Source organism: Dasypus novemcinctus, chromosome X (genome assembly GCF_030445035.2).
Source record: "Dasypus novemcinctus isolate mDasNov1 chromosome X, mDasNov1.1.hap2, whole genome shotgun sequence".
Classification (NCBI taxonomy): Eukaryota; Metazoa; Chordata; class Mammalia; order Cingulata; family Dasypodidae; genus Dasypus; species Dasypus novemcinctus.
In genome coordinates, this window is record NC_080704.1 from 68,571,760 (window position 1) to 68,860,117 (window position 288,358).

General features: G+C 39.9%; 2 protein-coding genes across 3 annotated transcripts; both read left to right on the forward strand.

Moving 5' to 3' along the window:
• The first annotated feature begins 94,515 nt into the window (after nt 1–94,515).
• MTMR8 (myotubularin related protein 8) lies at nt 94,516–202,325 on the forward strand. The gene is given in 8 exon segments (XM_071212967.1): nt 94,516–94,569; nt 101,004–101,132; nt 102,299–102,433; nt 119,565–119,697; nt 120,960–121,069; nt 154,427–154,435; nt 197,415–197,506; nt 202,121–202,325. Coding segments are annotated over 8 exon segments (867 nt in total).
• Nucleotides 202,326–271,184: 68,859 nt separating this feature from the next.
• ASB12 (ankyrin repeat and SOCS box containing 12) lies at nt 271,185–277,526 on the forward strand. 2 transcript variants are annotated; one of them, XM_004457801.2, is made up of 3 exons: nt 271,185–271,346; nt 275,988–276,837; nt 277,251–277,526. In XM_004457801.2, exons 2-3 carry the CDS (start codon nt 276,012–276,014, stop codon nt 277,382–277,384), a joined length of 960 nt encoding a protein of 319 aa, XP_004457858.1. In that variant the 5' UTR covers nt 271,185–271,346; nt 275,988–276,011; the 3' UTR covers nt 277,385–277,526. The 2 variants fall into 2 exon arrangements, with proteins under 2 accessions (XP_004457858.1, XP_058147696.1); XM_058291713.1 differs by lacking the exon at nt 271,185–271,346 and adding an exon at nt 275,461–275,548.
• The last annotated feature ends 10,832 nt before the right edge of the window (nt 277,527–288,358 follow it).

Consider the following 288,358-nt stretch of genomic DNA (forward strand, 5'->3'; position numbering starts at 1 on the left):
AAGCCAAACTCAGCATGTAAATGCAATGCCTTCCCCCCAGCGTGGGACATGACACCCGGGGATGAGCCTCCCTGGCACCGAGGGACCACTATCAACTACCAACTGATGATGCAACTGGAAAATGACCTTATACGGAAGGTTCAATGCGGATCAGCAGAATATCCCTGTCTACATAAAATAACATGACTTTAAAATGCTGTTTGACCTAAAGTAAGGGGGAAATGGAAAGGAGAAATGAGTTTATATGGCTACGAGTTTCTAAAAAAGAGTCTGGAGGCTGGCAGAAGGATTGCCCTCATGCACAACTGAGCATAGTCAGAGAGACAGATAAAGCAGATACAACCCCCAGATATTGGTTCCTTTGAGGGCTAAAGAGACCCATGGGAGTTATGGTCATGGCCGATGGGGTTAACTACCAGGTCAGATGGCCCCTCTTTGGAAATGGTGTTTATGTGTGATGAATCTGGACTCAGATGGGTTCTTCCTTCATAAGACTTTCATGCTAATGTGCTGGAGGTGCAGTTAATGTTGGGGTTTAAGATATATTTAGGGGATTTGAATCTCTGGACTGACAATGTGATAGCCAGGTCCTGAGCCTCAACAGACTCCAGCACCTACAATCTGATTTATTGGACTTACCACACTCAGCTAAGATGGAGTTGAAGAAGGACAACCACCACACCATGGAGCCTAGAGTGATTACAACTGAAAGTGGGAGGATTGCATCCAGCATCCATCTGGAATCTGAGCCTCCTCTTGACATAGAGGTGCAATGGACACAACCAATCCAATATCCACATAGAAGAGGTGGCATTGGATTGGGAAAAGTGGACATGGTGGCTGATGGGTATGGGGAAAGGCAGGAAGAGATGAGAGGTGGAGGCGTCTTTGGGACATGGAGCTGCCCTGGATGGTGCTTCAGAGGCAATCACCGGACATTGTAAATCCTCACAGGGCCCACTGGATGGAATGGAGGAGAGTATGGGCCATGATGTGGACCATTGACTATGAGGTGCAGAGGTGCCCAAAGATGTACTTACCAAATCCAATGGATGTGTCATGATGATGGGAATGAGTGTTGCTGGGGGGTGGGGGAGTGGTGGGGTGGGGGGGGGTGGGGTTGAATGGGACCTCACATATATATTTTTAATGTAATATTATTACAAAGTCAATAAAAAAATTAATTTAAAAAAAAAGAAAAAAAAAAGAAAGAACAAAGATAAGAGCATAACTAAATGAAATAGAAAATAAGAAAGCACTTGAAAAGATAAAGAAATCCAAGAGCTGGTTCTTTGAGAGCATCAATAAAATTGACATATCCTTAGAGAGAAATGTAAATACACAAAATAAGAAATGAGAAAGGAGATATCTCCATTGACCACACAGAAATAAAGACTATATTAAGAGGATACATTGAAAAACTATATTCCAAAAAATGACAATTTAGATAAAATGGACAAATTCCTAGAAGCACTTAAGTAGCCTATATTGACAAAAGGAGAATTTGATGATCTCAACTAACCAATCACAAGTAAGGAGATAGGATCAGTAATTGAAAACCTCCCAAATAAGAAGAGCCCATGGTCCGACAGCTTCACAGGTGAATTCTACAAAACATTCTGGAAAGAACTAACACCAATCTTGCTGAAACTCTTCCAAAAAATTGAAATGGAAGGAACATTGCCTAACTCATTCTATGAGGCCAAGATTACCCTAGTACCAAAATCAAACAAAGACACAACAAGAAAGGAAAATTACAGACCAATTTCTCTAATGAACCTAGACACAAAAATCCTCAACAAAATACTTGCTACTCATATTCAATGACACATTAAATGAATTATACACCATGACCAAGTGCGATTTATTCCACTTATTCAAGGATGGTTCAGCATAAGAAAATCAATCAATGTAATGCACCATATAAACAAATTGAAGGAAAAAAAATGACATGATCATATCTATAGATGTAGAAAAACCTTTGAGAACATAGAGCACCCTTTCTTGATAAAAACACTGCAAAATATCATAATACAAGGAAATTTTCTGAAGATGATAAAGGGAATATATGAAAAACCCACAGCCAACTTCATTTACAATGGAGAAATCCTAAAATATTTTCCTCTAAAATCAGAAACAAGACAAGGATGCCCAATATCAACTCTTCTATTTAACATTGTCTTACAAGTACTTGCTTGAGCACTGAGGCAAGAGCCAGATATAAAAGGCATTCAAATTGGAAAGGATGATGTCAAAATTTCATTTTTTGCAGAGGACATAATCCTATACATAGAAACCCCTAAGAAGTCTACAAGAAAGCTTCTAGAACTCATAAATGAGATCTGTAAAGTCACAGGTTAAAAAAGCAATGTGCAAAAATCAGTACCATTTCTGTACACCAATAATGAGCAATCTCAGGAGAAAATCAAGAAACAAATACCATTTACAGTAGTAAATTAAAAAATCAAAAACCTGTGAATAAAGTTAAAGATGAAAAAAATCTTATACACAACACTGTTCAAGAAAATCAAAGAAGACTTAAATAAATGTAAAAACATTTGCTGTTCATGGATAAGAAGACTAAATATTATTGATGTCTGTCCTACAAATGCTGATCTACACATTCAATGCAATCCCAGTAAAAATCAACACAGCATTCTGTAATGAATTACAAAAACTAGCTATGAAATTTACTTGGAAAGGACAGAGGTCCTGAATAGCCAAAGTCATGTTGAAAAAGAAAATGAAATGAGAGGAATCACACTACCTGACTTCAAAACATACTACAAAGCTACAGTAGTGAAAATGGGATAGTATTGGCACAAGGAGAGACACACAGAATAGTGGAACCGAGTTGAGAGTTCTGATAAAGATCCTCATATATACAGTCATATAATATTCAATAAAGCCACCAAACCCTCTCAACTGGGAGAGAATGGCCTATTCAACAAATGGTGCGTAGAGAAGTGGATATCCATATGTAAAAGAATGAAAGAGGATTACCAACTCTCACCTTATACAAAAATCAACTGAAGATGGATCAAAGACCCAAATATAAGAAGCAAGACCATAAAGACTTTGGAAAGCAGTGCCAGGAAGCATCTACAGGACCTTGTAATAGGAAATGGCTTGATGAAATTCACACTAAAAGCATGAGCAACAATAGAGCAAATAGATAAATGGTCTTCTTCAAAACTAAAGCCTTCTGCACCTAAAAGGAGCTGGTCTAGAAAGTGAAAAGAGAGCCTACACAATGGGAGAACATATTTGGTAACAACATATATGATAGATTTATATCCTGCATATACAAAGAAAATAAAAAGACAACCCATTTTAAAAATGGGAGAAAGATTTAAACAGACACTTCTCCAAAGCCGAAATACAAGTGGCCAAAAAGCACATGAAAAAATGCTCCAAATCTCTAGCTATTAGGGAAATGCAAATCAAAACTACAATGAGATACCATCTTACTCCCATAAAATTGGCAGCTATGAAAAAAACAGAAGACTACAAATACTGGAGAGGATGTGGAGGAATGGGAACACTCATCGACTGCTGGTGGGGATGCAGAAGGGTCCAGCCATTCTGGAGGACTGTTTGGCAGTATCTAAAAAAACTAGCTATAGATTTACCATATGACCCAGCAGTTCCACTGCTGGGTATATACCCCGTAGAACTGAAAAAAGGACACAAACCGATATATGCATACCAATGTTCATAGCAGCATTGTTCACTATTGCCAAAAGTTGGAATCAACCCAAATAACCATCAACAGGTGAATGGAAAAATAAAATGTGGTATATACATACAATGGAATACTACTTAGTTTTAAGTACAAATACACTACAAACACATGTGATAACATGGGTGAATCTTGAGAACCTTATGTTGAGTGAAGCAACCCAGGCATTGAAGAACAAATACTACATGACCTCAATGATATGAAATGAGTAAACCAAGCTGCCTCAGAGATAAAGACTGGATGATAGGCTTAAAGGAATTTGGGGGTAGAAGAAGGTTGGGAGCTGACACCTACATCAATGAAATCTATGATAACCTGGAGGTAAGTATTTGTGCAGGGAAGGGAAAAATGGGGGCATCTGTATACCTCTGGGTGGAGTTTTGCAGACTTGACAGGGGCTAAGAATGGCAGGATAGGTAATATTGCCTAAGAAATTGGGGGGATTGTGAGGGAACATATGAACATAGGAGATTGTCAGATATGTGGTTGAGAGTATAATGTTGAGAAAACATTTTCAAAAATATAATAAGGAAGGTTACCTGCTTAAGATGCATAAAGGGGTGAATCTGACACAGGAGTGCTCATTTTGTCATAGTCCATTATATCATTGGATGGCGACTCATACAATGAGAGTGAAGGTATCCCCACATCCTGGGGAGGACCGATATTCTCAAATAGAGGGAATTGTATATCTCGAGAGAAATCATGGCTCCCAATGCATTCAGGGCAGTCGAGCATGTCAAGCGCTCAACATTTTTCCAAGTATCTCTGAACATGGCCATACGAACAATGATGATTGATTATCACTGTGGGCCCTGAGGAGAGGGAGGAAAGAAATATTGAATAAATGCAATCAATGTAACTGTGCAGCAATGGAAGTGTCCCACAAGATTATGCATGGGTGGATATAGGAAATGTTAAATTACACCAAAAATGTATAGGAGCCTAAAGGCTAAAATGTAAATCATAGTGTAAAACATAAAATAACTAAAATTTTAGAAAATAGTGTAGTCTAAAATATAAACCACAATGTAAATCCAAGTGTAACCTTGTTTGAAAGCTACTGTCTCAATATCTGTACATCATTTGCAGTAAATATAGTATTAACATGTAAAAAGATTATTGCTGGGCTAGGGACAAAGTGTTTTATGTTGGATATGTGGGAGTACTGTGTATTGTATATATGAATTACTGTGATCTAAAGCTTTGGTGGAATTAGGAAGGTTCCAGTGGGCGGGAGAGGGCGCAGCCTGCGGCTGCTCCAGCTGCTGCCTCTGCTGGTCTCAAAAACAGTTTTTTGAGTGTTAGAAATTCTTCAGGACCAGTCTGTTTTGGGATTTTGCAGGTCAGGAGGTGTCTGGGCATCAATTTGGTGGTAAGGTAATAGAGAAAATTTGTGTTAAAGATAAAATTGAGGCTTGCTTACCCGGAGGTGGGGGCTACGCATGGGATGCACTCTCGTGGGGTGGGTGGAGCTGTGGCACTGGCACCACGGCCGTAATTCCTGGAGGCTCTGTGGTACTAGGGAATTCATAAGCCCTGAGCAGGCTGTTGGGGGGCTAACAGGGCAGGAGGCCTTCGCAGACTGATTTGGGGAGATAGATGGGAGATTTATTGCGAGGCAGGGAATTTTTGATTGCAGATATAAATAATAGAGCTTCCAGCTAGAGCCCCGCCCCCAAGGCCAGCTGCCAATCTGCAGCAGCCTTAAATCGCTGGCAGCAAGGAGACGTCACCAGGAGGCTATTTTGGGGGATGGCAGGGTGGGAGGCGGCTGGAAGCCGATTAGGGGAATTTTTTGTGAGGCATGGGATTTTTTATTTCGGACACTGATACAGCGCTTCCAGCTAGAGCCTCACCCCCTAAGCCTAGCTGTGGATCTACAGCATCCTTAAATTGGCTGCAATATAGAGGTGCCCCCAACTGGCTGTTTCGGGGGCCTGCAGGGCGGGAGGTGTCCTGAAGTTGAATTGGTGGAACAGCCACACAAGAGACCTTAGTGAAAGGGGGAATTGCGGGTTTCAGAAACATAGATCAGAGTTTGTGGATGTGACCACTCCCAAAGGGCTGGCACCCAGCTGTGGGGATCCCTGAAGGTTGTGATGAACCGCGGTGCTCCCAGGCTCCCTGTTAAGCAGATTTGAGGTTGCCAGGCCTGTGTCCCTTAAACCCTGGTGGCCCACACCCCAGAGACTCACACCTCTTCAGTCTGCAATATCACAGACATTCCATCCCTGAATCCACCACGCCCTGAGGCCCATCTGAGGTCCTTCATTGTTCTAGATTTGAAGGTTTGGGTTTTTTTTATTTTAATTTCAATTTTTAATTTTTTAATTTTTATTGTCCTGGTTGCTAATATTGCATTATTTCCTAGTCTTTTCTCCCATTGTATCCCCCAAGGTCTTTTTCTTTTTTCATTTATTTAGGGGTTTTTTGTTGTTGCTGCTGTTGGTGTTTTACATGTCCTTTTCTTTTCCTCACTTGTTCCCCTCCCTTTTCTTTACCCCCCCCCTTTTTCTTTCTTTCTTCTCTCTTTTTTTTCTTTCTCTCTTTTCTCTTGTCCATTTTGTTCTTATTTTATTTTATCTTAATTTTACAATAGGTGCTGCAGGGAGCACCTCACATTTACTGGGTTTCCTCATCCTCCGTTGCCTCACTTCTGTGTGAATTGATTTGGGCTACCTACACTATCCCCTTTCCCCCACATCTTGATATCCTCCATCATCTACTGTCTCTCCGATATTCCACCTCACTTTCTTTGATCCCCAAATTATCTAACTCTTAATTTCTAATACCATTGTTTTGTTTTCTGTCTTTTATCCACTCTTGAAACTATTGCCTCCCTTTTCTCTTTCCCTCTCACAAAAACACTAGCCTATTAATTCATACCATATTCCTCCCATATTCAGTCGGCTATCTAATTATAGGTACTCTACTTACTGCTATAACTCTACACAACTTACATGACTCTAATATCCATCCTCCCAGAACTCATATTGTTGCTCTGTTAACATTTATTACAAATACTCCTGTACACATTTTCCTTTCTTACACAATTGCCTTTCCCTGCCCCTAATACTTTCCTTCAAAGTGAACTCAGACAGCAATAAGAAGTTGAATAAGAAGAACAAAGTGACAAAGAGAAGATATAACACTTACACAAAAACAACAGCTAATTAATTCCCAGGACTAGACAAAGAATCTAAGGAACTGATTAAACCTGTCAAGATAAAATGATGACCAGACAGCAACAAAAATCTACAAACCAAACCAGTAATCTGGAAAACATGGCTGAATCCAATGAACAAACTAAAAACCAGGAAGGGGAGCAGAACTTCAGACAAGTAATTAAAGATCTCAGAACATATATCACAAACAAATTTAATGAAGTAAAGGAAGAGGTTAACAACATGAACACAATACTTGGAGGGGAAATTGCAGACATACGCAAAAAGATAACAGATATGATGGGAATGAACACCACAGTTCAAGAAATCAAAAACACACTCGCAGCAAATAGCAGATTAGAAGAGGTAGAGCAGGGAAATGGACTTGGCCCACTGGTTAGGGCATCCTTCTATAACATGGGAGGTCCACAGTTCAAACCCCGGGCCTCCTTGACCCATGTGGAGCTGGCCCATTCACAGTGCTGATGTGTGCAAGGAGTGCCCTCCCACGCAGGGGTGTCCCTCGCATAGGGGAGCCCCACGCACAAGGAGTGTGCCCGTAAGGAGTGCCGCCCAGCACAAAAGAAAGTGCAGTCTGCCCAGTAATGGCTCCGCCCACACTTCCCATGCTACTGATGAAAACAGAAGTGGACACAGAAACAAGACGCAGCAAGTAGACACAGAGAACAGACAACTGGGGGAGGGGGAAATTAAATAAATAAATAAATCTTAAAAAAAAAAGAGGCAGAGCAGAGAATTAGCGATGTGGAAGACGGTACATCAGAAATCAAACAGATAGTAGAATTGACCATGAAAAGATAGAAAAAATCCAGTAAGGACTTTGGGACCTGAAGGACAATGCAAAACACACAAACATATGTATTATAGGCATCCCAGAATGAGAAGAGAAGGGAAAGGGATCAGGAGTGAAGCAGGAAATAATGGCTGAAAAATTCCTAAATCTACTGAAATAGACAGATGTACATATCCAAGAAGCACAACCTACCCCAAATATCATAAACCCCAACAGCCCCACCTCAAGACATATACTTGTCAAATTATCCAACGCTCAAGACAAAGAAAATTCTAAAAGCAGGAAGAGAAAAGAAAATCATCACATACAAGGGAAGCTCCATAAGATTAAGTGCTGATTTCCCATCTGAAACCATGGAGGCAAGAAGGCAGTGGTATGATATAGTCAAGATACTAAAAGAAAAAAATTTACAACCGAGAATACTCTATCCACCTAAACTAGCATTGAAAAATGATGGAGAGTTCACAATATTTACAGATATACAGAATTTGAAAGACTATGCCAGCAAGAAACCTCCCCTTCAAGAAATTCTAAAGGGAGTTCTGCAGGAAGAAAGGAAAAAACAGGACAGGCAGAGTTGGAGGAGAGTGTAAGAGCAATAAAAAAGACAAAAAGAGAATAAAAAGCGAGCAAAATATGACAAACACAAGTCCAATCAAAATATGGCTATAATGAATAATTCCTTGAAAGTAAAAGCACTGAATGTCAATGGATTAAACTCACCTATCCAAAGATTCAGACTGGGACATTGGATAAGGAAATATGACCCATCCATGTGCTGTCTACAAAAGACACATCTTAGACGCAGAGATTCATGAAGGCTGAAAATGAATGGTTGGAAAACAATCTTACAAGCAAACAATAACCAAAAAAAGGCAGGAGTAGCTATATTAATATCAGACAAAATAGACTTTAAATGTGAAACAATTCTGAGAGTCAAAGAAGTATACTACATATTAGTGAAAGGGACAATGTCTCAATAAAAATGAACAATCATAAATATTTATACTCCTAGCAAGGGCACCTCTAAATACGTGAGGCAAATGCTGGAAAAAGTAAGTGAAAGAATAGATGCACCTACAATTATAGTGGGGGATTTTAATACACCACTATCAACTCTGGACAGAACATCTCAAAAGAGAATCACTAAAGAAACAAAATATTTGAACAGTATACTAGAGGATCTGGATCTAATAGACATATACAGATCTTTACACCCAAACACAGCAGGATATACATTTTTCTCAAGCGCACATGGATCATTCTCCAAGATAGACTGTATGCTAGGACACAAAGAAAGGCTTAATGAATTCAGAAAGATCGAAATCATACAAAGTAATATCTCTGACCACAATGGAGTGAAGCTGGAAATCTGCAAGGGTCAGAGGCCCAGATTTCACACCAAGATATGGAAATTAAACAGCACACTCATAGAAAAACAGTGGGTCAAAGAGGAAATCTCAAAAGAAATCAATGACTACCTTGAAACAAATGATAATGATAATACAACATACCAAAATTTATGGGATGCAGCAAAAGCAGTACTGAGAGGGAAATTTATAGCCATAAATTCATATATCAAAAAAGAAGAAAGAGCAAAAATTGAAGAACAAACTGCACATTTGGAGGAATCAGAAAAACAACAACAAAATAATCCCACAGGATGAAGAAGGAAGGAAATAACAAACATAAGAGCAGAACTGAATGAAATAGAAAATAAGAAAGCACTTGAAAAGATACACAAGATCAAGAGCTGGTTTTTTGAGAAGATCAACAAAATTGACAAACCTTTAGCGAGACTAACAAAGATAAAAAGAGAGAAGATGCAAATACACAAAAAAAGAAATGAGAAAGGACATATCACCACTGACCCCACAGAAATAAAGACTATCATAAGAGGATACGTTGAAAAACTATATTCCAACAAAAATGACAATTTAGAGGAAATGGGCAAATTCCTAGAAACACATAAACAGACTATATTGACAAAAGAAAAAATAGAATATCTCAACAATCCAATCACAAGCAAAGAGAATCAGTCATTAAAAACCTTCCAACTCAGAAGAACCCAGGGCCATATGGCTTCACAGGTGAATTCTACAAAACATTCCGGAAAGAAATAACACCAATCCTGCTGAAACTCTTCCAAAAAATCCAAACAGAAGGAACATTGCATAACTACTTCTATGAGGCAACATTAACCTAGTACCAATACCAAACAAAGACACCTCAAGAAAGGAAAATTACAGACCAATTTCTCTAATGAACCTAGATGCAAAAATACTTAACAAAATACTTGCTAATCATATTCAAGAACACATTAAACGAATTATACACCACGATCAAGTGGGTTTCATTCCAGGTATGCAAGGATGGTTTAACGTAAGAAAATCAATCAATGTAGTACACCATATAAACAGATTGAAGGAAAAAAAATCACATGATTATATCTATAGATGCAGAAAAAGCATTTGACAAAGTACGGCACCCTTTCTTGAAAAAACACTCCAAAAGATCAGAATACAAGGAAATTTCTTGAACATGATAAAGAGTATATATGAAAAACCCACAGCCAACATTGTTTACAATGGAGAAATCCTAAAATCCTTCCCCCTAAAGTCAGTAACAAGACAAGGATGCCCACTCTCTCCCCTAGTATTTAACATTGTCTTAGAAGTACTTGCTTGAGCACTGAGGCAAGAACCAGACATAAAGGCATTCAAATTGGAAAGGAAGAAGTCAAAATTTCATTATTTGCAGATGACTTGATCCTATACATAGAAAACCCTGAGAGATCTACAACAAACATTCTAGAACTCATAAATGAGTTTAGTAAAGGCGCAGGTTATAAGATCATTGCGCAAAAATCAGTAGCATTTCTCTACACAAATAATGAGCAACATCAGGAGGAAATCCAGAAAAAAATATCATTCATAATAGTAAATTAAAAAATTAAATATTTGGAATAAATTTAACTAAAGATGTAAAAACCTTGTACACTGAGAACTATACAAGACTGTTCAAGGAAATCAAAGAAGACCTAAATAAATGGAAGAATATTTCCTGTTCATGGATAAGAAGATAAATATCATTAAGACGTCTATCTTACCAAAACTGATCTACACATTCAATGCAATCCCAATAAAAATCAACACAGCCTTCTTTAAGGAACTAGAAAAAATAACTGTGAAATTTATTTGGAAAGGAAAGTGGCCCCGAATAGCCAAAGACATATTGAAAAAGAAAAATGAAATTGAAGGAATCACACTACCTGACTTCAAAACATACTACAAAGCTACAGTAGTGGAAACAGCATGGTATTGGCATAAGGAGAGACACACAGACCAATAGAATCGAATAGAAAGTTCTGATATAGAACCTCATATATATAGCCATGTAATATTCGATAAAGCCACCAAACCCTCTCAACTGGGAGAGAAAGACCTATGCAACAAATGGTGCCTGGAGAACTCGATATCCATAGGTAGAAGAATGAAAGAGGATAACCATCTCACACCTTATACAACGATCAACTCAAGATGGATCAAAGACCAAAATATAAGTGCCAAGACCATAAAGAACTTGGAAAGCAGTGTAGGGAAGCATCTAAAAGACCTTGTAATAGGAAATGTCTTCATGAACATCACACCAAAAGCATGAGCAGCAAAAGAACTAATAGATAAATGGGACTTCCCCAAAATTAAAGCCTTCTGCACCTCAAAGGAGTTTGTCAAGAAAGTAAAAAGGGAACCCACACAATGGGACAATATATTTGGCAACCATGTATCTGATAAGAGACTTATAACTTGCATATATAAAGAACTCATATATCTTGAAAATAAAAAGATAAACAGCCCATTTAAAAAATGGGAAAAAAATTTTAAAGAGACCCTTCTCCAAAGAAGAAATACAAATGGCTAAAAAACACATGAAAAAATGCTCCAAATCTCTAGCTATCAGGAAAATGGAAATCAAAACTACAATGAGATACCATCTTACTCCCATAAGATTGGCAGCTGTGAAAAAAACAGAAGAATACAAATGTTGGAGAGGATGTGAAGAAAGGGGGAACACTCATCCACTGCTGTTTGGAATGCAGAAGGATCCAACCGTTCTGGAGGACAGTTTGGCGGTTTCTCAAAAAACTAACCATAGATTTGCCATATGACCCAGGAATACCACTGCTGGGTATATACCCATCCGAACTGGAAACAAGGACACAAACCGATATATGTACACCAATGTTCATAGCAGCATTGTTCACTATCACCAAAAGTTGGAATCAACCCAAATGCCCATCAACAGATGAGTGGATAAATAAAATGTGGTATATACACACAATGGAATACTACTCGGTTGTAAGAACAAATACCCTACAAACACACGTGATAACATGGGTGAATCTTGAGGACCTTATGTTGAGTGAAGCAACCCAGGCATTGAAGGACAAATACTACATGACCTCAAAGATATGAAATAAGCAACCTGCCTCAGAGAGCTAGAGGCTGGAAAACAGGCTTACAGTAAATGGGGGAGTGGAGAAAGAATGTGAGCGGACGTCTGCAGGGGTGGAATCTATGATGAGCTGGCCGTAAGTATGGGCACAAAGAAGAGATAAAATGGGGGCAAGGGGTTGCCTTTGTGTGTGGCTTTGCAGGTTTGAGGGGGCCTGGGGATAGGCGGATGGGTAATATTGCCCACAAAATTGGGGGGAGGGAGGGGCAACATACGAACATAGGAGAGTGTCAGGTGTTGGTTGAGAGTAAAATGCTGAGAAAATCGTATCAAAGTATAATTAGGATGGTTACCTGTTTAGGATGCTTGGAGGGGATGGTCTGATGCAGGATGGACCCCTGGGGAATGTCTGAAGGCTCATTTTGCCAGGGTGGGTTGTACCATTGGGTAGAGACCCAAGAAGTGAGAGTTGGTGTGGACCCACATCCTGGGGAGGACTAATGCCATCAAATAGAGAGAACTGTATCTCTCGAGGGACAGGGTGGCTCCCAGGGCATTAGGGCAGTTGAGCAAGTCATGCTCTGAACACTGTTGCAAGTATCTCTGGATGTGGCTCTTCGGGAAATGGAGATTGGTTGTCGCTGTGGACCCCAAGGGGAGGGGAAAATGGATGTTGAATGGATGGAACCAAGGTAAATGTGGGGGCAAGAGAGGAGTTTCACGAGAGTACATGAGAATGAATATAAAACATGTAATATTACACCAAAAACATATAGGGGACGACAGACTAATAATGTAAACCATAATGTAAAACATGGGATAACTAAAAATTTAGAAAACTATATATCCTAAAGTAGGACCACATTGTAAGCACAGATGTCACCTTGTTTGAAAGCTATTGTTTCAGAGTCTGTACATCAGTCTCAGTAAATACGATATGAATAAGTTAAAAGACTACCACTGTGGAAGGGAAAAGGTTTTATGGTGGATGTGTGGGAGTACTGTATATTGTATATATGAATTACTGTGATCTAAGACTCTTGTGAAGAGAAGCTCCATAATTAGGAAAAAAGAAAAGAAAAAGATAGGATGTAGAAATTTTTCCAAATCAATATGTACTCTAGGTCTAACCTTTAAACTCATCGCTATATTCCATTGTACTAGTAAGGGAACCTGACATTATATTGGGATTCACTTTATGGGAAGTTTTGGATCACAGACTTGTTCAACAATGGTGGCGGAGGAATACTGGTATGGAATGTTATTGACAGGCTATATTATGCTTGACAGGGAATTATACAGGGCATATGTCCAGGGTACATGGTAATGTTTAGATATACTCATAGTTGAAACAATTAAAAACATCAGCTGGGGGGCAACTGGGTTCCTGGCTGGGGGTGCTCTGTCGTGGTCCCTAGGGGAGCAGCAGCAGTCCCCCAGGTGCAACGGTAAGAACTAGGAAGGAATGAGGGTCCAACAGTGGGCTCCTGATACTAATGACTATGCTTTTGAGCCTATAAGCCTGCAATAAGAACAAGCCCTAGAGCAGCATTGTGCCTGGGAGTTTCCTCCTGACAGCCTTCATGTTACTCAAATGTGGCCACTCTCACAGCCAAACTCAGCATGTAGATGCAGTGCATACCCCCCAGCGTGGGACATGACACCCGGGGATGAGCCTCCCTGGCACCGAGGGATCACTACCAAATACCAGCTGAAGATGCAACTAGAAAATGACCTTGAATTAAAGGTTCAATGTGGATCAGCAGAATATCCCTGTTTACATATAATCACATGACTTTAAAATGCTGTTTGACCTAATGTAAGGGGGAAATGGAAAGGAGAAATGAGTTTATATGGCTACGAGTCTCTAAAAAAGAGTCTGGAGGTTGTCAGAAGGATTGCCCTTATGCACAACTGAGCAGAGTCTCAGAGATAGATAAAGTAGATACAACCCCTGGTATTGGTTCTCTTGAGGGATATCAAATGTGGCCACTCTCAAGCCAAACTCAGCATGTAGATGCAGTGCATTCCCTCCAGTGTGGGACATGACACCCGGGGATGAGCCTCCCTGGCACCGAGGGATCACTACCACATACCAGCTGAAGATGCAACTAGAAAATGACCTTGAATTAAAAGTTCAATACGGATCAGCAGAATATCCCTGTCTACATATAATAACATGACTTCAAAATGCTGTTTGACCTAATGTAAGGTGGGAATGGAAAGGAGAAATGAGATTATAAGGCTATGAGTCTCTAAAAAAGAGTCTGGAGGTTGTCAGAAGGAATGCCCTTTTGCACAACTGAGCAGAGTCTAAGAGACAGATAAAGTAGATACAACCCCAGGTATTGGTTCTTTTGAGGGATAAAGAGACCCACGGGTTCTATGGTCATGGCAGATGGGGTTCACTGCCATGGCAGATGGCCCTTCTTTGGAGCTGGTGTTTCTGCCTGAAGGAATTGGACTCAGAGGGGATCTCTTCTCACAAGACTTGCATGCTACTTTATTGGAATTGTAGTTGGTGCTGGTGTTTAAGAAATATTTAGGGGATTTGAATCTCTGGACTGATAATAAGACACCCAGGCCCAGAGCCTCAACAGACTTCAGCTCCTACACTCTGATTTGTTGGACTTACCCCACTCAACTAACATGGAGTTGAAGAAGGTCAACCACCACACCATGGAGCCTAGAGTGTCTACAACTGAAAGCAGGAGGAGTGCATCCAGTATCCATGTGGAATCTAAGCCCCCACTTGACATAGATGTGCAATGGACACAACCAATCCAATGTCCACAGAGAAAATGTGGAAGGGGTGTGGGAAGGGTTGCCATGGTGGCTGCTGGGTTTGGGGAATGGGAGGAAGAGATGAGATGTGGAGGCGTTTGTGGGACGTGGAGTTGTCCTGGGTGGTGTTTCATGGACAATTACAGGACATTGTAGATCCCCCCAGGGCCCACTGGATGGAACGTGGGAGAGTGTGGGCTATGATGTGGACCATTGACTACGGGGTGCAGTGATGTTCAGAGATGTACTTTCCAGGTGCAATGGATGTGTCACGATGATGGGAGAGAGTGTTGCTGTGGGGGGGAGTAGGGGGTGGGGGCGGTGGGGGTTGATTGGGACCTCATATTTTTTGAATGTGATTTTTAAAAATAAATAAATAATTTAATTTTTTAAAAAAAGAGACCCACGGGTTCTATGGTCATGGCAGATGGGGTTCACTGCCATGTCAGTTGGCCCTTCTTTGGAGCTGGTGTTTCTGTGTGATGGAACTGGACTCAGATGGGATCTCTTTTCATAAAACTTTCATGTTACTTTACTGGAATTATAGTTGGTGCTGGGGTTTAAGATATATTTAGGGGATTTGAATCTCTGGCCTGACAATATGATTGCCAGGCCCTGAGCCTCAACAGACTTCAGCTCCTACTCTTTGATTTATTGGACTTACCCCACTCAGCTAACATGGAGTTGAAGAAGGTCAACCACCACACCATGGAACCTAGAGTGCCTCCAACTGAAAGCAGGAGGACTGCATCCAGTACCCATGTGGAATCTATGCCCCCACTTGACATAGATGTGCAATGGACACAACCAATCCAATGTCCACAGAGATAATGTGGCATTGGTGTGGGAATGGTGGCCATGGTGGCTGCTGGGTGCTGGGAATGGGAGGAAAAGGTGAGATGTGGAGGCATTTTTGGGACTTGGAGTTGTCCTGGGTGGTGCTTCATGGACAACTATGGGACATTGTAGATCCCCCCAGGGCCCACTGGATGGAACATGGGAGAGTGTGGGCTATGATGTGGACCATTGACTATGGGGTGCAGTGATGCCCAGAGATGTACTTACCAGGTGCAATGGATGTGTCATGATGATGGGAGAAAGTGTTGCTGTGGGGGGATTGGGGGGTGGGGGAGGTGAGGTTGAATGGGACCTCATATTTTTTGAATGTAATATTTTTTCAAAAAAAATCAATAAAAATTTTTCAAAAAAAAAAATCAAATTAAAATATTATCCCTAAAAATAGAACAAAAAGAGAGCTAGTCATAAGGAAACAACAGTTAACAATCTGGGTGGGGAGCGTTTGGAATATGCAGGGAGAGTGTATTGCTGTCTTAGGGAATGGGGTCACTGGAGTCTTCTAGATGACATGGTGGCAGGCACTAGAAATACCGCAAAGTACAAGGCATTTCAATGTTAGCAAACTTTTTCTTAAGGAGCCAGATAGTAAATATATTTTTGGTTTGTGGACCACATGATCACTATCACAATTACTCTATCTCGCTTTTGTAGCAGAAATCATCCATAATCATTGTGTTAAAATGGACTGTGTTCCAATAAAATTTAATTTACAAGAAAGAAAAGAGACTTATAACTTGCCTATATAAAGATCTCCTATACCTTGGAAATAAAAAGATAAAGACCCATTTAAAAAATGGGGAAAAGATTTAAACAGACACTTCTCCAAAGAAGAAATACAAACAGCTAAAAAGCACATGAAAAAATTCTGCAAAAATTTAGCTATCAGGGAAATACAATTCAAAACAACAATGAGATACCATCTTACTCCCATAAGATTGGCAGGTATGAAAAAAAAACAGAAGAATACAATTACTAGAGAGGATGTGAAGAAATGGGAACACTCATCCACTGCTGGTGGGAATGCAGAAGGATACAACCATTCTGGAGGACAGTTTGGAGGTTTCTCAAAAAAATAAACATAGATTTGCCATATGACCCAGCAATTCCCCTGCTGGGTATATACCCAGCAGAACTGAAAACAAAGACACAAACCGATATATGCACACCAATGTTCATAGCAGCATTGTTCACTATCGCCAAAAGTTGGAATCAACCCAAATGCCCATCAACAGATGAGTGGATCAATGAAATGTGGTATATACATACAATGGAATACTACTCAGCTTTAAGAATAAATACACTACAAACACATGTGATAACATGGATGAATCTTGAGAACCTTATGTTGAGTGAAGCAACCCAGGCATTGAAGGACAAATACTACATGACCTCAATGATATGAAATAACTAAACCAAGCTGCCTCAGAGAGCTAGAGACTGGAAGATAGGCTTACAGGAAATCGGGGGGTAGAGGAAGAATGTAAGCTGACATTTACATGGGTGAAATCTATGATAAGCTATAGGTAAGTATGTGTGCAAGAAAGGGAAAAATGGGGCAATGGGTTACCTTTGTGTGGGCCTTTGGGGGTTTGAGGGGGATTGGGATGGGTGGAAGGGTAATATGGCCCAAGAAATTGGGGGGAGGGTGGAGCAACACACGAACATAGGATATTGTCAGGTGTTGGTTGAGAGTATAATTCTGAGAAAATCTTTTCGAAGTATAATTAGGAAAGTTACCTGTTTAAGATACTCAAAGGGATAACCTCACACAGGACAGACTCTTAGGGAATATGTGAATGCTCATTTTGCCAGAGTGGGTTATACCATTGGGCAGAGAACAATATAATGAGAGTGAAGGTAGACCCACAACCTGGGGAGGACTAATGCCATCAAATAGAGGGAACTGTAACTCTCAAGAGAAATGGTGGCTCCCAGGGCATTAGGGCAGTTGAGCGGTCAGGCCCTCAGTACTGTTGCAAGTATTTCTGAACGTGGCTCCTCAGGAAATGAAGATTGACTGTCACTGTGGGCCCCAAGGGGATGGGGAAATAGAGATTGAATAGATGGAACAAGAGTAAATGTGAGGGCAAGGGAAGTGTTTCACAAGAGTACACAAGGATGGATATAAAACATGTAATATTACACCAAAAACATATAGGGGATGACAGATTAATAATGTAATCCATAATGTAAAACATAGGATAACTAAAAAATTTAGAAAACTGTATAGCCTAGAGTATAAATAACAATGTAAACACAAATGTTACCTTGTTTGAAAGCTATTGTCTCAATATCTGTACATCAGTTTCAGTAAATATGATATCAATAAGTTAAAAGATTATCTCTGTGGAAGGGAAAAGGTTTTATAATGGATATGTGGGACTACTGTATATTGTATATTTGAATTACTGTGATCTAAGGCTCTTGTGAAGAGAAGCTCAATAATTAGGGAAAAAGAAAAGAAAAAGATAGGATGCAGAATTTTTGCAAATCAATATATATTCTATATCTAACCTTGAAACTCATTGCTATATTCCATTTTACTATTAAGGGAACCTGACCTTATATTGGGCTTCACTGTTCAGGAAATTTTGGGTCACAGAGTGGTTCAACAATGGCAGTGGAGGAATACTGGTATGGGATGTTATTGACAGGGGATATATCGTTGACAGGGAGTTATACAGGGCATGTATCCAGGATGCAAGGAAATGTTTGGATATACTCATAGTGGAAACAATTAAAAACAACAGTTGGGAGGGTACTGGGTTCCTAGCTGTGGGGGGCTCTGTTGTGGTCCATAGGGGTACAGCGGCAGTCCCCCAATTACAACAACAATGACCAGGAAGGAATGCGGGTCCAACAGTGACCCCTGATACTAATGACTATGCTTGTGAACCTATACACCTGAAATAAGAACAAGGCCTAGAGCAGCACTGTGTCTAGGGGTTCCCTCCTGACAGCCTCTGTGTTACTCAAATGTGGCCAGTCTCAAAGCCAAACTGAGCATGTAAATGCAATGTCTTCCCCCTCAGCGTGGGACATGACACCTGGGGATGAGCCTCCCTGGCACTGACGGATCACTACCAAGTACCAGCTGATGATGTAACTAGAAAATGATCTTGAATTAAAGGTTCAACGAGGACCAGCAGAATATCCCTGTCTACATATAATAACAGGAGTTAAAAATGCTGTTTGACCTAAAGTAAGGGGGAAATGGAAAGGACAAATGAGTTTATATGGCTATGAGCCTCCAAAAAAAGAGTCTGGAGGTTGTCAGAAAGATTGCTCTTATGCACACCTGAGCAGAGTCCCAGAGACAGATAAAGCAGATACAACCCCAGGTATTGGTTCTTTTGAGGGCTAAAGAGACCCACAGATTCTATGGTCATGGCAGATGGAGTTCACTGCCATGTCAGTTGGCCCTTCTTTGGAGCTGGTGTTTCTGATTGATGGAACTGGACTTAGATGTGATCTCTTTTCACAAACTTTCATGCTACTTTACTGGAATTGTAGTTGGTGCTGGGGTTTAAGATATATCTAGGGGATTTGAATCTCTGGACTGACAATATGATAGCCAGTCCCTGAGCCTCCACAGGTTTCAGCTCCTACACTGATTTATTGGACTTACCCCACTCAGCTAACATGGAGTTGGAGAATGTCAACCACCACACCATGGAGCTTAGAGTGCTTACAACTGAAAGCAGGAGAATTGCATCCAGTATCCATGTGGAATCTAAGCCCCCTCTTGACATAGATGTGGAATGAATGCAACCAAGCCAAGGTCCACAGGAAGGAGGAATACAGTAAGGATTAGAGTGGTCTTAATGATATCCTCTTCATGAGCTATTGTGGTTAATAATCGAGAAAATGTGGCATTGGTGTGGAAAAAGTAGCCATGGTGGCTGCTGGGGGCAGGGAATGGGAGGAAGAGATGAGATGTGGAGGCATTTTCGGGACTTGGAGTTGTCCTGAGTGGTGCTGCAGGGACTATTGCCGGACATTGTAGGTCCTCCCATGGCCCACTGGATGGAACGTGGGAGAGTGTGGGCTATGGTATGGACCATAGGCCATGGGGTGCAGCGATGCCCAGAGATGTACTCACCAGATGCAATCAATGTGTCATGATTTTGGGGGAGAGTGTTACTGTGGGGGGAGTGGTAGGGTGGGGGCAGTGGGCGTGAATGGGACCTCATATTTTTTGAATGTAATATTTTTTTTAAAAAATGAATAAATTGAGTAGAATTTGAAAAAAAATAAATAAATAAAATAAATACATAAAGCTTTAGTGAAGACAAGCTTAATTATTAGAAAAAAGAACGAGAAAGAAAGGACGTAGATACTGAGGAAGTGATGGATGAAGCTGCCTTGCCAATGTGCATACAGGGCAACACTTATTGCAGTGATAAAAGGCTAAACATCTTAAACAAAGCTTTTAATTTTTTAATTTTTGTTACCCCATTTTATTTTTACCTTAATTTTCTAAATTATTATGTATTCTCTACCTGACATTTAAACTCATCACTATATTCCATTTTACTCTTAATGGAGCCTGGCAATATAGTAGGCTTCATTTTTTAAGAAGTTTTGTATCACAGAGAAGTTCAGCAATGGCAGGGGATGAATACTGGTGTGGGATGTTATTGACAGGGGACACATGGTTGGCAGGGAGTTCTTCAGGGCATATCCAGAGTACATTAAAAAGTTTGTATATTTTCATAGTGGATTCAGTTAAAAATGACAACTGAGGGAGTGCTGAGTTCCTAACTAGGGGAGCTCTGTCACATAACCTAATGGAACAGCAACAATCCCCCAAGTGCAACGGCAAAGACCAAAAAAGAAGGATTGTCCAACAATGAGCCCTTGATACTAATGACTATGCTTGTGAGTCTGTGTGCTTGAAATAAGATCTAAGCCTAGAGCTGCAGGGTGCTTAAGAGTTACCTCCTGAGAGCCTCCATGTTGCTTAAATATGGCCAGTCTTGAATCCAAACTAAGCATGTAAATGCATTGCCTTCCCCCCAGCATGAGACATGACTCCTAGGGATGAGCCTTCCTGGCACCAAGGGATTACTACCAAGTACCAGCTTATGATGTAACTAGAAAATGACCTTGAATAAAAGGGTCAACTCAGACCAGGAGAATATCTCAGCCTACATGTAATATCTGGAGTTAAAAATTCTTTTTGACCTTGAATAGAAGGGGGAAATGGAAAGGACAAATGAGTTTATGTGGCTATGAGTCTCCAGAAAAGAGCCAGGAGTTTATCAGATGTGTTGCCCTTATGCACACCTCAGCAGAGTCCCAGAGACAGCTAAAGTAGATACAACCCCAGGTATTGGTTCTTTTGAGGGCTACAGAGACCCACAGATTCTATGGTCATGGCAGAAGGAGTTCAGTGCCATCAGTTGACCCTACTTTGGAGTTTGTGTTCCTGAGTGTGATGGAGTTGGACTCAGATGTGATCTTTGTTCACAAGCCTCTCCTGTTACTTTTACTGGATCTGTGGTTGGCACTGGGGTTTAGTGTATACTCGGGGCCTCAATATCTGGTCTGTCCATGTGATAGCCAGACCCTGAGCCTCAATAGACTTACATCTCCTACACTCTGGTTTATTGGACTTACCCCACTCAGCTAACATGGAAGTGAAGAAGGTCAACCACCACACCAGGGAGCCAAGGGTGCCTACAACTGAAAGCAGGAGAATTGCATCCATCATCCATGTGGAATCTAAGCCCCCTCTTAATATAAACGTGGAGTGGACATAACCATTCCAGGGTCCACAGGATGGAGGAATAGAGTAGGAGTAGAGTGATATGGACTTACTGATATTTTATTCATGAACTATTGTGATTAGTAATTGAAGAAAATGTAGCATTGATGTGGAGAAAGTGGCCATGGTAGCTGCTGAGTTTAGGGAGTGGGAAGAAGAGATGTGATGTGGGGGCATTTTCAGGACTTGGAGTTGTCCTTTGTGGTACTGCAGGAACAGTTACTGGACAGTGTATGTCCTCCCTTGGCCCACTGGGTAGACTGAGGGAGAGTGTAGACTATAATGTGGGCCATTGCCCATCTGGTGCAGCAGTGCTCAGAGATGTGTTCACTGAGTGCAATGAATGTCCCATGATGATGGAGGAGGTTGTTATGGGAGGAGTGGGTTGAGGGGGGTGGTGTATATATGGGGACCTCATATTTTTTTAATGTGACATTTTAAAAAAATAAAAACAAAGAAAAAAATCCCTAGAACAATTTCATTACTCCAAAAAGAAAGGATCCACAGCCCTCAGCACTCCCTTCTTAGTCCTATGTAATTGCCAACCCTACCAACCCTATTGCTACAAATTGATTTACATTTGCATTCTACCTAAATGGAACCATACAATATGAAGCATTCTGTGTCTGGTCTCCCCCACCCAGCACAATGATTTCCCCTTTGCCTGATATTAACGCTCTGCAGCATCAACCCACATCCATTCAGCCTCAAAGAAAAATGGTTGTATATATGCAATTTTACTCATATTCTTATCCCATATAATATATTTTATATTTAGTTCATAATAGGATCAATCATACAGTATTTGTCCTTTTGATCTGGTTTGCTTCACTCAACATAATGTCCTCCAGGATCATCCATGTTGTTATATGTTTCACGACTTCATTTCTTCTTACCACTGCCTAACAGTCCATCATGTGTACACTCCACAATTTGTTTATTTATTCATCACTTGATGGACACTTGGGCAGTTTCCAACTTTTGGCTATCATAAATAATGCTGCTATGAAAACAGTGTGCAGGTGTCTATTCCTGTCACTGCTCTCAGTACTTCTGGGTATATACCATGCAATGGCATTGTCAGGTCCAATACCAGTCTGTATTCAACTTCCTTAGGAACTGCCAAAAAGTTCTCCACAGTGGCTGTACCATTCTGCATTCCCACCAGCAGTGAATAGCTTTCCTCTCTCTCCACATCCTCTCCAACATTTCCAGGTTTCCAAATTTTTAAGTGTCCAGTCTAATAGGTGTGAAATGGTATCTCATTGTAGTTTTGATTTGCATTTCCCTAAACATTGGTGATGCTTAACTGTTTTTCATTTGTTCCTTCACCATTTGTATTTCTTTTCTGAACAGTTGTCAAATTTTCAAGTCTTTTTCCCACCTTTTAATCAGGTAGTTTGTCTTTTTATTGTGGAGTTGCATGATCTCCCTATAAATCATGGGTATTAAACCCTTATCAGATATGTGATTGGCAAATATTTTCTCCCATTGAGTTGGCTACCTTTTCACCCTTTCGACAAAGCCCTTTGAGGTGCAGAAGTGTTGAATTTTGAGGAGGTCCAATTTATCCATTTTTCTTTTCTTGCTCATGCTTTGGGTGTAAGATTTAAGAACCTACCGCCTACTACAAGTTCTTGAAGATGTTTCCCTACATTTCATTTTAGGAGTTTTATGGTTGTTTTTATATTTAGGTCCTGGATCCATTTTGAGTTAATTTTTATATAAGGTGTGAGGTACGGGTCTTCTTACTTTCTTTTGGTTGTGGTTATCAAGTTCTCCCAGTACAGTTTGTTGAATAGACTGTTCTGGCCCAGCTGGATGGGCTTATAAGTCTTGTCAAAATCTCTTTACTATAGATGTGGGGACAATTTGTGAGTTCTAGATTTGGTTCCATTGGTCAATCTGTTCTTACCACTGTAGCTAAGTAATGTACTTTAAATTCAGGAAGTGAGAGTCCTCCAAAATTGATCTTTTTAAAGACATTTTTGGCTATTTGGGGCCCCTTACCCTTTTAAATAAACTTGATTATTAGCTTTTCAATTTCTGCAAAAGAGGCTGTTGGGATTTTTATTGTGAGAGCATTGAATCTGTAAATTAGCTTGGGTACAATTAACATCTTAATAATATTTAGTCTTCCAATCCATGAACATGGAATGTCCTTCCATTTATTTAAATCTTCTTCAGTTTTTTTTTAGCAATGTTGTGTAGTTTTCTAAATACAGGTCCTTTATGTCCTTGGTTATGGTTATTCCTAAATATTTGATTGTTTTAGTTGCTATTATAAATGGATTTTTTTTTCTGAATTCCTCCTCAGAATGCACATTAGTAGTGTATAGAAACGCTATTAATTTTTGCATTATTAATCTCGATCCCACCACTTTGCCTATTAATATTCATCTATTAATTCTAGTAGCCTTGTGGATTTTTTAGGATTTTCTAAATATAGGATCATGTCATCAGCGAACTGTGAAAGCTTTACTGCTTCCTTCCTGTTTGGGTGCCTTTTATTTCTTTGTCCAGCTTTAATTCTCTAGCTGGAATTTCTATCACAATATTGAATACTAATGGTGGCAGTGGGCATCCTTTTGTTCCCCATCTCAGCAGGAAAGCTTTCAGTCTTTCATCATTGAGTACAATGCTACTGTATGTTTTTCATATATGCACTTTAGCATATTGAGAAAGTTTCCTTCTACTGGACCGTTTTTATCAAGAAAGTTTGCTGTATTCTATCAAATGCCTTTTTTGCATTTACTGAGAGGATCATGTGATTTTTCTTCTTCAGTTTATCAATATGGTTTATTACACTAATTGATTTTCTTGTGCGACCCACCCTTGCAAACCTGGGATAAAACCCACTCAATCTTGATGTATAATTCTTTTAATGTGCTTTGGACTCTGTTTGCAAGTCTTTTGTTGAGAATTTTTGCATCTATCTTTATTAGAGATTTTGGTCTGTAATTTTCTTTTTTTGTAGTATCTTTATCTGGTTTTGGTATTAGGGTGATGTTGGCATAGAATGAGTTTGGTAGACTTCTTTCCTATTCAGTTTTTTGTAAGACCTTGAGCAAAATCGGTATTAGGTCATCTTTGAAGAATAATTTGTAGAATTCACCTATGTAGCCATCTGGTCCTGGGCTTTTCATCTTTGGGAGATTTTGATGACAATTTCAATCTCTTCACTTGTGACTGGTTTGCTGAAATCTTCTATTCCTTCTAGTGTCAGTGCAGGTGGTTCCTAGGAATTCTTCAACTTGTATACATTTTCTATTTTTTGAGATACAGTTGTTCATAGTATCTTCTTATAAACTCTCTTATTTCTGAGGGTGCAGTGGTAATGTCCTCCCTCTCGCTTCTGACTTTATTTGTGTCTTCTATCTTTTTTTCTTTGTCAATCTAGCTAAGGGTTTGTGAATTTTGATCTCAAAGAACCAACTTTTGGTTTTGGTTTTGTGTGTGTATGTTCTCTATTATATTTATTTCCCCTCTGATCTTTACTATTTCTTTCCCTTGGCTTGGTTTGGGATTAGTTTACTCTTCAATTTCTAGGTGTGCAGTTAGGTCTTCAATTTTAGCTCTTCTTTTTTAATGTAAGCATTTAGGGCTATGTATTAATATTTCACTCTGAGCACTGCCTTTGAGGTGCCAATTGTTTTTTGTTTGTTTTCTTGTTTTTTACCAAACTCAGATAAATTTTTTTCACTTTTTTCCTTTTTAATTATATTTTTTTAAAGTTAATAGAGCACACAAATGTTACATTAAAAAACATAAGAGGTTCCCATATTATAGCCTATTCCCCACACCCCCATCCAATCATTTTTATTATATTTTTTGAAGATACATTGATCACAAAAATGTTACATTAAAAAATATGAGGTTCCCATATACCCCCTAACACCCCTTCACCTCACTCCTCCCACATCAACAACATTTTTCATCATTGTGGCACATTCATTGCATTTGGTGAATACATTTTGGAGCACTGCTGCACCACATGGATAATAGTTTACACTCTCCCCCAGTACATTGAGTAGATTATGGCAGGATGTATAATGTCCAGCATCTGTCCCTGCAGTATCATTAGGACAACTGCAAGTCCCAAAAATTCCCCCAATCACAATCTCTTTCTCCTCCCTGCCCTCAGCAACTACCGAGGCCACTCTCTCCATATCAATGATGCATTTTCTTCCATTACTAGTCACAGTAGTTCCAATATAGAGTATCAGTAAGTCCACTCTAATCCATATTTTATTCCTCCGTCCTGTGAACCCTGGGATGTTGATGTCCACTCCACCTCTCTATCGAGAGAGGGCTTAGATTCCACATGGATGATGGATGCAATTTTCCTGCTTGCAGTTGTAAGCACTCTCAGTTCCCTGGTGTGGTGGCTGACCATCTTCACCTCCCTGTTAGCTGATCTGGGTAAGTCTAATGAACTAAAAGGTAGAAGTTGCAACTCTGCTGAGGCTCAGTGCCCAGCTGGCACATGGCCAGTCCAGAGATTGAAGTCTCCTGAGTATACACCAACTCTAGCGCCAACCACAGGTTCAGTAAAAGTGACAGCAGAAGCATGTGTAGAAAGGTCACATCTGAGTTCAGCTCCATCACACTCAGGAGCACAAATTCCAAAGTAGGGCCAGCTGACATGGCACTGAACTCCAGGCCATCTGCCATGACCACAGAACCTGTGCATCTCCATAGCCCTCGGGAGAACGAGTACTTGCAGTTCTATCTACTTTGGCTGTTTCTGGGGTCCTGCTGAGGTGTGCATAAGCATGACCCTTCTGATGACCTCGTGACATTTTTTGAAGATTCTTAGCCATATAAACTCATTTGTCTTTGCCATTTACCCCTTGTATTCAAGGTAAAAAAGCAGTTCTTAAAACATGATCCTATATATAGGCTGTGATTCTGCTGGTCTGAGTTGACCCTTTTATTCAAGATCTTTTTCTAGTTACATCACCAGCTGGTGCTTGGTAGTAATCCCTCAGTGTCAGGGAGGCTCATCCCTGGGAGTCTTGTCCCATGCTGAGGGGAGGTGATTCATTTACATGCTGAGTTTGGCTTAGAGAGTGGCCTCCTTTGAGCAACATGGAGGCTCTCAGTAGGTAACCCTTAGGCACACTGCAGCTCTAGGCCTTGTTGAAATTTCAGGCACATAGGCTCATAAGCATAGTAATCAGTATCTAAGGCTCATAGTTGGACCATCCTTCTTTCTTGATCTTTGCTGTTACACTTTGGGGATTGTTGCTGTTCCATTAGGGAATGTGATGGAGCTCCCCTGTCTAGGAACTCACACTCCCTCAGTTGTCATTTGTAACTGTAACTACTATGAAAATATCCAACATATATCCAAACATTTTTATGTACCCTATATACATGCCCTGGAGAACTCCCTTCCAACCATGTCCCCCCCGTCAATAACACCCCTCACCAGTGTTCCTCCTCTGCCATAGTTGAACCTCTCTGTGGTCCACAATGTCTTCAGAAAATGAATCCTAATTTATTGCCAAATTCAATTAATAGGAAAGTGAAATATACTGATGGGTTTAAAGATTAGAACTAGAATACATACTAATTTAGAAAAACTAAAATAAAGTAAAAATAAATTGAGTATTAAAAATGAAAAATATTATAAAGCTTTGTTTTTGACATTTTGCATTTCATCACTTCAATAGGTGTTGCTCTGTATGTACAGTGGCAAGGCAGTTTCTTTCATTTCTTCCTCAGTGTCTACATCCTTTTTTTTTCCTAATCTTTAATTTTGCCTTCACAAAATTTTAGATCACATTAATTCACATATACGATATAAGGGACTCCCATATATTCAACATCAGAAACCTTTCCCCCTTCCCGACCAATTGGTTTTTATATATTGTGTTCTCATTTTTTTCATCTCAAGATATTTATTGAATTCTCTTGCAACTTCTTATTTGACCCCTGATTATTTAAGAGTATGTTTTATAATCTCCTTCTCTTTATTAATTTTCCCTTTTCCATGATTGATTTCTAGCTTCTGTTTTGATGAGAGAAAGTGTTTTGTATAATTTCAGTCTTTTAAAATTTATTGAGACTTGTCTTCTGACCCAACATATAGTCTATCTTGGAGAAGGATCCATGGGTACTTGAAAAGAATGCATATCATGCTGTTTTGATATACAATGCTCTATAGATGTCTATTAGGTCTAGGCCATTTATCATAGTATTCAAGCTCTCTCTCCTTATCCTCTCTCCATATGTTCTGTCCCATACTGAGGGTGGTTTGCTGAAGTCTCCAACTATTATTGTAGAGACATCTATTTCTTGCTTCAGCTTTGCCAGTGTGTGCCTCTTCTATCTTGGGGCCCTGAGGTTAGGTGCATAAATATTTAGTATAGTTATTTCTTCTTGGTGAATTATTCCTTTTATTAATATATAATGACCTTCTTCATCCCTTATAAGAGTTTTATATTTGAAATCTATTTTGTCCGATATTAGTATTCTTATTCCAGTTCTTTTTTGGTTACTATTTGCATGTAATATCTTTTTCCAACCTTTCACTTTTAACCTGGTTGTGTCCTTATGTTTGAGGTGAGTCTCCTGTAGACAACATATAGATGTCTAATAATTTTTATCCATTCTATCAATGTATGTCTTTTGATTGGGAAATTCAAGTCATTAACATTCAATGTCATTACTGTAAAGGCATTACTTATTTCATCCATTTTGTCTTTGGCTTTCTATTGTTATATTGTACTACTGTCTCTCTTTTTACCCTTTAATTTACCCTTTCTAATAATCTTCATTTCTGCATTCTTCTCGAAGTCTCTCATCCTTGTTTTTTCCTTTCAGTTTGTAGCACTCCCTTTAGTATCTCTTGTAATTCTGGTCTTTTGGCAACATATTCTATCAGTGTTTGTCTCTGAAGGCTTTAAGTGCCCCTTGATTTTTTGAAGGACAGTTTTGCCAGATACAGAATTTTTGGCTGACAGTTCTTCTCTTTCAGTACCTTAAATATATCATACCACTTCCTTTTTCCTCCATGATTTCTGATGAGAGGTTTGCACTTAATCTTTTCAAGGTTCCCTTGTATGTGATGCTTTGCTTTTCTCTTGTTGCCTCCAGAATCTTCTCTATCTCTGATATTTGTCATTCTGAATAGTACATGTCTCTGGGTAGGTCTATTTGAATTTATTTTCTTTAGGGTGCATTGTCCTTCTTTGCTATTGATATTTATGTCTTTCATAAGAATAGGAGATTTTCAGTCATTATTTCTTCATATATTCTTTCTATCCCTTTTCCCTTCTCCTTCTGGGACACTGAAAATGCATGTTTTTGTGTTTCACATTGTCATTCAGTTTCCTGAGACTCTGGTCCATTTTTTTTCCATTCTCTTTCTGTTCTCCTGTAATGTCCGGTTCAGATGTTTGGTCTTCAAAATCACTAATTCTTTCTTCAAGCAATTCAAATCTGCTCTTATGTGACTCTAATGTATTTTTTATCTCATCCATCCTGTCTTTCATTCCCATAAATTCTGTTACTTTACTTTGCAGCCTTCCAAATTGTTCTTTATGCTCTCCCAATGTCTTCCTAATATACTTTATTTCTTTAGTCATATTTTCTTTAAATTCTTTGAAGTGATTTAGGAGAGTTGTATTAAATTGTATTAAATCCTATATTTCTTCAAGATATTTTGTTTGTTCTTTTGGCTGCACCATTTCTTCCTGTTTCCTCATATGACTTGTAATTTTTTGCTGATGTCTAGGCATCTGAATATGTTGGCTAATTTACTCTGATGTCTAATTACTGTCTCTTTCATATTGTTTTTTTTTCACAGCTCTTCTTTGATATTTAGTTCAAGTTATTCTCAGTCTTTAAAATTGCCCAGCTTAAGTTTTCAGAATTGAACCAGGTACTCACTAGTGGGGCAAAGATATTCTCCCGGGGGCTGGATACCAAAAGAATGAACAGTTTTTGTCCATGCAGCTTCCTGACTGGTCAGCAGATGGCACTAGTCTGCACACCTTTCCACTGAGGTGTTTCATTCTCGGCTTTCCTGTGTTGCTGTGTTGAATCTCAAGATCCGAGATTCAAAGCAGGCTCTGCTGGGCGAATTCACTGAAGAAAATCACCCTGACCTCCATTCCCTTTTCCCTTGAAACAGCTGACAGGGAGGAATATATCTGGTCCCCTCTCAGTTGGCTGCAGTGAGACAGGTATTTTACCTCAGCTCAATATCTTTGGGATGGCTAGGGGAGCCATTCCTGGCCACCACAGGGGCTTGATAACTATGTTTGTGATTTTGGCTTCTTTGCCTCTCTGTCCCTCACACTCCTGGGAGTTGTGTAGACTGTCCTTGTCTGCTGACCCCCCAAAGCAGTTCCCTCAGACAGCTTTGGCTCTTTCTCTGTTGTTTTTGTGAGAATATTCAGCTCTGCCTGCTAGTCCATCTTCACTGATACTTTTATTTCTTTTGCAATTTCATCCTTGATCCACTTATTGTCTATGAGTATGTTGTTTAACTTCCATATCTTTGTGCCTAATCTGGTTCACTGCCCCTTATTTATTTCCTGCTTCATTCCATTGTGGTCGGAGAAATTACTTCATATAATTTCAATCTTTCTGAATTAGTTGAGAGTTGTTCTTTGGCCTAGCATGTGGTCTATCTTGGAGAATGAGCCACATGCACTTGAGAAGAATGTATGTCCCACTGTATTTTGATTTAATGTTCTGTATATGTCTATTAGGTTTAGATCTTCTAATATATATTCAAGGTCTCTGTTTCTTTATTGATCCTCTGTCAAGATGTTCTGTCTAAAGGTGATAATGTTGTATTAAAGTCCCCCACTGTAATTGTAGAGGCATTTCTTTCTCCCCTTACGTTTTCCAGTTTTTGCCTCATGTATTTTGAAGTGCCCTGGTTAGGTGCATACATGTTTAAGGTTATTCTTTCTTTTTGATAGATTACCCTTCTTTGTCTCTTAAAATAGTTTTGCATTTAAAGTCTATTTTGTCCAATATTATTATAGCTACTGCTGCCCTTTTTTGGTTATTGTTTGCATGTAAAATAATTTTCCAACCATTCACTTGCAAACTGCTTGCATCCCTGGTTCAAAGGTAAGTTTCTTGCAGACAGCATATAGATGGGTCATATTTCCTTATCCATTCTGCTAATCTGTGTTTTTTGTTCGGAGAGTTTAATTCATTAACATTCAATGTTATTACTGTCAAGACATTGCTTATATTAGCCATATTTTCTTTAGGTTTATATGTGTCACATGTTATTTTTATTTTTATCTTGGAAATGGCAACAAAGAAGAAACAAAAGAACAACAATAAAAAACCCTGGAAAACAGGCTTCCCTGTTAGGCCCCTAGGGATCTTCTCAGACTGCCGGTGCACATTAATCAATCACTTTGTAGCCTACCCTATGCAAGTGAGATACCCGGTTTTACCAATTAAAATAAAATATAATTTTAAAAAATGACAAAAAATAAAAAATAACAGATCAAAAAGACCTAAAACAACAACAGTAAAAATCTCAGTATACATGTTCCCTCTCATAAGGTGTCAGCTCAGTGCCTGATACAGGGTGGATCACTCTCTGGATCCCTTTTCTTAGGAGGTACTGGGAATTGAACCAAGGGCCTTGTATATGCAAGGCCAGGAGTCCCTATACTGAGGTATACCCACTCCACAGCTTCAGTAGGTTTCTGAAAGCTTATCTGGCTCTTCCTACCCCTGTTGCCACAGACAAGTTGGGCTTCTAAACATTTGCAAGATCTGGGCTGGCTAAGAGCCTGTCTCTGCCCCCTCTGTGACCTTGTTCGTCTTTCTCCCTGGGTGTCTGGTTGTCACAGCCTGCCTGATCAGATCCCCCCTCTCCTCTCACTGGGGCCACTTCAGCACTGTCTATGGTCTTCCCTCAGATTCAAAGGGGGTTCAGCTGGCCAAACTCACTGCTCTCCACCCTCTGCCAGACCCGTCTTCCTCTCAAGGAACATTCCCTCCAACTCAGTTGGCTTCATTGAGCCAGGAGTTTTACCAAAGTTATTTTTCTTGAGGGCATGGTATATGTGCCATTCCCAACCATAGGGGTAACTAATGGTTTTCTTTTGGATTCTTTTTCTCTCTGTCCTGCTCCCTCCTGATTGCTGAGTAGGACTTTCCTGTTTTGCAGATTCCCAAGATAGCTTCTTTGGGTAGGTTTTTGCCCTCTCTCCATTGTTCTTTGTGGAAGAGTTGAGCTCTTCCTACCTACTTTGACACCATCTTTCCAGAAACCCCTCCTTTAATTCTTTGTCCATGTTTTCCTTTAGCTATTTGAGGATATTCACAAGAGTTGTTTTAAAGTCTTTGTCTAATAATCCAATATCTTTGCTTCCTTAGGGATGGCTTTTTTAAAATTTTGTTCCTTTGAATGGGAAATTTTTCCTTTTTCTCCATATGCCTTGTGATTTCTTTTTGTTAAATTCTCAACATTTCAAAATTTGATGTGTTAATTCTAGAGAGCAGATTTCTCCCCTATTATGAATTTTGTTGGGTTTGTTTTTTCTTATTGCTGAATGCTGGAGTGGTATATTTCTTCAGTAATTTTTCCAAACTTGCTATGCAAAGACTGTTTCTTGACATGTCTAGTCACTGAAACCTCAGTTCCTTTAGGTTGTATTCAGCTAGTGTTTTGATACAGAGTTCTTTGAATACCAGGATGCAACCCCCAAAAATATACCTCTTCAATGCTTTGCAGATTCACTCCCTGCTGGGCCACTCATTCATTGCTCAGCTAGCCAGTCTTACAGTGAATCTTAAAGAACATTCTGAGGTGAAACTTTATGGTCCTCTAATGTCTTTTTTGAGCATGTGTCTTGCCCTGGGAATGCACATGATGTTATAAATTCTCCCATATACATGGGCACTGTGAATCTCGCATTTTCCCCCTCGAAATTCTCCACAGCTTTTCCTCCCAAACTCCAGTTGCTGTATTATATATGTTGCAACTGTAATCTTCTACCCTAGACACCTGCAGTTTGTTTTCTTACACTGTTTATGTAGATAAGACAGCAGCCACTTCTCTATCCTAATTGTGTTCTCACCTCCAGGAGAATAGACCAGTTTATAAACATAATCTCTCTTTTTGGAATTCATAAATAATCTCAAACATCAATAGTTTTCAAAGTTCCCCAGGTGATTCCAATATTCATCTAAGCATGAGGAACCATTGCCCTAATTTTAAAAAAAAATTGTATTTATTTTTAATGATTTTAGATTCCATGGGTTTTCCATGTCTTTAGCTTTTTACAACTGTAAATTTTATTTAAATATACTTTCTGTCTTTGGATGTGAGGCCCATATGTGTACCTTGGATTGAAGACTACTGGTTTACCTGAAAGGAGATGGGTATTTAACTTTGCATTCACTATACCCAAGACAGACACTGGTAGCCAATATTCTATAGTCTAACCTATTATAATTAGTTCATATAAGGAGGATCCTTTGTGTTTTGCTTATTTCAATCAGCATAATGTGTTCAAGGTTAATCCATGTTGTTGCATATATCAGGATTTCATTCCTCTTTATGGGTAAATAATATTCCATTGAATGTTGTATTACTAAGCCAAAGGGGTGCTGATCCAAAATACCAGAAAGTGGTTTATTTTTATAAAGTGTATTTGGGATAGGTGCTTACACTTACCAGGCCATAAAGCATAAGTTACTTCCTTCACCAAAGTCGTTTGTCACATGTTGGAGCAAGATTGCTGCCAATGTCTGCCAGGGTTCAGGCTTCCCAGGTTCCTCTCTTCCCAGGGCTCATTTCTCTCTGGGCTCAACTCCTTTGTTTTCTCCACAAGGTCATCTGTAGACTATGAGGCTCTTTAGGTTTTGTCTCTCACCACAAGGCCAGCTGTAGACTATCAGGTTACCAGCTTTGTCTTTCTCCCCAGGGTTTCTGCTGTCTCTGTTCCTTTGTGTCCTTCTGTGTGTTCACTCCCCAGACTCCAACTCAAAACTCCAGGATTAAAATTCCAACTCTGTCCTTTGCCATGTCTTTTATCTGTGAGTCCCCACCTACTAATGGGGGGGGGGAACTCAACACCCTACTTACATGGTGCAATATAAGCCCTAATCTCAATTAATTCTCTCTTTATTTTTTTAAAATGTTGCATTAAAAAAATATGAAGTCCCCATATATCCCCCCACCCCTTCACCCCACTCCTCTCACATCAACCTCTTTCATCATTGTGGTACATTCATTGCATTTGGTGAATACATTGTGGAGTGCTACTGCACCACATAGATAATGGTTTACATTGTAGTTTACACTCTCCCCCAGTCCACCCAGTGGGCCATGGCAGGACATACATGGTCCAGCATCTGTCCCTTCAGTACCACCCAGGTCAACTCCAAGTCCTGAAAATGCCCCCACATCATATCTCTTCTTCCCTCTCCTTATCCTCAGCAGCTACCATGGCCATTTCTCCAAATCAATGCTACAATTTCTTCCATTACTAATCACAATAGTTCCATAGTAGAACATCAGTAAGTCCACTCTAATCCATGCTCTATTTCTCCATCCTGTGGACCCTGGGATTGTTATGTCCATTCCACCTCTATATCAAGAGGGGGCTTAGATTCCACATGGATGCCTAATCATAATTTAACGACACCCAGGTACAGACCAGTTTGCAAACATAATCCAATATCCATTTTTGTAATTCATGAGCCATATCAAGCTGTGACACTCCACCCTCTGAATTCCAAGAAGACATTACAACACTAAAAAAAAACTTAAATCAATAGCAATGCTAAGTATAGAATCACATCACAATCAGTTTAAAGAAAAACAGTTTGTCTTGGGGCAAAATCCCATCTGCTATAGACTTCTGAAAGTTACAAAACAATTTATCTCCTTCCAGTACACCAATGGACACACAACGGACAAACATTTTCATTGTAATAAGGAGAAATTGGGAGGGAAACATGAGTTATGGGTCCAGAGCAGGTCAGTAAACTTTCAGGGCATCCTCCATTCAATTTCAAAGTCTGAGAGTCATTTTTTTAAAACAAATACATTTTATTGATACATATTAATTAATTAAACATAAAGCCATCCAAAGTGTATAATCAATGATGTTTGGTATAATCGCACAGTTGTGCATTCATCATTTCAATCATTAGAGCATTTTCATTATTCCAATAATAATAATAAAAATAAAAATCAGACAAAAAAAAAAACCCTCATCACCTCTCAATCTCTCTATGCTTCTCCTGCTGTGCATAGCTACTATTCTGTTTCTATCTAGTTTATTTGTATTTATATTTTGTAAAAACAGTATTATATATGCAATATTACTCATATTCATATTTCACATGAGGTTTCACTGTGTAATAAAGTCCCATGTTACATTATTTAGTTTTCCATCTAGTCATATACATGTCCTTAGAGTATCCCTTTTAACCACTGTCATACCCATATAATATCAGGACTGATTTCAAACACTATGATGTGCTTTCACCATTTCTACTCATTATTAAATATATATGACCTTTTTACCAATTCTGCACAGATTAACCCTCATCTTTCCACTCTCTAACCTCAGATGATGGTTTCTTCTCCTTGGTGGCTCACAAGGGCCCGCCCTTTTCACATGCTTGCCCGATGGCCATTTTCTTGGTTCCACCCTCATCAATCATCTGGGTGTCGACCAAACTCTAGACCTTACCCTCCAAGAGCATTGGGGTGATTACCACACCTTACCCAATCTTTGGGTTAGAGACTTAATCCCGCTCGTACAGTGAGATGAAGGCAACATCCTCCCTAACCTTTGGCATACAGGCTCAACCCTCTCACAGCACTGAGTTGACCACATGGCCTTCCCTAGTCCATGAGGAACAGGTGCATCCCTCTCAGACCTATGGGGTCCTGACCTTAACTACCCTAATCCTTGAAGAATATTCTCCACCCTCTCTGTACCCTGGGGGGCAAAACTCTCCCCAAACACTGGTGGGAACATCTACTCTCTTCAACTGCTGGGGCAAACTCACCCTCTCTGTACACATGGGTGATGTTCCTCTTTGGCCCAAGGCAATGTTTAATTACAGATCTCAGCTTCCATGGTTTTCCTCTTAAAGCTGTTTATCTTTCAATCTCTCCTTTCCATATCCCTTTTATTAGGTTGGTGCAAAAGGAATTGTGGTTTCAGGCCATGAATTTTAAATCATTATACTTAGGCTCAAACACATCTTTATCAATCAAAATAGGAACCATTACAGTCAAATATTTTTGCCAATGAGAAATAAGTTTGTTAATTCCTGTAGCTTAAAAATCTGTGCTTTGGGATTTGATGAACTCTTGGAAAGCATTTTCTGCATCTTGCTGGTTGCAGAAATGTTTTCCCTGCAAAAAAGTTGTCGAGATGCTTGAAGAAGTGGTAGTCAGGTGGTTAGAGGTCAGGTGAATATGGCGGATGAGGCAAAACTTTGTAGCCCAATTCATTCAACTTTTGAAGCATTGGTTGTGCAACGTGCAGTTGGGTGTTGTCATGGAAAGGAATTGGGCATTTTCTGTTAACCAATGCTGGCTGCAGGTGTTGCAGTTTTTGGTGTATCTCATTGATTTTCTTCTCATGTTTGTTCACTTCCTGGGCTCCAGCTCAAAATTCCAGCATCAAAACTCCAACTCTGTCCCTTGCCATGTCTTTTATCTGTGCCCATCAAGGGGCAGGTACTCAATACCCTATGACATGGCCCAGCCAAAGCCCTTAATATAATTTAATTGTGCCCAGGTTACAGACCAGTTTACAAACATGATCCAATATTTATTTTTGGAATTCATGAAACATAGCAAACTGCTACACATGTATATACCACATTTTGTTTATGCGTTCTTTGGTTGAGGGTCACTTGGATTGTTTCCATCTTTTGACATTTGTGAGTAATGCCACTATGAACATCAGTGTGCAAATATCTCCTTGAGACCCTACTTTCAGTTCTTTTCTATATATACATAGTAGAGTGATTGCCAGATCAAATGCTAGTTCTGTACCTTCTGAGAAACCAATCAAATGCCTTCCATAGTGGTTGCACCATTTTACATTCCCCCTAGCAATGAATGTATGTACCTACTTCTCCAAATTCTCTGGAAAACCTGTAATTTTCTGACTTTTTAAAATCATAGCCTTTCTAGTGTGTGTTATAGGGTATCTCATTGTGTTATTGATTTGCCTTTCCCTAATAATTAGTGATGTTGAGCACCTTTTCATGTGTTTTAGCCATTTATATATCCTCTTTGGAGAAATGTTTGTTCAAGTCTTTTCCTCATTTTTCAATTGGATTGCTTGTCTTTTTTTTTTTAAAGATTTATTAATTTATCCCCCCCACCATGGCTTATTTTTTGCTGTCAGTTCTCTGTGTCCATTTGCTGTGCATTTTTTCTGTGTCTACTTGTCTCCCTTTGTTGCATCATCTTGTTGTGTCAGCTCTCCATGGCACATATACAGTCAGCTCTCCATGGCGAATGGGCCATCAGCTCTCCGTGGCACATGGGCCAGCTTGCCTGTACAAGGAGGCCCTGGGATGCAAACAGAGGGCCTTCCATATGGTAGACAGGAGCCCAACTGATTGAGCCACACCCACTTCTCAGGATTGCTTGTCTTTTTATTGTTGATTTGTAAGATTTCTTTATATATTCTAGTTATTAAACACTTACCAGATATGTGGTTTCCAAATATTTTCTCCATTTCAGTAGTTTGTCTTTTCACTTTTGTGATAAAAAAGTTTGATCCACAAACGTTTTTAAATTTGGGTTGGTCCCATTTATCTATTTTCCTTCTGTTGCTTGTGCTTTGCATGTAATTCCATTGCCTAACACAATATCCTGAAGATGCTTCCCTAAATTTTCTTGTAGGAATTTTATAGCTCCAGTTCTTATATTTCGGTCACTGATTCATTTTCAGTTAATTTTTGTACATGGTGTGAGATAAAGTGCCCTCTTTCTTTTGAATATGGATATCCACTTCTTCTAGGATCATATATTGAAGAGACTATTCTTTCCCAATTGAGTGGCCTTGGCTTGCTTGTCAAAAATCAATTGACTGTAGATATGAGGATCTCTTTATGAACTCTCAGTTTGATTCCATTGATCAAAATATCTATCCTTGTCCCAGTACCTGTTGTCTACCCATTATTAATTTTTGTTTCCAGCTTCATCTCTTTATGGTCAGGGAAGATGCTCTGTATAATTTCACTCTTTTTTAATTTGTGAGACTTGTTCTGTGACACAACATGTGGTCTATCCTGGAGACTAATCCATGAGCAATTGAAGAGAATGTATACCCTAAAGTTTTGGGGTGTATTGTTATGTATATGTCTGTTTGGTCTCATTAATTTATCATATTATTCATTTTCTGTTTCCTGGTTCATCTTCTATCTAGATATTCTATCTATTTAGAGGGTTGAATTGAAATCTCCAAATATTGTTGTAGAGGTGTCCATTTCTCCCTTTAGTTTTGCCATTGTTTGCCTTGTGTATTTTTGGGCACTGTGTTTGGTTAGGTGATAAATATTTATGATCATTATATCTTCTTGGTGGATTGCTGATTTTATTAATATATAATGCCCTTCTTTGTCCCTTATAACAATTTTTGACTTAAAATCTTTTTACTGATATTAGTATAGAGACCCCAGTTCTTTTTGGAATCAAGACAGGCTTAGTAACCTTCATTCTTTTTCTGGTGATTGAAAAAAGTTGCATAAGCTAGGATTGAACTGCTTTTTGTAAGTTTGGTAGAATGCACATATAAATATTCTGTACCTAACGTTGTTTTTGGAAGGGGAAACATTTGTCTATTAGTATATTAGTTGGGGTTCTCTAGGAAACAGAACTGATGGGAAATATCAGTAAATATAGATTTTATAAAATTGTCTTGTGCAACAGTGGGATTGCACAATTCCAAAATTCATAGGTCTGCCTGCAAGTCAGGGACTCTGATGAAGGTCCTTAATGAGTTTCCCAGGTGAGGCTCACTGTCTGAAGTAGAGATGGGAATTTTCTCTCTAAAATGCTGAAATAATTTCTCATTTTAAGACCTTCAACTTATTGTATAAGACATCTCTCATGCTGAAGGCAATTTCCTAAATTGATTGCAGATGTAATGATCCATAGATGCAACCAATTCACTGATAATTTAAGTCCATGAAATTTCCTTACTGTACAAATTAGTCCATTGCTTGCTTGACCAAACAACTGGGTATCATTACCTGGCCAAACTGACACATTATCCTAACCATCTGTGTTAGTCAGCCAAAGGGGTGCTGATGCAAAATACCAGAAATTGGTTGGTTTTTATAAAAGATATTTATTTGTGGTAGGAGCTTACAGTTACCAGGTCATAAAACATAAGTTACTTCCCTCACCAAAGTCTATTTCCATTTGTTGGAGCAAGATAGCTGCTGATGTCTGCAAGGGTTCAGGCTTTCTGGGCTCCTCTGGGCTCAGCTCCTCTCTTTCCTCCACAAGGTCAGCTGTAAACTATGAGGTTCTCTAGGCTTTGCTTCTCTCCACAAGGTCAGCTGTAGACTATCAGGTGAATGTCTCTGTCTCTTTTCCTGGGGCTCCAGCTTCAGCATCAAACTCCAACATCAGAAACCTGCAACTCTGTTGTCCTTCACCATGCCTTTTATCTGTGAATCCCCACCCACCAAGGGGTGGGGACTCAATGGCTTTATGACATGGTCCAATTAAAGCCATAATCATAATTCAATCAGGCCCAGGTACAGATCAGATTACAAACATAACCCAGTATCTATTTTTGGAATTCATAACCACATCAAACAGCTACAACGTCACATACAATTTTATGTTTTTCTTGGAATTTTATACTTCATGTAGTTATTCCAATTTATTACCATATTGCTCATAATACTATTATTTTTCATTTTTATGTTATTTTACCTCTTTCATTCTGTATTTTTTTTATAATTTTTTTATTGACTTTGTAATAATATTACATTAAAAATATATATGTGAGGTCCCATTCAACCCCCCCCACCCCCCCTCTCCCCCCCCCACAACAACACTCATTCCCATCATCATGACACATCCATTGGATTTGGTAAGTACATCTTTGGGCACCTCTGCACCTCATATACATTGGTTCACATCATGGCCCATACTCTCCTCTATTCCATCAAGTGGGCCCTGTGAGGATTTACAATGTCCGGTGATTACCTCTGAAGCACCATCCAGGGCAGCTCCATGTCCCGAAGACGCCTCCACCTCTCATCTCTTCCTGCCTTTCCCCATACCCTTTGTCCATTATGTCCACTTTTCCCAATCCAATGCCACCTCTTCTATGTGGACATTATATTGGTTGTGTCCATTGCACCTCTATGTCAAGAGGAGGGTCAGATTCCACCTGGATGCTGGATGCAATCCTCCCATTTTCAGTTGTAATCACTCTAGGCTCCATGGTGTGGTGGTTGTCCTTCTTCAACTCCATCTTAGCTGAGTGTGGTAAGTCCAATAAATCAGATTGTAGGTGCTGGAGTCTGTTGAGGCTCAGGATCTGGCTATCACATTGTCAGTCCAGAGATTCAAATCCCCTAAATATATCTTAAACCCCAACATTAACTGCACCTCCAGCACATTAGCATGAAAGTCTTATGAAGGGAGATCCCATCTGAGTCCAGATTCATCACACATAAACACCATTTCCAAAGAGGGGCCATCTGCCCTGGTAGTTAACCCCATCGGCCATGACCATAACTCCCATGGGTCTCTTTAGCCCTCAAAGGAACCAATATCTGGGGGTTGTATCTGCTTTATCTGTCTCTCTGACTCTGCTCAGTTGTGCATGAGGGCAAACCTTCTGCCAGCCTCCAGACTCTTTTTTAGAAACTCGTAGCCATATAAACTCATTTCTCCTTTCCATTTCCCCCTTACTTTAGGTCAAACAGCATTTTAAAGTCATGGTATTTTATGTAGACATGGATATTCTGCTGATCCGCATTGAACCTTCCGTATAAGGTCATTTTCCAGTTGCATCATCAGTTGGTAGTTGATAGTGGTCCCTCGTTGCCAGGGAGGCTCATCCCCGGGTGTCATGTCCCACGCTGGGGGGAAGGCATTGCATTTACATGCTGAGTTTGGCTTCGAGACTGGCCACATTTGAGTAACATGAAGGCTGACAGAAGGAAATTCCCAGGCACAAAGTTGCTCTAGGCCTTGTTCTTATTTTGGGTTTATCAGCTCACAAGCATAGTCATTAGCATCTGGGGCTCACTGTTGAACCCTCACTCCCTCCCGGTCCCCACCACTGTACCTGGGAGACTGTCGCTGCTCCCCTAGGGACCACGACAGAGCACCACTGGCCAGGAACCCAGTACCCCCCCTACTGTGGTTTTTAATTGTTGCCACTATGAGTATATCCAAACATTACCATGCACCCTGGACATATGTTCTGTACAGCTCCCTGTCAGTCATATATCACCTGTCATTGGTATCCCATACCAGTATCCCTCCATTGCCATTGTTGAAACACTCTGTGATCCAGAACTCCCCGAAATTTGAAGCCCAATATAATGTCATGGTCCCTTACTAGGGAATGGCATATAGCGATGAGTTTAAAGGATAGATAAAGAACTTGGATAAAGTTAGATAAAGAACTTAGATAAAGAATGTTGACTTGAAAAAATTCCACATCCTATTTTTTTCTTTCCCCCCCCCCCCAATTATTCAGCTTTTCTTCACAGGAGTCCTAGACCACAGCAATGTATATATATAATATACAGCACTCCCACACATCCACCAGAAAACCTTTTCCCTTCCACAGTGATACTCTTACGCCCTATTCATATCATATTTACTTAAAGTGATGTACAGAGTCTGAGACATTAGCTTTCTAACAAGGTGACATCTGTGCTTACATTATGGTGCATACTTTAGGATACACAGTTCTTTACATTTTTAGTTATCCTATGTTTTACATTATAGTTTACATTATCAGTCTGTCATCTCCTATATGTTATGGTGTAATATTACATGTTTTATATCCATCCTTGTGTACTCTCAAGAAACTCCTCTCTTACCCCCCATTTACTTTGGTTCCACACATTTAACGTCCATATTCCCTTCCACCTTGGTGCCCTCAGTGATAGCCAACCTCCGTTTCCTGAGGAGCCACTTCCAGAGATAGATGGAATAGTGTTCAGGGCCTAACTTGCTCAACTGCCCCAATGCCCTGGGAGCCACCCTTTCTCTCGAGGGATACAGTTCCCTCTATTGGATGGCATTAGTCCTCCCCAGGATGTGGGTCCACCCCCACTCTCACTACTTGGGTTTCTACCCCATGGTGTCACCCACTCTGGCAGAATGAGCATTTAGACATTGCCCAGGAGCCCGTCCTGCATCAGACCCTCCCCTCCGAGCATTCTAAACAGGTAACCCTCTTTATTATATTTTGATATTATTTTCTCGGCATTTTACTCTCCACCAACACCTGACCGTCTCCTGGTTCGTATGCTACCCCTCCCTCCCCCCACTTTTGGGCAACGTTACCCATCCGTCCCTCCCCAGCCACCCTCAAACCCGCAAAGCCCCAAGCAAAGGCAACCCCTTGCCCCCCTTTTATCTCTTCTTTGTGTTCATACTTACCACCATCTCGTCTTAAATTCCACCCCTGCAGACATCGGCTCATATCCTTCCTCCACCCTCCGATTTCCTGCATGCCTATCGTTCAGTCTCTTGCTATCTAGGGCAGCTTGTTTATTTCATATCATTGAGGTCATGTAGTATTTGTCCTTCAATGTCTGGGTTGCTTCACTCAACATAAGGTTCTCAAGATTCATCCATGTTATCACATGTGTTTGTAGTGTGTTTGTTCTTACAGCCGAGTAGTATTCCATTGTGTGTATATACCACATTTTATTGATCCACTCGTCTGTTGATGGGCATTTGGGTTGATTCCAACTTTTGGCAATAGTGAACAATGCTGCTATGAACATTGGTGTACATATATTGGTTTGTGTTCTTGTTTTCAGTTCTGCTGGGTATATTCCCAGCAGTGGTATTGCTGGGTCATATGGCAAATCTATGGCTAGTTTTTTGAGAAACCGCCATACTGTTCTCCAGAATGGTTGGATCCTTCTGCATTCCCACCAGCAGTGGATGAGTGTTCCCCTTCCTTCGCATCCTCTCCAGCACTTGTATTCTTCTGTTTTTTTCATAGCTGCCAATCTTATGGGTGTAAGATGGTATCTCATTGTGGTTTTGATTTGCATTTCCCTGATAGCTAGAGATTTGGAACATTTTTTCATGTGTTTTCTTGACATTTGTATTTCTTCTTCGGAGAAGTGTCTGTTTAAGTCTTTTTCCCATTTTTTAAATGGGTTGTTTATCTTTTTATTTTCAAGATATAGGAGTTCTTTATATATGCAAGTTATAAGTTTCTTATCAGATATATGATTGCCAAATATTTTCTCCCACTGTGTGGGCTCCCTTTTTACTTTCTTGACAAACTCCTTTGAGGTGCAGAAGGCTTTAATTTTGAGGAAGTCCCATTTATCTATTAGTTCTTTTGCTGCTCGTGCTTTTGGTGAGATATTCATAAATCCATTACCTATTACAAGGTCCTGTAGATGTTTCCCTACACTGCTTTCTAAGGTTTTTATGGTCTTGGCTCTTATATTTAGGTCTTTGATCCATCTTGAGTTGATCTTTGTATAAGGTGTGAGATGGTAATCCTCTTTCATTCTTCTACATATGGCTATCCAGTTCTCCAGACACCATTTGTTGAATAGGCCACTCTCTCCCAGTTGAGAGGGTTTGGTGGCTTTATCGAATATTATGTGGTTGTATATGTGAGGTTCTATATCAGAGCTTTCAATTCGATTCCATTGGTCTATATGTCTCTCCTTATGCCAATACCATGCTGTTTTCACCACCGTAGCTTTATAGTATGTTTTGAAGTCAGGTAGTGTGATTCCTCCAATTTCGTTTTTCTTTTTCAGTATGTCTTTGGCTATTCGGGGTCTCTTTCCTTTCCAAATAAATTTCATAGTTAGTTTTTCTAATTCCTTAAAGAAGGCTGCATTGATTTTTATTGGGATTGCATTGAATGTGTAGATCAATTTTGGTAGGATAGACATCTTAATAATGTTCAGTCTTCCTATCCATGAACAAGGAATAGTCTTCCATTTATTTAGGTCTTCTTTGATTTCCTTGAACAATCTTGTATAGTTCTCAGTGTATAAGTTCTTTACCTCTTTAGTTAAATTTATTCCTAAGTATTTGATTTTTTTATTTACTATTGTGAATGGTATTTGTTTCTTGATTTCCTCCTGATCTTGCTCATTATTGGTGTACAGAAATGCTACTGATTTTTGCGCATTGATCTTATAACCTGCGACTTTACTAAACTCATTTATGAGTTCTAGAATCTTCGTTGTAGATCTCTCAGGGTTTTCTATGTATAGGATCATGTCATCTGCAAATAATGAAATTTTGACTTCTTCCTTTCCAATTTGAATGCCTTTTATTTCTGGTTCTTGCCTCAGTGCTCGAGCAAGTACTTCTAAGACAATGTTAAATAGGAGCGGCGACAGTGGGCATCCTTGTCTTGTTCCTGAGTTTAGAGGGAAGGAGTCTAGGATTTCTCCATTGTAAACAATATTGGCTTTAGGTTTTTCATATATACTCTTTATCATGTTCAAAAAATTTCCTTGTATTCCAATCATTTGGAGTGTTTTTATCAAGAACGGGTGCTGTATTTTGTCAAATGCTTTTTCTGCATCAATAGATATAATCATGTGAATTTTTTCCTTCAATCTGTTTATATGGTGTATTACGTTGATTGATTTTCTTATGTTGAAACATCCTTGCATACCTGGGATGAATCCCACTTGGTCGTGGTGTATAATTCGTTTAATGTGTTGTTGAATACGATTAGCAAGTATTTTGTTAAGTATTTTTGCGTCTAGGTTCATTAGAGAAATTGGTCTGTAATTTTCCTTTCTTGTGATGTCTTTGTTTGGCTTTGGTACTAGGGTAATGTTGGCATCATAGAAGGAGTTGGGTAATGTTCTTTCTGTTTCGATGGTTTGGAATAGTTTCAGCAGGATTGGTGTCAGTTCTTTCCGGAATGTTTTGTAGAATTCACCTGTGAAGCCATCTGGCCCTGGGCTCTTCTTAGTTGGGAGATTTTTAATAACTGATTCTATCTCTCTGCTTGTGATTGGTTTGTTAAGATCATCAATTTCTTCTTTTGTCAATATGGGCTGCTTATGTGTTTCTAGGAATTTGTCCATTTCCTCTAGATTGTCATTTTTGTTGGAATATAGTTTTTCAAAATATCCTCTTATGATAGTCTTTATTTCTGTGGGGTCAGTGGTGATATCGCCTTTCTCATTTCTTATTTTGTGTATTTGCATCTTCTCTCTTTTTTTCTTTGTTAGTGTTGCTAAAGGTTTGTCAATTTTGTTAATCTTCTCAAAAAACCAGCTCTTGGTCTTGTTTATCTGTTCAAGTGCTTTCTTATTTTCTATTTCATTTAGTTCTGCTCTTATCTTTGTTATTTCCTTCCTTCTTCTTCCTGTTGGGTTACTTTGTTGTTGTTTTTCTAATTTCTTCAAATGTGCAGTTAGTTCTTCAATTTTTGCTCTTTCTTCTTTTTTGATATATGAATTTATGGCTATAAACTTCCCTCTCAGTACTGCTTTTGCTGCATCCCATAAATTTTGGTATGTTGTGTTATTATCATTTGTTTCAAGGTAGTCATTGATTTCTTTTGAGATTTCCTCTTTGACCCACTGTTTTTCTAAGAGTGTGTTGTTTAATTTCCAAATCGTGGTGTGAAATCTGGGCTTCTTTCCCTTGCAAATCTCCAGCTTGACTCCACTGTGGTCAGAGATAATGTTTTGTATGATTTCAATCTTTTTGAATTCGTTCAGCCTTTCTTTGTGGCCTAGCATATGATCTATCTTGGAGAATGATCCATGTGCGCTTGAGAAAAATGTATATCCTGCTGTGTTTGGGTGTAGCGATCTATATATGTCTATTAGATCGAGCTCCTCTAATATACTATTCAGATGTTTTGTTTCTTTGGTGATTCTCTTTTGAGATGTTCTGTCCAGAGTTGATAGTGGTGTATTAAAATCCCCCACTATAATTGTAGATGTATCTATTCTTTCACTTAGTTTTTCCAGCGTTTGCCTGACATATTTAGAGGCACCCTTGTTAGGGGCATAGATATTTATGATTGTTCGATCTTCTTGACAGATTTTCCCTTGGACTAAAATGTAGTATCCTTCTTTGTCTCTCACAATTGTTTCACATTTAAAGTCTATTTTGTCTGATATTAATATAGCTACTCCTGCCTTTTTTTGGGTTATTGTTAGCTTGTATGATTGTTTTCCAGCCTTTCACTTTCAATCTCCATGCGTCTCTGGGTCTAAGATGTGTCTCTTGTAGACAGCATATGGATGGGTCATATTTCCTTATCCAATGTCCCAGTCTGAATCTTTTGATAGGTGAGTTTAATCCACTGACATTCAGTGTTATTACTATCAAGGAATTATTTGTGTTAGCCATACTTTGATTGGATTTGTGTTTGTCATATTTTGTTTGTATATTTTTTTTGTCTTTTTTGTTGTTGTTGTTGGTCTTATACTCTCCTCCAACTTTGCCTTTCCTGTTTTTTCCTTTCTTCCTGCAGCACTCCCTTTAGAATTTCTTGAAGGGGAGGTTTCTTGTTGGTATACTCTTTCAGTTTCTGTTTGTCTGCAAATATTTTGAACTCTCCATCATATTTGAATGCTAGTTTAGCTGGATAAAGTATTCTTGGTTGGAAATTTCTTTCCCTTAGTACCTTGACTATATCATACCACTGTTTTCTTGCCTCCATGGTTTCAGAAGAGAAATCAGCACTTAATCTAATTGAGCTTCCCTTGTATGTGATGGTTTTCTTTTCTCTTGCTGCTTTTAGGATTTTCTCTTTGTCTTGAACATTGGATAATTTGACAAGTATATGTCTTGGGGTGGGCCTGTTGGGGTTTATGACTTGTGGAGTGCGCTGTGCTTCTTGGATATGTACATCTGTCTCTTTCAGTAGATTTGGGAAGTTTTCAGCCATTATTTCCTGCAACACTCTTTCTGACCCCTTTCCCTTCTCTTCACCTTCTGGAATGCCTATAATACGTATGTTTGAGCATTTTGCATTGTCATTCAGGTCCCTAAATCCTAATTGGATTTTTTCTATCTTCTTATTGACCCCTTCTACTATCTGTTTGATTTCTGATGTACTGTCTTCCACATCACTAATTCTCTGTTCTGTCTCTTCTAGTCTGCTGATATTTGCTGCAAGTGTATTTTTGATTTCTTGAACTGTGGTGTTCATTCCCATCATATTTGTTATGTTTTTGCGTATGTCTGCAATTTCCCCTCCAAGTGATGTCTTCATGTTGTTAACCTCTTTCATTACTGCATCAAATTTGTCGGTGATAAATGTTCTGAGATCTTTCATTGCTTGTGCCAAGTTTTGGTCCCCTTCGTGATTATTGGTTTGTTGATTGGATTCAGCCATGTTTTCCTGATTATTGGTTTGGTTCGTAGATTTTTGTTGCTTTCTGGTCATCTCTTTATTTTGACGAATTTAATCAGTTCCTTAGCTTCTTTGTCTGCTCTTGGAGGTTAATTAGTTGTTATTTTTGCACAGGTGTTATATCTTCTCTTTGTCACTTTTTTCTTCTTATTCTAGTTACTTGTTGTTGGTTAAGTTCACTTTAGAGGAAAGTATTAGTGTTGGGGAAAGGCAATTGTGTAAGCAAGGGAAAAGTGTAAAGTTTTATTGGTGATGTATGTTAATAAAGCAAGAATATGAGATCTGGAAGGATGGAGGTTAGATTCATGTAGATTGTATAGAGTTATAGCTGTAGGTAGAGTACCTTTTATGAAGTAGATGACTGAATTTGGGAGGAATATGGTATGAACTACACAGCTATTGTTTTCATGAGAGAGGGAAAAAGAAAAGAAAGGTAATAGTTTCAAGAGTGGATAATAGACAGAAAACAGAACAAAGGTATTAGAAATTAAGAGTTAGACACTTTGTGGATCAAAGAACGGGAGGTGGGGGGTGGAATATAGGAGAGACAGTAGATGATAGTGGATATCAAGATGCAGGGGAAGGGGGATAGTGTAGGTAGCCTAAATCAGTTCACACAGAAATGAGGCAGTGGAGGATGGGAAAACCCAGCAAATGTGAGGTGTTCCCTGTAGCACCTATTGTATACTTGAATTAAAGTAAAAATAAGTGGAAGATGAGGGACAAGAGGGAAAGAGAAAACCGAAAAAAAAAAAAACTAATTATAATAAAGAAAAAAGAAAGGCCAGAAGAAAGGAAGAAAGAAAAAGAGGATGGGCAAACGGTGGGGAACGGATAGGGAGAAGAGAGATACAGGTACACACGTGTCACAATTGCAACACTATCTAAAACAACAACTTCCCCCCGCTTTGCCCTAAAAACCCCGTCTGTCTGCCCAAATGGGTCTGCAAGCACCTCCCTTCCCACAAACCCCCAATAGGCTGCCCAGGGCCCACGAACTCCCCAGTACTGCAGATGCTCAAAAAAAAAAAAAAAAAAAATTAAGTAAAATAAATTAAAAAAAAAAAAAACAAAAAACAAAAACAAACAAACAAACAAAAAAACAGAAACCCCTCCGCAGGCCCGGCTCCGCCCGCCGCGGAGGCTTGGACCGGCTCTGCCCGGCTCCTCACGCCGCCTTGGCCTGGCCTGGCTCCGCCCAGCTCCGCTCGCTACAGCGGCCCAGCCGGCTCCGGCGTCCACCTCCCGCCACCGCGGCCTGGACCGGCCCTGCCCGGCTCCGTACCCGCCGCGGCCTGACCCGGCCCCGCCCGGCTCCAAACGCTACCGCGGCCCGCAGCCGGGGCCTGAACCGGCCCCGCCCGGCACCAAACGCTACCGCGGCCCGCAGCCGGGGCCTGAACCGGCCCCGCCCGGCTCCAAACGCTACCGCGGCCCGGCTCGGCCTGGCTCGGCCCCGCCCGGCCCCGCTCGCCGCTGGCGCAGCCCGGCCTGGCTCCGGCGTCCGCCGCTGTGGCCCGGCCTGGCTCAGCCCCACCGAGCGGGGCTAGATGCCTCGTCTCCGCCTACCCAAGGAGGGAATCCTCTACAGGTAGCTGGGATCTCCGTGTATATTTCACAGACGAATCCTCTCTGTTACCTTCCCTGCAAATCGATGTCCAGACACCTCCGGACCAGCAAAAATCCTGAAACAATCCGGTCCCAAAGAGTCTCCAACGCCGCCCAGCCGATTCCCTGCAGAAGACCCTAACAGGGATGTTCACTCAGCCGCCATCTTGCCCCCTCCCTCATTCTGTATTTTATATTCATTTTTCATCTTTATTCTTGATAAATCTTGTCAAAGACCTGTGAACCTTTTAAAGAATCAAATTCTGGTTTTGCTTATCTATTCTATTGGACTTGGGGGAGACGATGATTTCTCTGTTGATTTCTGTCTTTTATCATCTTCCTTGTTTCTTTGTTCTATTGCTCTTTTTCTATTACATTGTATGCTTAGCTAATTTTTCTTTAAAATTTCTGATTTTTTATAAAAGCAGTTTTATAAAAACTGATTTTATGATAAATGTATTTAAATTTATTTATTTCCTTCAAAGTTCTGCTTTAACTATGCCTCATATATTTACATTTGTTGTGTTTGTATTGTCATTCACATTTATAGATTTTTAAATTTTATGTATGATTTCCTTTTAACCCAAGGGTAACTTACTAATATATTATTTTGTTCCTAAATGTATGCTAATTGTTTACTTTTTAAATTAATTTCTAATGTCATTGCACTGTGGCTAGAGAACATACACTGTATGATAGCGAGCCTTAGGAATTTACTGGGCTTCCTTTAACGTCTTAGTCATAGTCTCTTTTGAGAAACGTTGATTGTGTCTTTGTTTTTTTTAGATATATATTTTTATTTTTAAAAAGATATTTAAATTACACAAATGTTACATAAACACAGAGGGGATTTCCATATGCCCCGCTCCCTACACCCCCCATATTTTCCCACATTAGCAACATCCTTCATTAGTGCGGTACAATTGTTACAATTGATAAAAACATTTTGGAGTGTTGCCACTAAGCATGAATTATAGTTTACATTGTAGTTTACACTCTCTCCTGCACAGTTTTGTAGGTTATGGCAAGATATGCAATGGCCTCTATCTTTCATTTTAAGGTCATTCAGGAGACTTCCCAAGTCCCAAAAATGCCCCCATATTTCACCTGTTTTTCCCCCTCCCTGCCCTCTGAACCTCCAGTGACCAGTGTCTCCATGTCAATGATATAATTTCTTCCATTGCTAGAATCACAATAAGTCTATGGTAGAATACCAGTAAGTCTACTTTAGTCCATAGTTCATTCCCCAATCTTGAGAATTCTGGGATGGTAATGCCCACTCCACCTCTAATTGAGAGTGAACTTTGATCCTATGGAGCAGATGGATGGGAATATCTTGCTTGCAGTTGTAGACTCTCTGTTCCTTGGAATTGTCCTTGTCCATCATCATCTCCTTGTTAGTTGTACTCATTTTTCTTTACCTTTCCCCACTTTTAGTCAATGTCTTTTTCCAGTTGCATTGTTAGTTGGTGCTTGGTAGTAATCCCTCGGTGCCAGGGAGGCTTATCACCAGAAGTCATGTCCCATGCTGGGGGGAAGATAATGCATTTATATGCTGAGTTCAACTTAGAGAGAGGCCACATTTGAGCAACAAGGGGGCCCTCAGGAGGGAACTCTTAAGCATTCTATAATACTAGGCTAAGTTTCAATTTCAAGTGTAAAGTTCATAAGTACAGTCATCAATATTAAGATCACATCAATGGACCATCCTCCTTCATTAGTCATTGCTCCTGTACTCAGGGGATTCTTGTTGTTCCATTAGAGAATGTGGCAGAGTTCCCCAGGATTGGAATTCGATATTCTTTCTGGTCATTGTGTGGATCTCCACCGATAGTGACAATGCCCCATGAACAATTAACACATTTATATGCCTTATATGTATGCCCAGCTGATCCTGTATTCCCCATCACTGACATCCCACACAAATGATCCTCCCCTGTCATAATTGTAACCCTTCTGTGATCCAAAACTTCTTAAAAAATGAAGCCAACAAAATAGCCTAATACAATTAGTAAGAAAATGAAATAATGATACTTTTAAAAATGAGAAAGAAAATACAAAATAAAAAATGAAAAAATTTAAGATTTATAATGATAATGAAAAAATATTTTAAAAATATTTTTGACATGATGTTTTTCAGAACTGTAAGATCTGTTGTCTTGTGTATATAGTGACATTTTCTTCCATTTATTCCCCCAGTGTCTTACTTCTTCCATTTTGTCTTCAAAGAGGTTTTTGGTTACAGAAATGTCATGAACAGAATATAAGGTATTCCCATATACCTACCATCATTTTCCTTTTCCCTTTTCCCCTATTAATAACTTTTTATATGTGCATGATACATTTATTACAATTGATGTACAAATAGTGAAACACAGTCAACCATGTTGAATGGTTTACATTATGGTTTACATTTTAGACCAAACACTTTTATAAATTGATGTAATTTATCATGGCCTGTATCCATTATTATAAGATCATGTAGAATACTTCCATCACCCCCAAATTCCCCATGTTCCATCTATTCTATTCCTCCTACTCCCTCCCCTTGGGACTTACAGCAACCACCATGCTTCGCTCCTTGAAGAGCAAAATTCATAGTTACTTGCAACAACATTGAGGTCTTGGCAATACTGTTCTGTCCTCCCCTATTAGGCACTGCCTGTGCTCTCAAGAGACTCCCACTCCTCTATTTGAGAACATAGCAGAACTCCCTAGGATGGGCATCCAACACCTTCCTGCTCACTATGGATCTCCACCCACTGATACAACTCATTATGATAAGATGAACACTCATATATTCCCTAGAAGCCTGCCCCAGCTGTGCCGTGTTCCAAATGCCCCCATATCTAACACCCTAAATCAGTAACCCTCCTCTGCCATGTTGCCAAAAGAACATTCCGAACGTTGTTTTTATCACATACCTGCCAATCCAAATTTTCTCCCTCCCCCAACCCTCCCTTCAGTTCCATGGACAGTCCAACCAACCCTCCCCACCCTACCCTCCTGACACACTAGCACCGCCCAACCCAAAAGTATCACTGCACCACTGTCATACCCCTCCACTGCCAAACTATACCCTTCCACCTTGTCATAGATTTAGCCCATATGGGCCTTGGCTCACAAACTTCTTGAATGATGTCTTGAATGATTCTATGCTGTTTTTAGGGTGTAGAGTTCTTTTTTGCATATTAAATAGTATAAGCTTTTTAATTGTACTGTGCAAGTGGTCCATATCTCTACTTAATTTCTTTTGTGTACATTATCTATTAATTCTCCAACTGCACTTGTATTTTTTTAGGTTTAGGTTTAGTCTGTCAAAAGGGTGCCAATACAAAGTACTAGAAATCTGTTGTCCTTTATAAAGGGTATTTATTTGAGTTAAAAGCTTACATTTACAAGGCCCTAAAGAGTCCAACTCAAGGTTACTTTCTCACCAAAGTCAGTTGCCATGTGTTGAAGCAAGATGGTTGCTGATCACTTCCTGGTCTCTCCTTCCTGGGCTTTCCCATCCTTTTTTAAAAAAATTTTTTCCTCCCCCTGCCCCACCCTGCTGTTTTTTGCTGTCTGTGTCCATTTGCTGTGTAATCTTCTGTATCTATTTCTCTTTTTGTCTTCTCTTCTTCTTTTTCTTCTCTAAGATCCACTGGGATTCAATCCTGGGGATCTCTAATGTGAAGAGAGGTTCCCTGTCACTTGTGCCATCTCAGACCCTGGTTTCTGTTGTGCCTCGCCTTTACTCTCCCCTTTGTCTCTCTTTTGTTGTGTCATCATCTTGCTCCATGATGCACTTGTGCAGGCACAAGGTTTGCCATGTGGGCATGCTTTTTTTTAAATCAGGAGGCCCCAGGGATCGAATGTAGGTCCTCCCATATGGTAGGATGAAGCCCAATCACATGAGTCACATCTGCTTCCCCTTTCCCTTCCTTTTAAGGCTCTGGGGGTCCAACTTCTTCTCAATGTCTTCTCTAAATTATCAGGCAAATGGCTTATTTCAACCCATGGTCCCAGGATCAAGCATGAAAAAACTCTCTCTCTTCCTGTGTGTATTCTTGAGTGAATGTCAATTTATATCAGCCCACCAAGGGAGCAGGACTCACCTTGAGGCATGCCTTACTGATGTGGTCAAATCAAAGCCCTAATCTAAACAGGTAATTTAATCAAAGACATCTCAGCTGAATCTAATAAATTAAAGGGTGTCACACCCAGAGGAATAGATTAGTTTACAACATTACCTTTCTCTTTTTAGGGTTCATTAATAATCTCAAACTGCCACAGTTATAACAGATATATCTTCTTTTCTTATTGTTCATTATCATTAGTATTTTATTTTGTCACATGAGAGAATGCTGTTCCAGCTTTATCTTCATTCATATTTGCCTAGTATATCTTTCTCCATCCTTTTATTTTCAACTTGTCTGTGTATTTTTATTTTAATGCATATCTTATAGACTGAATATCATTGAGTCTTTGGAGTGTAATCCAGTCTGTAAATCTGTGTTTATTTTATTGTGGTAACATATATGTAACACAAAATTTGCCATTTTAATCATTTTTAACTGCACATTTGTGGTACCATCAACACCATCTCTGGTGATTTGAAGCTGTATGTACCCTAGAAAAACATGTTCTTAAATCTAATCCATTCCTGTGGGTGCAAACTCATTGAAAGTAGGAACTTTTGATGAGGCTACTTCAGTAATGCTGTGATCCACCTCATTTAGGATTAGTCTTAATCTTATTATGGAATCCTTTATAAATGCAATGAATACACAGAAAGAAAGCTATGGAAGCAAAAAGCTGAAAGCAGTGAAATTCAGAAGAGAAGGGAGATAACAGAAGATAGTGCCATGTGCCTTGCTATGTGGCAGAGGAGCCAAGGATCGCCAGCAGCCAGTCTTTGGGAAGAAAGCATCACAATGAATGATGCCTCGACTTGAACATTTCTTGACCTCAAAACTGTAAGCATCCTGGAGTAGCCTAGGAAACTAAAACACCATCTGTTACCAAAAGTTTTTCATCCACTAAAGCAGAAACTCTGTATCTACTAAGAAATGACATCCAGTTTCCCATTCCCCATTTCCCTGGTAAACTCTAATCTATATTCTGTCTCTATAAGACAGTTTATTTTAGATATTTCATGTAAGTGAAATCATACAATACCTATCCTTTTGCATGTTGGTAATTTCACTTGGCATAATGTTTTCAAGGTTTATCCATGTTGTAGCATGTATCAGCACTTAATTCATTTTAATGGATGAATAATATTCCATTTCATGTCTATACCACATTTTGTTTATCCTTTCATCTTTTGTTAGCCATTATGAATAATGCTGCTATGAATATTGGTAAACAAATATCTGTTTTCAGTTTTCGGTTCAATTCTTTAGGGTATATTCTGAGAAAGTAGAATTGCTGGGTCATATGGTAGTTCTATGTTTATGTTGCTGAAGAAACACCAAAGTGTTTTCCATAATGGCTATACCATTTTACATTCCTATCAGCAATGCACAAGGGTCCCAGTTTATCCATATTGTCACCGGCACTTATTTTCTATTTTTAAAAAATAATAGACATCCTATTGGGTGTGAAGTGGTATCTCAATATAGTTATTATTTTAATATTTAAAAAATATTGTGGGAATAACATATATACTACATAATATTTCACGTTTTTACCAGTTAGAAGTATACAATTCATTGGTGTTGATTAAAATCACAATTTTATGCTACCACTACCACCATCCAATAACAAAACTTTTCAGTCATCTTAAATAGAAACTCTGTACCTGTACTCATTAACTCTTTAAACACTTACACCTGCTTGCGTGGTATGCTGCAATCTACTTTCTGTGTACATGAATTTTCATATTCTAGATATTTCATATCTAGAGTTCATACTATATTTTCCTTGTGTATTTTATTTCACTCAACATCATGTCTCTAACTTTCATCCATGTTGTAACTTGTACCTAAAATTCATTCTTTTGTATGGCTGAATAATATCCCGTGGTGTATATTTTGTTTTATTCATTCATTCTTCAATGAATGCTTGGTTGCTTATACCTTTTTTATTCTTTACTAGAGAAGTTGTGGGTTTATAGAACAATCTGACATAAAATACAGGATCCCCATATGTGATGGTTTGAAGCTGTATGGACCCCTGAAAAGGATTTTCTTTAATCAATTCTTGTGGGTATAAACCTATTGTAAGTAAGACCTTTTGCTAAGATTACTTCAGTTAAGGTGTAGCCCCTCCCTCCCTCCCTTCCTCCCTTCCTTCCTTCTCAGGAACTTCCAGTACAATGTTGAAGAAGAATGGTGAGATTGGGCATCCTTGTCTTAATCCTGATATTATAGGGAAATATTTTAGTCTTTCACCAATAAGTAAGATGTTAGCTTTGGGCTTTTATCATTTTCAAGAAGTTTGCTTCTATTCCTAGTGTTCTGTTTTTATCATGAATGTGTGCTGGATTTTATCAAATACCTTTTCTGCATTGATTGAGACAATCATGTGTTTAATTTTTCCTTCATTGGGTTAATATTGTGGTTTTCTTTTCTTGTGGTGTCTTCATCTGGCTTTGATATGAGAGTAATGTTGGCCTTATAGAATGAATTATAGAGTGTTCCCTCCTCTTCAGCTATTCGGAAGAGTTTGAACAGAATTTGAGTAAAATCCTCTTGGAATGTTTGGTAGAATTCTCCTGTGATGCCATCATCTGGTCCTGGTGTATTCTTTGTTGGGGGGTTTTTTATTACTGCTTCAGTCTCTGTCTTAGTAATTGGTTGGTTGAAATCTTCTACTTCCTCTTGAGTCAATGTTAGTAGTTTGTGTGTTTCTAAGAATTTGTCCATTTCACCTAGATTATGTAATTTATTGGCATATAGTTGTCCATAGTATACTTTTTGTGATGGTCAAGCTAATTTGTCAACTCAGCTAGGTAATGGTCCCTAGTTGTTTAGTTAAGCAAGCACTGGGCTAATTTTAACACAGGAACATTTTATGGACTTTAATAAAATCAGTGAGTTGATTGCATAGATGCCTGGTTACATCTACAATTAAGTAATGAGATTGTCATCAACAATGAGTGATGTCTCATCCAATCAGTTGAAATCCTTAAAAGGGAAAGCATTGAGAGAGAATTCCCATCTCTACTTCAGACAGCCAGCATCTCCTGGGAACTCATCAAGGACTTTTATCGAAGCCCCTGGTTTGCAGACTGCCCTATGGAATTTTGGCTTGTGCACCCCCATGACTGCATGTGACAGTTTTATAAAATCTCATATGATTTACAGATATCTACTGTCAGTTCTCTTTCCCTAGAGAACTCTGACTAGTGCATTCCTATAGTACTTTTTATTTCAGCAGGATTGGTAGTAATTTCCCCCATTTTATTTCTGATTTTCTGCATTTGTATCCTTTCTCTTTTTTTCTTAGTCCAGCTAAAGTTTTGTCAATTTTATTGATTTTTTTTCAAAGAACAATCTTTTGGTTTTATTCATTCTCTCTGTTCCTTTTTTGTTTTCTAGTTCATTTATCCCTGCTGTAATATTATTTGCTTCCTTCTGCTCACTTTGGGTTTAGTTTGCTCTTCTTTTTCTAGTGAAGGGGTCCTTAACATTTTTTTGTTCCATGGACCCCTTTGCTAATCAGGTGAAAACCAGGGATCCCTTACTACGTTCACATTATATTGTATATTATTTAATACATATATCACATGCACACCAACACATTCCCACAAAAATAATGTTTTTTTGAATTTCAATACAAGTTCATGGACCCCTTAAGAACCCCTCTTCTAGTTCTCCCAGTTTTGAGATTAGTTCTCTAACTTGAAGTCTTTTTCATTTTTAATGTAGGCATTTAGAGCTATAAATTTCCCTCTCAGCACTGCCCTTGCAGCATCCCTTAAGTTTTGGTATGCTGTATATCATTTTCATTCTCAAGATATTTCCTAATTTTTGCTTGTGTTTTCCTCTTTAAGCCATTGTTTTTGACTATATTATTTCATTTCCACTTATTTATGAATTTTGCATTTCTCCCTCTGTTCTTGATTTCTAGGTTCATTCCTTTGTTTTTGTTTTTTCCTTTTTTTCCTCTTTATTTTTTTAATGTTACATTCAAAAAATATGATGTCCCCATCGACCCCCCACCCCCCTCACACCACTCCTCTGCCCATAACAACAACCTCCTCCATCATCATGAGACATTCATTGCATTTGGTGAATATATCTCTGAGCACCAGTGCACCTCATGGTCAATGGTCCACACCATAGCCCACACTCTCCCACAGTCCACCCAGTGGGCCATGGGAGGACATACAATGTCTGGTAACTGTCCCTGCAGCACCATCCACGACAACTCCAATCACCGAAAATGCCCCCACATCACATCTCTTCTTCCCATTCCCTATCCCCAGCAGCCACCATGGCCAATTTCTCCACACCAATGCTACTTTTTCTTCGATTACTAATCACAATAGTTCATGAATAGAATATCTGTAAGTCCACTCTAATCCATTCTCTATTCCTCCATTCCTTTGTGGTTAGAGAATATACATCATATGATTTCAATATTCTTTAATTTACTGAGACTTGTTCCATGACCTAAAATATGGTCCATCCTGGATAATGATCTCTGCACTAGAGAGGAATGTGTATTCTGTTTTTCCTTGGTAAAGTTTTCTATATATATGTATCTTAGGTCTGATTGGTATAGAGTATCATTGAAGTCTTGTGTCTCCTTGTTGATCCTCTGACTAGATGCTCTGTCCATTATTGCAGATGGTGTATTAGAGTCTCCTACTATTAGTGTAGAACCAACAATTTCTCCCTTCAGATCTTTCAGCATTTGCTTTGTATGTTTTGGGGCTTTGCTGTTAGGTGCATATATATTTATAATTGTTACCTCCTGTTGTTGAATTGTTCCCTTCATTATGCATAATGACAATCTTCTTACTTCATAACTGTTTTTGACCTAGTCTATTTTATACGATATTACTATAGCTACCCCAGCTCTTTTTTGGTTTCTCTTTGCATGCTATTCTTTTTTCCATCCTTTCACTTTGAACACACTTTTATCTTTTAATTTAAGGTTAGTCTCCTGCAGACAGCATATATTTGGGTCATGCTGATTTTTTCCCGACTCTGCCAATCACTAACTTTTGGTTGGTGAATTCAATCCATTTACCTTTCAATTCACTACTGATAATGCAGGACTTTATTCTTCTATTTTCCTATTTAGCCTTTGTATATCTTAAACTTGTTTTGTCCCTCAATTGTTTCGTTAATGCCTACCTTTATATTTATTTGGTTTATTGCATTGTACCATATTGAGTTCCTTCTCTCTTCTATCTGGATATATTTTTCATCTATTTTCCTTGTGGTTACCATGGGATTAAAATTTAACATGCTAAATATATAACAATCATATATTGTTTTATACCAACTTAAATTCAATAGTATACAGAAATATTTTCCTATACCCCTCTATCCTTCCACCATTTTTATTCTTGTTACCACTTATGTCTTTGTATATTATATGTCCCCCAAATGGATTTATCATTACTTTTTATGCCAAATGGATTTATCATTACTTTTTATGCATGTGCAATTTTACCCCTATAGGAAATAAGAATTGGAGTTAGATATCAAATAATATGCTTCAATAATACTGACATTTATAATTATCCAAATGATTACATTTATTGAAGGATTTTCCTTTTTTTAAGATTTATTTTATTTATTTCTCTCCCCTTCCCCCATTTGTCTGCTCTCCATGTCCAGTCCATTTGCTGTGTGTTGCTCAGTGTCTGCTTGCATTCTTGTCAAGCAGCACCGAGAAACTGTGTCACTTTTTTTGTTGTTGTTCTTGCATCATCTTGCTGCATCAGCTCTCCATGTGTGCAGTGCCACTCCTGGGTGTGCTGCACTTTTTTCACTAGGGGCAGCTCTCCTTGTGGGGTGCACTTCTTGCATGTGGGGCACCCGTATGCGGGGGACACCACTACATGACATGGCACTCCATGTGTGTGGCACACTGCGCATGGGCCAGATCACCACATGGGTCAGGATGCCCTGGGTACCAAACCCTGGGCCTACTATATGGTAGGCAGATGCTCTATTAGTTGAGCCACATCCGCTTCCTGGATTTCTTTTTCTTTATGCCACTTTGAACTACTGATTTATGTCCTTTCTTTTTAGTCTGAAGAAATCCCTGTAGCATTGCTGCTAGGGCAAGTTTGGTGGTGATTAACTCCTTCAGCTTTTTAATTTTTAAAAAATATTTATCTGTGAATGTATTAATCTCTCCCTCATTTTTTAATTTTTAATTTTTATTGAAGTATATCATTCATATATGAACACGTATAAACCATAAGTGCATAGTAAAGATTGTGAACTTACAAGGTAAAGATACATAACACACAGGGGTCTCATACATCACACCTCCACCAACTCTCTGCGTAGTTGTGAAATATTTGTTACAAACTATGCAAGAGCATCAACCAAATATTACTACCAACTATAGTCCTTATCTTACATTTGGTGAATTTCCCCCCAACTCATACTATTTTTTAAAAATATATTTTTGTTACAAATATTGTTAACTTTCAAAACAATCATACAGATGTGATTTCCCATACAACTCCATACCCTGGTGGAACATTTGTTACAGATTATGAGGCAATATTATCAGACTACTACCAACAACCATGGTCCTTAGCATACATTTGGCACACTTTTTCCATACATCTCAATTATCCATGCAGTACAGCTTTGGTAATGATGCAAGAATATTTTAGTATTGCTGTTAATCACAGTCTGTAAGTCACACCAATTATAGTTTTCCCATGCTTCTCCATCTCCCCATCACCCTGCAATAGTGATGTACATCTGCTTTAGCTCACAAAAGGACTCTCTTGCATTTGTACCCTTAACCACAATTCTCAACCACCTGAGTTCACTGTGTTATTCAGTCCCTAGATTATTATTCAGCTTTCTTTCTATTGACATTTACTTTCCCAGACTACCTTTTTCAGCCACAATCCCATTTATAAACCAGTTACTACTCACTATAATGTATTACTATCAATTCTATACATCTCCACATTTTTACATTCAAGTTAATTAAAACTTCTGCATATGTTAAGCCTCCATAGTTCTCAACCCTCCTCTTATCTCCTAATAACCTATACTCTAGGTTTTAATTCCATGATTATTATTTGTATTTAGTTCATATTAATGAAACCATGCAATATTTGTCCTTTTGTGTCTGGCTTACTTCACTTAGTGTAATGTCTTCAAGACTCATTCATGTTATCACATATGTCCCAGTTGCATTTCTTCTTATTGCAGCATAGTATTCTATTGTATGTATATACCACATTTTGTTTATCCAAATTCATTGGTGGGTGGACACTTGGGTTGTTTCCATCTTTTAGCAATTGTGAACAATGCCACTATGAACATTGGTGTGCAGATGTCTGTTCATGTCATACTTTTTAGTTCTTCTGGATATATTCCTAGTAAAGGAATCACTGGATCATATTGGCAGTTCTATATTTAGCTTCCTGAGGAACCACCAAACTGTCTTCCACAGAGGCTGGTCCATTTTACATTTCCACTAACAGTGAAGGAGTAGTCTTATTTCTCCACATCCTCTCCAGCACTTATTGTTGTCTGTTTTTTTAATAATGGCCATTCTATGTGATGTTAGATGATATCTCATTATTGTTTTAATTTGTATTTCCCTAATAGCTGGTGATATGGAACATTTTTTCATGTGCTTTTTGGCCATTTGTATTTCCTCTTTGGAGATATGTCTATTTAAATCTTTTGCCCATTTTTTAATTGGATTGCTTGCTCTTTTATTGTTGAGTTATATGATCTCATGTATATAGAATGAAAATCAAACCCTTATTGGATAAGTGGTTTCCAAATTTTTTTCCCATTGACTGGGCTGCCTTTTCACCTTCTTGATGAAGTCCTTTGAATCACAGAAATGTTTGAGTTTAAGAAGGTACCATTTATCCATCTTTTCTTTCATTGCTTGTGCCTTTGGTGTAAGGTTTAAGAATACACCACCCACCACCATGTCTTCAAGATGTTTCCCTACATTTTCTCCTAGGAGCTTTTTTGTGCTTTCTTTTATATTTAGGTCTTTAATCCATTTTGAATTAATTTTTGTATAAGATGTGTGATAGGGGTCTTCTTTCTTTCGGTTATGGATATCCAGTTCTCCCAACACCAATTGTTGAATAAACAGTTCTGCCCCAACTAGGAGGGCTTGACAGGCTTGTCAAAAATCACTTAGCCATAGATGTAAGGGTCTGTTTCTGAACCATTATTTCGGTTCCATTTATCTTATGTGTCTATCTTTATGCCAATACCATGCTGTTTTTCCACTGTAGCTAGGTAATATGATTTAAAACCTGGAAGTGAGAGTCCTGCAACTTCACTTTTCCTTTTAAAGATGTTTCTGGCTATTTGGAACCTCTTACTTTTCTAGATAAGTCTGATAATTGTATTTTCCATTTGCTTAAAAAATGCTGGTGGAATTTTTATTGGGGTTGCATTAAATCTGTATATCAATTTGGGTAGAATTGACATCTTAATAATATTTAGTCTTCCAATCCATGAGCATGGAATGTTCTTCCAATTATTTAGGTCTTTTAAAATTTCTTTTAGCAATGCATTATAGTTTTTTGAATACAAGTATTTTGCATCTTTGGTTAAGTTTATTCTTAAATATTTGATTATTTTAGTTCCTATTGTAAATGGAATTTTTCCCTCAGATTGTGCATTATTAGTGTTTAGAAACACCACTAATTTTTGCATAGTGATCTTGTATCATGCCACTCTACTGAAATCATTGTAGATTTTTCAGAACATTCTAGATATACAATCATATCATCTGCTAATAGTGAAGGTTTTAATTTTTCCTTTCCAATTTGGATGCCTTTTATTTCTTTTTCTTGCCTGATGGCTCTAGCTAGAACCTCTAGCACTATATTGAACAACAGTGGTGACAGTGGGCATCCTTGTCTTGTCCCTGAGCTTAATGGGAAAGCTTTTAGTCTTTCACCATTAAGTACAATGTTAGCTGTGGGTTTTTCACATATGGCCTTTATCAAGTTGAGAAAGCTTCCTTCAATTCCTATTTTTGTAGTATTTTTATCAAGAAAAGCTGCTGTATTTTGTCAAATGCCTTTTCTATGTCAATTGATAAGATCATTTGATTTATCTTTGATTTATTAATGTGGTGTATTATGCTGATTGATTTTCTTGTGGTGAACCAGTCTTGTATGCCTGGTATAAAACCCACTCGATCATGATGGATAATTCTTTTAATGTGTTGTTGGATTTGATTAGCAAGGAGTTTATTGAAGATTTTTGCATCTGTATTCATTAGAGAAATGGGTTGTAATTTTCTTTTCTTTTAATATCTTTATCTGGCTTTGGTATTAGGATGATATTGGCTTCATAGAATGAGTATTCCTTCTTGTTCAGTTTTTTGGAAGAGCTTGAGTAAGATTGGTATTAAGTGTTCTTTAAATGCTTGGTAGAACTCACCTGTGAAACCATCTGGTGCTGGGCTTTTCATTTTGGGGAACTGTTTGATGACTTTCAATCTCTTTACTTGTTTGTTGATGTCTTCTATTTCTTCTAGCATCAGTGTTGGTTGTTTGTACATTCCTGGGAATTTTTCAATTTTATATAAATTGTCTAGTTTTTTTAGCATAAAGTTGTTCATAGTATTCTCTTATGATCTCTCTTATTTCTGTGGGGCCAGTAGTAAGTTTCCCCTTTTCACTTTTTATTTCATTTATTTGTATCTTCTTTTTTTCTTAGTCAGTCTAGTTAAGGGTTTGTTGATTTTGTTAATCTTCTCAAAGCAACAACTTTTGGTTTTGTTCATTTTCTCTATTTTTTTTGTTCTCAATTTCATTTATTTCTGCTCCGATCTTTGTTATTTCATTCCTTCTACTTGCATTGGGATTAGTTTGCTGTTCTTTTTTCTAGTTCCTCCTGCTATGTAGTTGGGTCATTGATTTTAGTTCTTCTTTTTTAATGTAAGCATTGAGGGCTACAAATTTTCCTCTCAGCACTTCCTTCAGAGCATCCCATAGGTATTAATATGTTTTATTCTCATTGTCATTTGTCTCAAGATATTTATTGATTTCTTTTGAAATTTCTTATTTTGCCCACTGATTATTTAAGAGTGTGTTGTTTAATCTCCATGTATATGTGAATTTTCCCTTTATTTGCTGCTTGTTGATTTCCAACTTTATTCCATTATGATAAAAAAATACCTTGCATAATTTCAATTTTGTGGAATTTATTGAGATCTGCTTTGTGGCCCAGCATATGGTCTATCCTGGAGAAAGATCCATGAGCACTTGAAAAGAATGTATATCCTTCTGGTTTGGGGTACAGTGTTCTGCATATGTCTGTTAAGTTTAGTCCATTTATCATATTATTCAAGCTCTCTGTTTCTTTTGGACCTTCTGCCCAGATGTTCTATCCAATGCTGAAAGTGGTGTATTGAAGTCTCCAACTATTATTGTAGAGATGTCTATTTTTCCCTTCAGTTTTGCCAGTGGTTGCCTCATGTATATTGGGACATCCTGGTTATGTGCATATGTATTTATGATTGTTATTTCTTCCTGGCAAATCATGCTTTTAATTAATATGTAATGTCCTTCCTTGTCTCTAATAACAGTTTTTCTTTTGAAGTCTATATCATATCATTTGTTAAAAGTATAGCTACCCAGCTTTTTTTTTTTTTTTGGTTGCTGCATGTGTGGAATATCTTTTTCCAACCTTTCACTTTTGATTTATTTATATCCTTGGGTCTTAGGTGAGTCTCTTGCTGACAACATAGTGATGGCTTATATTTTCTTATCCATTCTGGCAGTCTGTCTTTTGATTGGGGAGTTTAAGCCATTAACATTTAATGTTATTACTGTAAAGGCAGTTCTTATTTCATCCATTTTGACCTTTGCATTTTGTCTGTCATTTTATATTTGACACTTTTAGTTACTGTTACTGATACAGTTGTCATTTCTAGACTTTCTTCCAGACCTCTCTCCTGTCTTCTCTTTCCAGGCTGTAACATTCCTTTATTATTTCCGGCAAAGCTGGTCTTTTTATTATAAACTCTCTCAGTTTCTGTTTATCTGTGAATATTCTAACCTCACCCTCATTTTTAAGATATTCTTGCTGGGTATAAAATTCTTGGCTGGCAGTTTTTCTCCTGCACTATCTTAAATACGTCATACCACTGCCTTCTTGCCTTCATGGTTTCTGATGTGAAATCAGCACTTAATCTTATTGGGTATCCCTTATATGTTATGCATTGCTTTTCTCTTGCTGCTTTCAGAATTCTCTCTTTGTCTCTGGCATTTGACATTCTGATTATTATGTGTCTCTGAGTTGGTCTATTTGGATTTATTCAGATGGGAGTACGTTGTGCTTTTTGGACAGGGATATCTATGTCCTTCAATAGGGTTGGGAAATTTTCCACCATTATTGCTTCAAATATTTCTTCTGCTCCTTTTCTCTTCTCTTCTCCTTCTGGGACACCCATGACATGTATGTTTGCACATCTCTTGCTGTCATTTAATTCTCTGAGACCCTGTTCAATTTTTTCCACACTTTTCTTCATCTGTTCTTTTGTTTGTTCACTTTTGGAGGCCATGTCTTTGAGGTCATTGATCCTTTCTTCTGCGTCCTCAAATCTGCTCTTATGTGCCTCCAGCATATTTTTAATTTCATTTATTGCACCTTTCGTTCCCATAAGGTCTGCTATTTTTCTAGGTATGCTTTCAAATTCTACTTTGTGCTCATTCAGTGTCTTCTTAATATCCTTAATCTCTTTAGCCATCTCATGGAATTTATTAAGGAGACTTGTTTGAACATCTAAGATTAGTTGTTGCAACTCCTTTACGTCATCTGCAGGCTTATCTTGTTCCTTTAATTGGGCCGTCTCTTCCTGTTTCTTGAAATGGATTGTAATTTTTTTTGGCATTTCCACATCTGGCTTCCTAGATGTATTTATTCTGGGTGCAGTTTCTCCATTTATTTTAGGGATTTCCTATTTTTTCTCCTTTGCTAATAGCCAAGGATGTAGTTGGTGCTGTAAGCTATGGAGGCTGAAGTTGCCCTTGTTGCCCCAGGAAGTGATGAAGCTTCTCCCACCTTTCTCGTCTGTCACAGGTGGCAACAGAACTGTAGCCATGTATAATAATCCAAGTTGGGCACAACAAGATTGTTTATAGTCATCCGGAGATACTGATGAAGCAGGGATGGGGCTATAATTTTGGTCAGCAATCTATGCTGTGTGGGTCCAGAATGACCACAGTTGTAGCACAGTTGTAGACCCCTTCCCTACCAGTGGTGGAAATGGACTCTCTGGAATGTCCAACTATCTAATCTCTGTGGGCCAAATATGCCTGCAGTTGCCCTGAGTACTCTCCCTTCTGCCCTTTAGGGGGTGGGAATGGAACCATAAATGCTCAACAGCTCATTCCTGTAGGCTGAAATTACCCACTGTTACCTGGAGAAGCTGAGGAAACACCAGCCCCCTTCTGTCCTCTTAAGACATGGGTTGGATCCACAGGCACCTGACAATTCAGTCCCTATTGGCTGAAAGTACCCACCATTGTCCAGAGAGGCTGTTTAGACACCAGACCCCTTCTATCCTATTGGGGGTGGGGGTGGATTCATAGGCATCCAATAGTCCAGTTCATGCAGGCCAAAGGTCTGCCATTGCCCAAAAAGGCTATGGAAAAACCAGCCCCCTTCTTTCCTGCGGTCACCCCTCGGGCTGAAGTGTGGTTTGCTGGCCTGGCGGGGGAGCAGCCGCGGCAGGCCAAGCCGCTGCCCCCATAATAGGGTGGCTGGTCGGACTCACTACCACCCCTGAAGGGAGCTCGGCATGGGCACAGAGTGCCCTCGGGTCTCCCCTTCTCGGCAGCCATGCTTCCGCGGCCGCCCCTCCTCCCGGATGGCGCCACACGATGCCTGTGGGGCGGCACCCTTCTTCTTCTTTCTCCCTGCGCAGGCGCAGGGCGGAAAATTCCAGTCTGCCCTTTTCCCCTCCCCTGACAGCAGCAACAGCCAGGCGTGGGCGGGAAACTCAAGTCTGCCCTCTACCCCAGCAACAGCAGCCACCAATCACTAAACCCTGCCCCTTCCCCCAGCAACAGCGACAGCCAATCCCTAACCACCACCCCTCCCCCATCCAGTACCGCCCACTGACTTTCGCCGGCAACCAATCAGAACAGGGCGTGGCTTCAACCAATCAGCCTTCCCCAGCCCCTATAAAACTGCTGCCTCTCCCTCAATAAAGTGGACTTGCGTGTTTACCTTGTCTCTGCGGTAGTTCTTCTGCCGTGTGCCCTCCAGTCCTGAGAGCCCCCGACAAGGGCCTGGCCTCCCTTGTCCCCAGTTCATCGCCTGCTTCTCCGGGCGACCCCTTCGTCGCCGGCTTCGCCGGGCGACCCCGTCAGCCGAACCGCACAACCCCTTGTGAGACCGATCCCTCGTCTGCTGCCGGACCGACCCCTCGTCCCAAGTGGGACCGACCCTTCGTCCCAAGCGGGACCGACCCCTTGTCCTGAGCTGGACCGACCCCTCGTCCGCAGCCAGACCCCACCTCTACCGACCGAGCAAGCCGCTGCACTTTCCTATTGGGGGGTGAGTGTCAGTCCACAAGTACCCACTAGACCAGGCTTTGTGGGCCAAATGCACCTTCAGTTACCCAGTGAGGCTGGGCAATCATAGTCCAACTCTTGTCCTATTGGGTATGGCAGTGGAGCCACAGGTGCCCAACAGTCAGGCTTGTGTAGGCCAAAACTGCCTGAAGTTGCCCTGAGAGGTTAAAGGAACACCAGCCCCTCCTATCATTTGGGGGCACAGAGATGGAGATGGGCTTAAAGGTATTCAACAAAGTTTGTGTGGGCTGAAAACTCCTGCCATTGTCTGAAGAGGCTGAGGATACCCAGCTCCTCTACTGTTTTCTTGGCATGTGGGGATGCAGCCCCAGGTGTCCAACTATTCAGCCTATTCCAGTGGAGGCACTTGCACATTACCTGGAGAGACTGGTGCAGGTCCCGTCAGCTACCTCTCAGCTGGAGGTGGGGCTGGAGCCTAGGCTAGGGCTGCAGTCTGATCTTGGTGGAAAGAAGCCCATCTTTAACTTCACTGGATTTCAGTCAGCCCACCTTCCACTCATGCCAGGGTGCAGAGTCAAAATGATGGCCACTGGGCTCTTTCCCACTTGGACTCAGTCGGATCCTACTTGTCTTTAAAATTATACTTTAGCCAGCTGAGTCCACTAATCAGTAACTAAGGTCAGTGGACAGCTGTCTCTTCCTCCACCATTTATGGGAAATGGAGCTCCCAACTCCAGCCATGTAATAGCTCCTGATGCAGCTTACACCCCTAAAGTAGGATGGCCATCAGCGTCTGTGGTGTTACTTGCAGCTTCCCAGAGAGGGGAAGCAGGTTACGCCAGCCTCCTCCCTGCCAGAGGTGGGACTGGTGTTTAGGCTAGACCTGCAATCCAACCTTAGTGGAAAGAAGCCACTCCTTACAAGCACTATGATTTTCAGTCAGTGCCTCTTCCCCTCATGCCTGGGGTGGAGTAAAAATGTCAGCCACCAGCTTCCCTCTGATCTGGACAGGCTCAAAGTTTAGTTGTACCTAGGATTCTACTTCAGCCCACTGAATCCACTAATCAGTAGCTGAAGTCAGTGCCACCCCATGTTTTCCTCCCGTTTTTATTGGGGGAAATGGAACTTCCAACTCCAATCATAGAATAGCTCCTGAGGCAGCTTGCATACCATGGCACTAACCTCCATGGCTCTACTCATTATTCCTCTGTGCAGATGGGTAGTATCCTCCTTCTGCACTCTCTTGATGTTTAGGATACTCCTCTGGTCTCCTGGATCCTCCAGACAGGTGCTTTACATAGCTCTGGGTGACCACCAACTGCACTGTTTCACAAGCTGACTCCAGGAGCTCCTTACTCTGCTGCCATCTTGTCTTCATCCCATTCACTGAGTGGGTTTGGGGAGCAGCCCCTTGAGCCCAGTCACTGATATGATGCTGGAGGACACCCAAGTCTCTGGGAAGGAGGCAGCACTGCAGCTCAGCCCCTGGTCTGATGTTCCATTTTTGAGGAAAATCTGCATAAGAAAATCAAAGCCTTCTGGAGAGTCTTTCTGGTTTTATCTCTATAATTCTTGCTAACTCCACCTCAGGAAAACTATCCAAGACAAATGAAATAGTTTCTGTGCAATGATTCCTAGGGTAAGTGCATGGCAGTCAAAATGCTACTGTGGGGCTGGGGACATGGGGGGGGATCCCAAGGCACTGGGCCATGAGTGTTCTCTGCGACCTGCCCATTCCATGGGTCACACACCACATCCCTTGTTGCTCTCCTGGGTCCCAGGGGGCACAGCCAGAGCATGCAGAGCTCTCTCCCTCATTTTGAAAAGAAAGTCTTGATGGATATAAAATTTTTGGTTGGCAATAGTTTTCTTTCAACACATTAAGTATTTCAATCCACTGCCTACTTGTCTCCATGGTTTCTGATGAGAAATCAGCCCTCAATCTAATTGAGACTCCCTTGTACATACTAGGTTGCTTTTCTCTTAAGGCTTTCAGAATTCTCCCCTGTACTTTGCATTCAACAGTATGATCAATATATGACAGGGTGTATTTTTCTTCATGTTTATCCTGTATGACCTTCTCCGGGCTTCTTGCATGTGCAGTTCATGGGTTTTTTTTTGTTTTTTTGGGGGTAAGTTTTGGAAGTCCTCTGTCATTATTTATTTGAATATTCCTTCTACCCCTCTTGCTTTTTTGTTTCTCCTTTGTGTGGTACTCATTTGTTGCACACTGTAGCTTTTAATATTTAAAAATCTTCATTCTGGGGTTTTATTCAATGAGATTTTTTTCCCTGTTTTTAAATTTTTTCTTCCTTATTTTCTTTTAAATGTTACATTCAAAAAATATGCAGTCCCCATATACCCCTACCCCCCTTACCCCACTCCTCCCACATCAACAACCTCTTCCATCATCGTGGCACATTCACTGCACCTGGTGAATACATTTTGGAGGACTGCTGCACCACATGGAGAGTGGTCTACATTGTAGTCTACACTGTCCCCCAGTACACCCAGTGGGCCATGGCAGGACACACATCTATTTCTTAATTTTGTAACCAACTGGTGAAAATCTCTGTTGCTTCAGCCCTCTTATCAGGAAGGTGTGTGGAAGGCAAATATAGTTTGCAGGACTTTCTCTATCTTTCTGGTCCAGTGTCTTGTCCTAGGCTCTTGCCCTTTACTTGTATACTTCTGTTTAGAGGAATTTGGTTGTCCCCTCTGTTTCCCAGGCATCACTTCCTCCTCCAGGACAAACCTTTCCCCCAAATTGTCTGCCTTTCTAGTTGCTTACACTTCTTTCATTATCTCCAGTTGCATTTTCCTGGAAAGCAAGTTCTGGTATGAGAGGGGCATTCTGGCCAGGACTTTCCCAGGTCTTCCCCAGCCAAAACAAGGCCAGAGACCCTAAAGGGGTCATAGACTGGCTCCAAAATGCCCTGAGGAGGGGTTGAGAAAGGGCACTTAAAGCATCTTTCACAGCTCCCCAGAGCTGAGCTTTTTTGGCCTGCCCAGCAAATGTAACCCTTCAAGTAAATGTTCTTCACAGCCCCGAGGAAGCATAGCATCTTTCAGTCTTATCCACTGTGACATTTGACTGGGGCAGATTGACACAGCAGCTACCACTGTCTTTATCCAGTGTTGATTGAAACAATGGCTGCCAGCAGAACCTGGCCCCCAAAAATCTGAAGTCACAAATCAAATGCATTGGTTGACTGTGCCCACCCCTGGTATTGGGGGAGAGAAGTTTATTTTATTTTTTTAATTTATTTTAAAGTAACTTTAGATTACATAAATGTTACATAGGAAAGTGAATGTGGCTCAAGCAATTGAGCTCCTGCTTACCACATGGGAAGCCCCAGTTTCAGTTCCCAGTGCCTCCTAAAGATGACAACCAATACAGCAAGCTGATGCAATGGGAAGGCATGGTGAGCTGACACAACAAGAAGCACAAGGAAAACATAATGAGAGATGTAACAAAGCAGTGAATGGAGATGGCTTGAGAGATTAGGCACCTCCCACCCACACCAGAGGTCCTGGTTTCAGTTCCTGGTGCCTCCTAAAAAAAAAAAGACCAGCACACAACAAATAGACACAGCAAATGTAAATAAACAATGAGAGGGAGGGGAGAAATAAATAAATAATATAAATCTTAAAGGAAAAAAGTATAGGGGATTTCCATATGTCCCACTTCCTTCTCCTCCCATACTTTCTCACATTAGCAACATCCTTCATTAGCGTGGTACATTTGTTAAAATTGATGTACACATATTGAAGCATTGCGACTAACCATGGATTGTAGTTTACATTATAGTTTATACTCTTTCCTGTGCAATTTTGTACATTGTGACAAAATATATAATGACCGTATCCGTCATTCCTGTGTCATGCAGGACAATTCCAATGTCCCCAGAAATATCCCCATATTATATCTATTTTTCCTTCTCCCCCCTCAGAAAAATTTTTTTAGAAATATTTTCCTCCCCTCCCCCCACCCTGGCCTTGCTGTTTGTATCCATTTGCTGTGTGATCTTGTATATCTATTTTTCTTTTTTGTTTTCTCTTCTTGTTTTGCTCCTCTAGGATTCACCAGGATTTGATCCTGGGTGCCTCTGATGTGGACAGAGGTTCCCTGTCAATTGCACCACCTCAGTTCCTGGTTTCTGCTGTGCTTCACCTTGACTCTCCCCTTCATCTCTCCTTTGTTATGTCATCATCTTGCTATATGACTCACTTGTATGGGCACTCAACTTGCTGTTCAGGCACTTGGCTTGCTGCACAGGCACTTAGCTCACCACAAGGCTACTGACTCACTACACACACACTAAGCTCACCACACGGGCACCCATGTGGGCACTCAGCTCACTGTATGGGCACTTGCCTCACTGCATGCTCATTGTATGGGCACTCGGCTTACCATGTGGGCACTGGCTTGCTGTGCAGGCATGCTTTCTCTTCTTTTTCCCCAGGAGGGCCCAGGATCAAACCTGGGTCCTCCCAAATGGTAGGCAGAGGCCTTATCACTTGAACCACATATGCTTCCTGCTCAGAACCTCTTTTACATTCTTTTCTGTCACCAGTAAGCTAGCCCACAGCTGGACCTCTCACCTGCCATGTGAGTGGGAGATGGGTGCAGGTAGCTGCTGCATGGGGAGAGAAATTTACTGTTCTTTACTGTAATTTATCAGCCTCTTCATCCCACTCTTTCCTGGATGCTGCACAGTGTTCTGGTTTCTGGAGTTCCAAAATAGTTTTGACTTTTGAAACTTTCAGGCATTTTCTCAGAGAAGATATACAAATGGCTTACAAGTACATGAAAAGATATTCCACATCATTTGTCATCCAGGAAATGCAAATCAAAGCCACAATGACATACCACCACTTCACATTCAATAGGATGGTTAATATTTAAAAATTATTAAAAACAGCAACAACAACAACAAAAAAAGCCAGTTTTAATGAGGATGCAGGGACATCAGAACTCTTGTGCATTGTTGATGTGATTGTAAAATGGTGTATTCTTTGTGGAAAACACTTTCTCAGAAAGTTGAACACAGAATTATCCATATGCCTCAGCAATTCCACTTCTAGGTATATATGCAAAATAATTGAAATAGGGGACTCACAGGTACACTTTTTTTTAGATTGTAATTTTTATTTTTTAATTAATAATTTTTATTTTTTAAAGAGGCTTTAGAATACATAGACATTACCTAAAAAAAGGAGATTCCAATATGGCCCACCCCTCCCCTTCCCACACTTTCCCACATTAACAGCATGTTTCACTAATTTGGTACATTTGTTAAAATAGATGAACACCTATTGAAGCATTCCTACTAAAAATGGATTATAGTTTACATTATAGTTTACACTCTGATCCATGCAATTTTACAGATTTTTACAAAATATATAATGTATGTTATCCATTGTTTCAGTGTCATGCAAGGCAATTCCAATGTCCTGAAAATGCCCCCATGTAACACCTATTCTTCACTCTCCCTCCCTTCTGAAACTCTGGTGGCCACTGCTTTTATTTTTATTTTTTTTATTTTTTGCTCTTTTTTTAATTGTCTTTTTTTTTAAAAAAGACACATAGATCACAAAAAAATTTGTTACATTAAAAAGTATAAGAGGAGATGTACTTACCAAATGCAATGGCTGTGTCATGATGATGGGAATGAGTGTTGCTGGGTGGGGAGTGGTGGGGTGGGGGTGGTGGGGTTGAATGGGTCCTCATATATTTTTTTAATGTAATATTTTTACAAAATCAAATTAAAAAAAGAAAAAAAAGAAAGCTTTTTCCACCAGTGTATAAAAAAAATAAAAATAAATAAAAAATAAACTCTATGGCCATTTCTCATCAAAAAAAAAAGTATAAGAGGTTCTTATATACCCCACAGCCCACCCCACTTCTCTCCTCCCTCCTCAACAACCTCTTTCATCATTGTGGCACATTCATTGCATCTGGTGAATACATTTTGGGGCACTGCTGCACCACATGGATTATAGTTTACATTGTAGTTTACACTCTCCCCCAATCCATTCAGTGGGTTATGGTAGAATGTATAATGTCTAACATCTGTCCCTGCAAATAATTTAGGACAACTCCAAGTCCCAAAAATGCCCCCACATCACTTCTCTTCTTCCCTCTCCCTGCCCTCAGCAACTATCACGGCCACTATCTCCACATCAATGATACAATTTCTCCCTTTGCTAGTCACAATAGTTCTATAGTAGAATACCAGTAAGTCAACTCTAATCTATATTTTATTCTTCCATCCTGTGGACCCTGGGATGGTGATGTCCACTCTACCTCTAAATCAAAAGGGGGCTTAGATCCCACATAGCTGATGGATGTGATTCTCCTGCTTGTAGTTGTAGGCCCTCTTGGTTCCCTGGTATGGTGGTTGACCATCCTCACTTCCCTGTTAGCTGACCTGAGAGAAGGAGTTGCAACTCTCTGCTGAGGCTCAGGGCCCAGCTGGCACATGGCCAGTTCAGAGATTCAAGTTTCCTGAGTATACACCAACCCCAGTGCCAACCACATATTCAGTAATAGTGACAGGAGAGGCATGTGTAGAAAGGTCAATCTGAGTCCAACTCCATCACACTCAGGAGCACAAATTCCAAAGTAGGGCCCATGACAAGGCACTGAACTCCAGAGTAATCAATCATAACTGTAGAACCTGTGTGTTTCTATAGCCATCAGGAACACCAGTACCTAGGGTTGTATCTACTTTGGCTTTCTTTGGGATCCTGCTGAGATGTATGTAAGCACGACCACTCTGAAGACTTCTTGACTCATTTTGAAGTCTGTTAGCCATAAAAACTCATTTGTCTTTACCATTTCCCTCTTTTATTCAAGGTCTTTTTCTAGTTGCCTCACCAGCTGGTTATTGGTAGTAATCCCTCAGCACCAGGGAGGCTCATCCCCAGGAATCATGTCCCATGCTGGGCAGAGGTAATGCATTTACATGCTGAGTCAAATGTAAACTTGTACAGCTATCTTCATAACAGCATTATTTACAATAACCAAGAGATGGAAGTGACCCAAGTGTCCATCAATAGGTGAATGAATAAACAAAATGTTATATAAGTAGAATGGAGTATTATTTTGTTGGGAATAGGAATGATGTTCTGATACATGCTACAAGAATGTGGTAGTTTGAATTATGTTCCCAAACAGGTTCTTTTTTTAAAATTAATTTATTTTTCTTCTTTCTATTCTTTTAATGATACAATAAAAAATATGAGGTCCTCATATACTCCCCATCCCACCCACCCCCACCTCTGCCACATCAACAACCTCTTCCGTATCCATTATCCAGCAGAACATCCACTGCACCTGGTGAATACATTCTGGAGCACCGCTGCACCACATGGACAGTGGTCCACATTGTAGTCCACACTCTCCCCCAGTGTTGGAGATTTGGATCCAAAAGGTATCAGGAATGAAAGAAAGAGAAAATGGAGAAGGAAACAAAGAGAAAGAATGAGTGAGCTGGGATCAGGGGGTCTGTGAGTAGAGACTCCTCAGATAACTTTATTGTTTACAAGGAGCTCTCTATATACCCCAGTGTATGTGAAAACAAGCAGCTACATGCAGTTAACTATCAGCATTATTCATAGTCTAAGGAATTCAAAAAAATCTTATCTCAAGGTACAAAGTCTAAGTGTTCTATTTACTACAAAAGGTTATATGCTCATCTTTTCTTTCAGCCTTTAACAGCTTCATCCTGTTTGCCTGGAACTCTTAATTACCCCATTTATTAGGGTGCAAGCATAGCCATGGAAACAGCATGTCTCTCCTTGTGAGACCACTGCACCTCAGTTTCCAACATTTCCCCCTTTTTGTTTTAATCGAGGTGACTGTGCCTATCTTAGGTTGCCCTCCTCTCGAGAGTCTTACCCGTCATTTACTACCAGCCAAGCTCTTCAACTTGGGGAAATTATTAAATTGCTTGTGCTAGCACCAGATTATTTGCATGTCCCATGGCTGTTACATTTTGCAGTTGTCTTCTAAAGCACTGTCCAGCACAGGTGAAAATCATGAGCAACAGAACAAATAGAATTAGCCCTATTCCTAATGCTGACAGGAAATGTTGTGATTTCCACCAAATAACTGGGTTAAATTTTGTAATATGTGAAATCATATCTGAGAAAATATCCTTATCATTGGCTACATGATTTTGATTTTGAGACATTTCTAATATTTTCCTTTGTAATTCAATTATTTCCAGAGAGATATTACTTTTATGGCTTAGCAAATGATTCTTAATTTTTTTTCCATTCTTTATTAGGTGAATTATAGGCAAGGGGAGTAATACAAAAGTTGCTTTCATTCCAATCACATTTCAATCCCCTTCACAAGTTTAAATTATACAATTGATCTCCAATATGCAAAGTAGCCAATTCTAAATCATTAACCTGATTATTTAACTGTTCATCAATGTGCTCTTGGCTATGCCACAAATTACAAGCATTTTTATGCCAATCATGCATGTATTGTTGAGTCTGAACAGTCTCATGCAAAGCTACAGCAGTGGTTGCAGCAGCTGTGATGATTCCAATTAGTCCCATTATATTAATTATTAGGAGTCCAACAAATCTTTTTGTCCATTTCAGGATTTCTTGCACCATGTGAAGCAATAGCTGACTTCCAGGTGATGGCTGACATATTCGGTTCATTTGGATGGGAATCCATATACCTCATCATCTTCTGGCCATTGTGATGGTGTCTCCATCCTGCAACACACTTTCTGACAGACATGTATACAAGGCACCATTTTTATAAAACAAGGCATTATCTTTTATAGTTATTTTTTCCAGTAATGAATAAGAAATGATCCCTGACCCATGCTTTCAATTCATAGCTTTGATTTAATTGTAGATATTTACCTGTTTGACTGTAATTACCAATCCATTCATAAGTAAGGGCAATTCCAAGAAATACTTCCCACAAGTTTTTATGTATATTAAGATTATAGGTGTCATTAATCCAAGGGGTTGGTAACCATTTTCCTTTACATTTCCAAATAGGAAAATTGTTAGTATATACCACTTGTTCACCCAAGAATAGAGATTCTGAAAAAGGACAATGCATATTACTAACTCGTTGACCCTTGTTGTTAAGTCCATACCATATAAATATGCCATTATATTCTTTGGGGGTCTCCATAGGAGCACTTTCCCACACTATTCCATAGGAATCATTAAAAATGACAGATCCTCTTGCTATATGGCATTCCTACCATCCCTCTTTCTCTTCAGGTTCTCAGGGTGGACAATTATAATTTTGCTTTTTAGTTAAGAAAGAATTATATGAGGGAAACAAACTTATTAATAATTTGGTACCATTACTTTTCATGATAACCATAGTCTGATTTTTTGTTTGCATGCAAGGGGGACTTTTTCCAATACATAATGGTCTGTGATCGAAAGGAAGGGTAAGATTATATATTTCCTTCCCTTCTTCATCAGGTTTTAAGGGTGGTCTGTCATTTATATACCCAGGAAACACATGTGTTTTATTCAAAAATATAGGAAATGATGGATCTCAATGTTAGAGGACATACTAGAGGTGGGTTAGGAATATATGCCCAATAAGTATGATTTTCACCTGCATGACCCAGAGTTACCATTAATATGATCAAGAGAGGAGAAAGCATCATCTAAAGTCTTTCTTCTCCTCTATCTGCAGTTTAATCCATCAAGCTGGCAGCCAAATTTGTTCCCCGTCTTCTGTAATGACAAGAGCATATCCTCGCCTCCATACTTTAACCTTTCCCTTTTGCCAAGTGTTAATACATTTTTCCAATATATTGGCTGATATTCAGCTGAGTCACACAATACCTTTTCTTTATTCTTATTCAATGGATAATGCCTTTCAGCAGGCATTATTGAATCATGTACATTAAGGAAATTTAAAGTGAATAAAGCTTTTGCCAATTGGTCCTTTGGTACTATAATGCCATCATTTCTGTCTTGCTTTTAGTATTTGCAATCCACCCCTGGATAGGGATGGAAGTCTTTAGAGTGACCAGACACTATTGGGTTAAGTGTTTCACTTTTAGTAGGGCCTCCCATGCAGCACACAATTGCTTTTTTATATTTTGCTTTTGGCCTCTTTTCAGAATTGTCAACCACCATACCAGGTCACATCTGAGTCCAACTCCATCACACACAGGAATACAAACTCCAAAGTAGGGCCAACTGACATGGCCCTGAACTCCAGAGCTATCTGCCATAACTGTAGAACCTGTGGGTCTCTGCAGCCCTCAGGAGTACCAGCACCTGGGTTTCCATCTACCTTGGCTGTCTCTGGTACCCTGCTGAGTCGTACATAAGTGCCACCCCTCTGATGACCTTCCAGTTATTTTTTGGAGACTTATAGCCATATAAACTTACTTGTTCTTTCCATTTCCCCCTTTTATCCAAAGTCAAAAAGGAGTTTTTAACACCTGATGTTACATGTAGGCTGAGATATCCTACCGGTCTGAGTTGACCCCTTTATTCAAGGTTTTTTTTTTCTAGTTACATCATCAGCTGGTTCTTGGTAATAATCCCTCAGTGCCAGGGAGGTTCATCCCCAGCAGTCATGTCCCATGCTGGGAGGAAGGCAATGCATCTATATGCTGAATGTGTGTCAGTGAACCCATTGTAAATATGCTCTATTGAGTCTGTTATTTTAGTTAAGGGGTGGCACAGCTCTTTAACAGTGGGCTTAATCAAGATTACTGGAAACCTTTATAAACAGAAGAAATTCAGATACAGAGAGAAAGCCATGGAGAGGAGTTAGAAGACAGTAATACTTGTGTGCCTGGAAGACAAAGGAGAAGACATTGCCATGTGACAGAAGAGCCAAGGAAGCCAAGGATTGCTGGTCAGCCCAGAATGCTACTGACCCCCTGAGGAAGTGAGATTTAGCCTCTGAAACCATGAGCCAATAAATACTTGTTAAGCCAACCCATTGGGTGGCATTTGTCATAGCAGCCTGGAAACAAAGGCAAAAATGGATGAACTTTGGGAACATCATGTTGAATGGAATAAAACAGACATAAAATGACAAACATTATTTGATTTAAATTATATGAAATATATGTACCAGAGGCTTAAATCTTTGGTCTGTTCATATGCTGGTTGAGCCCTGAATCTCAGCAGTGTTGCAACAACTAACTCTCTAGTTCATTAGACTGACCCAGGACAACTAACAAAAAGATGATGATGAAAAATGCCCATCCCCCCAAAAGATGTTATCTACAACTGCAAGTAAGACAGTTCCATCCATCTTCCACATGGGATCTAAGGCCCCTCTCAATCAGAAACAGAGTTGGCATCACCACCCTAAAATTCTCAAGACTGAGGAATGAACAAATATAAGGGGAAATGCAACTATGGACTAAAGTAGAGTATTATAGCAATGGAAGATCTTGCAACTGACATAAAGGCAGTGATCATCAGAGGTTCTGAGGGGAGGGAGAAGGAAGAATAGGTATAACATGGGGCATTTTTGGGACATTGGAGCTGTCCTGCATGACATTACAATGATGGATACAGGCCATTATACATTTTCTCAAAACCTGTAAAATTGTGTGATGCAAAGTATAAACTATAATATAAACTGTTGACCATGGTTAATAGCAATGCTTCGATATGTGTTCATCAATTGTAACAACTGTACCACACTAACGAAAGATTTTGTTAATGGGGAAAAGTGGGAGAGGGGAAGGTGGTGGGGTATGTGGAAATCCCCCTATATTTTCAATTTATGGAATCTAAAGCCTCTTTAAAAAGAAAAAAAATAAATGCTATGAAATATGTAGAATAACCCTATTTATAGAGTCAGAAAGTAGATTACTGGTGCAGGGGAGGGAGGGAAATGGGGTGATAATGTGTAATGTATACAGAGTTTTTGTTTGGAGTGGTGAAAAATTTTGTAATATAGTGATGATGGTAACACAAAATTGTGAATATGATTAATACCACTGAATTATACACTTGAAGGTGGTTAAAATGGGATATTTTTAGTTGTATATTTTTATTAGCGAAGTTGCAGGTTTACCAAAAAATCATGTATAAAACATAGAACTCCCATACACTATCTTATTATTAATAACTTGCACTAGTAGTAGTTTTTATGTGTTTTTATATTAAACCTTTATGATATATATTGCAACTATTTTCTCCCATTCTGTACTTCTTACTTTTACTTCTTTGGTAATGCTATTTGATGCATGAAAGTTTTAAATTTTGATCAAGTCCAGATTATTTTTTTCACTTGTTGCTCATGCTTTTGGTGTCATGTTTAATAAAACATTGCCAAACACAATTCATGAATTTTTTTCCCTATCTTTTCTTCAGAGAGTTATGGTTTTAACTTTATGTTTAGGACCCTGATCCATTTTTTTAAAATTTTTATATATGGTGTAACTTCCATTCTTTTGCATATGGACATCCAGTGTTCTAGCACCATTTTTTGAAGAGGTCTTTCTTTCTCATTTAATGTACTTGGTACCCTTTTCGAAATCAGTTAACCATAGAAATATGGTTTCATTTCTGGCCTTTCAGTTCTGTTTCATTGGTGTATTTGTCTATGTTTATGTGAATTCAATACTATTTTGGTTTCTGTGGCTTTGTAATGTGTTTTGAAATCAGGACACATGACTCCTCTTTGGTCTTTTTCAAGATTGTTTTGGCCATGAGTGTCTTTTCATTGGTAAGTTTAATTCATGTATATTTATACTTATTTGTTGGAGTCGATGGACCGAAGGGTATTGGGAATGAAAGACAAAGAGAGATTGGGATCAGGGGTTCCAAGAGCATTGAAGCCTCAAGCTCATCAGACAACTTTATTGTTTACAAGGGGCTCTTTATATACCCCAGTGTATGTATCTACAAGCAGGTCCACAGCAGCCTACATGCCATTAAGCATAAACATTAGCATTAGCATAGCATATGTGACATTAAGGAGCAACACATATTAACTATCAGCATTACCTATAGTCTAAGGAATTTTTAAAAATCTTATCTCAAGGTACAAAGTCTAAGTGTTCTATTCATTACAAAAGGTATGAGCTCATCTTTTCTTTCAGCCTTTAACAGTTTCAGCCCATTTGCCGGCAACTCCCAATCACCACATTCCTTAGGTTGCAAGTGTAGTCATGGAGACAGCACCAGCATGGAGACAGCACATCTCTCCTTGAGAGGCCACTGTGCTTCAGTTTCCAACATTTCCCCCTTTTTGTTTTAGTCAAGGTGACCATGCCTGTCTTAGGTTACCCTCCTCTGAGAGTCTTACCCATCATTGACTACTGGCCAAGCTCTTCGACTTGGGGAAATTATTGAAGTGCTTTTGCTAACACCATATTATTTGCATGTCCCATGGCTGTTACACTTTGCAATTGTCTTCAAAATCACTGTCCTGAACAGGCAAGAATCATGAGCAACAGAACAAATATGATTAACACTATTCCTAAAGCTGACAGGAAATGCTGTGATTTCCACCAATTAACTGGGTCAAATTTTATAGTATGTGAAATCATATCTGAGAAAATATCCTTATCATTTCCTGCATGAATTTTATTTTGAGATATTTCTAATATTTTTCTTTGTAATTCCATTAGTTCTAGAGATATTACTTTTATGGCCTAATAAATGAGTCTCAATTTTTTCCATACTATATCTGATGAATTATATGCAGAGTCATACAGAAATTATTTTCATTCCACACCTCAATCTCCTTAACAAGTTTAAATTATACAATTGATCTCCAATATGCAAAACAGCTGATCTTAAATTTTTAACCCAATTACTTAACTGTTCACCAATGTGCTCTTGTCTATGCCACAAATCACTAGCATTTTTCATACTTAATAGTTATCTTACCAGTTATGAAAACAAATGGATCTTCAACAAAGGCTTTAAAATGATATGTTTAAGGGTCAAATACTGTCCTGTCCACAAATTCTTTTGCAGGTTATGACTATGAGTGCCATTAGTCCAAGGGGCCGGTATCCATTTTCTTTTGTGATGTTAACAGTTCCTGCCACAATAGCATAAAGGAAGTGCACACAGGCCCAAAGTCCATAGGCAGACACAAGCTGCAAGTTCACAGTTTCAGAATTTGAAAAGTTAATGTGATGCATGGCAGCAATTGTTATAGGTCTCAGTGAAGTATTTTAATCTCCGGCCATATTTCCACATTTCCCCCTTTTTGTTTTAGTAAAGTAATGAATACAGTTTCAGTGGGCTTGAATAGTGCATCTGAGGGCTCATTCTTCTCAAGAGCAGGAGGGATCTGATGTCAGTCATTGGAGTAAGCATGAAGGAACTTATGGGGGATGTCTATGAGCTGTTGGTGAGTAACAGGCAGGTGGAACTGCTCGGCTAGGCACCACAAGGTTTGGTACTCACGATGTTCACCTTTCTGGTGGAGCCACTCTGCTTTTTCTCAGGTTTCAGTGGTAGGCCCTGGAACTTCACAAAGGCATCTGCATTAACAGTCCTAAAAGGGATGTTAGAGGAGTGGCAGGGACATGACAGACAGTCACCTGTTACTACTAGTAGGTATCCCGGATGTTTTTTTCATAATTTGAGGGTGATTTACAATAGTCCATCATTTCTGTCTTGTTTTTAGTGTTTGCAATCCACCCCTGGATAGGTATGGCAGTCTTTAGAGTGGCCAGACACTATTGGGTTAAGTCTTTCACTTTTAGCAGGACCTCCTATGCTGCACACAGTTTCCTTTTTATATTGTACTTTTGGTACAGAATTGTGATTAAAACTCAAGGGTTACTTTCAGAATTTTGCTTTTGCCACAAACTCCACCCAAAACCAATATGGTTGCTTGCTACATCCAATTCATAGGCTAAGTTAGTGTCTACAATTTACCTTCCTTTTATTATTTAAAACAGCTTGCTGGAGGTTTTCCTACTTCCATGAAGGACCTTTCCCAATTAATGCATACAATGGTTTTAATATTTGAGACTAAGTGAGAGATGAAAGATTTTCAGTATTCCAACAATATTACAAACTACGTTAACATGAGAAAACATTGCATTTTATCAATTACAGCAGATTATAGTTTTGTTTTACCGAATTAAACATCATTGAAGAATTTGATAGAGCAGCAGGGACCCTGAAGCCTGTCCCAATTGTTTGTTTAGTTCAGGCTTTTAAGATAAGATATTATTATCTCTGATGTTTCTTTTCATTCTGAAAAAAGAATTACTGGTTAACAATGTCATCAGTAGAGTTTCAGCCACGAATTTTTTCTATGCAGGTAGATTATTATCACCATGCCAGGACAGATGGTTGGACTATGCACACAGCCTTGGGGAGGCACTGCAAAAGTCCATTGTTGACCCTTCTACCAGTAGGAGAATGCAGGCTGGCTTGACTTACCTAAGGAAATACTAAAGAAAGTCTTAGCACGTTTTAAAACAAAGTGATAGTGACATAGTTGGATATTAATTTTTTGCAAGAAACTAGCAATATTTGGGACTGCTGCATACTACAATGTTGTTTTAATTTATGATAAGAGGTTGTTTCTGTGACACACACATTTTTATAATAATTAAAACCATAATTAACAACATTGTACATCTGTTTAATATTATGCTGAAATGGTAAATTTATACACTCAAGTATTCATTTGAAACTTTTACTCATACAACTTTAACAGGGGGCTAAAAAATCTTGTTAATTTGATAATACTTTTTAAACACTCTCAACTTATGACATATTAAATGAACTTAACTGTTACTTTAATTTTTCTTTCAAGGTAAAAGAACAAATCTCTTGTAATTAGTTTGAAATAAAAAGCTACTTTTCAGAATTTGATTTTGAGAAAGCAGGTTTAAACATTATTTTCCTTTAAAAGAGATAAGATCCTTTCTTCCCTAAACACAGGAAATGATGAGGTTAAAGCACAAGAAGCTGTTTTGATAAAACACTTTCTTTGTATACTGATTATTCAGGATAGAAACTTTCCATAAACTTTCACCAGAACAAACTAATGATTTGAGAGACTTTGAAAAAAGACAAAATTTTAATCTTTGCCTAAATCAAAATTTCTTTTCCACGAAACTTCTATACTTTCAGTATTCATTCAGGTTTTGTCCCACATTTTACTCCTTTCTAATAATCATTTTATCTTAGGACAAAATCATCTCCTGTTTCCTTAACAATAAAAACACATTCCATATATCCTACATACTAAGTTACCAGGCAAACTTCTTACAACATATAATTGCCATCAACACTCAATCAGCTTGTTAAAATAATGAATTTTTCTTCACTTTAAATACTTAGTAGCATGCAGTACCAGAAACAGTCTCCTAGAAGCCAGTTTGCAGGGAAGACTGGCCGCCAACAAATTTTCCTGTTATAAAATTACCTTTTACTAGTAGTATTATCAATTCAGGTTTTGTTTAACAATGACTTTTTGGAATTTCCATTTAAATACCTTAATTTAAGCAATGTTTCATTAAACTTCTTATAATTATTTATAATCATATAGACTATAATTATATTATTTTAAGACAATTTTACCTTCACAGAACACATTCCCTTACTTAAAGTTACCACAAAACCTTCTACAACTTGCCACATGCAAATTAAATTCCAAGAGTTTATGAAAAATTAGCCATCCTATTTTAGGACAAAACACACCTTTTAGAAAAAACTTATTAAATTTCAGTCAGCATTCCCACAAACTTTTAACTGTCTTTAATATTCATTTAAGTTTTACATCCTTCATTTTATCCTCTGAAGAAAAATAAACTTTTCATTTCAATCTAGGCAAGAACCATTTTTTATGGAAAGACCTATAGTTATCATTGTAGATATCTTATTAACATTTAAAAACTTATGTATTAATATAATAAACTTAAGTATTAATATAAGCTCTTATTTAATTTTTGGCCATTTGAATAGAGGTCTTTTTAAAATTTTTTTAAATTTATATTTGCCATCTGGAGGTATCAAAATATACACTGACATTGAATAAAGAGACAGACACAAAACAATTACAACACATTAACAGAAACATACAGTTTACAATTAACTCATAATTCTTACTTTCTTGGTATAGCTGTTTTTAAGTTCTCCGTTACATCACATCTTAGATTGTACTTTTAAAGATTTATTCTGGAATCCATGTTGCCTGTAACATGCAAGCTTGTGCTTGGAAACATTTTTTATTAGTTATCAACAATCAGTTAAGATAACTTGAGCAGCATAAATGTAGTTAAGTTCTTATTTTGCAGTTTAGACAGACTGTTAACACACATTTTTGGATTACTTTCTGTAAGACTATACTGAGACTTGAAGTTCTGGAGAAAACTATTGATTTAAAACTGAAAATTCCTTTTTAAACCTTGATAAAAATTTTGTACTAATTTTATTAAATAAGCCCAATCAGAATTAGCATGGAAACAAAACAGAACACCAGTGTTGCCACATTTTTCTCTTTTTCCAGTGGCTTAACTCTATTAACACTCACTAGCCCACAGCTACATTGTCATGTAGACAGCAGGGGGTTTGCAGAGTTGCTGCCAGAATTGTTTCCTCATTTTAGTTAACGCTTTAACAGAAAGCTTTCTTACAAGCCTGATTTCACTAACAAGGACTTTATTTAGTATTTTTGCCTGTTTTAAATCTTTCAATAATTTAAAAGGTGTTAGTTCAAGATGGAACTCAACACCTCCCTGAGGATTATTAGCATCTGATGGAGTTGGTTGTAATATAAAAGCTGATAATAGTTGCATGGCCTCCGGATCCCCTTTTTGAGATCTGTGCAATAAACAGGGCATTAAATGTGTTTGAGGAATATAGTTAGTAACAATTATCTTATTAATATAAGGTAAAGTGTCTGATTGTAAAGGATCTAAGGTGGCAGCAATTTGCTGGCACAAAGCCCATACAGATAATGGTATAGTCTCTCCCTTTTGATATGCTCTACGTAGCACCCTCATTACCTGTTTCCACTGTTTAAGATTTAAAAGGTTCTTTAAATTTGCAGTTTTCACTGTGACTCCAACAGTTTTTAAAAGAGTTTTCTGTACCTGTGAATATTCTTCCAGATATCCAATTTGATTTCCCATACCCTGATGCTAGCGGAAACAAAATTGATTAAAATTTTTACCTTTATTTTCTGACCCGGGTCACCCTACATTGGACACCTCAACCTTTCAGGAAGGTTTCCTGTTTCTGTGTTCCCGATATGACCATGGAAAATTCTCTGCTACAGTAACTACTTTGGGCCTCATGTTGGGTGCCAGTTGTCAGAGTAGATGAACCCGAAGGGTATCAGGAATGAAAGACAAAGAGAGATTGGGATCAGGGATTCCGAGAGCATTGAAGCCTCAAGCTCATCAGACAACTTTATTGTTTACAAGGGGCTCTTTATATACCCCAGTGTATGAGTCTACAAGCAGGTCCACAGCAGCCTATGTGTCATTAAGCATAAACATTAGCATTAACATAGTGTACGTGACATTAAGGAGCAACACGTATTAGCTATCAGCATTACCTATAGTCTAAGGAATTAAAAAAATCTTATCTCAAGGTACAAAGTCTAAGTGTCCTATTTATTACAGAAGGTATGAGCTCATCGTTTCTTTCAGCCTTTAACAACTTCAGCCCATTTGCCAGCAACTCCCAATCACTGCATTCCTTAGGTTGCAAGTGTAGTCATGGAGACAGAACCAGCATGGAGACAGCACGTCTCTCCTTGAGATGCCACTGTGCCTCAGTTTCCAACACATATTGCTCTTATTTTGGGACTTATTTATAGCATTTCCTTTCTTTTTTATTATTATTTAGATTGTCTTTTTTAAAAAGATACATAGATCACAAAAAATGTGTATTAAAAAATATAAGAGGTTCCCACATACCCCATACCCCACCCCCCACTCTTCCCACATCTGCAACCTCTGTCATCATTGTGGCACATTCGTTGCATTTGGTGAGTACATGGATTATAGTTTATATTGTAGTTTACACTCTTCCCCAGTACATTCAGTGGGTTATGGCAGGATATATAATGTCCAGCATCTGTTTCTGCAATATCATTTAGGACAACTCAAAGTCCCAAAAATGTCCCCACATCTCATCTCCTCTTGCTTCTCCCTGCATTTAGCAACTACTGTGGCCACTTTCTCCAGATCAATGCCAAAGTTTCTTCCATTACTAGTAACAATAGTTTTATAGTAGAATACCAGTAAGCATTTCCTTTCATACTTTCAATTTTTGTACTATCTTTTTGAGTAGATCAGTTTTCCTGCTTCATAGAAAGTTATACATTCCAGTTTTGTTTTGTGATGCTTGCCCTTTAACCTAAGCTCAGTCCTCTTCATTCACCTGTATTTTTTTTTACACCTAACAATAACTATACCTTCCTTCCAACAAGATAGGTATTTTAGCAGGCACTTATGTCCTGTTTATCTTCTACACACCTACCCCATGATGATAATATTTATTTGTTGTTTGTTTTTGTTTTTTTAGGAGGCATCAGAAACTGAACCCAGAACCTCCCATGTGGGAGGTGGGCACTCACCTGCTTGAGCCACATATGCTCCCTTCTCTCACTTTTATAGTTTCTCCAGGGCTAATTTAGGAAAAGAAAACACCATATCATACTAGTTTACCATTTGGGCAGGAACTGGAAAGCCTCAGAGAAAGTTTTATTGCAAATTAAGAGCATTTATCTTGCATTGAATTTTCCCACTTTAATCACAGTTGGTGAGTTATCTTAATCAGAATCCCCCCTCCCAAATAACAGGTAGAAAACATCACATTACTGGATTGTTATGTGGGTAAGAAACCTGCTTATGGGATTCTATATTTTACTGCAACCCACCTGATCTATGTGGAAGCTTCTGGTGCAGCTCGGAAAGAAACATGGGTATGTTCATGGGAAGAAATAAAGGGTCTAAAAAAGTTGTGCATACATGCTTTCCAATATGGTGGTTTCTTGAAACTTCACTTTATCATTATTAGTAAAATTGCTATAAAATCTTTTTCCTTGAAGATCCTATTCTAGGAGTCCTTTTATAGCTTGAGTCATATTATTGGCTATAGTTATTTTAGACTACACATGAGTGTTCCTGGTGCTGATCTCGATATTTTTTGATGAAATCATCTTTGATGGTTTTCTGAGCCTGGATAGTTGTTAAGCATTCTGAAATAATCTAAAGCCTTGCTACCCATCAAATATGGTCCAAGAACCAGCAGAATCCATATACTCTGGTACCTTGTTAGAAATGCAAAATCTCAGACCAAAGAGTGAATTTCTAAAAATCTCTCAGGTGAATGTGATGCTGAGGGCCCATTGACCACACACTGGCTAACTCTGATTTAAACCATCTCTCTACCCTAATACAGGGTTTCACCTAAGTGATGTGTGTGTGTTTGTGATTTTTTTTGTTTTACCTTTAAACAATGTTTTCTAATTACTTTAGCACCCCTGATATTACTTATGCCTTCCCCTCCCTAAAGTAACATTATTTAAATCTTAACTTAGTCATTAACCAGATTTATGCTTAGATTCTTCATTTATAACAAGTACAACATGCTTCCTATATATGGCATAGAACAGAGATTAGGATCACAGGCTCTAGAGCTGTCTTCTCAGGTTCAAACACCAGCTTCAAAATTTACTCTCTTTGTAAAACCAAAGAGTTAACCTCTCTATGTCTTACTTCCCTCGTCTGTAAAATAGGTATCCCTTGTTATGAGGATTAAAAAGTTAATGTATTTATGAGTACCTGGGATATGGTAAATGCTATTATATATGTGTTAAATAAATTAAATTGAACTAATATAAACATGAAAGAAGTATTTTATTACTTTTTAAAATACCATGAACTGAGCTTACCCCATACAAGATTGTATCTTGCTTTCTTTGGTATGTGAAAGGAATTCCAGAATCATAGTCAGGAATGTTGTATTCTAGCTAGACTCAGTCTGCTGCAGTCTATATTAACTTGGGCAAGTAACTCTACCTCTCTGAGCTTCAGTTTCCTTATCTGTAAAATGAGGTAGTTAGAATATTTAACTATTAAAAACTTTTCCACTTCTAACAGTTTAGGAGCCAGTTCTTTGGTACTATGCCATAAGCCTGTCTTCTTTCTGTCTATTTTTGCAGACAACACTCATTACCAAACTTGTTCATATTGGATATTATTTCAAACTCAGGACTGGATCCTGAAAGATGAACTTATATTACGTATTTCTACATGTCAGAGAAGGCTTATTTAACCAATTTACTATTATTAATAAAGCTCTTTCCAGCCTTAGACTATCCCCTCTTTCTCTCCAATACACACAAACTCCTGTTCACAATTGTTTGTGATCCAAACACAAATCTGCCATGTTGACATACAGGGCATTGATTTTCTTGATATTTGATATATTAATTCCTGTTATATTGTCAGTAGTCTTTGTGGCCCCTCCAAAATTGCCATGGCAGTAATTGGGTTTGACAAAACAAGGTAGAAAATTCCTCTTAGAAATATGTGAGGGATCCCTGTCCCAGTTTTAGGTGGTGGAAATGATTGGAAGATTTCATGGAAGAGATGACCTTTCCAAACAAATTAGGGTCTTTGGTATGGGTTGCATGGGATGGAGAAGGAGAAAAGGCAAAATTGATTAGAAGACCATTCCAGGCACAAATGGGGAATCCAGAGAATGAAAAGAGCACATCCAGGCTCTAGTTGCAGGAACCATCAGAGAGACATAGGAAGAGACCATCAAAAACTAAATCATAAAACCACAATTCCATGATTTTTTAAATCTATAAATGGAAAATTGTATTATTTAGACATTTTCATTTACCAGTTTCTTTTCCATGCATTCCTTTTTTTCCCTGGAAGCAGCATAGGAAAAATGATGAGACTGAAGATTTAGATCCTTCATTCTGTTTTGTTTTGTTATGTTAATTTTATTTAATTGCCTCTTTTTTAAAAAAGATACGTAGATCACGAAAAATATTACATTAAAAAAATATAAGAGGTTCCCACATACCCCACACCTCACCCCACTCCTCCCACATCAACAACCTCTTTCGTCATTGTGGCACATTCAGTGCATTTGGTGAATACATTTTGGAGCACTGCTGCACCACATAGATTATAGTTTATATTGTAGTTTACACTCTCCCCCAGTGCATTCAGTGGGTTATGGCAGGATATATAATGTCTAGCATCTGTCCCTACAATATCATTTAGGGCAACTGCAAGTCCCAAACATGCCCCCACATCACATCTCTTCCCTCTCCCTGCCATAGCAATTGAAGAAACTGTATTATGGATGTGAAGATCCCTCATTCTTTTCATTAGTTTCACTAGAGCCTAAAATGTCTGTGAATGTTTTTCGCCTAATGTTTCTAGTTAAATCTTAACTAATTCTAGAATTCTTAGGGCAAGAATACTGGGACCTGGAGTTAAACTTCAAACACTGATTGTGCCACTTCCTGGCTCTGTGACCTCTGATGAGGAATTCTCTTCTCAGAGATTTGGTTTCTTCATTCCTAAAATGGGATTATAATACATCAAAGGGCTATTATAAGGACTAAATAGTTAATGATAATCAAGTATCTTGTGAGTAATAAAACACAGCACCAACTATTAATCATTGTTTTAATTAGTAATTTGGTAAAAACAAAAGGGTGTTCTCTTTTCCTCTGTGGCAATTGTTCTACTTGATTGTAAACTCCTCCATAGCATGCTAGAATTCATCTACTCTGAGCCAACACACCAAAATTGTCCTACAAACCTGTTAACCCTGTGTCCCTTAGGAGAGAGAAGTTCTATAAAACTGCAATTTACTTTTCATTGTTTTGCTATAAATGATAAATAAAGCATAAACTTTGCTTTATTTCTGCTTGAGAGAAACCCAGTTAGGTCTTATAAAAGGATGGTTTTAGGTATAACCATATCTCTGACCATGTTGTTACAATTACTGTGGGTCTAGCAAACTGACAGTGATAGAGCTAGTACATGGTTATATGTTTATTTTTATTCTTTTCTGTTTTTCAGATTGTAATCCATCACATTGCCACTGTGGAAGAGTTGCCCTTCAATAACTTGGGCTGTTCCCTGATTCTCTATTGCAAGAATTTCTGGGTGGTCCACTTTGTTTCAGGCTCTGATATTGTGTGCCATGAAGTTTATATTTCACTGCTCAAGCTTTCTCAGCCAGGTAGTTATGATAATATTTTATTTAAAACCATTTTAATGTCTTTTTTTTCTAGAATGGCATAATGAAAAGATCAGGTGCTATGGTGTTAGAGCAGAGTTTGGATCTGGGCTCTGTCAATTATTTGCTCCATGATATTGGGCAAGTTGCATAACCTCTGAACTCAACTTCCTCATCTTTAAAAGTAGGGATAATAAAAGCTCCCCAAGGTAGTTATGAGGCTTAAATGCATTCATGCATTTTCTTGCACTTGGTACATAGTAGAAGTTTAATAGATACTGTTTCCATCTTCCTCTTTCTCCTGTGCCTGCTTTTAAGGGTGAACTTATAAATTTTTCATCAGCTTAAAAAGGAGAGCTGCTCTGGAGGAAAAATTGTTTCCTATTGTCCTGTAAGTTTTCATATTTGGCCCACTATTCCCACCCCTACTATCACATCTAACAAGAAGATTAGGGCAGCTTGTAAGAGTTCCTAAGTAATGCAGTTGTCCCTGCTTCCTTCAGCCTCACCTTTTTATTTTCCAACTCCAAACTCCAAACCCCTAGGCATCTAACCCACTTAGGTGATGAGCTTCCTTTCATTTCAGTTGGTGGAATTTCCATGCTCTTATATTTTTCCTCACCTTTTCTTCCCCCCTTTATCCAGGATTCTTCCTCAGTGTTTGTTGATACTTTATTATCAGAGATTACCTAAGTCAACCAACTCAGCACTTTATAAGGCATCACAGGCCCCATTCATCTCTGGAAAATTTGTTGCCACATAAAATAGTGAAATGATTTATTGACTACATGTTGCATTTTTTGAAGGGAAAAAACCAGGTTGACAGAAAAAAAAATTGCCCTTTATTACCCAGAAGTTGGTACTGGCCTGATGAGTAGAATGCAAGAAACACTCTTAATATTGGGCAACATTAAACCAAGCAGTGGAATTAGGACTTGAAGCCCAGATAAAAACTTTAGCTTTTGATTAGGACCACTGTTTTCTTTTAAATACTGAAAATTTTTTTAAAGATATTTACCTTACATAAATGTTACATTAAAAAATGTAGGGATTCTCATATGCCCCATGCCCTGTTCCTCCTAAACTTTCGCATATTAACAATTTCCTTCATGAGTGTGGTACATTTGTTACAATTGATGAACACATTTTGGACCATTGCCACAAAGTGTGGATTATAAACTCTCTCCTGCACAATTTTGTAAATTATGACAAGATATGTAATGGCCTGTATCTGTCATTTAGAACAATTCCAATGTCTTGAAAATATACCTATTTTTCCCTCTCCCTCCCCTTAGAATCTTCAGTGGCCACTGCCTACAAATCGGTGATAAAAGTTCTTCCTTTGCTAGAATAACAATAAGTCTGTAGTAGAATAAAAGTAGTCTACTCTAGTCCATTGTTCATTCCCCAATCCTGAGGATTCTGGGATCATGATGCTTGCTCCACCTCTAACTGAGAGGGGCTTAGATCCCATGGGGCACATGGATGGGACTCTCTTGCTTGTAGTTGTAGACTCTCTGTTCCTTGGGATGATCATTGTCCATCACCATTTCCCTGTTAGTTGTCCTGGGAGAGTCCAATGACCTGGAAAGTAGGTTTTGCACCCTGTTGAGATCCAGGGCCCAACTGAAAGTCCATATAGAAAGCCCAAAGATTTAAGTCTCTTGGACATAAACCTATCAGCTATAGTACTACCATAGGTTCAAAAAGAAGGGGCAGAAGAGTCATGTGTAAGGAAGCCACAACTGAGTCCAACTCTGTCACACTGGGGAGCACACATTCCAAAGTAGGACCCACTGACAGGGCACCAAACTCCTGAGCTTTCAGTAATGACTGTAGTGCCTGGATTTCTCCAGAGCCCTCAGGAGCCCCACTATTTGAGGTTGTATTTGCTGTGGCAGTCAATGAGATCCTGCTGAGACGTGCATAAGCATGACCTCTGGAATGACCTCCTGACTCACTTTGAAGTCTCTTAGCCATATAAACTCATTTGTGTTTACATTTTCCCCCTTTTGGTCAAGGTCTTTTTCCAGTTGTATTGCTAGTTGGTGCTTGGTATTAATCCCTTGGTATCAGGGAGGCTCATCCCTGGCAGTCATGTCCCACACCAGGGGGAAGGTAATGCATTTATATGCTGAGTTTGGCTTAGAGGGAGGCCACATTTGAGCAACATGGATGCTCTCAGGAGGTAGCTCTTAGGGAACCTATAATACTAGGTAAGTTTCAATTTCAAAAGAAAAGGTTTGTAAGTACAGTCATCAATATCAAGGGGCCCATCAATAGGACCACTTTCGTAGTATATGAAGGCTAAAATCTTCAGTTCTTTCAAGTATCCAGCACTTTCTTTCAAAGGATGCCAGGTAGAAAGTTCACGCTTTTTTGTATTGTTGTCAGAAAAAAAAGTTAAAACCTATTTAAAAGATGAACCTAAAGCAATATTCTAGTTCTTGTTCCTTACATAAAAGCAAACTTGTATGCAAAATAATGTATTTTCTGAGGTTCTTTGACAAACATTTCTTTTTCTTTTCTTTTTTTGCATGTGATGAATACATTTTGTAGCACTGCTACGCAGCATGGATTATCTTGTCCTTCAAGCAGTGCAGCATGGTTGTCACTGTGGGACCTGAGGTGAGGTTGTGAGTGGAATACAATAGTTGGAAGAGGGGGGATCTGGGGGGCAATGTGGGTGTTCTTTATGATCCTGCGATGGATACAGGTCATGTTAAAATACACCAAAATTTTATAAAAGTGTATAGTCTAAAATATAAACCATAATGTAAACCATAATGTAACCAAAAATTTATAAAATTGTACAGTCTAAAATGTAAACCATAATAGAACCATGGTTGGTAGCTCAGTTTCAATATCTGTACATCAGTTGCAACAAATGTGACAAACACATGTAAAAAGATCATTGCTGGGAAATGGGGAAAAGGGTTTGATGTTGGGTATATGGGAGTCCCCTATATTGTATATTGTATATGTGATCTAAAACTTTTTAAAGACATTTAAAAAAAAGAATGTAGACACTGAGGAAGAAATGGAAGTGATTACCTTGCCACTCTACATACAGGACATCACCTATTACAGTGATGAAAGGAAAACATTAAAAAAATCTTTATGGTATTTTTCATTTTTTAATACCCCGATTTATTTTTTACTTTAGTTTAGTTTTTCTAAGTTATTATGTATTCTATTTTTAATCTTTAAACCTATCATTATTATTTCATTTTCCTATTAATTGAATTTGGCAATATATCAGGCTTAATTTTTAAAGAAGTTTTGGATCACATAGGGGTTCAACTATGGCAGGGAAGTAGCACTATTATGGGTTGTCATTGATAGGGGATGCATGAGTGGGAGGGAGTTCTCCAGGGCATGCATATAGGGTATATAGATATGCTCATATGTTCATTGGGTATTGATACAAGGGGTAGAGTTTCATATGACAACTGAGGGAGTGCTGAGTTCTCATTCTGGGGAACTCTATCCCACTCCCCAGTGTGAACAGCAACACTCTCCAAAGTGCAAGGGCAAAGACCAGTGAAGAAGGATGGTCCAATGATGGGTCTTCAATGCTGATGACTATGATTTGGAGCCTGTGTGCTGGACATTTCAACTAGGCATAGAGCTGCAGGAGGCCTAAGAGTTACCTCCTGAGAGCCTCCATGTTGCTCAAATGTGGCCGCTCTTTAAACCAAACTCAGCATGTTAATGCATTACCTTCCTCCCAGTGTGGGACATGACTCCCAGGGATGAGCTTCCCTGGTGCCGAGGTATTTCTGCCAAGCAACAGCTGCTGATGCAACTAGAAGAAGACATTGAATAAACAGGAAAAATGGTAAAGAATTTATATGGTTAAGAGAGTTCAAAGTGAGTCCAGAGGTCATTAGTTGGGTCATGTTTATGCACATCTCAGCAGGATCTCAGAGATGGTCAAAGTAGATACAACTCCAGGTAGTGGTGCTCCTGAGGGCTACAGAGAAACCCAGGACCTATGGAATTCAGTGCCTTGCCAGTGGGCTCTATTTTGGAATTTGTGCTCCTGAGTGTGATAGAGTTGGACTCAGATGTGACTTCTCTACACATGCCTCTTCTGTCACTTTTACTGAACCTGCGGTTGGCACTGGGATTGGTGAATGTTCGGGAGACTTGAATCTCTCAATTGGCTGTGTGTCAGCTGGACCCCGAACCTCAGTGGAGTTCCAGCACTTACTCTCTTGTTTGTTGTACATGCCCATGTTGGCTAACAGGGAAGTGGGGATGGTCAACCACCACACCAGGTAACCAAGAGAGTCTACAACTGCAAGCAGGAGAATTCCATCCATCAGCCATGTGGGATCTAAGCCCTCTCTCAATTTAGAGGGGGAGTGGACATCGCCACCCCAGGGTCCTCAGGATGGAGGAATAAAATATGGATTAGAGTGGACTTACTGGTATTCTACTATAGAATTATTGTGAATCTAGCAATGGAAGAAACTGTATCATTGATATGGAGACAGTGGCCACAGGAGTTACTGAGGTCAGGGAGAGGGAAGAAGAAGTGTCATATGGGGTCATTTTCAGGACTTGGAGTTGTCCTGAATTGTATTGCAGTGAAAGAACAAGGGCATCATGTATCCTGCTGTAACCCACTGAATGGACTGGGAGAGAGTGTAAGAGAAACATTTCTTTTGAAAGAAGGAAATCTAGCCTTTATTTGTATTATTTAGTGATATTTAAGTTTCTCTCTTCATTACATTGTTTTCATGCCTCTCTTTCTTCTCCAGAATTCCCTGAAGATCTTTATGCTTTTCCTTATAGCCCAAAATCTTCCAAAGAGAAGAGGGAAAATGGATGGAAACTGATTAACCCAATATCAGACTTTGGCCTTATGCGAATACCTAACAGGTACTGGACCATAACAGACGCCAACAGAAACTATGAGGTAATTTTTTGTCATTGTTGTTATCCTTTTGGTGCTATGGGATATTGTTTAATTAAAACAGTAGAATAACTAGCAAACAAGATTTTAAAAAGGAGAAAAAATTGCTCATAATCTCTGCTTTTCACTTAACATTCATTCACCAAGCATTTATTAAGTACCTACTGTGCTGAAGGCACTAAGCTGGAGCTCTCATGATCTAGAGCATAGGGTGTTAAGGGAGCATAAATGATGGACATGATATTCATACTGGGAACCAGAAATAAGCTGATGGTTTGTGGAGTAGCCTAGAGAAGGAAATCTAGCCTTTATACAGAGGGGAGAAAGAAGGATGTAAGGAAGTGAAGCCAGATCATGCATGGCTTCATGGCCAAATTTAGGAACTTGAACATTATCCTGAAGGCAGTTGGGAGCCACTAGAGTGTTTAAAGCTGGAAAGGAACATGACTATATTTGTATTTTAAAGATAACTTTGGCCTCAGCATAGAAAATTGCTGTACTATAGCTAAGAATGCAAGAGAATGTGGTGAGAATTGAAGAAAACCTGAACAAAGGCAGTTACTGCAGGTGGAGAGGAGGGGATGGATTTAAAGGGCCTCCCTGACCTGTGTGGAGCTGGTCCATGTGCAGTGCTGATGCACACAAGGAGTGCCGTGCCATGCAGGGGTGTCCCCCATGTAGGGGAACCCCATGCGCAAAGAGTGCACCCCATAAGGAGAGCCACCCAGCAGGAAAAAAGTGAAGCCTGCCCAGGAATGGTGCTGCACACACACACACAGGAATGGTGCTGACAAAGCAAGATGACACAACAAAAAGAAACACAGATTCCCGGTGCTGCTGATAAGGATAGAAGTGGTCACAGAAAAACCCACAGCGAATGGACAGAGAGAGCAGACAACTTGGGGTGGGGGAGGGGAATAAATAAATAAATAAATAAAAATAAAGGATATTAGATAGTATAATTGAAATAACCTGGTGACAGTTTGATTGTGGCTGGCAGAAAGAAGATGTTTAATATGTATCACAGGTGTCTTGGTTTCTGGCTTAAGCCATCACATGGGTAGCAATTACATTAGCCAAGATAAGGAGCACAAGAAGAAAGACAGTGTCTTCAGTTTTAAACTTGAGTTCAAAGTATGAAAGAAGGTATCCAGGAGCTAATTAAATGGACATTTGGATCTGGATCTCACAAAAGAGGTCAGGATATATAGAGATTTGGGAGTATGTTGGAGGTCCCCAAGACCATCCCCCAGGTTCAGTGATTCACTAGGAGGACTCACAGAACTCAGCATATGGCTGTCCTCTGGGGTATGATTTATTACAGCAAATAGATACAAACTAAAATCAGCAAGGGAAAAAGTTCATGAGGCAAAATCCCAGAAGAAACCAGGCTCAAGCTTCCAGAGTTCTCTTCCAGTGGAGTCACAACTGGATACATTCAATTCCTCCATCACTGAATGATATGTGTGAAACATCTACCACGGAAGCTTATCAGAGACTCAGAGCCCAGAGCCTTTACTAGGGGCTGGTCATATAGACACCTTGCATGCAACAAAATTCCCTACTCCCAGAAGGAAAACAGTATTTTAGCACAAACCAGATTGTTCATACAGTTTAGATGCAGTGAGCAACTCTAATCATTTAGAGAATGCTGAGTACCCTCCTGAAATCCAAGTTCCCAAACACTAGCCCAGGGCCAACCTTTCAAGCAGGTCTTTTTTTCTTTAAACAAATCAATTTTATTGGAACATACTAATAAAGCATAAATCCATCCAAAGCTTATAGTCAATGATATTTGGTATAATCACATAATTGTACATTTGTTGCTTCAGTCATTACTAGACCATTTCCATTATTCCAATAATAATAATAATAAATGAAACTCATCACCCCTCAATCTCTTTATGCTTCCCCTGCTGTGTATAGCTGCTCTTCTGTTTCTGTCTTTCTGGTTTATTTGTATTTATATTTTGTAAAAACAATCTTATATATGCAATATTATCCACATTCATATTTCACATGAGTTTTCACTATGTGATGCATTCCCATGTTACATTTTCTGGTGACCTGTTTTCTAATTATTAGATCCATGAGTTTACACAATGTATTTAGTTCATAATTGTGCAGTTATACAGTATTTGTCCTTTTGTGTCTGGCTTGTTTCATTCAACATAATGTCCTCCATGTTCATCATGTTGTCACATGATTCATAACTTCATTTCTTCTTAAAGCTGCATAATATTCCATTGTGTGTATACTCTGTGGTTTGTTTATCTGTTCATTGGTTTTTGGACACCAGAGTTATTTCCATCTTTTGGCAATTGTGAATAATGCTGCTATAAACATCAGTGTGCAGGTATCTGTTCATGTCACTGCTTTCAGTTCTTCTGTGTATATACCTACTAGTGGTATTGCTGGGTCACATGGCAAGTAAATATTCAACTTTCTTAGGAACTGCCAAACAACCATCCACAGTGGCGGTACTATTCTATATTCCCACCAACAATGAATAAGCGTTCCTATCTCTCCACATCCTCTCCAACACTTGAAGTTTACCGACTTTTTCATAGTGGCCATTTCATTAAGTGTAAAATCATATCTCCTTGTAGTTTTGATTTGTATTTCCCTAATTGCTAGTGATGTTGAACCTTTTTTTGTGTGTTTTTTTCAGCATTTGTATTTCTTCTTTGGACAACTGTCTATTCAATTCTTTTGCCCATTTTTAAATTGAGGAGATCCCATTTATCTATTTTTTCTTTTGTTGCTCATGGTTTGCGTGCAAGGTTTAAGAAACTACCACCTACTACATGATCCTGGAGATATTTTCCTACATTTTCTTCTAGGAGTTTTATGGTTGTTCATTTTATATTTAAATCCTTGATCCATTTTGAGTTATTATTTGTATAAGGTGTGAGATAGGGGTCCTGTTTCTTTCCTTCAGATATGGATATCCAGTTCTCCCAGCACCATTTGTTGAATAGACTCTGCTGGTCCAGCTGGGAGTGCTTGATAGCCAGGTCAAAAATCACCGGACTGTAGATGTGAATGTCTAAGTTCTTGATTAGGTTCATTTGGTTATCTATCTGTCTTTATGCCAGTACCATGCTGTTTTTGCCACTGAAGCTAAGTAATATGCTTTAAAGTCAGGAAGTGAGAGTCCTCAAATGTTGTTCTTATTTAAGACATTTTTGACTCTTCGGGGCCCCTTATCCTTCCAAATAAATTTGATAATTGGCTTTTCCAGTTCTGAAAAAAAGGCGGTTGGGATTTTGGGGGGGATTATGTTGAATCTATAAATCAGTTTGGGTAGAACTGATGTCTTAACCAATATTTGGTCTCCCTGTCCATGAACACAGAATGTCCTTCTATTTAAGTCTTCTTCAGTTTCTTTTATAATAGCAATGTTCTGTAGTTTTCTAAACACAGGTCCTCTTTATTTAAGTTTATCCCTAAATAGTTGATTCTTTTAGTTGCTGTTATAAATGGATTTTTTTTCTGATTTCCTTCTCAGATTGCTCATCACTAAAGTATAGAAATGCTATTTATTTTTGCATATTGTGTATCCTGCCACTTTGCTGAACTCATTTATTAGTTGTAGTAACTTTGTTGTGAATTTTTCAGGATTTTCTAGATATAGGGTCATATCATCTGTGAATAGTGAAAGTTTTACTTCTTCATTTCCTATTTGGGTACCTTTTATTTCTTTATCTAGTCTAATTGCTCTAGCTAGAACTTTTAGCACAATATTGAATAACAGTGGTGACAGTGGGGGTCCTTGTCTTGTTACTGAGCTCAGTGGGAAAGCTTTCAGTCTTTCATCATTTAGTACAATGCTAGCTGTAGGTTTTTCATATAATGCATTTAACCATATTGAGAAAACTTCATTCTATTCCTACTTTTGGAATGTTTTTATTAATAAAGGGTGCCATATTTTATCAAATGCCTTATTCTGCATCAATTGAGAGGATCATGTGATTTTTCTTCTTCAATTTGTTAATATGGTTTATTACACTAATTGATTTTCTTGTGTTGACTCAGTCTTGCATACCTTGCATAATACCTACTTGATCATGGTGTTTAATTGTTTTAATCTGCTTTTGGGTTCAGTTTACAAGTATTTTGTTGAGCATTTTTAATCTATATTCATTAGATATATTGGTCTGTAATTTTCTTTTTTTGCAGGATCTTTGGTTTTGTTAGGGTGATATGGGTTTCATAAAATGAGTTTGGTAGCATTCTTTCCTCTTCAACTCTTTGGAAGATCCTGAGCAAGAATGGTATTAGATTATCTTTGAATGATTGGTAGAATTCATCTGTGAAGCCATCTAGTCCTAGGCTTTTCATCTTTGGGAGCTTTTTTTAACCTAATTAATTTTTTATTTTATTTATCTCCCCCCCTTGAGGCTTGCTTGCTGTCTGCTCTTTGTGTCCATTCCCTGCGCATTTTTCTGTGTCTGCTTGACTCACTTTTGTTGCATCATCTTGCTGTGCCACCTTTCCATGGGCATGTGCTGTCAGCTCTCTGCAGGCGTGGGCCAGCTTGCCTTCACAAGGAGGCCCTGGGATGCAAACCCAGGGCCTCCCATATGGTAGACGGGAGCCCAATCAATTGAGCCACAGCTGCTTCCCTTTGGGAGCTTTTGATGACTGTTTCAACCTCTTCATTTGTGATTGGTTTGTTGAGGTCTTATATTTCTTCTTGGGTCAGTATAGGTGGCTGAAGTGTTTCTAGGAATTTATCCATTCTGTATACATTGTCTAGTTTTTGGGCATATAGTTGTTTATAATATCCTCTTATGAGCTCTCTTATTTCTGTGGGGTCAGTGGTATTGTCCCCCCTCGGATTTCTGATTTTATTTATTTGTGTCTTCTCACTTGTTTTCTTTGTCATTCTAGCTCAAGGTTTGTCAATTTTGTTGATTTTCTTAAAGAACTAACTTTTGGTTTTGTTGATTCTATTGTTTCTTTGTTCTCAATTTCATTTATTTCTGCTCTAATCTTCATTATCTCTTTCCTTCTTGGTTTGGGATTAGTTTGCTGTTCTTCTCTTTCCTCCAGGTGTAGGGTTAGATCTTCAATTTTATCTTCTTTTTTAATGTAAGCATTGAGGGTCAAGGAGATCTTTTAAACTATAGCAGTCAGACCTGCTATGTTAATTATTTTCTGTACAGGGTGTTTAAGTGCTATCACTGAATGTTGTATCATTAGGTTATTTCCTGCTTCTTACCACCAAAATAAAACAGTAATTGTAATGGCTTTCTGGAAACACAGCTTTGAATATACTATGTATGAGGATTCTTGAGAAGTTACTTAGCCAGGACATTTTGTAAGGTGGCTTTTTAGGGTTATGTGTGACAGGAATAAATAGAGATGGACTAGATCCTCTTTACTTCTAGTATGTGTCTAAGTTCCCTGAATGAGGTCTGAAATATCCATATTTAACCCTTGAATGAATGTGGCCTTCTGTGCTGAAAGGGAGGCTCCATGGTCTCTCTTTTTATTATTGGCTTCTCCAAAGTCTAAGTCCAGGTAAGATGGAATGGTAGAGAAGTTTTCCTCTTCCTAATGGTCTGCATTTTGGGGACATTAATTTTAATGAGTTTCATGGAGCATTCTTGATCTGACACACTTTTAACTTTTGCCTGTTCATTTATTTTATTTTATTTTTTGATCTATTGTCAAATGTTTGAGGATATTCTTTTCTTAGGGGAATGGGTAGTGTTAATTTTGTAATTTCACATTTGTGATTGTGACATTATAATATTTTGTTGCTCTCTCTGGAGTGATTTATTTTGGTAACCATTAAAATATGATAAATTAGGGAAAATTTTTGTCTTTTTAAATTAGGCCAGTAAAAAGAATTTATTTGGTAGATTGGAGAAAGAACAGAGCTTGGTGAGAGATGGGAAAGAAAGATGGAAGTATACACCAAGATTTGGTGTGGGATCCTCTAGGCAGAGAGAGCCCATCTTTTTATAGAGTAAGTCACATGTAAAATATCAACAGCTCTACCACCACTTTTGCAACTAATAGAGCATACTAGGAACCCAGTATGCAGTTGAAGAAAGAATCATATTTCCTCCTTCTCCACCTGTTGCCCTTCCATTTGAGTTGATCTTAATTTACTTGTTTACAGAATACATTGTTTTCTCTCATATGCAAATGTAGGAATTTCAGGGAAGGATTGTATGTGTATTTCTACCTATAATTTTAGTTATTCGAAAGGTGAAGTTTGTTTTTGTGTCTCACTATCTTTTCTAGAAAATAATAGCATGCTTGGAAAAAACTTTTATACAAAGGATATTTTGTTTCTATTTCTGAAGAATGGATGATTTTGCATGATAAAAAACAGATGGCTAATACTTAAATGATTGCTATTTCAACTTGTTGATAGTAAGTGGAAAATGTAAAAAAAAATTGAATTTATGTTCTTTTAGATATACAGTACATAGCCTCCTGAAATAGTGGTTCCTAAATCTGTTATTTTGGGAATGGTGGTTGGAAGTTCAAAGTTCAGAAGTAAAGAATGGTTCCCTGTGCTCTCCTACCTCTACAAAGAGAACAATGTGAGTTGAGAAAACTTTTCTCATGAGAAGTAAACTTGGCTCTAGAAGACCTATGTTTAAGCCTCACCACTGCCACTTACTAAATGTGAGACCTTGGACAAGTTAGTTAACCTATCAGAAGGAAAAAAAACACAAATATATCTACTTTGTAAATTGTAAAATGCTGTGCAGATGTTCAGTAGCATTTTTACTGTCTTCATTTATTTTTTTTTTCTCTCGTTTCCAGTTGGGTGGGAACTTTTGGAATGAAAGGGAATTAGTCATATGAGAGGGGATTTGGAGACTGTAGCCTTCTCTTAAAACACAGATGTCCTTGATTGTTTCTCATTCTTTTTCAAATAATTTGGAGTTACAGGAAGAAAGCAGTAGACTCCTCTGTGTTTCGAGGCCCCTTCCACAGGAAATGATAATATTTCTTGTTTCTTGTGGTCACTGTGGTTCTGGGTTAGACAAAATATACAAGTTCTCAAGTGGGGAACTATTCAAGTGCTAAAGAGTAATACAAGTGGGTGTCCTTGTATCAAACTATCAAAGTAAGCAGACTCCGTAAAGTGTAATGAAATTCATAAACTAATCATTGTCAGAAATGCCTGTTAAAAAGCTATGTTTTTGTTGTTGTATTTTTAACTTGAAATGGCTTGAAACAAATCAACCCTCTGATTTGGTTTCAACTCCCAAAATGGGTGAACCCTGTTCTCTCCTTAATGCACTCTACATCCTTGCTCTAATTTGAATTCTGCTGCCACTGCAAACCTGTTTTATATGGATGATATTCCTGGGACTTTAAAAAGTGTGACAGTGTCAGAAAATTACTAGCCCAAGCCTAATGTGTATTGAGAATAAAGTTTTATTATGGAAACAATCCAGATATGATTTTTGTTGTTGTTGTCTGATTTGCCAAGACTGGGCTAAGAATCAGAGTGACAGAGAAGAAAAAACACTGCTCTGAGCAACAGTATATAATAACACAGCCTGCATGCCTGGAGAGGGCATGAGGCTAGGCCCAATGCCAGTGAAATTGCTGAAGTTCAGAAACACATCCCTATGATTTGGGCACAATCCTGAGTTAGCTCTTCCTGTCTTTCCTCCCATAAAACCTGGGGTCAGGGAGGGTTTTTGACCACTTGTGGATATGACCACTCAACTGGCCCAATTTTTCCTTTCAGGCTGCTACTTGCCACTATAGCCAACCTCTGTCTGGATTCTACACTCACTGCATAGATGACAAGCTCTTGTTAGAGGTCATTGGCCAATCTAACCCAGGGAGCCAGTTTATGTATGTTGTTGACAGAAGACCAAAGGTCTCTCAGTGGACCTCTTTGAAATTCTCACCTAACTTACCTTGCATTGGGTTTGTAATCTTCCCACATATATATATATATTTGGAATGAAAGACATAAACTATCTTTATTATTTTTTAAATTGATTTTGTAAAAATATTACATTAAAAAAATATGAGGTCCCATTCAACCCCACCACCCCCACCCCACCACTCCCCCCCAACAACATTCACTCCCATCATGATGACACATCCATTGCATTTGGTAAGTACATCTCTGGGAATCTCTGCACCTCATGGTCAATGGTCCACATCATGGCCCATACTCTTCCACATTCCATCCAGTGGGCCCTGAGAGGATTTACAATATCTGATGATTGCCCCTGAAGCACCATCCAGGGTAACTCTAAGTCCCAAAGGCGCCTCCACATCTCATCTCTTCCTTCCATTCCCCATACCCATCAGCCACCATGTCCACTTTTCCCATTCCAATGCCACCTTTTCTCTGTGGACCTTGGATTGGTTGTGTCCGTTGCACCTCTCTGTCATGAGGAGGCTCAGATTCCACATGGATACTGGATGTAATCCTCCTGCTTTCAGTTGTAGGCACTCTAAGCTCCGTGGTGTGGTGGTTGTCCTTCTTCAACTCCATCTTAGCTGAGTGAGGTGAGTCCAATAAATCAGATTGTAGGAGCCGAAGTCTGTTGAGGCTCAGGTCCTGGCTATCATATTGTCAGACCATAGATTCAAATCCCCTAAATATATCTTCAACCCCAACACCAACTACAATTCCAGTAAAGTAGCATGAAAGTCTTGTGAAAAGGATCCCATCTGAGTCTGATTTCATTACGCAGAAACACCAGCTCCAAAGAAGGGCCATCTGATATGGCAGGGAACCCCATCTGCCATGACCATAGAACCCGTTGGTCTCTTTAGCCCTCAAGGGAACAAATACCTGGGGTTGTTATCTACTTTATCTGTCTCTTAGACTCTGCTCAGTTGTGCATAAGGGCAATCCTTCTGACAGCCTCCAGACTCTTTTTTAGAGACTCGTAGTCATATAAACTCATTTCTCCTTTCCATTTCCCCCTTACATTACGTCAAACAGCATTTTAAAGTCATGTTATTATATGTAGACAGGGATATTCTGCTGATCTGCATTGAACCTTCAATTCAAGGTCATTTTCCAGTTGCATCATCAGTTGGTACTTGGTAGTGATCCCTCGGTGCCAGGGAGGCTCATCTCCGGGTGTCATGTCCCACTCTGGGCGAAAGGCATTGCATTTACATGCTGAGTTTGGCTTCGAGACTGGCCACATTTGAGTAACATGAAGGCTGTCAGGAGGAAATTCCCAGACACAGTGCTGCTCTAGGCCTTGTTCTTATTTCAGGCATATAGGCTCACAAGCATAGTCATTAGTATCATGCTCTCACTGTTGGACCCTCATTCCTTCCTGGTCCTTACCGTTGCTGCTCCCCTAGGGACCACGACAGAGCACCCCCCGACAGGAACCCAGTACCCCCACAGCTATAGTTTTTAATTGTTGCCACTATGAGTATATCCAAACATTACCATGCACCCTGGACATATGCTCTGTATAGCTCCCTGTCAGCCATATATCACCTGTCAATAGTGTCCTATACCAGTATTCCTCCGCTGCCATTGTTGAACCACTCTGTGATCCAAAACTTCCTGAAAATTGAAGCCCCATATAATGTCAGGATCCCTTACTAGGGCATATAGCGAAGGGTTTAAAGGTTAGATATAGAATACATGTTCACTTGGAAAAATTCTACATCCTATCTTTTTCTTTTTTTTTCCCTAATTATTGAACTTCTCTTCACAAGAGCCCTAGACCACAGTAACTCATATATACAATATACAGAACTCCCACACATCTACCATAAAACGTTTGCCCTTCCACAGCGATATTCTTATAACTTATTCATACCATGTTTACTTAAAGTGATGTATAGACTCTGAGACAAGAGCTTTCAAACAAGGTGACATCTGTGCTTACATTGTGGTCCATACTTTAGGATATACAGTTTTCTAAATTTTTAGTTATCCTATGATTTACATTATGGTTTACATTATTAGTCTGTCATCCCCTATATGTTTATGGTGTAATATTACATGTTTTACATCCATCCTTGTGTACTCTCACGAAACTCCTCTCTTACCCCACATTTACTTTGGTTCCACACATTTAACATCCATTTTCCCATTCCCTTGGTGCCCACAGTGTCAGCCAACCTCCATTTCCTGAGGAGCCATGTCCAGAGACACTTGCAACAGTGTTCAGGGCCCAACTTGCTCAACTGCCGCAATGCCCTGGGAGCCACCCTTTCTCTCCAAAGATAAGGTTCCCTCTATTTGATGGCATTAGTCCTCCCCAGGATGTGGGTCCACCCCCACTCTCACTACTTGGGTCTCTACCCGATGGTACCACCCTCTCTGGCAAAATGAGCATTCAGATATTCCCCAGGAGCCCGTCCCGCATCAAACCATCCCCTCCTAGCATCCTAAACAGGAAACCCTCCTAATTATATTTTGATACGATTTTCTCAGCATTTTACTCTCAACCAACACCTGACACTCTCCTATGTTCGTATGCTACCCCTCCCTCCCCCCACTTTTTGGGCAATATTACCCATCCGCCCATCCCCAGGCCCCATCAAACCCACAAAGCCCCACCCAAAGACAACCCCTTGCCCCCATTTTATCTCTTCTTTGTGTTCATACTTACCGCCAGCTCATCATAAATTCCACCCCTGCAGACGTCGGCTCACATCCTTCCTCCACCGCCCGATTTCCTGTAAGCCTATCGTTCAGTCTGTACCTCTCTGAGGCAGCTTTCTTATTTCATATCATTGAGGTCATGTAGTATTTGTCCTTCAATGCCCGGGTTGCTTCACTCAACATAAGGTCTCAAGATTCATCCATGTTATCACCTGTGTTTGTAGTGTATTTGTTCTTACAGCCGAGTAGTATTCCATTGTGTGTATATACTACATTTTATTGATCCACTCATCTGTTGATGGGCATTTGGGTTGATTCCAACTTTTGGTGATAGTGAACAATGCTGCTATGAACATTGGTGTACATATATCGGTTTGTGTCCTTGTTTTCAGTTCTGCTGGTATTGCTGGGTCATATGGCAAATCTATAGTTAGTTTTTTGAGAAACCGCCAAACTGTCCTCCAGAATGGTTGGATCCTTCTGCATTCCCACCAGCAGTGGATGAGTGTTCCTCTTTCTTCACATCCTCTCCAACATTTGTATTCTTCTGTTTTTTTCATAGCTGCCAATCTTATGGGAGTAAGATGGTATCTCATTGTAGTTTTGATTTGCAATTCCCTGATAGCTAGAGATTTGGAGCATTTTTTCATGTGCTTTTTAGCCATTTGTATTTCTTCTTTGGAGAAGTGTCTGTTTAAATCTTTTTCCCATTTTTTAAATGGATTGTTTATCTTTTTGTTTTCAAGATATAGGATTTATTTATATATGCAAGTTATAAGTTTCTTATCAGATATATGGTTGCCAAATACTTTCTCCCACTGTGTGGGCTCCCTTTTTACTTTCTTGACAAACTCCTTTGAGGTGCAGAAGGCTTTAATTTTGAGGAAGTCCCATTTATCTATTAGCTCTTTTGCTGCTTGTGCTTTTGGTGTGATTTTCATGAATCCATTTCCTATTAGAAGTTCCTGTAGGTGTTGCCCTACACTGCTTTCCAAGGTTTTTATGGTCTTGGCTCTTATATTTAGGTCTTTGATCCATCTTGAGTTGATCTTTGTATAAGGTGTGAGATGGTAATCCTCTTTCATTCTTCTACATATGGCTATCCAGTTCTCCAGGCACCATTTGTTGAATAGGCCATTCTTTCCCAGTTCAGAGGGTTTGGTGGCTTTATCGAATATTATATGGCTATATATGTGAGGTTCTATATCAGAGCTTTCAATTCAATTCCATTGGTCTGTGTGTCTCTCCTTATGCCAATACCATGCTGTTTTTACTACTGTAGCTTTGTAGTATGTTTTGAAGTCAGGTAGTGTGATTCCTGCAATTTCGTTTTTCTTTTTCAATATGTCTTTGGCTATTCGGGGCCTCTTTCCTTTCCAAATAAATTTCATAGTTAGTTTTTCTAGTTCCTTAAAGAAGGCTGTGTTGATTTTTATTGGGATTGCATTGAATATGTAGATCAGTTTTGGTAGGATAGACATCTTAATAATATTCAGTCTTCCTATCCATGAACAAGGAATATTCTTCCATTTATTTAGTTCTTCTTTGATTTCCTTGAACAGTCTTGTATAGTTCTCGGTGTATAAGTTTTTAACATCTTTGGTAAAATTTATTCCTAAGTATTTGATTTTTTTATTTGCTATTGTGAATGGTATTTGTTTCTTGATTTCCTCCTGATCTTGCTCATTATTGGTGTACAGAAATGCTACTGATTTTTGCGCATTGATCTTGTAACCTGCGACTTTACTAAACTCATTAATGAGTTCTAGAAGCTTTGCTGTAGATCTCTCAAGGTTTTCTATGTATAGGATCATGTCATCTGCAAATATTGAAATTTTGACTTCTTCCTTTCCAATTTGAATGCCTTTTATATCTGGTTTTTGCCTCAGTAGTCGAGCAAGTACTTCTAAGACAATGTTAAATAGAAGGGGAGACAATGGGCATCCTTGTCTTGTTCCTGAGTTTAGAGGGAAGGATTTTAGGATTTCTCCATTGTAAACAATGTTGGCTTTAGGTTTTTCATATATACTCTCTATCATGTTCAAGAAATTTCCTTGTATTCTGATCTTTTGGAGTGTTTTTATCAAGAAAGGGTGCTGTATTTTGTCAAATTCTTTTTCTGCATCTATAGATATAATCATGTGATTTTTTTCCTTCAATCTGTTTATATGGTGTATTACGTTGATTGATTTTCTTATGTTGAACCATCCTTGCATACCTGGGATGAATCCCACTTGGTCGTGGTGTATAATACGTTTAATGTGTTGTTGAATATGATTAGCAAGTATTTTGTTAAGTAATTTTGCGTCTAGGTTCATTAGAGAAATTGGTCTGTAATTTTCCTTTCCTGTGATGTCTTTGTTTGGCTTTGGTAGTAGGGTAATGTTGACATCATAGAAGGAGCTGGGCAATGTTCCTTCTATTTCGATTTTTTGTAATAGTTTCAGCAGGATTAGTGTTCGTTCTTTCCGGAAGGTTTTGTAGAATTCACCTGTGAAGCCGTCTGGCCCTGGGCTCTTCTTAGTTGGGAGATTTTTAATGACTGATTCTATCTCTCTGTTTGTGATTGGTTTGTTAAGATCATCAATTTCTTCTTTCGTCAATATGTGTTGCTTATTTGTTTCTAGGAATTTGTCCATTTCCTCTAAATTGTCATTTTTGTTGGAATATAGTTTTTCAAAGTATCCTCTTATGATAGTCTTTATTTCTGTGGGGTCAGTGTTGATATCACCTTTCTCATTTCTTATTTTGTGTATTTGCATCTTTTCTCTTTTTTTTCTTTGTTAGTCTCACTAAAGGTTTGTCAATTTTGTTGATCTTCTCAAAAAACCAGCTCTTGGTCTTGTTCATTTTTTCAAGTGCTTTCTTATTTTCTATTTCATTTAGTTCTGCTCTTATCTTTGTTATTTCCTTCCTTCTTCTTCCTGTTGGGTTACTTTGTTGTTGTTTTTCTAATTGCTTCAAATGTGCAGTTCTTCAATTTTTGCTCTTTCTTCTTTTTTGATATATGAATTTATGGCTATAAATTTCCCTCTCAGTACTGCTTTTGTTGCATGCCATAAATTTTGGTATGTTGTGTTATCATTAATATTTGTTTCAAGGTAGTCGTTCATTTCTTTTGAGAATTCCTCTTTGTCCCACTGTTTTTCTGAGAGTGTGCTGTTTAATTTCCAAATCTTGGTGTGAAATCTGGGTGTCTGTGCCTTGCAAATTTCCAGCTTGACTCAAATGTGGTCAGAGATTTTTTTTGTATGATTTCAATCTTTCTGAATTCATTCAGCCTTTCTTTGTGGCCTAGCATATGGTCTATCTTGGAGAATGATCCATGTGTGCTTTAGAAAAATGTATATCTTGCTGTTTTTGGGTGTAGTGATCTATATATGTCTATTAGATCTAGCTCCTCTAATATATTGTTCAAATTTTTTATTTCTTTAGTGATTCTCTTTTGACATGTTCTGTCCAAGGTAGATAGTGGTGTATTAAAATCCCACACTATAATTTTAGATGCATGTATTGTTTCACTTAGTTTTTCCAGCGTTTGCTTCATGTATTTAGAGGCACCTTTGTTAGGAGCATAAATATTTATGATTGTTCAATCTTGTTGACAGATTTTCCCTTTCACTAAAATGTAGTATCCTTCTTTGTCTCTCACAATTGTTTCGCATTTAAAGTCTATTTTGTCTGATATTAATATAGCTACTCCTGCCTTTTTTTGGTTATTGTTTGCTTGTATGATTTTTTTCCAGCCATTCACTTTCAATCTCCATGAATCTCTGGGTCTATGATGTGTCTCTTGTAGATGGCATATAGATGGGTCATATTTCCTTATCCAATGTCCCAGTCTGAATCTTTTGATAGGTGAGTTTAATCAATTGACATTCAGTGTTATTACTTTCAAGGAATTATTTGTGTTAGCCATATTTTGATTGGATTTGTGTTTGTCATATTTTGTTTGTATTTTTTTCCTTCTGTTTTTGTCTTTTTTTGTTGCTCTTATACTCTCCTCCAAATCTGCCTGTCCTGTTTTTTCCTTTCTTCCTGCAGAACTCCCTTTAGAATTTCTTGAAGGGGAGGTTTCTTGTTGGTATACTCTTTCAGTTTCTGTTTATCTGTGAATATTTTGAACTCTCCATCATGTTTGAATGGTAGTTTAGCTGGATAGAGTATTCTTGGTTGGAGATTTTTTTCCTTTAGTACCTTGACTATATCATATCACTACCTTCTTGCCTCCATGGTTTCAGATGAGAAATCAGCACTTAATCTTATGGAGCTTCCCTTGTATGTGATGGTTTTCTTTTGTCTTGCTGCTTTTAGAATTTTCTCTTTGTCTTGAGCATTGGATAATTTGACAAGTATATGTCTTGGGGTGGGCCTGTTGGGGTTTATGACTAATGGAGTGTGCTGTGCTTCTTGGATATGTATGTCTGTCTCTTTCAGTAGATTTGGGAAGTTTTCAGCCATTATTTCCTGCAACACTCCTTCTGACCCCTTTCCCTTCTCTTCTCCTTCTGGAATGCCTATAATATGTATGTGTGAGCGTTTTGCATTGTCATTCAGGTCCCTAAGTCCTAGCTGGATTTTTTCTGTCTTTTTATCAACCCCTTCTACTATCTGTTTGATTTCTGATGTATTGTCTTCCACGTCACTAATTCTCTGTTCTGCCTCTTCTAGTCTGCTGATATTTACTGCAAGTGTATTTTTGATTTCTTGAACTGTGGTGTTCATTCCCATCATATCTGTTATCTTTTTGCATATGTCTGCAATTTCCCCTCCAAATGTTCTCTTCACGTTGTTAACCTCTTTCTTTACTTCATCAAATTTGTCGGTGATAAATGTTCTGAGATCTTTCATTACTTGTGCGAAGTTCTGCTCCCCTTCCTGATTTTTAGTTTGTTGATTGGATTCAGCCTTGTTTTCCTGATTACTGGTTTGGTTTGTAGATTTTTGTTGCTGTCTTGTCATCATTTTATCTTGATGGGTTTAATCAGTTCCTTAGCTTCTTTGTCTAGTCTTGGAGATTAATTAGCTGTTGTTTTTGCATAAGTGTTATATCTTCTCTTTGTCACTTTGTTCTTCTTATTCTAATTCCTTGTTGCTGGTTAAGTTCACTTTAAAGGAAAGTATTAGTGCCAGGGAAAAGCAATTGTGTAAACAAGGAAAAAGTGTAAATCAGTATTGGTGATATATGTTAACAAAGCAAGAATATGAGATCTGGGAGGATTGAGGTTAGATTCATGTAAATTGTGTAGATTTATAGCAGTAGTTAGAGTACCTATTATGAGGTAGATGACTGAATATGGGAGGAATATGGTATGAGCTAAAAAGCTATTGTTTTCATGAGAGAGGGAAAGAGAAAAGAAAGGTAATAGTTTCAAGAGTGGATAACAGACAGAAAACAAAACAAAGGTGTTAGAAATTAAGAGTTAGACACTTTGTGGATCAAAGAAAGGGGGTGGGAGGTGGAATATAGGAGAGACAGTAGATTATGGTGGATATCAAGATGTAGGGGAAAGGGGATAGTGTCGGTAGCCTAAATCGGTTCACACAGAAATGAGGCAGTGGAGGATGAGAAAATCCAGCAAATGTGAGGTTTTCCCTGCAGCACCTATTGTATAATTGAGTTAAAATAAAATAAGTAGAAAATGAGGAACAAGAGGGAGAGAGAAAACAGAAAAAGAGAAAAAAAAGAAAGAAAGAAGACAAGAAAGGAAGAAAGAAAAAGGTGGGAGGCAAAGGGTGGGGAACAGGTAGGGGAAAGAAAAAAACAGATATACACGAACCACAATTGCAACACCAACTACAACAACAACAACAACAAAAAGCCCTAAATAACTGAATTTAAAAAAGACTTTGGGGTATATGCTGGGAGAAAAGACTAGGGGATAATGCAATATTAGTAATCAGGACATTAAAAAATGTAAAAAAATAAGATAAAATGATAATAAAAACAAAACAGAATGAAATGATAAAGAAACAACGCAAAGGTTGAAGGCTAGGGCATTCAAGGACCTCAGATGGACCTCAGGGCATGATGGATTCAGGGGTGGAAAGCCTGAGATATTGAAGACTCAAGAGGTGTGAGTCTCTGGGGTGTGGGCCACCTGAGTTTAGGGGAGTCAGACCTGGCAACCTCAAATCTGGTCAATAGGAAGCCTGGGAGGCCCACAGTGTAACACAGCCCTCAGGGATCCCCGCAGCTGGGTGCCAGTCCTATGGGCAAAGTCAGATCCACAAACTCTATATTATGTCTGAACCCTGCAATTCACTTACTCACTAGGGTTTATTTATGTGAATATATCGTCAATTCAGCTTTTGGACAGCTCCCACCCTGTGATCCCACAAAAGGGCCACCTGAGGGCACCTCTACACCATGACCAATTTAATGATGCAGATCAGAAGTCCTGCCAGTGGGTGGGGCTCCAGTTGGAAACTCCAACAAAACCGGAGTTCCCAGCTTTGCAAAATATTCCCCAATTGGCTTCCAGACGTGTCCCCCTCCCTCACTGCAGCCTGTAACAACCTCCCAATTATGTCCCTTTATTGCCAACAATCTAATTCCATTGCAGATCGGCAGCCGGGCTTGTGGGGGCGGGGCTCCAGGCGGAAGTGCTATTACTTGTGTCCGCAATCAAAAATTCCCCCGTTTCACCACAAAACACCATCTGTCTCCCCAAATCGATCCGCAAAGGCGTCCCGTCCCATCAACCCCCCAACAGCCTGCCCAGGACTCACGAATTCCCCAGCACCACAGAGCCACCAAAAAGCAGGCCGCAGCACCGGTACTGTGGCTCCACCCACCCCCAAGGAGGGGGCAACCCATGTGCAGGTCTCACCTCCGGGCAATAGAACCCAAATTATATCTTATAGACCAATCCTCTCCATTACCTTCCCACCAAATCGATGTCCAGACACTTCCTGCCCTGCAAAAATCCCAAAAAAGCCTGTTCTCGGAGAATCTCCAGCGGCGCCCAGCTGCCTCTTCCCAGGAGAGACCACAAGGCAAGCTCAGTCAGCCACCATCTTGCTTCCTTCCCTCTCTTCCCACATATTGAGACTTGCAGTTTAATTGGGAAAATTACGTTTATGTATGTGAGTTAATTATATCGGACATTGTGTAAATCTTTTGAGTAAGTCATTTGGAACTCCTTTTACTATAACTTGTCACCATCAAGTGAGGCTGTTAGAAGGTACTTTGAGTAACCTAGGTCTGCTTCCTTAGTGGGGCATCCTGAACTGAAGGCTTATAGATGTTCCCTCATCTTTTTTCATTAAATCTATTTCTCAATTGGAATTTTAAATTACTCCCTTCTGTGGTCTAAATTTACTGGAAAGAGCTGAAACTTAAACACTGGAAACTTACTAACACCAACCTATCTTTTCATGAATAATATATTAGATCACAATTGGTTAACAATACTTTGGTATCTCCCAAAGGAGTAGAGTCCACAAATCCAACAATTCTATATGATTAGCAACAATTCTTTGGCTCATGTGATGGTAATTTTTTAACCTCCAATATCATTAGTTTATTAAGTGTTTCCCAATTGAGTGAAGTACAGTTTATCTTGGTCCTAAAGAATAAAACCTATTTTCTTATGTCGATAATAATAGTACCTACCTTAAGCAGCTATGGTATGGATTAAATGAGATAATGTATGTAAAGGATCTAGCACAGTGCCTGGTACATACTAGGGACTCAATAAATATTATTTCTTTTCACCAGTGGGACTTGAGGCTGCTAATATATGGCTGTTACTTAGATCTGCCAGACATACTCCCAAAGAGCATATACTGGAACAATGCTATATGTATGCTGGGACAATGTTAACATGTATACTGGGACTGTTATCTCCTTTACTTAGCCTTTTCTAGTGCTGCCTAGATCTGCATAGTGTGTGGAGTAATTATTGTATTGTTTGTTGAGGCATCAATCATAGTAAACTCTTTTGCTACTAGGGGATTTTGCTTACATTCCTCAGGTGTTCCTTTACATTTGTCATTTATTTAATGAAAGCGTAGTGATACTGTGGTGTGGTAAGTGATCAAAATTACAGCCACATTTTTCCCTTTAATAAGTGTCTTGCCCTCTAAACCTATGCTAACCTTTAGGTTGATTTTCTTTTCTCTACATGTGTTTACATGAATAGTCTGAGCTATGAGGTTTTTTCATTCCTTTCTATTAATATAAAAAAACACCCTGTACACATACATGTTCCTTCTGTCTTCTGAAATGCACAATATTGGGAGATGAGAAAACAAATCCAGACAACTAAAAGTAAGATGGTTGTCATCATAGAAATTATCTTAGCTGCTTTCTTGTTATTTTATTAATATCCCCTCTATGAGGTATTGAATAGATGGAACCAGTGTAACTGTGGGGCAATGGAAGTGTTCCACAAGATCATGCAATGATGGATATAGGACATATTAAATTGCACCAAAAAAGAAATTGTGGGGAGGGTGGGGCAACATACAAACATAGGAGATTGTCAGGTGTTCGTTAAGAGTATAATGCTGAGAAAACCTTTTCAACATATAATTAGGAAAGTTACCTGTTTAAGATACTCAAGGGGGATAATCTGATGCAGGACAGACTCCTGGGGAATATCTGAATACTCGTTTTGCCAGAGTGGGTTATACCATTGGATAGAGACCCATATAATTAGAGTGAAGGTAGACCCACATCCTGGGGAGGACTAATGCCATCAAATAGAGGGAACTGTATCTCTCAAGAGAAATGTTGGCTCCCAGGGCATTAGGGTAGTTGAGCATGTCAAGCCCTCAACACTGTTGCAAGTATCTCTGAACATGACTCTTCAAGAAATGAAAACTGACTATCACTGTGGGCCCTAAGGGGAGGGGGAAACAGGTATTGAATAGATGGAACCAATGCAACTGTGTGGGCAATAGAAGTGTTTCACAAGAGTACGCAAGGATGGATATAAGACATGTAAAATTACACCAAAAATATATAGGGGCTGATAGGTTAAACTGTAAATCATAATGTAAAACATAAGATAACTAAAACCTTAGGAAATTGTATAGTATAAAATATAAACCACAATGTAAACACAAATGTTACCTTGTTTGAAAGCTATTGTCTAAATATTGGTACATCAGTTTCACTAAATATGGTATAAATATGTTAAAAGATTATTGCTGTGGAAGGGAAAAGGTTTTATAATGGATATGTGGGAGTACTGTATATTGTATATATGAATTACTGTGATCTAAAACTCTTGTGTAGATAAGCTTAATAATTATAACAAAGAAACGAAAAAGATAGGATGTAGAATTTTTCCAAATTAATATGTATTCTATATCTAACTTTAAACTCATTGCTATATCCTATTTTACTATTAAGGGAACCTAGCAATATAATGGGCTTCACTTTCAGGAAGTTTTGGATCACAGAGAGGTTCAACAATGGCAGCAGAGGAATACTGGTGTGGGATGTTATTGACAGGGAATACATGGTTGGCAGGGAGTTCTACAGGGCATATATCCAAGGTACATAAAAATGTTTGGATATTTTCATAGTGGAAACAATTAAAAACAACAACTGAGGGAGTGTTGAGTTCCTAGCCAGGGGAGCTCTATCACAGTCCCTAAAGGAACAGCAACAATTCCCCAAGTGCAATGACAAAGACCAAAAAAGAAGGAAGGTCCAAGAATGAGCCCCTGATACTAATGACTATGCTTGTGAGCCTGTGCACCTGAAATAAGAACAGTCCTAGAGCAGCAGTGTGCCTAAGAGTTACCTCCTGAGAGCCTCTGTGTTGTTCAAATGTGGCCAGTATCGAAGTCAAACTCAGTATGTAAATTCGTTGCCTTCCCCCCAGTGTGGGACATGACTCTGAGGATAAGCCTCCCTGGTGCCAAGGGATTACTACCAAGTACCAGCTAATAATGTAACTAGAAAATGACCTTGAATAAAAGGTTCAACTCGGACCAGCAGAGTATCTCTGTCTACATATAATAACAGGAGTTAAAAATGCTTTTTCACCTAAATCAAGGGGGAAATGGAAAGGACAAATGAGTTTATATGGCTCTGAGTCTCCAAAAAAGAGCTGGGAGGTTATCAGAGGGGCTACCCTTATGCACACCTGAGCAGAGTCCCAGAGACAGATAAAGTAGATACAACCCCAGGTATTGGTTCTTCTGAGGACTACAGACCCACAGGTTTTATGGTCATGGCAGATGGAGTTCAGTGCCATGTCAGTTGGCCCTTCTTTGGAGTTTGTGTTTCTGTGTGATGCTGCTAGACTCAGATGTGATCTCTTTTCACAAGTCTTTCCTGTTACATTATCAGAATAGTTGTTTGTGCTGGGGTTTAATATATACCCAGGGAATCTGAATCTCTGGACTGACCATATGATAGCTAGGCCCTGAGCCTCAACAGACTTCAGCTCATACACTCTGGTTTGTTGGACTTACCCCACTCAGCTAACATGGAGTTGAAGAAGGTCAACCACCACACCATGGCACCATGGAGCCGAGAGTGCCTACAACTGAAAGCAGGAGGATTGCATCCAGCATCCATGTGGAATCTAAGCCCCCTCTTGACATAGATGTGGAATGGACACAACCAATCCAAGGTCCACAGGATGGAGGAATAGAACATGGGTCAGAGTGGACTTACTGATATTCTATTCATGAACTATTGTGATTAGTAATCGAAGAAAATGTGGCATCGGTGTGGAAAAAGTGGCCATGGTGGCTGCTGGGTGTGGGGAATGGGAGGAAGAGATGAGATGTGTGGAGGCATTTTTGGGACTTGGAGTTGTCCTGGGAGGTGCTGCAGGGACAATTACCGGACATTGTAGGTACTCCCATGGCCCACTGGATGGAACGTGGGATAGTGTGGGCTATGATATGGACCATTGACCATGAGGTGCAGTGATGCTCAGAGATGTATTCACCAAATGCAATGAATGTCTCATGATGATGGAGGAGAATGTTGCTATGGGGGGAGTAGTGCAGTGAGGGGGGTGGGGGGTATATGGGGACCTCATATTTTTTGAATGTAATAAAAAAATGAATAAAACAAAAATAAAAATAAATTACACCAAAAATGTATAAAAGTCTATAGGCTAAAATGTAAACCATAATATAAAACATAAGGTAACTAAAAATTTAGAAAATTGTATAGTCTAAAATATAAACCATAATGTAAACCCAAATGGAACCATGTTTGAAAACTATTGTTTCAATACTGTACATCAGCTGCAGCAAAATAATATGAACATGTAAAAAGATCATTCCAGCATCCATGTGGAATCTGAGCCTCCTCTTGACATAGAGGTGCAATGGACACAACCAATCCAATGTCCACATAGAAAAGATGGCATTGGATTGGGAAAAGTGGACATGGTGGCTGATGGGTATGGGGAAAGGCAGGAAGAGATGAGAGGTGGAGGCGTCTTTGGGACATGGAGCTGCCCTGGATGGTGCTTCAGGGGCAATTACCGGACATTGTAAATCCTCACAGGGCCCACTGGATGGAATGGGAGAGAGTATGGGCCATGATATGGACCATTGACCATGAGGTGCAGAGGTGCCCAAAGATGTACTTACCAAATGCAATGGATGTGTCATGATGATGGGAATGAGTGTTGCTGGGGGGGGGGGGGGAAAGGTGGGGTGGGGGTGGTGGGGTTGAATGTGACCTCATATATATATATATATTTTTTAATGTAATATTATTACAAAGTCAATAAAAAAAAAAGATCATTGCTGGGGAAGGAACAAAGGGTTTGCTGTTGGATATGCAGGGTATCATATATTGTATATGTGAATTACTGTGATTTAAAACTTTTGTGAGGACAAACTTAAGAAGAAAGAAGAAAAAAAAGAAAAGATGTAGACACTGAGGAATAAATGGAAGAAATTGCCTTGCCCTTGTACATACAGGGCAACACCTATAACAGTGATGAAAGACAAAACCTCAAAAAAAAAGCTTTTTCATTTTTTCATTTTTGATACCTCAATTTATTTCTCCTTTGTTTAATTTTTCTAAATTAGTATGTATTCTATATGTTACCTTTAAACCCATCACTTTATTCCATTTTACTATTAATGGAACCTGGCAATATACTAGGCTCCATTATTAAAGAAGTTTTGGACCACAGTGAGGTTCAACTATGACAGGGGTGGAACACGGGTGTGGAATGTTATTGATAGGGGGCGAACGGTTGAGAGGGAGTTCTCCAGGGCATGTACACAGAGTACATAAAAATGTTTGTATATTTTCATAGTGGTTTCAGTTAAAAATGACAACTGAGAGAGTGTTGAGCTCCTAGCCAGGGGAGCTCTATCTCATTCCCCAATGGAACAGCAACAATCTCCAAAGTGCAATAGCAAAGACCAATAAAGATGGATGGTCCAACAGTGAGTCCTTGATACTGATGGCTACGATTATGACCCTGTGTGCCTGAAATATGAACTAAGCCTAGAGCTGCAGGGTGCTTAAGAGTTTAATGTAATATTATTACAAAGTCAATAAAAAATAAAAAAATTAAAAAAAAAAAAAAAAAAGAGTTACCTCTTGAGAGCCTCCATGTTGCTCAAATATGGCCACTGTCTAAGCCAAACTCAGCATGTAAATGCATTACCTCCCCCGCCCAAGTGGAACATAACTCCTGGGGATGAACCTCCCTGGCACTGAGGGATTGCTACCAAGCACCAGCCGTTGATGTAACTAGAAAAAAACCTTGAATAAAAGGTTCAACTCAGACCAGCAGAATATCTCAGCCTACATGTAATATTAGGTGTTAAAAACTGCTTTATGACTTTGTATAAAAGGGGAAAATGGAAAGGGCAAATGAGTTTATATGGCTATGAGTCTCCAAAAAAGAGCCGGGAGGTCATCAGAGCGGTAATGCTCACGCACGCCTCAGCAAGGTCCCAGAGACAGCCAAAATATATAGAAGCCCAGGTACTGGTTCTCCTGAGGGCTACAGAGACCCACAAGTCTATGGTTATGGCAGAAGGCTCTGGAGTTCAGTGCCATGTCAGTTGGCCCTTCTTTGGAGTTTGTGTTCCTTAGTCTGATGCAGTTGGACTCAGATATGACCTTTCTACACGTTTCTTCTGTTACTTTTACCGAACCTGTGGTTGGCATTGGGGTTGGTGTATACTCAGAAGAACTGAATCTCCAGAGTGTCCATGTGACAGCAAGACCCTGGGCCTCAGCAGATATGTGGCTCCTACCCTCTGGTTTGTTGGATTTACCCTGACCAGCTGACAGGGAGGTGAAGAGGGTCAGCCACCACACCAGGGAGTCAAGAGTATCTACAATTGCAAGCAGGAGAATTGCATCCATCATCCATGTGGAGTCTAAATCCCCTCTTGATGTAGAGGGGGACTGGACTTAAACTTCCCAGGGTCCACAGGATGGAGGAATAGAGTATAGGTTAGAGTGGACTTACTGTTGTTAAGCTGGGGAACTACTGTGATTAGGAAGGGAAGAAATTGTAATATTAATGTGAAGAAAGTGGCCACCATGGTAGCTGCTGATGGTAGGGAGAGGAAAGAAGAGACATGATGTGGGTGCATTTTCTGGATTTGGAGTTGTCCTGGGTGGTGCTGCAGGGACAGATGCTGGACATTGTGTGTCATGCCATGGTTCACTGGGTGGAATGGGTGAGAGTGTAGACTACAATGAAGACCACTGTCCATGTGGTGTAGCAGTGCCCCAAAATGTATTTACCAGGTGCAGTGAATGAGCCACGATGATTGAAGAGGTTGTTGTATGGGACCTCATATTTTTTGAATGTAGCATTTAAAAAAAATCCCCTCTATGCAAGTCTCATTTACACCCTCCCCAACCTAACTTCTTCATATGACCTAGAGGTACTCTGATTATGAAAAACTGAGAATAATGTTAAAACAGCTGTTGATGTCTCTGTTTCAATTTTGTTAGTGAGTGAAAGTTATCTCATGCAGTCACATTTTAGATATTTTTCTGGAATAGATATTAGAATTGGCCCTGAAGTTCTTAGGCTTCTTTTTCAGTTGTAAGGATTTTTGAACTTTTGCATGTTTCTCACTATAAAGCACTTTAAGCTGAGCAAAAAGACTTGTTTGTAAGAGAAAGCTCAAAATCATTATTTCAGTTCTTGATGGGCCATTGATAGGAGTCAGATATCCTCATAGCTGCCATATCCTTAATCTCTTAAGCCAGGATTTTAGTAATTAAAAAAAAAAACACCAATCTCCCTCTTTCCTGAACAAAAATGTTTCCTTAAGGTACCTAAAAATTATCTCTCCATTCCAGTATTTAAGTCCTGATTTAAATTTTTAAAAATAGATGAAATATAGAACTGTTTGGAATGAAGCATTGAGATTGATGAGCCCCATTCTTTAATCATCTGGTCTATCGTCTCTATTATGTCTTTGACTACTGCAGTTGAATGCCATGGCCAACTGAGCAGCTGGAAAGGGGTATGAAAATGAGAACAACTATACGAACGTTCACTTCAGGTTCATGAGAATTGAGAACATCCATGTGATGTGAAGCAGCCTGCAGAAACTCTTGGAAGGTACAGGGTTTCATCTTGGGTAGTCCAGAGGTCATAGCTTTGCATGTATGTAAGCAAAAAGCAAGCTTGATTTGGGGTGGAACTAAAAGCAACCAGGTAAGCAGTTAATAAGTGATAAGATGATTAACTATAGTGTGAAGCTAGTTTACATATTACTCAGTTATAGCAGTGTTGGTCGGACAGAAGGGCTAAGATGTTCAGTTTCATTGCTCAGCAAAGTCCATCTAGGTTTGGTTGCTGTGGAAATAATTTTTCTCTATAGAATTAGAGGCTGGTCTTCAAGGATGAGTAGACCAAGATAAGTATAAATGAGTTTAGGTTCATTTCATCATCCTTGAGGTAAGAAATCACCTTATTTAATTGGTTATAATCAGTCTAATTTTCATCACTGTGCTGATGAAGAAGTTGAATTTAGATCGCAAAGAAACGGAGCTCAAATCAGAAGTTTTTTAGCCATCTGCTATCACCACAAATTAATTGGAGTCCGAATGGGGGCAAGGTGGCATTGGGGCCTTACAAGATTCTTGGGTTTAGAACATTTATCTGAAAACACTACCCAGGATTCCATGATATGGTATGCCAACTCTAGTTAGAGGTAATGAAAACTAGCCTTCTTTAAAGAAATACCTATTCCTCCTCACTTTACTTCAATTTTTGATGGTATAGACTTCCAGGACCACTCCCTTATCAGATCGTGTCTCTTCAGTCTGCAACCCTCTTAGGATATTAGTCCCTTTCTTTCTTGGATCTCTTCTTCCTTTCTTTTTTGCCCCAGCATACTATGAAGAGGTCTTTTTACAGATTTAGGGGGTAAAAGATTGCCCTCTGCTGGATAAAAGTGTAAAGTGCATGAAAATTAACTCAACCTGTTGAGACATCAGGGAGCTGAAAGGGTTGTGGCGTAGGTACAGATTTGGGCCTGCAGAGTTAGGATAGCAGATGGGATTAGAATGGATGGAATGTATTATCTAATCAGAGCAGATGTTAGTGTTTTCCTATGAATGGTGACTTTAGTCTTCTGGCTTTCTTCTTGAGAGATTTTTGAGGACTTGGGGATGGGTTCTACAATTCAAGAAAACAGTGGCCCAAGCTGGGAGACCTAGTAGTCTCCAGCCCTAATACTATTCCTGAATCACTGTGTGGTCTCCAAATAATGATTTAACCTTTCACGTTTAAAAAATGGGTTTCCACTTTTTCCTGTTTCTTGGTGAATAAACACAGGTGATTGTGAATTTCAACCTCTGCTTCCTTTTCTGCCCTAGTTTGTGAATTGAAAACTCCAACGAAGAGTGAATTCCTTAGTGGCCTGGAGAGCTCAGGGTGGTTGAGATACATTAAAGCTATTATGGATGCTGGAATTTTCATTGCAAAGGTAATAAACAGGATTTTTAAGAACTTACACTAATTATGGAATATATTGATATAGTATTATGCTATGATGGAAATAATATTGAAAAGAAACCTAGTTTCTAAGTTCAGCTCTCTGTGCCCTTGGCATGCAGATGGTTGGACTAGAATCTAATGTAATTTTTGGTGCCCCCACAGAACTCTTTAGGAAAATGTTCGGCCCTTTCCCTCAGAACAAATGCACATATATCTATAAATAAAGAAAACTGACTTTAATATTAGGTAGTTTACAGATTCATGGACCTCAGGTTTAGAACTCTTAGATGATCTCTAATGGCCCTTCTAGCTCAAATACTCTGATGTATGTTTTTCTTTTTTTTCTTTCTTTATTTTTTTAATATTATATTCAAAAAATATGAGGTCCCCATATACCCCCACCCCCCTCACTCCACTCCTCGCCCCATAACAACAATCTCCTCCATCATCATGAGACATTCATTGCATTTGGTGAATACATCTCAGAGCACCGCTGCACCTCATGGGCAATGGTCCACATCATAGTCCATACTCTACCACGTTCCACCCAGTGGGCCATGGGAGGACATACAATGTCCAGTAACTGTCCCTACAACTTCACCCAGGACAACTCCAAGTCCCGAAAATGCCTCCATATCTCAACTCTTCCTCCCATTCCCTATCCCCAGCAGCCACCATAGCCAACTTCTCCATACCAATGCCACATTTTCTTCAATTACTAATCACAATAGTTCATGAATAGATTATCAATAAGTCCACTCTAACCCATACTCTATTCCTCCATCCTGTGGACCTTGTAAACTCTGATGTATTTTTGTGTTGATTCTTAGGTATCAAGTAGAGATAAGTGTGGGTGTATATCTATGGATTTTCAGAGTTCTGAATACAAAGCAAACCTTTTGACTTCTTTCTGTAGGTCTACCTCTAAATACAATCTAGGTAGACTTCATTTCCCTGCATTTATGCTGACTCATTTATTTTCTGTCATACAGAATATTGGCCCTTATATCCTTTGTTAAGTGATTTTTTTAAAAGGAAATTCAGAGTGTATATCTTCTCATTTTGAAATTTTGTTTTTATGTATTTCTACATGAGAACTCTCCCTTTTCCCTGCAACCCCATTTATTTGGTGGAAATAAAGAAAAGGAGAGACTGATTTTTCACCCCTCTTTTGTCATTTTCTCAGTTGACGCCAATGGGAAATAGAGCATCTGGCTTAAAAGATGTGACCGGTGTGTATAGTTGACTATCTTAAATACCTAGCTCTAATGCCTTCTGTTTTCCTAGTACTGTTGCCTACACTTTCATAATATTGTGTTATTAATGTTTACTTTATCACCCCACTTGTTTCAAGCTCTAACAATTCTTTGTGCTATTCATTATTTTAAATGCCTTATACCCATACCCATCTGTGTTTTTTTCCTGGAACCAAATTTATTAGACTAAAGAGAGTAAGGATGGAGAAGATGGACAGATTTGATAGTGCAGCCTAATAAATGTTGGCTGCACTAAAATGAATGGACCAGAAAGATAAGCTTGGTATTGCACAATTATCCTGTGTTCCCCTTTACAGCACTACCTATCCCACTTAGCAAGCTTGAAACCTCAGTCAACTTTGAATTCTCAATCTTCTACTCCATCTAGCAATGTCCAGGTTGTGGTGGTTTGAAGCTGTATGTACCCTAGAAAAATGTGTTTTTTAATTTAATCCTTTCCTCTGTGTTTGAAACCATTCTAAGTAAACATATTGATGAGGTTATTTCCTTTAAGAAGGTGTGGTCCCATCAATCATAATGGGTCTTAATCATATTACTGTAGATCTTTATAAGTGGAATAAAACTCAAAAAGAAAGAGAAAAGTCACAGATAGAACAGCCAGATGCTGAACATCAAGGGAATCTGGAAAAGAGGAAAGAGAACAGAAGACACTGCCATATACCTTGCCATGTGACACAGCAAAGACCAATGATCGCCTCCAGTAAGTCCCAGAATGCCATAGTCTTTGGGCAGAAAGCATCATTATGATGAAGTCTTCATTTAGATTTAATTTAGTCTCAAAAACATAATAAATTTGCATTGTTTAAGCCAAGCCATTGCATGGTATTTGAGCAGCCTAGGGAACTATAACAAATTTTGGTTGCATAAATGGGGTGCTGTTATTACAAATACAAACAACTGTGTCAACATCTTTGGAACTGATTAATCAGTGAGACTGGAAGAATTGGGAGATGCTTGATAGAAAAGGCCTAGATTGCTTTTAAGTGACTTTTGGTAGAAATATGGATACAAAAGTTACTTCTGATGAAGCCTTAGAATGATGAATGTTTTAGGGGAAACCAGAGGAAAAATGATCACTGTTTTAAGTTGTCAGAGAACTTGGCAAAATTGCCTTCTAATATCTGATGGAAGGCAGAATTTGAAACTGATGAGCTTGGATATTTAGGTGAGGAGATTTCCAAGCTAAATGTGAAAGTGGTTTCTCCTTGCATCTTATGGGTAAAATGCAAGAGGAGAGGGATTAGCTAAGAACTGAACTGCTGGGCATAAAAAAACAAGAAATTGATAGTTTAGAAAATTCTGAGCTTCTGGGAAATGAGTCCCAAGAGAATAGTGCTCCATGTGAGCGTTTAACTGAACATGGAGCCAACCAGCTGTTTCATGGGAAGTCAAGATTGGTAATGCAGTTATGCAGGAAATTTTTATAGGAGGCTCTATTGTCTGATTGTTTGGACCCCTGTGAATTCATGTAAACTAGACAATTTTTTTTTTGCATAATTTTTATAACCACAACCACTGCCAGCCTAGACTAAAAGGGATAGAGAAGGAACAAATTGAAGGAAAAATCACTTCCAAGGCAGACTCATGGAAACCGAGGTCTGGACTGAAGACATCTTTTCATGCCAAAAGAGTGGGCCCACCCATTGTGTAGACAGGGTGAGTCTTTCTGGCACTTGAAGAGGGTGAACTTTCTGCCCAGTTGTTCAGGGAGAATGGTGCTACCCTACTGTTCAGAGAGGGTGGGAGCCTGTACCCGGAGATTGTGGAGAGTCTGGCCACCATACTAATGCTTGCAGAGGGTGGAGCTTTCACCCCAGTATTCAAGGAGATCATGACCACTGGTCAAGCACTTGGAAGGGGTGAGGCTGCCACATCATCAAGCCCAGAGGACAAAACAACATTCCATAGATGACTCTCAGACCTTCAAATCTAATGAACTATGCCCTGCCAAGGTTTGGGATTTGTTAAGACCTGTGATCCCTGTTTTCTTTCTATTTTTTTCCAATGGGAATGGAAATATTTATCCTATGACTATCCCTTTTTTGTATATCACAAACTGATAACTTGTTCTCTAGCTATTAGAACAGACTGAGGGAAATTTTGCCCCAGTACAGACCACACCCATAACTGATTTTGATGAGACTTTATACTACTCATTGTTTCTTAACCAGGGGTCTGTGGACTCCCAAGGGGTCCATGGAAAGATTTCAGGGGGTCCTTGACCTTGAATTGAAAAAAAAAACCCAACTCAATTAGAGATCCAAAATGATAGGCATGTTGTCTTGTCAAATTCTACACCACAGCTTAATGTTCTTATTCAAGATAAAAAACATTCAGCACATTGACATGTCTTTAAAAAATATAATTTAACTTTAACTTTTCTATATTTTTGATGTATTGGATTACTTAATGTGGTAAGAAAGAAGCATATATATATAGCATGTTTTTTTATTTTAGTAACTGTATTTCAATATATATTCCTTTTTAATTTTATGCATTTAAAAACATTCTTGTGGGGATATGTTAGTATGGGTATGATATATTTATTAAATAATACACAGTACAGTGTGAACTTAGTATGATTTTTATTTTGATGTAGCTGTTCTGAATGTAGTGGATAAATGCCTGTAAAAAGGTTGGTAAGGATGGCAGAGATGATTTTATGACACTATGGAAAATGTTGAATTTCTAAATGTTTGCTGAAAATGTCAAGATGTTGAACCATGCTAGGCTATCATTAATTGAAATTATGGGAAAGTTGTAAAATTTAATTTATAGGCATGCTGATGTTGAGTGTCATAAAACTATCTGCCACTACTTTATGAGAAGGGGTCTATGGTTTTCACCTCACTGGCAAATGTCCATGGAACAAAAAAGCTTAAGAATCCCTGACTTAAGGCTTTTGGCATATTGTAATGGAATGAATGCATTTTGCATGTAGAAAAGAACACATCTTTTTGGGGTCTAGAGGGTGGAGTGTGGTGGTTTGAAACTATATGTACCCCAGAAAAACATGTTCTTAAATTTTATCCATTCCTGTGGGTATGAATCCACTGCAAGTAGGACCTTTTGATGAGATATACTTCAGTTAAGGTGTGACCCTTCTCAATCAGGATGGGTCTTAATACTATTATTGGATTCCTTTATAAGCAGAGTGACATTCAGACAAGAAACTGAAATCAACAAAACCCAGAAGAGAATGGAGTGGCCAAGAGATGCCACCATGTGCCTTGCCATGGGACAAACCAGGGACCAAGGATGACTAGCAGCCAGTCCCAGAACACTACAGTCTTTGGGGAGAAAGCATCCCTTGATGATTCCTTGATTTGTACTTTTTTTTTTGGCCAGGGAAACTTTTGTGTTTTTTTTTTAATTAATTAATTTATTTTTAATGTTACATTAAAAAAATATGAGGTCCTCATATACCCCCCACACCACCACACCCCACTCCTTCCATAACCACAACCTCCTCCATCATCATGGGACATTCATTGCACTTCGTGAATACATCTCTGAGCACTGCTGCACCACATGGTCAATGGTCCACATTACAGTTTCCACTCTCCTCCAGTCCACCCAGTGGGTCATGGGAGGACATACAATGTCCAGTAACTATCCCTGCAGTACCACTCAGAACACCTCCAAGTCCTGAAAATGCCCCCACATCACATCTCCTCTTCCCATTCCCATCCTCAGCAGCTACCATGTCCACTTTCTCCATCTCAGTGTTACATTTACTTCCATTACTAATCACATTATTTCCAGAATAGAGTATCAGTAAGTGGACTCTAATCCATACTCTATTCCTCCATTCTGTGGACCCTGGGATGGCTATGTCCACTCCACCCCTCTGTCAAGAGGGTGCCCCGACTCCACTTGGATGATGGATGCAATTCTCCCATTTGCAGTTGTAGTCACTCTTGGCTCCCTGGTGTGGTGGATAAACTTCTTCACCTCCCTGTTAGCTGGCTGGGGTAAGTCCAATAAACCAGAGGGTAGGATTTGCAAGTCTGTGTACTTTCTTTTAAACTCAAAACTGTAGGCTAATAAATTCACATTTTTTAAGCCAACCCATTCATGGCATTTTCTTGAGCTGCCTTGGAAACTAAAACACAAGTTCTATTCTAAGTCAAAAATGTTTCCAAAATCTGTCCTTGCTTCTCAGTCTCTACTGCTTCTTCTCTAGTTAAGACATTTGTCATCTGCTGCCCAAGGTACTATAATAACCTCCTAACTGGTTTACTTGTGTCTAGTAGTTGATGCTAGGTTTGACCACCAAAATAAATCTAATGTCCTCTTTCTTGAATATCTGATAATGACACTTTAAGCTCAGAATCCTCCATGGCTCTCTATTGGTTGTAAGACCCTATAGCTTGACATTCAGTCCTTCACAATCTTGCCCCAACTTGTCAATTTAACCACAGTGGACTTCTTGCTGTTCTCTTAGCATACTATACTTCTTTCATTCTCTTTTTTTATCTTTGTCTTTTTCTCATCACAAAAGTAATACATGTATTTATTGAAGAACTAAGTTCAGAAATAAATAACAAAATGTAAAAGTTACCCATGGTTTGCACCATAACATATACATCACTGTTAATAGTTTAATATATCTGCCTCTAGATCAACACTGTCCATTTTAACTTGCTTTGATGCTGGAAATGTTCTAGCCACATTGTTTATTGAGCATTTAAATTGTGACTACTAAGGGAAGCAGCTGTGGCTTAATAAGTTGGGCTCCTGTCTACCATAGGGGAGGCCCTGGGTTCACATCCTGGGGCCTCCTTGTGAAGGCAGGCTTTCCTGCATGCTGCTGAGAGCTGCCTGGCCCACAAGTGCTGTGGAGCACTACCTAACCCAGAGATGCCGGGGAAGCACTGCCTGGCCTGGAAGCACCACAAAGCACCACCCACAGACATGGCAGAGTGCTGCCCGACCCTCAAGCACCATGGAGAGCTCACTCAGCAAGGTGATGCAACAACAACAACAAAAAAGGGAGACAAGCAAAAACACAAGAGTAGCGGGCAAAGAATGGATGCAGAGAGCCGAAAGCAAGCAAGCCGTAAGGGAGGAGGAGAAATTAAAACAAAGAAAATAAATATAGATACAGAAGAATGCACAGCAATGGACACAGAGCAGACAGCAAGCAAAAAGCCACAAGGGCACGGGGATTTTTTAAAAATGTGGCTACTGAGACTGAGGTGCTGAATTTTTTAATTTAATTTTAATGAATTTAAATTTAAATAGCCACATGTGGTTAGTGACTACTCTACTGGACAGTGTATCTTTAGAGTTTTTCAACATATGCATTTACATATATTATTATTTCTTTATAAAAATGGGATCATACTGTGCCACGGACTTTTTTTTTTACTTTTCTAGGCAAGATCGCTCAGCACTACCTCATCCTTTTCTGTAACTATATAATATCTATTGTGTGAATTCACCAGAGTGTATTTAACCAATCCCTCTTGATAGGCAATTGAGTTGTTGCCAGTTTTTCACTACTGCAGGCATTGCTGTACCCAATACTATATCTTTAAATGTGTGGGATATTCTTAAAAGCAGATTCTCTAAGTCAAAGAGTATGAATATTTGAAATTTTAATAGATGTGGCCAAATGCTCTCCAAAGAGCAGCTTACATTCCCAACAAGTGTGACTTTTTGCACTTCCTTGCCAGGAATGGCTATCAATCTTTTTAATCTTTGCCAGTGTGATAGGTGATAAATTTTATATCATGTTTTAATTTGCATTTCTTTCATCATTTGTGAAATTGAGCATTGTTTCCTGTCCACCAGTGACTTTCTACTCCATTTGGAACCCTAAGCAAAGAGCGTAGGTGCTATGGTCAGACTTTTGATACTACCTGAGGTGTCTCCTTAACTTCTCAACCCTTTTCCTCATCTTTCTGTAATTCCTGTCTTACCAGCAACCAGGCCATCCTTCTATGAATACCATTTCTCTTGCATCCTCTACTATAAAGGTTACTCATTCTTCCAAACTCCATGAACCATAGGGCCCAGGACAGGTCCAATATTCTCCTTGCTCCTTATAAAAATCTTTCCTCCCTTCAGAGCTATTTCATTTAGTTATACCATATGGTATTCCCTCCTCCCCAGTTACCCTCCCTCTCCATTGAGGATGCTGGAAATAGCCCCACCACTTTCCTCTCCATCCTGACTCTTCCCTTCATCCCAGGATATTTGAATGTAATATATTCAGTATATTCAACACTTTGAATTTATAGTTCTTTGAGCTTCTCTACCCCAGATCTTCACACTCTTACTTCAGTGAGCCTGGTTCTTCTATCTCATGCAGACCTCTACACTTTAACCCCTCTTTCTCCCCTTCTACCTTCTTACTTATCCATCCAAACAAGATCTGCTGGTACAACACTTCATTCCATCTAGCCCCTACCCTACCATTCTAATTGCTCTACTTGCTCCAGTCATTCTCTTTCTCTGTTCTTATACCCTGGCTACTAAGCATTGTTACAAAGAAATTCTGTAACTATGGTACTATCACAGGTTTATGGTCTATAATCTTAGCTGTCATTTTAGGGTCACTGAACAGTCATTTAATGTGTCCCTGGTTGTGCCCTACCTCTGTTCTACTGAAAGGTGTACCAACTATCATTCCTCTTTATAAGCACATATACAAACATGCCTCTTGCTTATGGAAAAATAATGGTGGGCCTCATCTTCCCACAACAATCCTTACCAGCTTTCTCTGTGCCTCCTTCCTTGCTGTCTCAGAGAAAATGTGTCCCATTTTCTAAGGCTAATCCCTCTACTTGAATCCCTCCTACTTCTTTAAGAAACCAACTATTAGCTAATCCTGCTTTCTCCTACATTTTCAATCTATTCTTTTCTACTGGCTTCTTCCCTTAGAAATATTTTCTCTTCCTTAAAGCTCTTGCCTTCCCTCCTTTTGGTAAAAACCTTCTTAAAAGTAGTTGGCCTTCCCTATTAGCACTTCTTCACCTCCCTTCACTCTTTCTGGCCCACTATGATGAGATTTCTGTACCATTACTTATCCACTGCTGCTCTTGTGCAGGTCGGTAGTGACCTCTGACTTATCAAATCTAGGGACATATTTTAAATCTTCATTCTAGTTTAAACTTTCTACTGCATTTGGTACTGCTGACCCTTTTCTCCTTGGACTTTTTTATAATCCTGGTTTTAACCCAACTACTCTTTTCTGATTTTCATTCTACCTATTTGGGCTGCTTCTTCACAGACTGACTTCTGTAATAGACCTCCTTCCTCTAATTGTCCTTTTAAAGTCACTGTTTTTTTATTGCCTATTTTATTTTTTTATTTTTAAAGAAGCTTTAGATTACATAAATGTTGCATTAAGGGGAAGCAAACTTGGCCCAGTGGTTAGGGCTTCCGTCTACCACATGGGAGGTCTGCGGTTCAAACCCCGGGCCTCCTTGACACACGTGGAGCTGGCCCATGTGCAGTGCTGATGTGTGCAAGGAGTGCTGTGCCACACAGGGGTGTCCCCATATAGGGGAACCCCACACACAAGGAGTGTGCCCCATAAGGAGAGGCACCCAGCACAAAAGAAAGTTCAGCCTGCCCAGGAATGGTGCTGCACATACAGAGAGCTGGTACAACAAGATGAGGCAACAAAAAAAAGAGAACAGATTTCCATGCCACAGACAACAACAGAAGTGGACAAAGAAGAACATGCAGCAAATAGACACAGAGGAAAGACAACTGGGGTAGGGGGGAAAGGGGAGAGAAATTTAAAAAAAACCTATTAAATGTAGGGGATTCCCACATGCCCTACTCCCTCTCCCTCCCACACTTTCTCACATTAACAATATCCTTCATCAGTGTGGTACATTTGTTACAATTGATGAACACATACTGAAGCATTGCTACTAATCATGGACTATAGATTACATTAGAGTTTACATTCTGTCCTACACAATTTTTTAGGTTATAACAAAATATATAATGGCCTGTATCCATCATTGCAATGTCATGCAGGACAGTTCCAATGTCCTAAAAATGCCCCCATATTACACCAATTCTTCCATCTCTTTCCCCTCAGAACCTCTGGTGATCACTGCCTTTATATCAATGACAAAAGTTCTTCCTTGCTAGAAAAATAATAAACCTGTAGTAGAATAATGTCTACTTTAGTCCATTGTTTCTTCCCCAATCTTGAGGATTTTGGGATGGTGATGCCTACTCTGCTTCTAATTAAGAAGGGGCTTAGATCCCACGGGGCACACGGATGGGACTGTCTTGCTTGCAGTTGCAGACACTCTCTGTTCCTTGGGATGGCGTTGTCCATCATCATTTCCTTGTTAGTTGTCCTGGGTGAGTCAAATGAACTGGAGAGTAGCTGGTGCAACTCTTTTGAGATTCAGGGCTCAACTGGCGTGTGAATGGACCAAAGTTGTAAGTTTCTGGGACATATATTTAACAAGTATAGTGTTAATTATAGGTTAATATAAAAAGGGCAGAAGAACCATGAGTCACTGTTTTAAAAGGTCTTTTCTCACTTTGAGTCTATGCCTGCTAAAGCATATACTATGCAATGGTCTGGCTCTAAACAATGGGACTTTTTTTTTCTCTCCCCTTCCCACCCCCCCAGTTGTCTGCTCTCTGTGTCCATTAGCTGTGTGTTCTTCTGTGTCCACTTGTATTCTTGTCAGTGGCACCCAGAATCTGTGTCTCCTTTTATTGCACCATCTTCAGTCAGCAATCTGTGTGCTGCAACTTTCCTGGGCAGGCTGCACTTTTTTCACACTGGGCAGCTCTCCTTACAGGGTGCACTCCTTGCCCGTGGGACTCCCCTATGCGGGGGACACCCCTTTGTAGCAGGGCACTCCTTAAATGCATCAGCACTGTGCATGGGCCATCTCATCACATGGGTCAGGAGGCCCTGGGTTTGAATCTTTGACCTCCCATGTGGTAGGTGGACGCCCTATCCGTTGGACCAAATCTGCTTCCCATACAATAGGAATTTATTGGCTCATGATTTTGAGACTAGGAGAAGTCCAAAATCAGGGCGTTAAGGCAATACTTTGTCCCAAAGGACTGTGATGTTCTGGGGCTGGATGCCAGCAATCCTTGGTCTTTGGCCTTTATGTCACATGGCAATGCACATTAGGGCCTCTCCTGGCTTCCTCCTTCTCTCCTAGCTTCCATTGATCTTCTTCTGGCTGCTCCCTTTGACTTTCTTTCTCTGACCTTCTATATAAGGCCTTCAATAATAAGATTGCAACTCTTACTGACTCAGCAGGACCACAACTTAACTGATGCAAACTCATCAAAAGACCCTATTAACCAGTGTTCACACCCAAAGAACTGGATGAAGTTTAGGAACATGTTTTAGAGCAGGGGTTCTTAACCTTTTTTGTTCCATGATCCCCTTTGCCAGTAAGGGAAAAACCATAGACCCCTTACTAAGTACACACTGTACTGTGTATTATTTAATAAATATATAACACCTGCACCAACACAACCTCCAAAGAATAATATTTTGAATTTCAGTTCAAGCTCAGGGACCCCTAGTTAAGAATCCTCTTTTAGAGTGACATAATCAACATGTCGATGTGAGACATCCCCTGGAAAATTTTTCCTTCAGAATCTTCTAATGAAAGGACAAATCCCACATACTTAGAACTTTGGAGAACAGTAGAATCTGGAAAAGAACTCCACAGATGCTGAAGAAAAAGAAGAAAAATTTAAAAGAACAAATAGGAAATTTCTATCCTGGACCTACTGGTCCATACCCATCCCTCTCTTTCCTGTGCAGCTTGAGAGTCATGCAGAGGTGCAACAACCCAAATCTGTTCTGCCACAGACATATAGAGCTATTAACAGCAGCAAGATAGAATCCAATGCGTATGTAGGCACAGGGACTCAAGTCCAGAGAGACCCATGGTGGAGCACAAGTCACTGAGGAGTGCTATATACAAAAGGGTCCCTGGGGGTGGATATGGGGTGGGAAGAGAGACTTGCAGCATAACTGTTGGCTAGAAGTAAGCTTACTAAATGCAGTTTTGAATGCAAAGCATACTTTTTGGGAATGAACCACCTTTTCTGGATTGACACCATCTGGCTCCCCAAGAAGGAATATCCTAATTAGGAAGAAACCAGAAGCATAAAAGCCTAACAGGAAAAAGTATAAAAGGGGTTAAACTGGAGTGCTGTCAGACAGGATGGTCTCAGAACTTAAAAGTGTAAGGAGAAGGGAACACTGACAGAGGAGGAGAATTTTAAAGTCATAGGAACTAGGGAGTAAATTTGACATAAAAACAAAAAGAATAGATCAAGATCCCCAGAGAAGGAACAGAGGAAAAGAAACTTTCTCCTGGAGGTGAAACAATTACACAAAAAGTACAATATTAAAAATGTACTGCATATCTAGGAAAAGAATCAGAAGAAAAAGCTAAGAAAATCCAGACAGTTAAAAACAGGCTATTGTAAAGGTCTAGGATAAATTGTACCAAATGTCAAAGAAGAATTTTAACACAAAGTCAATTAACAATAAAATTCTAGACAAGAAGGAGAAACTACTTTCAGACTTGATCAAGATAAGCATCTGCCCAGACATCAGCAAAAAAATTACAAGTCATACTAAGAAACAGGAAGACATGGCTCAGTCAAGGGAAAAAATTAAAAATTCAGAGACACAGAATTCAGAATGACTAATCAAAGAAGTTCAAACAAATCTCCTAAATCAATTCAAGGAGATGAAGGTAAATATGTATAAAGAGCTCAAGGATATTAAGAAGACAATGTGTGAACATGAAGAAAAATTTGAAATTATAAAAAGTAAGAGCAGAAATTATGGGGATGAAAGGCACAATCATAGAGATTAAAGATTAAAAATACACTAAAGGGAGCAGATGTGTCTCAAGCAGTTGAGTGCCTGCCTCCCACATGGGAGGTCCCAGGTTCAGTTTCTTGCTCCTCCTGGAAAAAAAAAAAACAATCAAAACAAATGAAATGTTAACATCAAGAGATAGGTGTGTGGAAGACAGATAGGACATATAAGCCTGCTAAGATACTTATCTTGCAAAACAAATGATAAAACCAATTCAGATGGGAGCAGATGTGGCTCAATCAATTGAGCTCCAACCTACCACATGGAATGTCCCTGGTTTAGTTCCTGGTGCCTCCTAAAGAAGTCAATGAGCTGGCACAATGGGCAGGTGCAGCAAGCCAATGCAACACGAGACACAAGAAGAAAAAACATAAGGAGAGACACAACAAAGCAGGGAGTGGAGTTTCCCAATGCCTCCTAAAGAGAACAAGCAAGACAGCAAGCTGGCATGATGGGCAGGCATGGCAAGCTAATGCAAAAAAGATGACACAACAAGAGACACGAGAAGAAAAACACAATGAGAGACACAACAAAGCAGGGAAGGAGGTGGCTCAAGTGATTAAGCACCTCCCTCCCATATCAGTGAGCCCAGGTTCAGTTTCCAGTGCCTCCTAATGAAACAAGGAAGATAAGCAGACCCAGCAAGTGCAAACAATGAAGGGGTGGGAAAAAATCTTAAAAATTCAGGAAAGCTGATGTGACTCAGTGGTTGAGTGCCAGCTTCCCATACGAGGTCCTGGGTTCAATTTCCAGCGCCCAATACCTCAAAAAAAAATACACTAGAGGAAAATAACAATAGATTTGAACAGACAGAAATCTCATTGAACAAGAAGACAGGAAAATTGAAATACAGTCAGAAGACATAGAGAAAAGAGTGGAAAAAATCTGCAGTTTCTCTGATTTGAGTGGCAGCACTAAGTACACACACATATCTATCATGGGTGTCCCAAAAGAAGAAAAGAAGTGAAAAGGACAATAAATAAATAATTTTTTTAAAAAAAAGACATTAATCCAAAAAAAGCACAATTTAAAAGAGCAACTAGATATTATGCATCTGTATTGACTGAGGAAACAAAGGCCAGATTAAACACCATCCATGAAATAAAGCAGGGTTCTTTTGCCTGTCAAATATAATTTTCAAAAGTTACATATAACTCTAATAAATCCAACATGAACTCATATCAATAAGAAATTCATTAATGAAAAAACCAGCAAGATGGTAGAGATATTCAAAGAGTATTTGAAGACTTGGAGTATGTAGACAATTTAATAAAGAAATGTTAAAAAATTTATAAAAAAGAATATTTTGGGAAATAATGGCTGAAAATTTCCCAACTCTTATGGAAGACATTCATGTACATGTCCAAGAAGTGTCATGTACTTCAAGCAGATTAAATCATAATAGATTTACTCTGAGACATACACTAACAACAATGTCAAATGCCCAAGATAAAGAGAGATTTCTGAAAGCAGCAAAATAAAAGCAATTTGTCACATATGAGGGAGCCTTGGTAAAATTGTCTCCTCTGGTTTATTGGACTTACCCCACTTAGCTAACATGGAGTTGAAGAAGGTCAACCACCACACCAGGGAGCCAAGAGTGCCTACAGCTGAAAGCAGGAGGATTGCATCCAGCATCCATGTGGAATCTAAGACCCTCTTGATATAGAATTGGAGTGGGCACAACCATTCCAAGATCCACAGGCTGGAGTAATAGAGTATGGATTAGAGTGGACTTACTGATATTCTATTCATGAACTATTGTGATTAGTAATCAAAGAAAATGTGGCATTGGTGTGGAGAAAGTGGTCATGGTGGCTGCTGGAGGTAGGGAGTGGAAGGAATAGATGAGATGTGGGGGCATTTTTGGGGGTTGGAGTTGTCCTGGGTGGTGCTGCAGGGACAGTTACCAGACACTGTATGTCCTCCCATGGCCCACTGGGTGGAATGTGGGAAAGTGTGGGCTGTGATGTAGACCATTAACCATGAGGTGCAGTGGTGCTCAGGGATGTATTCACCAAATGCAATGAATGTTTCATGATGATGGAGGAGATTGTTGTGATGGGGGGAGGAGTGGGGTAAGGGGGGTGGGGCGTATATGGGGACCTCATATTTTTTGAATGTAATATTTTAAAAATAAAGTAAAAAAATGAGAAAAAAAAGATTAAGTGTCTCTCTTTCATCAGAAACTGTGAATGTGAGAGGGCAGTGGTATGATATATTTAAAGTACTAAAAGAGAAAAACTGCCAGCCAAAAATTCTACATGTGACACAACTGTCCTTCAAAAGTGAGGGAGATTTTAAAATATTCACAGATAGTCAGAAAGTGAGTTCATCAAGAAAAGACCTGCCTTTACAAGGGTGTTTTGAAGGTTGAAAAGAAAAAACAAGTTTAGAGTAGTGTGAAGAAATAAAGATTATTAGTAAAGGTAACTAAAAGGATAAATACAAAAACCAATAGTACTGTATTCTCAATATGTAACTCTACTCTTTAAGTCCTGTAAGTCAAAATACAATTGAACAAGTATGGAAAAATATACCAAATGTACACTACAGACCATACTGGTAATAGTCTGATATTATCTCATATTCTGTAGCAAATGTTCCACAACAAATTTGTGTGTTGGTGGAAGGGTGTTGTATGGGGATTCCACACATGTACATGATTGTTTTGTACAACTTCTCTAATAAAATACATATTTAAAAACAGAATAAAAACAAATAAAATTCATATTTCCTGATAATGGACACATAAAATATAAAGTGTGACAAAAACAATACAAAGAGAGGAAACAGATATGGGAGCAGAGAATGTGTATGCTATGGAAGCTAAATTGTGTTGCTGTTAATCCCGCCCGGTTGGGGCAGGTTGCCTGTCCATGAGATAAGTGGCAACGGAGCCCCGGTATCACACAGCCAGGTTAAATACACAGTAACCACTCCGGAGACACAGGCTCATGGCACAGGTCTAGTTTATTGGGGAAGTGGTACAGCTTATAAAGGCAGGGATGAGGGATTAAGGTGGCATGTCAATTATAGATAGGCTAAGGGGATTGGAATAATATGAAGCAGCTACTTGATTGGATGAGGTAGTTTTGAAGTTGGCGCACGCGGGCTTCTCTGGTGAGAAGGTGGCGAGGAAGAAGGGCAGTGCCGTTTGTGATAGCCATTATATATGCTTAGCAGCCATTTTGGCTAGATGTTATTTGCTAGCGAGCTCACCAACAAAGTTGTTATCTTTTCAAATTAGTCGTTTATAGATATAAGACTGTGTAATATAAACCCAAGGATAACTACAAAGAAAGTATTTTTAAAATATGCTGAAACAGAAATGAAAAAAACCAACTACATCACAAAAGATCAACTATACATTAAAGGAGGTTGCAGCACAGGAAAAGAGACACAAAAAAGATATGACATATAAAAACAAAAGAGCAAATAGCTGAAGTACTGCCTTTACAGTAATAACAGTGTGGCAGTTTGAGATTATTTTATGAATCCCCAAAGAGAAAGGTTATGTTGGTAAACTAATATATTCCTCTGGGTGTGATACCCTTTAATTACATTAAATTCCATTGAGGGGCCTGTGATTAGATTACCTAGGGCTTTTCATTCAACTATGTCAATGGGCATGACTCAGGTTGAGTCCCCGCCCCCTTGCCGGTTCTAATATAAAAAGACACTCATGCAGACATAGATGCACAGGAAAAGAGAATTTTCTAGCATTTTTTATCCTAACATGGTGACAGAAAGGAGCTGGCTCAAACAGCTGAGGCCCCAGGGAGTGATGAGCCATTTTGCCCCATGGCTTACAGCTGAAGTTGGGAAGAGAACAGAATTGCTGAAACTGATATAGAAGGTCTGGGAAAAAAACAAACCCTATGCCAGGAGAGAGAGGAAGCCCTAAGAGAGAAGCCCTGCGCCAGCTTCCAACTGAGACTGAGAGAAGAAATCCAGATGGGAAGCTAAAACTTTGCACAGATTGGCAGCCATTTTGTTTAACCATATGACAACACACCAGGATCAACAGTAGCTGACTTTGAGGAGAAAGTATCTCTGCTGATGCTTTGATTTGGCCTTGGAACTGTGTTTTTACCCCAAATAAATTCCCATTGTAAAAGCCAACAGATTTCTGGTACTTTGCATTGGTTGGCAGACTAATACAAACACTGAATGTTAATGTATTAAACTCCCTGAACAAAAGACAATGAAAAAGAAAAAGAAAAAGAAAAAGAAAGGACGTAAACTCTGAGGAAGAGATGGAAGAAGTTGCCTTGCCAATGTGCATACAGGGAAACAGTTATTGCAGTGATGGAAGGCAAAACATCAAAAACAAAGCTTTTACATTTTAAAATTTTTGATACACCCATTTACTTTTACTTAAATTTTTCTAAATTAGTATGTATTCTATATCTAACATCTAAACACATCACTATATCCCATTTTATTATTAATGGAACCTGGCAATATATTGTGCTTCATTTTCAGGGAGGTTTTGGACCACAGAGGGGTCGGTGGGGGGGGGAGGAATACTGGTGTGGGTGTTATTGGTGGGGAGCACATGGTTGGGAAGGAGTTCTCCAGGGCATATGTGTGGGGTGCATAAAAATGTTTGGATATTTTCATAATGGTTACAGTTGGGAACAATGGCAGGGGAATGTTGAGTTCCTGGCCAGGGAAGCACTCTCGCATTCCCCAATGGAACAGCAACAATTCTGAGTGCAATGGCTAAGACCAATAAGGAGGGATGGTCCAACAATGAGCCCTTGAAGCTAGTGACTATGCTTGTGGGCCTGTGGGCCTGAAATAAGAACTAGGCCTAGAGTTACAGGGTGCCTAAGAGTTACATCCTGAGAGCCTCATGTTGCTCAAATGTGGCCAATCTTGAAGCCACACTCAGCATGTAAATTCCCCCCAGCATGGGACATGACTCCTGGGGATGAGCCTCCCTGGCACCGAGGGATTACTACCAAGTACCAACTGATGATCTGGCTGGAGAATGACCTTGAATAAAAGAGTCAACTCAGACCAGCAGAATATCTCAGCCTACATGTAATATCAGGAGTCAAAAATGTTTTTACCCTGAATAAAAGGAGGAAATGGGAAGGACAAATGAGTTTATATGGCTATAAATCTCCAAAAAAGAGCCAGGAGGTCATCAGAGTGGTCGCCCTTATGCACACCTAAGCAGAGTCCCAGAGACAGCAAAAGTAGATACAACCTCAGGTATTGGTTCTTCTGAGGGCTACAGAGACCCACACGTTCTATGGTCATGGCAGATGGATTTCAGTGCCATGTCAATTGGCCCTACTTTGGAGTTTGTGCTCCTGAGTGTGATGCAGTTGGACTCAGATGTGATCTTTGCTCACAAGCCTCTCCTGTCACTTTTACTGGATCTGTGGTTGATGCTGGGGTTTAGCTTATACCTAGGGGACCTTAATCTCTGGACTGTCCATGTGATAGCCAGGGTCTGAGAATCAAAAGACTTGCAAGGCCTACCCTGCACTTTATTGGACTTGCCCCAGCCAGCTAACAGGGAAGTGAAGGTCAACCCGCACACCAGGGAGCCAAGAGTGCCTAGAACTGCAAACAGGAGAATTGCATCCATCATCCAAGTGGAGTTGAGGCACCCTCTCAATAGAGGGGTGGAGTGGACATAGCCATCCCAGGGGCCACAGAATGGAGGAATAGAGTATGGATTAGAGTGGACTTACTGATGCTCTATTCTGGAAATAATGTGATTAGTAATGGAAGTAAATGTAACACTGAGATGGAGAAAGTGGACATGGTAGCTGCTGAGGGTGGGAATGGAAAGAGGAGATGTGATGTGGGGGCATTGTCAAGACTTGAAGGTGTCCTGGGTGGTACTGCAGGGAGAGTTACTGGACATTGTATGTCCTCCCATGACCCACTGGGTGGACTGGAAGAGAGTGGAAACTGTAATGTGGACCATTGACCATGTGGTGCAGCAGTGCTCAGAGATGTGTTCACCAACTGCAATGAATGTCCCATGATGATGGAGGAGGTTGTGGTTATGGGGGAGTGGGGTGGGGGGGTGGGGGGTATATGAGGACCTCATATTTTTTAATGTAACATTAAAAATAAATTAATTATACACAAACAACAAATAATTATTCCTCAAGACTAGACAAAGAAGCTAAGGAACTGATTAAACCCGTCAAGATAAAATGATGACCAGACAGCAACAAAAAAACTACAACAAAAACCAATAATCAGGAAAACATGGCTGAATCCAATAAATAAACTAAAAACCAAGAAGGGGAGCGGAATATCGGACAAGTAATTAAAGATCTCAAAACATATATTAGAGACCAACTTAATGAAGTAAAGGAATAGATTAACAATATGAAGGAAACACTTCAAAGGAAATTGCAGACATATGCAAAAAGATAAAAGATATGATGTGGATGAACACCACAGTTCAAGAAATAAAAAATACACACTCAGAAAATAACAGCAGATTAGAAGAGGCAGAGGAGAGAATTAGCAACGTGGAAGACAGTACATCTGAAATCAAACAGATATTAGAACTGATCAATAGAAAGATAGAAAAAATGCAGCTAAGACTTAGGGACCTGAATGGCAATGCAAAATGCACAAACATATGTATTATAGGCATCCCAGAAGGAGAAGAGCAGGGAAAGGAGCCAGAAGGGGTGTTGCAAGAAATAGTGGCTGAAAACTTCCCAAATCTACTGAGAGAGATGGATATACATGTCCAGGAAGCACAATGTACTCCAAACACCATAAATCCCAACAGGCTGAAACCAAGACATATACTTGTCAAAGTATCCAATGTTCAAGAAAAAGAGAAAATTCTAAAAGCAGCAAGAGAAAAGAAAACCATCACATACAGGAAGGCCCCATAAGATAAAGTGCCAATGTCTCATCTGAAACCATGGAGGCAAGAAGGCAGTGGTATGATATAATCAAGGTACTAAAAGAAAAACTTTCCAACCAAGAATATTCTACCCAACTAAATTAGCATTCAAAAATGATGGAGAGTTCAAAATGTTCACAGATAAACAGAAATTAAAAGAGTATGCCAACAAGAACCCTGCCTGTCAAGAAATACTAAAGGGAGTTCTGCAGGAAGAAAGAAAAAAACAGGAGAGGCCAAGCTGGAGGAGAGTGTAATAGCAACAAAAAAGACAAAAAGAGAAGGAAAAAAACAAACAAAATATGACAAACACAAGTACAAACAAAATATGGCTAACATAAATAATTCCTTGAAAGTAATACCACTGAATGTCAATGGATTAAACTCACCTGTCAAAAGATTCAGACTGGGAGATTGGATAAGTAAATATGACCCATCTATATGCCGTCTACAAGAAACACATCTTAGATCCAGGGATTCACGGAGTTTGAAAGTGAATGACTGGAAAACAATCTTACAAGCAAACAATAACAACAACAACAAAAAAGCAGGAGTAGCTATATTAATATCAGGCAAAATAGACTTTAAATGCAAAAAATTTGTGAGAGACAAAGAAAGATACTATATATTAGTGAAAGGGATAATCTTTCAAGAAGAACGAAGAATCATAAATATTTATGGCCCTAACAAGGGTGCCTCCAAATGCAAGAGGCAACATGGAAAAACTAAGTGAATAATAGATGCCTCTACAGTTATGGTGGGAAAATTTAATGCACCACTATCAAATTTGGACAGAACATCTCAAAAGAGAATCTATAAAGAAACAAAAACTTTGAACAGTATATTAGAGGAGCTCGATCTAATAGACATATACAGATCATTACACCTGAATACAGCAGGATATACATTTTTTTCAAGTGCACATGGATCATTCTCCAAGATAGACAAATGCTAGGCCACAAAGAAAGGCTCAATGAATTCAGGAAGATCGAAATCATACAATATAATATCTCTGACCACAGTGGAGTGAAACTGGAAATGTGCAAGGGCCAGAGGGCCATATTTCACACCAAGATATAGAAATTAAACAGCACACTCTTAGAAAAGTAGTGGGACAGAGAAAATCTCAAAAGAAATTAATAACTACCTTGAAACTAATGAAAGCTATAACACAACATACCAAAACTTATGGGATGCACCAAAAGAAGTACTGAGAGGGAAATTTATAACCATAAATTCATACATCAAAAAAGAAAAAAGAGCAAAAATTGAAGAACTAACTGCACATTTAGAGGAATTAATAAAAAAACAACAAAGTAACCCCACAAGAAGAATAAAGAAGGAAAGATAAGAGCAGAACTAAATGAAATAGAAGATATGAAAGCACTTGAAAAGATAAAACCAAGAGCTGGTTCTTTGAAAAGATCAATAAAATTGACAAATCCTTAGGTAGACTAACAAAGAGAAAAAGAGAGAAGATGCAAAAACAAAATAAGAAATGAGAAAGGAGATATCACCACTGATCCCACAGAAATAAAGTCTATCATAGGAGGATACTTTGAAAAACTATATTCCAATACAAATGACAATTCAGACAAAATAGACAAATTCCTAGAAACACATAAACAGCCTATATTGATAAAAGGAGAAATTGATGATCTCAACAAACCAATCACAAGTAAAGAGATAGAATCAGTCATTATAAACCTCCCAACTAAGAAGAGCCCAGGGCCAGATGACTTCACAGGTGAATTCTACAAAACATTCCAGAAAGAACTAACACCAATCATGCTGAAACTCTTCCAAAAAATTGAAACAGAAGGAACATTACCTAACTCATTCTATGATGCTAACATTACCCTAGAACCAAAGCCAAACAAAGACACCACAAGAAAGGAAAATTACAGACCAATTTCTCTCATGAACCTAGACACAAAAGTCCTCAACAAAATACTTGCTAATTGTATTCAACAACACATTAAACGAACTATACACCATGACCAAGTGGGATTCATTCCGGGTATGCAAGGATGGTTCAAAAGAAAATCAATCAATGTAATACACCATATAATAAGATTGAAATGCAAAAATCACATGATCATATCTATAGATGCAGCAAAAGCATTTGACAAAATATAGCACACTTTCTTGATAAAAACACTTCAAAAGGTCAGAATAGAAGGAAATTTTCTGAACATGATAAAGATTATATATGAAAAATCCACAGCCAACATCATTTACAATGGTGAAATCCTAAAATCCCCCCTTCTAATATCAGGAAAAAAAGGATGCCCACTCTCACTTCTTCTATTTAACATTGTCTTAGAAGTACTTGCTCGAGCACTGAGGCAAGAAACAGATATAAAGGCATTCCAATTGGAAAGGAAGAAGTCAAAATTTCATTATTTGCAGATGACATGATCCTATACATAGAAAACCCTGAGAGGTCTACAACAAAGCTTCTAGAACTCATTAATGAGTTTAGTAAAGTCATGGGTTAAAAGATCAATGCGCAAAAATCAGTAGCATTTCTCTACACCAATAATGAGCAAGCTCAGGAGAAAATCAAGAAACAAATACCATTTACAATAGTCAATTAAAAAATCAAATACATAGGAATAATTTTAACTAAATATGTAAAAGACTTATATACAGAGAACTACACAACACTGTTCAAGGAAATCAAAGAAGACCTAAATAAATGGAAGAATATTCCTTGTCCATGGATAGGAAGACGAACTATTATTAAGATGTCTATCCTACCAAAAATGATCTACACATTCAACACAACCCAATAAAAATCAACACAACATTCTTTAAGGAACTAGAAAAACTATGAAATTTATTTGGAAAGGAAAGAGGCCCCGAATAGCCAAAGACATATTGAAGAAGAAAAACGAAATTGGAGGAATCACACAACCTGACTTCAAGTCATACTACAAAGCTATAGTAGTGAAAACAGCATGGTATTGGCACAAGGAGAGACACAGAGACCAATGGAACCGAATTGAGATTTCTGATATAGATCCACATATATATGGTCATATAGTATTTGATAAAGCCACCAAACCCTTTCAACTGGGAGAGAATACACATTCAACAAATTGTGCCTGGATAACTCGATATCCATATGTAAAAGAATGAAAGAGGATTACCATCTCACACCTTATACAAAAATCAACTCAAGGTGGATTAAACACCTAAATATAAGAAGCAAGACCATAAAGACTTTGGAAAGCAGTGTAAGGAAGAGTATACAAGAACTTGTATTAGGAAATGGCTTCATGAACTTCACACCAAAATCATGAGCAGCAAAAGAAGAAATAGATAAATGGGACTTCCTCAAAATTAAAGCCTTCTGCACCTCAAAAGTGTTTGTCAAGAAAGTGAAAAGAGAGCCTACACAATGTGAGAAAATATTTGCTAACCATATATCTTATAGGAGACTTATAACCTGCATATATAAAGAACTCCTATATCTCAAAAAGAAAGACAAACAGCCCATTTTTAAAAACGGGAAAAAGATTTAAATAGATACTTCTCGAAAGAAGAAATACAAATGGCTAAAAAGCACATAAAAAAATACTCCAAATCTCTAGCTATCAGGGAAATGCAAATAAAACTACAATGAGATACCATCTTACTCCCATAAGATTGGCAACTATGATGAAAACAGAAAACTACAAATGCTGGAGAGGATATGAAGGAATAGGAACACTCATCCACTGCTGGTGGGAATGCAAAAGGATCCAGCCATTATGGAGTTTGGCAGTTTCTCAAAAAACTAGCAATAGTTTTGCCATATGACCTAGCAATTCCAATTCTGGGTATATACCCAATAGAACTGAAAACAAGGACACAAACCAATATATGCACACCAATGTTCATAGTAGCATTGTTCACTATTGCCAAAAGCTGGAATCAACCCAAATGCCCATCAACAGATGAATGGATAAATAAATATGGTATATACGTACAATGGAATATTACTCAGCTATAAGAAAGAATAAAGTACAGACACACGTGATAACATGAATGAATCTTGAGAACCTTATGTTGAGTGAAACAACCCAGGCATTGAAGGACAAATACTACATGATCTCAATGATATGAAATAAACAAATCAAGCTGCCTCAGAGAGCTAGAGACTGGATGATTGGCTTAAAGGAAATTGGGGGGTAGAAGAAGAATGTAAGCTGACACTTACATGGGTGAAATCTATGATAAGCTGGAGGTAAGTATTTGTACAAGGAAGGGATAAAATGGGGGAATAGGGTTACCTTTGGGTGGAGCTTTGCAGGCTTGAGGGGTGCTAGGGATGGGCAGATGGGTAATATTGCCCAAGAAATTGTGGGGAAGGTGGGGCAACATACAAACATAGGTGATTGTCAGGTATTTGGTAGAGAGTATAATGCTGAGAAAACTTTTTCAAAAATATAATAAGGAAGGTTACCTGTTTAAGATGCCTAAAGGGAATAATCTGATGCAGGACAGGCTCCTGGGGAGTATGTGAATGCTCATTTTGCCATAGTGGGTTATATCATTGGATAGAGACCCATATAATGAGAGTGAAGGTTTACCCAAATCTTGGGGAGGACTGATGTCCTCAAATACGGAGAACTGTATCTCTCAAGAGAAATGGTGGCTCCCAGTTCATTAGGGCAGTTAAGCATGTCAAGCCCTCAACACTGTTGCAAGGATCTCTGAACATGGCCTTTCAAGCAATGAAGATTGACTGTCATGTGGGCCCTAATGGGAGGGGGAAAGAGATATTGAATAGATGGAACCAATGTAACTGTGCAGGCAATAGAAGTGTTCCACAAGAGTATACAAGGATGGATATAAGACATGTATAGTTACACCAAAAATATATAGGGGCTGATAAGCTAAAAGGTAAATCATAATGTAAAACATAAGATAACTAAAACCTTAGGAAATTGTATAGTCTAAAATATAAACCACAATGTGAACACAAATGTTACCTTGTTTGAAAGCTATTGTCTCAATAACTGCACATCAGTTTCAGTAAATAATGTATGAATATGTTAAAAGATCATTGCTGTGGAAGTGAAAAGGCTTTATGTTGGATATGTGGGAGTATTGTATATTGTATATATGAATTACTGTGATCTAAAACTTTTGGGAAGATAAGCTTAATAATTAGAAAAAAGAAAAGAAAAAGGACGTAGACACTGAGGAAGAGATGGAAGGAGTTGCCTTGCCAATTTGCATACAGTGCAACACTTATTGCAGTCATGGAAGGCAAAACATCAAAAACAAAGCTTTTGCATATTAAAATTTTTTTATACCCCAATTTATTTTTACCTTAATTTTTCTAAATTAATATATATTCTATATCTAACGGTTAAACTCTTCACTATATTCCAATTTTCTATTAATGGAACCTGGCAATATATTGGGCTTCACTTCTCAGGAAGTTTTGTATCACAGAGAGGTTCAACAATGGCATAGGAGGAATACTGGAGTGGTATCTTATTGACAGGAGACACGTGATTGGCAGGGAGTTCTCCAGGACATATATCCAGGGTACATAAAAATGTTTGGATATTTTCATAGTGGTTACAATTAAAAACACAACTGAGGGAGTGCTGTCTAGCCAGGGGAGCTCTATCACAGTCCCTAAAGTAACAGCAACAACCTCCCAAGTGCAACGGCAAAGACCAAAAAGAATCAAGGTCTAACAATAAGCCCTTGATACTAATGACTATGTTTGTGAGCCTGTGCACCTGAAATAAGAACAAGGCCTAGAGCTGCAGGGTGCCTAAGAGTTACCTCCTGAGAGCCTCCGTGTTGCTCAAATGTGTCCAGTCTCGAAGCCAAACTGAGCATGTAAATGCTTTGCCTTCCCCCCAGCATGGGATATGACTCCCGGGAATGAGCCTCCCTCTTCCTGAGGGATTACTACCAAGTACCAGCTAATGATGTATCTAGAAAATGACCTTGAATAAAAGGGTCAACTCGGACCAGCAGAATATCTCAATGTGCATATAATACCAGGAGTTAAAAATGCTTTTGACCTGAATCAAAGGGGGAAATGGAAAGGACAAATGAGTTTATATGGTTATGAGTCTCCAAAAAGAACCGGGAGGTTATCAGAGGGGTTGCCCTTATGCACAACTCAGCAGAGGCCCAGAGACAGATAAAGTAGATACAACCCTGGGTATTGGCACTTCTGAGGGCTACAGAGACCCACAGGTTCTATGGTCATGGCAGATGGAGTTCAGTGCCATGTCAATTGGTCCTACTTTGGAGTTTGTGCTTCTGTGTGATGGAGCTGGACTCAGATGTGATCTTTGTTCACAAGCCTCTCCTGTTACTTTTACCGGAACTGTAGTTGTTGCTGGGGTTTAATGTATACCTAGGAGACCTGAATCTCTGGACTGACCATGTGATAGCCAGGCCCTGAGCCTCGACAGACTTGCAACTCCTACACTCTGGTTTACTGGACTTACTCCACTCACCTAACATGGAGGTGAAGAAGGTCAACCACCACATCAGGGAGGCAAGACTGCCTGCAACTGAAAGCAGGAGAATTCCTTCCAGCATCCATGTGGAATCTAAGCCCCCTCTTGATATAGATGTGGAGTGGACACATTCATTCTAAGGTCCACAGGATGGAGGAATAGAGTATGGATTAGAGTGGACTTACTGATATTCTATTTATGAACTATTGTGATTAGTAATTGAAGAAAATGTGGCAGTGGTGTGGAGAAAGTGGCCATGGTGGCTGCTGGGGATAAGGAGTGGAAGGAAGAGATGAGATGTGGGGGCATTTTTGGGGGTTGGAGTTGTCCTGGGTGGTGCTGCAGGGACAGTTACCAGACACTGTATGTCCTCCCATGGCCCACTGGGTCGAATCTGGGAGAGTGTGGGCTATGGTGTGGACCATTTACCATGAGGTGCAATGGTGCTTAGAGATGTATTCACCAAATGCAATGAATGTCCCATGATGATGGAGGAGATTGTTTTTGGGGTAGGAGTAGGGCGAGAGGGGTGGGGGATATATGGGGACCTCATATTTTTTGAATGAAATATTAAAAAATAAATAAAGACAAAGTATACTAAAAAGATAAAAAAAATAAAAATTAAAAATAAAAATAAAAAAATAATGTCAAAAATGTAGCAAAAAAAAAATTTAAGACAAACAGCTCTATTTAAAAATGAGCGCTTTTAAAAAATGCTTTTCTGGGTGCAGGCCGCGGTGGCGAGAGGCGGACGCCGGAGCTGGGCCGGGCCGCTGTAGCGAGCGGAGCCAGGTGGAGCCGGGTCAGGCCGCGGCGGGTACGGAGCCGGGCGGGGCCGGTTCAGGCCGCGGTGGCGGGAGGTGGACGCGGGAGCTGGCTGGGCCGCTGTAGCGAGCGGAGCCGGGCGGAGCCAGGCCAGGCCAAGGCGGCATAAGGAGCCGGGCCGGTCCAAGCCTCCGCGGCGGGTGGAGCCGGGCCTGCGGAGGGGTTTCTGTTCTTTTTTTTTTATTTATTTTACTTTATTTTATTTTATTTTTTTTTTTTTTTTTGGAGCATCTGCAGTACTGGGGAGTTCGTGGGCCCTGGGCGGCCTATTGGGGGTTTGTGGGAAGGGAGGTGCTTGCAGACCCATTTGGGCAGACAGACGGGGGGTTTTAGGGCAAAGCGGGGGGAAGTTGTTGTTTTAGATAGTGTTGCAATTGTGACACGTGTATACCTGTATCTCTCTTCTCCCTATCCGTTCCCCACCGTTTGCCCATCCTCTTTTTCTTTCTTCCTTTCTTCATGTTTTTCTTTTTTCTTTATTATAATTAGTTTTTTTTTTTTCGGTTTTCTCTTTCCCTCTTGTCCCTCATCTTCCACTTATTTTTATTTTAATTCAAGTATACAATAGGTGCTACAGGGAACACCTCACATTTGCTGGGGTTTCCGATCCTCCACTGCCTCATTTCTGTGTGAACTGATTTAGGCTACCTATACTATCCCCCTTCCCCTGCATCTTGATATCCACTATCATCTACTGTCTCTCCTATATTCCACCCCCAACCTCCCGTTCTTTGATCCACAAAGTGTCTAACTCTTAATTTCTAATACCTTTGTTCTGTTTTCTGTCTATTATCCACTCTTGAAACTATTACCTCTCCTTTCTTTCTCCCTCTCTCATGAAAACAATAGCTTTGTAGTTCATACCAAATTCCTCCCAAATTCAGTCATCTACTTCATAAAAGGTACTCTACCTACAGATATAACTCTATACAATCTACATGAATCTAACCTCCATCCTTCCAGATCTCATATTCTTGCTTTGTTAACATACATCACCAATACAACTTTACACTTTTCCCTTGCTTACACAATTGCCTTTCCCCAACACTAATACTTTCCTCTAAAGTGAACTTAACCAACAACAAGTAACTAGAATAAGAAAAAAAATCTGACAAAGAGAAGATATAACACCTATGCAAAAATAACAACTAATTAACCTCCAAGAGCAGACAAAGAAGCTAAGGAACTGATTAAATTCGTCAAAATAAAGAGATGACCAGAAAGCAACAAAAATCTACAAACCAAACCAATAATCAGGAAAACATGGCTGAATCCAATCAACAAACCAATAATCACGAAGGGGAGCAAAACTTGGCACAAGCAATGAAAGATCTTAGAACATTTATCACCGACAAATTTGATGCAGTAATGAAAGAGGTTAACAACATGAAGATATCACTTGGAGGGGAAATTGCAGACATACGCAAAAACATAACAGATATGATGGGAATGAACACCACAGTTCAAGAAATCAAAAATACACTTGCAGCAAATATCAGCAGACTAGAAGAGACAGAGCAGAGAATTAGTGATGTGGAAGACAGTACATCAGAAATCAAACAGATAGTAGAAGGGGTCAATAAGAAGATAGAAAAAATCCAATTAGGATTTAGGGACCTGAATGACAATGCAAAACGCTCAAACATACGTATTATAGGCATTCCAGAAGGTGAAGAGAAGGGAAAGGGGTCAGAAAGAGTGTTGCAGGAAATAATGGCTGAAAACTTCCCAAATCTACTGAAAGAGACAGATGTACATATCCAAGAAGCACAGCGCACTCCACAAGTCATAAACCCCAACAGGCCCACCCCAAGACATATACTTGTCAAATTATCCAATGCTCAAGACAAAGAGAAAATCCTAAAAGCAGCAAGAGAAAAGAAAACCATCACATACAAGGGAAGCTCCATAAGATTAAGTGCTGATTTCTCTTCTGAAACCATGGAGGCAAGAAGACAGTGGTATGATATAGTCAAGGTACTAAAGGAAAGAAATTTCCAACCAAGAATATTTTATCCAGCTAAACTAGCATTCAAATATGATGGAGAGTTCAAAATATTCGCAGACAAACAGAAACTGAAAGAGTATACCAACAAGAAACCTCCCCTTCAAGAAATTCTAAAGGGAGTGCTGCAGGAAGAAAGGAAAAAACAGGAAAGGCAAAGTTGGAGGAGAGTATAAGACCAACAACAACAACAAAAAAGACAAAAAAAAAATACAAACAAAATATGACAAACACAAATCCAATCAAAGTATGGCTAACACAAATAATTCCTTGATAGTAATAACACTGAATGTCAATGGATTAAACTCACCTATCAAAAGATTCAGACTGGGACATTGGATAAGGAAATATGACCCATCCATATGCTGTCTACAAGAGACACATCTTAGACCCAGAGACGCATGGAGATTGAGAGTGAATGGCTGGAAAACAATCATACAAGCTAACAATAACCAAAAAAAGGCAGGAGGAGCTATATTAATATCAGACAAAATAGACTTTAAATGTGAAACAATTGTGAGAGACAAAGAAGGATACTACATTTAGTGAAAGGGAAAATCTGTCAAGAAGATCGAACAATCATAAATATCTATGCCCCTAACAAGGGTGCCTCTAAATACGTCAGGCAAACGCTGGAAAAACTAAGTGAAAGAATAGATACATCTACAATTATAGTGGGGGATTTTAATACACCACTATCAACTCTGGACAGAACATCTCAAAAGAGAATCACCAAAGAAACAAAACATCTGAATAGTATATTAGAGGAGCTCGATCTAATAGACATATATAGATCGCTACACCCAAACACAGCAGGATATACATTTTTCTCAAGCGCACATGGATCATTCTCCAAGATAGATCATATGCTAGGCCACAAAGAAAGGCTGAACGAATTCAGAAAGATTGAAATCATACAAAACATTATCTCTGACCACAGTGGAGTCAAGCTAGAGATTTGCAAGGGACAGAAGCCCAGATTTCACACCACGATTTGGAAATTAAACAGCACACTCTTAGAAAAACAGTGGGTCAAAGGGGAAATCTCAAAAGAAATCAATGACTACCTTGAAACAAATGATAATGATAACACAACATACCAAAATTTATGGGATGCAGCAAAAGCAGTACTGAGAGGGAAGTTTATAGCCATAAATTCATATATCAAAAAAGAAGAAAGAGCAAAAATTGAAGAACTAACTGCACATTTGAAGGAATTAGAAAAACAACAACAAAGCAACCCAACAGGAAGAAGAAGGAAGGAAATAACAAAGATAAGAGCAGAACTAAATGAAATAGAAAATAAGAAAGCACTTGAACAGATAAACAAGACCAAGAGCTGTTTTTTTGAGAAGATTAACAAAATTGACAAACCTTTAGCAACACTAACAAAGAAAAAAAGAGAGAAGATGCAAATACACAAAATAAGAAATGAGAAAGGCGATATCACCACTGACCCCACAGAAATAAAGACTATCATAAGAGGATATTTTGAAAAATTATATTCCAACAAAAATGACAATCTAGAGGAAATGGACAAATTCCTAGAAACACATAAACAGCCCATATTGACAAAAGAAGAAATTGATGATCTTAACAAACCAATCACAAGCAGAGAGATAGAATCAGTTATTAAAAATCTCCCAACTAAGAAGAGCCCAGGGCCAGATGGCTTCACAGGTGAATTCTACAAAACATTCCGGAAAGAACTGACACCAATCCTGCTGAAACTATTCCAAAACATCGAAACAGAAAGAACGTTACCCAACTCCTTCTATGATGCCAACATTACCCTAGTACCAAAGCCAAACAAAGACATCACAAGAAAGGAAAATTACAGACCAATTTCTCTAATGAACCTAGACGCAAAAATACTTAACAAAATACTTGCTAATCGTATTCAACAACACATTAAACGTATTATACACCACGACCAAGTGGGATTCATCCCAGGTATGCAAGGATGGTTCAACATAAGAAAATCAATCAACGTAATACACCATATAAACAGATTGAAGGAAAAAAATCACATGATTATATCTATTGATGCAGAAAAAGCATTTGACAAAATACAGCACCCTTTCTTGATAAAAACACTCCAAAAGGTTGGAATACAAGGGAATTTTTTGAACATGATAAAGAGTATATATGAAAAACCTAAAGCCAATATTGTTTACAATGGAGAAATCCTAGACTCCTTCCCTCTAAACTCAGGAACAAGACAAGGATGCCCACTGTCTCCGCTCCTATTTAACATTGTCTTAGAAGTACTTGCTCGAGCACTGAGGCAAGAACCAGAAATAAAAGGCATTCAAATTGGAAAGGAAGAAGTCAAAATTTCATTATTTGCAGATGACATGATCCTATACATAGAAAACCCTGAGAGATCTACAACGAAGATTCTAGAACTCATAAATGAGTTTAGTAAAGTCGCAGGTTATAAGATCAATGCGCAAAAATCAGTAGCATTTCTGTACACCAATAATGAGCAAGATCAGGAGGAAATCAAGAAACAAATACCATTCACAATAGTAAATAAAAAAATCAAATACTTAGGAATAAATTTAACTAAAGAGGTAAAGAACTTATACACCGAAAACTATACAAGATTGTTCAAGGAAATCAAAGAAGACCTAAATAAATGGAAGACTATTCCTTGTTCATGGATAGGAAGACTGAACATTATTAAGATGTCTATCCTACCAAAACTGATCTACACATTCAATGCAATCCCAATAAAAATCAATGCAGCCTTCTTTAAGGAACTAGAAAAACTAACTATGAAATTTATTTGGAAAGGAAAGAGACCCCGAATAGCCAAAGACATACTGAAAAAGAAAAACGAAATTGGAGGAATCACACTACCTGACTTCAAAACATACTATAAAGCCACGGTGGTGAAAACAGCATGGTATTGGCATAAGGAGAGACACATAGACCAATGGAATCGAATTGAAAGCTCTGATATAGAACCTCACATATACAACCACATAATATTCGATAAAGCCACCAAACCCTCTCAACTGGGAGAGAGTGGCCTATTCAACAAATGGTGTCTGGAGAACTGGATAGCCATATGTAGAAGAATGAAAGAGGATTACCATCTCACACCTTATACAAAGATCAACTCAAGATGGATCAAAGACCTAAATATAAGAGCCAAGACCATAAAAACCTTAGAAAGCAGTGTAGGGAAACATCTACAGGACCTTGTAATAGGAAATGGATTTATGAATATCTCACCAAAAGCACGAGCAGCAAAAGAACTAATAGATAAATGGGACTTCCTCAAAATTAAAGCCTTCTGCACCTCAAAGGAGTTTGTCAAGAAAGTAAAAAGGGAGCCCACACAGTGGGAGAAAATATTTGGCAACCATATATCTGATAAGAAACTTATAACTTGCATATATAAAGAACTCCTATATCTTGAAAATAAAAAGATAAACAACCCATTTAAAAAATGGGAAAAAGACTTAAACAGACACTTCTCCGAAGAAGAAATACAAATGGCAAGAAAGCACATGAAAAAATGTTCCAAATCTCTAGCTATCAGGGAAATGCAAATCAAAACTACAATGAGATACCATCTTACACCCATAAGATTGGCAGCTATGAAAAAAACAGAAGAATACAAGTGCTGGAGAGGATGTGAAGGAAGGGGAACACTCATCCACTGCTGGTGGGAATGCAGAAGGATCCAACCATTCTGGAGGACAGTATGGCAGTTTCTCAAAAAACTAGCCATAGATTTGCCATATGACCCAGCAATACCACTGCTAGGTATATACCCAGCAGAACTGAAAACAAGAACACAAACCGATATATGTACACCAATGTTCATAGCAGCATTGTTCACTATTGCCAAAAGTTGGAATCAACCCAAATGCCCATCAACAGATGAGTGGATCAATAAAATGTGGTATATACACACAATGGAATACTACTCGGCTGTAAGAACAAACACACTACAAACACATGTGATAACATGGATGAATCTTGAGAACCTTATGTTGAGTGAAGCAACCCAGACATTGAAGGACAAATACTACATGACCTCAATGATATGAAATAAACAAGCTGCCCTAGATAGCAAGAGACTGAACGATAGGCTTACAGGAAATCGGAGGGTGGAGGAAGGATATGAGCCGATGTCTGCAGGGGTCGAATTTAAGACGAGATGGTGGTAAGTATGAACACAAAGAAGAGATAAAAGGGGGGCAAGGGGTTGCCTTTGGTTGGGGCTTTGCGGGTTTGAGGGTGGCTGGGGAGGGACGGATGGGTAACGTTGCCCAAAAGTGGGGGGAGGGAGGGGTAGCATACGAACACAGGAGAGGGTCAGGTGTTGGTGGAGAGTAAAATGCCGAGAAAATCATATCAAAATATAATAAAGAGGGTTACCTGTTTAGAATGCTCGGAGGGGAGGGTCTGATGCAGGACGGGCTCCTGGGGAATGTCTAAATGCTCATTCTGCCAGAGTGGGTGACACCATGGGGTAGAAACCCAAGTAGTGAGAGTGGGGGTGGACCCACATCCTGGGGAGGACTAATGCCATCAAATAGAGGGAACTGTATCCCTCGAGAGAAAGGGTGGCTCCCAGGGCATTGGGGCAGTTGAGTAAGTTAGGACCTGAACACTATTCCATCTATCTCTGGAAGTGGCTCCTCAGGAAACGGAGGTTGGCTATCACTGAGGACACCAAGGTGGAAGGGAAAATGGACGTTAAATGTGTGGAACCAAAGTAAATGGGGGGTAAGAGAGGAGTTTCTTGAGAGTACACAAGGATGGATATAAAACATGTAATATTACACTATAACATATAGGAGATGACAGACTGATAATGTAAACCATAATGTAAAACATAGGATAACTAAAAATGTAAGGAACTGTGTATCCTAAAGTATGCACCACAATGTAAGCACACATGTCACCTTGTTAGAAAGCTAATGTCTCAGACTCTGTACATCACTTTAAGTAAATATGATATGAATAGGGCGTAAGAGTATCACTGTGGAAGGGAAAAGGTTTTCTGGTGGATGTGTGGGAGTGCTGTATATTATATATATACATTGCTGTGGTCTAGGACTCCTGTGAAGAAAAGCTGAATAATTGGGGGGGGGGGGGGGAAAGAAAAAGATAGGATGTGGAATTTTTTCAAGTCAACATTCTTTATCTAAGTTCTTTATCTAACTTTATCCAAGTTCTTTATCTATCCTTTAAGCTCATCGCTATATGCCATTCCCTAGTAAGGGACCATGAAATTATATTGGGCTTCAAATTTCGGGGAGTTCTGGATCACAGAGTGTTTCAACAATGGCAATGGAGGGATACTGGTATGGGATACCAATGACAGGTGATATATGGCTGACAGGGAGCTGTACAGAACATATGTCCAGGGTGCATGGTAATGTTTGGATATACTCATAGTGGCAACAATTAAAAACCACAGTAGGGGGGGTACTGGGTTCCTGGCCAGTGGTGCTCTGTCGTGGTCCCTAGGGGAGCAGCGACAGTCTCCCATGTACAGTGGCGGGGTCCGGGAGGGAGTGAGGGTTCAACAGTGAGCCCCGGATGCTAATGACTATGCTTGTGAGCTGATAAACCTAAAATAAGAACAAGGCCTAGAACAACTTTGTGCCTGGGAATTTCCTCCTGTCAGCCTTCATGTTACTCAAATGTGGCCAGTCTCAAAGCCAAACTCAGCATGTAAATGCAATGCCTTCCCCCCAGCGTGGGACATGACACCCGGGGATGAGCCTCCCTGGCAACGAGGGACCACTATCAACTACCAACTGATGATGCAACTGGAAAATGACCTTATACGGAAGGTTCAATGCGGATCAGCAGAATATCCATGTCTACATAAAATACCATGACTTTAAAATGCTGTTTGACCTAAAGTAAGGGGGAAATGGAAAGGAGAAATGAGTTTATATGGCTACGAGTTTCTAAAAAAGAGTCTGGAGGCTGGCAGGAGGTTTGCCCTCATGCACAACTGAGCTGAGTCAGAGAGACAGATAAAGCAGATACAACCCCCAGATATTGGTTCCTTTGAGGGCTAAAGAGACCCACGGGAGTTATGGTCATGGCCGATGGGGTTAACTACCAGGGCAGATGACCCCTCTTTGGAAATGGTGTTTATGTGTGATGAATCTGGACTCAGATGGGATCTCCTTTCATAAGACTTTCATGCCAATGTGCTGGAGGTGCAGTTAATGTTGGGGTTTAAGATATATTTAGGGGATTTGAATCTCTGGACTGACAATGTGATAGCCAGATCCTGAGCCTCAACAGACTCCAGCACCTACAATCTGATTTATTGGACTTACCACACTCAGCTAAGATGGAGTTGAAGAAGGACAACCACCACACCATGGAGCCTAGAGTGATTACAACTGAAAATGGGAGGATTGCATCCAGCATCCAGGTGGAATCTGACCCTCCTCTTGACATAGAGGTGCAATGGACACAACCAATCCAATGTCCACATAGAAGAGGTGGCATTGGAATGGGAAAAGTGGACATAGTGGACGAAGGGTATGGGGAAAGGCAGGAAGAGATGAGAGGTGGAGGCGTCTTTGGGACATGGAGCTGCCCTGGATGGTACTTCAGAGGCAATCACCGGATATTGTAAATCCTCACAGGGCCCACTGGATGGAATGGAGGAGAGTATGGGCTATGATGTGAACCAATGTATATGAGGTGCAGAGGTGCCCAAAGATGTACTTACAAAATCCAATGGATGTGTCATGATGATGGGAACGAGTGTTGTTGGGGGGGGGAGAGGGGGGGGTGGGGGGATGGGGTTGAATGGGACCTCACATATATATTTTTAATGTAATATGATTACAAAGTCAATAAAAAATAAAAAAATTATTAAAAAAAAAAAAAAAAAATAAAAAATAAAAAAAAAATAAAAATGAGCAAAAAACTTGAATAGGGAAGTTTTCCAAAGAGGAAATACAAATGGCCAACAAGCACATGAAGGAACTCTCAACAATTTTTCTTTTAGAGAAATGCCAGTCAAAACCACACTAAGATATCATTCCACACCTTATAGAATGGCCATTACTAAAATAACAGTAAACCATGAGTGCTGGAAAGGATGTAGAGAAACAGCAACACACAAGTGTCGGTGGGACTGTAGAATGGTACAGCCTCTGTGGAAGAGAGTGTGTCTGTATCTAAAGAAGTTGAATATAAAACTGCCATATGATCCACCAATCCAGTTACTAGGAACATATTCAGAAGAACTGAAAGCAAGGTCATTAACAGACACTTGCACACTGGTGTTCAAAGCATCATTATTCACAATTTCTAAAATATGCAACCAGCCCTAGTGTCCATCAACCAATGAATGGATAGACAAAATGTGCTATATACACACACAATGGAACATTATTCATCAGTAAGAAGATATGAAATCAGGATACATATGACAACATGAATGAACCTAGAGAATATTATGTTGAATGAAATAAGCCAGACACAAAAGGACAAATATTGTATGGTCTCACTTGTATGAATTAAATACAATTAATAAATTTATGGAGTTAAGCTTTAGAGTATACATTACTAGAAAATAGAAGGTGGGTTGAGAATAAGATAATGATATATATATATATATATAACATTATTAATATATATTATTAATATATAACATTATTAACATTATTAATAAGGTTAATTTTTAAAGTATGGAAATGAATAGAGTTGAAAATAACACATTATAATAAGCATAACCAATACTGCTGATTTATAAATGTGATTGTGGCTGAAAGAGGGGCAGTCTGCAAGAAAATTTCAATTGAAAGGAAACTGGAAAATAATCTAGGGAATATAGAACGTAGTCATTTCAGTGGTAGGTGAAGACTGTGGCTAATAGTATAAATATAAGAATGCCTCTCTTTTTTAAAATTTTTTCATTATCTTTTTTTTTTAAAAAAAGGTCACAAAAAGTGTTTCATTGAAAAATATGACATTCCCATAAACCCCACACTTTTACAAAGTGCTAAGAATATGGTGATACACAGGAAAATTACAACTAATGTAATTTATGGATGGTAGTTAATAGTAATATTGTAATATTTTGCAGCAATAGCAAGAAGATATTTCAGTACTGAGGAATAACCATAGAGGGGTTTAAGGGGACATAGGGTTTTTCCTTTTGGAGTAATGAGTATATTTTGAAATGGGCTGAGCTGATGACAGCACAACCTTGTAAAGAAAACGATTGCCACTGAGTGTACATTTTAAATGGATTGTAACAAAGCATGGGACTGTATAACACAGGGAATCCGGTGGAGGAGGATGAATTGTGGTTAACAGGACAAATATGAGAATGTTTTCTCCCAAACAATAACAAATATATACTAGTAATATAGGGTGTTAATAATTGTGGGAAAAGTTCACCAAATTAATATATGGGCTATAGTTAGTAATATTTTGATGATATTCTTTCATAGTTTTGTACAAATGTTTCATGACAAAACAAAGTGGCTGTGGAGAGGTGTATGGGAATTTTGTATGATGACATGCATATGTTTTGTAAATACACTTTTATCATGCATTGAACTGAGAACTGCCAAAGAACACCATCTGCTGGCAGAACAAGGAAGTTCACTCAAGAAAATTAAAAATAAGTAGGAGAGGCTTTTTCTGGCCTCTGTAGCTTCCCTCCCCAAAGCCTAAGAAACAACTCTACAACAAATTACTGGGTTCAGTGCCCAGTTTTGAACAACCAACAGAACAATCCTAACAATCCAGATAGAACCAATAATCAAAGAACAGTGATAATACACAGTCTCCTATGAATAAATCCCTACAAGAGAGAAAGAAATTGAGCATCTGAGTAAACTACTTCCTAATCAGATGCCTAGATGTCAGCAAAAAATCATGAACCATACTAAGAAAACAGGAGACATAGCCCAAGAAAAGGAAAATATCAATGCCCCAGAAGAGATGCAGAATTTGAGAGAACTAATCCGTAAGATGTACACAAATTTCCAAATCAAATTGACTTGAAAGACAATATGGTTAAATAGATAAATGATATAAAGAAGACTTTGAGTGAGCACAAACAAGAATTTGAAATCCTAAATGGAAAAGTAACAGAACTCATGGGAATGAAAGACAAAGATGAGCTCAAAGACACATATGAGGCATACAAGAGCAGACTCAAATGAGTATAAGAAAGAATAAGTGATACCAAAGACAGAACAGCTAAAATTGAAGAGAGAAAAGAACAGAGAGTGTAAAGAATGGGAAAAAATTAAGCAGGGGCTCAGAGAGTTGAATGACAACACAAAACACAGCAACATATATGTCATGGGAGTTCAGAAGGAGAAGAGAAAGGAAAAGGGGCAGAAAGAGTATTTGAGGAAATCATAGCTGAAAATGTCTCAACTATCATAAAAGAAATGAACTTACATGTCCAAGAAGCACACTACAGGTATCCCAAGCAGAATAAATCCAAATAGACCTACTCCAAGACACATACTACTCAGAATGTCAGATGTCAAAGGTAAAAAGAAAATTCTCAGAGCAGCAAGGGAGAAGCAAGCCATCATATACAAGGGATGTCCAGTAAGATTTAGTGCAGATTTCTCTTCAGAAATCATGGAGGTGAGAAGACAGTAGTATGATACAATTAGGATATGGAAAGAGAAAACTGCCAGCTGAGAATTTTTTAACCAGCAAAATTGTCCTTCAAATATGAAGGTGAGTATAAAATATTCACAAACAAACAGAAACTAAGAGTTTGCAAAAAAAAAAAAAAGAATCCGCTCTTTGCAGGAAATATTAAAGGAACCCTTAGAACTTGAAAGAAAAAGACAGGAGAGACAAGCTTGTAGGAGAGTATAAAAGAAAGAATAGCAGAAAGGATAATCAAGAGAGCAAAAAGACAGATAAAAATAAGATATTACATATGAAAACCAAAGAATAAAATAGAGGAAGTAAATAGTGCATTTTCAGTAATATCATTGAATGTGAATGAATTACACTCCCCAATAAAAAGATACAGGCTGACAGAATGGAAAAAAAAAGTGAACTATCCACATGCTGCTTACAAGAAACTCACCTTTGGCCCAGGGATACAAACTGGCTGAAAGTGAAAGGTTGGAAAAAGATACTCCACATGAATAGCAACCAAAAATGAGCAGGGGTAGCTACACTAATATCATACAAAACAGACTTTAAATGCAAAAAAGTTATAGGAGATTCAGAAGACCATTACATATTAATAAAAGGGACAACCCACTAGGAAGATTAAACAGTGAGAAATATCTATGCATCTAACCATGGTGCCCCAAAATACATGAGACAAACTCTGGGAAACTGAAGGGAGAGAGAGATATCTCTACAATAATCATTCGAGACTTCAACACCCAACTTACATCATTAGATAAAACAACTAGACAAAAGAACAACAAGGAAACAGAAAACGTGAGCAATATGATAAAATAATTAGGCCTAACATGTACAGATCACTGCATCCAACTTTAGTGGGTTATACATTCTTCTCAAGTGCCCAAGGATCTTTCTCCAGGATAGACCACATGTTAGGGCACAATGCAGTTCTCAATCAATATTAAAAAATTGAGTTTATACAAAGCATCTTCTTAGATCATAATGGAATGAAACTGGAAATCAATAATAGACAGGAAAAAAGTAAGTTTGCAAATGTGTGGAGGCTGAAAAACACACTCCTAAATAATCAGTGGATCAAAGAAGTTGCAAGTGAAATGAGTAAATATATTGAGACAAATGAAAACAAGATCACAACTTATCAAAACTTATTGGGTACAGTGAAGGCAGTCTTCAGAAAGAAATTTATAGCTCTAAATATCTTTATTAAAAAAAGAAGAAAGAGCTAAACTCAAATATTTAACTGAACAACTAAAGAAATTTAGAGGAAAAAAAAGCAAACCAATCCCAGAAGAAGGAGAAGGAAACAAATAATAAAGATTAGAGTAGAAATAAATTAAATAGAGAAAAAAAAGAGAAAATCAACCAAACCAAAAACTGATTCTTTCAGAAGATCAATAAAATGGACAAACCCCTAGCTAGACTAACAAAAAAAGAGAAGATGCAACTAACTACAATCAGAAATGAAAGGGGGAAAGGTACAACTGACCCCATAGAAATAAAAATAATCATAAGAGGATATTATGAAAAACTGTATACCAACAAACTAGACAACCTAGATGAAATTTAAAAAAATTCCTAAAAACACACAACCAACTTACACTGACACTACAAGAAATACAAGAACTTAACAAACCAATCATGTTTAAAGAAAGTGAACACATCATCAAAAATCTCCCAGCAAAGAAAAGTCCCTTATCAGATGGCTTCACAGGTGAAGTATACCAAGCATTATGAAAAGAATTAACACCAATCCTGTTTAAACTCTTCCCAAAATACTGAATAAGAAGGAAAATTACCCAACACATTTTATGAAGCCAATATCACACTAATACCAAAACCAGAGAAAGACACTACAAGAAAATTACAGATGAATCTCTCTAATGAACATAAGATGCAAAAATTCCCCACAAAATACTTGCAAATCCAATCCAACAGCATATCAAAAGACATATACATCATGACCAAGTGGGATTTATTCCTGGTATGAGTGCCAATTCAACATAAGAAAATCAATCAATGTAACACACCACATTAGCAAATTGAAGGGGAAAAAACAAATGGTCAACTCAATCGACTCAGAAAAGGCATTCAACAAAATCTGACATCTTTTTTGATAAAAACACTTCAAAAGTTAGGAATAGAAGGAAATTTCCTCAATATGATAAACCCATGGTCAACATCATACTCAAAGTTTGAAACACTTTCCCATTAAGATTGGGAAAAAGACAAGGATGCGTTCACCATTGTTATTCAATAATGTACTAGAAGTTCTATCTAGGGCAATTAGACAAGAAAAAAAAAATTAAAGGCATCCAAATAGGAAAAGAAGTAAAATTCTCAATGTTTATGTATGACATGATCCTGTACTTAGAAAATCCTGAATTATACACAACAAAGCTACTTGAGCTAATAAATTAGTTCAGCAAAATGGTAGGATAAAAGATAAACACACAAAAATCAGTAATGTTTTTATACATTAGTACTGAACAATCTGCGGAGATGATCAGGGGGAAATCTCCATTTTCAATAGCAACAAAAAAGACTCAAATACCTAGGAATTAATTTAACCAAACAAGTACAGGGCCTATATGCAGAAAACTACAAAACAATGCTAAAAGAAATGTAAACTATAATCCATGCAGTGTAACAGTGCTCCAAAATGTATTCATCAAATGCAATGAATGTGCCACACTGATGAAAGAGGTTGTTGATATGGGTTGAGTGAGGGGAAGTGGGGTATATGGGAGCCTCTTATATTTTTTAATGTAACATTTTGTGTTATCTGTGTATCTTTAAAAAAATAAAAGAAAGAAATTTTAAAAGATCTAAACAAACAGAAAGACATTCTGTGATCATGGATTGGAAGAATAAATAAGATTTCAATCTTACCCAAACTGATTTATAGATTCAATTCAATACCAATCAAACTCTGAACAGCTTACTCGATGTAGTAAGAATTTCACTGCCTGTCCTTGAAACATATTACAAAGCTACAGTAGTCAAAACAGCATGGTACTGGTGTAAATATAGACACATCAAACAGTGGAACAGAATTGAGAACCCAGAAATAAACTCACATCTATACAATTGACTGGTTTTTGACAAACCTACTGAGTCACTATTAATGAGACAAAATAGTGTTTTCAACAAATGGTCCTGGGACAACTGGATATCTATAACCAAAAGAATGAAAGTTGACCCCTATCTCACTTCCTATACAAGAATCAACTCAAAATAGATCATAGACCTAAATATAAAAGGCAGGACCATAGAACTACTAGAAGAAAATGTAGGGAAACATCTTCAAGAACTTGTAATAGGTGGTGGTTTCTTGGACCTTACACCCAAAGCATGCACAACAAAAGAAAAAATAGAGAAGTGCGACCTCCTCAAAATTGAACACTTTTGCACCTCCCAGGACTTTGTCAAAAAAGTGAAAAGGTAGTCCACTCAATGAGAGAAAATCTTTGGAAATCACATGTCAGATAAGGGTTTAAAATCCAGGATATATAAAGAGATGTTACAACTCAACAATAAAAAGACAAATGACCCAAAGAAAACAACCAGGTGTCCATCAACAGATGAATGGATAAATAAACTGTGGTCTATTCACATGATGGAATATTATGCAGCTATAAGAAGAAAGGAAGTTGTAAAACATATAACAACATACTCATCAGAATGTCAAATGCCAAAGACAAAGAAAGAATGCTGAGAGCAGCAAGAGAAAAGCAGTGAGTAACATATAAGGGATACCCAATAAGATTAAGTGCTGATTTCTCACCAAAAACCATGGAAGCAAGAAGACAGTGGTATGATATATTTAAGATACTACAACAGAAAAACTTCCCAAGAATCTTTTTTTTATAAGAAGGAAATTGTTTTCCTTTATTTTTTTTAAATATTACATTCAAAAAATATAGGTCCCCATATACCGTCCACCCCCCTCACCCCACTCCTCCCCCCATAACAACAATCTCCTCCATCATCATGAGACATTCATTGCATTTGCTGAATACATCTCTGAGCACCACTGCACCTCATGGTCAATGGTCCACATCATAGGCCAGTATTGAAGCCAAACTCAGCATGTAAATGTGTTGCCTTCCCCCCAGTGTGGGACACGACTCCCGGGGATGAGCCTCCCTGGTGCTCAGGGATTACTACCAAGTACCAGCTGATGATGTAACTAGAAAATGACCTTGAATAAAAGGGTCAACTCGGACCAGCAGAATATCTCAGTCTATATATAATACCAGGAGTTAAAAATACTTTTTGACCTGAATAAAAGGGGACATGGAAAAGACAAATGAGTTTATATGGCTATGAGTCTCCAAGAATCTTTTATCTGACAAGATTGTCTTTCAAAATTGAAGGCAAGATTAGAATATTCACAGATAAACAGAAACTGAGAGAATTTCTAATCAAGAGACAAGATTTGCAGGAAATGTTAAACAAAGTGCTAGAGACTGAAAAGACAAGAGAGAGGGGCCTGGAAGAGAGTCTAAAAATGAAGTTTATATCAGTAAAAGTAACCAAGAGTCAAAAGAGTGGGGAAAATAAAATGACAGATAAACTCAAATAGGAATAAACTTAATCAATGATGTAAAACACTTGTATTCAGAAAACTGCAACTCACTGTTAAAAGAAATTTTAAAAGTCCTAAATAACTGGAAGAACATTCCATGCTCATGGATTGGAAGACCAAATATTATAAAGATGTCAATTCTATGCAAATAGATATATAGATTTTGTGCAATCCTGATAAAAATTCCACCAGTATTTTTTTAACTGAAATATTATCAGATTTACTTGAAAGGGTAAAGGGTCCTGAATAGACAGAAACATCTTAAAAAGGAAAAACAAACTCTCATCTCCAGACTTTAAAATATATTACCTAGCTATAGGGGTAAAAACAGCATGTTGCTGGCATAAAGACAGACACATAGACCAGTGGAACCAAATTGATGGTTCAGAAACAGATCCTCACATGTATGGTTAAGAGATTTTTTTACTAGCCTGTCAAACCCACACAACTTGGGCAGAAAAGTCCATTCAACAAACAGTGCTGGATATCCATAGCCAAAATAAGGAAAGAGGACCCCTATCTCACATGTTATCCAAAAATTAACTCAAAATGGATCAAAAACCTAAATATAAAAGCAAGAACCATAAAACTTCTAGAAGAAATTAAAGGAAAATATATTCAAGCCCTGGTGGTAGGTGGTGAATTCTTAAAGGAGATAAGAGGAGGACTGAGATGAACTACTTCAATTAGCATTAATGTAAAAGTGTCAAAATGTATAGAGTGGATGGTAACAAATGGAGAGTAACAGCTAGTTTCTAAATGGGAATGTGCCCGAAAGTGATAGTTTAGGGATGTAAATACCAATTAACCAAATGCTAGAGAATAACCTAGCAACTGAATAGCACAGTAAACCAAGAGGTGAATGAGAATTGTAGTTGATGGCACAGATGCAAGAGTGTCCTTTGTGAGCTAGAGCAAATGCACATCACTACTGCAGGGTAGTGGGAATGTGTAGAAGCATGGGGAAAATACAACTGGATGACCTATGGACTGTGGTTAGCAGTAAAACTGTAATATGCTTGCATCTATGCCAAAGATATACTGTTGATAATGGGGCAGTAAGGAGAATGTGTACCAAATTTACACTATGGACATGGTAACAATCAGATGATATTATTATTTTTTGTGTGATCCAAGTATGTAATATTTTATTTTATTCATTTTTTTAAAATACTACATTCAAAAAATATGAGGTCTCCATTCACCGCCATCACCCCCACCCCACCATTCCCCCACAGCAACACTCTCCCCCATCATCATGACACATCCATTGCATTTGGTGAGTACAACTCTGGACATGGCTGCACTTCATGATCAATGATCCACATCATACCCCCTACTCTCCCACGTTCCATCCAATGGGCCATGGGTGGATCTACAATGTCCGGTAACTGTCCCTGCAGCAACACCCAGGACAACTCCAAGTCCCGAAAATGCCTCCACATCTCATCTCTTCCTCCCATTCCCTGCACCCAGCAGCCACCATGACCACTTTTTCCACACCAATGCCACATTTTCTCGATTACTGGCCACAGTAGTTCATGAACAGAATATCAGTAAGTCCACTCAAATCCTTACTGTGTTCCTCCTTCCTGTGGACCTTGGATTGGTTGTGTCCATTCCACATCTATGTCAAGAGGGGGCTTAGATTCCACATGGATACTGGATGCAATCCTGCTTTCAGGTGTAGGCACTCTTGGCTCCATGGTGTGGTGGTTGACATTCTTCAACTCCACGTTAGCTGAGTGACATAAGTCCAATAAATCAGTGTGTAAGAGCTGAAGTCTGTTGAGGCTCAGGGCCTGGCTATCATATTGTCAGTCCAGGGATTCAGATCCCCTAGATATATCTTAAACCCCAGCATCAACTACAATTCCACTAAAGTAAAAGGGAAGGCTTGTGAAAAGAGATCACATGTGAGTCCAGCTCCATCACACAGAAACACCAACTCCAAAGAAGGGCCAACTGAAATGGCAGTAAACTCTATCTGCCATGACCATAAATCCTGTGGGTCTCTTTAGCCCTCAAAAGAACCAATACCTGGGGTTGTATCTACTTTATCTGTCTCTGAGACTTTGCTCAGGTGTGCATAAGGGCAATCCTTCTACAACCACCAGACTCTTTTTTACAGACTCATAACCATATAAACTTATTTGTTCTTTCCATTTCCCACTTAATTTAGGTCAAAAAGCATTTTTAACTCCTGCTATTATATGTAGACAGGGATATTTTGCTGGTCCACGTTGAACCTTTTATTCAAGGTCATTTTCTAGTTACGTCATCAGCTGGTACTTGGTAGTGATCCCTTGGCACCAGGGAGGCTCATCCCTGGGAGATATGTCCCATACTGGGGGGAAGGCAGTGCATTTACATGCTGAGTTTGGCTTTGAGACTGGCCACATTTGAGTAACATGGAGGCTGTCAGGAGGGAAGCCTTAGGCACAGTGATGCTCTAGGCTGTGTTCTTATTTCAGGTGTATAGGCTCAGAAGCATAGTCATTAGTATCAGGGACTCACTGTTGAAACCTCATTCCTTCCTGGTCTTTGCCGTTGCATCCAGGGGACTGCTGCTGCTCCCCTAGGGACCATGACAGAGACCCCCTGGCCAAGAACCCAGCACCCCCCCAGCTGTTGTTTTTAATTGTTTCCACTATGAGTATATCAAAACATTTCCATGCACCCCAGACACAGGCCCTGTATAACTCCCTGTCAACACTAAGTCCCCTGTCAATAACATCCCTTACCAGTATTCCTCCACTGCCATTGTTGAACCACTCTGATCCAAAACTTCCTGAAAAGCAAAGCCCAATATAATGCCAGGTTCCCTTAATACTAAAATGGAATATAGCAATGAGTTTAAAGGTTAGATATAGGATACATATTGATTTGGAAAAATTCTACCTCCTATCTATTTCTTTTCGTTTCTCCTAATTATTGAGCTTCTCTTCACAAGAGCCATAGATCACAGTAATTCATATATACAATATACAGTACTCCCACATATCCAATATAAAATCTTTTCCCTTCCACAGCAATAATCTTTTAACATATTCATACCATATTTACTGAAACTGATGTACAGATATTAAGACAATAGCTTTCAAACAAGGTAACATTTCTGTTTACATTGTGGTTTATACTTCTGCTATACAATTTTCTAAATTTTTAGTTATCCTATGTTTTACATTACAATTTACATTATTAGTCTGTCGAACCCTATATGTTTTTGGTGTAATATTACATGTTTTATATCCATACTCGTGTACACTTGTGAAACACTTCTATTGCCCTCACAGTTACGTTGGTTCCATATATTCAATATCTATTTCCCCCTCCCCTTGGGGCCCACAATGACAGTCAATCTTCATTTCTTGAGAAGCCATGTTCAGAGATACTTGCAACACTGTTGAGTACTTGACTTGCTCAACTGCCCTAATGCCCTGGGAGCGACCATTCTATTGAGAGATACAGTTCCCTCTTTGATGGCATTAGTCCTCCCCAGGATGTGGATATACCTTCACTCTCATTATATGGGTCTCTACCCCATGGTATAACCCACTCTGGCAAAATGAGCATTCACATATTCCCTAGGAGTCTCTCTTACATCAGATTATCCCCTTTAAGTATCTTAAACAAGTAACTTTCCTAATTATATTTTGAAAAGATTTTCTCAGCATTATACTCTCAACCAACACCTGATATTCTCCTATGTTGCCCCACCCTCCCCCCAATTTCTTGGGCAATATTACCCATCCACCCATCCTTAGCCCACCTCAATCCCACAAAGGCCCACCCAAAAGTTACCCTATGCCCCCATTTTATCCCTTCCTTGTACACATACTTACCTACAGCTTATCATAGATTTCACCTATGTAGATGTCAGCTTACATCCTTCCTCTACTGCCTGAATTCCTGTAAGCCTAATTTCCCGTCTCTAGCTCTCTGAGGCAGCTTTCTTATTTCATATAATTGAGGTCATGTAGTATTTGTCCTTCAATGCCTGGGTGATTCACTCAACATAAGTTTCTCAAGATTCATCCATGTTATAATGAGTGTTTGTAGTGTATTTGTTCTTAAAGCCGAGTAGTATTCCATTGCATGTATATACCACATTTTATTGATCCACTCATCTGTTGATGGGCATTTGGGTTGATTCCAACTTTTGGTGATAGTGAACAATGATGCTATGAATATTAGTGTGCATATATTGGTTTGTGTCCCTGCCTTCAGTTCTGCTGGGTATATATCCAGCAGTGGAATTGCTGGATATTATGGCAAATCTATGGTTAGTTTTTTGAGAAACTGCCAAACTGTCCTCCAGAATGGTTGGATCCTTCTGCATTCCCACCAGAAGTGGATGAGTGTTCCCATTTCTTCACATCCTCTCCAGAATTTTTATTCTTATGTTTTTTTCATAGTTGCCAGTCTTGTAGGAGTAAGATGGTATCTCATTGCAGTTTTGATTTGCATTTCCCTGATAGCTAAAGATTTTGAGCATTTTAAGTGTTTTTTAGCCATTTGTATTTCTTCTTTGAAGAAGTGTCTGTTTAAATCTTTTTCCCATTTTTTAAATGGGTTGTTTATCTTTTTATTTTCAACATATAGAAGTTCTTTATATATGCAAGTTATAAGTCTCTTATCAGATATATAGTTGCCAAATATTTTCCCCCACTGTGTAGGTTCCCTTTTTACTTTCTTGACAGACTCCTTTGAGGTGCAGAAGGCTTTAATTTTGAGGAAGTCCCATTTATCTGTTTGTTCTTTTGCTGCTCGTGCTTTGGTGTGATGTTCATGAAGCCATTTCCTATTACAAGGTCTTGTAGATGTTTCCCTACACTGCTTTCCAAGGTCTTTATGGTCTTGGCTCTTATATTTAGGTCTTTGACCCATCTTGAGTTGATCTTTGTATAAGGTGTGAGATGGTAATCCTCTTTCATTCTTCTACATATGGCTATCTAGTTCTCCAGGCACCATTTGTTGAATAGGCCATTCTCTCCCAGTTGAGAGGGTTTGGTGGCTTTATCGAATATTATATGGCTATATGTATGAGGTTACATATCAGAACTTTCAATTAAATTGCATGAGTCTGTGTGTCTCTCCTTATGCCAATACCATGCTCTTTTCACTACTGTAGCTTTGCAGTATGTTTTGAAGTCAGGTAGTGTGATTCCTCCAATTTTGTTTTTCTTTTTCAATATGTCTTTGGATATTCGGGGCCTCTTTCCTTTCCAAATAAATTTCATAGTTAGTTTTTTTAGTTCCTTAAAGAAGGCTGTGTTGAATTTTATTGGAATTGCATTGAATGTGTAGATCCGTTTTGGTAGGATAGACATCTTAATAATATTTATTCTTCCTATCCATGAACAGGGAATATTCTTCCATTTATTTAGGTCTTCTTTGATTTCCTTGAACAGTCTTGTGTAGTTCTCGGTGTATAAGTAATTTACATCTTTAGTTAAATTTATTCCTAAATATTTGATTTTTTTATTTACTATTGTGAATGGTATTTTTTTCTTGATTTCCTCCTTATCTTGCTCATTATTGGTATACGAAATGCTACCGGGAGGAGAGGGGCAAGATGGCGGCTGAGTGAACTTCCCTGTTAGGGTCTCCTGCAGGGAGTCGGCTGGGCAGCATTGGAGACTCTTTGGGACCAGGTTGTTTCGGGATTTTTGCTCGTCTGGAGGTGTCTGGACATCGATTTGGAGGGAAGGTAACAGAGAGGATCCATCTGTGAAATACACACAGAGATCCTGGCTATGTGTGGAGGATTCCCTCCTTGGGTAGGCAGAGCCGAGGCATCTAGCACCGCAGAAGCGGGGGGAGCCGGGCCGAGCGGCGGCGGCGGCAGGCGGAGCCGGGCCAAGCCGGAGCAGCCAGGGGAGCCGGGCCAAGCCGCGGTGGTAGTGTTTCTGTTCTTTGTTTTTTTTGTTGTAGTTTTTTGTTTTTTGGTTTTTTTTTGAGCCTTTGCAGTACTTGGGAGTTCATGGTCCTGGGCGGCCTACTGGGGGGTTGGTGGGAAGGGAGGTGCTTGCAGACCCATTTGGGCAGACAGACGGGGGTTTTAGGGCAAAGCGGGAGGAATTTTTGATTGCAGACCCAAACAATAGCATTTCCGCCTAGAGCCAGGCTGCCCCCCTCAAGCCCGGCTGCTGACCTACAGCAGTCTCAAAGTGATAGCAACAAAGAGACACTACCAGGGTCTCACGGGGTGGCAGACATTTGGAAGCTGATTAGGGGAATATTTTGCGAAGCGTGGGAATTTTGGGTTTGGATTCTGTTATTAGCGTTTCTGGCTGGAGCCCCTCCCCCGGACCTGGATATTTGATCTGAGTCATTAAATTGGCTACAGCCTAGAGGAGCCCCCAGGTGGACATTCCCGGGGACCACAGGGTGGGAGGGTTCCTGAAGTCAATTGGTGATATATCCACACAATAGACCCTAGTAAGGGAGTGAATTGTAGGACACAGAACACAGGATAGAGCTTGTGGATGAGACCTCACCCATAGGGCTGGCACCCAGCTGCAGGGATCCCTGAAGGCGGTGATGCACTGTGGTGCTCCCAGGATTCCTGTTAACTGGACTCGAGGTTGCCAGGTCTGAGTTCCCTGGACTCTGGCAGCCCACACGCCAGAGACTCACACCTCTTGAGGCCTCAATACCTCAGACTGTACATCCCTGAATCCACTATGCCCTGAGGTTCATCGGAGGCCCTTGAATGTCCTAGCCCTCAATGTTTGTGTTTTTTCTTCTTTGTTTTATTTTGTTTTGTTTTTATTTTTATTCTATTTCTTTTTTTTTTTTTATTCTAGATTTTTAATGTTCTGATTCCTGGCATTGCATTATCCCCTAGTCTTTTCTCCCAGCATATGCCCCAAAGTCTCTCTTTTTTTTTAAGCCTCTTTTTCTTGTCCCCGATCTTCTTCTTATTCAATTTTATCTTAACAATACAATAGGTCCAGCAGGAAACACCTCACATTTGCTGGGTTTCCTCATCCTCCACTGCCTCATTTCTCTGTGAATAGATTTAGGCTATCTACACTATCCTTTCCCCTACAACTTGATATCCTCCATGATCTGCTATCTCTCCTACATTCCACCTCCCTTTCTTTGATCCACAAAGTGTCTAACTCTTAATTTCTAATATCTTTGTTTAGTTTTCCATCTGGTATCTGCCCTTGAATCTATTACCATTCTTTTCTCTTTCCCTCTCTCACGAAAACAATAGCTTCTTAGTACGTACCATATCCCTCCCATATTCAGTCGTCTACCTCATTATAGGTACTTTCCTACTACTATAACTCTACACAATTTACGTGATCTAACCTCCATCCTCTCATAACTCATACTGATACTTTGTTAACATATATCACCAATACTACTTTACACTTTTTCCTTCCTTACACAATTGCCTTTCCCCAGTACTAATACTTTCCTTTAAAGTAAACTTAACCAGCAATAAGAAATTGGAATAGGAAGAACAAAGTGACAAAGAGAAGATACAACACTTACGCAAAAACAACAGCTATTACTCTCCAAGACGAGACAAAGAAGCTACGGAACTGATTAAACCCAACAAGGAAAAATGATGACAAGACAGCAACAAAAATCTACAAACCAAACCAGTAATCAGGAAAACATGGCTGAATCCAATCAACAAAATAAAAATCAGGAAGGGGAGCAGAACTTCGCGCAAGCAATGAAAGATCTCAGAACATTTATCACCGACAAATTTGATGAAGTAATTAAAGAGGTTAACAACATGAAGACAACACTTGGAGGGGAAATTGCAGACATGTGCAAAAAAATAAGAGATATGATGGAAATGAACACCACAATTCAAGAAATCAAAAATACACTTGCAGCAAATATCAGCAGACTAGAAGAGGAAGAGCAGAGAATTAGCGATGTGGAAGACTGTGCATTGGAAATCAAACAGATAGTAGAAGTGGTAAATAAAAATGTAGAAAAAATCCAGATAGGACTTAGGGACCTGAATGATAATGCAAAACACTAAAACATACGTATTATAGGCACTCCAGAAGGAGAAGAGAAGGAAAAGGTGTCAGAAGGAGTGTTGCAGGAAATAATGATTGAAAACTTCCCAAATCTACTGAAAGAGACAGATGTACATATCCAAGAAGCACAGCGCACTTCACTAGTCATAAACCCCAACAGGCCCACCCCAAGATATATACTTGTGAAATTATCCAATGCTCAAGACAAAGAGAAAATTCTAAAAGCAGCAAGAGAAAAGAAAACCATCACATACAAGGGAAGCTCCATAAGATTAAGTGCTGATTTCTCATCTAAAAGGATGGAGGCAAGAAGGCAGTGGTATGATACAGTCAAGGTACTAAAGGAAAAAAATTTCCAACCAAGAATACTCGATCCAGCTAAACTAGCATTCAAACATGATGGAGAGTTCAAGATATTCACAGATAAACAGAAACTGAAAGATTATATCAACAGGAAAACTCCCCTTCAATAAATTCTTAAGGGAGTTCTGCAGGAAGAAAGGAAAAAACAGGACAGTCAGAGATGGAGGAGAGTGTAAGAGCAACAAAAAGGCAAAAATAGATGGGGAAAATAAAGTAATACAAACAAAATATAACAAACACAAAACCAACCAAAATATGGCTACCACAAATAATTCTCTGAACGTAATAACACTGAAAGTCAACGGATTAAACTCACCTATCAAAACATTCAGACTGGGACACTGGATAAGGAAACATGGCCCATCTATATGCTGTCTACAAGAGACACATCTTAGACCCAGAGACGCATGGAGATTGAAAGTGAATGGCTGGAAAACAATCATACAAGCAAACAACAACCAAAAAAAGGCAGGAGTTGCTATATTAATATCAGACAAATTAGACTTTAAATGCGAAACAATTGTGAGAGACAAAGAAGGATACTACATTTTAGTGAAAGGGACAATCTGTCAAGAAGATCGAACGATCATAAATATTTATGCTCCTAACAAGATTGCCTCTAAATACGTGAGACAAATGCTGGAAAAACTAAGTCAAAAAATAGATGCATCTACAATTATAGTGGGGGATTTTAATGCACCACTATCAACCCTGGACAGAACATCTCAAAAGAGAATAACTAAAGAAACAAAACATTTGAACAGTATATTAGAAAAGCTGGATCTAATAGACATATATAGATCATTACACACAAACACAGCAGGATATACATTTTTCTCAAGCTCACATGGAACATTCTCCAAGATAGACCATAGCCTAGGCCACAAAGAAAGGCTTAATGAATTCAGAAAGATCAAAATCATACAAAACAATATCTCTGATCACAGTGGAGTGAAGCTGGAAATTCAAAAGGGACGGAGGCTCAGACTTCACACCACAATTTGGAAATTAAACAGCAGACTCTTAGAAAAACAGTGGGTCAAAGAGGAAATCTCAAAAGAAATCAATGACTACCTTGAAACAAATGATAATAATAACACAACATACCAAAATTTATGGGATGCAGCAAAAGCAGTACTGAGAGGGAAATTTATAGCCATAAATTCACATATTAAAAAAGAAGAAAGAGCAAAAATTGAAGAACTAACTGCACTTTTGATGGAATTAGAAAAACAACAAAAAAGTAACCCAACAGGAAGAAGAAGGAAGGAAATAACAAAGATAAGAGCAGAACTAAATGAAATAGAAAATAAGAAAGCAATTGAAAAAATAAACAAGACCAAGAGCTGGTTTTTTGAGAAGATCAACAAAATTGACAAACCTTTAGTGAGACTAACAAAGAAAAAAAGAGAAAAGATGCAAATACACAAAATAAGAAATGAGAAAGGTGATATCAACACTGACCCCACAGAAATAAAGACTATCATAAAAGGATACTTTGAAAAACTATATTCCAACAAAAATGACAATTTAGAGGAAATGGACAAATTCCTAGAAACACATAAGCAGCCCATATTGATGAAAGAAGAAATTGATGACCTTAACAAACCAATCACAAGCAAAGAGATAGAATCAGTCATTAAAAATCTCCCAACTAAGAAGAGCCCAGGGCCAGACGGCTTCAGAGGTGAATTCTACAAAACATTCCAGAAAGAACTAACACCAATCCTGTTGAAACTATTTCAAAAAATCGAAACAGAAGGAACATTGCCAAACTCCTTCTATGATGCCAAAATTACCCTAGTACCAAGCCAAACAAAGACACCACAAGAAAGGAAAATTACAGACCAATTTCTCTAATGAACCTAGATGCAAAAATACTTAACAAAATACTTGCTAATCGTATTCAACAACACATTAAACAAATTATACATCATGACCAAGTGGGATTTCTTCCAGGTATGCAAGGATGGTTCAACATAAGATAATCAATCAATGTGATATACCATATAAACAGATTGAAGGATAAAAATCACATGATTATATCTATAGATGCAGAAAAGGCATTTGACAAAACAGAACCCCTTCTTGATAAAAACACTCCAAAAGATCGGAATACAAGGAAACTTTTTGAACATGATAAAGAGTATATATGAAAAACCTACAGCCAACATTGTTTACAATGGCGAAATCCTGAAATCCTTCCCTCTAAACTCAGGAACAAGACAAGGATGCCCATTGTCTCTGCTCCTATTTAACATTGTCTTAGAAGTACTTGCTCAAGCACTGAGGCAAGAACCAGATATAAAAGGCATTCAAATTGGAAGGGAAGAAGTCATAATTTCAATATTTGCAGATGACATGATCCTATACATAGAAAACCCTGAGAGATCTACAACACATCTGCTAGAACTCATAAAAGAGTTCAGCAAAGTCGCAGGTTATAAGATCAAAGCGCAAAAATCAGTAGCGTTTCTGTACACCAATAATGAGCAAGATGAGGAGGAAATCAAGAAACAAATACCATTCACAATAGTAAATACAAAATCAAATAATTAGGAAAAAATTTAACTAAAGAGGTAAAAAACTTATACACTGAGAACTATACAAGACTGTTCAAGGAAATCAAAGAAGACCTAAATAAATGGAAAAATATTCCTTGTTTATGGATAGGAAGACTGAATATTATTAAGATGTCTATCCTACCAAAACTGATCTACACATTCAATGCAATCCCAATAAAATTCAACACAGCCTTCTTTAAGGAACTAGATAAAATAACTATGAAATTTATTTGGAAAGGAAAGAGGCCCCGAATATCCAAAGACATATTGAAAAAGAAAAACAAAATTGGAGGAATCACTCTTCCTGACTTCAAAAGATACTACAAAGCTACAGTAATGAAAAGAGCATGGTATTGGCATAAGGAGAGACACACAGATGAATGAAATTGAATTGAAAGTTCAAATATAGAACCTCATGTATATAGCCATATAATATTCGATAAAGCCACCAAACCCTCTCAACTTGGAGAGAATGGCCTATTCAACAAATGGTGCCTGGAGAACTGGATAGCCATATGTAGAAGAATGAAAGAGGATTACCATCTCACACCTTATACAAAGATCAACTCAAGATGGATCAAAGACCTAAATATAAGAGCCAAGACCATAAAAACCTTGGAAAGCAGTGTAGGGCAACATCTACAGTACCTTCTAATAGGAAATGGATTCATGAATATCACAACAAAAGCACAAGCAGCAAAATAACTAATAGATAAATGGGACTTCCTCAAAATTAAAGCTTTCTGCACCTCAAAGGAGTTTGTCAAGAAAGTAAAAAGGGAACCCACAGAATGGGAGAAATTATTTGGCAAACATATATCTGATAAGAGACTTATAACTTGTATATATAAAGAACACATATATCTTGAAAACAAAAAGATAAACAACCCATTTAAAAAATGGGACAAAGATTTAAACAGACACTTCTCCAAAGAAGAAATACAAATGGCTAAAAAGCACATGAAAAAATGCTCCAAATCTCTAGCTATCAGGGAAATGCAAATCAAAACTACAATGAGATACCATCTTACTCCCATAAGATTGGCAGCTATGAAAAAAACAGAAGAATACAAATGCTGGAGAGGATGTAAAGAAAGGGGACCACTCATCCCCTGCTGGTGGGAATGCAGAAGGATCCAACCATTCTGGAGGACAGTTTGGCGGTTTCTCAAAAAACTAACCATAGATTTCCATATGACCCAGCAATACCACTGCTGGGTATATACCATCAGAACTGAAAACAAGGACACAAACTGATATATGTACACCAATGTTCATAGCAGCATTGTTCACTATTGCCAAAAGTTGGAATCAATCCAAATGTCCATCAACAGACGAGTGGATCAATAAAATGTGGTATGTACACACAATGGAATCCTACTCGGCTGTTAAGAACAAATACACTACAATCACACATGATAACATGGATGAGCGTTGAGAATCTTATGTTGAGTGAAGCAACACGGGCATTGAAGGACAAATACTACATGACCTCAATGATATGAAATAAGCAAACTGCCTCAGAGAGCTAGAGTCTGGAAAAGAGGCTTACAGGAAATCGGGGGTTGGAGGAAAAATGTGAGTTAACGTCTGCAGGGGTGGAATCTGTGATGAGGTGGCAGTTAGTATGAGCACAAAGAAGGGACAAAATGGGGGCAAGGAGTTGCCTTTGGGTGGGACTTTGTGGGATTGAGGAGGGCTGGGGATGGGAAGAGGGGTAATATTGTCCAAAAATTAGGGAGAGGGAGGGGCAACATACGAACATGGGAGAGTGTCAGGTGTTCATTGAGAACAAAATGTTGAGAAAATCGTATCAAAGTATAAGTAGGAGGGTTACCTGTTTAGGATGCTCAGGGGGTATGGTCTGATGCGGGACAGACTCCGGGGGAATAGCTGAAGGCTCATTTTTCCAAGGTGGGTTGTACCATTGGGAAGAGACCCAAGAAGTGAGAGTTGGGGTGGACCCACATCGTGGGGAGGACTAATGCCGTCAAATAGAGAGAACTGTATCTCTCATGAGAAAGGATGGCTCCCAGGGCATTAGGGCAGTTGAGAAAGTCAGGTCCTGAATACTGCTGCAAGTATCTCTGGACATGGTTTCTTGGGAAATGGAGATTGGCTGGCATTGTGGGCCCCAAGGGGAGGGGAAAATGGATGTGGAATGGATGGAACCAAGGTAAATATGGGGGCAAGAGAGGAGTTCTGTGAGAGTACACGAGGATGAATATAAAACATCTAATATTACACCAAAAACATATAGGGGACGACAGACTAATAATGTAAACCATAAGGCAAAACATAGGATAACTAAAAAGTTTAGAAAACTGTACAACCTAAAGTATGGACCACATAGTAAGCACAGATGTCACCTTGTTAGAAAGCTATTGTCTCAGAATCTGTACATCAGTTTCAGGAAATATGATATGAATAAGATAAAAGATTATCGCTGTGGAAGGGAAAAGGTTTTATGGTGGATCTGGGGAAGTACTGTATATTGTATATATGAATTTCAGTAATCTAAGACTCTTGTGAAGCTGACATTATGTTGGGATTCACTTTACAGGAAGTTTTGGATCACAGAGTGGTTCAACAATGGCAGTGGAGGAATACTGATATAGGATGTTATTGACATGGAGTTATATATGGTTGACAGGGAGTTATACAGGGCATATGCCCAGGGTATATAGTAATGTCTAGATATACTCATAATGGAAACAATTAAAAATAACAGTTGGGGGGGTACTGGGCCCCTGGCCTAGTGGTCATTGTCGTGGACCCTGGGGGAGCAGCGGCAGTCCCCCAGGTGCAACGGCAAGAACCAGGAAGGAAGGAGGGCCCAACAGTGGGCTCCTGATACTAATGGCTATGCTTTTGAGCCTATACACCTGCAATAAGAACAAGGCCTAGAATAGCACTGTGCCTGGGAGTTTCCTCCTGACAGCCTTCATGTTACTCAAATGTGGCCACTCTCACAGCCAAACTCAGCATGTAGATGCAGTGCATCCCCCCCAGCGTGGGACATGACACCCGGGGATGAGCCTCCCTGGCACCGAGGGATCACTACCACATACCAGCTGGAGATGCAACTAGAAAATGACCTTGAATTAAAGGTTCAATACGGATCAGCAGAATATCCCTGTCTACATATAATAACATGATGTTAAAATGCTGTTTGACCTAATGTAAGGGGGAAATGGAAAGGAGAAAGGAGATTATAAGGCTATGAGTCTCTAAAAGAGAGTCTGGAGGTTGTCAGAAGGAATGCCCTTATGCACAACTGAGCAGAGTCTAAGAGACAGATAAAGTAGATACAACCCCAGGTATTGGTTCTTTTAAGGGATAAAGAGACCCACGGGTTCTATGGTCACGGAAGATGGGATTCACTGCCATGGCAGATGGCCCTTCTTTGGAGCTGGTGTTTCTGCATGATGGAATTGGACTCAGAGGGGATCTCTTCTCACAAGACTTGCATGCTACTTTATTGGAATTGTAGTTGGTGCTGGGGTTTAAGATATATTTAGGGGATTTGGATCTCTGGACTGATAATATGACACCCAGGCCCAGATCCTCAACAGACTTCAGCTCCTACACTTTGATTTATTGGACTTACCCCACTCAGTTAACATGGAGTTGAAGAAGGTCAACCACCACACCATGGAGCTAGAGTGTCCACAACTGAAAGCAGGAGGAGTGCATCCAGCATCCATGTGGAATCTAAGCCCCCACTTGACATAGATGTGCAATGGACACAACCAATCCAATGTCCACAGAGAAAATGTGGAATGGGTGTGGGAAGGGTAGCCATGGTGGTTGCTGGGTTTGGGGAATGGGAGGAAGAGATGAGATGTGGAGGCGTTTTCGGGATGTGGAGTTGTCCTGGGTGGTGCTTCACGGACAATTACAGGACATTGTATATCCCCCCAGGGCCCACTGGATGGAACGTGGGAGAGTGTGAGCTATGAGGTGGACCATTGACTACGGGGTGCAGTGATGTTCAGAGATGTACTTACCGGGTGCAATGGATATGTCACGATGATGGGAGAGAGTGTTGCTGTGGGGGGAGTGGGGGGTGGGGGCGGTGGGGTTGATTGGGACCTTATATTTTTTGAATGTAATTTTTAAAAATAAATAAATAATTATAATAAAAAAATGAAATGCTACTGATTTTTGCGCATTGGTCTTATAACCTGCGACTTTACAGAACTCATTTATGAGCTCTAGAAGCTTTTTTGTAGACCTCTCAGGGTTTTCTATGTATAAGATCATGTGATCTGCAAATAATGAAAATTTTGACTCCTTCCTTTCCAATTTGAATGCCTTTTATATCTGGTTCTTGCCTCAGAGCTCCAGGAAGTACATCTAAGACCATCTTAAATAGAAGGGGAGACAGTGGGCACCCTTGTCTTGTTCCTGAATTTAGAGGGAAGGATTTTAGGATCTCTCCTTTGTAAACGATGTTGGCTGTGGGTGTTTCATATATACTCTTTATCATGTTCAAAATTTTTCCTTGTATTCTGATCTTTTGGGGTGTTTTTATCAAGAAAGGGTGCTGTATTTTGTCAAATGCTTTTTCTGCATCTATAGATATAATCATGCGATTTTTTTCCCTTCAATCTGTTTATATGGTGTATTACATTGATTGATTTTCTTATACTGAACCATCCTTGCATACCCGGAATGAATCCCACTTAGTCGTGGTGTATAATTCATTTAATGTCTTGTTGAGTAATATTAGTAAGTATTTTGTTAAGTATTTTTGTTTCCAGGTTCATTAGAGTAATTGGTCTGTAATTTTCCTTTCTTTTGGTGTCTTTGTTTGGTGTCTTTGTACTAGGGTAATGTTGGCGTCATAGAAGGAGTTAGGCAATGTTCCTTCTGTTTCAATTTTTTGGAGGAGTTTCAGCGGGAATGGTGCTAGTTCTTTCTGAAATGGTTTGTAGAATTCACCTGCGAAGCCATCTGGTTCTGGGCTCTTCTGAGTTGGGAGGTTTTTAATGACTGATTCTATCTCTTTACTTGTGATTGGTTTGTTGAGATCATCAACTTCTTCATTGGTCAATATGGGCTGCTTATGTGTTTCTAGGAATTTGTCCATTTCCTCTGAATGTCATTTTTGTTGGAATATAGTTTTTCAAAGTATCCTTTTATGATAGTCTTTATTTCTGTGGGCTCAGTGGTGATATCTCCTTTCTCATTTCTTATTTTGTGTATTTGCATCTTCTCTCCTTTTTTTATTAGTCTCGCTAAACGTTTGTCAATTTTATTGATCTTCTCAAAGAACCAGCTCTTGGACATGTTTATCTTTTCAAGTGCTTTCTTATTTTTATCTCATTTAGTTCTGTCTTATCTTTGTTATTTCTTTCTTTCTTCTTCCTGTGGAATTACTTTGTTGTTTTTTTACTAATTCCTCCAAATGTGTAGTTAGTTCTTCAATTTTTGCTCTTCTTCTTTTTTGATGCATGAATTTATGGCTGTAAATTCCCCTCTCAGTATTGCTTTTGCTGCACCCTCTTCATTTTGGTATGTTGTGTTATCATTATCATTTGTTTCTAGGTAGTTATTGGTTTCCTTTTAGGTTTTGTCTTTGACCCACTGTTTTTATAATTGTGTGCTGTTTAATTTCCATATCTTGTTGTGAAATCTGGGGCATTGGCCCTTGCAGATTTCCAGCTTCACTCCACTATGGTCAGAGATATTATTTTGATTGATTTTGATCTTTCTTAACTCATTAAGCTTTTCTTTGTGGCCTAGCATGTGGTCTATCTTGGAGAATGATCCATGTGCACTTGAGAAAAATGTATATTCTGCTGTGTTTGGGTGTAATGATCTGTATATGTCTATTAGATCCAGCTCCTCTAATATACAGTTCAAATACTTTGTTTCTTTAGTGATTCTCTTTTGAAATGTTCTGTCCAGAGTTGATAGTGGTGTATTAAAATCCCTCACTATAATTTTAGATGCAGCTATCCTTTCACTTAGTTTTCTAGTGTTTTCCTCACATATTTATAGGCACCCTTGTTACAGCATAAATATTTTTGAATGTTCATTCTTCTTGAGAGATTGTCCCTTTCACTAATATGTAGTATCCTTCTTTGTCTCTCACAATTGTTTCGCATTTAAAGTCTATTTAGTCTGATATTAATATAGCTGCTCCTGCCTTTTTTTGGTTATTGTTTGCTTGTAAATTTGTTTTGCAACCATTCATTTTCAGCCTCCATGAATCTCTGGGTCTAAGATGTATCTCTTCTAGACAGCATATAGATGGATCATATTTCTTTATCCAATGTCCCAGTCTGAATCTTTTGATAAGAGAGTTTATCTGTTCACATTCAGTGTTATTACTTTCAAGGAATTATTTATGTTAGCCATATTTTGATTGGACTTGTGTTTGTGATTTTTTTTCTCTTTTTCTCATTTTTGTTGTTCTTACACTCTCCTCCAACTCTGCCTGTCCTGTTTTTTCCTTTCTTCCTGCAGAACTCCCTTAAAAATTCTTGAAAGGGAGGTTTGTGGTTGGCATACTCTTACAATTTCTGTTTATCTGTGAATATTTTGAACTCTCCATCATTTATGAATGCTAGTTTAGCTCGATAGAGTATTCTTGGTTGGAAATTTTTTTCTTTTATTACCTTGACTATATCATACAACTGCTTTCTTGCCTCCATGGTTTCAGAGGAGAAATCAGCAGTTACTCTTATGGAGCCTCCCTTGTATGTGATGGTTTTCTTTTCTCTTGCTGCTTTTAGAATTTTCTCTTTTTCTTGTACATTGGATAATTTGACAAGTATATGACTTGGGGTCGGCCCGTGGGGTTTTCTGATGTTTGTGGTGTGTTGTGCTTCTTGGATATGTACATTTGTCTCTCTCAGTAGATTTGGGAAGTTTTCAGCCAGTATTTCCTGCAACACCCCTTCTGAACCCTTTCCCTTCTCTTCTCCTTCTGGGATGCCTATAATACATATGTTTGTGTGTTTTGCTTTGTCATTCAGGTCCCTAAGTCCTAGCTAGATTTTTTCTATCCTTTTATTGATCAATTCTACTATATGTTTGATTTCCAATGTACTGTCTTCCACTCGCTAATTCTCTCCTCTGCCTCTTCTAATCTGCTGATAGAATATTTTTCATTTCTTGAACCATGGTGTTCATTCCCATCGTATCTGTTATCTTTTTGTGTATGCCTGCAATTTCCTCTCCAAGTGTTTTCTTCATATTGTTAACCTCTTCCTTTACTTCATTAAGTTTGTCTCTGATATATGTTCTGAGATCTTTAATTACTTGTGCGAAGTTCTGCTCTCCTTCCTGGTTTTTAGTTTGTTCATTGGATTCAGCCATGTTTTCCTGATTACTGGTTTGGTTTGTAGTTTTTTGTTGCTGTCTGGTCATTTTATCTTGACGTGTTTATGCAGTTCCTTAGCTTTTATGTCTAGTCTTGGGGATTAATTAGCTGTTGTTCTTGCGTAAGTGTTATATCTTCTCTTTGTCACTTTATTCTTCTTATTCTAATTTCTTGTTGCTGGCTGAGTTCCCTTTGAAGGAAAATATTAGGTCCAGGGAAAGGCAATTGTGTAGGAAAGGAAAATGTGTATTGGAGTATTGGTAATAAATGTTAACAGAGCAACAATATGAGATCTGGGAGGATGGATATTAGATTCATGTAAGTTGTATAGATTTATAGCAGTAGGTAGAGTACCTATAATGAGGTAGTCAACTGAATATGGGAAGAATATGGTATGAATTAAAAAGCCAGTGTTTTCATGAGAGAGAGAAAGAGAAAAGAAAGACAATAGTATCAAGAATGGATAAAAGACAGAAAACAAAACAAAGGTATTAGAAATTAAAAGTTAGACAATTTGGGGACCAAAGAAAGGGAGGTGGAATATAGGAGAGACAGTAGATGATGGAGAATATCAAGATGTGAGGGAAGAGAGATAGTGTAGGTGACCAAAATCAATTCACACAGAAATGAGGCCACGGAGGATGAGAAAACCCAGCAAATGTGAGGTGTTCCCTTTTGCACCTATTGTATAATTAAGATAAAATAAAATAAGAAGAAAAAGAGGGAAAAGAAAGAAGAAAAAGGAGAGAAGAAAGAAAGAAAAAATAGGGGGGTAGGTAAAGAAAAGGGAGTAAGAAAAAGAAAAGAAGAAAGAGAACAAAAAAACTAAATAAATGAACAAAAAACCTTGGGGGATACAATGGGAGAAAAGCCTAGGAGATAATGTAATATTAGCAACCAGGACAATAAAAAAGAAAAAAAGAAAAGAAAAAAAAAAGAAAAAAGAGTAAGAAGAATGAGGGGGCAAAAAAGCAAACGTCGCGGGCTAGGACAATCAAGGACCTCAGATGGACCTCAGGGCGTGGTGGATTCAGGGATGGGAAATCTGTGATATTGCAGACTCAAGAGGTGTGAGTCTCTGGGGTGTGGGCCACCAGGGTTTAGGGGACACAGATCTGGCTACCTCAATTCCGGTTAACAGGGAGCCTGAGAGCACCGCAGTTCAACACAGCCTTCAGGGATCTCCACAGCTGGGTGTCCAACCCTATGGGGGCGTTACATCCGCAAACTCTGACCTCTGTGTCAGAAACCCAAAATTCCCCCTCTCACTAGGGTCTCTGCTGTGTCACCAATTCGCCTTCAGGACACCTTCCACCCTGCAATCCCCTGAAACAGCCTGCTGGGGGCGCCTCTATATTGCAGCCATTTTAAGGATGCTGCAGACCGGCAGCCAGGCCTTGGTTGCTGGGCTCCAGCCGGAAGCACTGATATCCATGTCAGAAAACCAAAATTCCATGCCTCCTACAAGACTCCTCCGTCTTTTTCACCTAATTGACTTCCATATGCCTCCCACCCTGCAAGCCCCCTAACAGCCTGCTGATGATGCTTCTTTATTACAACTGATTTAAGGACACTGCAGATCAGCAGCCAGGCCTAGGGGGAGGGGCTCTAGCCGGAAGCACTGATATCCATGTCAGAAAGCAAAAATTCCACGCCTTGCAAAAATCTCCGTCTCTGTCTCACCAAATCGGTTTCCACAGGCCTCCTGCCCTGCAAGCCCCTGAATAGCCCACTCAGGGCTTATGAATTTCCCAGCACCACAGAGCCTCCAGAAATCGCTGCTGCCGTGCCACCTACCCCAGGGGGGTGTCCTGCTCGCAGCCCCTATCTCCATAAAAAAGAGCCTGATTTCTACCTTTTACACGAGTTTTCTCTGTCACCGTCCCACCAAATTGATGTCCAGACACCTCCTGCCCTGCAAAATCCCAAAACAGCCTGGTCCTGAAGAATTTCCAATGCTGCCTAGCTGCTTCTTTTCAGATGATATTATTTTTATCTGTAACAAATGTTCCAGCACAGGGTTGTGTGTTGATAGATGGATGTTGTTTGGGAATCCTGCACATGTGCATGTTTGTTTGATAAGTTTTGTAAGTTTACAACTTTTTTCATAAAAAAATGTACTTAAAATAATAATAGGGTGAGTTGGGGGAAAAATACACCAAATGTAAGATAAGGACTATAATTAGTAGTAAGATTTTGACAATATTCTTTCATACTTTGTAACAAATATCTCATGACAATGCAAGGTGATGGTAGAGGGTTGGTGTATGGGACTTCTGTAGAATATTATGCATGTTTGCTTTGTAAGTCCACAACATTTACTATACACTTATTGCTTATGTATGTTCATTTATAAATGGTATAAAGATAGTAAAAGGATGGATTGGGGGAAATACTTTAGTTAGTAGTGATAGTTTCACAATGCTCTTTAATCATCACTTTAAAATGTTTAACAACAATATGACGTATTGGTGGTAGGATGAGTTATGAGAGTCCTATATGATGTTATGTGTGTTTGTTTTGCAAGTTCACAACTATTACTATAAGCTTATTATTTATGTATGCTTATGTGTGAGTGATATACTTTAATAATTTTTTTAGAAAATGAAAAAAGCAACTTCAATGAGATATTTCATGCTTTACAGAATAAGCCATTATTAAAAAGGCAGAAACTACAAGTGCTAGAGAGGATGTGGAGAAATGGGACACTTCTTCACTGTTGGTAGGAATGTAGAATGATGCAGCATCTGTGGAGGACAGTCTGATGGTTCCTCAGGAAGCTATATGTAGAACTACCATATAATCTAAGAATCCCACTACTAGGAATATATTCAGAAGAACTGAAATCAAGGGTGCAAACTGACATTTCCACACTGATGTTCATGGTGGCATTATTTACATTTGCTAAAAGATGGCAACAGCCCAAGTGTCCATCAACTGATGAACGAGTAAAAGAAATGTAGTATATGCACACGATGGAATATTATTCATGTGTAAAAAGAAATGAACTTGTGATGCATATGGCAACATGGATGAGCCATGAGGGCATTATGTTGAATAAAATAAGCCAGACACAAATGGACAAATATTCTATGGTTTCAGTAATATGAGCTAAATATGATGAGTAAACTTATGGAGTTAAACTAAAGATTATAGGTTACTAGGAGATAGAATGTGGGTTCAGAAGGGGGACTTGATGCTGAATGTATGTAGAATGTTTCATAAGGGGAATTGAAACGTTGGGAAATGGTTAGAGTTGATTGTAACACATTACAGTGAGTATAATCAACACTGCTGATTTATAAATGTGATTGTGGCTGAAAGGGGTAGTTTAGGGAGGTTAATGTCAATTGAAAGAATGCTAGAGGATGATCTAGGGTCTGTATAACAGTAATTTTGGTGGTGGATGATGATTGTGGTTACGGTACAAACAAGAATATTTCTCTATTACAAGTTTTAAAAATATGGAGATACATGTGAAAAATACAACTAATGTAACTTCTGGATGGTAGTTAACAGTAATATTGTAATACTTTTTCAGCAATGGCAAGATAAGTACTGTAGCAATGCTAAGAGGCAATAATGGGAGGTATAAGGGGATATGGGATTTTTCCTTTCGAAATAATGAAAATGTCCCAAAATGGACTGAGCTTATGACAGCACAACTCTGTAATGTAACTGAGAACCATTGAGTGTAACCTATGATGGATTATACAAGGCAGGGGACTGTATAATTCCAAGAACCCAGTGGTGAGTGATAGAGTGTGATGAAGAGTACAAATATCAAAATGCTCTCTTATGAACTGTAACAAATATACAATTATACTTTATAATTAGGATGTTAATAATAGGATGGTTTGTAGTGGAAATACACCAAATATAACCTATGGACTATAAATCACAAATATTATGACAATATACTTTTATCATTTGTAATAAATGTGTCACAACAGTGTCAGGTGTTAGTGGGGTGATGCATGGGAATCCTGTATGGTATACTTGATCATCTTGTTAACTCACAACTTCTCAAATAAAAAATGAAAGGAGACAAAAAAAACCTTATGGGATGTGGCAAAGGCAATGCTGAGAGGGAAATTTATAGCCCTAAACACTTATATTAAAAAAGAAGAAAGATCCAGACAGACACAAAAGGACAAATATTGTATGATCTCACTGATTTGAAACAAAGTAAGCAAGCTCCTTGAGTTAGAATCTAGAATACAGCTTAGCAGGGGACAGGGCAAGATTAGGGAATGGAAAGTTAAGGCTTAAAATGTAAAGGGTTCTTATTTGGAAAGATGGAACTGTTTTGGTAATGGATGGTGGTGATGGTAGCACAATATTGTGAATGCAATTAACAGCTGTTGAATATATGTCTGAACATTATGAAGGGGGAGATGTTAGATTGTATATATGGTAACAGAATAAAAATATTTTTAAAAAAGCCCATGGAACTATACTACACAGTGAACCCTAAGTTAAATCATGAGCCTTAATTAATAGTACAATTTTAATCATGTTCCATCATCAGTTTTACAAAGTGGTGCACACCAGTGCAAGCTGTTGTTGGTGTGGTGGTATATGGGAATCTTACATTTTATACATCATTGTTCTATAAACATACAAATTCTGTAATAAAAGGAAAATAACCTTTCAGTGAGAAGAGTTGAGGTAAAAAAAAAAAGGAGTTAAAATCAAAGACCTTATTTCATACCTGGAGGTACCTCAAAAAACATCAAACTAACGCAAAACAAGCAGAAGGAAAGAAATAACAAAGATCAGGCTGGAAATGATTGAAATAGAATAACTAAAAAAGAAATTAGAAAAATTAACAAAACCAAAAGTTGATTCTTACAAAAGATCTATAGATTTGACAAACCCATTGCTAAACTGAGAAAGACAAAAAGAGAGGCACAAATAAAATCACAAATGAGAGGGAGGACATTTCTACTGACGCTGGAAAAATAAGAAGGATCGTAAGGGGATATTATGAATTGCCAACCGATTAGACAGTCTAGATGAAATGGACAGATTTCTAGAAACACCCAAACAGCCCATACTGAATCTAGAAGAAATATAAACCTCAACAGACCAATTACAAGTAAAGAGATTGAATCAATCATCAAAGAGCTCCAACTAAATAAAAGCCCAAGTCCAGTGTCTTCAAAGGTGAATTCTTCCAGTCATTCCAAAAAGAATAAATACAACTGTTGCTCAAACTCTTCCAAAAAATTTAAGAAAAGGAAACACTAGCTAACTCATTCTGTGAGAACAATAGCACCCTCATACCAAAGCCAAATACAAATATTACAAGGAAAGAAAATTATAAATCAATTTTTCTTAGGAATATAGATGCACACCCTCACCAAAATCAAGTCCAAAAATACCTTAAAAGAATTATACACCATGAGCAAATGGGCTTTATCCCAAGTATGCAAGGGTGGATCAACATTTTAAAAATCAATTAATGTAATATACCACATTAACAAAATGAAGGGAAAAAGCCATATGATCACTTCCGTTGATGCAAAAAAGGCAGTCAACCAAGTCCAGCATCCTTTTTTGATTAAAAAACACTTAGAAAAATAGAAATAGAAGTAAACTTCCTCTAGATGATAAGGGGCATATTTGAAAAACACACAGTTAACATCATATTCATTGATGAAAGCCTGAAAACTTCCCTTCTAACATCTGGAACAAGGAAAGTAGGCCCATTGCCACCAGTTATGGTGACATGGCACTGGAAGTTGTAGCCTGAGCAGTTAGGCAAGAAAAAGAAATAACAGGCAACCAAATTGTAAAGAAAGAAGTAAAACTTTCACTATTTGAAGATGAAATGATCCTTTCTGTAGAAAGCCCCCCCAAAATCTACAATTTTGCTAGAGCTAATAAATGAATTCAGCAAATTTGTGGGTTTAAGATCAACATGCAAAGATCAGTAGTGTTTCTATGTATTAGTAATGAGCAAGTTGATCAGGAAATGAAGAAAAATTTCCATTTATAATTGCAAAAAAAAAAGAATCAAATATATAGGAATAAATTTAACCAAGCATGCAAAGGGCTTTGACATAGAAAACTTTAAAATATTGCTAAAGGAGGTTAAAATGTAACATATGTGAAACCTACCAAACACCATGGAGTACATATTAAGTGTCTGTAACAAAGGGCATAGAACTGTCTAATTTGGTATTAACCTTAACTGTTAGTTCTTCTTAAGAAAAAATAAAAATGTGTAATCCTTCAAAAAAAAACATTGCTAAAGGAAATCACCAAAGTCTTAAATGAATGAAAGGACATTCTGTGTTCATGGATTCAAAGACTAAACATAGTTAAATGTCAGTTCTATCCAAAATGATGTACAAATTCAACACAATTCCAACCAAAATTCCAAAAATCAACTTAGTGGAAATGGAAAAGCCCATTATAAAATTTACTAGGAAAACAGGCTCCTTTTGGTGTTTTGAAACTCTATGTACCCCCCAGAGAAGCATGTTCTTAAAGTTAATCCATTCCTTTGGGCCTGTACGCACTGTCAGTATGATCCCTTGGTGAGACTACTTCAGTTAAGATCCTCATTCAGGAGGGGTCTTAATCCTCTTACTGGAATCCCTTATAAATGTGATGAATACAGAGAGAAAAAGAAGAACCCATGGAAATAAGAAACTAAAAGTAACAAAACCTGAAAGAAAAGAGACAGACCAGTGGGGAATTGTGCCCCAGGTCAGACCATACCTATAACCTATTTTAATGAGACATTGTACTAAGCATTGTGACTTAAAATTTGGGGATATTGTGATGGAATCTGTGTATTTTGGGTATGGAAAAAATGTATTTTTGGAGTCCAGAGGGTGGCATGTGGTGGCTTGTAAATGTATGTACCCCAGAAAAGCACGTTATTAAGTTAATCCATTCCTGTGGATGTAGTCTCATTATAAGTCAGATCTTTTGATCAGACTACTTCAGTTAGGTGTAACCCACCTCATTCAGAATGGGTATTAATCCTCTTACTGGAGTCCTTTAAAATAGGATGAATACAGAGAGAAAGAAGAAGGCACAGAAGCAAAAATCGGGAAGTATCAAAACCCAAAAGAAAATGAAGAGACCAGTAGATGCTTCTATGTGCCTTGCCATGGAATGCTGGCAGCTAGACTTCAGGAAGAAAGCATTGGCTTAATGATGCCTTGATTTGGACATTTTTCTCATCCCCCAAAATCTAAGCTGAAGACAAAATGAAAAAAAGTAAGACACTGGGGAAGAAATGGAAGAAAATGTCACTTTACATATGGGACAACAGTGATGAAAGGCAAAACATTAAAAAAAAGTTTTTAAATATTTTTCTTTTCCCAATTTTTAAATTTAGTTTTTCTAAATTATTATGTATTTTATTTCTTTGTTTAAACCTGTCATTATTATTTTGCGGTCACCCCTCAGGCTGAAGTGTGGTTTGCTGGCCTGGCGGGGGAGCAGCCGCTGCAGGCCAAGCCACTGCCCCCATAATAGGGTGGCTGGTCGGACTCACCGCCACCCCTGAAGGAAGCTCGGCATGGGCGCAGAGTGCCCTCGGGTCTCCCCTTCTCGGCGGCCATGCTTCCGCGGCCGCCCCACCTCCCGGATGGCGCCACACGATGCCTGTGGGGCGGCACCCTTCTTCTTTCTCCCTGCGCAGGCGCAGGGCGGAAAATTCCAGTCTGCCCTTTTCCCCTCCCCCGACAGCAGCAACAGCCAGGCGTGGGCGGAAAAATCCAGCCCGCCCTTTTCCCTTCCCCCGACAGCAGCAACAGTCAGGCGTGGGCGGGAAACTCAAGTCTGCCCTCCACCCCAGCAACAGCAGCCACCAATCCCTAAACCCTGCCCCTTCCCCCAGCAACAGCGACAGCCAATCCCTAACCACCACCCCTCCCCCATCCAGTACCGCCCACTGACCTTTCGCCGGCAACCAATCAGAACAGGGCGTGGCTTCGACCAATCAGCCTTCCCCAGCCCCTATAAAACTGTTGCCTCTCCCTCAGTAAAGTGGACTTGCGTGTTTACCTTGTCTCCGCGGTAGTTCTTCTGCCGTGCGCCCTCCAGTCCTGAGAGCCCCTGACAAGGGCCTGGCCTCCCTTGTCCCCAGTTCGTCGCCGGCTTCGCCGGGTGACCCCGTCAGCCGAACCGCGCAACCCCTTGTGAGACCGATCCCTCGTCTGCTGCCGGACTGACCCCTCGTCCCAAGCGGGACCGACCCCTCGTCCCAAGTGGGACCAACCCCTCGTCCAGAGCTGGACCGACCCCTCGTCTGCAGCCAGACCCCACCTCTACCGACCGAGCAAGCTGCCGCAGCTGGCGCCCAACGTGGGGCAAGGCAACCCCACCATAGCACAACGTGGAGCAAGGCAACTCCACCACAGCCTCACTCCATAACCTGGCGGCCCCCCCCCCCTCTCTTCTCACCGTGGGGCTTCTCTCATGCAACATTGCTGCTACCTGAGCCTTGGCTACCTCATATGATCCACGGCGGTCTGGGAGAATCGCTGGATGGCTTTCTCCTTCCATGTCGGGGGCTTATACCGACCCGCTATGATTAAGAGGAGCCTTGGATTTCTCGGGAGCGCGCGCTTGCACGTCTGAAGTAATCCTACCACAGCCCTACGCCCTCCTCTCTTCTCACCTTGGGACTTCTCTCGTGCAACATTGCTGCTACCTGAGCCTTGGCTACCTCATACGATCCACGGCGGTCTGGGAGAATCGCTGGATGGCTTTCTCCTTCCATGTCGGGGGCTTATACCGACCCGCTATGATTAAGAGGAGCCTTGGATTTCTCGGGAGTGCGCGCTTGCACGTCTGAAGTAACCCTACCATAGCCCTATGCTCTCCTCTCTTCTCACCCCTATCTTTTCGCTCTGCATTGCTGCTCCAGAACCTTGGTGACCTCATATGATCCACGGCGGTCTGGGAGAATCGCTGGATGGCTTTCTCCTTCCATGTCGGGGGCTTATACCGACCCGCTATGATTAAGAGGCGCCAATAAAACTCTCAGGAGCATGTGCCTGAGCACCTCCACCCTTGCCTTCACCTCTGCCTCCTCCCCTCCGTGCTTGCTCCCCTTTGCCTTGCTCCACTGCTCGTCATCCCGCCCTCCCCTCGTCGGGGCCTTCTCTTGGCCCGCGACCACCGTCGGAGCCCCACCGGCTCCGACCCCTCGTCTCACCGTGCACCTCGGCTCCCATCGCCGCGCTCTCAAGGTAAGGGCCCCTTTTCTTATCGGCTCCAAAAGGCCATTAGCAATGGGTAACATCCTATCTGCTAAGCAAGCCCCGCAAGTTCGGGCTCTCGCCGGTCTCCTAGACACTCACCGGTGTAAGATCTCTTTGAAACAGCTCCAAGTATATTGGGACCTTCTTCTCCCCTTTAATCCGTGGCTTACCACGTGTCAGCTTTGGGACCTGGACACCTATACTCGCCTTATAGATAGGGTCACTTTTGCTGTGGAGCAGGAAGGTAAAAGATTCCCTCCTGGCTTATTACAGGCAACATGAAGTCCACAAGAAATCTTGAAGGGTATAATCTATGATACGCTATATAAAAAAAAGATTTAAAAGCAGCTATACCAAGAAAGTAAGAATTATGAGTCAACTGTAAATAAATTATATATTTCTGTTAATGTGTTGTAATTGTTCTGTGTTTGTCTGTCTGTTCGTTCAATGTCAACGTATATTGTGATACCTCCGGATGGTAAATATAAATTACTAGAAATCTTTAAAAGAGCTCTATTCAAATGGCCAAAAATTAAATAAGTGCTTATATTAATACTTAAGTTTATTATATTAATACATAAGTTTAAATGTTAATAAGATATCTACAATTTTAAAAAAAATTGTAAGTCTTAATTAACAAAATTAACTGTACGTCTTCATAAAAAGTTGTTCTTGCCTAGATTAAAATGAATAACTTATTTTTCTTCACAGGATAATATAAAGAATGTAAAACTTATATGAATATTAAAAAGGTTAAAAGTTTGATAAAAAGGCTAACGGAAATGTAATAAGTTTTGCAAAAAGACGTATTTTGTCCTAAAGTAGGATGGCTAATTTTTCATAAACTCTTGAAACTTAATTTGCATGCGGCAAGTGTAAAAGGTATTGTGATAACTTTACGTAAGGGAATGTGCTCTGTAGAGATAAAATTTATCTTCAATAGTTTACATTAAGGTATTAAATGGCTAATTCCAAAAGGTCATTCTTATATATATATATATATAAAACTGAATTGATGATAATAATAAAAGGTAATTTTATAACAGGAAAGATTAACAGCAACCAAGCGCCCCTGCCAACTTGCTTTTAGGAAACAGTTTCTAATATTGCATGCTACTAAGTATTTAAAGAAAAGTTATTCTTAAGGAAACAGAAGATGATTTTGTCTTTGCAGCCATTGTCTATTTAGTAACACCCCTCGCTATCGGCCTAGCCACTGTTGCGCCGGACGATTGGAACCTTAAAGACTCCTCCTCACTGTCATCTTCCTATCTATCGTTACTATATTTACTGCCCTCATTCTCCTTCGTTTATAAAGCAGTCTCCTACAAACCACAAAGCTTCTGTCTTAAACATACCATTCTCAACCCTATCCTCTAAATGATCTTCTCACTTCCCCCACAGCCTTTAATACTCTATTTCTTCCTCATAACCTTTGCTTTCTTGATAATATTTTCCGCCATCTGTCTAGCCGCTACCACCCCCAGAAGATTGTAACCACGGCCCCCCATGCCGCCATCGCTCTCAAGCAGCTCCAGCCCTGCTAAACGGCCCGCAACCCGCTTTCCCCGGCCCGCGGCCTGCTTTCTAGCATCCAATAACGCTTCTGCTCTTGCCTCCCCATACTTCTGCGGAGCTTCCTCCTGTCTTGACCTCACTCCTCTTCTCAGCCATCCAAAGCGTCCTTTCTTGTCCCCCGCCCCCCTCCTTTTTCCGCTTGAACCCCTACTGCGTTGCAGATTGGGCCGCCCCATGTCGGCCCACCCCATTAACATCGGCCTCTCGCGTGCCCGTGAAGACTTTGGCCTTCTTATTGTCCTCGCCTACGTCTCCACCACTCCCGACGCTGCCGCCACCACCGTCGCTGGTGCCCTGACGCGACTTGTCCTCACCGCTGCGATCCTCCAGACCATCACACAGTCTGCCTCTACCACTCTTCGCCGCCAAGAAGAGATCAACTACCTGTAACGCGCTGTCATCCTGGACTTTTAACAAGCAGATGGACCTTATAGCCGCCGAGATCAACAAGAATTGGACATTGGCCACCCTTAATTGCAACGGCAAGATACCACCCCCTAAATTGTACATTTATATCCCCGTCATACTCACCTCCCTCTTCAGCCCCGCTTCCCTCATTGCTTACTGCCTCTTGGGCCTCAGCTACTTGTTGCTGCTGCCATCCTGGTCTTTATTTGAAAAGAAGGGGGAAATGCGGTCACCCCTCAGGCTGAAGTGTGGTTTGCTGGCCTGGCGGGGGAGCAGCCGCGGCAGGCCAAGCCGCTGCCCCCATAATAGGGTGGCTGGTCGGACTCACCGCCACCCCTGAAGGAAGCTCGGCATGGGCGCAGAGTGCCCTCGGGTCTCCCCTTCTCGGCGGCCATGCTTCCGCGGCCGCCCCTCCTCCCGGATGGCGCCACACGATGCCTGTGGGGCGGCACCCTTCTTCTTCTTTCTCCCTGTGCAGGCGCAGGGCGGAAAATTCCAGTCTGCCCTTTTCCCCTCCCCCGACAGCAGCAACAGCCAGGCGTGGGCGGAAAAATCCAGCCCGCCCTTTTCCCTTCCCCCGACAGCAGCAACAGTCAGGCGTGGGCGGGAAACTCAAGTCTGCCCTCCACCCCAGCAACAGCAGCCACCAATCCCTAAACCCTGCCCCTTCCCCCAGCAACAGCGACAGCCAATCCCTAACCACCACCCCTCCCCCATCCAGTACCGCCCACTGACCTTTCGCCGGCAACCAATCAGAACAGGGCGTGGCTTCGACCAATCAGCCTTCCCCAGCCCCTATAAAACTGTTGCCTCTCCCTCAGTAAAGTGGACTTGCGTGTTTACCTTGTCTCCGCGGTAGTTCTTCTGCCGTGCGCCCTCCAGTCCTGAGAGCCCCCGACAAGGGTCTGGCCTCCCTTGTCCCCAGTTCGTCGCCTGCTTCTCCGGGCGACCCCTTCGTCACCTGCTTCTCCAGGCGACCCCTTCGTCGCCGGCTTCGCCGGGCGACCCCGTCAGCCGAACCGCGCAACCCCTTGTGAGACCGATCCCTTGTCTGCTGCCGGACCGACCCCTCGTCCCAAGCGGGACCGACCCCTCGTCCCAAGTGGGACCAACCCCTCGTCCAGAGCTGGACCGACCCCTCGTCTGCAGCCAGACCCCACCTCTACCGACCGAGCAAGCCGCCGCATTATTTCATTTTCCTATTAATTGTATTTGGTGATATTTTTTGGCTTCATTTTTTAAGAAGTTTTGGATCACAGAAGGGTTACAACTGTGGCAGGGGAGGATCATTGGTGTGGGATGTCAGTAATGGGGGATACATGGGAGGAAGTTCACATGGAAATATATATAAGGTATATAAATGTGTTCAGATGTTCATGGGGCATTGTCACAGTGGGTAAGATTCACACACTAGCTGAAAGAATATCAAATTCCCATCCTGGGGAGCTCTGCCACATTCTCTAGTGGAACAACAACAAACCCCCAAGTGCAGAGCAATGACTAGTGAAGGAGGATGGTCCACTGATGGACCCTTGATATTGACAATTATGCTTATGAGTTTTGCTCTTGAAACTGCACTTAGCCTAGTACTGTAGGATGCCTAAGAGTTACCTCCTGAGAGCTTCCATGTAGCTCAAATGTGGCCTCTCTCTAAGTAAAACTCAGAATATAAATGCATCACCTTCCCCCTAGCATGGGACATGACCCCCAAGGATGAGTCTCCCTGACATTGAGGGATTACTACCAAGCACCAACTAGCAACACAACTGGGAAAAGACCTTGAATAAATGTGGGAAAATATAAAGACAAATGAGTTTATATGGCTAAGAGACCTCAAAGTGAGTAAGGAGACCATCCCAGAGGTAATTTCTTGTGCATGTCTCATCAGGGTCTCATAGACTGCCAAAGTAAATACTACCCCCAAATAGTGGGGCTCCTGAGGACTCTGGAGACACCCAGATCCTACAGTCATGGCAGATAGCTCTGGAGTTTAATGCCTTGGCAGTGGGCCCTACTTCGGAGGTTGTGCTCCTGAGTGTGACACAGTTGAACTCAGTTGTGACTTCTCTACACATGACCCTTCTGTCCCTTCTATTTGAACCTATAGTTGGTGCTGGAGTTGATAGGAGTACCTCCAAGAGACTTGAATCTTTGGGTTGTCCATGTGCCAGATGGGCCCTGAACCTCAGCGAAGTTGCAACACTTAATCTCCAGCTCACTGGACTCACTCAGGACAACTAACAAGGAGGTGAGGATGGACCACCCCATACCAAGGAACCAAGAGTCTCTACAACTGCAAGCAAGAGAATCCCACCCATCAGCCATATGGGATTGAGGCCCCCTCTCAATTTGAGGTGGAGTGGACATCACCACCCCAGAATCCTCAAGAATGGGGATTAAAATATGGACTAAAGTGGATGTACTGGTATTCCACCTTGGACTTTTTTTTTTTAAGATTTATTTCTTTCCCCTCCCCCCACCCTGGTTGTCTGTTCTCTGTGTCTATTTGCTGTGTCTTCTTTGTCCGCTTCTGTTGTTGTCAGTGGCACAGGAATCTGTGTCTCTTTTTGTTGCGTCACCTTGTTGTGTCAGCTCTCCTCGTGTGCGGCACCATTCCTGGACAGGCTGCACTTTCTTTCACACTGGGCAGCTCTCCTTATGGGGCACACTCCTTGTGTGTGGGGCTCCCCTACATGGGGGACACCACTGCGTGGCAGGGCACTCCTTTCATGCATCAGCACTGTGCATGGGCCAGCTCCACACGGGTCAAGGAGGCCTGGGGTTGGAAACACGGACCTCCCATGTGGTAGACGGATGCCCTAACTGCTAGGCCAAGTCTGCTTCCCCCATTTATTCTAAGTCTTTAAAATTGCCCAGCTTAAGTTATCAAAATCAGACAAGGACTCATTAATGGGCAAAGATTTTCTCCTAGTTGTTAGGATACAGAGAGACCCAAAAGCAGTTTGTGTTCATGCATTTTCCAGACCAGCCAGGAATGGTGCTCATTGATGCACATTTCCATGGAGGTATTTCAGTCTCTGCTTTCCTGTGTTTTGGTCTGACCAGAACTGATACCAAGCAGAATTTGCTGACAAAATGTGCAGAAGAGAAGCCCCCCCAAACCCCCTCTTTTCCTTGTAACGGCTGAAAAGAAGGGAGATGTCTCTTCCCATCTCAGTTGGCTGCAGTGATCCAGGGGTTTTACCCTGTCTTATATCATGGGGTGGGAGAGGGGAGTCCTTCTTGTCCACCACCACCACAGGTGTTTGGTATCTCACATTTGTTCTTTTGGGTTCTTCATCTCTCTGTCCCTCAACCTTCTGGGAATTGTATAGCATAGCCCTGGTCTGCTGACCCCCAAAGCAGATTCCTCAGGCAGCTTTTGACTCTTTCTCCATTGTTTTTATGAGAGTGTTAAGCCCTGCCTGCCTTCTCCAATGCCATCATCCTGGAACTGTAGCCAATTTATTTTTGACAAAGCCTCCAAGTCCACTCAATTAGGATAAAATAGTCTTTTCAAAAAATGAAACTGGCAGAACTGGATTTCCATATGCAAAAGAATGAAAGAGGACCCCCATCTCACACCATATACAAAATTTAATTCAAAGTGGATTAAAGGCTGAAATATAAGAATCAGTACTATAAAACTAGAATAAAATGTAGGGAAGCATCTTCATTATCTTGTTTTAGGTAATGGTTTCTTAGACCACTGTCCAAAGCATAAGCAACTAAAGAAAAAATAGATAGATGTCCTCTCATCAAAATTAAAAACTTCTGCACATCAAAGGACTTTATTTCAGATGTGAAAAGGCAACTAACTCAATGGGAGAAAATATTTGGAAAACACTTATCCAATAAGGGCTTAATATCTAGAATATATTAAGAAATCCTACAACTCAATAATAAAAAGACAACCAAATTAAGACATGGGCAAAATACTTGAGTAGGCATTTCTCCAAAGGGAATATACAAATGGCTAAAAAAAAAATACATTAAAAGATGTTCAACATCACTAGGCATTAGGGAAATGCAAATCAAAACCACAATGGGATATCATTTCACACCTACTAGACTGACCATGATTAACAAAACAGAAAACTACAAATGTTGAAAAGGATGTGGGGAAATAATAGCACTTATTTATGGCTGGTGGGAATGTAGAATGGTACAGCCACTATGGAATATAGTTTGGCTGTTCCTCAGGAAGCTAAATAGAGAACTGACACATGATCTGATAACCCCGCTTCTAGGTATATAATGAAGTACTGGAAGCAGGCACACGAACAGACAATTACACACCAGTGTTCATGGTGGCATTATTCACAATTGCTAAAAGATTGAAGTAGATCAAGTGTTTATCAACTGGTGAATGGATAAGCAAAACATGGTATTTCCATAGAATATTCAGTCATAAAAAGAAATGAAGTTCTGGTTCATGTAACAACATGAACTTTTAAAACATTATGCTGAGTGAAATAAGCTGACACAAAAGTACAAATATTATATGATCTTACTGATATGAAATAATTTGATTAATGAAACTCATGAAGTTAGAGTCTGGAATGTTGGTTGCCAGAGGCTGGGTTGGAGGTGGAGGGTGAAAGTTGATGCTTGATTTGTGCCAATTTTCTGTTTGAATTAATTGTAGAGTTTTGGAAATGGATCGTGGTGATATTGGTTCATTATTGTGAGTGTGGTTGAAAGTACTGAACTGTATAGGTAAACGTGGTTGAGGAGGAGGTTCTGGGTCATGTATATGTTACTAGAATTAAAGGATAAGACATGGGACTGTATAACACTGTGAATCTTGTTGTAAATTATGGACTGGTATAAAAATGCTCTTTCATAAATTATGACAGGTGTACCACACTAATACAGAGTGTTGTTCATTGACTAGTATATGAGGAAAAAAAATACACCTCATGTAAACCATGGATTACAGTTAACAGTGCAATTTTAATATTCTTTCATAATTTGTAACAAAGGTACTAGTGTGAGGAGTCAATAATGGATGAATGGGAACACTTCAGTTTTTAACTGATTTTTTGGAAAACCTACAACTTCTCTAATTTTAAAATAATTTATTCTGGTTATCCATATGGTTCAGCAGTGCTCCAAAATGTATTCACCAAATGCAATGAGGGAGGTGGGGCAAGATGGCATCTGAGTGAGTGCTCCTCATAATCTTTCCTGCAAAGAAGTGGCTGATAGGGTCAGAGTCCTGCCAGAGTGGGCTGTTTCAGGGGCTTGCAGGGCAGGAGGTGTCTGGACATCGATCTGGTGAGACAGTGACAGAAGAGGTGCTTGCAAGAGGTAGAATTTTGGGTTTCTGACACAGAGGTCAGAAGTTGTGGGAGGGATCATTCCCCCTAAGGCTGGTGGCTGTGGCAATCCCTGAAAACTGTTGGTGGTGCTATGGTATTCCCAAACCCTGTTTACCAGATGCGTGGTTCCCAGGTCCCTGTTCCCTAAAGCCCCGTATACTATGCTCCACAGACTCAGATACCTTGAGTTCACAATATCCCAGACTTCCCATTCCCAAATCCAGTGCACCCTGAGGTCTGCCTGAGGTCTGTGATTATCCTAGCCCTCCACTTTTTATTTTGAGCTTGGCGGAGAATACCACCTGGCTTGGGGAGAGACTGGGAATAAAGGAGAGGTGAGTCTGCTGAAAAAGCCCAATTTACCTAAACGTCCTGGGATAGGAAACTTGGTCTAGGAGAAGGTGGAGTCAAAAAATCAATTAGCACTCCCCAAGCACGCCTAAGGGGGAGGGACAGTAGGACGTGCTTTCCAAGCTTACAATAGCATATTTGGGGTTTCTGGTGAGGTGTAGGCACTCTCTCACTGGAAATAAAGAGTCATGTCTTCTGTGTTGAGTTGGTTTAACAAGGACCCTCTTGAATCTCCTACTGGACACTTCATGCAACTTTCCTGCTGCCCTGGGAGAGAGGGAAGTGAGAAAGGGAGAAAGGGGGAATGTCAGATCCCTAAGCATTTTATTTAACTGCAAAGAGGATTCCTAGCTTGCAACTTGTTTTTTTGTTGTTGTTGTTGTGCTTATTGCTGCATTGTTTCCTGGTTTTTTCCCCTCTTTTCCACCCAAGGCCCTTTTTCTTTTCTTTAGGTTTTTTTCTTTTTTCTTGCTTGCTTCCCCCTCTTTTTTGTCTGCCCTCCCTTTTTTTCTTTTTCTTCCTTTCTCTTCTTTTTTATTTTATTTATTTTTATATAATGGGTGATGCAGGGGGTGCTTCACATTTGCTGTGCTTCCTCATCCTCCATTTCCTCTTTTCTGTGTGCACCTATTTTGCCCACCAACACTTTCCCCTTTCCTCTACATCTTTCTATACTCTATCATCTATTGTTTCTCTTACATTCCACCTCCCTTTCTTTGGCCCCCAAACTGTCTGACATTTATTTCTAATACTTTTTTCTGTTTTCTGTCATTTATTCACTTTTTATATTACTGTCTTTCTTTTCCCTTTCCCTCTCTCATGAAAATACTGGCTTCTAATTCATACTGATTTCCCATATTCACTTGACTGTCTCATTATAGGTACTCTACTTACTGTTGTAACTCTACACATCCTATGTGAGTCTAATATCCATTCTCCTAGATCTCACATGGTTCCTCTGTTAACATTTATTATCAATACTACTTTATACATTTTCTTTTCTTACTCATTTTGCTTTCCCTGGACCTAACATTTTCCTTTAAAGTGAACTTAGCCAGCAAAAAGAAAATAAAATAAGAAAAACAGACAAAGAGAAGACATAACACTTATGCAAAAACAACAGCTAATTAAACCTCAAGGCTAGACAAAGAAGCTAAGGAACTAATTCAACCCATCAAGATAAATGTTGAACAGACAGCAACAAAAAATTACAAACCAAACCAATAATCGGGAAAATATGGCCCAATCCAAAGAACAACTAAAAACAGGGAGAGGAGCAGGACATCAAACAAGTATTTAAAGCTCTCAAAACACATATTAGTGACCAATTTAATGAAGTAAAGGAAGAGATTAAGAATATGAAGAAAACACTTGGAAAGAATACAGAAGAAATTGAAATGATACACAAAAAGATAATGGATATGATTGTGATGAACAGCACAATTCAAGAAATCAAAAACACACCCTCAGCAAATAACAGCAGATTAGAAGAGGCAGAGGAGAGAATTAGTGACATGGAGGACAGTACATCTGAAATCAAACAGATACTAGAACTGATCAAAAAAAGACAGAAAAAATCCAAATCAGACTTAGGGACCTGAATGCCAATGCAAAATGCACGAACATATGCATTATAGGCATCCCAGAAGGAGTAGAGAATGGAAAGGGTAGAGAAGGGTTGTTGGAGGAAATAATGGCTGGAAAATTCCCAAATGTACGGAGGGAGATGGGTGTACATGTCCAGGAAGCACAACACACCCCAAACACCATAAATCCCAACAGGCCCACCACAAGACCTATACTTGTCAAATTATCCAATGCTCAAGACAAAGAGAAAATTCTACAAGCAGCAAGAGAAAAGAGAACCATCACATACAAAGGAGGCTCCATAAAATTAAGTGCTGATTTCTCATCTGAAAACATGGAGGCAAGAAGGCAGTGGTATGACACAGTCAAGGTACTAAAATAAAGAATTTCAAACCAAGAATACTCTATCAAGCTAAGCTAGCATTAAAAAATGGTGGACAATTCAAAATATTCACAGATAAACAGAAACTAAGAGAGTATGCCAACAAGAACCCTGCCCTTCAAGAAATACTAAAGGGAGTTCTGCAAGAAGAAAGAAAAAAACAGGAGAGGCAGAGTTGGAGGAGAGGGTAAGGGCAACAAAAAAGATAAAAAGAGAAGGAAAAAAACAAACAAAATATGACAATCACAAGTCCAAAGAAAATATGGCTAACGTAAATAATTCCTTCAAAATAATAACACTGAATGTCAATGGATTAAACTCACCTGTCAAAAGATTCAGATTGGAAGATTGGATAAGGAAATATGACCCATCTATATGCTGTCTACAAGAAACACATCTTAGACCCAGGGATTCAAAGAGGTTGAAAATGAATGGCTGGAAAACAATCTTACAAGCAAACAATAACCCAAAAAGGGCAGGAGTAGCTATATTAATATCAGACAGAATAATATCAGACAGAATAGACGTTAAATGCAAAACAATTGTGAGAGACAAAGATAAACACTACGTATTAGTGAACAGGATAACCTTTCAAGAAGACCAAACAATCATAAATATTTATGCCTCTAACAAGGGCGCCTCCAAATACGTGAGGGAAACACTGGAAAAACTAAGTGAAAGAATATATGCCTCTACAATTAAAGTGGGGGACTTTAATACACCACTACCAACTTTGGACAGAACATCTCAAAAGAGAATCAATAAAGAAACAAAAACTTTGAACAGTATATTAGAGGAGGTGGACCTAATAGACATATACATAGCATTACACCTGAACACAGCAGGATATGCATTTTTCTCAACTGCACATGCATCATTCTCCAAGATAGATCATATGCTGGGCCACAAAGAAAGTCTCAATGAATTCAGAAAGATCGACATCATACAAAATAATTTCTCTGACCACATTGGCATGAAGCTGGAAATCTGCAAGGGCCAGAGGCCCAGATTTCACACCCAGATATGGAAATTAAACAGCACACTCTTAGAAAAACAGTGGGTCAAGGAGGAAATCTCAAAAGAAATTAATAACTACCATGAAATGAATGAAAATGATGCTAGTGAAGGAAACTGGTGGCTAAGAGATCTGCTAGAATTAACTGGCTTTGAGATTCTGGCTGGCATTTTGTCATGAGGTATTTGCTTGCTGATGCCAACACAGACAAAAGGTGACCTTGTTATAGTCTTTCCTAAACAGCAAAATCTCTGATGCTAACCTGTGTCATTCTTTACTTTTATTTGCCTCTATCAGGTGTGGCCATCTGAATGGGGACTTTAAAGAAGTATACCCTATCTTCACCCAATTCCTGGGCTGTATCTGGAAGTTATTGGAAGAGTTTTCCTGTGCCTTTGAATTTAATGAAAATTTCCTGCTGGAGATCCATGACCATGTTTTCACCTGTCAGTATGGGAACTTCCTTGGAAACTGCCAGAAGGATCAGGAAGAGCTGAGGTGAATTCACTTTGTGAGAAAACACTAGTAGGGAAGGTGTTCAATGCAAAAGGAATGTATCCACCACACTGAAATTGGGAGAAAAGTTCAAGAAATGGGAGGATATGATGACAATAAAAATAATTTTTGAAGCATAAAGCATGAAGATCTCTCAGAACTTCAGATTCCTCATTTATAAATAAAGGATAAGACCTATCTTTCAGAGCAAATATGAGGAACCATGAGATAATAGATGTGCAAGGGCTTTGTGAAGAATCAATTTTTGTGTAGTTGTGACAATTCATTATCTCTAGTCCTTTATTATTTTTATCAAAAATCACAAAGTAGCAGCTTATGTACCAAATGCAGCTTAGCACTCATGTTTTGTTTCATTTGTGGAGTATTTTTTAAAATGTGAATTAGTTGCCAACCTATAAATATCAGAAGATTTTCCATAAAAATCCAGTTAAGATTTTCCCCTAAATAGAAAGCCACTGTGCCAAGATATTCTCCTGAAAAATCAGGAATCTGGCAATGCTGGACCACATTTTCTCAAGGTAATAAACTGCTAGAACTGAATAGCAGCTGCTCCATTTGGATGAGGAAATCTCATTCTTCTTTGCTACAGTTCTCACCTTTCCCTACAGTTTATACTCAGCCCAATTCTAATGTTTTTTGCTCAGCTCCTGTAAGCAGTTGAAATTTTACTCCTGAATTAATCTCTAAAGTCCCCACAATACACAAAATATAAATTCTGTTTGAGGTTAATGAGATAAAGCACCTCCTTACTTTGGAGACAGAGAAAAAGATATAAAACACACTCCTCTTTCACTTTACAGCTCTTGGCCTTTTGGTTGAGTTAACAGCTAGCCCAAGTTCTTAGTCCCCTTTATGATGTGGCCTGAATGACATTACCTCTCTGATTCCATTTCCTTGTCAACTCATATAACTGATGAGTCTTCCTGCTGCAAAATTTGTACTTCGTTGGTAGCTTCTATGTATGTCTCTTTCTTTTGCAGCTAGACCTTTCTCCCTTCCTTCAAATTCCCTCTCTGACTTGCCTCCATAAGCAATTAAAATCTTTTCCATATTCTTTTTTCTCCTTCATAAAATGAGCCTAATATATCTAGGGCACATTTCAGACACAAATTTGAACCTGCATGTAAAAGTTCAAAAGCTGAATGAAAGGAAAAGCATGGGCTTTAGAATCAGACAGATCTTGGTTCAAACTTTGGTTCTGCAACCTACTAGCTATGTGAAATTTAGCAAATGGCAATTTTTTGAGTCTCATTTTCTCATTAATAATTTAGGGATAAAACACCTCACTGAGTTTTGTTGCTAAAATTTAATGAGGTATTTTGTGTAAAAGTCTGGAACAATGTTTGACACATAGTAAATAATAAATATTAGTTAACTTACTTGCACAAGTTCCTTTTTTTCCTGTTGATAGCCAACAACAGGTGAGAAAATGGATAATGCAGAGCCTTTGGCCCCAATGAAATGACTGAAGATTGTAAGTTAGGAGACCACAGATTTACTTCCTGCCACTCATACTACTCCTCTTTGAGCTTTCTTCAACATATTGTGCACAAATGTCCTCACATGTGGTTACACAGCAACTCTCACTGAGGACCAATGGAACTCAGGATATGGGGGTTGTTGACTAAGGGGCTTTACTTGCTGCATGAAAAAAGCTTCCCCTGGTCTTAACTAAGATATAAAAATCAGTCTTCCTATATAAATATCACAATCTTTACCTGCCCACCTAGGATAACTCATTAATATTGCTAGTACAAATTTTCAATTGTCTTTCACTGTCCTCTGCCTTCTGAGGGGAAGAGAAGCTGGCTTTAAATAAAATGAAATATAGAACAGTCAGAAATTCACTTTCTCAGACTTCTTTTAATTTACCATATTTTTTAAGATTTTTTTTAATCCCAGAATTTTTTTAAACTGAAAAGATCATCTGTTCATAGATTCCTAGGTGTGGAAGAGACCTTAGAGATAGCGTTACCAAGATTAAACAGCTGCTTCTCAGCAGACACTCAGCATAGAAGTACCTGTTTTCCAACATGGAACTCTTTCTAACCTCTTACTCCTTTTAAAGAGAAATAAATTGAAACCCAGAAAATTCATTACTCTATCAAAACTCATTGCCACTTATGTTTTTGTTCTATCTTATCCCACTCTGTTGAGTCAGGATCCTTATTTGGTCAATTATCAAGGTCAACAGGACTGTTAGATTGCTTGTTTGCTGCTTTTAATTTTTTACCTTGTTCTTTTTCTAACAGTGTCTATGAGAAAACCCATTCAGTGTGGCCTTTCTTGGTTCAGAGGAAGCAAGACTTCAAGAACCCTCTCTATAAAGACTTCACTATATATGGGGTGCTGAATCCTAGTACTGTGTGCCCTACCACATTCAGTAAGTTCCTAAGCTGCCCTTCCTTTCTTTTTTTAATTTATGCTGTATATATATGTGTGTGTGTATGTCATAATATATATTATAAAATTTCCCATTTTAGCTATTTTAAGTATACATTTTAGTGATATTAATTATATTACCAATGTTATGATACCTTTTATGACCCCAACCAAAAACCCTTTACCTATTAAGCAATAACTTCCCATTCCTCCCTAGTCCTATCCCCTGCTGACCTCCAAACTACTTTCTGTCTCAATTAATTTATTTTAGATATTTTTTATAATTGGAATCATATTAATACTTTTATGTCTGGCTTATTTCATTTAACATGTTTTCAAATTTCATTCTTGTTGAAGTATATATCAAAACTTTATTCCTTTTTACATCTGTATAATATTCCATTGTATTTTTTATTGATTTTGTAAAAGTATTACATTAAAAATATATATATGAGGACCCCTTCAACCCCACCACCCCCACCCCACCACTCCCCCCCAGCAACACTCATTCCCATCATCATGACACATCCATTGCATTTGGTAAGTACGTCTCTGGGCACCTCTGCACCTCATGGTCAATGGTCCACATCATGGCCCATACTCTCCCCCATTCCATCCAGTGGGCCCTGTGAGGATTTATAATGTCTGGTGATTGCCCCTGAAGCACCATCCAGGGCAGCTCCAAGTCCCTAAGACACCTCCACATATCGTCTCTTTCTGCCATTCCCCATACCCATTAGCCACCATGTCCACTTTTCCCACTCCAATGCCACCTTTTCTCTGTGGGCATTGGATTGGTTGTGTCCATTGCACCTCTATGTCAAGAGGAGGCTCAGATTCCTCATGAATACTGGATCCAATCCTCTCGCTTTCAGTTGTACGCACTCTAGGCTCCGTGGTGTGGTGGTTGTCCTTCTTCAACTCCATCTTAGCTGAGTGAGGTGAGTCCAATAAATCAGATTGTAGGTGCTGGAGTCTGTTGAGGCTCAGGGACTGGCTATCACATTGTCAGTCCAGAGATTCAGATCCCCCAAATATTTCTTAAGCCCCGACACCAACTACAACTCCAGCACAGTAGTATGAAAGTCTTAAGAAGAGAGATCCCATCTGAGTCCAGATTCATCACACATAAACACCAGCTCCAAAGAAGGGCCATCTGACATGGCAGTTAATCCAATCTGCCATGACCATAGCACCCATGGGCCTCTTTAGCCCTCAAAGGAACCAATATCTGGGGGTTGTATCTACTTTATCTCTCTCTTAGACTCTGCTCAGTTGTGCATAAGGGCAATCCTTCTGCCAGCCTCCAGACTCTTTTTTAGAGACTCGTAGCCATATAAACTCATTTCTCCTTTCCATTTCCCCCTTAGATTAGGTCAAACAGCATTTTAAAGTCATGTTACTTTATGTAGACCGGGATATTCTGCTGATCTGCATTGAACCTTCCATTCAAGGTCATTCTCCAGTTGCATCATCAGTTGGTAGTTGATAGTGATCCCTTGGTGCCAGGGAGGCTCATCCCTGGGTGTCATGTCCCACGCTGGGGGGAAGGCATTGCATTTACATGCTGAGTTTGGCTTCGAGACTGGCCACATTTGAGCAACATGAAGGCTGTCAGGAGGAAACTCCCAGGCACAATGCTGCTCTAGGCCTTGTTCTTATTTCAGGCATATCAGCTCACAAGCATAGTCATTAGCGTCAGGGGCTCACTGTTGGACCCTCTTTGCTTCCCGGTCCTTGCCGCTGCACTTGGGAGACTGTCACTGATCCCCTAGGAACCACGACAGAACACCACCGGCCAGGAACCCAGTACCCCCCATCTGTAGTTTTTAATTGTTGCCACTATGAGTATATCCAAACATTACCATGGACCCTGGACATATGTCCTGTATAGCTCCCTGTCAGCCATATATCACCTGTCAATAGTATCCTATACCGTATTCCTCCATTGCCATTGTTGAACAACTCTGTGATCCAGAACTTCCTGAAAATTGAAGCCCAATATAATGTCAGGATCCCTTACTAGCAAAATGGCATATAGCGATGGGTTTAAAGTTTAGATATAGAATACGTGTTGACTTGGGAAAAAATCTACATCCTATCTTTTTCTTTTTTTTTTCCCCCTAATTATTGAACTTCTCTTAACAAGAGCCCTAGACCACAGTAATTCATATACATAATATCAGCACTCCCACACATCCACCACAAAACCTTTTCCCTTCCACAGCAATACTCTTACACCCTATTCACATCCTATTTACTTAAAGTGATATACAGAGTCTAAGACAATAGCTTTCAAACAAGGTGACATCTGTGCTTACATTGTGGTGCTTACTTTAGGATACACAGTTTTCTAATTTTTTAGTTATCCTATGTTTTACATTATGGTTTACATTATCAGTCTGTCATCTCCTATATGTTATGGTGTAATATAACATGTTTTATATCCATCCTTGTGTACTTGACAGGCTGCTCGCTCCCTGAGGGGTCGGGGGTCAGCGGGGGTAGACGGAGGGGCTGGCACGGCTGACGATGATGCTCTAAGACCCAGGCGAGGAGTGGGCCAGAGCGGGGCTTCTAAGGCGTGGGAGGACGCGTGGTAAGGAGAGACCATGGAGACAGTCTGGAGTGCAGAGCAAGTCTAATTTATTACGGAAGTGCAGGGGTTTATATAGAGAATGAAGGGGGCGGGGGTAGAGCAGGAGGAGTGATGGTTACGGGGCGGCTGGGGGTTGGCAGAAACTTGTGGGCAGACTTGTGGTCTTGTGTCGTTAGCTGTTACTAGGGAAGTGGGCAGATTTTAGGTTAGGATACAACATTTGCCCCTTTTTCTTTTTTGAGAAGGTGGGGGGGTAAGTGGTAAGTGAGGGGTTTGCTGGAGTGTGTATTTATGGACGTGTGTAGGCTATATTGGCCGCTAACAGGGGGCGGGTGGCAGGTCCAAAGAGTGGCAGGCAAGCAGAACAGACCAGCTGTGCTACACGTGAGTGGTGGGCTGCGCACTTCCCCCACTAGGTGCGGCTACGCTTGCCATTCAAACTTGGGCCTGCCCCGCCCCCTGCCCGGCCGGGGAGGGAGAGCGAGGTTGGTAGCTAAGGTGGGGAACGCACGGACTGGGGGAGCAATGGAATGCGTTGCGGGGTTCTTGGTTGAGTAGTCTTTGATTTCTTCTTGGGGCGGGCTGAACAGGGCTTGTTGGAGGGGCTGTCTTCAGTGGTGAGCTGATGGTACTGGATGCGCGCAAAGGACGTGAGGATTGCATTGGTTTGGTCCTTGGTGAGCTGGATGATTTTCTTGACAGCCCAGGGCCCTATGGTAAGAGCTAGGAAAATTATTATTAGCGGGCCTAGGAGAGGGAGGAGGTATGGGAGGAGGGTCTGGAAGACTCCGGAAAAATAGTTAGCGGCTTCACGCTCTTTTTGGCACTGCTCTAGTCCTTCTCGGACCTCTCTTAAGTTGTCCTCGGCAAGGCCAGTAGAATTGGCGTATATACAGCACTCTTCTCCAAGGGCAGCACAAAGGCCTCCCTCTTTGAGGAGGAGAAGGTCAAGGCCCCGGCGGTTTTGGAGAACTACTTCAGAAAGGGAATTGAGAGAGTTTTTAAGATGGGAGATAGCGACTTGGAGGTGGGAGATATCACTGTCGACAGCTTGCCTGAGGGAGGAAAGGGAAGAGGATTGTGTGGCAAGGGCGGCGATTCCTGTGCCTGCTCCGGTGATACCTAGAAGGGTAGCAACTGTGAGGATGGTGATAGGTTCTCTTTTCTGGAGGTGGCAGGGAGTTTTTGGCTCTGAAGGGCGGAGAAGAACTCTTCATCACTGTGAAAAAGGACTCGAGGGGCTAGGAGAATGAGTAGACAGGTTTCATTTGTGGCATTGAGGGTGGCGATGTTGAGGCAGGCGGTTAATCCCATGGAGGTACAAAGCCATTGGGAGGTGTTATGAGGAATTAAGAATTTGGCAGAAGCGTTGGGAGAGGAGTAATTGGAGCAGACATCTAGGAGGGGATGGGAATCTTGGCAAGAATGAACACAGCGCCCTGTGGAGGAAACAGATTGGAAGGTTAAGGGGACAAAGGAGGTGTTCCAGTTGCATCCGGTGGGGGAATTTTCAGAGGATTTGCTGAAGGTGAGGTTTGTGGCGATGGGCTCATATAGAGGAAGGGAGGGGGAGAGACAAAGCCAGCAGCTTGCAGTGAGGTTGGGGTGGGAGGAGTTTAGAGAGGTGTATGCGGCTCTGATTAGGTTAATGAGGGGGCTGGAGTACTGAGTGGGGGGTAAGCGAGGCTTGGGGTAGTGGGAGCTAAGGGGGGCAGTTGTGAGAGAGGTGCCGGGCGAAGGAGAGGGCGAGGCATAGCGGGGCGGAGAGGGAGGCTGAGCCTGTGGAGGATTGAGAACTTGATTTGGGCCTACTGGGGTGGAATGAGCGGGAATTGGCTTCTTTTTTTATAATGATAAAGGCGCCATAGTCGTATCCGGTGGCAAATGAGCGGACTCCCCACGTGCGGCCAGACAGCCAGACATCGTTTGAGGGATTTTTGACCATGAGGGTTATGCTGTTCCAGCCTTAGTCTCAGTCAAGATGAGGTATGGGTCTTTGTTGGGGGCACCAGACCACCCATAGGCTATGGTTTCGCATCCCCAGGAGGGGCAGTAATAGTCTGTAGGGTTATGGCATCCTCTGGCGGAGGATGGGCAGATGTAGAAGCCTGAGACAGAGGGGCTGCGCCCTCCCCACTCGCTAGCAGCGGGTGAGCCCATACATGGTTTATAGGAAGGGCTAGAGGACGGGCTCTTAATGAGTCCAGTGAGGTTACAGAGATTTGTTGTAAAGGAAGGGGCGGAGGCAGTTACGTTGGAGAGGAGAAGCTTTTCCTGTTGCCAAAGGGAGAGAGTCCAATTAAAAGGCTGATGGAGTGGGTTGGAGAAGGCAGGCTGGAGAAGAGGAATGAGAAGGAGAAGGACTGGATATAGACGAGCTTCAGTCTTCTGCTCCATCGGTGCTGTCATCTCGGGGGGCAGACGAAGAGGGAGTGCTCGGTGGTGGACTGTTGCTTGATAGCGCGGGCGCAGCATTCTCTGGCTGTGACGATGAGGGCTGGAACTTGATCACTGCAAAAGGTGCGACGTTGTCCAGCGCGTGCGGCGTAGGGTGTTTGTCAGATGGCGGCACGAGGGGGTCAGTGGCAGGTCGGATGCAACGCGCAGGAATCCACAATGGTTGAGGCTCAGAATCTGGAAAGACACAAGCAAATCCTCGCCCTTGGGCAAGGAGGGGGGATGGCTCTTGCCAGCGGTTAGTGAGGGGGTCCTTCCAGTGCACGAGGGGAACCTGGGAGAGCTGCCACATGGGACCCCAGTGCTTATGAGTGGGGGAAAGGCCTTCTTTGTCAAAGGAGAGGAGATTATGGTGTATAAGGCAGGCAGTGATGATGTCAGCTGGTGACTTGTGAGGAGAGGTGGCTTGCTCTTTTTGGATGAGCAGCTTGAGGTGCTGGTTGGTTCTTTCTACAACACCCTGTCCTTGGGGGTTGTAAGGGAGGCCAAAATGGTGTTTGATATTATAGAGTTGCAAAAAGGCGGCAAAGGCGGAGCTATGGTATGCTGGTCCATTGTCTGTTTTTAGGTCCCAGGGGACTCCCATGAAGAGGATGGCCTGTCGAAGGGCTTTGATGGCGTGTTTGGCGGTTTCTCCGGTTTGCGGTATGGCAAAGCACATGTGTGAGAAGGTGTCCACTGCTACATGCAAGAATTTTAGGCGCCCGAAAGAATTAACATGGGTGACATCTAGTTGCCATCTGGAGTTTGGGTGAAGGCCTCGAGGGTTAGCTCCTTGGGGTTGAAGTGGTCCAAGAGGGAGCAGAGGCGCGCATGTACGGCAGGAACGCACCAAGTGTTTGCAGGTTTCTATAGGTAAGTCTGGGAAAAGTTTGCGAATGGAACGGGCGGAGAAATGGAACTGTGAATGAAGTAATTTTGCTTGGTTGATAAGGTTTCCGAGCCGTGATTCATTGACTAGTCCTTCGTGATAATTTACACGTGAGAGCGCGGCGCAACATGCAGAGGAGACAGCTTGGTCTGCCATGTCATTACCATGGGCGAGAGGTCCAGGTAGGCTAGAGTGACTTCGAATGTGAGCGATGAACCAGGGCGACCGTCTGGACTCTAGTTGACGCTGCAGAAATTGGAGCGCTCTGTCAATAGCGGTGTCTGTTGGAAAGAAGGTGGCCAACGGCAGAGCATGGCACACTTACATAGTGTAGAGACTGTCTGTGAATATGTTGAGTGGTTGGTTAGGGTAGGTGTGCAAAGCAGTGGCGACTGTGAGGAGCTCTCCTACCTGAACAGAGAATGCGTTTGCGAACACAAGAGTTCGCGGCTCAGGTGATCCTGAGATGTAAATGACAGCCACGTATGAGGTCTTGGAAGCATCGGTGAAAGCCGTCGCGGCAAACGGAATGGGCTTGCAGGCTGGCAGCGGATGGAACGGGGAGGAGAGTGCAAGCCGTGAAAGGCCTTGAAGTAGTCGATGGTGAGGATAATGATTGTCAAAGGAGCCTCGGAATGTTTCTACAAGTATTTGCATATCTTCATTGTGCATGAGTAAGTTGGTGGTGGCCTTGGCATCAAAAGGCCAGATAATTGTAGAAGGAGGAACTCCATAGGTATGCACGCAAAGTCCCACAAGATCGGAAGCGAGGGTGATCCATGCCCTCGTGAAAGGGCAAATTTTTGGAAGCTTGCTTTTGGAGGTATGTAGGTAAAGAAATGGCCCATCTTGCCAAAAAAGTCTGGTAGGCGTGACTGGGGTGGGAAGAACTAACGCAAGGATTGGCTGTCCTGGAGCGTAGCGCTCGAGGCGACAGGCTTGAAGAGCCTCATTGACATCTTGTACGGCTGCTTGCGCAGCAGGGGTAATGGTGATGGAGCGGGTGACCGCATTGGCAGGAAAATCTTTTGTTTGAAGAAGCTCGAAAAGAGGTTGCATTTGGGCCGTTGTGATTGGGAGAGCCGAGCGCAGCCAATTAATTTGGCCGCAGAGCTGTTGCAGTTCTGTAAGCAACATTTTTGGCATGACTCGAAGCTTTGGTGCCACTGGCTTGACATAATGATGGAAGTGGAACCCCAAAAACTGAAAGGGGGTTTGAAGGCGAATTTTGTCTGACTGAACAGTAAGACCAATTTGAGCAAGGTTATGTAAGAGTGTGCTGACGAGAGCCTCAAGCTTGCACGGGTCGTTGGCAGCGAGAAGAAGGTCATCCATGTAATGAATAATGTAGGTTTGTCCATTTGTTTCTTCACGAAGTGGATTAATGGCTTGGTTTACATAAAGCTGACAAATAGCTGGGCTGTTGCGCATCCCTTGAGGGAGGACTCTCTACTGGAAACGTTGTGCTGTGCCCTGGTGGTTTGTGCATGGCACAGTGAAGGCGAACCGCGGGCAGTCTCGTGGATGGAGAGGGATGGAGAAAAAGCAGTCCTTGATGTCGATGATTGCCGCATGCATATGCTGCGGGACTGCAGTGGGGTGCAGGCATCCTGGTTGAGGTGACCCCATTGGCTTGATGTGCTTGTTGATCTCACGCAGGTCGTGGAGAAGGCGGTATTTACCAGTGCCTTTCTTGCTGATTACAAAGAAAGGCGAATTATAGGGACTGGTGGATGGCTCAATGTGCCCTGCCTGTAATTGCTCCTCGACGAGAGCAGAGAGGGCTTGCAGTTTGTAGGCTGGCAAGGGCCTCTGCTCGACCCAGATGGGCTCCTCTGTGTCCCAACCCAGAGGGATAGGGTCAGGCGTTGTGATGGGAGCAGTGGCCCCTATAAGGGGGGGGGGCAGATTGAGTGAAAGGGCTTCAGTAGTTAGGATGGCTCCCGTTTGGCTGAGGATGTCTCTGCCCCAGAGGATGCCGCCAACGGTGGAGAGGATGAGGGGGCGGAAGCGACCGTGCCGGCCCTCTCGGTCCTCCCATTTGATAGGAGTGGCGCATCTCCAGGACTCGGCGGAGCCTGTGGCCCCAATTACTTGAGGCCCCTGCTCAAGAGCCCAGTGATTGAAGGCAGCAATTTCAAAGGGAATGCAGGAGACTTCAGCACCGGAGTCGAGGAGTCCCTCTAACCATTGCCCTTCGATTTTGAGCTCCATGATGGGCTTGGAGGCACTTTTGATGGGAACCGTCCACATCAAGGCTTAGGGTTTCTCTGATGGGTGGCCTCTTGGGGGTGGGGCTGAGGCTGGGAATTTAAAGATTGCCAAGGGTTTGCTGAGCGGCAGTCACGGGCCCAGTGAAATCCTTTTCCGCATTGCAGGCAGGGGGTAGAAGGTCCTCTTGCGTGGCCCTGAGGACGAGATACAGGCGGCAGACGAGGCGCTTGGTTTGTTGGTGGTTGAGGACAGTCGCGGGCGAAGTGACCTGTCTCTCCACATCGGAAGCATCCGGACGAGACTGCCATAGCTGATGCAAAGGCATTGGCTAATGTTTTGGCCTGTGGGTCTATTTCGCGGCATGCAAGAACCCAGTCATGGATGGCGTTGTCTCGCATAGTTGAGATGATTTGGCGGCAGGCTTCAAGGCTGCCCTCTATGATGAGGTCTTTTGCAAGGGTAAGTTGGGCTTCTTCCCCACGAACTTTACGTTGACAGGCTTCAAGAACGCGGGCCACAAAGGTGGCAAAGTCCTCATCTTTGCCCTGAGTGAGTTGGGTGATTTTAGTAGGACGCGTAGTGGAAACATTTCGGTAAGCTTGCAAGGCGATAGTTTTCAGTCATTGCCAGAATCCTGGGTCGACATTGCGGTACAGCGCTGGATTGACAAAGGTGCCGGTACCAGTGTAGGCATCCGGATGGTCATTAACGCCTGTGTGAGCGTTGTTAGCCATTTGCCTTTCTGCTTTGGCTTGGAAGTGTGCTCTCCATTCAATGAATTGGCCTGCTGTAAGAATGGCTCGGGCTAAGGAGATCCAGTCGTATGGGAGGACGAGTTGGGCTCCTAGTTCTTCTAACAGCTGTTGTGCATAAGGGCTGCCAACTCCATCTTCTTTAACGGCTTTTTGAAGCGTTTTCATTTCGTCGTTGGTAAATGGGAACCATTCTTGTGGGTGCGCTGCAGTGGGCACCGGATTTAAGGGAAAGAGGTGCGTAGTTGGCTGGATGAGAACACGAGGATGTTGGGGCGTCCAGGAATTCATGGCCTGCCATGAAGTTGCATAAGATGGCGGTGGTTGGCAACATGGCGGCTTTCCTGCCGGCGTGTGCTGAGATGGTGGCGGTTGGTTTTCCGGTTTATAACAAGATGGCGGTGGCCCCTCTTCTGGTCTACACCAAGATGGCGGAGGCCTATTTTCCGGTCTACACCAAGATGGCAGCGGCCTCTCTTCCTGTCTATACCAAGATGGTGGCGGCCCCTCTTCCGGTCTACACCAAGATGGCGGCGGCCCCTCTTCCAGTCTACACCAAGATGGCGGAGGCCTATCTTCCTGTCTATACCAAGATGGCGGCGACTTCTCTTCCTGTCTATACCAAGATGGCGGAGTGGCAGGAAGAGGCGGGTAGAGAGAGGCCGACTCTTTACCGGAAGGCTCACGCTTCCCTTTTTCGGGCGAGGAAGAAGGCGGAAGTTCGCCATCTTGAGGATTTGTGGGTGGGGACTCCCTGTCTTCGGGTGGAGAAGAGGGGGGAAGTTCGCCATTTTGAGGTGGTGGAAGAGGGTGACGCTCAAGATCGGCACTGAGCTGCTCGGATAAGGACTCGGTATCTGAGTTGGGAGTGTTTCCCTCATCAGGGCCGCAGTCGAGCGGCCGCACAGCAGTCCCGGCGGAAATTTGGTAAGCGTCCTTTGGGGCTGGCGCACCAAGGAGGCAGGCGCGGATGGCCACGAGGGTGGGCAGGAGGCCGGGGGGAAATGACCTGCCATCATGCTCCATAGAGGAGGTGACGCGATCAATGAGACGCGAGTAAGTGTCTGGGCTCCAAAGGTGGCAGGTGGCTAGCCATGGATTAAAGGGCAACAAAAGGTCCCAGTACTTTTGGAGCTGTCGCAAGGAGACTTTAACTTGGTTCATATCAAGTAAGGCAGCTAGTGCCCTAACTTGGGGTGCCTGACGGGAGGATAGGCGCCCGCCCATGACCTTCGCCTGGGGCTGGTAACGAGGGGTCCTTACCTTAGAAGCGCGGCGACTGAAGAGATGAGGGGCAGCAACGGGCGGGAACTGGACACCGCGGGGGGTCCCTGTTCGGGCACCAGATGACGGGCTGCTTGCTCCCTGAGGGGTCGGGGGTCAGCGGGGGTAGACAGAGGGGCTGGCACGGCCGACGATGATGCTCTAAGACCCAGGCGAGGAGTGGGCCAGAGCGGGGCTTCTAAGGCGTGGGAGGACGCGTGGTAAGGAGAGACCACGGAGACAGTCTGGAGTGCAGAGCAAGTCTAATTTATTACAGAAGTGCAGGGGTTTATATAGAGAATGAGGGGGGCGGGGGTAGAGCAGGAGGAGTGATGGTTACGGGGCAGCTGGGGGTTGGCAGAAACTCGTGGGTGGACTTGTGGTCTTGTGTTGTTAGCTGTTACTAGGGAAGTGGGCAGGTTTTAGGTTAGGATACAACATGTACTCTCGCGAAACTCCTCTCTTACCCCCCATTTACCTTGGTTCCACACATTTAACATCCATTTTCCCATCCTCCTTGGTGCCCACAGTGGCAGCCAAGCTCCGTTTCCCGAGGAGCCACGTCTAGAGATAGTTGGAATAGTGTTCACGGCCTAACTTGCTCAACTGCCCCAATGCCCGGGAGCCACCCTTTCTCTCGAGAGATACAGTTCCCTCTATTTGATGGCATTAGTCCTCCCCAGGATGTGGCCCACCCTCACTCTCACTACTTGGGTCTCTACTCAATGGTGCCACCCACTCGGGCAAAATGAGCATTCAGACATTCCTCAGGAGCCCGTCCCGCATCAGACCGTCCCCTCTGAGCATTCTAAACAGGTAACCCTCTTAATTATATTTTGATACGATTTTCTCAGCATTTTACTCTCCACCAACACCTGACACTCTCCTATGTACGTATGCTACCCCTCCCTCCCCCCACTTTTGGGCAATGTTACCCATCCGCCCATCCCCAGCCACCCTCAAACCCGCAAAGCCCCTCCCAAAGGCAACCCCTTGCCCCCATTTACTCTCTTCTTTGTGTTCATACTTACCACCAGCTCGTCATAAATTCCACCCCTGCAGACGTCAGATCACATCCTTCCTCCACCCCCCGAATTCCTGTAAGCCTATCGTTCAGTCTCTTCCTCTCTGAGGCAGCTTGCTTATTTCATATCATCGAGGTCATGTAGTATTTGTCCTTCAACGCCTGGATTGCTTCACTCAACATAAGGTTCTCAAGATTCATCCATGTTATCACGTGTGTTTGTAGAGTATTTGTTCTTATAGCCGAGTAGTATTCCATTGTGTGTATATACCACATTTTATTGATCCACTCATCTATTGATGGGCATTTGGGTGGATTCCAACTTTTGGCAGTATTGAACAATGCTGCTATGAACATTGGTGTACATATATCGGATTGCGTCCTTGTTTTCAGTTCAGCTGGGTATATACCCAGCAGTGGTATTGCTGGGTCATATGGCAAATCTATGGCTAGTTTTTTGAGAAACCACCATACTGTCCTCCAGAATGGTTGGATCCTTCTGCATTCCCACCAGCAGTGGATGAGTGTTCCCCTTTCTTCACATCCTCTCCAGCATTTGTATTCTTCTGTTTTTTTCATAGCTGCCAATCTTATGGGTGTAAGATGGTATCTCATTGTAGTTTTGATTTGCATTTCCCTGATAGCTAGAGATTTGGACCATGTTTTCATATGCTTTTTAGCCATTTGTATTTCTTCTTCAGAGAAGTGTCTGTTTAAATCTTTTTCCAATTTTTTAAATGGGTTGTTTATCTTTTATTTTCAAGATATAGGAGTTCTTTATATATGCAAGTTATAAGTTTCTTATCAGATATATGGTTGCCAAATATTTTCTCCCACTGTGTAGGCTCCCTTTTTACTTTCTTGACAAACTCCTTTGAGGTGCAGAAGGCTTTAATTTTGAGGAAGTCCCATTTATCTATTAGTTCTTTTGCTGCTCGTGCTTTAGGTGTGATATTCATGAATCCATTTCCTATTACAAGGTCCTGTAGATGTTTCCCTACACTGCTTTCTAAGGTTTTTATGGTCTTGGCTCTCATATTTAAGTCTTTGTTCCATCTTGTGTTGATCTTTGTATAAGGTGTGAGATGGTAATCCTCTTTCATTCTTCTACATATAGCTATCCAGTTCTCCAGACACCATTTGTTGAATAGGCCACTCTCTCCCAGTTGAGAGGATTTGGTGGCTTTATCGAATATTATGTGGCTATATATGTGAGGTTCTATATCAGAGCTTTCAATTCAATTCCATTGGTCTGTGTGTCTCTCCTTATGCCAGTACCATGCTGTTTTCACCACCGTAGCTTTGTAGTATGTTTTGAAGTCAGGTAGTGTGAATCCTCCAATTTCATTTTTCTTTTTCAGTATGTCTTTGGCTATTCGGGGTCTCTTTCCTTTCCAAATAAATTTCATAGTTAGTTTTTGTAGTTCCTTAAAGAAGGCTGTGTTGATTTTTATTGGGATTGCTGTGAATGTGTAGATCAGTTTTGGTAGGATAGACATCTTAATAATATTCAGTCTTCCTATCCATGAACAAGGAATATTCTTCCATTTATTTAGGTCTTCTTTGATTTCCTTGAACAGTCTTATATAGTTCTCGGTGTATACGTTTTTTACCTCTTTAGTTAAATTTATTCCTAAGTATTTGATTTTTTTATTTACTATTGTGAACGGTATTTGTTTCTTGATTTCCTCCTGATTCTGCTCATTATTGGTGTACAGAAATGCTACTGATTTTTGTGCATTGATCTTATAACCTGCGACTTTACTAAACTCATTTATGTGTTCTAGAAGCTTTGTTGTAGATCTCTCAGGGTTTTCTATGTATAGGATCATGTCATCTGCAAATAATGAAATTTTGACTTCTTCCTTTCCAATTTGAATGTCTTTTATATCTGGTTCTTGCCTCAGTGCTCGACCAAGTACTTCTAAGACAATGTTTATTAGGAGCGGAAACAATGGGCATCCTTGTCTTGTTCCTGAGTTTTGAGGGAAGGACTCTAGGATTTCTCCATTGTAAACAATGTTGGCTTTAGGTTTTTTGTATATACTCTTTATCATGTTCAAAAAATTGCCTTGTATTCCAATCTTTTGGAGTGTTTTTATCAAGAAAGGGTGCTGTATTTTGTCAAATGCTTTTTCTGCATCTATAGATATAATCATGTGATTTTTTTTCCTTCAATCTGTTTATATGGTGTATTACATTGATTGATTTTCTTATGTTGAACCATCCTTACATACCTGGGATGAATCCCACTTGGTCGTGGTGTATAATTCGTTTAATGTGTTGTTGAATACGATTAGCAAGTATTTTGTTAAGTATTTTTGCGTCTAGGTTCATTAGAGAAATTGGTCTGTAATTTTCCTTTCTTGTGGTGTCTTTGTTTGGCTTTGGTACTAGGGTAATGTTGGCACCATAGAAGGAGTTCGGCAATGTTCTTTCTGTTTCAATTTTTTGGAATAGTTTCAGCAGGATTGGTGTTAGTTCTTTCCAGAATGTTTTGTAAAATTCACCTGTGAAGCCGTCTGGCCCTGGGCTCTTCTTAGTTGGGAGATTTTTAATAACTGATTCTATCTCTCTGCTTGTGATTGGTTTGTTAAGATCATCAATTTCTTCTTTTGTCAATATGGGCTGCTTATGTGTTTCTAGGAATTTGTCCATTTCCTCTAAATTGTCATTTTTGTTGGAATATAGTTTTTCAAAGTATCCTCTTATGATAGTCTTTATTTCTGTGGGGTCAGTGGTGATATCTCCTTTCTCATTTCTTATTTTGTGTATTTGCATCTTCTCTCTTTTTTTCTTTGTTAGTGTTGCTAAAGGTTTGTCAATTTTGTTGATCTTCTCCAAAAACCAACTCTTGGTCTTGTTTATCTTTCCAAGTGGTTTCTTATTTTCTATTTCATTTACTTCTGCTCTTATCTTTGTTATTTCCTTCCTTCTTCTTCCTATTGGGTTACTTTGTTGTTGTTTTTCTAATTCCTTCAAATGTGCAGTTAGCTCTTCAATTTTTGCTCTTTCTTCTTTTTTGATATATGAGTTTATGGCTGTAAATTTCCCTCTCAGTACTGCTTTTGCTGCATCCCATGAATTTTGGTATGTTGTGTTCTCATTATCATTTGTTTCCAGGTAGCCATTGATTTCTTTTGAGATTTCCTCTTTGACCCACTGTTTTTCTAAGAGTGTGCTGTTTAATTTCCAAATCGTGGTGTGAAACCTGGGCTTCTGTCCCTTGCAAATCTCCAGCTTGACTCCACTGTGGTCAGAGATATTGTTTTGTATGATTTCAATCTTTCTGAATTCATTCAGCCTTTCTTTGTGGCCTAGCATATGGTTTATCTTGGAGAATGATCCATGTGCCCTTGAGAAAAATGTATATCCTGCTGTGTTTGGGTGTAATGATCTATATATGTCTATTAGATCCAGCTCCTCTAATATACTGTTCAAATGTTTTGTTTCTTTAGTGATTCTCCTTTGAGATGTTCTGTCTAGAGTTGATAGTGGTGTATTAAAATCCCCCACTATAATTGTAGATGCATCTATTGTTTCACTTAGTTTTTCCAGCATTTGCCTCACGTATTTAGAGGCGCCCTTATTAGGAGCATAAATATTTATGATCGTTCGATCTTCTTGACAGATTTTCCCTTTCACTAAAATGTAGTATCCTTCTTTGTCTCTCACAATTGTTTCACATTTAAAGTCTATTTTGTCTGATATTAATATAGCTACTCCTGCCTTTTTTTTGGTTATTGTTTGCTTGTATGATTTTTTTCCAGCCATTCACTTTCAATCTCCATGCGTCTCTGGTTCTAAGATGTGTCTCTTGTAGACAGCACACGGATGGGTCATATTTCCTTATCCAATGTTCCAGTCTGAATCTTTTGATAGGTGAGTTTAATCCGTTGACATTCAGTGTTATTACTTTCAAGGAATTATTTGTGTTAACCATATTTTGTTTGGAATTGTGTTTGTCATGTTTTCTTTGTATTTTTTCCCTTCTCTTTTGTCTTTTTGTTGTTGTTGTTGTTGCTCTTATACTCTCCTATAACTTTGCCTGTCCTTTTTTTCCTTTCTTCCTGCAGAACTCCCTTTAGAATTTCTTGAAGGGGAGGTTTCTTGTTGGTATACTCTTTCAGTTTCTGTTTGTCTGTGAATATTTTGAACTCTCCATCATGTTTAAATGCTAGTTTAGCTCGATATAGTATTCTTGGTTGGAAATTTTTTTCCTTTAGTACCTTGACTATTTCATACCACTGCCTTCTTGCCTCCATGGTTTCAGATGAGAAATCAGCACTTAATCTAATGGAGCTTCCCTTGTATGTGATGGTTTTCTTTTCTCTTGCTGCTTTTAGAATTTTCTCTTTGTCTTGAGCATTGGATAATTTGACAATTATATGTGCTGGGGTGGGCTTGTTGGTGTTTATGACCAGTGGAGTGCGCTGTGCTTCTTGGATATGTACGTCTGTCTCTTTCAGTAGGTTTGGGAAGTTTTCAGCCAGTATTTCCTGCAACACTCCTTCTGACCCCTTTCCCTTCTCTTCTCCTTCTGGAATGCCTATAATACATATGTTTGAGCATTTTGCATTGTCATTCAGGTCCCTAAGTCCTAGCTGGATCTTTTTTATCTTTTTATCGACCCCTTCTACTATCTGTTTGATTTCTGATGTACTGTCTTCCACATCACTAGTTCTCTGCTCTGCCTCTTCTAGTCTGCTGATATTTGCTACAAGTGTATTTTTGATTTCTTGAACTGTGGTGTTCATTCCCATAATATCTGTTATCTTTTTGCGTATGTCTGCAATTTCCCCTCCAAATGATGTCTTCATGTTGTTAACCTCTTTCATTACTTCATTAAATTTGTCGGTGACAAATGTTCTGAGATCTTTCATTGCTTGTGCAAAGTTCTGCTCCCCTTCCTGATTTTTGGTTTGTTGATTGGATTCAGTCATGTTTTCCTGATTACTGGTTTGGTTTGTAGATTTTTGTTGCTTTCTGGTCATTATTTAATCTTGATGGATTTAATCAGTTCCTTATCTTCTTTGTCTACTCTTGGGGATTAATTAGCTGTTGTTTTTGCGTAAGTGTTATATCTTCTCTTTGTCACTTTGTTCTCTTATTCTAATTTCTTGTTTTTGGTAAAGTTCACTTTAAAGGAAGTATTAGTGCCGGTGAAAGGCAATTGTGTAAGCAAGGGAAAAGTGTAAAGTAGTATTGGTGATATATGTTAACAAAGCAAGAATATGAGATCTGGGAGGATGGAGGTTAGATTCATGTAAATTGTGTAGAGTTATAGCAGTAGGTAGAGTACCTATTATGCAGTAGATGATTGAATATGGGAGGAATATGGTATGAGCTAAAAAGCTATTGTTTTCATGAGAGAGGAAAAAAAGAGAAGAAAGGTAATAGTTTCAAGATTGGATAACAGACAGAAAACAAAACAAAGGTATTAGAAATTAAGACTTAGACACTTCATGGATCAAAGAAAGCGAGGTGGGAGGTGGAATATAGGAGAGACAGTAGATGATGGCAGATATCAAGATGTAGGGGAAAGAGGATAGTGTAGGTAGCCTAAATCAGTTCACATAGAAATGAGGCAGTGGAGGATGAGAAAACCTCAGCAAATGTGAGGTGTTTCCTGGCTCACCTTTCCACAAAATCGATGTCCAGACACTTCCTGCCCTGCAAAAATCCCAAAAAAGCCCCGCCTGGGAGAACCTCCAGCCGCGCCCAGCCGTTTCTTCCCAGGAGAAATCACAAGGGAAATTCACTCAGCGATCATCTTGCTTCCGCCCCTATTCCATTGTATTTTGTAGCAGTTTGGTATTATTTATGAATTTTAAAAATAAATATATTATGTTTGTAAACTGGTCTGTTCCTTTGGGCATATTAGATTGTAATAGATTCAGAGGTTTCACTTTTACTTGATTAAATTATGATTAAGGCGTTGATTTGGCCACATCAGTAGAATATTGAGTCCCCTCCCCTTTGGTGGGCGGGGACACACAGAGAAAATGACATAGCCAAGGAGAGAGTTTTGAGTTTTGACGTATGCAAGAAGGGAGATGCTGCATAGTTACGGCCCAGGGAAAAGAAATGAGCCTGATAGTCTACAGCTGACCTTGTGGAGATACCAAAACAGCTAAGCCTGGAAAGAAATGAGCCCTGGGGAGAGTGACAGGACTTATGCCAGGCTGCAACTGAGATGGAAAGAAGCTGGAACCAAGGAACTTTAAGGGGAAGGAGGAATGCTGAAACCTTGCAGACATCACCTGCCATCATGTGTCAACACGTGGAAACAGATTTTGGGTGAGAAAGTCCCTTTATGGTACCTTGAGTTGGACTTTTTAGGGCATGGTAACTGTGAGCTTCTCCCCCAAATAAACATCCTTTATAAAAGTCAACAGAGTTCTGGTACTTTGCATCAGCACCACTAAATACATATATATACCACATTTTATTTAACCTTACACCCATTGATGGACACGGTTTATTTTCGCCTTTTGGCTATTGTGAATAATGCTGCTATGAACATTAGTGTAGAAGTGTATGTTTGAATCCCTATTTTCAGTTATTTTGGGTATATGCCTAGAAGTAAAATTGCCAAGTCATATGGGTAATTCTATTTTTAATTTTTTGAGGAACCACCAAACTGCTTTCCACAGTGGCTGCACAATTTTACATTCCCACTAACAATATACATGGCTTCCAATTCCTCTGCATCCTCTCTAACACATGTTATTTTCAAGTTTTTTTTAATAGTAGTCATCCTAGGGGGTATGAAGAAGTATCTCATTTTGATTTTGATTTGTTTTTACCTTATGACTAATGATTTTGAACATCTTTTCATGGTGTTATTGGCCACTTATATATCTTCTTTGGAAAAATGTCTATTCAACTCCTTTGACATTTTTTAATTGGGTTATTTAGTTTTGTATTGTTGAGTTATAGCAGTTTTTATATATTCTGTATATTAAATTCATCAGATATATGATGCTACTAATCCTACCATTGTGTAGGTGGTACATTCATTTTCTTAATAATATGCCTTAATGCACAAAAGATTTTAATTTTTGTGAAGTGTGTTTTAGCATTTTTTTTCTTCTGTTGCTCATACTTTTGCTGTCTTGACTAAGAAATTATTGCCAAATCCAGGTTAATGAAGGTTTTCTCTTATCTTCTAGGAGTTGTATAGCCTTAGCTCTTATCTTTAGCTCCTTAATCCATTTTGAGGTAATTTTTGTATATGGTGTGAGCTAAGGACGCAACTTCATTCTTTTGAATGTAGATATCCAGTTTTTCCAGCACCATTTGTTGAAGTGTACTTGGAACCCTTGACAGAAATTATTTGGCCATAGATCTGTGAGTTCATTTCTGGCCTCTTGTGTCTATATTCCATTGATATTTATATCTCTCTTTATGCTAATGTCATACTGTTTTGATTACAGTGGCTTTGTAGTAAGTTTTGAAATCAGGAAGTGTGAGTCCTCCAACTTTGTTCTTCTTTTCCAAGATTATTTAGGCTATTTGGAACCCCTTGCAATTCCATAGAATTTGATGATTAGCTTTTCCATTTCTGCCAAAAAACAAAGAATGCTTGTATTAAATTCTAGGGGGTAGTATTAATATCTTAACAATATTAAATCTTCCAATCCATATGGGATGTCTTGCCATTTATTTAGGTGTTACTTGAATTCTTTCTGCAGTGTGTTGTAGTTTTTAGTATAGATTTTTACCACCTTTGTTTAATTTATTTCTAGTATTTTCTTTAAGATGCTATTGTAATAGAATTGTTTTCTTAATTTCCATTTCAGATTGTAATAACTAGTTTTTGAGTGTTATACTCTATAATTTTGTTGAATTTGCTTATTAAATGTACTTCATTTCTGGTGGATTCTTTGGGATTTTCTATATATAGGGTCATGTCCTCTTTAAATAGAGATTGTGTTGCTTTCTTCCATTCCAATTTGGATGCCTGTTATTTCTTTTTCTTGCCTAATTACTCTGGCTAGAACTTCCCATACAATGTTGAATATCAGTGTTAAAAGTGGGCATCTTTGTTTTTTCCCTGATCTTAGGGGGAAAGCTTTCAGTCCTTTACTTTTTTTCCATTTGTATAATGGCTTTATTTCTGATTAATAAGTTTGAACACTGATATTTTGCAATTTTCTACCAGTAATAATATTAAAATTCATTAGATTGTTATTTCTAAAAAGCACCAGCAATTTGTCCATCCTTTACTATAGTTTCTCAGAAAGTTAAACAGAGTTACCATACAATCCATCAATCCCTCCCTGGCTATATACCCAAGAGAATTGAAAACATATGTCCACACAAAAACTTCTACATGAATTCAGAGCAGCAGCATTCATAATAGCCAAAAAGTTGAAAGAACCCAAATACCATCAACTGATGGAGGGATAACAAAAGCTGGTATATCTATATACTGAAATATTATTTTGTAAAATAAGGAATGAAGTACTGATACATACTACAACCTGAAGTAGCCTTGAAAACAAAGAAGTAAGTCACAAAAAAGGCCACATACTGTATAATTCAATTTATATGAAATGTCAAGAAGAGTCAAATCTACAGAAATAAAGTAGATTAGTAGTTTCCTAGGGCTGAGGGGGGTTGAGGGAGTGGGGTGGGAGGCAGTTAAAGGGAAATGGGGAGTTACTGCTAATGGGTGTGTGGTTAATTTTTGTAATAAAATTGATTGTGGTGAAGGTCAGATAACTGTGAATATACTAAACAACCACAGAATTGTACACTTTAAATGGATAGGTTATATAATATATAAATTTTGTCTCAATAAAGCTTCCTTAACAATATAACTTTTCTTAGTCACCAAATCCAATGGCCTGTTCTTATTCTGCTTTCCACGTTGACTTTCTAGATCACCTGCTGTCCTTGGCAAGCATGCCAGTCTCTACCACAGCTCCTTATGAACCCTCTGAATCCTACACTTCTCTCGTCCTACATTATTCCAAGACAGCCAGCACTTAGGCCCATTCCTGAACACTTTCTTCTGCACTTTCAAACACTGCCAATGCTTCAAAACTATCTCCTCAGCAAATCAAATGTTTCACTTTTTTTGGTTTTCTTTTTTTTTCTTCTTTATTTTCTTTTAAATGTTACATTTAAAAAATGATGTCCCAATATATCCCCCAACCCCCTCACCCCACTCCTCCCACATCAACAACCTCTTCCATCATCATGGCATATTTACTGCACCTGGTGAATACATTTTGGAGCGCTGCTGCACCACATGGACAGTGCTCTGCATTGTACTCTGCACTCTCCCCCAGTCCACAGTGGGCCATGGCAGGACAGTGTTCAGGATTTGTTCCTGCAGCATCACTCAGGACAAATCCAAATCCTAAAAATGCCCCAACATCATATCACTTCTTCCCTCTCCCAACATCAGCACCTACCATGGCCACTTTCATCAGTGCTACAATTTCTTCCATTACTAATCACAATAGTTTCACAGAAGAACACCAATAAGTCCACTCTAATCCATACTCTATTTCTCGATTCTGTGGGCACTGAAATGGTTATGTCCAGTCCCCCTCTACATCAAGAGGGGCCTTAGATTCCACATGGATGATGGATGGAATTCTGCTTGCAGTTGAAGGTACTCTTGGCTCCCTGGTGTGGTGGCTGACCTTCTTCACATCCCTGTTAGCTGGCCAGGGGAAGTCCAAGAAACCAGAGGGTAAGAGTTGCAAGTTTGATGAGGCTCAGGGCCTGGCTGTCACATGGACAGTTGAGAGATCCCACGTCTCCTGAATATATACCAACCCCAACACCAAACACAGGTCCAGTAAAAGTAACAGAAGAGGCATGTGTAGAAAGGTCTTATCTGAGTCCAACTTCATCACACTCAGGAACACAAACTCCAAAGTAGGACCAACTGACATGGCACTGAACTCCAGAATCATCTGCCATGACCATAGAAACTGTGGGTCTCTGTAGCCCTCAGGAGAACCAGTACCTGGGTTTCTATCTACTTTGGCTATCTCTGGTACCCTGCTGAGGCATGCATGTTACCCCTCTGATGACCTCCTAACTTTTCTGGAGGCTCATAGCCATATAAACTCATTTGTCCTTTCCATTTCCCCCTTTTATCCAAAGTCAACAAGCAGTTTTTAACACCTGATATTACATGTAGGCTGAGATATTCTGCTGTTCTGAGTTGAATCTTTTATTCAAGATCTTTTTCTAGTTACATCATCAGCTGGTGCTTGGTAGTAATCCCTCAGTGCCATGGAGGTTCATCCCGAGGAATCATGTCCCATGCTGGAGGGAAAGTAATGCATTTTCATGCTGAGTTTGGCTTAGAGAGTGAGCACATTTGAGCAACATGAAGACTGTCAGGATGTAACTCTTAGGCACCCTGCAGCTCTAGGCCTAGTTCATATTTCAGGTGCACAGGCATATAATTGTAGCCATCAGTATCAATGGCTCACTGTTGGACCATCCATCTTTATTGGTCTTTGCCACTGCACTTGGGGGACTGTTGCTGTTCTATTCAGGAATGTGGTAGAGCTCTGCTGGCTAGGAACTCAGCACTCCCTCAGTTGTCATTTTTAACTGAAACCACTATGAAAATATACAAACATTTTTATGTACTCTGTATACCTGCCCTGGAGAACTCCCTTTCAACCATGTGCTCCATTCAATAACACCCCACACCCATGTTCCTCCCCGGCCATAGTTGAACCTCTCTGTGGTCCAAAACTTAAAAAATGAAGCCTAATATATTGCCAGATTCCATTAATAGTAAAATGGAATATAGTGATGGATTTAAAGGTTAGATATAGAATACATAGTAATTTAGAAAAATTAAATGAAGTAAAAATAATTTGGGGTATCAAAAAATCAAAAAATCAAAGAGCTTTGTTTTTGATAATTTACCTTTCATCACTGCTTTAGATGTTCCCTTTATGTACAGTGGGAAGGCAATTTCTTCCATAACTTCCTCAGTGTACATCCTTTCTCTTTTTTTCTAATTAAGTTTGTCTTCACATAAGTTTCAGATCACATTAATTCACATACAAAATATATGTTATCCCCACATATCCAACATCAAATCCTTTGTCCCTTCCCAAACAATGATCTTTTTATATCTTCATGTTATATTTGCTGCAGCTGCTGTACAGATATTGAAACAATACATTTCAATCGTGGTTCCATAAGGGTTTACATTATAGTTTATATTTTAGAATATACAATTTTCTACATTTTTAGTTATCTTTTGTTTTACATTACAGTTTACATTTTATCCTATAGACTTTTAATATATATTTGGTGCAATTTAATATGTCCTATATCCATCATTGTATGATCTTGTGGAACAGTTCCATTTCCCCACAGTTACACTGATTCTATCTAATCAAGACCTCTTTCCCCCTCCCCTCAGGGCCCACCATGACAATCAATCTTCATTATTTGAAGGACCTTATTCAGAAATACTTGCAACAATGTTGAGGGCTTGATATACTCAACTGCCCTAACCCATTGGGACCCACGAATTCTCTGAAGAGATACAATTCCCTCTGTTGGAGAACACCAGTCCACCCCAGGATGTTGGTATACTTTCACTCTCATTGTATGGGTCTCCATCCAATGATATAACCCGCTATGACAAAATGAGCACTCACACTCCCTAGAAGCCAGCCCTGTGTCAGATGCCCCCCCTTAAGCATCTTAAACAGGTAATCTTCTGTATTACATTTTCTAAAGAGTTTTCTGCACATTATAATTTCAATCACATATCTGACAATCTCCTATGTTCAAACGTTCCCTCCCCCCTCCCCCCAATTTCTTGGACCATCTGACCCATCCTCCCATCCCTAGTCCCCCTGAAGCCCATAAAGCCCTACACAAAACTATCCCTATGCCCCCATTTTATCCCTTCTTTGTAGAAATACTTAAGTCCAGCTTACCAGAGATTTCATCCCTGTAGTTGTCAGTTCCCAACCTTCCTCTACCCCCAACTTCCTTTAAGCCTATCATCCAGTCTCTAGCTCTCTGAGACAGCTTGGTTTACTTATTTCAAATCAGAGAGGTCATGTGTTATTTGTACTTCAATGACTGGGTTGCTTCACTCAACATAAGTTTATCAAGATTCATCCATTTTATCCCATGTGTTTGTACTGTATTCCTTCTTATAGCTGAGTGCATTTCATGGTAAGTATGTATATACCACATTTATTTATCCATTCATCTGCTGATGGGCATTTCAATTGATTCCATATTTTGGCAATAGTGAATAGCGCTGCTATGAACATTGGTGAGCATATATTGGTTTGTGTCCTTGTTTTCAGTTCTACTGGGTATATATCCAGCAGTGGAATTGCTGGGTCATATAGCAGATATATAGATAGCTTTTTGAGAAACCTCCAAACTGTCCTCCAGAATGGCTGGATCCTTCTGCATTCCCACCAGCAGTGGGTGAGTATTCCCATTCCTCCACATCCTCTCCAGCACTTGTTGTCTTCTGATTTTTTGATATTTGCCAGTCTTATGGGAGTAAGATGATATCTCATTGTTGTTTTGGTTTGCATTTCCTTAATAGCTAGTAAGTTTGAGCATTTTTTCATGTGTTTTTTAGTCATTTGTATATCTTCTTGGGAGAAGTGTCTGTTCAAATCTTTTTCCCAATTTTTAAATGGGCTGTTTGTCTTTTTATTTTGAGACATAAGAATTCTTTATAATCGCAGAAAGAAGTCTTCTATCAGATATATGTTTACCAAATATTTTCTCCCATTGTGTAAGCTCTCTTTACACTTTCTTGACTAACTCCTTTGAGGTGCAGAAGGCTTTAGTTTTGAGGGAGTCCCATTTATCTATTTGCTCTTTTGCTGCTTCTGCTTTGGTGTGAAGTTCATGAAGATGTTTCCTATTACAAAGTCCTGTAGATGCTTCGCTACATTGCTTTCCAAGGTTTTATGGTCTTGGCTCTTATATTGAGGTCTTTGATCCATCTTGAGTTGATTTTTATATAAGGTGTGAGTTCATAGTGCTCTTTCATTCTTTTACATATGGATATCCCATTCTTCAGGCGCCGTTTGTTGAAGAGGACATTCTCTCCCAGTTGAGAGAGTTTGGGAGCCTTGTTGAATACCATAATGTTGTTATATGAGGATATATATCAAAACTCTCAATTTGATTCCATTGGTCTGTGTGTCTATCCTTGTACCAATACCATGCTGTTTTCACTAGTATAGCTTTGTAGTATATTTGAAGTCAGGTAGTGTGATTCCTCCAATTCATTTTTTCTTTTTCAATATCTCTTTGGCTGTTCAGGGACTCTTTCCTTTCCAAATAAATTTCATAGTTTCTCTAGTTCATTAAAGAATGCTGTGTTGATTTTTATTGGGATTGCATTCAATCTGTACATCAGTTTTGGTAGGATAGACATCTTAATGATATTTAGTCTTCCTGTCCATGAACAGGGAATATTCTTCCATTTATTTAGGTCTTCCTTGATTTCCTTGAACAGTGTTGTGTAGTTTTCTGTATATAAGTTTTTTACATCTTTAGGTAAATTTATTCCTAGGTACATGATTTTTTAATTTACTATTGTAAATAGTTTTTGTCTCTTGATTTCCTCCTCAGATTGCTCATTATTGATGTTCAGAAATGCTATTGATTTTTGCTCATTTATCTTATAACCTGCAACTTTGCTGAACTCATTTATAAGCTCTAGAATCTTTGTTGTAGACTTCTCAGGGTTTTGAATATATAGGATCATATCTGCAAATAGTGAAATTTTGACTTCTTCCCTTCCAATTTGAATGCCTTTTATGTCTAGTTCTTGCCTCAGTGTTCGAGCAAGTACTTCTAAGTCTATGTTAAATAGAAGAGGTGATAGTGGTCATCCTTGTCTTATTCCTGATCTTAGAGGGAAAAATTTTAGGATTTCACCACTGTAAATGATGTTAGCTGTGGGTTTTCATATATACTCTTTATCATGTTCAGAAAGTTTCCTTCTATTCTGATCTTTTGCAGTGTTTTCATCAAGAAAGGGTGCTATATTTTGTCAAATGCTTTTTCTGCATCTATAGATATGATCATTTGGTTTTTCCCCTCCAATCTGTTTATATGGTGTATTACATTCATTGATTTTCTTATGTTGAACCATCCTTGCATACCTGAAATGAGTCCCACTTGATCATGTTGTATATTTCATTTAATGTGTTGTTAAATACAATTAGCAAGTATTTTGTTGAGGATTTTCACGTCTATGTTCATTAGGGAGATTTGTCTGTAATTTTCCTTCCTTCTGGTGTCTTTTTCTGGCTTTGGTACTAGAGTAAAGTTGGCATTATAGGATGAGTTATACAGTGTTCCTTATGTTTTGATTTTTTGTAAGAGTTTAAGCAAGATTACTGTTAGCTCTTTCTAGAATGTTTGGTAAAATTCACCTGTGAAGCATCTAGCCCAGGGCCCTTCTTAGTTGGGAGGGATTTAATGGCCGATTCTATCTCTTTACTTGTGATTGGTTTGTTGAGATCATCAATTTCTTCTTTTGTCAATGTAGGCTGCTTATGTGTTTCTAGGAATTTGTCCATTTCCTCTAAATTTTCTTTCTTGTTGAAATATAGTTTCTCAAAGTATTCTCTGGTGATAGTCTTTATTTCAGTGGGGTCAGTGGTGATATCCCCTTTCTCAGTTCCTATTTTGTGTATTTGTATTTTCTCTCTTTTTCTCTTTGTTAGTCTACCTAAGGGTTTGTCAATTTTATTGATTTTCTCAAAGAATCAGCTCTTGTTTTTTTTTATTTTTTCAAGTACTTTCTTATTTTCTATTTCATTTAGTTCTGCTCTGATCTTTGTCATTTCTTTCTTCTTCCTTTGGGTTTATTTTGTTGTTTTTTTACAAATTCCTCCAAGTGTGCAGTTAGTTCTTCAATTTTAGCTCTTTCTTCTTTTTTGATGTATAAATTTTCCTCTCAGTACTGCTTTTGCTGCATCCCATAAGTTTGGATATGTTGTGTTATCATTTTCATTAGTTTCAAGGTAGTTATTAATTTATTTTGCGATTTTGTCCTTGACCCACTATTTTTCTAAGAGTGTATTGTTTCACTTCCAAATCTCGGTGCCGAATCTGGGTCTCTGGCCCTTGCAGATTTCCAGCTTCATTCCACTGTGGTCAGAGAAATTATTTTGTCTGTTTTCAATCTTTCTGAATTCATTGAGACGTTTTCTGTGGCCTAGCATGTGGTCTATCTTGGAGAATGATTCATGTGCATTTGAGAAGAATGTATATCCTCCTGTATTTGAGTGTAATGTTCTGTATATGTATATTAGGTCTAGCTCCTCTAATATATTGTTCAAAGTCTTTGTTTCTTTATTGATTGTCTTTTGTGGTGTTCTGTCCAAAGTTGATAGTGGTGTATTAAAGTCCCCCACTATAACTGTAGAGGCATCTATTCTTTCCTTTAGTTTTTCCAGTGTTTGCCTCATGTATTTGGAGGAACCCTTCTTAGGAGCATAAATGTTTATGATTTTTCATCCTTCTTGAAAGATTATCCCTTTCACTAATATGTAGTATCCATCTTTTTCTCTCACAATTGTTTTGCATTTAAAGTCTATTCTGTCTGATATTAGTATAGCTACTCCTGCCCTTTTTGGGTTATTGCTTGTTTGTAAGATTGTTTTCCAGCCACTCACTTTCAACCTCCTTGAATCCCTGGGTCTATGATGTGCCTCTTGTACACAGCATATAGATCGGTTGTATTTCCTCATCCAATCTTCCAGTCTGAGTCTCCTGTCAGGTGATTTTAATCCATTGACATTCAGTGTTCCTACTTTCAAGAAATTAGTTATATAAGTCATATTTTCTTTGGATTTCTGTTTGTCATATTTTATTTGATTTTTTTCTCTTTTTTTCTTTCAACTTGCTCTTACACTCTCTTCTAACCCTTTCTCTCTTGTTTATTTTTCTTTCTTCCTGCAGAACTCACTTTAGAATTTCTTGAAGGGCAGGATTCTTGTTGGTATACTCTCTTGGTTTCTGTTTATCTGTGAATATTTTGGACTCTCTATCATTTTTGAATGCTAACTTTGCTGGATAGAGTATTCTTGGTTGCAATTTTTTTTCTTTTAGTTCCTTGAATATGTCTTACCACTGCCTTCTTGCCTCCATTGTTTCAGATGAGAAATCAGCACTTAATCTTATGGAACCTCCTTTGTATAATGGTTCTCTTTCCTCTTGCTGCTTCTATGATTTTCTCTTTGTCTTGTGCTTTGGATAATTTGACAAGTGTATGTCTTGGGGTAGTCCTTTTGGGATTTATGCTGTTTGGGGTGCATCATGCTTCCTGGACATGTACATGCATTTCTCTCAATAGGTTTGGGAAGTCTTCAACCATTATTCCTCCAATAACCCTTCTACAGCCTTTCCCTTCTCTTCTCCTTCTGGGATGCATGTAATGCATGTTTTGCATTGTCATTCAGTACCCTAAATCCCTTTTGGATTTTTTTCTATCTTTTTATGGATAAGTTCTACTGTCTGTTTGATTTCAGATGTACTGTCTTCCACATCACTAATTCTTTCCTCTGCATCTTTGAGTCTGCTGTTATTTGCTGAGAGTGTATTTTTGATTTCTTGAATTGTGCTGCTCATCACCATCATATCCGTTCTCTTTTTGTGTATGATTGTGATTTCTTCTGTATTCTCTCCAAGTGTTTTCTTCATATTCTTAATCTCTTCCTTCACTTCATCAAATTGGTCCTTAATATATGTTTTGAGAACTTTAATTACTTGTTTGATGTTATGCTCCTCTTCCTGGTGTTTAGTTTGTTCCTTAGATTGGGGAATGTTTTCCTGAGTATTTGTTTGGTTTGTAGTTTTTTGTTGCTGTCTGATTATCATTTATTTTGACTGGTTTAATATGTTGGTTAGCTTCTTTATCTAGTTTGAGGTTTATTTAGTTGGGTTTTTTTTTTGCATGCATATTAAGTCTTCTCTTTGTCACTTTGTCCTTCTTATTCTATTTCCTTGTTGTTTGCTCAGTTCACTTGAAGGAAAATATTAAGGTCAGAGAAAGCAAAATGGGTAAGAAAAGAAAATGTATAGTAGTAGTACTGATAGTAAATATTAACAGAGGAACCATGTGAGATCTAGGAGAATGGATGTTAGACTCATGTAAGGTATGTAGAGTTATAACAGTTATAAAAGTAAAGTACATATAATGAGACAGTAAACTTAATATATGGAGGAATATAGTGTGATTTAAAAGGCCAGTGTGTTCAGGAGAGAGGGAAAGATAAAAGAAAGGACAGTAACATAAAGAGTGAGTATGAGTCAGAAAACAGAACAAATGTTTTGGAAATAAAAAGTCAGAAAAATAGAGGGCAAACAATGGGAGGTGTAATATTAGGCAAACAATAAATGATGGAGGACAGAAAGATGTAGAGGAAAGGGGATAATGTTGTTGGCCAAAATCAATACATACAGAAAAGAGGAAATGGAGGATGAGGAAATACAGCAAATGTGAAATGCTCCCTGCAGCACTTAATATAAAAAAAATAAAAAGAAAGAGAAAGAAAGAAAAAAAGGGACAGGGGAAAGTGAGCAAGAAAAAGGAAAAGAAAAAAAGAAAGAAAGAAAAAAGGGCCTTGGGGGAATAAAGAGGAAGGAAAGACAAGAAGACAGACCAAAAGATGCCAGAAAAAGTTTCCAGCAAGGAATCCTTTTTGCAGTTAAATAAAATGCTTAGGAATCTGATGTTCCTCCTTTCTCCCTTCCTCACTTCCCTCTCCCCTAGGACAGCAGGAAAGCTGCCTGAGTGGTCCAGTAGGAGATTCAAGTGGGTCCTTGTAGAACTAACTCTGCACAGAAAACAATGACTCTTAATTTCCAGAAATAGAGCACCCACACCTCACCAGCAACCCCAAGTATGCTATTGGAAGCTTAGAAATCACCTCCTACAGTCCCTCTCCCTTAGGTGTGCTACTGGAGGGCTATCTGATTTTTTTACTCCACCTTCTCCCAGACCAATTTTCTTATCCCAGGATATTTAGGTAAATTGGCTTTCTCAGCACATTTGCCACTCCTATCTTCCCAGGTTCTCCCCAAGCCAGCTGGTGTGCTCCTCCAAGAACAAAAAGGGGGGGAGGCAGAAAATTGAATCAGCACTCGCCAGGTCCCTCTGCTGCACCTCCCACTGAATCCCTCCCACTCACAGTGTCAGTCCAAAACTGGAGAACTAGGGCAATCCCAGACCTCTGGGAGCGCTGGACTTGGGGAAGGGAAGCCCAGGTCACTGCAGACTCAGTGTATGTACGTCTGTGGAATGTGGACTATGTGGGTTTAGTTGACATGGACCTGGGGACCATGCATCTGGAGATCATGGGACCCAGGAACACTGCTGCACAACAAACAGTGCTCAGGGAACACTGCAGCTGCCAGCCCTAGGGTGAAGAGTCCCTCCTCCCCACAGCTTCCAACCTCAATGCTTGCAACCCACAATTCTACCTTTAGCAAGCACTACTTCTGTCACAGTCTCTCCAAATCAACATCCATAATCCTGCCTTGCAGGCTCCTGATACAGGCCACTCCAGCAAGACTCCACCCCCACTCAGCTGCTTCTTTGCAGGAGAGACCATGAGGTACACTCACTCAGATGCCATCTTGTCCCACCTCTCCTCAGTCCTTTACTTGTGAGTATAAGTATCCCTGGGTTTTTCATAAATGTCTTTTATCATGGTGAGGAAGTTCCCATCTGTTTTTTTTCCTGAGTGTTTTTAATCATGAAAGAGTCTTAGATTTTGTCAAACCAGTTTTCTGTCTCAACTGAGATGATCGTGTTTCTTTTTTCATTCTATTAATTTGGTATGTTAAATTCATTGATTTTCTTATGTTGATTTGCCTTTATATTCCTGGGAGTAAATCCCACTTGGTCATGGTATATAACATTTTTAATGTGCTGTGAGATTTGATTGCTAGTATTGTTGAGGATTTTTGCATCTATATTTATGTGGGATGCTACTCTAATTTTCTTCTGATGTGTGTATTTTGGCTTTGGTATGAGGGTAATACTGGTCTCATAGAGTAAGTTCAAAAGTGTCCCTTCTTTTCTATTTTGTGGAAGGGTTTTAGAGGATTGAAGTTAATTGTTCTTTAAATGTTTGGTCAAAAAAAATGTTTGGTCAAATTCACTAGTGAAGCTTTCTATTCCTGGACTTTCCTTTGTTGGGAGGATTTTTATAATGAATTCAATCTTTTTACTTGTCAGGTAACATCCTATGTTTCTTCTTGAGTTAGGGGAAATTTGGGGAAATAGTGTGTTTCTAGGAATTTGTCTATTTCATATACATTACCTGATTGCTTAACAAACAGTTGTTCATAATATTCTCTTATAATCCTTTTAATTTCTGTAAGGTCAGTAGTAATGTATCCACTTTCATTTCTGACTATTTATTTGCATCTTCTCTTTTTATTCTTCGTCAGTCTACCTTAAGGTTTGTCAATTTTATAAATCTTTTCAAGGAACCAACTTTTCATTGTGTTAATTCTGTTGTTTTTTAATTCACTATTTCATATGTCTCCACCTTAAAGTTTAATATTTCCTTCTCATGACTTTAGCAATAGTTTACTCTTATTTTTTTAGTTCTTCAAGATGTGAAGTTAGGTTATTGATTTGACATCTTCCTTCTTTTTTTAATGTAGGTGTTTACAGATGTATTAGTTAGCCAAAGGGGTGCTGATGTAAAATACTAGAAATCAGTTGGTTTTTATAAAGGGTATTTATTTGGGGTAGGAGCTTACAGATACCAGGCCAGAAAGCATGTTACTTCCCTCATCAGTCTATTTTCATGTTTTGAAACAAGATGGCTGCCAACATCTGTGAGGGTTCAGGCTTCCTGGGTTCCTCCCTTCCAGGGTCTTGCTTCTCTCTGGGCTCAGGTTTCCTTTCTTCCCAGGCCTTCCCTCTTCCTAAGTTCAGGGTTCCTCTCTTCCTGGGGCTGACTTCTCTTTCCTCTGAGAGTTTACTTCCTGGGGCTCCAGTTTAAGACTTCAGCATCAAACTCCAAAATCAAAAGCCCAACATTAACAACCCTCACAAAAAAAGCTTCAACTCTGTTTTTTGCCATGCCTTTTATCACCTACCAAGGGGTGGGGACTCAATGCCCTAATGACATGGCCCAATCAAAGCCCTACTCATAATTCAATCACACCCAGGTACAGACGAGATCAAAACATAATCCAATGTCTATTTTTGGAATTCATAACCATATCAAACCGCTACAATGGGTATAAATTGATCTTCTGTCTCGATCATTTAATATCATTATTAAAGTGATATCTTTATTATTAAAGTGATATCTTAAAGTCTCCCACATATTTTTGTACAACTGCCCATTTTTCCCTTCAAATATATCAATGTTTGCTTCTTGTATTTGGGGACTCTGTTATTAGGGTGTGTATGTGTGTATGTATAATATTTGCTGTATTTTCTTGATGGCCTCATATGTAAACATACATAAATATGTAATGTCTTTCTTTGTCTCTTGTTAGAGATTTTTACTTAATGTCTCTTCATCTGTTATTAGTATGATATTAGCATAGCCACACCAGCTCTCTTAGTTACTACTTGTGTGGAATGCCTTTTTCCATCCTTTTACTTTCAACCTACTCGTTTCTTTGGGTCTAAGGTGAGTCTCTTGCAAATAGCATGTAGTTGAGTAATGCTTTTCATTTTGCCATCTGTATCTTTTGAATAGAGGGTTTAATCCATTTACCTTAAATACTGATAAAGAAGGGCTTAATTCTTCCAGTTTTCTATGTTTTCTCTATATGACTGGTATCTATTTTGTTCCTTTATTCCTCTAATACCTCTTCATTTGTGTTTAATTCATTCTTTTCCTAGTGTACCATTTTGATTCCCTTTCCTTTTCCTTTTTTTAAAAACATTTTTTCCTTTATCATCTTAAAGTGATTTAGGAGTTTTTTCTAACTTCTTTGATAAGAGGAAAATAGGTTTTCCTTATTTTCTTAGTTGTTACTCCCTATGTTAAAATTAACATCTTAAAGTGATTAATAGAGAAAAATGTAGAAGAGGGAGTGGAGTATATGGGAATCCCCTATACTTTTGATGTAACTTTTCTGTAATCTAAAACTTCTCTAAAAATAAAGTTTATTTTACATTAAAAAACATTACCATCTTAAATTTGTAACAATCTAGTTTGACTTAATACCAAGTTAGCTGAGATAGTATACAGATGTTATATTCCTAAATAGCTCCATTTATTAGCTTATTGTCAATAAATCACATCTTTACACATTGTGTGCCCCCTCACAGAGATTTACAATTATTATTTTATGTCCGTATCTTTTAAATCACATAAGAAAAAAAGAGGAATTACAAACCAAAACTACAGTTAATACTGGCTTTTATATTTACTTATGTAGTTACCTTTACCAGTGTTCCTTATTTCTTTGTACAGCTACGAGTTACCATGTAATGTTCTTTAATGTAAGGCACTTCTATTAACAATGAACTACCTCGGTTTATATTTCTGGGAATGTCTTAATTTTTCTTATTTTTAAAGGATATTTTTTACCAGCTATAGAATTATTGGCTGAGGTTTGGTGTCCCCCCCACCCAGCTCTTTTAATATGCCATCCTCCTGCTTTCTGGCCTCCATGATTCCTAATGAAAATGAGTTATTAATCTTATTGAGGATCACTCATATGTTCCTTCACTCTTCTTGTTTTCAAGATTTTATCTGTCTTTACCTTTTGACAATTTGATTATAATATGTCTCAATGAGGATCTCTTTGAATTTATCCTATTTACAGTTCATTGTGCTTTCTGGATGTGTAGATTCATGTCTTTTATCAAATCTGGAAAGTTTTCAGCCAATATTTCTTCAAATATTCTTTTTGCTCCTTTCTCTCTCTCCTCTCCTGAGACTCTCAATTATGCTTATGTTGGTTCATTTGATGGTATTCCAAATGTCTCCTAGGCTTCATTTAGTTTTATTCATTCTTTTTCTTTTCTGCTTCTCAAATTGGGTAAACTCAGGTGACCTGTCTTCAAGTTTCTTGATGCTTTTTTCTGCCTAGTGAAATCTGTTATTGAACCCCTTTAGTGAAATTTTATTCCCATTATTGTCCTTTTGGGCTCCAAAATTTCTATTTGGTTCCTTTTATCCTTTCTATCTCTTTATTGATTACATTATATGTGTTGACATGATACTTCTCATTTCTTTAGTTCTTTTTCAATTGTTTCCTTTATTTTCTTGAGTATAATTAAAATTGTTGATTTATGTCTGGTAATTCCACTGGCTGGGCTTCTTCAGTGACAGTTTCTGTTAATTTCTCTTTTCCTGTGAATGGGCCATACTTTCTTGCTTGTTTGTTTGTTTGCATGCCTTGTAATTCTTTACTGAAAACTGAACATTCTGAATATTATAATGCATTAACTCTGGAATTCAGGTTCCCCCTCCCCCCAGGGTTTGTTGTTACTGTGCTTCTTTGGCTTGTAGATGTTTGTTTAGTGACTTTTGTAAACAATTTTTTATAAAAAAAACTGTACTTTTTGTCATGTATGGTCACTGAAGTCTCTGTTCTGTGAGCACAGTGGTCAGCTGCTGACTTGGCAAAGATTTCATTATACTCCTGAAGCTACAAATAATGCAAAGGAGAATAAACTCTCCCAGTAGAAGTGAAAGCATAAGGTCTTCTTAGGTCTTTTCTGGGCATGTGCCCAGCCCTATCCATGTGAGTGGCTTTCTAGATATGCTGATACACACAGAAGCTTTTCAAAGCCCTTTCCCCCCATGCATCTTTTACCACAGCTTCTACACCCCCAGATCTTTTCAGCTATCTGCTTCTGGTCCTGTCTATTATCACTTGCCTCCAGCAACTACAGCTAATAGCTAATATATTTGCCCTTTAAATTTTTTCAAAACTGACCATCTGGAAGGTCACTTCAGCTCTAAAAAGTTTCCAAGCTGGGCAAAACAAAAACAAGCCCCTGAACTGATATGTCAAAACATAAAGCCACAGTTCTTTCAAAACAGATACCATGTTGCTCCCTCTGACCAGCAAGCTACCCCCAGGAACATGAGTCACTGTTTCCATGGCTGCAGGCAAGCTAACAAATGGGGGATGATAGGCAGTTAAGTTAAAATGCCATAAGGGTGCTGTATTTTGTCAAATGCTTTTTCTGCATCTATAGATATAATCATGTGATTTTTTTCCTTCAATCTGTTTATATGGTGTATTACATTGATTGATTTTCTTGTGTTGAACCATCCTTGCGTACCTGGAATGAATCCCACTTGGTCGTAGTGTATAATTCGTTTAATGTGTTGTTGGTCCCGGCTGCCGTGGGACCAGAGAGAAGTGGCTGGGCAGCATTGGAGGTTCTTCAGGACCAGGCTGTTTCAGGATTTTTGCAGGGCAGGAGGTGTCTGGACATTGATTTGGTGGGAAGGTAATGGAGAGGATTCATCTATGGGATATAGTTGAGACTCTATTGTATGGGGGTGGGAGCTGTGCATGGGATACTCCCTCCTGGGGTGGGTGGAGCTGTGGCACCAGTGCTGCGGTGCTGATTTCTGGAGGCTCTGCGGTACTGGGGAGTTTATAAGCCCTGGGTGGACTATTGGGGGATTGGCGGGATGGGAGGCCTTTGCAGACCAATTTGGGGAGACAAACAGGAGTTTTGTTGTGAGGTGGGGAATTTTTGATTGTGGACACAAATAGTTGCACTTCTGCCTGGAGCTCCGCCCCCCTGGGCCCAACTGCCGATCTGCAGTGGACTTAAGTTGCTAGCAGTAGGGAGATATCATCGGGAGGCTGTCTCGGGGTCTGGAAGGGTGGGAGACGTCTGGAAGCCGATTAGGGGAATATTTTGCTAAGCGTGGGAATTTCGGTTTTGGACTCTGTTATCGGCATTTCTGGCTGGAGCCCCACCCCTGGGCCTGGCTACTGATCTGCGTCATTAAATTGGCTGCAGTGTAGAGACACCCCAAGGTGGCCGATCCGGGGGCTTACAGGGTGGGAGGTGCCCTGAAGCCGAATTGGTGATACATCCACAGAATAGACCCCAGTGAGTGAGTGAATTACAGGGTTCAGATGCATAAGATAGAGTTTGTGGATGTGACCTCACCCATAGCGCTGGCACCAAGCTGCAGGGATCCCTGAAGGCTGTGTTGCACCGCAGTGCTCTCAGGCTCCCTGTTAACCAGATTTGAGGTTGCCAGGTCTGAGTCCCCTAAACCATGGTGGCCCACACCCCAGAGATTCACACCTCTTGAGTCTTCAATATCTCAGACTTTCCATCCCTGAATCCATCATGCCCTGAGGTCCATCTGAGGTCCTTGAATATCCTACCCTTCAACATTTGTGTTTTTTCTTTTCTGCTTTTTGTTTTGTTTTAATTTTTCTTTTCTTTCCTTTTTTATTTTTTTTAATGTCCTCCTTGCTAACATTGCAATATCCCCTAGGCGTTTCTCCCAGTGTATCCCCCAACCCCAAAGTACTTTTTGTTTTGTTGTTTTTCGGGTTTTTTTCCGGTTATTTAGGGGGGTCTTTTGTTTGTTTGTTTGTTGTTGCTGTTGTGATTGTTCTATATCTTTTTTTCCCCTACTTGTTCCCCTCCCTTTACCCACCCCCTTTTTCTTTCTTCCTTTCTTCTCTCTTTTTTTTCTCTCTCTCTTGTCCCTCATTTTCTTCTTATTTTATTTTATCTTAATTACACAACAGGCACTGCAGGGAATACCTCACATTTGCTGGGTTTCCTCATCCATCGCTGCCTCATTTCTGTATGAATTGATTTTGGCTACCTACACTATCCCCTATCCCCTACATCTTGATATCCCCCATCATCTACTGTTTCTCCTATATCCCACCTCCCTTTCTTTGATCCCCAAAGTTTCTAACTCTTAATTTCTAATACCTTTGTTTTGTTTTCAGTCTTTTATCCACTCTTGAAATTATTGCCTTTCTTTTCTCTTTCCCTCTCCCATGAAAACACTAGCCTTTGAATTCATACCAAATTCCTCCCATATTCAGTCAGCTACCTCATTATAGGTACTCTACCTACTGCTATAACTCCACACAACTTACTTGAATCTAATATCCATCCTCCCAGATCTCATATTGTTGCTCTGTTAATATTTATCACCAATACAACTTAATACTTTTTCCTTGTTACACAATTGCCTTTCCCTGGCCATAATACTTTCCTTTAAGGCATATGAACACAGGAGAGGGTCAGGTGTTGGTGGAGAGTAAAATGCCGAGAAAATCATATCAAAATATAATAAAGAGGGTTACCTGTTTAGAATACTCGGAGGGGAGGGTCTGATGCAGGACGGGCTCCTGGGCAATGTCTACATGCTCATTCTGCCAGAGTGGGTGACACCATGGGGTAGAAACCCAAGTAGTGAGAGTGGGGGTGGACCCACATCCTGGGGAGGACTAATGCCATCAAATAGAGGGAACTGTATCCCTCGAGAGAAAGGGTGGCTCCCAGGGCATTGGGGCAGTTGAGCAAGTTAGGCCCTGAACACTATTCCATCTATATCTGGAAGTGGCTCCTCAGGAGACGGAGGTTGACTGTCACTGTGGGCACCAAGGTGGAAGGGAAAATGGACGTTAAATGTGTGGAACCAAGGTAAATGGGGGGTAAGAGAGGAGTTTTGTGTGAGTACACGAGGATGGATATAAAACATGTAATATTACACCGTAACATATAGGAGATGACAGACTGATAATGTAAACCATAATGTAAAACATAGGATAACTAAGAATGTAAAGTACTGTGTATCCTAAAGTATGCACCATAATGTAAGCACAGATATCACCTTGTTAGAAAGCTAATGTCTCAGACTCTGTACATCACGTTAAGTAAATATGATGTGAATAGGGTGTAAGAGTATTGCTGTGGAAGGAAAAAGGTTTTGTGGTGGATGTATGGGAGTGCTGTATATTATATATATGCATTGTTGTGGTCTAGGACTCCTGTGAAGAGAAGCTGAATAATTAGGGGAAAAAAAAAAAAAGAAAAAGATAGGATGTAGAATTTTTTCAAGTCAACATTCTTTATCTAAGTTCTTTATCTAACTTTAGCCAAGTTCTTTATCTATCCTTTAAACCCATCGCTATATGCCATTCCCTAGTAAGGGACCATGACATTATATTGGGCTTCAAATTTCAGGGAGTTCTGGATCACAGAGTGTTTCAACAAAGGCAATGGAGGGATACTGGTATGGGATACCAATGACAGGTGATATATGGCTGACAGGGAGCTGTACAGAACATATGTCCAGGGTGCATGGTAATGTTTGGATATACTCATAGTGGCAACAATTAAAAACCACAGCAGGGGGGGTACTGGGTTCCTGGCCAGTGGTGCTCTGTCGTGGTCCCTAGGGGAGCAGCGACAGTCTCCCAGGTACAGCGGCGGGAACCGGGAGGGAGTGAGGGTTCAACAGTGAGCCCCTGATGCAAATGACTATGCTTGTGAGCTGATAAGCCTAAAATAAGAACAAGGCCTAGAGCAACATTGTGCCTGGGAATTTCCTCCTGTCAGCCTTCATGTTACTCAAATGTGGCCAGTCTCGAAGCCAAAGTCAGCATGTAAATGCAATGCCTTCCCCCCAGCGTGGGACATGACACCTGGGAATGAGCCTCCCTGGCAACGAGGGACCACTATCAACTACCAACTGATGATGCAACTGGAAAATGACCTTAAACGGAAGGTTCAATGTGGATCAGCAGAATATCCCTGTCTACATAAAATAACATGACTTTAAAATGCTGTTTGACCTAAAGTAAGGGGGAAATGGAAAGGAGAAATGAGTTTATATGGCTACGAGTTTCTAAAAAAGAGTCTGGAGGCTGGCAGAAGGATTGCCCTCATGCACAACTGAGCAGAGTCAGAGAGACAGATAAAGCAGATGCAACCCCCAGATATTGGTTCCTTTGAGGGCTAAAGAGACCCATGGGAGTTATGGTCATGGCCGATGGGGTTAACTACCAGGTCAGATGGCCCCTCTTTGGAAATGGTGTTTATGTGTGATGAATCTGGACTGAGATGGGATCTTCCTTCATAAGACTTTCATGCTAATGTGCTGGAGGTGCAGTTAATGTTGGGGTTTAAGATATATTTAGGGGATTTGAATCTCTGGACTGACAATGTGATAGCCAGGACCTGAGCCTCAACAGTCTCCAGCACCTACAATCTGATTTATTGGACTTACAACACTCAGCTAAGATGGAGTTAAAGAAGGACAACCACCACACCATGGACCCTAGAGTGATTACAACTGAAAGTGGGAGGATTGCATCCAACATCCATGTGGAATCTGAGCCTCCTCTTGACATAGAGGTGCAATGGACACAACCAATCCGATGTCCACATAGAAGAGGTGGCATTGGATTGGGAAAAGTGGACATGGTGGCTGATGGGTATGGGGAAAGGCAGGAAGAGATGAGAGGTGGAGGCATCTTTGGGACATGGAGCTGCCCTGGATGGTGCTTCAGAGGCAATCACCGGACATTGTAAATCCTCACAGGGCCCACTGGATGGAATGGAGGAGAGTATGGGCCATGATGTGGACCATTGACTATGAGGTGCAGAGGTGCCCAAAGATGTACTTACCAAATCCAATGGATGTGTCATGATGATGGGAACGAGTGTTGCTGGGGGGGGGGAGAGGTGGGGTGGGGGGGTGGGGTTGAATGGGACCTCACATATATATTTTTAATGTAATATTATTACAAAGTCAATAAAAAATAAAAAAAAATTAAAAAAATAAAGTGAACTCAACCGACAATAAGAAATTAGAATAAGAAGAACAAAGCAACAAAGAGAAGATATAACACTTACGAAAAACAACAGCTAATTAAACCCCAAGACTAGACAAGCTAAGGAACTGATTAAACCCGTCAAGATAAAATGATGACCAGACAGCAACAAAAATCTACAAACCAAACCAGTAATCAGAAAAACATAGCTGAACCCAATGAACAAACTAAAAATCAGGAAGGGGAGCAGAACTTCGCACAAGTAATTAAAGATCTCAGAACATTTATCACCGACAAATTTAATGAAGTAAAAGAAGAGGTTAACAACATGAAGACAACACTTGGAGGGGAAATTAAAGACATACACAAAGAGATAACAGATATGATAGGAATGAACACCACAGTTCAAGAAATCAAAAATACACTTACAGCAAATATCAGAAGACTAGAAGACACAGAGCACAGAATTAGTGATGTAGAAGACAGTACATCGGAAATCAAACAGATAGTAGAACTGGTCGATAAAAAGATAGAAAAAATCCAGCTAGGACTTAGGGACCTGAATGATACTGCAAAACACTCAAACATATGTATTATAGGCATTACAGAAGGTGAAGAGAAGGGAAAGGGGTCAGAAGGAGTGTTGCAGGAAATAATGGCTGAAAACTTCCCAAATCTACTGAAAGAGACAGATAGCCAAGAAGCACAGCACACCCCAATCGTCATAAACCCCAACAGGCCCAACTCAAGATATATACTTGTCAAATTATCCAACACACAAGACAAAGAGAAAATTCTAAAAGCAGCAAGAGAAAAGAAAACCATCACAACAAGGGAAGCTCCATAAGATTAAGTGCTGATTTCTCATCTGAAACCATGGAGGCAAGAAGGCAGTGTTATGATATAGTCAACGTACTAAAGGAAAAAATTTTCCAACCAAGAATACTCTATCCAGCTAAACTAGCATTCAAAAATGATGGAGAGTTCAAAATATTCGCAGATAAACAGGAACTGAAAGAGTATGCCAACAAGAAACCTCCCATTCAAGAAATTCTAAAGGGAGTTCTGCAGGAAGAAAGGAAAAAAACAGGACAGGCAGAATTGGAGGAGAGTGTAAGAGCAACAAAAAAGACAAAAAGAGAAGGGAAAAAAAACCTCAAAATATGACAAACACAAGTCCAATCAAAATATATCTAACACAAATACTTCCTTGAAAGTAATACCACTGAATGTCAATGGATTAAAATCACCTATCAAAAGACTCAGGCTGGGACATTGGATAAGGAAATATGACCCATCTATATGCTGTCTACAAGAGACAGATCTTAGACCCAGAGACTCATGGAGGCTGAAAGTGAATGGTTGGAAAACAATCATACAAGCAAACAATAACCAAAAAAAGGCAGGAGTAGCTATATTAATATCAGACAAAATACGCTTTAAATGAGAATCAATTGTGAGAGACAAAGAAGGATACTACATATGAGTGAAAGGGACAATCTATAAAGAAGATCAATCATAAATATTTATACTCCTAATAAGGGCACGTCTAAATACGTGAGGCAGACCCTGGAAAAACCAAAATGAAAGAATAGATGCATCTACAATTATAGTGGGGGATTCTACTACACCACTATCAACTCTGGACAGAACATCTCAAAAGAGAATCACTAAAGAAACAAAATATTTGAACAGTATATTCGAAGCGCTGGATCTAATAGACATATACAGATCATTACACCCTATGTAATGCAGGATATACATTTTTCTCAAGTGCACATGGATCATTCTCCAAGATAGACCATATGCTAGGCCACAAAGAAAGGCTTAATGAATTAAGAAAGATCAAAATCATACAAAATAATATCTCTGACAACAGTGGAGTGAAGATGGAAAGTTGCAAGTGCCAGAGGCCCAGATTTCACACCAAGATTTGGAAATTAAACAGCACACTCTTAGAAAAACAGTGGGTCAAAGAGGAAATCTCAAAAGAAATCAATGACTACCTTGAAACAAATGATAATGATAACACAACATACCAAAACTTATGGGATGCAGCAAAAGCAGTACTGAGAGGGAAATTTACACCCATAAATTCATACATCAAAAAAGAAGAAGGAGCAAAAATTGAAGAACTAGCTGCACATTTGGAGGAATTAGAAAAAAAACAACAAATTAATCCAACAGGAAGAAGAAGGAAGGAAATAACAAAGATAAGAGCAGAACTAAACGAAATAGAAAATAAGAAAGCACTTGAAAAGATAAACAAGACGAAGACCTGGTTTTTTGAGAAGATCAACAAAATTGACAAACCTTTAGTGAGACTAACAAAGAAAAAAAGAGAGAAGATGCAAATACACAAAATAAGAAATGAGAAAGGAGATATCACCACTGACCCCACGGAAATAAAGACTATCATAAGAGGATACTTTGAAAAACTATATTCCAACAAAAATAACAATTCAGAGGAAATGGACAAATTCCTAGAAACACATAAGCAACCCATATTGATGAAAGAAAAAATTGATGATCTCAACAAACGAATCACAATTAAAGAGATAGAATTAGTCATTAAAAACCTCTGAACTCAGAAGAGCCCAGGGCCAGACGGATTCACAAGTGAATTCTACAAAACATTCTGGAAAGAACTAACACATATCCTGCTGAAACTCTTCCAAAAAATTAAAACAGAAGGACCATTGCATACCTCCTTCTATGATGCCAACATTACCCTAGTACCAAAGCCAAACAAAGACACCACAAGAAAGGAAAATTATAGACTTAATTCTCTAATGAACCTAGACGCAAAAATATTTAACAAAATACTTGCTAATCATATTCAACAAAACATTAAACGAATTATACACCATGACCAAGTGGGATTCATTCCAGTTATGCAAGGATGGTTCAACATAAGAAAATCAATGAACGTAATACACCATATAAACAGATTGAAGGAAAAAATCACATGACTATATCTATAGATGCAGAAAACACATTTGACAAAATACAGCACCCTGTTGATAAAAATACTCCAAAAGACCAGGATACAAGGAAATTTTTTGAACATGATAAAGAGTATATATGAAAAGCCTACAGCCAACATTGTTTACAATGAAGAAATCCTTAAATCCTTCCCTCTAAAAACAGTAACAAGGCAAGGATGCTCCCAGTCTCCCCTTCTTTTTAACATTGTCTTAGAAGTACTTGCTCGAGCACTGAGGCAAGAACCAGATTTAAAGGCATTCAAATTGGAAAGGAAGAAGTCAAAATTTCATTATTTGCAGATGACATGATCCTATACATAGAAAACCCTGAGAGATCTACAAAAAAGCTTCTAAATTCATAAATGAGTTTAGTAAAGTCGCAGATTATAAGATCAATGCGGAAAAATCAGTAGCATTTCTGTACACCAATAACGAACAAGATCAGGAGGAAATCAAGAAACAAATACCATTCACAACAGTAAATAAAAAAATCAAGTATTTAGGAGTGACTTTAACTAAAGATGTAAAAAACTTATACACTGTGAACTATACAAGATTGTTCAAGGAAATCAAAGAAGACCTAAATAAATGGAAGAATATTCCCTGTTCATGGATAGGAAGACTAAATATTATTAAGATGTCTATCCTACCAAAACTGACCTACACATTCAATGCAATCCCAATAAAATTCAACGCAGCCTTCTTTAAGGAACTAGAAAAACTAACTATGAAATTTATTTGGAAAGGAAAGAGGCCACGAATAGCCAAAGACATATTGAAAAAGAAAAACGAAATTGGAGGAATCACACTACCTGACTTCAAAACATACTACAAAGCTACAGTAGTGGAAACAGCATGGTATTGGCATAAGGAGAGACACACAGACCAATGGAATCGAATTAAAAGTTCTCATATAGAACCTCATATATATAGTCATAAAATATTCAATAAAGCCACCAAACCCTCTCAACTGGGAGAGAATGGCCTACTCAACAAATGGTACCTGGAGAACTGGCTATCCATATGTAGAAGAATGAAAGAAGATTACCATCTCACACCTTATACAAAGATCAACTCAAGATGGATCAAAGACCAAAATATAGGGCCAAGACCATAAAGACCTTGGAAAGCAGTGTAGGGAATCATCTACAGGACCTTCAATAGGAAATGTCTTCATGAATATCACACCAAAAGCATGAGCAGCAAAAGAACTAATAGATAAATGGGACTTCCTCAAAATTAAGCCTTCTGCACCTCAAAGGAGTTTGTCAAGAAAGTAAAAAGGGAACCCACACAATGGGAGAAAATGTTTGGCAATCATATATCTGTTAAGAGACTTACAGCTTGCATATACAAAGAACTCCCTATGTTGAAAATAAAAAGATAAACAACCCATTTAAAAAATGGGAAAAAGACTTAAACAGACATTTCTCCGAAGAAGAAATACAAATGGCTAAAAAGCACATGAAAAAATGCTCTAAATCTCTAGCTATCAGGGAAATGCGAATCAAAAGTACAATGTGATAGCATCTTACTCCCATAAGATTGGCAGCTATGAAAAAAACAGAAGAATACAAATGCTGGAGAGGATGTGAAGAAATGGGAACCCTCATCCACTGCTGGTGGGAATGCAGAAAGATCCAACCATTCTGGAGGACATTTTGGCAGTTTTTCAAAAAACTAACCATAGATTTCCCATATGACCCAGCAATACCACTGATGGGTATATACCCAGCAAAACTGAAAACAAGGACACAAACTGATATATGCACACCAATGTTCATAGCAGCATTGTTCACTATCGTCAAAATGTGGAATCAACCCAAATGTCCATCAACAGACGAATGGATCAATAAAATGTGGTATATACATACAATGGAATACTACTCGGCTGTAAGAACAAATACACTACAAACACACGTGATAACATGGATGAATCTTGAGAACTTTATGTTGAGTGAAGCAACCCAGGCATTGAAGGACAAATACTACATGACTTCAATGATATGAAATAAGAAACCTGCCTCAGAGAGCTAGAGACTGAACGATAGGCTTACAGGAATTCGGGGGGTGGAGGAAGGATGTGAGCCAACGTCTGCAGGGGTGGAATTTTTGATGAGCTGGTGGTAAGTATGAACACAAAGAAGAGAGAGAGGAGAGGGGGCAAGATGGCGGCTGAGTGAACATCCCTGTTAGAGTCTTCTGCGGGGAATCGGCTGGGCGGCGTTGGAGACTCTTTGGGACTGGATTGTTTCGGGATTTTTGCTGGTCCGGAGGTGTCTGGACGTCGATTTGGAGGGAAGGTAACAGAGAGGATTCGTCTGTGAAATATACACGGAGATCCCAGCTACCTGTAGAGGATTCCCTTCTTGGGTAGGCGGAGACGAGGCATCTAGCCCCACTCGGTGGGGCTGAGCCAGGCCGGGCCGCGCTGCGCCAGCGGTGAGCGGGGCCGGGCGGGGCCGAGCCAGGCCGAGCCAGGCCGAGCCGGGCCGCGGTAGCGTTTGGAGCCGGGCGGGGCCGGTGCAGGCCCCGGCTGCGGGCCGCGGTAGCGCTTGGAGCCGGGCGGGGCCGGTGCAGGCCCCGGCTGCGGGCCGCGGTAGCGCTTGGAGCCGGGCGGGGCCGGTGCAGGCCCCGGCTGCGGGCCGCGGTAGCGCTTGGAGCCGGGCGGGGCCGGTGCAGGCCCCGGCTGCGGGCCGCGGTAGCGCTTGGAGCCGGGCGGGGCCGGTTCAGGCCCCGGCTGCGGGCCGCGGTAGCGTTTGGAGCCGGGCGGGGCCGGGTCAGGCCGCGGCGGGTACGGAGCCGGGCAGGGCCGGTCCAGGCCGCGGTGGCGGGAGGTGGACGCTGGAGCCGGCTGGGCCGCTGTAGCGAGTGGAGCTGGGCGGAGCCAGGCCAGGCCAAGGCGGCGTGAGGAGCCGGGCAGAGCCGGTCCAAGCCTCCGCGGTGGGCGGAGCCGGGCCTGCGGAGGGGTTTCTGTTTTTTTGTTGTTTGTTTGTTTGTTTTTTGTTTTTGTTTTTGTTTTTGTTTTTTTTTTTTAATTTTACTTAATTTTTTTTTTTTTTTGAGCATCTGCAGTACTGGGGCGTTCGTGGGCCCTGGGCGGCCTATTGGGGGTTTGTGGGAAGGGAGGTGCTTGCAGACCCATTTGGGCAGACAGACGGGGGGGTTTTAGGGCAAAGCGGGGGGAAGTTGTTGTTTTAGATAGTGTTGCAATTGTGACACGTGTGTACCTGTATCTCTCTTCTCCCTATCCGTTCCCCACCATTTGCCCATCCTCTTTTTCTTTCTTCCTTTCTTCTTGCCTTTCTTTTTTCTTTATTATAATTAGTTTGTTTTTTTTTTCTCTTTTTTCGGTTTTCTCTTTCCCTCTTGTCCCTCATCTTCCACTTATTTTTACTTTAATTCAAGTATACAATAGGTGCTACAGGGAACACCTCACATTTGCTGGGTTTTCCCATCCTCCACTGCCTCATTTCTGTGTGAACTGATTTAGGCTACCTACACTATCCCCCTTCCCCTGCATCTTGATATCCACTATCATCTACTGTCTCTCCTATATTCCACCCCCCACCTCCCGTTCTTTGATCCACAAAGTGTCTAACTCTTAATTTCTAATACCTTTGTTCTGTTTTCTGTCTATTATCCACTCTTGAAACTATTACCTTTCTTTTCTTTTTCCCTCTCTCATGAAAACAATAGCTGTGTAGTTCATACCATATTCCTCCCAAATTCAGTCATCAACTTCATAAAAGGTACTCTACCTACAGCTATAACTCTATACAATCTACATGAATCTAACCTCCATCCTTCCAGATCTCATATTCCTGCTTTATTAACATACATCACCAATACAACTTTACACTTTTCCCTTGCTTACACAATTGCCTTTCCCCAACACTAATACTTTCCTCTAAAGTGAACTTAACTAACAACAAGTAACTAGAATAAGAAGAAAAAAGTGACAAAGAGAAGATATAATACCTGTGCAAAAATAACAACTAATTAACCTCCAAGAGCAGACAAAGAAGCTAAGGAACTGATTAAATTTGTCAAAATAAAGAGATGACCAGAAAGCAACAAAAATCTACGAACCAAACCAATAATCAGGAAAACATGGCTGAATCCAATCAACAAACCAATAATCACGAAGGGGAGCAAAACTTGGCACAAGCAATGAAAGATCTCAGAACATTTATCACCGACAAATTTGATGCAGTAATGAAAGAGGTTAACAACATGAAGACATCACTTGGAGGGGAAATTGCAGACATACGCAAAAACATAACAGATATGATGGGAATGAACACCACAGTTCAAGAAATCAAAAATACACTTGCAGCAAATATCAGCAGACTAGAAGAGACAGAGCAGAGAATTAGTGATGTGGAAGACAGTACATCAGAAATCAAACAGATAGTAGAAGGGGTCAATAAGAAGATAGAAAAAATCCAATTAGGATTTAGGGACCTGAATGACAATGCAAAACGCTCAAACATACGTATTATAGGCATTCCAGAAGGTGAAGAGAAGGGAAAGGGGTCAGAAAGAGTGTTGCAGGAAATAATGGCTGAAAACTTCCCAAATCTACTGAAAGAGACAGATGTACATATCCAAGAAGCACAGCGCACTCCACAAGTCATAAACCCCAACAGGCCCACCCCAAGACATATACTTGTCAAATTATCCAATGCTCAAGACAAAGAGAAAATCCTAAAAGCAGCAAGAGAAAAGAAAACCATCACATACAAGGGAAGCTCAATTAGATTAAGTGCTGATTTCTCTTCTGAAACCATGGAGGCAAGAAGACAGTGGTATGATATAGTCAAGGTACTAAAGGAAAAAAATTTCCAACCAAGAATACTCTATCCAGCTAAACTAGCATTCAAACATGATGGAGAGTTCAAAATATTCGCAGACAAACAGAAACTGAAAGAGTATACCAACAAGAAACCTCCCCTTCAAGAAATTCTAAAGGGAGTGCTGCAGGAAGAAAGGAAAAAACAGGAAAGGCAAAGTTGGAGGAGAGTATAAGAACAACAACAACAACAAAAAAGACAAAAAAAAATATACAAACAAAATATGACAAACACAAATCCAATCAAAATATGGCTAACACAAATAATTCCTTGATAGTAATAACACTGAATGTCAATGGATTAAACTCACCTATCAAAAGATTCAGACTGGGACACTGGATAAGGAAATATGACCCATCCATATGCTGTCTACAAGAGACACATCTTAGACCCAGAGACGCATGGAGATTGAAAGTGAAAGGCTGGAAAACAATCATACAAGCTAACAATAACCAAAAAAAGGCAGGAGTAGCTATATTAATATCAGACAAAATAGACTTTAAATGTGAAACAATTGTGAGAGACAAAGAAGGATACTACATTTTAGTCAAAGGGAAAATCTGTCAAGAAGATCGAACAATCATAAATATCTATGCCCCTAACAAGGGTGCCTCTAAATACGTCAGGCAAACGCTGGAAAAACTAAGTGAAAGAATAGATACACCTACAATTATAGTGGGGGATTTTAATACACCACTATCAACTCTGGACAGAACATCTCAAAAGAGAATCACCAAAGAAACAAAACATCTGAATAGTATATTAGAGGTGCTCGATCTAATAGACATATATAGATCGCTACACCCAAACACAGCAGGATATACATTTTTCTCAAGCGCACATGGATCATTCTCCAAGATAGATCATATGCTAGGCCACAAAGAAAGGCTGAACGAATTCAGAAAGATTGAAATCATACAAAACATTATCTCTGACCACAGTGGAGTCAAGCTGGAGATTTGCAAGGGAATGAAGCCCAGATTTCACACCAAGATTTGGAAATTAAACAACACACTCTTAGAAAAACAGTGGGTCAAAGAGGAAATCTCAAAAGAAATCAATGACTACCTTGAAACAAATGATAATGATAACACAACATACCAAAATTTATGGGATGCAGCAAAAGCAGTACTGAGAGGGAAGTTTATAGCCATAAATTCATACCTCAAAAAAGAAGAAAGAGCAAAAATTGAAGAACTAACTGCACATTTGAAGGAATTAGAAAAACAACAACAAAGTAACCCAACAGGAAGAAGAAGGAAGGAAATAACAAAGATAAGAGCAGAACTAAATGAAATAGAAAATAAGAAAGCACTTGAACAGATAAACAAGACCAAGAGCTGGTTTTTTGAGAAGATTAACAAAATTGACAAACCTTTAGCAACACTAACAAAGAAAAAAAGAGAGAAGATGCAAATACACAAAATAAGAAATGAGAAAGGCTATATCACTACTGACCCCACAGAAATAAAGACTATCATAAGAGGATATTTTGAAAAACTATATTCCAACAAAAATGACAATCTAGAGGAAATGGACAAATTCCTAGAAACACATAAACAGCCCATATTGACAAAAGAAGAAATTGATGATCTTAACAAACCAATCACAAGCAGAGAGATAGAATCAGTTATTAAAAATCTCCCAACTAAGAAGAGCCCAGGGCCAGATGGCTTCACAGGTGAATTCTATAAAATATTCCGGAAAGAACTGACACCAATCCTGCTGAAACTATTCCAAACCATCGAAACAGAAAGAACATTACCCAACTCCTTCTATGATGCCAACATTACCTTAGTACCAAAGCCAAACAAAGACATCACAAGAAAGGAAAATTACAGACCAATTTCTCTAATGAACCTAGACGCAAAAATACTTAACAAAATACTTGCTAATCGTATTCAACAACACATTAAACGAATTATACACCACGACCAAGTGGGATTCATCCCAGGTATGCAAGGATGGTTCAACATAAGAAAATCAATCAACGTAATACACCATATAAACAGATTGAAGGAAAAAAATCACATGATTATATCTATTGATGCAGAAAAAGCATTTGACAAAATACAGCACCCTTTCTTGATAAAAACACTCCAAATGATTGGAATACAAGGAAATTTTTTGAACATGATAAAGAGTATATATGAAAAACCTAAAGCCAATATTGTTTACAATGGAGAAATCCTAGACTCCTTCCCTCTAAACTCAGGAACAAGACAAGGATGCCCACTGTCGCCGCTCCTATTTAACATTGTCTTAGAAGTACTTGCTCGAGCACTGAGGCAAGAACCAGAAATAAAAGGCATTCAAATTGGAAAGGAAGAAGTCAAAATTTCATTATTTGCAGATGACATGATCCTATACATAGAAAACCCTGAGAGATCTACAACGAAGATTCTAGAACTCATAAATGAGTTTAGTAAAGTCGCAGGTTATAAGATCAATGCGCAAAAATCAGTAGCATTTCTGTACACCAATAATGAGCAAGATCAGGAGGAAATCAAGAAACAAATACCATTCACAATAGTAAATAAAAAAATCAAATACTTAGGAATAAATTTAACTAAAGAGGTAAAGAACTTATACACTGAGAACTATACAAGATTGTTCAAGGAAATCAAAGAAGACCTAAATAAATGGAAGACTATTCCTTGTTCATGGATAGGAAGACTGAACATTATTAAGATGTCTATCCTACCAAAATTGATCTACACATTCAATGCAATCCCAATAAAAATCAATGCAGCCTTCTTTAAGGAACTAGAAAAACTAACTATGAAATTTATTTGGAAAAGAAAGAGACCCCGAATAGCCAAAGACATACTGAAAAAGAAAAACGAAATTGGAGGAATCACACTACCTGACTTCAAAACATACTATAAAGCTACGGTGGTGAAAACAGCATGGTATTGGCATAAGGAGAGACATATAGACCAATGGAATCAAATTGAAAGCTCTGATATAGAACCTCACATATACAACCACATAATATTCGATAAAGCCACCAAACCCTCTCAACTGGGAGAGAGTGGCCTATTCAACAAATGGTGTCTGGAGAACTGGATAGCCATATGTAGAAGAATGAAAGAGGATTACCATCTCACACCTTATACAAAGATCAACTCAAGATGGATCAAAGACCTAAATATAAGAGCCAAGACCATAAAAACCTTAGAAAGCAGTATAGGGAAACATCTACAGGACCTTGTAATAGGTAATGGATTTATGAATATCTCACCAAAAGCACGAGCAGCAAAAGAACTAATAGATAAATGGGACTTCCTCAAAATTAAAGCCTTCTGCACCTCAAAGGAGTTTGTCAAGAAAGTAAAAAGGGAGCGCACACAGTGGGAGAAAATATTTGGCAATCATATATCTGATAAGAAACTTATAACTTGCATATATAAAGAACTCCTACATCTTGAAAATAAAAAGATAAACAATCCATTTAAAAAATGGGAAAAAGACTTAAACAGACACTTCTCCGAAGAAGAAATACAAATGGCAAGAAAGCACATGAAAAAATGTTCCAAATCTCTAGCTATCAGGGAAATGCAAATCAAAACCACAATGAGATACCATCTTACACCCATAAGATTGGCAGCTATGAAAAAAACAGAAGAATACAAGTGCTGGAGAGGATGTGAAGGAAGGGGAACACTCATCCACTGCTGGTGGGAATGCAGAAGGATCCAACCATTCTGGAGAACAGTATGGCGGTTTCTCAAAAAACTAGCCATAGATTTGCCATATGACCCAGCAATACCACTGCTGGGAATATACCCAGCAGAACTGAAAACAAGAACACAAACCAATATATGTACACCAATGTTCATAGCAGCATTGTTCACTATTGCCAAAAGTTGGAATCAACCCAAATGCCCATCAACAGACGAGTGGATCAATAAAATGTGGTATATACACACAATGGAATACTACTCGGCTGTAAGAACAAACACACTACAAACACATGTGATAACATGGATGAATCTTGAGAACCTTATGTTGAGTGAAGCAACCCAGACATTGAAGGACAAATACTACATGACCTCAATGATATGAAATAAACAAGCTGCCCTAGATAGCAAGAGACTGAACGATAGGCTTGCAGGAAATCGGAGGGTGGAGGAAGGATATGAGCCGATGTCTGCAGGGGTGGAATTTAAGACGAGATGGTGGTAAGTATGAACACAAAGAAGAGATAAAAGGGGGGCAAGGGGTTGCCTTTGCTTGGGGCTTTGCGGGTTTGAGGGTGGCTGGGGAGGGACGGGTGGGTAACGTTGCCCAAAAGTGGGGGGAGGGAGGGGTAGCATACGAACCAGGAGAGGGTCAGGTGTTGGTGGAGAGTAAAATGCCGAGAAAATCATATCAAAATATAATAAAGAGGGTTACCTGTTTAGAATGCTCGGAGGGGAGGGTCTGATGCAGGACGGGCTCCTGGGGAATGTCTAAATGCTCATTCTGCCAGAGTGGGTGACACCATGGGGTAGAAACCCAAGTAGTGAGAGTGGGGGTGGACCCACATCCTGGGGAGGACTAATGCCATCCAATAGAGGGAACTGTATCCCTCGAGAGAAAGGGTGGCTCCCAGGGCATTGGGGCAGTTGAGCAAGTTAGGCCCTGAACACTATTCCATCTATCTCTGGAAGTGGCTCCTCAGGAAACGGAGGTTGGCTATCACTGAGGGCACCAAGGTGGAAGGGAAAATGGACGTTAAATGTGTGGAACCAAAGTAAATGGGGGGTAAGAGAGGAGTTTCTTGAGAGTACACAAGGATGGATATAAAACATGTAATATTACACCATAACATATAGGAGATGACAGACTGATAATGTAAACCATAATGTAAAACATAGGATAACTAAAAATGTAAAGAACTGTGTATCCTAAAGTATGCACCATAATGTAAACACAGATGTCACCTTGTTAGAAAGCTAATGTCTCAGACTCTGTACATCACTTTAAGTAAATATGATATGAATAGGGCGTAAGAGTATCACTGTGGAAGGGAAAAGGTTTTCTGGTGGATGTGTGGGAGTGCTGTATATTATATATATACATTGCTGTGGTCTAGGACTCCTGTGAAGAAAAGCTGAATAATTGGGGGGGGGGGGGGAAAGAAAAAAATAGGATGTGGAATTTTTTCAAGTCAACATTCTTTATCTAAGTTCTTTATCTAACTTTATCCAAGTTCTTTATCTATCCTTTAAACCCATCGCTATATGCCATTCCCTAGTAAGGGACCATGACATTATATTGGGCTTCAAATTTTGGGGAGTTCTGGATCACAGAGTGTTTCAACAATGGCAATGGAGGGATACTGGTATGGGATACCAATGACAGGTGATATATGGCTGACAGGGAGCTGTACAGAACATATGTCCAGGGTGCATCGTAATGATTGGATATACTCATAGTGGCAACAATTAAAAACCCAGCAGGGGGGGTACTGGGTTCCTGGCCAGTGGTGCTCTGTCGTGGTCCCTAGGGGAGCAGCGATAGTCTCCCAGGTACAGCGGTGGGGACCGGGAGGGAGTGAGGGTTCAACAGTGAGCCCCTGATGCTAATGACTATGCTTGTGAGCTGATAAACCTAAAATAAGAACAAGGCCTAGAGCAACATTGTGCCTGGGAATTTCCTCCTGTCAGCCTTCATGTTACTCAAATGTGGCCAGGCTCGAAGCCAAACTCAGCATGTAAATGCAATGCCTTCCCTCCAGCGTGGGACATGACACCCGGGGATGAGCCTCCCTGGCAACGAGGGACCACTATCAAATACCAACTGATGATGCAACTGGAAAAGGACCTTATATGGAAGGTTCAATGTGGATCAGCAGAATATCCATGTCTACATAAAACAACATGACTTTAAAATGCTGTTTGACCTAAAGTAAGGGGGAAATGGAAAGGAGAAATGAGTTTATATGGCTACGAGTTTCTAAAAAAGAGTCTGGAGGCTGGCAGAAGGATTGCCCTCATGCACAACTGAGCAGAGTCAGAGAGACAGATAAAGCAGATACAACCCCCAGATATTGGTTCCTATGAAGGCTAAAGAGACCCATGAGAGTTATGGTGATGGCCGATGGGGTTTACTACCAGGGCAGATGGCCCCTCTCTGGAAATGGTGTTTATGTGTGATGAATCTGGACTCAGATGGGATCTCCCTTCATAAGACTTTCATACTAATCTGCTGGAGGTGCAGTTAACGTTGGGGTTTAAGATATAGTTAGGGGATTTGAATCTCTGGACTGATAATGTGATAGCCAGGTCCTGAGCCTCAACAGACTCCAGCACCTACAATCTGATTTATTGGACTTACCACACTCAGCTAAGATGGAGTTGAAGAAGGACAATCACCACACCATGGAGCCTAGAGTGATTACAACTGAAAATGGGAGGATGGCAGCCAGCATCCATGTGGAATCTGAGCCTCCTCTTGACATAGAGGTGCAATGGACACAACCAATCCAATGTCCACATAGAAGAGGTGGCATTGGATTGGGAAAAGTGGACATGGTGGACGATGGGTATGGGGAAGGGCAGGAAGAGATGAGAGGTGGGGGCGTAGTTGGGACGTGGAGCTGCCCTGGATGGCGGCGCCTCCGGGGTAATCACCAGACATCGTGGATCCTCACAGGGCCCACTGGATGGAATAGAGGAGAGTATGGGCCATGATGTGGACCATTGTATATGAGGTGCAGAGGTGCCCAAAGATGTACTTACCAAATCCAATGGATGTGTCATGATGATGGGAACGAGTGTTGTTGGGGGGGGAGAGGGGGGGGTGGGGGGGTGGGGTTGAATGGGACCTCACATATATATTTTTAATGTAATATTATTACAAAGTCAATAAAAATAAATAAATAAATAACAAAAAATAAATATATAAGTGGCTCCCACGCACCCCACCCCACCCCCAAAATATTCAAATAAAGAGAGACAGAAAGATAATTAATGGTTGACAGGGTTGAGGGGAGTGGGGAAGGTGGAGTAACTCCTTTTCAGTCTATGAGGTTTCCTTTGGAGTGGATAAAAATGTTCTGAAATTAGATAAATTTGATGCACAACATAGTAAAGGTACTAAATGCCACTGAATGTACTGTTAAAATTGTTAGTTTTATGTTATGTGAATTTCACCTACCGAAAAAATATACAGATAATGTGAAGTGGAGGAATAAAAGCTATTATAATAATGAAAAAAAATATTTTAATGAAGAGCTTTCCTATTATTAAGAATGCTTTGAAATTGTTAAAGTATAAGACAAAGGAGTTTTAAGACTTAACTACCTATGAATTTTAAAACCATATAGAGACTATATTTTAAATATAGTTTCTTTTAGTGCAAATTGTGGTGTGTATCCTCATTTATTTTTTTAAATGCTATTTCTGAAATATATACATATTTTTAATAAAAAGTCATTTAGAAAAAAGAAAGAAGTTGTTTATGTGGGAGGGTTGGAGTGAGGGGGGTGGGGGCTATAAAGGGACCTCATTTTTTTAATATAACATTAAAATAATTAATTAATTATTTTTTAAAAGCCTTCAATCTTTTGTGCTGTGTGTAGTATCTTGTTTTTGGTGAGCAAGCCTCTTAAAACTTATATGAGTGGCAGCGTTTTAAATTGGTGATATTAACTAAATCCTGGACAGCAGCCTTGCAGAGATTAATTACAAATGAAAAATAGGTGACAAAACTTCAGTAAAGATTCCTTGACCTAGCCATTTTATAGAGAGGCTCCCTTGTTCTAAGCAGCATTATGGAGTACAGAGTCTAGCTGTTAATCATCATCTGTGAGAAAAATACTCACACCAACTTGTTGCACAAATGCCTGTTGCCTGGCTGAATGCCAGTTTGTTCACTCACACTAGGGTACAGACCAGTCCAGGGTCCAAGCTCTTCATCCCCCTCTTCAGGCTCTCCACCCCTACCCCAGCAAGGACCCTCACACTTGGACCCCTCATGATTTCAAAGGTAATGTCCTCCAGGCTAGCCTCCCTCTCTAGGGTCTACATGCCCATGGCCTCTAGTAGGTAGAACACAGAGAAACCTGGTTTCTTATCTTGGCTCTGCCATTTATTAGCTATATGGCCTTGGCCAAGTCACTTTCCCTCTTTGAGCCTCAGAGGCCTCATCTATAAAATAGGGGTAGGAATCATACTACACAGGAGAGTTGTAAAGATTAATTGAGTTAATATGTAAAGTACTACCTTGTACAGTGTCTGGCACATTAAAAAAGCAGTCAGAAAACGTTAGTCTGCCCCTTCCTACCTACAGCCTTGATGCTACTGGATAAACTGACAATGACTTACACAGAGGTTTGCTTTATCCTTAACTCCATTTAGCCCTCTTCCTATTCTTGACACATTATTTTTAGACATTTGGGTTGCAATATGACAAAGTTACAATACAATGGATTACATTACTGTTCTCTTATACTTAACCAAGTAATCTTGGTTTATTGGAGAACATTTGTAAACTATAGAGAAACACAAAAAATCTATCTTGTAACATCTTAATGTTTATCCACCTAGACAATATACATACACACAGAGAACAAAAATAGGATATTACATACTTTCCTATATACTTTTTCACTTAATTTGGAACACCTTTCCATTTCAATAAATATAGGTCAAGCTCATCATTTTTGGTGGCCACATAATACCTCATTATATTATCCATACTTTATTTGCCCAACCCCCTATTATTGGCAAATCTACAGCTTTCTTCTACTTCATTCAAATTCCAATCTTGCCTTCCTATACTATACCCTAGTTCCTTTGATTGGATTTCAGCAGTCTCCTTTCTGATTTGAGACACTGCTTTCCCTAAAGTGATTTATGGCATATGAATAATCCAACAAACTCTCTGAATAATTTGAGTTCGACATTCTTGGGGTATTTTACTGTACTGGAAAATAAGCCTGAACTTGGAATCCATCCACTCTAGTCCTAAAGTAACCCACTGTGTGAGCTGTAGTCAAGGACATGACAAGACAGGTGCCCTGAAATCTGCAACTATTTCCACAGCCTCCTGCCACTCAGTAAAGGTCTAGTTTCTTAGAGGAAAGGGTGCCAGGAGAAGGCCCTGAATGAGGAATCACTTCTAGATTAGTCTCAACTCTCCAACTGTTTCCTTATTTGCAAATTAGAAATAATCTCTACCCTGCTAGTTTCACAAGGAAAGGGGTAATTGCAAAAGCACTTTGTAAATTTGGAGGATCACTTTTAATATAAATTGGTATTCATTCCAATATTTAAGTGTTGTCATACTAAACCAGAACTACAATATAGAGGCAAGGAATCAAATAATCAAGAATTGACAGAGTGTGCTTTGGGGCTTTGGAAAAAAAATTGTCATTTTTGTATATGTGAGTCACAGCACATTTGAAAGGCTCCCTCACTTCTCTAAAGACCTTACCTTTGAAACAGGTGGTTTGAAAGAGAAGATACCTAAGAAAATAAATGGAATACTTATTGAGTACTTCATCTGTGCCAGACTTTGAGCTGGGAGCTTTACATATATTTCATGTAGCTGAAATGGTTGAAGTTTTCTGTCAAATTCACCAAGCTAGTATGTAGGCTATTGAAATCCAGGACCCTAAAATACTGCCTCTTTTCAGAATTTCATGAAAATATAAAATCCTGATTGAACTTCTGATCCCGACAGGAAAGTTACCTTCAAGCTAAGTACAACGCTAGAAATAATGCAAGAGGCAACCAAAAAAGAACTCTGAAAAGTGGTAAAAGGAGGAACTGGTTTGGGACAGTAACAGTACAGGAGCAAGGCATCTTATGTCCTTCCACCGAAAAGAAGAAAGCAACAAGTATTTCCACCCCCCAAAGTACTCAGGTTCAGTACTCCCTTGCATCAAACAGGAGCCCCCCAAGAAGAGGTAAGCATAGCAACATCAGCAAGGATTGTTCAGGACCCTCTGTTAACAATAAGCAGCCTTTTGAAGCACCCTCCATTCCCTCCCCACCAAGAGACAATGGGGTGGCCTGGAGATATCAGCAAGACATTCCCTGACACAACAAGCCCCCAGCCCAGAAAGTGCTGTCCATCCCCATAGGCAGGGGTGGGTGGGGCCCTTCACAACCAGTCAGGGAAACCTCTTTGTCCCTGCAGACCTGAGACTCCCCTCATCCACTGGGCAGTCAGGCCTGAGGAAACACCTTCCACTCCCACAGGCAGCACCAGCACATACCAGTGGGAGACTGAATGGCACCAGATAACACAAACAGACCAAAATAGCATCTAAGGCTCTGAAAATTAAACTTCTATTGAACAACTGCCAACAAAAGTAGGGGAAAATAGAAGATTTAAATAGGACCCAGAGTCTCATAATTGATAAAATGTTCAGGATACAATTGAAAATTATCCGTCATACCAAGAACCAGGAAAATCACAATTTGAATGAGAAAAAAACAATCAACTGACACCAACACCAAGATGAATCAGATATTAGAATTGTCTGACTAGGATCTTAAAACTGCTTTTATAAAAATATGCACAGAGTTTCTACTTGTGTTGATTGTAACATTTCGGTAGTGAATAACAGCACTGAATGAATGTAGCTAAAAGTATTTTAGGTTGAATATATGTTATTAGAATAAAAATTTTAAAAACATAGGATTGTACAACAAAAACAATAAACCTATTGTTAATAATGGACTATAGCTAACAGTACAATTATAAAAATGTTCGTTCATGAATTGTAACAAATGTATCATACTAATGCAAGGTATTAATTATAATGGTATATGGGAACTCTATTGTATGTGTGATTTTTTGCAAACTTACAACCTCTGTAATAAAAATGTAAAAGCAATTAAAATACAAAGGAAAATATAAAATCTCAGCCAAGGAGTAATAGTTATTACAAAACAAATGGAAACTATAGAACTGAAAAATAAAATAACAAATAAAAATCTTACTGTATGGGCTCCTAGTATAATGGAGAGAACAGAGGATAAAATCAGTGAACTTGAGAACAGAGCAATAGACTTTACCTAATTTGGAAAAACAGAGAGAAAATTGACTGAAAAAAATATTATCAGAGCCTAGGGATGAAGAACCAACATTTATATCTTTGGAGTCCTAGAAAGAAATGAGAGAGTGGGATTGAAAGAGTATTTGAAGAAATAATGGCTGAAAACTATCCAATTTAGGTAAAAGACATAAACCTACAAAATAACCCATATTAATAGATATCACCGTTAAACTTCTGAAAACTAAAGACTAAGAAAAATACTGAAAACAGCTAGAGAGAAATGATGCCTTACCTATAGGGGAAACGCCAATTCGAATGAGAGTGGATTTCTCATCTGAAACCATCGAAGCTAGAAGGAAGTGGGACAACATTTTTTCAAGTGCTGAAAGAAAAGAACTGTCAGCCACCAATTCTATAATCTATAAAACTATCCTTCAGAAATGAAGAAAAAATGAAGATAACCTCAGATGAATGAAAACTAAAAAAAAAAAAAGTATTCCTTGCAGACCTACCCTTGAAGACAGGCTAAATGAAGTTATTCATGCAGAAAGGAAGTGATGAAAGAAGGAATTTGGAGGATCAGGAAAGAAAAAAGAACAATGGAAAGTGCAGAAATATGGGTGCATACAATAAACTGTCTTCAACATGAGTTTTGTAAATCATATTGGATGATTGAAATAAAAATTATAATATCTTCTAATACTCAAGAATATAGTATTTAAAAAGTGGAGAGGGTAAAAGGCCTAAATAGAAGTAAGGTTTTCTCACTTCACAGATGTGGTAAAATATTAATATTTTAACATGAGTATGATAAGAAATATAACTATATTTTAATACCCATAACAAGCACTACAAAACTAACAAAAAAAGATACACCCCAAAACACTATAAATAAATCAAGAAGTAAGACTAAAAACTGTCCAAATAACCCACAGGAATGTCATATTGACTGAAAAACACCAGTCACAAAAGGTTACATGCTGTATGACTGAAATGACAAAATTATAGAAACAGAGAACAGACAAGAGGTGGCCAGTAGTAGAGGACAGAGGTGGGAGGAGTGGATGGGAAATGGATATGGCTATATAAAGGCAACTTGAGGTATCCTCATGGTAATGGAACTACTCTGTATATTCTCTGTGGTAGTATATAAAAGAACCTACATATGTGATAAACAAATGAGTAAAGGTAAACCTGGGGAAATCTGAATAAGATTGGTCGATTTTATCAATGTCAGTATCCTTATTGCTAGATTATAGATAGTACTATATTGCTAGATTATAGATAGTACTATAGTTTTGCCATATTGAGGGAAAGTGGAAAATGGATACATAGGATTTCTCTATATTAGTTTTACAACTGTATGTGAACCTACAATTATATCAATAAAAGTTTCAAATAAAATCCCCATTAATCTTTTTTCCCCTACTCTATCATTTTTAGTATTATAATACCTTATTTATTGGCTGCTAAATATATTTTCATGAGGCCTCATACAATGAACAGCTACAGGCCACTTGCCTCAAACTAAGCTGAAACTAAACCATTTTTTTATCTTTCTGATTTCCGGAGTCATTGATCACACTAAGAACACTGAAACTTTCCTAAGGAGACATCTGGTCTCCAGCAAGTTCTCTGATTTTGTCAGTGTGAGAGTAGGCTATATAGCCACTTTATTAGTGTGGTAGACAAGACTGGGGAAGGGACATTGGCTTGAGAGCTTCTAATAATGGGGCACTCTACATTTAGAGGCAGCTCATTTCACTGTCAGGTAGCTTAGTAAGATCTTCTTTTTCTAAGTCCATATCTACATCTATAAAATATCCCCAGAAGTCACCCCCTGAGATTAAAAGAAATAGAGGGTGCTGGGGCTGAGACAAGGTGACATGGAGGATGGGATACTTAGGTTTAGACCCTTAAAGAATTGTTTAGGGGAAGAGGGAGTTACCATGTTCCTTGAGCCCTCAGGGTCAGGTAAGATCAGAGGGTGACCTCAGGAGGTGCTTTATAGATAAAGATATGGACTTAGCAAAATCAAGGACTAACTGAGCAGCCCAACAATAAAATAACGTACCTCTGGATACAGAGAGTACATCATTATTGGAAGAAATCAAGCAGAAGTCACTGAACATCTCTCTGAAATGTGGGAATTTCCTTTCAATGTGCAGATTTTAGCACCAAGGTGATCTTGTCCCTTATCCTACCACATCTCTGGTCCCTTCACTAACTTTTCATTTTTCCTGACTAAAACTTTCTCTCCCCTAGTGATTGGGATGGAAAGGACTCTGAGCTTTTGGGATGTGTCCTGTATAAACTGTAGTCTCCTTGCAGGAAAATTCAAGTGATAATTGTTTTGGGTTGGATGTAAGAAGACCAAACCTGGCATTAGCCCCCTGAATTAATTTGGGAGATTGACATAGACATGGAATGACCATAGGTATCTAGGGCAGCTTTTAGTTCTGGGATTTGTGCATTATATTATATGAAATATAATTGTTTTGGGGCTTGTTTTTTTTTCCCTAATAAACTGTGAGCTCCTTGAAGGATGCCATGTCTATTTTTTCCATGTTCTTCCTGCATGTAGAACTTTAGTCACAGTGGCTGCTTGAGTTTCTTTATAAAGCATTTCTTAGAGATGAGTTTCTCAGAAATTATCAAATCATTGCAGTATGGTTTGGATACCTAAAGCTGGACTAGCTTTCCCTTTCTGAAGAGGGAAGGTGCGGGCTTCTGGTTTCTTTTTTGGTGACTCCTAAAATATATAATCAGACTATTTCTAAAGGTATCTTTACTACCTCCCTCATTGTAGAGGCAACCAGGGAGACAAAATGATACTCTCTTTTTTTAAGGAGGTACCTGAGATTGACTTGTACATGGGAAGCAGGTGCTCAACCACTGATACTCTTTTTAAAGCAGGCACTCCCAATGATACACTCTTTATTTATTTTATTTTATTTCATTTTTAATTATCTTTTTTTAAAGTTAATAGAGCACACAAAATATTACATTAAAATGTACATTACATAAGAGATTCCCATATGCCCCACTCCCCACCCCCTACCTCCATCATTTTTAATTGTATTTTTTGAAGATACATAGATCCCAAAAAATGTTACATTGAAAAATATACCTCCCATCGCCCACCCCACTCCACCCACATCAACCACTTCTTTCATCATTATTACAGATTCATTGCATTTGGTGAATACATTTTGGAGCACTGCTGCACCCCATGGATAATAGTTTACATTGTAGTTTACACTCTCCCCCAGTCCATTCAGTGGGTTATGGCAGGATATATAATGTCTAGCATCTGTTCCTGCAATATCATTTAGGACAACTCCAAGTCCCGAAAACACTCCCATATCACATCTTTTCTTCCCTCTCCCTGCCCTCAGCAACTACTGTGCCACTTTCTCCACATCAATGCTACAATTTCTTCTATTACCAATCACAATAGTTCTATAGTAGAATATAAGTAAATCCACTCTAATCCATATTTTGTTCCTCCATCCTATGGACCCTGGGATGGTGATGTCCACTCCACCTCTATATTGAGATGGGGCTTAGATCCCACATGGTTGATGGATGCAATTCTCATGCATGCAGTTCTCTGGTGAGGTGGATGACCATCTTCACCTCCCTGTTAGCTGACCTGGGTAAGTCCAATGAACAAGAGAGTAGGAGTTGCAACTCTGCTGAGGTTCAGGGCCCAGCTGGCATATGGCCAGTTCAGAGATTCAAGTCTCCTGAGTATACACCAACCCTAGCGCCAACCACAGGATCAGTAAAAGTGACAGCAGAGGCATGTGTAAAAAGGTCACATCTGAGTCCAACTCCATCACACTCAGGAACACAAATTCCAAAGTAGGGCACCCTGACAAGGCACTGAACTCCAGAGCCATCTGCCATGACCATAGAACCTGTGTGTCTTCATAGTCCTCAGGAGCACCAGTACCTGCGGTTGTTTTTATTAGAGAAGTTGTGAGTTCACAAAACAATCATTCATAACATACCAGATTCTCATACATCACCCACCACCAACACCTTGTATTGTTGTGGAATATTTGTTACAAATGATGAAAAAACATTGTCATAATATACTGTTAACTATAGCCCACGACAGAGCACCACTGGCCAGGAGCCCAGCACCCCTCCTGCTGTGGTTTCCAATTGTTGCCACTATGAGTATATCCAAACATTGCCATGCACCCTGGACATATGTTCTGTACAGCTCCCTGTCAGCCATATATCCCCTGTCAATGGTATCCCATACCAGTATTCCTCCATTGCCTTTGTTGAACCACTCTGTGATCCAGAACTCCCTGAAATTTGAAGCCCAATATAATGTCAGGGTCCCTTACTAGGAAATGGCATATAGCGATGGGTTTAAAGGTTAGATAAAGAATACGTGTTGACTTGGAAAAAATTCTACATCCTATCTTCCCCCCCCCCCCCAATTATTGAGCTTCTCTTCACAGGAGCCCTAGACCACAGCAATGCATATATATAGTATACAGCACTCCCATACATCCACCACAAAACCTTTTCCCTTCCACAGCGATACTCTTACACCCTATTCACATCATATTTACTTAACGTGATGTACAGAGTCTGAGACAATAGCTTTCAAACAAGGTGACATCTGTGCTTACATTGTGGTGCATACTTTAAGATACACAGTTTTTTACATTCTTAGTTATCCTATGTTTTACATTATGGTTTACATTATCAGTCTGTCATCTCCTATATGTTATGGTGTAATATTACATGTTTTATATCCATCCTTGTGTACTCTCACGAAACTCCTCTCTTACTCCCCATTTACTTGGTTCCACACATTTAACGTCCATTTTCCCTTCCACCTTGGTGCCCACAGTGACAGCCAACCTCCAGGTGCAGCGGCGGGGACCGGGAGGGAGTGAGGGTTCAACGGTGAGCCCCTGACACTGATGACTATGCTTGTGAGCTGATAAGCCTAAAATGAGAACAAGGCCTAGAGCAGCATTGTGCCTGGGAATTTCCTCCTGTCAGCCTTCATGTTACATAAATGTGGCCAGTCTCGAAGCCAAACTCAGCATGTAAATGCAATGCCTTCCCCCCATCGTGGGACATGACACCCGGGGATGAGCCTCCCTGGCACCGAGGGACCACTATCAACTACCAACTGATGATGCAACTGGAAAATGACCTTATATGGAAGGTTCAACGCGGATCAGCGGAATATCCCTGTCTACATAAAATAACATGACTTTAAAATGCTGTTTGACCTAATGTAAGGGAGAAATGGAAAGGAGAAATGAGTTTATATGGCTACAAGTCTCTAAAAAGGAGTCTGGAGGCTGTCAGAAGGATTGCCCTTATGCACAACTGAGCAGAGTCTGAGAAACAGATAAAGCAGATACAACCCCCAGATATCGGTTCCTTCAAGGGCTAAAGAGACCCATGGGAGTTATGGTCATGGCCGATGGGGTTAACTACCAGGTCAGATGGCCCCTCTTTGGAACTGGTGTTTATGTGTGATGAATCTGGACTCAGATGGGATCTCTCTACATAAGACTTTCATGCTAATGTGCTGGAGGTGCAGTTAGTGTCGGGGTTTAAGATATATTTAGGGGATTTGAATCTCTGGACTGACAATGTGATGGCCAGGTCCTGAGCCTCAACAGACTCCAGCACCTACAATCTGACTTTTTGGGCTCACCACACTCAGCTAAGATGGAGTTGAAGGACAACCACCACACCATGGAGCCTAGAGTGATTGCAACTGAAAGTGGGAGGATTGCGTCCAGCATCTATGTGGAATCTGAGCCTCCTCTTGACATAGAGGTGCAATGGACACAACCAATCCAATGTCCACAGAGAAAGGGTGGCATTGGATTGAGAAAAGTGGACACGATGGCTGATGGGTATGGGGAAAGGCAGGAAGAGATGAGAGGTGGAGGCGTCTTTGGGACATAGAGCTGCCCTGGATGGTGCTTCAGGGGCAATCACCGGACATTGTAAATCCTCACAGGGCCCACTGGATGGAATGGGGAGAGTATGGGCCATGATGTGGACCATTGACTTTGGGGTGCAGAGGTGCCCAAAGATGTACTTGCCAAATGCAGTGGATGTGTCATGATGATGGGAAGGGGTGTTGCTGGGGGGGGGAGAGGTGGGGTGGGGGTGGTGGGGTTGAATGGGACCTCATATATATATATATATTTTTAATGTAATATTATTACAAAGTCAATTAAAAAAAAAACAACTATAGCCCATAGCTTACATTTGGTGTATTTTCCCACAAACCATCCTATTATTAACACTGTGTATTATTATTATATATTTATTATAATTCATGAGAGAAAATTCTCATATTTGTACTGTCCATCATCCACCAAAGGGTTCACTGTGTTATATGGTCCCATACTTTGTACAGTATATCCGAAGTGTGCATTCAGAGACTCTCAGTTTCATCACAGAGTTGTGCTATCATCACCTCAGTCAGTTATAGAACATTTTCATTATTCCAAAAAGAAAACCTCTTATCCCTTTATATCCTCCCATTATTGCTCCTTAGTATTGATATAGTACCTTCTTTGCCATTGGTGCAAAAATATAATGTTACTGTTAACTATAGTCCATAAATTACATTTGTTGTATTTTCCTATGTATCACCATATTCTTAGCCCCTTGTAATAGAAGAATATTCTTGTATTTGTACTGCTAATCACAGTCCTCACCCACCACCAAAATCACTGTTATACAGTCCCTAGATTATCCTCTAACTTTTTTTAAATTAACATTTACTTCCTAGACTACCCCTTTCAGCCACAAACACATTTATAAATCAGCAGTATTAGTTATACTCACTATAATGTGTTACCATCAACTTTATTTCCACACATTTACAATTAACCTTATTAAAAATTCTACAAAAAGGAAAAAAAGGGGAAAAAAAGAAAAATTCTACATGCATTCAGCATCAGCTTCCCCTTCTCAATCCACATTCTATCTTCTAGTAGCCTATATTCTGTAGTTTAACTCTATGGGATTACTCATTTTATTTAGTTCATATTAGTGAGGCCATACGATATTTGTCCTTTTGTGTCTAACTTATTTCACTCAATGTAATACTGTCCTCAAGGATCATCCACGTTGTCATATGCATCCTGACCTCATTTGTTCTTACAGCTTAATAGTATTCCACATTTTGTTTATCCATTCATCAGTTGATGGACACTTGAGTTGCTTCCATCTTTTAGCAATTGTGAGTAATGCCTCTGGAAACATCAGTGTGCAAATATCTATTCATGTCCTTGTTTTCAGTTCTTCTGGATATCTCCCTAGTAGCGGGATTGCTGGATCATATGCCAGCTTCCTGAGGAACTGCTAAACTGTCTTCCACAGAGGCTGCACCTGGGTCAACAGTCTATTCAACAAATGGTGCTAGGAATACTGGATAACCATATATAAAAGAAAGAAAGGGGATCTCTATCTCACACCTTATGCAAAAATTAACTCAAAATGGATCAAGGACCTAAATATAAAGCTAGAACTAAAAAACTCTTAGAAGAAGATGTAGGGAAACATCTTTAAGATCTTGTGGTAGATGGTGGTTTCTTAAACCTTACACCCAAAGCATGAGCAATGAAAGAAAAAATAGATAAATGGGACCTCCGATAAGGGTTTGATTTCCATGTTATATAAAGAGATCATACAACTCAAAGATAAAAATACAAGCAACCTAATTTAAAAAATAGGCAAAAATCTTAGACATTTTTACAAAGAGGATATACAAATGGCAAAAAAGCACATGAAAAGATGCTCAAATCACTAGCTTTTATGGAAATGCAGATCAAAACTACAATGAGATATTATTTCGCCCCTTACAGATTGGCCATTATTAACAAAAACAGAAAACTGCAAGTGCTGGAGAGGATGTGGAAAAATACGAACACTCCTTCACTGTTTGTGGGAATGTAAAATGGTGCAGCAGCCTCTATGGAAGACAGTTTGGCAGTTCCTCAAGAAAATGATAATCTTAAGAGCTAAGCTTTTGATAAAGTTCCCAGTGCTACATACATTAATCTGGTAGTGATGCCTTAGGGGACAGGTGAGGGGGGAGGTTGTGGGCATTTTCTTCAAGCAGGGCCTGGTGGGTTCCTGGACTGGAGAAGCCTTTATAATAATCAAGGCCTTCTATGCCTTTAGAAAACTAGACTGATAAACCTAGTATGAAGGCCTCTTCTTCTCACCCTCCCCTTTGCTCTAGGGAGGAGGGAGGTGGTGTCTTGTTGCAGGGCCCTCAAGAAAGGAGAAAGAAAATCCAGAGACATTAAGTTAAAGGAAAAAAAAAGAGGTTCCAGCTCAGAGGAAGGTGTGCTATGAGAGGCTGGGATTTCCCAGGCCCCTCATTGGAGGGGTGGGAACACCCTCAGCTCAGGGATGAATGGTGGGGAGGGGTGGGCAGGGGCACACTGGGAGCTGGAGCCCAAACTTCATCAGACACCTGTCTATCTGTCAGTCACTTGTTCCTGGACTTGCCCGCGGTGACTCTCATCCTCTTGCTGGGATCAGTCCCAGAATGGCACTGGTAAGATAACACTGCCTGGGAGAGGGGGAGCCGTGGAGGGAAGGGTATCCTAAAATTAGCCTCCTGGACCAAGTCCATCCAGGGACCGAAGCCTAGCTTTTCCACGGCGTTGTTAGCAGTGGGAACCCAAGGGTCGCCTGCTTAGGCCCTGGGTAGTGGCGACTCCGTGGAGAGATCACTTGGGAAGGAGAGCTTCGCAGACGGGCGGGGCTGCGCCCGCGGGCAGCGTGGCCTCGGGCTGAAGCCCTGTGAGTACCTGGAGCCTGGAATCTGACGCTGAGAGAGGAGAGTGAACAGGCCGCGCTCCATCCTTGAGGCTGCAGACTAGGGAACTTGTGGCTGCTACCCTCTGCAGGCTGTTTGTGCTGGGTCTGGGATATAGACGAACTGAGGAGATCGGTGGGGAAACCCACCGGCAGAGGGCAAGAGGAACATGGTGCAGACTTTCTGTGATATTTGTCTCGAGTGTCTAAACAAATCTACTTCTCGAGGGGAATTGTAATTACAGTGGAAGGCGAAGGTTTCCTTTTGTGTCTCTGTGTGATGTTTGTGTGTCTGGGGGGGGGGGGCGGGATTTGCAATAGTATGGGCATATAGTAGAAGAGCTCCCGAGGTGGGAGGGGGAGGTGAGGCTTAAAAATAGTCTACTAATGCCTGGAGGAATGTTCTACAGTGCACTGAAACAAGTCACTCTCGGGTAGGAGTTCTTATCCTAAATCCACAGATCTCTAAGAGTGCCTTAGACGGAAAGAATTCAAGGGGTCAGGTAACTTGGATGGGGTAAACAATTACTTCTTTGCCCCCAAAACCTCGAACTGATATTTACTATTTCCTTCAAGGGGGAATGCAGGCTGCAAATGGAAGTAGTATTACCAGTTCGTATAACTTGATCACCAGACAAAATCACAGACATTTCGTGTCATATTACAGTTGTGGCAGAAATCTTGAAATATTTTGTTCCTCACCAGCAGCCAATGACACTAAAAAGATTAAAACTCCTGCATTATGGGGATGGGGGCAGGGGATCCTTGCTCTCCTGGGCATGTAATAAATAACTCTTTGATCATAGAAGTATGAGGTTAGACAATAGACTGGCTCCATTTTCTTACCCAGGAAACTTATCTAAAGGAGGCTCAATCTGCTCAAGTGCTTTAACCAGCTGGGAACCATGGCTCAATCTCCCTCTGGAGTCTCATTATATGAGTCCTGCTGTGGGCTCATTGCGTGACCTTGGTAAAAGCTACAGCCTTTGCCTCCACCCCCCCTTTCCTGCCCCCTCATCTCCCACACCCTGCCCCCAAAAATAAAACAGAAAGGATTTCTACTGACTGTCAGAAGAAATGATGTGAAAAGGAACTTTCTATGATTGAAGCTCTTGAAGTTCAGCATGACACTCAAAGCTGAGGCCTCTGGGAGCTGCAGTGTGACTTTTTTTGAGGCAAGGAGGATGGGGTTTTATTTGGGATTCCTGTGGCAATAGAATGAACAGGGTGAGAAGTAGGAAAAGCTAGATTCTATTTCCAGTTCTCCTTTTACCTTGCTGTAAGGCATTGACAAGTCCCTTACCCTCTCTAAGCCTGTTTCCTCCATCTGCCAAATAGGGATATTACCTATCCCACTATGTGAAATAGTTTTGAAAAACATACAGTTATAGGTGTATTCTTGTTAATTGGACAACTGACTGGGTTGCTGGGGTAACCTAACATCCCTTGGTCAGCCTTAGCAATAACAGCTGTGTGATCTTAGGAAAGTCCCTCTCTCCTCTAAACCTCGGCTTTCCCATCTCTAAATTGAGGAAACTAAATGATCTACAAGGTCGTTTTCAGCTCTGAGTTTCTAGGACTTTCTCTAGATAGGGGAGCAATAGTTGTAAAGATTGGAGACCTAAAACAGAATAATCATCAATGTAAAAATAGTTATTTATGGAGTGCTATATTCAGGCACTTAACTCATTTAATCCTAACCAAAAACCTCTGAAGCAGTTATTTATTATTAACCTATCTTTACACATGAATAAATGGGTAGAGAGAAATTAAGTGACTTCTCTATCTCACACAGCTACCAAGTGGTGCAGTTAGGATTGAAGCAGAACTCCAAACTCTTGTTTTTACAACTACTACATGGGGCCTCTCCATCTGCAGTGGAGACAAAACATACACACAAGTGGTGTTACTATGCTTTAGTGCTAGGAAAGCATGACTCTGAAGGAACTGCATGTGGCAGAAGGAAATGATGCATACAGAGTACCACCATTTCTCTTCTCTCATGGCTGGATCTTATAGTACAAGTAGAAGAGTCATAGGAAGTGAGGCTGGATAGCTTGGCCAGATCTGTTTCCAAAGGACCTGTGAGTTGGGCCCCACCCTGAAAGAAAGGGGGAGCCACTAAGGGATTGACACAGACCAGATTTGTAATTTTAAACACTGTAGCCACAACATGGAGAAAAGATTGAAAAAGGAAATCAAGTAGGAGACTACTGCAAGAGTTGAAGCAAAATATGATGGGAACCTCCATAAAGTACTAGCAGTGGGGATGGGCCTAAGGGGGATAATCTGGAGAGGTTTCTAGGAGGTCCACAGGAATTGGCCAATTGTAAGGGAGTAGGACAAAGAGGTAAGAGGATTAAGGTGAGTTTTGGGTTTTTAATTTGGTTAGGTTGGTAGATGGTGAGGAATGGGGTGAGGAACCAAATTTGGTGGAGTTGGTAGTGGTGGAGTGATACTGCTGACTTTGAAATACCTGAAGAAACTCAGTGGATATATAACTGAGTTGAAGACAGGGCTTGGGTCTTGGAGTAATAGGCTTGAATGATCGTAATAAATGTAAGATCTGAAGTTCTGGGACTGAAGAAAAGAGGATGAAGGAAAAAACAAGGGGACCACCAACATTTCAAGGGAGAACAGAGGGGAGAAAAATCAGGAGAGTGTGCTTGCCAGGAAGCTAAGGGAGGATTTTCTAGGAGAGAGTAGTGAATGAGGAAAGATGTTTCAGAAAAGTCAGGGAAAGCAAGAGCTGAGGAACATTCCTTGGATTTAGCCATGGGTAGAGAAGTAGGGAAGTAGATGGTACACAGCTCTTTGGATAAATTTAGTCAAGACGAGAGAGATGGAGAGAAAGGTATCTAGAATGGGATAAAGGACCATAGAAGTTTTTTGTTTTGTTTTCTAAGATGGTTGAGGTGAAGGAACCAGTGAAAAGGTTGAAGGTGCAGAGAGAAGAAGCTCACTTTTGATGATCTTATATATATGGCAGCTGTCAACCTTCTAATATCCCTGTGAGGCAGGGATTATCACTTTTGTCTTACCGATAAGGAAACTGAATCCCAAAGAAGAGAAAACACTTGCCCAAAGTCACTCAACTAGAAAATGTGGGTGCTGAGTTGCAAACCTATGTCTCCCTGATCCCTAAAATCCTGTTCTTCCCACTGCACTCCAAGAATGAACAAATAATAAGACCAAATATGGAGCTGATGCTGGGGATGAGGGGGCCTAAAGTTGAGAGTGACCCCACCCACACACCTCACAGCTGACAAAGAGGGGTGGGGATGGAGAGTGAATAAAAGAAGGTGTGTGGCACTGAGACCAGGGCTGCAGGGTATGGGAGAGTAAGGAGACTCAAGCTCTGAAACACCCACCAGTTTACCCTAATGACTTTACAAACTGAGGTGGGTAGTCTTGACTTTTGAGCAGTAGAAACAGAACTGGTAAGGCCAGGGGGTTAGGTTGAATCAGTCATTGGGCCCATAGGTGATTTTGTAGCACCTGAGTGCAGTGGAGAGAGAAGAGTTGAGGGTTGAAGCAAGGCTCCAGGCTGGGTTGGAGAGAGAGAATGGGGAAAGGCAGAGGAATAAGGAAGCAGTGTTTCTGAGGAGCTGTTGCCAGTCAAAGGGATTCCTGGATTAAGATGGTCCTGGAAGAGAAATTAATTGTCACCAGAGGAGGACATGCCTAGAAACCTCAACTGCGTTCTACCATCTCTTTGCCTTCATTTTACTTGAAGTGTATATTCTGTAATGCCACTTCTGTATTTAATCAGTAAATGTCATTCACCATCCATTTTCTGAACATCTCTGTTGGCTGAAGCATGGGGTCTGAGTATGAGGGGGGGTTCACAGAAGATTTGGGAGAGGGAGATTTGGTCACATCATGAAGGGCAATAAAGTGGTTGAACTTAAAAAAGCTGAGAGATGGAGTTGAGGGCCTGCCCCATGACACTGATCTCAGAATGTTCAGGGAGGACTGCTTGACACCACAAAGTACTGTTCTATTGGCCTGGTAACTGACAGGCCAGAGCCACCTCATTAGTTCACACCTTCTGAATCAAAGAAGATGCATCCACCAAATTCCCAGCTATGGTGTAGGCTCTACTGGTGGTGGAGAAACACAAGATGGACACAGGGTCCTTGCCCTGGAATTCACACATGAGTGGAGCACAGATAAGTGTAACTGTGGTATGAAAATTCATAGCTAAACTCTGGATGCAATCCTTTGCAATCCCTTAGCTGTGGGAGGAGGAGATTAGGGAAGGCTTCCCAGAAATAGGAGTTTGAAAGACAGGAAGAACAGCATAGGCAATGCCACCAAGGTGTGAAATGGCTAGACCTGTTTTGGCAGCTGTTCCTGGTGCCTAAAATAAGGCAGTAGTAACAAGAGGCAGGGAGCCTATGGGTGAGCAGCCTGATGTTGAAGGACAGGGGAAAAATGGCTTGAGGAGAGGAGAGGCTGGTGTTGAGGCTTTTGATGGGGACCCTCAGCCTCTCTCTTTTTCTGTCTCTTTCTCTTTTTTTTTTTTAGTAGGTATCAGGGATTGATCCCTGGACCTTGTATGTGGGAAGCAGGTGCTCAACCACTGAGCTACAAACGCCCCCCTCTCATTTTTTTCACCCACAGATCTGGCATATACTCCTGCTCATAATGAGAATAGTCCTGCTCCAGTCAGCCAAGATGAACCTCATGGACATCACCAAGATCTTCTCTCTCCTGCAGCCTGACAAGGAGGAGGAGGACACCGACATGGGGGAGAAGCAGGCTCTCAATCAAGCAGTGTATGACAATGATTCCTATACCCTGGACCAGCTTTTGCGTCAGGAGCGTTATAAACGTTTCATCAACAGTAGAAGTGGCTGGGGTGTTCCTGGGACACCCTTGCGCTTGGCTGCTTCTTATGGCCACCTTAGCTGTTTGCAGGTCCTCCTGGCACATGGTGCTGATGTCGACAGCTTGGATGTCAAGGCACAGACACCACTTTTCACTGCTGTCAGCCATGGCCATCTAGACTGTGTGCGTGTGCTTTTGGAAGCTGGTGCCTGTCCTGGTGGTAGCATCTACAACAACTGTTCTCCTGTGCTCACAGCTGCCCGTGATGGAGCCATTGCTATCCTGCAGGAGCTGCTAGGTCATGGTGCAGAGGCTAATGTCAAGGCCAAACTACCAGTCTGGGCATCAAACATAGCTTCATGCTCTGGCCCCCTCTATTTGGCCGCAGTCTATGGGCACCTTGACTGTTTCCGCTTGCTTTTGCTCCATGGGGCAGATCCCAATTACAACTGCACTGACCAGCACCTATTGGCTCGTGTCCCAAGGCCCCGCACTCTCCTTGAAATCTGTCTCCACCATAATTGTGAGTCAGAATACATCCAGCTGTTAATTGATTTTGGTGCAAACATCTACCTTCCAACTCTCTCCTTGGACCTGATCTCACAAGATGATAAAGGTGTTACACTGCTGTTACAGGCCCGAGGTAAGTGGCAAGCAGTTCAGCCTTACAAGCCTCCTGGCTTGAAGATCCTAGGGCCCCCAGTAACACCCAAGTCAATCTTTGGATTACTTGGAAAAAACACAATCTTCCTTCCTCTCCTGGTGCCCTAATGGAGAGAGAAGATACAGATTCCTTGCTAAAGATGGTTTCATAGTATTATTCAGGGGTTACTAAGATTAGGTGGGGGGTAGCACTAGCACAGTTTCTGGCCCTGGCTCTGCCAATGACTGCTGTGAGACCTTGAACAAGTCTTCTCTCTAGGCCTTGTTGTATTCCCATTGGCATCATGCACTGGGGGCAGTCAGGACTGCAGTAACCAGGGCAAGGTGGAAGTAGGTTTGCATAGGAGCCTTTGCTGAGAATTGTTCCTTATGACCTGTTTTTCCTTGTCATAGCCACCCCACAGTCACTACTCTCACAGGCCCGTTTAGTTATCCGCAGAGCCCTACGCCAGGCTGGCCAGCCACAAGCCATCGACCAACTGGATATTCCCCCCATGTTGATCAGCTACCTCAAACACCAAATGTAATCTTTCAGTCTGCCCAGGAACTCAAGATACATCCAAAAACCATCTGAAGACCCAGGTAGCTGGAGGGCACTACAGCTCCACCCACTCATCTGGAGCTGCTCTCTTGTATTATCCTCCACAATAAAATCCTTGACAAATATAACCTGGTGGCTGCTGTGTTGGGGCGGAGGGGGTGGGCAGGGGCAGTTTGATGGTGGAAGGAATTTGGTTGGCCAAGAAAAAGGATGGTAATGGTCTGGCAACTACATAGAGTCCTTGCCACTGAAAAGGAAAAAAAAGAAGAAAATAAAAACTAACCCAGTATCCCACACTTCCCCAGCCAAGATCTTCTAGAGACTTTGGATCTGGCTTGCCCCAGAAGGAAGGTCCTGAAGAATCCAAATCGATGAAAGCCAGCATCAGTTTGCCCAGCTCTGTACACCCTCTCACTTCTCTGGCTACTATAAGACATATTTTCATGGACTGTCCTCCAATCCCTGTTGCTTTGAGTTAAGTGGTTCAGGAAACCCCATTCATTCACCTTGAATTATAGGCTACACTCCCATGAGTCCAGTTTAATGGGGAAAACAAAACAAACTACTGAATATTTTTTCTTTTTTTTTTCCTCTTTATTTTTAAAGGAGATTTAGATTACATAAATGTTACATCAAAAATGTAGAGGATTCCCATATATCCCAACCCCTTCCCCTCTCACACTTTCCCCCATTAACAACATCTTTCATTAGTGTGGTACATTTATTATAATTGATGAACAAATATTGAAACATTACTAATAAGCACAACCTATAGTTTACATTATGGTTTACACTTTGCACTGCACAATTTCATAGGTTTTGACAAAATGTATAATGGCTTATATCCAAGGTCATGCAGAACAATTCCCCTGTCCCAAAAATGCCCCATGTTACACCTATTCTCCCCTCTCCCTTCTTTCAAAACCTCTGGTGACCACTGTCTTTACATCAATTTTACAAATTCTTCCATTACTAGAATAATAAGTCTATTTTAGTCCATACTTGCATTTCCCCCTTTCGTTTGCTCATTCCCCATTCTTAAGCATTTTCTGGTGGTGATGCCCACTGTTTTTTTTTCGGATGGGTGTTGTTCATCATCATCTTTTTGTTAGTTGTCTTGGGTGAGTCCAATGAACTAGAGAGTAGGTGTTGGCTGCAACTGTGCTGAGATTCAGAGCTCAACTGGCATATAAACTGCCAGAAGATTTAAGTCTCTGGGTCATATAGTTAATGGGTATGGTGTTAATTATAGTTTCAAATAAATGGGGCAGAACCATGTGTAGAAAAATTATAAATAACTCTAACTCTGATACATTGGGGAGATAGGTTATCAAACGTTACAAGGTAAAGCCCACCAAAAGAATGCCAATTTCCTGGGGTTGTCTGCCCTGCCTATGCTATCTAGATATCTCTAGAACCCTCAGGAGGACCCCTGTTTGAGGCACTCTTTTCTGTGGCAGTCAGTGAGATCTTGCTGAGATGTGCTTAAACGTAACCTCTGGAATGACCTCCTGACTCACTCTGAAATTTCTTAGCCATAAAATCTCATTTGTATTTAATATTTACTCCTTTAGTCTATGTTTTTTTTTCCCAAATGCATTACTAATTGGTGATTGGTAATAATCCTTAGGTGCTAGGGAGGCTTATCCCCTGGAGTCCTTTCCCATATGGGGTGGGGGAGAAGGGGAAGATAGTGAATTTATATGCTGAGTTTGGCTTAGAGAGAGGCCAGAGTTGAGCAACAAGGAGGCTTTCAGGAGGTAACTCTTAGGCAATATATATTACTAAGCTAAGTTTGAATTTCATAAGAACAAGGTTCATAAGTACAAGCATCACTATCAAGGGCCTAGGGGAGCAGGTTTAGATCAGTGACTGAGTGCCTGCTTCCCATGTATGAGGTCTCAAGTTCAATTCCTGATACCTCTTTTAAAAAAAGATTCTGTGTTTATACATTTTGTCAAAACCTATAAAAATGTTCAGTGCAGAGTGTAAACAATAATGTAAACTATTGACCATGGTTAGTAGCAGTGCTTCAATATGTGTTTATCAATGGTAACAAATATAACACACTAATGAAACATGCTGTTAATGGGGAAAAGTGTGGAGGGTGGGGTATTTGGGAATCTCCCTATATTTTCAATGTATCATTTATGTAACCTAAACCTCCTTTAAAAAATAAAATAAAATTTTAAAAAATCAAAGGCCTGGCATATTGGTCTGTCTTCCTTCACTAGGCACTGCCTATGTACTCTAGGCCTATGTACTCTAGAGATTCTTGTCACTCTATGAAAGAATGTAGCAGGACTCCCCAGGATGGGAATTCAGTATTCTATCCATTTGTCTGTGGATTTCCACCCATTGAACTGACACCCCATGACCATATGAACACATTCATATTCCATAGAGGCATGCCCCAGATGCACCCTTCCCTACACATTTCCTCACCATTGATACCCCACAACCGTGGTCTTCCCTTGCCAAATTTCCATAAGTTTTGCAATCCAAAACCTCCCCAAAACAAAGCCAAAACCAAAAATGATAATAAAATTGAAAATTAAAAAATGATAGAAATAATAAAAATTGTTTGCATTGTGCCTTTCATCACCATAAGATCTGTTATCTTTTATGTATATTGACAATTTCTTCTGTATATTCCCCAGTGTATTTTTTTCACTTTATTTTCCAAAAAGCTTTAGGTTACAGAAAATATAGAGGATTTCCATATACTCCCCCCCCAACCTCCCCTACCAATAACGTCGTCCCTGAGTATGGTACATTTGTTAAAATTGATGAACAAATGTGAAAGTATTGCTACTAACTATGGTCAGTGGTTTACATTATGGTTTGCCTTTTTCACCATATACTTTTATAGTTTCTGACAAAATGTATAATGGCCTGTATCCATTATTGCAAGATGATGCAGAGCAATTCCAATGCCCTAAAACTGCCCTATGTTCCACCCATTCATCCCTCCCTCTCCCCTCAGAACCTATGGAAACCACTATTTTTCAGTTTTTGAAGCTTAAGGTTCATAGTTCCATGCATTAATGTTGAGGGATTGATATACTGGTCTGTTTTCTTTTATTAGATACTGCTTATGTACTTGAGAGATTCTTGCCCCTATATTTGAGAATGTGGCAGGACTCCCCATGATGGAAGTTTAATATTTTCTTATTTATTGTGTGGGTCTCCACCCACTGTTATAACACCCTATGCCAAAATAAACACATTCATATTCCATAGAAGCATGCCCCAAGTGCACCCTTTCCCACCTATCCCCACCACCATCACCCTGCACTGATGACCCTCCCCTGCCATATTTGCCAGTGAAAACATTCCCACCATTGTAGTTTCAACCACAAACCTGCAAAATCCCCAGAGTTCATCTCTTCCTTCCTCCAGTCCTCCCCTCAGTTCCAAGGTAGTCCATCCTAAAACCCCACCCTGCTCACCCTCACATTCCAGCACCGTCGATCCCACTCACATCCCTGCACCACCATCACCCCCCTCCACTGGCAAACCACCTCCTTCCACCCTATCATAGATTTTGCCCATATTGAGCATTGGCTCACTACGTTCTACTCCTTTTTTGTCTCTTGATAACCTATCTTCCAGACTCCAGCTCTGTAAGTCTGCTTGATATGCTTAGGTCATATTAGTAAGGTCATGCAATATTTGTCCTTTAGTGACTGGCTTACTTCACTCAGCATAAGGTCTTCATGATTCATCCATGTCGTCCCTTGTGTTAATACTGCATTCTTTCTTACAGCTGAATAATATTTCAATGTATGTGTATACCATAATTTGTTTATCCATTCATCTTTGAATGGACAATTGGGTTGCTCCCAACTTTTGGCAATAGTGAATAATATTGCTATGAGCATTGGTATGCATATATCTATTCATGTCCCTGCTTTCAATTATTCTGGCTAGTAGTAGGATTGCAGGGTCATATGGGAATTCTATAATTAGCTTCCTGAAAACTGCCAAACCTTCCTCCACAATGGCTACACCATTCTACATTCCCACTAGCAGTGGGTGAGAGTTTCCATTCCTCCACATCCTCTCCAGCACTTGTAATTCTCTGTTTTTTTAAAATAAATATTTTATTTTATTTATCCCCCCTCCCCCTCCCCCATCATCTGCTCTCTGTGTCATTCACTTTGTGTTCTTCTGTGTCTGCTTGTATTCTCATTATGCGGCTCCGGGAACCGATCCTGGAACCTTCCAGAGTGGGAGGGAGGCGATTAGTCTCTTGTGCTATCTCAGCTCCCTGTTCTGCTACATCTCTTATTGGCTTTCCTCATTGTCTCTTTTTGTTACATCAGCTGGCACTCCCATATGGGGTGGCACTCCAACACGAAGTGGCACTCCTACGTGGGGTAGCATGCCATGTGGGCCAGCTCACTGCGTGGGCCAGCTTGCTTTCACCAGGTGGCCCTGGGCATCAAAACTTGGACCTCCTATATGATAGCTGGGAGCCCAACTGCTTGAGCCACATCCACTTCCCTCTATTTTTTTAATAACCACCAGTCTAATAGGGGTAAGATGATATCTCATTGTAATTTTGATTTACATTTCTCTAATAGCTAGTGATCTTGAGCATCTTTTCATGTGCCATTTTGCCACTTGTCTTTGGTCAAGTATCTTCAAATCTTGCCCATTGTTTTGTTATTACAGTTTACAATATTTTTTATCACAGTATTTGTGAACTTACAAAACAATCATGCACATGTATAGAATTCCCATACAACACCCCTTCATCAACACACCACATGATTGTGGAACATTTGTTACAAACTGTGAGATAGTATCACCAGACTATTACCACTAACCATGGTCCAAAGTGTACATTTGGTATATTATTTCCATACTCCCTTATTATTAACACAGTATACCTTTGGTTTTGACCATTTTTTAAGTGAGTTGTCTTTTTATTTTTGAGATGTCGGATTTCTTTATATATGCTGGATATTAGGCCCTTATCAGATAAGTGGTTCCTAAATATTTTCTCCCTTTGAGTAGTCTGCTTTTTCACTTTTTTGACAAATTTCTTTGAAGTGCAAAAGGTTTTTTTTTAAAAATTTTGCAGAGGTCCCATTTATGTTTTTCCTTTCATTGCTCACATTTGGGTATAAAGTTTATGAAACCATTTCCTACTACAAGATATCATAGATCCCTCCTACGTTATCTTCTAGTAATTTTATGGTTTGGGCTTATATTTAGGTCTTTGATCCATCTTGAGTTACTTTTTGTACAGGGTGTGTGATGGTGATCCTCTCTCATTTTTTTGGATATGGATATCCAGTTCTCCCAGCACCATTTGTTGAAGAGGCCGTTCTGTCCCAATTGAGTGAGTTGGGTGGCCTTGTCAAATATCAATTGACTGTATATGCAAGGATTTATAACAGAACTCTCAATTCTGTTCCATTGGTCAGTATGCCTATCCTTGTGCTAATACCATGCAGTTTTGACCACTGTCACTTTGTAGTATGCTTTAAAGTCAGGCAATGACTTTCATTTTTCTTTTTCAATATGCTTTTGGCTATCTGAGCCCCTTGCTTTTCCAAATAAATTTCATAATTGGCTCTTCCAATTCTGTGAAAAATGCTGTTGTAATTTTTATTGGAATTGCATTAATAATGTAAATCTATTTGGACTACTGAATATTTATTATAGGGAATTTAATGAAGAAAGAAAAAGCTTACTTAGATGATAGGCTGAGAAGCCAAATAGGTCAGGAAACTAGCCCAGAGATTAGCAAAGTAGGAAGCCAATGCCCTGGAGGTGTAAGGGAGGAGGTATTTCCCAAATCCAGGGATAGGAGTCACCTGATGGACGTTGAAATCACAGACCTGTCCATGGGAGCTAGAATCACACAAGAGGCATGTTGATGCTGGAGAAACTGCCCAAATCAGAGGAAGGGAAGAAATACCCTTTCTTTTCCCTCTTTCCTGCCATCCAATCTGCCTGCAATATCTCCCTTTAAGGGAAAACTGCAAGTCAACTAATATGAGAACCTTGTAAACATAACCTTCAGGGGTCAGCCCCTATGCAGTAAAGGACCAGAGAACAGGAAGGTGAGGAATGGAGGAGATTGTATGACCTGAGCTAGGAGCTGGGATCACACAGCAGAAGGTGATAAACAGGGGAGACACAGCAAAGAAACTACTGGAGGCAGAAAAGGAAGGGCCTAGGTGTCTTGGCTTCTCCATTGTTTCTGCCCAGTGCTTCCTATTAGTTGAAAGGAAGCAGAAGGTAGTTGACTAGGGAGCCTGGGAAATGCAGCCTGCAAGAGTGCACGAGGCAGTCTCCTAGTGTGGAGATCAAGGGAAGACTGGGGAATGGATCTGCAGGTAAGTAGACCCTGGAAAAGCACACATATTCACCCAAATCCAGGCACCTTAATTTTGCCAAATTTTCATACTCCTGCTGCACCTTCTTGAATTTCCTCTGCACAACTGAGGTAGGGATGTGGATAAACAGTGAAAGAATACATGATGAAGAGACAGAGGAGGAGAACCAAGATAGCCATACCCACAAAGTACTTTATTTTTTTAATTAATTATTTTACTGTATTTTTGAAAATACATAGATTACAAAAAAATTACATTAAAAAATACAAGAGGTTTCCATATATCCCACACCAGACCCCCCACACTCCTCCCACATCAACAACTTCTTTCATCATTGTGGGACATTCATTGCATTTGCTGAATACATTTTGAAGCACTGCTGCTCTGCATGGATAATACTTTACATTGTAGTTTACACTCTCCCCCAGTACATTCAGTAGGTTATGGCAGGATATAAAATGTCCAGCATTTGTCCCTGCAATATCATTTTGGACAACTCCAAGTACCAAAATTACTTGCACATCACATCTCTTCCTCCCTCTCCCTGCCCTCAGCAAATACTATGGCCACTTTCTCCACATCAATGCTACAATTTCTTCCATTACTAGTCACAATAGTTTTATAGTAGAATAACAGTAAATCCACTCTAATCCATAATTTATTCCTCCATCCTATGGAACCTGGGATGGTGATGTCCACTCCACCTCTATATTAAGAGGGGGCTTAGATCCCACATGGTTAATGGATGCAATTCTCCTGCTTGCAGCTGTAGGCACTCTCGGTTCCCTGGTGTAGTGGTTGACCATCTTCACCTCCCTGTTAGCTGACCTGGGTAAGTCCAACAAACCATTGAGTAGGAGTTGCAACTCTGCTGAGGCTCAGGGCCCAGCTGTCACGTGGCCAGTCCAGAGATTCAAGTCTCCTGAGTGTACACCAACCCCAACACCAATCACAGGTTCAGTAAAAGTGACAGAAGAGGCATATGTAGAAAGATCACATTTGAGTCCAATTCCATCACACTCAGAAACACAAATTCCAAAGTAGGGCACCGAACTACAGAGCCATTTGCCATGACTGTAGAACCTGTTTGTCTCCGTAGCCCTCAGGAGCACCAGTACCTGGGGTTGTATCTACTTTGGCTGTCTCTGGGATCCTGCTGAGGCATGTTTAAGCATGACCCCTCTGATGTCCTCCCAATTCTTTTTTTTTAAGACTCTTTGCCATATAAACTCACCTGTCTTTACCATTTTCCCATTTTACTCAAGGTCTTTTTCTAGTTACATCATCAGCTGGTGCTTGGTACTAATCCTTCAGTGCCAGGGAGGCTCATCCCTGGGAGTCATGTTCTATGCTGGGGAGAAGGTAATGCATTTACATGCTGAGTTTGGCTTAAGGAGTGGCCACATTTGAGCAACATGGAGGCTCTCAGGAGGTAACTCTTAGGCACCCTGCAGCTCTAGGCCCAGTTGAAATTTCAGGTCACTATGCTTATGAACCTGTGTGCCCACAAAATATTTTAGAAGTTTAGAATCCTTTCTTGGAACTGCCTAGACAGCACTCTGCATCATGATCCCCTATCATGGGGAAAGGGCAGCAGGAAATGGGTTCTTGATCTGATTTGCCTCTACCACTCTCACCTCCCCTCACTGTCCCTACCTATTAGCGCTTGAGAGACTTTAGGAAGGAGGTTTAGAAAACTGGGCATCTATCTCCATGCTCAGGTTCCAGATTTTCATTCTTCAGTACTTTGGAGTACAGTGCACTTGTTCACCTCTAAGGATCATGAGAACTGTGCTGTGTAAGCACAAGCAGAGTGCATTAGGATAGACCAACCAGGCTTCCTTCCACCTTTCTTCCAATATGCAATTCTGAAGGGTAGGTTTGTCCAGGACCCCGTCCTTAGCATTCCCCTCACCCCCATCCCTTTAGTCAGGGTCCATGGGGATTAAGAGTCAACCTCAACAGTATGGCGTTTTCTCAAAAAACTAGCCATAGATTTGCCATATGACCCAGCAATACCACTGCTGGGTATATACCCAGCAGAACTGAAAACAAGGACACAAACAGATATATGTACACCAATGTTCATAGCAGCATTGTTCACTATTGCCAAAAGTTGGAATCAACCCAAATGCCCATCAACAGATGAGTGGATCAATAAAATGTGGTATATACACACAATGGAATACTACTCGGCTGTAAGAACAAACACACTACAAACACATGTGATAACATGGATGAATCTTGAGAATCTTATGTTGAGTGAAGCAACCCAGACATTGAAGGACAAATACTACATGACCTCAATGATATGAAATAAACAAGCTGCCCTAGATAGCAAGAGACTGAACGATAGGCTTGCAGGAAATCGGAGGGTGGAGGAAGGATATGAGCCGATGTCTGCAGGGGTGGAATTTAAGACGAGATGGTGGTAAGTATGAACACAAAGAAGAGATAAAAGGGGGGCAAGGGGTTGCCTTTGGTTGGGGCTTTGCGGGTTTGAGGGTGGCTGGGGAGGGACGGATGGGTGACATTGCCCAAAAGTGGGGGGAGGGAGGGGTAGCATACGAACACAGGAGAGGGTTAGGTGTTGGTGGAGAGTAAAATGCCAAGAAAATCATATCAAAATATAATAAAGAGGGTTACCTGTTTAGAATGCTCGGAGGGGAGGGTCTGATGCAGGACGGGCTCCTGGGGAATGTCTAAATGCTCATTCTGCCAGAGTGGGTGTCACCAAGGGGTAGAAACCCAAGTAGTGAGAGTGGGGGTGGACCCATATCCTGGGGAGGACTGATGCCACCAAATAGAGGGAACTGTATCCCTCGAGAGAAAGGGTGGCTCCCAGGGCATTGGGGCAGTTGAGCAAGTTAGGCCCTGAACACTATTCCATCTATCTCTGGAAGTGGCTCCTCAGGAAACGGAGGTTGGCTGTCACTGTGGGCACCAAGGTGGAAGGGAAAATGGATGTTAAATGTGTGGAACCAAGGTAAATGGGGGGTAAGAGAGGAGTCTCTTGAGAGTACACAAGAATGGATATAAAACATGTAATATTACACCATAACATATAGGAGATGACAGACTGATAATGTAAACCATAATGTAAAACATAGGATAACTAAGAATGTAAAGAAATGTGTATCCTAAAGAATGCACCATAATGTAAGCACAGATGTCACCTTGTTAGAAACCTAATGTCTCAGACTCTGTACATCACGTTAAGTAAATATGATGTGAATAGGGTGTAAGTGTATTGCTCTGGAAGGAAAAAGGTTTTTGTGGGGGATGTATGGGAGTGCTGTATATTATATATATGCATTGCTGTGGTCTAGGACTCCTGTGAAGAGAAGCTGAATAATTAGGGGGGGAAAAAAAAAAAAAAGATAGGATGTAGAATTTTTTCAAGTCAACATTCTTTATCTAAGTTCTTTATCTAACTTTATCCAAGTTCTTTATCTAACCTTTAAATCCCTCGCTATATGCCATTCCCTAGTAAGGGACCATGACATTAGATTGGGCTTCAAATTTGGGGGAGTTCTGGATCACAGAGTGTTTCAACAATGGCAATGGAGGGATACTGGTATGGGATACCAATGACAGGTGATATATGGCTGACAGGGAGCTGTACAGAACATATGTCCAGGGTGCATGGTAATGTTTGGATATACTCATAGTGGCAACAATTAAAAACCACAGCAGGGGGGATACTGGGTTCCTGGCCAGTGGTGCTCTGTCGTGGTCCCTAGGGGAGCAGCGACAGTCTCCCAGGTACAGCGGCGGGGACTGGGAGGGAGTGAGGGTTCAACGGTGAGCCCCTGATGCTAATGACTATGCTTGTGAGCTGATAAGCCTAAAATAAAAACAAGGCCTAGAGCAACATTGTGCCTGAGAATTTCCTCCTGTCAGCCTTCATGTTACTCAAATGTGGCCAGTCTCGAAGCCAAACTCAGCATGTAAATGCAATGCCTTCCCCCCAGCGTGGGACATGACACCCGGGGATGAGCCTCCCTGGCAACGAGGGACCACTATCAAATACCAACTGATGATGCAACTGGAAAATGACCTTATACGGAAGGTTCAATGTGGATCAGCAGAATATCCCTGTCTACATAAAATAACATGACTTTAAAATGCTGTTTGAACTAAAGTAAGGGGGAAATGGAAAAGAGAAATGAGTTTATATGGCTACAAGTTTCTAAAAAAGAGTCTGGAGGCTGGCAGAAGGATTGCCCTCATGCACAACTGAGCAGAGTCAGAGAGACAGATAAAGCAGATACAACCCCCAGATATCGGTTCCTTTGAGGGCTAAAGAGACCCATGGGAGTTATGGTCATGGCCGATGGGGTTAACTACCAGGTCAGATGGCCCCTTTTTGGAACTGGTGTTTATGTGTGATGAATCTGGACTCAGATGGGATCTTCCTTCATAAGACTTTCATGCTAATGTGCTGGAGGTGCAGTTAACGTTGGGGTTTAAGATATATTTAGGGGATTTGAATCTCTGGACTGACAATGTGATAGCCAGGTCCTGAGCCTCAACAGACTCCAGCACCTACAATATGATTTATTGGACTTACCACACTCAGCTAAGATGGAGTTGAAGAAGGA

Bases quoted from the DNA above. Each gene is read 5' to 3' on its own strand.
- ASB12 (XM_058291713.1), top strand. From the start codon at position 275,486: ATGGACACAGGGTCCTTGCCCTGGAATTCACACATGAGTGGAGCACAG. The intron at 275,549-275,987 runs GTATGAAAATTC...TTTCACCCACAG, and splicing joins CACAGATAAGTGTAACTGTG to ATCTGGCATATACTCCTGCT. The intron at 276,838-277,250 runs GTAAGTGGCAAG...TCCTTGTCATAG, and splicing joins ACTGCTGTTACAGGCCCGAG to CCACCCCACAGTCACTACTC.